Consider the following 288,358-nt stretch of genomic DNA (forward strand, 5'->3'; position numbering starts at 1 on the left):
TCAAGCAATGAGTTTGGGGATGGTTTATTAGGCAGCAATGGCTAACCAATACAGTGTATGTGTGACAATAATGGTATAAAAATAATACAACTCTAATAACAATAAAGGCTGCATTTACCCCATTCCAGAGACTTTGCTAAGGATTCTATGCCCATTAGCTTATTTAATTCTCATCAAGCCCTGCAAAGTAGGTGTTATCTTCATTTTATAGAGGGGGAAATGGAAACTCAGGAAGTTTTATGTGCATTGTCTAATTTCAGTTGCTTTCAAGTGGGGGAAGGCAGGACTGGAACTCAGGTCTGCACTGCCTCCTAAGGGGCCTCACCTGATCTGTAGAGAAGCCATTCTCAGAGTAAGGCCAGAATCCTCAGCCTCGTATATAGCAGACCTCCATGACCTGGCCCCTTGTGATTCTTTCCCTCTACCTTAGTTGACCTTCTCTCCTTCTTCACCTGGAAAACTCTTATTCATCCTTCAAAACCCAGCTCAGGTTTCCCCTATATTAGCTCTTAGAAGCAACTAATATAAATCCTTTCTTCAAATTGGCAGAACTAGTAAGAACATTTAATGTTTCACATGAATGGAACTTCAGAAGTCAAGAGGGGAGGAGAGTCCTGGTTTGGTCAAGGCAGCAGTTCAATGGTGTCCTCAAGCATCCCTGTCCCTTCCATGTATGTACTCTGGAGGTGTTATGCCAGGCAGGTTTCAACGTGGATGTAGCAGACCTGACATCATAACCAGACCCAGAACATGCAGAGAAACCAGGTTTTTTTTTCTTATGCCTTGTTTTTGGAACCAAGGAAACTTTCCCGGCAGCCTCCTAACAGACTGTCCTTCATGTGTCCTTGGCCAGGATTGGTCTCATGTCCTTCCCTGAGCCAATCACTGGCAGGAAGGAGAATTGCATCACCATCATTGGCTTTGACACATCCAATCACTTTTGATGGAGTAGATCTGGGAGAATCAACCACTATGGTGTGATATATCTCCCCTAGGAAGCCACCTCGGACTTTCCAGCCTGGATCAGGTGGCCCCACTGGGTTCTCTCAGCTTCCCATGCTTGTCTCCATCACAACTCTGGCCACCATGTGTTATAAGGGTGGCTTTCCTGGTAAGACTTCCCCTCCGATTTGGCTCTTCCTCTCAGTCTCATCCATTGTTTCCTGTGCCACCCTAATTCTCCCTACACTCAGAATTACTTGCCCAAAATCCCTCTTCCCCCATAGAACTTGAAGTTCATAAGAGCAAGTGTTATTTCTGCCTCCTTTACTGCTATGTTCCCAGCCCCTAGAAGAGTACCAGGCCCATCAAGAAGCATAATAAATATTTGTTTTGAATGACTTCTTTGCTAGGACTAGGACTCTGAATCAGGGATGGGAGACGCTGGAGAAGGAACTATAAGACAAATATTGAGCTGTCACATTCAACGGAACCTTATGCAAATTTCCACCAGGAGTGGTCCGAAGCTCAGAAAATGCCCACTGAGCTGAGCCACTGGGCATCACACCCATTAATGGCTCTGAATAATACCCAACAACTGTGGGGTGTTCATGGCTCACAAATGACCCGCCCACACATTAGACCTCCTGCTTCTCTAGGCGACCCCATGTAGGAGGCTCATTTTATAGATGACACTTGGGGAGGTGAAAGGACAGGCTGAGAGGCTTAGTTGTCAATTCATAGTGCCAAGGCTTGAATCCTGAGTCTGCCTTGACTGCAAACTGGTGCTCTCTCCTCTTCATACAAATACCAATGGGTTTCTAGCCTCCAACTCTATCACCATCTAGGTTACTCTCCTTGGGATAATGTATAACTGTCAACCGCCCCCCGTATTGGATTTTGTGGGAGAAACTTTTTTTTCTCCCTTATAAAGAAGTTTATTAAACATATGGTATTTTGTACTATTACCCATCAAATATTCACTCTCTCCTTCCTGGTCAGTGGGCAGAGTATATTTCCTCACTCTGCTGATGTTGGGCTTAGCCATGTGACTTTATTTGGCCATTGGAATGTGGGCAAAAGTGATGATGTGGCATTTCCAGGCAGTAGCCTCTATTAGGCATGACAAATTTCTGCCAATTCTTGCTTTCTCCTAAGAGAATAGCATGCTACATATTGCAGGAGGGCCGGATGCAGTGGCTCACTCCTGTAGTCTCAGCACATTTGAGGACAAGGTGAGAGGATTGCTTGAGGACAAGGTGAGAGGATTGCTTGAGGCCAGGAGTTTGAGACCAGCCTGGGCAACACAGTGAGACTCAGTCTCTACAAAAAAATTAGGAGCCAGTCCTATAGCCTTGATTGCAAAATGACAAGACACATGGAGCAGACCCAAATCTGATCCACAGCTAACCTGCAGGCATAAGCAAGAAATAACTATTTGCTGAGGACCACTGAGATTTTGGGGGTGTTTGTCACATAGCTTTATCATCACAAAAGCCGACTGATACAACCACTCTGTGCCTGATTGTGCAGAGTATTTTGCATACATTCGTTCATTCGATCACCACAATAACCTCTGAGGTACTATGAAGTCCTCTGCTGATCTATAAGTCCTTTTGTCCATTCCTGCATCACCAGAGCCAAGCACACTCCTTGGCATATAGTATATGCACAAGAAACATTTTTAGATGAATTAGTAAAGTAGGAACCATGTGGCATTGGCCTGATTTGTGAACAATGTCTGTGTAATAATAATGCCCTACTCTGTGCCAGGTACTGTTAGGTGCTTATTTAATTAATACGTTATTTCACAAATGTTTTTTGAGCACCTGCTTCATTCTGGGAATACAGCAGTGAACAAAACGGGCAAAACCTCTGCCCTCTTGGAGCTGATATTCTTACTGGGGAGAGAGAGACAACACATAAAATATATAAAACCATAATGTAGTGTGGTTAGTAGTAAATGTTATGAAAAATAAAATAGAGCAGGGAAAGGGAATGACAAGTGCTGGGGTGGAGTCGCAGTTTCTAACAAGGCAGTGCTGAAAGGCTGCACGGAGGAAGTGGCATCTGAATAAAGACTAGGGAAATGTGACTATGAGAGTCAAGCAATGTCTGGGGAAAGATTGTCCAAGGCAAATGGAATAACAATTCTTACATCCACCTTATGAATGAATAAAGGGGCTCACAGGCATAGAAACGTAAGTACTGCATGATCTCACTTCTATGTAGAATCTAAAAAAGTAGAATTTATAGACGTAGAGAGTAGGATGGTGGTTACCAGAGGCTGGGTAGGGTGGGGTGGGATGGGGAGATGTTCAAAGGGTGCAAAGTTTCCGTTTTACTGAAGGAATAGGCTTTAGAGGTTTATTGTACAGCATGGTGGCTATAGTTAATAATAATGTATATTTCAAAATTGCTCAAGCAGTAGATTTTATTTATTTTTTTTTGAGACAGGGTCTTTCTCTGCCACCCGGGCTGGAGTGCAGTTACATAATCCTAGTTTACCACAACCTTGAACTCTTGGCTCAAGCGATCCTCCCACCTTAGCCTCCCAAATAGCTGGGACTACAGGCACACACCACCACGACCAGCTAACTTTTTAACTTTTTACAGTGACGAGGTCTTGCTATGTTGCCCAGGCTGGTCTCAAACTCCTGGCTTCAAGTGATCTTCCTCCCTCAGCTTCCCAAAGTGTTGCAATTACAAGTGTGAGCCATCATACCCGGCCCTAAAAGAGTTGATTTTAAATGTTGCCATTAAAAAAAAAAAAAGATAAGTATATGGGATTATGAATAGGTTAATCAGTTTGATTTAATCATCCCACAATGTAAGCCTTGTGCTCCATATATATACAATTATTATATGTTAACTAAAAATTTTTTTAAAATAGAAAAAAGAGGGGCTCAAAGGAGCAGAGCTGGGATGTGGACCCAGGAAGCCCAGTCCCACTGCTTGTACCCTTAAGCACTTTGCAGATGGTCTTATCAGGACTGCCCTGACTTAGCAGTTGTTTTGGGAATCCACCCACTGATCCTGGGGCCTCTACCCTGAGCCCTGAGCTGTCCAGTCATCAGATTTCAGCTAATGACAATGGGAAACCACTTTGGTCCCTAATGGATTCAGCATTCCCCAAACGCTCCATCATATTAGCCATGGAAATGGGCTCTGTCTCATCCAGGGAATTGCTTGATGAAACAAGCAGGCACTCAACCTCTCTAAGCCAAAGGTGATTTAAAATATTGCAGGAGGGCTGGGCACCATGGCTTACATCTGTAATCCCAGCACTTTGGGGGCCAAGGTGGAAGGATTGCTTGAGACCAAGAGTTTGAGACCAATCCAGGCAACATAGCGAGACCCCATCTCTGCAAAATAAATTTATTTAATTACCTGGATGTGGTCGTTGCATACCTGTACTCCCAGCTACTTGAGAAGCTGAGGCAGGAGGATCCTTTGGGCCCAGGTGTTTGAAGCTGTAGCAAGGTGGGATGGCACCACTACACTCCAGACTGGGCAACAGACCAAGACCTTGTCTCTAACAAATAAAATAAAATAAAAATGTAAAATATTGCAAGAGCCAGCCTTGGATGGGGCTTATGCAAACAGTATCTTTGATTTCACGGGGGTGGGGATGGTGGTCCTCCCCAGTGACCGTGTGTTCCCGCTGTGGGCAGCAAGTGGAGAACAAGCTCCCCAGGCTGGGCAGTCAGTGTCCACCACTTTTGAGGCCCCAGGCTGGGCTTGTCTTTGACCTCTTGTGGAACCAGGTTGACCTGGAGAGACAGGGTGCGAACACTGTCTCGAGCAGCTACGGTCAGAGAGGCAGACAACAAGGCTCCAGCCCTTTTTTGGAGATGTTAGTTCTGTTTCCTGCTGGTATGCTCTGGAAGATTCCCTTTCTACCTTCCTTTCTTCCTATTTCTCCTTGTCTTTTTTTTCCATTCCCAATCTGACCTGTGAGTGGAAAGGTTTTCGTCTAACACCGTGTTGTTCCATACAGCAGCCATGAGCCAGTTGTGGCTACAGAGGACTTAACATGTGGCAAGTCCAAACTGAGATGATCTGTGAGGGTCACATAAACACGGGATTTTGCAGACCTAGTACAAAAAAAGGTATATAATAGCTCATTCATATTTTATATTTATTTCCTGTTGAAATGATCATATCTTCGATATGTTGGGTTAAATAGAATATTTAAAATATTGTAATATTATTTCACCTGTTTTATTTTTCTTTCTTAATGTGGCTACTGGAAAGTTTAAAATTACATGTGTGTGTTCTCAGTTATAAGTGGGAACTAAATATTGGATACACAGGGACAGAAGGATGGAAACGGTAAACACTGGGGATTCCAAGAGAGGAGAGGGAGGGTGTGGGGTAAGGGCTGAAAAACGACCTACTGGGTTCTATATTCACCACTGGGTGACAGGATCCTTAGAAACACAAACCTCGACATTACACAATCTACCCATGTCACAAACCTGCACGTGTACCTCCTGAATCTAAACTTTAAAAAATTAAATGAGAAAAAAATCAAGGTATGCACTTTAAATATATATGTATATATATAAAATTTTATATGTTAGTGATAGCTCAATAAAGCTGTTAAAATAAAAATGCAAAAATAAAAATAATAAGTATTGTGACTCCTATCATATTTCTATTGGAGAGCATAGGCCTAGAACCTGTTTCTCATCACCCCACAGTTTTTTTTTTTTGAGACGGAGTCTCGCTATGTTGCCCAGGTTGGAGTGCAGTGGCGTGATCTCAGCTCACTGCAACCTCCGCCTCCTGGGTTCAAGCGATTCTTCTGCCTCAGCCTCCCAAGTAGCTGGGATTACAGGCACGTTCCACCACGACTGGTTAATTTTTTTTTTTTTTTTTTTTTGTATTTTTAGTAGAGACGGGGTTTCACTGTGTTGGCCAGGGTGATCTCAATCTTGTGATCTCATGATCCACCCGCCTCAGCCACCCAAAGTGCTGGGATTACAGGCATGAGCCACCGCGCCCAGCCCACATTTTTAAATTAATATGTTTTTCTTACAACACATCAGCCAGGATAACTGTAACAGGTTAAATTCTGGGTGATTATAAAAAAAGAAAATAGGTCAGGTGTGGTGGCTCACACCTGTAATCCCAGCACTTTGGGAGGCCGAGGTGGGCAGATTGCTTGAGTCCAGGCATTTGAGACCAGTCTGGTCAACATGGCAAAACCCCCATCTCTACTTTTAGTATTTTTAATTTTTGCATTTTTAATACCAAAATTAGCTGGGCTTGTGGGTGCAGGCCTGTAATCCCTGCTACTCGGGAGGCTGAGGCAGAAGAATCACTTGAACCTGGGAGGCGGAGGTTGCAGTGAGCTGAAATTGAGCCACTGCACTTCACCCTGGGGGATGGAACAAGACTCTATCTCAATAACATTAAAATAAAATTAAAAAGAGAAAGAAAGTGGAAAGGAACTAACATTTTGAGGGTAGCTACTCTATATCCACTTCAGTGCTATATGATTTACTTAGGTCAGGGTTTCTCAAAAGCAGCACTATGAATATTTTTTCCAATTTTTAAAGTTGTGGTAAAGATACAGCACATAAAATTTACCATTTTGGCCATTTTTAAGTGTACAGCTCAGTGGCAGTAAGTACATTTATAATGTGCAACCATCACCACCATCTGTCTTTAGAACTCCTTTCATCTGGGATGAAAGAGATGAAACTCTATACCGATTAAACAATACCTCCTTACTCCCTTTTCCCCCCAGCCCCTGGCAACCATCATTCTGCTTTCTGTTTCTACAAATTTGACTATTTTTGGTACCCCATATAAGTGGAATCATACAGTCTTTGTCTTTTTGAGACTGACTTATTTCACTTGGCATGACGTCCTCAAGACTCATCCATGTTGTAGCATGTGTCAGAATTTCCTTCCTTTTTAAGGCTGAATAATATTCTATTCTATGAATACACCATATTTTGTTTGTCCATTCATCTGTCATGGAGACTTGCATGGCTTCACCTTTTGGCTAATGTGACTCATGCTGCTATTAACATGCATATGCAAATATCTCTTCCAGGCTCTGCTTTTAATTCCTTTGGGTATTTGTCCATAAGTGGAATTGCTGGATCATATAGGCACTATTGCCATTTTGTACCAGATAATTCTTTGTTGCTGGGGCAGAGGGATGGATGTCTTGTGCATTGCAGGATGCTGAGCAGCATCTCTGACTTCTATCCACCAGATGTCAGTACCATTGCCCCAGCTGTGACAACCAAAAATGCCTCCAAACATCGTCCAGTGTTCCCTGGGAACAAAATCAGCCCCATTTGAGAAGCACTGATATAATTTATTCCTCAAATCCTCACATCTCTGTGAGGTGCTATTATTATCCCCATGTTGCAGATGGGGAAACTGAAGCACAGAGAGGTAACGTTCCCTGCACAAAGCCACACAGCTGCTAAAGTGGTGAAGCTGGGATTAGAACCCATGTCTTTCTGACTCCAAAGGCTGTATGGCTACATGCAGGGAAACCCAGAAATTCTGTTGCACTTTTGGGAATATTGACCCAATATACTCACTTTAATTAGAGGTCAGAGTGAAAGTCATGGCTGAAAAGCAAACAGGGTGAGCAGGAGGTAGTTGAGCTTTGGCTGGGAAGGACGCCTCCTTTGGGGAGGATGTGGGTCTGGATGGTGAGATAAGATCATTTTATATCCCTTTAAATGTTTCCACCATGGCCACCACGTTGTACAACTACAGGTGTCACCACTCTCTGGAGCTTGTGCCATAGGAGGTGTTGTTTCTAGTCTTTTTTGTTTGTTTGTTTGTTTGTTTGTTTGTTTGTTTGGTTTGGACTCTCGCTCTGTCTCCCAGGCTGGAGTGCAGTGATGCTATCTGGGCTCACTGCAACCTCTGCCTCCTGGGTTCAAGTGATTCTCCTGCCTCAGCCTCCTAAGTAGCTGGGATTACAGGCACGCACCACCACGCCCGGCTAATTTTTGTATTTTTAGTAGAGACAGAGTTTCATCATGTTAGTCAGGCTGGTCTCGAACTCCTGACCTCGTGATCCACCCGCCTCGGCCTCCCAAAATGCTGGGAATACAGACGTGAGCCACCGCTCCTGGCCTGTTTCTAGTTTTAATATGAATAGTGGCCTGAAGTTGGGCAGCATAGTAACCCTGTCTCAGGACAGCTTTGTCAGTGGAGAAGGACAAAGACTGAGGAATCCACAGACAATGAGACCTGGAAGTTCATTACCAATGAGATTGTCTTGAGCTCAAGGATGGTGCATAAGTCACAAAAATCACATGGGAAAGAGAAGTGGGCCACTGGACATGAAATCTGGCAGCCAACCAATAACTCATTCATTCACTCACTCCTTCACTCATTCATTCACTCACTCATTAGTTCATTCGGTCATTCAAACATTCAACTATAGGTTCTTTCTGCCTATTTCATAGGGAAGGAGTTTCCATAATGGTTCTGCAACTCCTGGACTTCAGAATCAGATCTGGGTTCAAATCTTAGTTCTGCTGCTGTGTGACCTTGGACAAGTTATTTAACATCTCCTAGCCTTCCTTGCGTCAGTCTTAAAATGGGGACAGTGGAATCAGCACCCTATTATGGTTGTCAGAAGAGATGAAAATAGAATGTATACAAATTGCTCAGCACAGTCACAGAGACACAGTAAGTGCTGATAAGTGGATTGAGCACCTAATGTGTGCCTGGTCCCATGCTGAGAGTGTGTGTGTTAGTGTTTGTGTGTGTGTGTGTGTGTGTGTGTGTGTGTGTGTGTTCAGAGCTGGGCTGTCCTCCAGGGCAACGTGGGCTTCCTCACTAGGTCATAGACTCCATTTTCAGGGAATATGAGTTCTCAGGGTTACACATGAGCACAGCTAGTGTGGACTGGTTGGATATCTGGGGTATATACTCGAGGGCCCTAGGAGGCCTGACTCCTCTACCACAAGTCCCTTATGGGCCATGCCTTCCTTGACCCCCATGAACCAGGGTGGGTAAGACAACAGAAGCCGGGTTACACTGCTGCCTTGGACATTACCATTAAAACTCTCACCTTCTCCCCTGAGCCCACCAGCTGAGCAGGCAGAACCAGGCTCTGAGAGGACCTTAAAGCAGTAGGTCTCTACCCTGACTGCAAATTGGAATCACCTGGGGAGATTTCAAACCTGCCAATGTCCAGGCCACACCTGTAATAGATCTATCAAATCAGGATTTCTAGTGCTGGAGTGCAGACATCAGAATCTTCTCTACCTTCTCCAGGGCCAGGTGCAGTGGCTCACATCTGTAATCCCAGTACTTTGGGAGGCCAAGGTGGGTAGATCACTTGAGGTCAGGAGTTTGAGACCAGCCTGGCCAACATGGTGAAACCCCTGTCTCTACAAAAAATACAAAAATTAGCTGGATGTGGTGGCACACACCTGTAGTCTCAGTTACTCGGGAGGATGAGGCAGGAGAATCGCTTGAACCTGAGAGGCAGAGGTTGCAGTGAGCCTAGATCATGCCACTGCACTCCAGCTTGGGGGACAGAACGAGAGTGTCTCAAAAAAAAATTCTCCATCAGGAAGACCTCTTGGACCCCTGCTGGGCTGACTCCCTCTGATAAATGCTCCCTGCACCCTCATCACCAGGTCCCCAGAGCCCTGCACAGTGTCTGACACACAGTCACACCCAGCATAGATTTCAGCACATGGACTTCTGCTTGGCCCAGGCTCCTGGACTGCAAATGATTTCCAAAGTCTCTGGAGCTAAACATAAGCAGGAAGGAAAGTAGCTGCAGTGGATAGAAACCCACGCCAGGGATCGCAAGGCCACAGGCTGAAGATTTCGGGGCTGGTCACAGGTCTGCTTGCCTACTCCACCCGTCACCTTCATGAGCCCTGACAAAGAAGAGCCTGGCCCCTCAAGGTGAGAGGCTTCCCCACTCTTCCCAATCAGGAGCCTCAGAAAGTGTTTCAGTTTGAGCGTCTCTAGAAGAAGCAGACACTGAGGCAAGGAGCAAATCCTTAGAAATGTCAGTAGGGAGGAAGGGAAGTGAAACAGGGAAGAGAAGAAAGTCAACACAGGTATGTTGATGAGCAAGTGAGTGGTGTGACTGTGGGAGGCAGCATAAGACTTGCTCAAATGCTCGGAGTTATCCCACCCCAGGGACAAGGACCTGGGGTGTTTATTCACAAATTCCCATTGTCCTTGTTTTAAGGATCTTCCTGCAGGATCCACTCCCTAGCACTTCTGGATGGCCTGGCTCAGGGAAATCGTCAGGAAAGAGACCCAGGCTTGCACTATGAAGCTGCTGCACTGGGCGGGAATATAGGCCAGGCACTGACAGCATCTGCCCCAGAGGGTGTAAGGGCCAGCTCCCTGCAAACGAACGCAGTCCTAATAGAAAGCAGCTCCGATCTCCAGAAATGCCCTAGACATAGGTGGTTCCCCCAACACAGCAAGACAGTGTTCTCTGCAACACACAAATTAGATTCAAGCTCCCGCTCTTGGGGCTCGCAGTCTAATTTCTCTTCTACCATGGAGGGTTTAAACTGAGCAAAGGGAGATCTCAGAAAAGGCTGCAGCCCCAGTGGTGGGTGTGGAGGTAGCCTGGTTATTCTTAGCAGTGAGCAAGGGGAGGCAGAAGGGCTAGGCCGGTATTGCAACTTCCAGCAGGGGCAGCCAGGCCACAGTCTTTTCCTGCCTTGCCAAGTTTGGTTGGAAATTCTTTCCACCCTGAGGCAGTGGGGAATGTGGGGAATGCAGGGTGGGCCTTCAGAGCCCCTTAAAGAGAATTTCTCTATCCTGCTGTCAGAGGGGTGGTCAGAAGTAACGGGGGCTGTTCAGACTGCCAGACCAGGCAAGCAGGACCCCCAAGGCTGGGCTCCTGACCCAGCTGTAGTTTTCCTTCTGCTCGAATGCTTTGATTCATGCCAGGACTGGCCCAGGGAGGGTGACAGAAGCTGAAAAGGTACATGTCTTCAAAACCCAGGCAGGAGGCAGGACACTGTCTCAGCTGTGCTGAAGCTCTGAGTTTGGAAGGTTCTAACAGAGCTGAATGCAATCGAGATTTGGTCTTTTGGTTCTAACTTCTGTTGCCATCTGGGAAGTAAACAAAGGATGTGCCTTAGAGTGGCCAAATGGAGGACAGCATGACTCCTGGGGCCAGAGTCCTGAGTTCAAATCCTGGCTCTGCCTCTAACAACAAGCCACGTGGCACTGAGTAGGTCAATTCACATTGCTGTGCCTCAGTTTCCTCAATTATCATAATCCCTACGTGATGACATTGCTGTGAGGGTTGAGTGAGCAAACACAGTTCTTAGAACAAAGCCTGGCATAGAGAAAACAATAAATAGTAACCCATGAATCTTGCATACAGAAAAATAGGGACCACAGTGGGTACTGACTGCTTTTCTTTCCCTCTGTCCAGTTATAGAGCTTTTCAGAACATCAGATGCAAAGTCAGACGGATCTGGCCTGGAATCTCTGACTTACTACTTGTTACCCATGTGGCAAATGACTCAGGTTCCTCATCTGTCAAACGGCAATAAACCTAGTAGCCACTTCATAAATTTGTAAAAAGGATTAAATGAGTAAGTGAATATAAACTACATAGCACAGTGCCTGGCTCACAATACACATGACTGTTTATTTCTGCTGGAATTATTCCTTGATCCACTCACTCAATCATCAAACATTTATTGTGCTTCAGGCATGAGCTCTCAGAGAGAAATCAAGTGTGTGCTGTTACTCTCAACAGGCTAGTTCTAAGTAGCTGTGGGTCCCCTCAGGAAAGGGGGGTTTTTTTCCAGAAGAAAGTGGAGAGAAATGTTGGAAAGCAGAAACAACTATATCCAACTCCAACTCCTAGATCTGTGGGTATAGTTGGAGGGGTGTGAGTTGGTGTTTAAAATGGAAATGTTTAGAGTGCCAGGAAACAGGGCTCATGTTCCTGTCTTTCTGATTTTGAGTCTTTAACATACTGTTTGGGAAGCCCGGGGCAGCGTGGTGGATTGAAAATGATGTACATTCTATTGAGAAACAGAGGCTATTTCACCTCCTGTGAATCTGGGCAGACCTTAGTAACTTGCTTGACCTATAGAATGTGGCAGAAGTGACATCCTGGAGCACCTAAGGCTGGGTCATAGATACCTTGCTGCAAGTTGGGTGTGGTGATGTGCACCTGCAGTCCCAGACTTGAGACTTGTGAGGCTGAGGCAGAAGGATCACTTGAACTCAGAAGTTCAAGGTTGCAGTGAGCTATGATTGCACCTGTGAATAGCCGCTGCATTCCAGCCTGGACAACATAGTAAGACTCTGTCGAAGAAAAGAAAGGGAGAAAGAAAGAGAGAGAGAGAGGAAGGAAGAAAGAGAAAGAGGAAGGAAGTAAGGAAGGAAAGAAGGAAGGAAGGAAGGAAGGAAGGAAGGAAGGAAGGAAGGAAGGAAGGAAGGAAGGGAGAGAGGGAGGGAGGGAAGCCAGCCCACCTGTCTGCAATTGTACCATTGTATCCAGAACAAGCAGTGCCTCCCAAGTGGGCTGTGAGCCGTGTTTTGTGAGATCACTCAGAGAAATAGGTGCACCTTAATTCAATAAACTTGCGAAATGACACAGTAGACCTGCCTCCCCACTTCATACCAAAGAGACTTCTCCATATACTTTAGCATTTAAAGGTCCTGAGAAGTCCTGCATTAAGGAATCCTTTCACTTCTGTTTAACCTACAGTTACCTTGTAACACCTACCAATATATTCCCCTGTAATTTACCAACACTTCAGGGAATGCTAACCTAGACCCACGCATTAAAGACCTTTGGGTCAGAGAAGTTTTACAGCTTGCAGAAAAAGCCTTTTTCTCTCCCACCTCCACAGCCCCTCCCTCTTTTTCACTTCACTCCCTCTGTCATGAGTGGGCAGGGCCAAGCATTGTTCACCAGCTTCTGCATCTGGTTCAGCTAAGTAGAATAAACTGGCAACATTAAAGCAAAAAAGTCATGCTGCAGGCATTTTCAAATTACCTAGTCTCTCTGGAGAAACCAACTGGGGGTGAGGCCCAGAAATTGGGGAAATGTAATGCATAATAATAACCATTAAAAAAACAGAGGAAAATGATTTGTAGGATTATTGAGTGCCAGAACCCCAAAGCTATAAACAGGATGTTTGAAACGATTTCAAGCATAAAGGTCACAATCTGCAATTTAAATGTCGGTAGTTTGTTGCCTTTTTTCTTGGTTATGGTTGGGTACCACCAATTAGTTCAAGCGTGTGTGCGTGTGTGTGTGTGTGTGTGTGTGTGTGTGTGTATAAAGGTTTTTCAGAGTACACTGGGCTTCTCAATCAGGCTGAGTTGGTTGGCAGCCTGGAAACCCACACAGGAGTGGGCAAATCCTTTACAGCATGAAAGCAAGGAGGACCCTTCTGCTACACAGTGAAAGTCTTCTTCCTCTTTCTGCAAAAACAAAAATATAACACAACACAAACTCTTCACTCCCTTCAGCAGTCTGCAGTTATTTTACCCTGAAAAAAATGAATCATTGAAAAATCCTGGGGTGGGATTGCCACCAAACCTCAACCTAGTCTGGTGGTCTTATTAATGCCAATCCTATATTCTGACTTGGCCAATGCCTTGAGAGGGGATTTATTGGGGTGAACATTGGGGTTGTTCCTTGAAACCTTTGCTCATGGATAAACACCTTTGGAGTTGATTTTGTGGCTGGGGGAGAGGTCAGTAAGCTGATGGCCATACACGCCTGTATGTCTCTCTTGAGGTTGGAACCATCAATCCTGGACACAGGAAGGTGGGTTGTGACAGTCAGGAAGAGGGGGCTAAACTAGGAGTGGCTGACAGCACAGGGTCTCTCAAACTTTGATGTACACATGAATCACTGGGAATCTTATTGAAATGCAGATTCTGGCTCTATAGGTCCGGGTTGGAGCTTGAGATTCTCTATTTCCAACAAGCTCCCAGGTGAAGCCGGTGCTGCTAGTCTTAGGATAACACTTTGGCTAGTGAAGCTCTAGACCAGGCTGTCTGATAGACTGATTTGCTCTGATGGCAGTGTTCTATATTTGTGCTATTCAGTGTGGTAGCCACTAGCCACATGTTCCTACTGAGTACTTGAAATGTGGGGAGAGTAAATAACTGAATTTATTTGGAGAAATTCTTTATTTTTAAATGCTTAAAAGGACAAACTTCTTGCAGGAAGTTTCCAGAGTATGTAACATCTGTGTTATGATGACATTCTATTTCTGGAATCTCATGCTTAGAAATTGGCATCGGAAGGCTTACCAAACCTTTGAAATATGTGTGTGTGTTTGAAATGTATATGTGTATGTTTGTGTGTATGCATATTTATATTTTCATATACATATGTACACACACGTATATACACATATATATTCTAGGGTTCTATAAGGACTTCAACATCAACTATCAAGTAGCTCTCAGCAATGAACTAAATTTCCTCCTTGAAAAAGCAGGTTAAGTACCAGAAGAGGACGAAGAAAAGGCACTCAGATTTTTTTTAACTAATGTGTTCTTTTTTCCCCAGCTTTATTGAGGTATAATTGGCAAATAAAAATTGTATATATTTAAGGTGTATAACATGATGTTTTGATACACATACATGTAGACATTGTGAAGAGATAACCACAGTCAAGCTAATTAACATATCCATCACCTCACATCTTTATTATTTTTAATTTTTTGTGGTGATGTTATAGAACCAAACTGGGTCCATTTGCCAACATGTAATGCCAAGTCACACACTGAAACACCGGGTTTTTGCAGTGATAAAGGTTTACTGTGAATTGACTGGCAAGGAGACAGGAGGAAACACTCAAAACTTGTCTCCACAAGCTGGGAGTTGGGGCAGGCTTTATAGTCAGAGGGTAATGAGGTGTGATCTGATTGGATCTTGCCATGAGGTGATACCAGGAGGCGTGCTCTGACTGGACCATACCGTGGGGTGATGCCAGGGCTCAATCTGATTGGACCCCGGACCCTGCCATATGGTGTCCATTTCTTAATTCAGTATCCCCTCCTCCAACCAAGCACTTAGGTTCTACCCCTGGTTGCATGCTTGGTTCATCTGGGCATGCTCAGGTTACGTAACCTTCAAACTGGGAGTCCATGGCAACTGAAAACTCACAACTTTCTTACATAAAAGTTGAACCAGATTAGTCTTGTGAAGTTACAATAAGAACATTTAAGATCTACTCTTTTGGCAAATTTCAAGTGTACTATAGAGTATTATTAACAATAGTCATCATGTTATATATTAGATCTCCAGAAGTTATTTATCCTGCATAACTGAAACTTTCTGCCTTTTGACCAACATCTCCCCATTTCCCCTCCCACTCTTCAGCCTCTGGCAATCACCTTTCTACTCTCTGCTTCTATGAGTTTGACCTTTTTTAGATTCTACCAAGTGTGATTGTGCAGTATTTGTCTTTCTGTGTCCGGGTTGTTTCACTTAGCATAATGTCCTCTAGGTTCATCCGTGTTATTACAAACAACAGGATTTCCATCTTTTTACAAGCTGAATAATATTTCAGTGTGTATGTGTGTGTGCCACATTTTCTTTACCCATTCATCTATCAGTGGACATTTAGGTTGATTTCATATGTTGGCTATTGTGAATAGTGCTGCAATGAGCATGAGAGTGCAGATGAGCATAAGAGTGCAGATGTCTCTAAAATATACTGACTTCATTTTCTTTGGATTTATATCCAGAAGTGGGATTGCTGGATCATATGTGAGTTCTATTCTTAATTGTTTTATGAATCTCCATACTGTTTTCCATAATGGCTGTACCAGTTTACATTCCCACCAACAATGGACAAGGGTTCCCTTTCTCCACACCCTTCCCAACCCGTGTTATCTCTCTTCTTTTTGATCATAATCATCCTAACAGGTATGAGGTGATAGCTCATTGGGATTTTGATTTGCATTTCCCTGATGATTAGTGATGTTGGGCACATTTTCACATACCTGATGACCATTTGTGTTTCTTCTTTTGAGCAATGTCTATTCAGATGCATTGCCTGTTTTTAAATCAGGTTATTTGTTTTCTTGCTCTGAATTTTTAATTTAACTTAACTTTAATTATTTTAAATTTAAATAGCCACACTGGCTAGTGGCTACTGCATTGGACTGTGCAGTTCCAGCCTGTCAGCTCTGTATGGGAGGGACCATATCTTTAGCTCACTGTTGTGTCCCATTACTTAGCTGAGTGCCTGGTCCACATCAGTTTCTTAGTAAATATTTATTGATGACATTATGGCACAATAAAACTGGAGAAGGAGTTTTAAACCATTCACATGTCAGAACCCTATGATTGTAAGTCACCAAAACCCATCTTAAACTTGAACCTACCAAAGGCCTACCAATTGGCTCTTTTGACCCAAATTGCAGAAAGATCTGGGGTGTAGCTGGTCTTGGGGTGGGAAGGTTAGATCCAGGAACTAATTCATCAACATATTCTTTCTCTCGCGTTTTGTCTGCATTCATTCTTTCAGGACAGTTGTCCCCACTGGGCTCAAACCAACATCACAGGTAGCTCTGCACCTCCCAACTCAGAGCCTCATGACCACATCAAATAGAGCTGTTTTCCATTGTAGTGAATTCTGACAAATTTATGTTGCCTTAGCATCTGCTTGGAACACAAGTTTAATTTTCTCAAACCAGAAGCAGGGCTCGGTGACTCCTGACATAGTTTCAGTTCTACACCACACCCAAATTGCTAGAACCAGTGGCTGAAGATAAGAACTCGAGGCCTCTGTCCTGCCTAGCAACTGGGCTCCCCACTTTCCTGTTGAATCATTTAAAGGGGCCATTCAGACATTTCCTTGCAAACTGAAAGTGACCCACACCCTGTTCCCTTATATGTACTGCACACCATGTCCTTCTCTCTCTCTCTCTCTCTCTGCCTGACTCTTCATTTCTGCCTTGCATGACCTGGGGACAGAAGACTGTCCTCCCAACTCATTATGCCCTCCTTGCCTTGAATCTTCTAGTAGAAAAATTTGAACTTATTTCCTCTTGTGATGGTGTATTGAATTTGCATCTTGCATCTGAAGAACTAGGGGCTGCCCCGGCTGGGTTTGCCCCAGGCTGGGTTTGCCCCAGGGACACCAGGTAAAACAGAAGGGCAGGATCCCAGTGCCAATGCAATGGTCAGACAAGGATAAACTGGCTACGGGTCAGATGAGAGCGACAGGGTGTCTGCCAATATAAACAAGTTTCCCATGTGAGAGATCTCCTGGTCGCAGGTCAGACAACTAGGCATTAGGTCATCTGCCAGGTAAAATAAGTATCTCATGAAAGGCACTGTGTAGACACCTATGTCCAGCTCCCCTTTGTTTCCCATGAGAGCAGGGCCACTAGCCAGTCTGCTACTGGAAACCTAGTTGAGCTGGGGGCTCTCAAAACACCCACCAAGACCAAGCAGAACAATTATCAGGGAAGGTTTCTGATTGGCCGGGCTTGAGTCATCATGTGCCAATTGCTGGACCAATCACTGTGGCCAGGGCAATGGAGTTCTAAGACTGGCCCAGCCAGGCTCAATGGCATCCCATCTACATCTACATTCAGGGATGACTTCCTCCAGACACATGTGTTGTAGTTCGGAGCAGCAGTTCCTACAAAGATGAGGTATGCTCTGCTGGGCAAATGAAGCAACAAATGCACGAGAGGAGAGGAGGGGTTTTGAGCTCATGAAAATGGTTGTTGTGATGTATTTCTTTGCACTAGACCATGGATACAAGGTAGTTGTGATGTATTTCTTTGTGCTAGACCATGGATACAAAACTGCCTTCTTTGATCATGTCAAAAGGTATAATGAGGGTAGTAAGATTCAACTGGCCGCACCAGTTTCCGTCTGTACTCCCTGGCCCTGCTATATTAGTGAGGGTTCTAGAAACTAAGACATCCCAAAGGAAGGCAACATGTGAAACACAAGGCTGAGCAGGAGTTTGTTGGATGGAAAAATGGAAGGGAGGAAAGAGCAGTCCAAGGAGAGAAAACCACTCAAAGGCAAGGCAGTAAAGGAGTAGAGCATGGGAGGAGGCATGGAGAATCCGCCCTGGAGGGTGGAGGGGAGCTGTGGAAATGCAGCAGGAAGTGGATCTGAGGCCAGACGTCAAAAGGCCTTAGCACTGAGTGGAGGAGTTTGGGCTTTTAGCTGTGTGTGCTGGGAAGGTCTTAAGCAGGTCTTAAGCAGGAGCGGGATATAGCCAGAGCTGTGTCTGTCCTAAAAGATTGTTGCAGCTGGGTTTGGGGGATGGACAAGATGGTGAGAGGAGGCAGGGTGCCAAGGACAACGATGTCCCCATATGTCTTTAAAGAGCTCCTGCTTCAGAGGTGGGCGGTGGAACAGCAAGCTCCATTCTGGCTGCCTGAGTGTTGACTTCCTGTCTCTTGCTCAGACCCTGGCTGGGTGAGGTCCGGATCTTAGCTGCACCAGTTCCCAGCACTGTGACACTGGGCAGGTGATCTAACTTTTCCCTGAGCCTCCGTCTTCCCATTTGGGGAATACCTGCCTTTCACGGCAGTAGTGAGATTGCAAGGCCAAAATGGATGTGAGGGCTCCGGATCAGTGGACCCTGGACCTACACAGAATAGGAGCTCAGTAAATGTTGCTGTTGTTATTAACGGGCTGTGGCTCGTAAGTGTATTCACATGGAAAAGGTTTGAACTGTGAAGTCCTGGGGGAAAAGTGACATTCAAAAGACGGAAGCTTCTTGGAGCAGTTCTGTAACCAGGTCAGGCTGACTCCTGCAAACTGCAAGGTAAAAATCATCCATCCAGCCCATGAGCCCATGGCTCTCAGAGATCCCAGGAGGCTTGTGTGTCTAAACTGGAACGTGCCAGAAGAGGCTGCTTTCCAAGATCCTTTCTCTGGAGGCCAGGCTGGAGTCCCCTGAGAGAATGAGGGCATCGTGCTACATTTTAGACTGCAACTGGGATTGACCCATTTGCCAGCCGTGACAGCCACGTGTCCCAGTGGAAAATCCCCAGGGTGGAGCCAGAATAACCTAGGCCTGAAACCTGCAAGTTCTGTGAGTTTGGGAAAGTCACTTCATCTCATGGGCCTCAGTTTTTCAATTTGCAGGATGGAAACAATACTGGCCATGGGGGTCTGTTGCAAGGATTAAATCAACAAATGCACGTGGCATGTGGCTGTGGCTCCAGCTGGGGGTCAGGAACCTGCATGTATTGAGTCCTTACAGTGTGTAAGGCCATTGCTAAGTGCTAGTGATACACAGACAAATTAGATATGGATCCTGCATTCAGGGGCAAGCTTGTGGTACAGCTAACTGAACAGATAACAAATGATGATAAAAGATAATCTCTGCTCAGTACTGTTTCTTTCAACAAGAGATGTGCCAATGTGTGCTGAATATGAGTTGTCCATGGAAGTAAAAATATACTTCAAGATAATATTCATGTCTTGGAGACTGTGGCCTTACAGTTTATGGAATCATAGAAATACTGAAAGTAACCATCTACATATAAGTCTGTTCATTTTAATAATAATGACAAAAATACTGTTACAGCATTTGACCTTCAAAACAACTCCACAGGTAGAGATTCTTGTCCCCATTCTACAGATGAGTAAACTGAAGCTCAGAGAGGTGAGATGGCCTGCCTAAGGTCACACAGGAAGAGCTGGGTCTAAGACTTGAACCCAGATCCAACATCTAATCCCTCACCTGTACCATTAAAATACACCACATGGAACATCTTCAGGAAGTACGTGGCAACCAACAGACACAGAGGAACTGGTCAGAAGAGTCTGTAAGTCCACAGATATTCATGGAGCATCTACTCTGCCAGGCTTGCTCTCTGAACAGGATGATTTCTGCCCTTGTGGAGTTTATAGTCCAGAGGGGAAGACAGCCATGCAATAAATAATTAACATGGATGCTCTTAAGAGATACTCTGCTCCCCACTCCATAACCAATTCACTGAATAAACTAATGTTCATATTCGCCTTCTGTAGAACATTTGGAGTGAACCCATGGTCTACTGAAGACAAGCAGGCAGGGCCATCCATGCCTAACCTGAGAATCCAAACCCACCAAAGAGCAGTCTTCTCCAGGCTTTTGCTAGGCTGGCTGAGACTTTCTCAGGGCTGTGCTGCAGTCCGAGGCTCTTTCTGCATAGCCTTCCTTCCTTCCTCCTCTCCCTTCCCAGGGGTCAGACCTGCATCACAGTCTGAAGGCACTGTCTGCTCTCTCTCTAACCTCCCTCTCTCTCTAGCCTCCACCTCCAATGAAAGTTTCCTCCAGTAAATCTTTTGTGCTCCTAATTCCACGTTGGTACCTGCTTTGCAGAGGACTGAGTGGATTGAGTGTCCTGCAGAAGTGAGGTTCACACCAAGGCCTGATGCCTCAGTAGCTGGGGCAAGTCATGGGGAACAGTGCTTCTGGGGGAAGGAAGGGTAGGAGAGGGTGTGGCTGAGGACAGAATCAGTTCAAAAATAAATAATTTAATAAATGATTTCACTCCTTTCTGGTGTTCACACTTGGGTGACCCATTGGAGCCTCAGTTTCCTCCCTTGCAAAATAGTAAAAAACAATAATGCTATTACCTCTCTCCTAGGCTGTTGGATTAAATAAGGATTAAATAAAATAATCCATGCTCAATGGCTCAGAGCCATGTGTATTCTGGCAAGCGTGTGGGAGGAACCACACGGCAGGATGGCAGGAGGTGGGGGCCCACCAGGAGCCCCTCGGGCATCCCAGGCTGCCTTACCTTTCCGTGGCCTATGAAGTCTCTCAAAGAGCTCCCACGGCTCTTCTTGCAGAAGCCACACCCGAGGGAGGCATCTGTTCTCTCTGCCCACAAATATGGCCCCAGTGAAAGGGTCCACCTCACAGATATTTTTGCTGCAATATGTGGTGTCACTATGGCAGTTTGACCATTATCTGGGTCATTTGAGCCCAAGAATCTGCCAAATCAGATAATTTTGGTGGTTTGCCTGTCTCTCTGGATCACATGTCCTGAGTAATGGCCCTGGTCTCCACCTGGCCTGGTTCTACGTTGACAATCTTCTTTTCAGAAAGCCTGAAATGAAAGCTGGCTCTGGCTGGTATGTTCAAGGTCAAGGCTTAAGAGGGGACGCTAATTTAGAGTCCTACATTTACCCCCCTTATTATGTGGCTCCATCCAGGATGGTGCTTAGGCATCAGTAACTGATAAAGGTTAAAATACTGAAATTTGCAAATTTTTGCATTTAAAAAACACTTTTAACTGAAGTCTAACGTATGTACACAAGCGTACAAATAAGGGTACAGCTTGATGCATTTTTACAAAGAACACGTTCATGTAACCAGCACCCAGATCAATATTTCAGCCCCGGGAATCATCCCTGCCCCACTAGCCCCCTTCCAGTAACAACCTCCCACCCAAGTGTAACCACTCTTCTAGCAGCTTGGTTAGTTTTGCAATTTCTGAACTTACATAAATGGCAGCAGACCATGTGTGCTCCCCCAGGTCTGGCTTCCTTCGTTTAACATTCAGTTTGTGACATTCATCCATGTGATTGTATGGTAGCCATGCTTCATTCATTTTTACTGTTGTATAGTATTCCATGGAATACTATATTCCGATGGAAGTTTCCTCCAGTATACCTTCTGCACTTCTAATTCCACCTTGATGCCTGCTTTGCAGAGGACTGAACAGATTGAGCATGAATGAATTCAGCACTATTTACCCATTCTTCCACTGATGGATATTTGGCTCCAGTTTGGGGGTATTATAAATAGTCCATTCTAGGATGTGTATTTTTGTGAAAATATCTGCCCATTTGTGTTAAGTATCAAATTTTAAAAATCTTTTTACAGATAGGGTCTGGCTGTGTTGCCTAAGCTGGAGTGCAGTGGCATGACCTTGGCTCGCTGCAGCCTCAACCTCCTAGGCTTAAGTGATCTTACCTCAGCCTTCTGAGTCCTGGGACCACAGGCACGCACCACTATGCCCGGCTAATTTTTGTTTTGTTTTTTTTTTATAGAGACAGGGTCTCGTTTTGTTGCCCAAACTGAGTCAAATTTTTTGTTATTTAAAAGTTTAATTAGAAAAGGATGGCCTTATAGGATTATCATTCTTAATCTCTTTCAAAATAATATAAATACGTTTTGGATTGAGAGAAGGGGTGAAACCATGTTAGGACTCCTGAAGCTGCGCTTGTCCCCTGCCTCTGGGATCTGTGTCCTAGCTTTCCCCGGTCCGCCATCTGACTGTCATTGATCCCCTGGAACAAGGTAAAGGTTTCTGGAGATTTTGTAGGAAGTGCATTAAAGTGGAAGTCCCATACAGTACCTCACCCAGGAGGACCCTCCATGCACATGGAGAATTTCATATGACCTCGGGCAACTTAATCTTGTTAGTCTCAGCGATTTCACCTGTAAAGAAAGGTTAGCAATGGATGATCTTCTGAGATGTTTCCAGCCCTCAAATGATTTGAGACTGATTTGTTGTTGACGATTCATAATTATGACAACAGTTATCTGTTGAGTGTTTATATTGCTTTAAACAATTTCTACAGATTATCTCATTTAATTCGTCAAGGAAATAACCTTGGAAGAATCGTAATGTTTAGGAAACTAAAGCTCAGAGAGGTTAAATCCCTTGCTCAAGGCACACAGCCAACAAACTTCAGAATGGGGTAGAAATGAGGCCAGTTCCACTCTGGCATTGACTGTTAGCTGTGGCCCCATTCTTTTTTCTTTAATTAAATATTTCAGGCATACAAAAACGTGCAAAAAATAACAGAACAAGCTTCTATGAAACAGAACATGAAAAACACACTTAAATCTCTTTGCAAACCCTCCCAAACCACTTTCTTCCCAGCTGTGGTAACCTCTCTCCTGAATTTGGTGTTCATCATTCCATCATGTTTTTATGATTTTACTATATATATATATATATATGCATAAAAATATACTGAATTGCTTTTCAGGTTTTTGCATGTTAGTAAATAGTAAAATTCTATATGTGTCCTGTGGCAACTCGCTTTTTTCCCCCACTCAACACTATAGTATTTTAGATTTATCTGTGATGATACATAGAGTTCTAGCTCATTAATTTTCACTGCTGCATGGTACTCTCCTTTAAGAATATACTGGAATTGATCCATCCATTCTCTTGTTGATAAGTATTTAGATTCCTTCCAGTTTTCCACCATTAAAAAGTGCTGCAATATATATTATTCTACATTTGTATACTGAAATTCTGATGGATGAACTCTCTTGATCATACCAGGGGCTCTGGTCTGAATATGTGTGTCCTTCCAAAATGCATATGTTGAACCAAGCCTCCAAGGTGATGGTGTTAGGAGCTGGGGCCTTTGGGGGGTGATTAGAGCAGGAGGGTAGAACCCTCATGATTGAGATGAATGCCCATATAAAGGAGTCTCCAAAGAGCTAGCTAGCCATTTCTACCATGTGAGGGCACAGTGAGAAGGTACCATCTATAAACCAGCAAAAAGCAGCCCCTTAGCAGACACCAAATCTGCTAGTGCCATGACCTTGGACTTCTCAGCCTCCAGAACTATGAGAAATAAACTTCTATTATTTATAAGCCATCCAGTTTACCATATTTTGTTATAGCAGCCCAAACAGACTAAGATACCAGGTTTTCTTCTAATTTCTATATATCTATGATAATATTGGACAGTTTTCTTCATTCATCAACTTTTTCCTGAGCACCTACTACGTGCCAAGCCCTGTGTCGGGTGCTAGGAACAGAGAAGTGGTTACAAGACACAGCTCTTGATCTCCAGGAGTTTGCTTGGGAGACCAAGCATCAACCTCTGTCAGATGGGCTGGGGGGTGCTGGGAGCTCACAGTAGGGCTCTAAATGGAGTGGCCAGGGAGCAGAGAGATGCCATGGATGATGGAGAAACACAGGGCTGTGGAGGTTATGACCAGCCTATCTTGGACACTGCACCCAAGCTCCTTGAATTCAAAGACCTCTTTCAGTGTATATCTGCCCCAGGACAAAGTCACAGTGACCCCTTGCAACTCCCTCTTCCCAACCTCATTCTCCCTTTCATATATTAATAGTAATGTGAGTCAGTTGTTTTTTGCCTGAAAAAAAAATCTGTGACAACTACACACACTTGAATTCCAGGGCTAGAATTCTCTCCAGTGCCCTGAATAAATGACATCCACACTTTGCCTTGGATATATACTGTCCATCTGGAATCATTATAATAACAGGTCATGGCTTGTGTGCATAATACATGTATGGTCGACACTATGGTAAACTGTCTGTATGAGCCTATCACTTAATCTGCACAAAATGCTTATAAAGTTAGAAATACTATTCTTTCAATTTTGTAGAAGATAAGGCCCAGAGAGGTTAATTAACTTACCCAACGTCACCCAGCTAGGAGATGGCAGAGCTGGGGCTCCATTCCAGGTCTGGCTGACTCCAGATTCCTTCATCTCAACCCTTTGAGCTCTGTCAGGATATGCCTGACATTTCTGAAGGCAAGTCCCCTTCTTTCCACAATAGAGCAATACCATCTAAGGGAAGTTACTTACCGCCTGACACAGCCCACTCACTACTCGCACATTCTCTCCACTTGCTCCAGCTACTGAGGAAATTAGAGCAAATCCTATTTTTAGACACTGTGGTTCAAATGACAGTGATGTATGGGGTAGTGACTCGTTTTATGAACATAGTTCGGAGGTGTCGGCGGATCTTAATGCTCGGAAACTCTCTTACATCACCCTGTTTTGCTCTTTATAATTTATTTCAAAGATCGCTTTGTTTCTTCTCCCTCCTCCGTGAGTCCTGCAACAGACTTCAGCCAGAAACAATAAAATTCTGAGCTGAAATAAAAGGCAATGAGAGAGGATGAGGCTTCTCTCAGAAACCTGAAACACAAATCATGTCAGGGATACATAGGGGTGGAGCACAAGCCCTTAGCAAAAATTAGAGTGTGCTCAATGGTTAGGACTAGAAAAAACAGACTTCATCCCTTCTTAGCAAAATTGATTGTGTGTGTGTTTTAGATGAAAATCCTAACTTTACTGCTTATTTTTTTATGGCTAATTATAATCTGCTAGTTTTGAAGGCCAGCAAGAGGGCTAAACAATGCTTGTGCAGAGCCCTGGCAACCTCAAGACAGGTAGGGATAAAGAGGAAGAACCGAAGAGTAGGGAGGGAGATGATTGACAGGAAGTGTACGGAACAAATGTGGAGGGCTTTAACATGTGCTGCTGGGAACACCCACCCACTTTAATCAGTTTCATTCTCTTGTCAACATTAGAAGAAATCTTTAGTCCTATTTTACCGATTGGGCAACCAAGGCCAGAGAGGCTAAGTCATTTACCTTAGGACATACAGCTGGTAATTATGGAGTTAGGATTGCAAGATGCAGCAAAATAAAATAAAGGACATCCAATTATATTTGGGTTCTGAGTAAACAATGTAAAAAAAATAGTGAAAGTATATCCCACGTAAAATTTCAGACTTATACTAAAAATTTAACTGGGCATCCTGTATTTTACCTGGCAACTGTTGAGGAGATTCAAATTCAGTTCTCTTTGTTATTTCCCAGACACCCCTTACTATGGGACATATATAATACTGTAGAATATGTGATCAGTACCAGCAGATACTGGTTGAGTTCAGGCCTCAAGCTTTATATCTGCCATTTTGCTTGAAACCCTTTAATCCTTATATCACCTATCCAGTAGGTATTATCATTGTTCCCATTTTATGGATGAGGAAACTGAGGCTCCTTAAGATGAAATAACTTGGTCACGGTGACACAACCAGAAAGTACTAGAGCCCATGCTTGAACCCAGTTCTGTTTTGCTCAAGAATGGTCTCTCAAAAAAAAAAAAAAGAAACACAAAAAAACAAAAAACAGTTAAGATTTAACCCATGTACAGAAAAGCACTTGATATGTAAATGTACAGTACAACGACTTGTCACAAACACCTGTGCAGCCACCAGCCAGATCAAGAAAGAAAAGATGTCCAGCTCCCGTTAGATGCCCTGCCCCGTCATGAGAAGGGCTCTTCTGCCAGAGCTTCTCTGGGAATTCTTTGACTACGGGCATTACTGTCCCCATTTTACAGATGGGGACACAGAGGTTCAGAGAGGTGCTATGACTTGCCCAAGGTCACAGAGATTGGAAAGCAACAGGCTCAGAGAGGGCGAGTGATCACCCAGAGGTTACACAGCTAAAACTTACCACCTGTTAAAACTACAAACTAAATACCAAAAACCGAAACTGCGCTTTATTGGGTGTTTACTATTTGTGAGGCACCGTGCTAAGCTTCTTGGTCGACAACAGTAGCAGCAGCAGCAAGCACTCTGCCATTTGGGGTGCATACTCCCCATGTCAGGCAGCTTGGCACTTTGCGTAATCCGCTCAGTGAATTTTTCCAGCGACCCTATGGCTTGGGCTTGGGTCTCGAACCCATTTTACAGAAGAGGACACTGAGGCCGGAAGGCTGAGGCCCCTGCCCGATATGCTCAGCCGGCCTGGCACCGGCTATGCCCGGCTCCCCAGGAGGCTGCGGGAGGGCCAGGTGGCATGCAAGGAGTTAAGCGGTAGGCAGTGCTGTGGCTCCGTGCGAGGAGCGCGCCGGGCTGAGGCGCGCTGCTGGTGGCGGCGGCGGCAGCGGCGCGGGAGCTAGGGCTGGAGACGTGAAGTCCAGGGGAGCGAGCAAGGCAGCCAAGGAGGCAGCGGCGAGGCAGCGAGAGAGAGCCAGGCGGCCGGAGCTCCGCGCCGAGCCGCAGCCGGTGCCCTGCGCGCACCGGGCCCGGGCATCTCCATCCCCGGGGCGGGTGCCCGCGCGGGGCCTCGCCGCGGCTCGGGGCACCCGCAGTGCCGCCCGCCCGAGCGCCAGGCTCACAGGAGCCCGGCTTTCACTTCCTCTCGCTTCCGCCCGCCTCCCTGGCTCGCCGGCTGGCGTCGCCACCGCCTCCTCGTCCCCGGCCACCGCTGTCGCCGCTGCTGCAATTCAAGGCGCACACTATCCCACTTTCCCGCTGGAGGCGCAGAGGATGCCCCTTGAGCCAGACCTGGAGAAATAGCCTCAGGGCCCGGCAGGAGGAGCCTTGGTGGCGAGAAAGGAAATCCAGGCTCCCCTTTCCTTAAAGCCACTGCAGCAGCTGGGAAGGCGCCCACAGAGCGGGCGCGCCAAGCGGGACGCGGGAGTCGCAGAGAGGGACCCCGGGCGCCTGCTGAGCTCCGCTGGCAGAGTTTGCAAGTGGCGGAGGCCCTTCAGGTAAGGACTCAGGTGCCTGGACCTGGGAAGAGGGCTCCAGGAGGGAGCCGGGCGTGGAGCTGGTGCGAAATGTCTTCTGCCCCCAGATCTGGGCTTCGCTTTCCAGACGCTTCCCCGCAGGTTGGGGGCTCGTCGTCCAGAGCCCGGCGAGTGAGGAACCCAGAGTGGTGACAGCCCAGCTCTGCGCAGATGACAAACTTTCTCTCCTCTGGCAGAGGGTGGGACATTCCGGCTCATCCAGGCATCCTTCCTCTGGGCATTCCTGTGCCCCCTACAGGCATGCATTCAAGGGCTTCTCCCGCGGAGGTGGGCCAGCGGGGAGGCAGTGGGCCCCCGTAAATTTGATTTATGAATCACCCTCTTTCTGGCCAGTGCAGAGTTCCAAGGGAGAGGGAGCTAGTCATATTTCCAAGTTGGCTGTAGAAGATGTTTCTTGGGGGTGATACTCTGGTGAATAAGGCTGCCTGTCATCTGATGCCAACGGCCAGAGCTGCCCAGGCAATGGGCTTTGTGTAGGGTGCCTTGCAGATTTGCTTATGTCCTTTCTGGTGTGTGTGTGTGTGTGTGTGTGTGTGTGTGTGTGTGTGTGTGTGTGTGTGTAAAGAGAGAGAGGGAACTAGAGACTAGGGGACCAACTCAGCCAAATCGCCTCCTTGCAAGCCTTTCCAGCAGCCCCAGGTATCTTGGAAAGAGCCAACTCACCTCCTTGGCAGAACCACTAGGAAGGGTGGAGGTCACTTCCTAATTCTTACAGCTTCAAAGGGGCTGCTCCTTAGGTGAGCAAAAAAATAGGGGAAGTTTCCTGGCTGCTCAATGAGACCATTCCTATTGGAGCCTGGGGAGGTGCAAACTTTTTGCAGAAAAGGGGCTGGAAGGGCCACGTGGAGAGGGCCTCCTGACATTCTCATCCCCGCACTCTAGGCCCCTAGAGGCTCTGCTGAGCCCCATGCACAGCTCATAAGTTTGGCTAGATGACTTTTTCTATTAGTAAAAAGCATGCTCCAAGGAGGTCACTTGGTCTCTGAGGATCATTTTGGAGCCGCCCCTGTGGTCACAGCCCCATAGATGGCATGGTGCTACCTACTTGGGCTGGGCATCTGCCTCTGCGGAGTAGCATTGCTGTGTTGTTTTTAAGACAGTTCTTGGGGTGTGAGGTGGGATTCCGATCTCAGGCCAAGTTAGAGCTGCGTCCCTAGGCTGCCAAAACCCAAGAATTCCTCCAGGGCGTCAGAATCTAGTGCTTGATGTCCTGGAAAAAGCCCTGGGTCTGGGTCAGGAGATTGAGCTTCAAGTTGGCTCTCATTTGCTGTGTGACTTTGGGCAAATCACTAGACCTCTCTGGGCTTCAGTTGCTGCTTCTCAAAAATGAAGAGATTTCATGTATCCTCAGAGGTCCCAGTTCAGTTGAGACACTCTATGGCCCTGAGTGATTGTCACTGATGAGATTTTTGTAATCCCAGGAGGGGATCTTAATTTAGAATTTAAGAGACCTAGGTCTCAGATCAGATCTAAGTTTGACCAGTGACTTCCCTCTCCACGCTTCGGCTCCTCCACTGTAGGATGGGAAGTTCACAGTTCCTACTTTACAGGGCTGTTGAGAGGACTAACTGAGATGGTGCCTGGAGGGTGCTGAGTGTAGAGTTTAGCAAAGAGTGAAGCTCAACGGTGCCAAGGCTACCTGCTTTTGGGTCTTGTGTGGGGGCATCTATCTGGGTGCTGTTTTCCCCAGGGAGGCTGGCCCTGTCCCACCGAGCACCAGGTGATCCTTGACTACATGGCAGGGCCCTTGTTCTCTCCAATCACCTGACACTGCAGTCCCCGCCCTCTCTCTGCTTTCTCATAAAATCTCTGCTGGACCAGCCACTCCTAGTGGGGAGCCCAGGGTGGTCTGGGAGTGCTAGATGCACCCAGCTGCTGTATCACCAGGACATCAGGAGGTGGAGGTAGGCAGTCTCCATGGCTTCAACTTCGCAGCTGTCTAGGGACCAGGGCAGAGAAGTTCAGAATGTCTGCGTGTAGGGCACTCAGCTGACGCTTGAGAACTACCCCATGCTGGGCAGACAAGGCTACTGTTCTTGGCAGGAAAAGTCAAGCTGGGGAAAGAAGTGTCTTACAGCATTGTGTGTGTGTGTGTGTGTATGCATGTGTGTGTGTGTGCCTGCGTATGCACACATGGGGGGATGCTGAAATTGTCAGGGAATGCAGTGGACTGGTCAGTGTGATTTTTTTCTGCGTGGTTCTGAGGCTTGTGGGTTGCCCCGGGTTTATGCTGAAACCATCAGTGGGGAAGGCAGACCCCATCCCAGTGACATGGAGTGAATTCATGGGGAACAGGAGCAATTCCACTGTGTGCTTGCTTGGACTTGACTTTTAAGACTCTGAGAAAACGAACAATTTGCTTTCATGGTAGAGTAAGGTGTGTGTGTGGACACGTGTGTGAATGTGTGCATATGTGTGCATTCTCATGCAGGTGTGGGCTCATGTGCTTGTGTGAGCATAACTTACATGAGAACCATAAGTGTGTGCACTCATGAGATAGTGTCAGTGTGAGTGTGTACTTGGTGTCTGATGGATTTATGAGTGTGAGCGTGCATGTCTATGGATTTGTGAGTGTGCGTGTGCATGCCTGCAAGAGAATTGGTGCACTTGTGAATCGGTGCAAGGGTGGTTATGTATATACACTTGTGAATGTTACGCAGTTGTATATATGTGAGTCGTGTGTCTGGGCTAAGCAGGTGTATGCCTGCACAGATGCACGTGTGTGCTCTAGGAGATCTGTGCAGAAATATCCGTGTTTAAGAAGCTGTACTCTCTGCCTGGTGCATGTTTTCATAGCTGTGTGTGTTATTTGCATGTGTATGTGGGCATTTCTCAGTGCCTGCATACATGTGCATACAGCCATGTGAGTGTGAGTTTGTGCTATGCACTTACAGGCATTATGTATCTGCATGTTTTTTAATGTATCTTTGTGTGTGCCTCTATGTGCATATGTGTGTGTAGCATTGCACACCTGATTGTCTCTGTATGTGTGTGCATCTGTTTGTTCTGGTGTAATCTCTGTGAATGTCTCTGTGTAAACGTGTGAGTTTCTGAACGTGTGTATCCGTGAATGTTAGCGTGTGCATTTGATTGTGTCTGTGTATACATGTGTGTTTCTGTAGGTGTGTGACTGTGTGTATTGCAGTGTGAACTTTTTGTGGATCTCTCGACATATACACAGGTGTTTCTGAGTGTATGTGCCTCTGTGTAGCATTGCACACTTGAGCGTATCTCTGTGTGTATGTGTGTGTTTGTGAGTGTCAGTATCTGGGTGTGTCGGTTGCAGCGTACATTTGAGTGTGTCTGTGTGCATGTGAGTGTCTCTGAAGGTGTATTTCTGTGTGTTCCAGTGTAACTTTTGTCTCACATATGAGTGAATTTCTGAGTGGTGTTGTACTGTATCTTTTTGCACATCTCTGGGCGTACATGTGTGTTTTTCTGAGCGTGTTTGCCTGTTTGTGCAGCAGTGTAACTTTTGTGCATGTCTGTGTGTATGTGTGTGCTTCTAAGCATGCACATCTCTGAGGGTGTGTCTGAGTGTCTCTAGGGGTATAAACAAGTGTGTGGGTGGAGGGGTGTGAACATACCTGTGAGCTTCCAAACAGAAACCATCTCTGAACCTTTAAGATCACTATTCTCCCTGCTCCTCAGGACTGAACTGTGCTTGTGCCGTGCACCTTCCGAGTGTTGATTCAGCAATTGGTGCCAGCTCTGAGCAGAGTGTTGGATGTTGCGTGCTCATTTTTCCAAGTGCCTTTGCCTTGCAGTGCTCCAAAGCCCGGTGTATCCCCCTGCCCCCGCCTCCCTCACCTTCTGTAACAGCCCAAATCTATCTTGCCAGAAGCTTCCACTTAGGACGGCTGCTGAACAAACTCGCAGATGTTAAAAGCACAGGTATAATTTTAGGCAGAAGGTCTGAAAATAGGCAGCCTAGGATGTGCTGAACATCTCGACAGCAGTGTTTCTAATTAGGAGCAACTTGTTTTCCTTAAATAAACAAATCAAGTGAGGAAAGAAATTGCCCGAGATTAATGGCTCCCTGGAGCAGGTCCAGATGTTGGGAAGATAGGGACTGTGGTGGGGTATGGGTGGGTCTCTGGTTCCCCACGGACTGCAAGTGTTGCTGCTTAGGGGCCTTCCAGACTTTGCCCAAGAGCTGATGAGGCAGAACCTTGAGGTGAGAAACTGGTGAGGAGGGCAGGACTGGGCCACTGTGGGGCCCCTTTTCAAGGTCCGCCAGTGCCTGGTTATTGGGATGGGTGCATCACTGTTCCCATTTCCTCCCTCCTCCCTGTATCCATGCCCTTAGCCATAAGACATCACTGCTCTTCTCATTCAAGGAGCAGGCAAAACTTATGCCCCTGCCCCCTCCCTTTGGGGTTCGGCCATGTGACCAGGTTTGGCCATTAGAGTGAAGTGGAAGAGATAGTGTACCCATTCCAAGCTTAGGCCTTAGGGAAACTTGTGTGTTTCTGCCATGGCTAGGTGGAGAGCTGCCCTCTCAGCCTGGCCCTAGAATGGGCACATGTTAAGTCCAGACCTTGGTGAAGGGATGAGTCCAGCCAGTTTCCAGCTGGTCACAAGCAGATCAGCAAAATAAATGCCTCTCACAGGTATCTCACTGGGGTTTTCTGGTTGTTTGTTACACACCACTCTCATGGTCATAGCTAACTGATGCAGTTACCAGTAAGTCATCTTTATTTCCTTCCCCTGTTTGACCCTGGTACCTATTCAGAGGTGCATAATGAACACCTGTACTTTTCACTGTTGGTGTCCCATTCCTACCTTGCTTTCTGTCCATCCTAATATCAACACTAATAATGATAAGTACCATATACAAAGTGTTTACCAGGTGCACACACTGTGCCAGGAGCTTTGTATTCATCTAGTCTTCTGTCAGAGAGATGAATGACTTGCCCAGGTGACACAGCTCAGAAGCCAGGCTTTCTGGGATTTGCACACAGATCACCTGATGTCAGAGACTGTGTTTTTAACCATGATGTCATATTGCCTCCCAGTGCCAGCAGGCATGTTTTATGTAACTGATGTCATAGCATACATTTGACATTTCCCCCCTTCACTCACCTGGAGGTTTGGTTGGCAGAAGTGAATCATGTCACAGAAGTGGGAATTGTCTATTTGAATATGGTGAGATTTCTTCATCCATCCATCCTGCCATCCGTCCGTCCATCCGTCCATCCATCCATCCATCCATCCTTCCATGCATCCATTCAAGTATTCATTCAGCATCAGTATTTGCTTATATTCAGTGTTTGCTCAGAATCTTCTCAGCATCATACTCTGTGCTGGGCACTGAAGATACAGAAATGAGAGACCCCAGCTCTGTCTTCAATGAGCTTACAATCTGAGGTAGAAGTAGGAGAACCTGGGTTCTGGAGGCAGATGAAGCTGGGTTCCAGTCCAGACTTTACCCTTTACTGGAAGGAACTTCAGCCCCACCTCATTGGATTGTTGTAAGGATCAAACAAAGTAATTTGGCAAAGTCCTTCACATAGTGCCTTTCATGCTGGAAGCCATAATAAACAATAACTCCTCTTCCTCCTATTCTTTCTCCTCCTCCTCCTTATGGTGGAGACGGTTGAATGTCACTACCAGAGCAATGCAGAGATAAGAGAAAGTAGGGGCCTCCAGATCCCAGATAGGGTGACCAATCATCCTGACTGTCTGAAACTGAGATGTTTCTTTAGGATACAGGACTTTCAGTGCGAAAACTGGAAGAGTCCCACACAAACCAGGACAAATTGTTTACTCTCATCTCAGAGGAAATATTGGACCCAGCTTGGAATGGTCTAGAATAGAGGCCAACAAACTATGGCCCACAAGCCAAATCTGGCCCACTGCCTGTTTTTGTAAATAAAGTTTTATTGCAACTCAGCTAAGCCCATTCATTGGCCTATTGTCTATGGCTGCTGTCAAGCTACAACAGCAATGTTGAGTATTTGTGACAGAGATCACATGGCCTGCAAAGCCTAAAATACTTACTATCTGGCCCTTTACAGAAAAAACTTGCTGACCCATGAGCTAAAAATCTCAGCCAGGGTCCTGAGCTTTGGACTAGGATGACCAAGGCAAAAATCTGATGGATTCGGCTGTATCATTGTGAGTCAGGTGACATATGGGGGTTTGCATTCATCCACAGGTGAGGCATCTGAAGGGTCAGAAGAGGTGCAGTAACTCCAGAGACTGTGAGCTGGAGAATTCTTAGATGGAGAGATGGAGACCCAGAAAGGGAGAGAGACAACCCAAGGCCACATAGACAGTAGGAGGCAGGTGACAATGGTCCTGGGGGAAGAGTTTCTGAGTGGGAAGTGAAGAGGTCTGAATCCCAGCTCTGCGCCAACTGACTTAGTGGCCTTTAGCAAGTCCCTTCCCCTCTTTGGGCCTCAGTTTCCCATCTATAGAATGGGAGAGAAGTTACATATGATCACGAAGGACTTCTCCAGTGCAGCTTTTTATGGTTCCATTTTCTTTTCTAATTGGAGTAGCACTAAAGCCTTAATATATGTTGGCCTGTGCTCCAAGGTGGCCCTGCAGGACCCTGACCTGGGGACCTTCCTGATCACCGTAGCTTCTGTATGCAGGGTGTTTACAGTGCCTGGCATTGTAATCAGACTTCACTTCCATTCTCTCACTGAATCCTTGTGACAGTCCTGTGAGTTAAGGGACCCCAGTCTCCACTTGACCCATGTGGACACTGAGGCTCAGAGAGATTCATTCACTTATCTAAAGTCACAGAGCCAGCGCATGGCAGAGCCCAGGTCTCTCTGACCTCAAAGCCCGTGTTCTCAGCTACTCCTCCCCCTGCCTCCCCGCTCTGTCTTTCCCAGGTGGGGGTGATGCACGGTTTCAGGAACTCCTCGGAGGAAGCTTTCCCTTTTCTCTCCCTCTCATTTGTTAACCTGGAAATGGCATGCACCAGGCCAGGTCCATCCCCACAGGCCTGAGGATAGTAAACATGGGTTTATCAGTGAGGCTGAGGCTGGGCAGGCTTGGGTGACTGAATGGCTGGAGGGTCCCCTGCTAGGACAGTTAAAGGCAGACTACTCACCAGGACTGGGGGCTGAGCCTGCTGGGGTCTGGATTTGCAGGTTCATAGAAAGCCCCTAAGCCTCCAGAGACAGTGGATCACCCACATTTCTTCCCCACTTGGCTAAGATGGCCCTGATTTCTGCCTCTAGAATATCTGTTTACACTCCAGTGTCCTGGGCTCTTTGCATTTTGAAAGCCTCCCTGGTGGGACAGGTAGAAAAGCTAGAATCTCTGGAACAATTAGATTAGTTTTAATTTTCACATAGCTCTTAGGTGTATCACCATCATAACTGCATGCCATTTACCCTGGGAACTCAACTCTCTGTAAAACACAATAAGAAAGTAGTCTGATTTAATTACTCCAGTGCCCATATCAGAAAAGAGCCAGCATTCCCTCACTCAGGGCCTGTTTACTCTTTCTCTGCACACCATTGTAAGGAGCTCAGTGACCTGATTTCCCAGGCCCTATAGCACATAGAGGAAGCAAGTGATGAGACTGTAGAATGGTAGAGAGTGCACAGTGACAGCAGGCAGAAGAAACAGCTGACAGCCTGGGAACAAGGGTGAAGATGAAGAGATTACAAAACTAAGAAGCATGGAAATAAAAGAATGACAGCTTGGGGGAATTTAGTGTAGTGGTCCAACAACCTCATCCCGTAACTTCTGTCCAGCTGAATGTTATAGGACACTGAAATGGCCAGCCTCTGTGCTGGCCCCAAGAAATAGTTAAATCCTATTTAATAGGCAGGAGCAAGGGCAAGGAATAATTCATTGAATACAGTATTTGATCCCATGGCTAAACTAATAAATGTTTCTGTGTAGGTAGCCTCTGGTGTCTGAAAAATTCACTTACGTGGAACTCTTCATTTTTCACAATGTTGGATAAGTGACATCTAGCTGTACCTAGACAGTGTCTGGTGTGTGATAGGTGCTCAAGAAATGAATATTCTTTGAAATCAGGCAAATCTAGGTTCAGATCTTAGCCACTTAACAGCAGCCAATGGCTCCCTCTCAGCCTCAGCGTCATCCGCTATACACTGAGGACAGCTGTACATGAGCTACAACTGCTGCAGAAACCCAAAGCACCTTCTTGTCTGTGCATGGTAGAAGGAACAGCACCACAGCCTGTCTCATGACATTTGCTTTCAACTTCTATATCTCATGTGGGAGGTGGGCACATGCAGAAACCAGGCTGGAGAGGACTCTGAGAAGTGAGGTTCTATCGTTTGATGGCCAGCATGCGGGAAGACCCACCACTGGGACAGGACATTGGATGGAGTTGGGTCAGCCAGCCTGCCATAGATGCCCCGGCCTCAAAAAAATACAATGGCATCTTCATACATGTCCAGTAGCTGGGTAAAAAGATGCCCCATTTAACTCTGTTGTGCCTTAGGAGTGAGGGCTAAGAACTTGGGCTTTGGGATTGAACAGGTTCACTTCCGATCCCAGCTCGGTAGCTTATAGGCTGTGTAATCTTGAGCAGGTTGCATGAGCTCACGGTGCCTCCATGTCCTCATCTGTAAAATGGCAATAATACCTACCTCATAGGGTTCTTGCAGGGATTCAATGAGATCATGCTTAGTGTAGAGTAAGTACTCAACAATGGTCATCTTAGCCAGAAGATAAGTCATTTTCTCCAATGGGCATAACTAAGATTCTTCCTAGCACTAATGTGTCTGTGGGCATCTGTTCAGGACTCATGATGAATCAGTTATTTTCTGCCTCTTCACACCATCTGGGGCATCTCCAGTAAGTTTTCTCTTTGAACTTCAGCTTCCTCTGCCATGAATGTTATTTAGTGATTTGCTTGATTCATAAACATATTTGTGCATCCATTCATTTATTTAACACTCCTTTATTAGGCACCTATTTCATTTCAGAGCTGCTAGGTCCTGTGCTGGGCCCTGGGAGATGAGCCCAACTTGATAGACCTGGATAGTGATGCCCCCTGGGAGGACAGAGGAGACACCTGGATAATTGTCCTGGGAGGGCAGCAGGCTTCATGTTCACAGCTGTGCCTCTGCACCAAGGTGGGACTGGTGCATAGTAGATGCTCAATGTTTGTTGAGAGAATGAATGAATGAGTGTTCTGTGCTTAGCACCATCAGATGGGTGGATCCTATTGCTATCTGAGCCCCAGAATTCTTGAGTCCCAGACTGAGAAGAGCAGCCTCAGCTTACCACCTTAGGAAAGAAAATAATGAAGGTGTGAATTCCTGGATCATTCCTTAGGCATTGGAGGTCTATCTCCAAATAAAATTGGATAGTTGCATGACATGGAATTAATTGGGGGAAACATACTTTCAAACAAGAGAGAATTTATGGCTGAATGACTTGTAGTAATTCTAGGAGGTGTTCTTCTTCTCGTTTCCATTTTTATGGAAGACTCCCTCACCAGCCCTTGTGAACTGGGGACTTGGATAAAGTATTTGATCCCATGGCTAAGACCCAACGCCTGCACCTAGGAAGAGTTTTCCCAGCTCAGGTTCAGGTGGGGAGGAGATTAGGGTCCAGAGTGGTACATGCTGCAAAGTGAGCGAATTCGAAGCTGTGTAGTTTTGGAGTCACCAACATGGGCTGTAGACTGAAACTGCTTGGCTTCACAGCCCAGATCAGCCACTTGCACACTCTCTAACTTTGGACAAGTGTCTTAACCCCTGTGCCTCAGTTTCTCATCTGTAAAATGGGGATAATAATAATGCATTCTCCAAGGGTTGCTATGAGTGTTTTATAAGTGAATTCACATAGAAGCCCAGCACAATACCTAGCACATAGTAAATGCTCAGAACAATATTCATCGTTATTAGTAGGGAGAGAACAAGCCCATATGAGGTTCTGAAATGTCAGAATGGGACATGGCAGGTTTTAAATAACAGAAACTCTCTCACACTGGCTGAAGCCAGTGGCGAGTGAGCAGGAACCTAGCTCAGCAGTGAAAAGCTGAGAAGAGGCACCAGGCTTGGGTTAGAGAGACCATCAGCTGATCACACAACCTTGGGCCACTGGCATCAGCTTTCTGTGCCTCGGTTTCCTCACCTGCAAAAGAGAGAGGGTGAGCTGATGTGTCTAGGATTGCTGTGAAGATGACGTGACCTTATGCATGGAGAGTTCTCAGCCCAGGGCAAGAACTCAGAAGGCACACGGGGTAGAATGATGGCATCATCCTGAGTCACGCCCAGGGTCAGCCTGCCTGGGTTTCAATCCTAGCTCTGCTGCTTCTCAGCTGAGTGGCCTTGGGCCGTGAGTTAACCACTCTTCGCCTCCGTTTCCCCATTTGTAAAACAGATACAAAACTGGAAGGGCTGAGTGAAGATTCAATGACCTAAAATGGCACCTAGCATATGGTACAGGTTACATAAGTGCCAGTTAGTAACATAATGATTGTGATTGGGTGGCTTTTATTTCAGGTCTTGTCAGAGGTGAGCTACATCATAGAGTGGTGAGGCACCTCCTTACTGTCTATGAGCAGAGTGAAGAGGCATGGGGATTCTCTGGTCATCAGGGCCTCTCCCCATAATCCATCCTGGCATAGCTTTTACGGCAACCTGCTGCTCTGTCTGTCCGCCTGATTTTGGGCACTGGCTGATCATGAGAGGTAAACCTGTGTGTCACTCAAAAAGAACCAGGTGGTAGTAGCTGGGGGCCCACACAGCTTGTTCCTCAATGCTGGGGATTGAGGTGTCAGTGTCTTCTCCCCTGGACCACCCAGATCTTCTGCCCTCACCCCTCATGATCCCCCAGCCAGGGGCCTTTGCTGGCCCCCTGACCCCCTGCCAGCCCCTGCTACAGTCCTGAAGCCTTGGGCTGCTGTGATCACTGTCCCCGTGAGTGTGAACTTCAGCAGAGCAAGGCTGCCAGCTCTGGAAGGGGTCCCAGGGAGCAGCCGGCCAGCCCTCCCACCCCCTGGGCATCGTGGCAGAGCTGGGACTAGAACATAGGCCTTTCACAGCCTGATCCATGACAGGTCCTGCGGCCCCTTTGCTCCCATGCTGCTTTTCAGCGTGAGCGGATGAGTTCCCTATGGCTACGGGAAACAAAGTCCACAAAGGTAGTGGCTTGAGCAAGACAATCTTTAAATTCTTTTCTTTTCTTTCTTTCTTTACTTGTTTATTTATTTTTTAGAGATGGAGTCTGTATCACCCAGGCTGGAATGCAAGTGACACGATCATAGCTCACTGCAGCCTTGAATTCCTGGGCTCAGGTGATCCTTCCATCTTAGTCTCCCAAGTAGCTGAGACTTACAGGCAAGTGCCATCACACCCAGCTAATTTTTAAAAACTTTTTGTTCTTTTTTGTTTGTTTGTTTTAGTGATTTTTAAAAAAATTTTGAAGAGATAGAGTCTCACTATATTGCCTAGGCTGGTCTCAAAATCCTGGACTCAAGCGATGCTCCTGCCTTGGCCTCCTGAGTAGCTGAGACTACAGATGGCCACCACCATCCCCGGTTCTAAACAATACAAATTTACTATCTGCCAGTTCTGGAGGTTTGAAGTCTAAAATGGGTCAGCAGGGCTGGGTTCCTTTTGGAGGTTCCAGGGGGAGAATCCACTCTCTTACCTTTTCCAGCATTGGAGGGCCGCCCGTATTCCTTGGTTCATAGCCCCAAGCCACTCTGATGTCTGCTTCCGTCATCACATCTTTGTCTCTGGCTGCAACTCTCCATCAGGACCCTGGTAATGACATTGGGCCTATTTGAGTAATCCAGGATAATCTCTCCATCTCAAAATCCTCCACTTAGTCACATCTGCAAAGTTTCTTTTACTAGGTAAATGTCGCATAGTCACAGGTTCCTGCTTTTGGGGTCGGGGGAGCTGGTATATGATGAAACTGGAGTGTCCTCAGGGCCTTGTGAGCCCCTCCCAGCAGTGGGAAACCTTGTAAAGACTTTAAGTAAAGGGGAGTTGAATGATTCCATTAAACCCTGGCCAAAGCAAGAAGAAGAAAGGCCTCCCAGCTGTCCCCCCTCAACTTGGGATGGGAGCCTATTGAAATCCCTGCAAAGAGCAGAGAGAACAGGGTGATTTCAGCTTCATTATGCAAAACACACAGCCTTCCAGGGAGAGGTGAGCTTTGGAGAAAAGAGTCAACAAATTAGTTTCTTAATCTGCTTTAAGTTGCTAAAATGCCCCCTTCTCCCTTCCTTTGTCACCTGATGGGCCTGTGGGCTATTTTAACTTTTATTAGAAGATTTTTATTTTTTTATTAAAGGAGCTTTTTCCTTTTTGAAAAACTAATCCCAGCTGTGTTTTGATAAGGTAGAATTAAAAATGGCACTGGGTAAATGCCACAGAAAGCTTTGATTTTTCTTCTTATGGCATCTGAACTGATTTAAATAACAATTATGTATTTCATTTTTATGTAGCCTCCTCTCCTCCCTCCCTGGCCTCCTCAAAACACCACAGGTACCAGCAGCTCTGAACACATGCTATTTCTAAAATCTCCAACCCTCAGCTCCTGGAGGCAGAGGGACAGCCCTATAAGAGACCAACATTTCTAACCCAGCAGCTTCAGGTGTAAGGCAGATCTCGCTCAAGTACAAGTGCTCCAATTCACAGTTGTGTGGCCTTGGATAATTTACTTCAATCTCCTTGGCCTCTGATTCCTCATATACATGAGTAAAATAGAAATAATGATAGTGTTTGCATTCATCTGGATTCTGTTGGTTGTAGGTGACAGAAAACCCAACTTAAACATCCTTACACTCTTTTATTCTCAGGCATAAAATGAAATTTATTGGCTTATAAAACTAGCAACCTAGCTTCAGGCTTGGCTGGATCCAGGAGCTTGATATCTTACAGGTCTCTCTTTCTTTCTGGTCACCTCTCTCTTTTCCTTCCTTTCTCCTTCCTTCTCTCTCTCTCTCTATTTTTTTATTTCTCTTTAGAGACAAGGTCTTGCTCTGTCACCCAGGCTGGAGTGCAGTGGTGCTGTCAAAGCTCACTGCCTCGACCTCCTATGCTCAAGAGATACTCCTGCCTCAGCCTCCTTAGTAGCTGAGACTATAGGTGGGTGCCACTGTGCCCGGCTAATTTTTAAAAAAATTTTTGCAGAGATGGAGTCTCGCTTTGTTACACAGGCTGGTCTCAAACTCCTCGCCTCAAGCGATCCTCCCACCTTGGCCTTTCAAAGTGATGGGATTATAGGTGTGAATCACCGCATCCAGCCTCTCCGTCATGCTTCACCAATCTTTTGGCTCCCATTTTCTCTGTGTGGGCTTCATTTTAGACTAGCTAACTTCTTCTGAACACAAATACCCATCAGTCTCTCCCTACTTATATTGCGGCATCTGAAAGCCCAGTTCCAGCAATTCTGAAATTGAGACCTACAGCCTCCTGGCACCTGTCACAGTGACTAGGGAAATGATCTCTGCTGTTTGATCAGGTCAGGGTCATGTGATCAACCATGACACCTCTTTGGGGGAGGGGCATGAATTACTGTCTGTGGCTTCCTGAGCCACAAAGACCAATAGCTGGGGAGGGCGTGGGCCCCCAGTGGAAAATCAGAACCTAGTTAACCAAGGAAAGGGAAGAGATAACTGGTCAGACTAAAATGACTGGTCAACAAGCCATCTAGTCCCCATCTCACAGCCTTGCTGTGAGGATGATATGAGATCAGGCATGCAAGGTACTTAGCACTGCCCCCAGCATGCAATGTGCCTGGTAAATCACGCCTATTATGACTGATGTTACAAATGTGATTATTCTCAGCATGGTGATAATATAGGCCAGACAGGGGCCCGTCAATATCCAGGGCAATGGGAGGCACTCCACATCCTGAAGACTCAACCTGAACATCCCACTAACCCCTGTGTAGCCTTGGATCAGTCACTTCCCTCCCATTTGGTTGACAAAAGTGGCTGTTCCCTAACAAGCCCCCACCTCCTGTGTCAGTTTATCAGCGGAAAGCTGTGATGGCACCAGGGATGCAGGGGGGCGGTCAAAAATCCAGATGCCTCCAGGACAGGTGGGTCCCATAGGCATGAGACAGGCAGGAGGACTATGGCGAGCCAGAGACCAAGTGCCCCATCCACAGGGCACAGCTTCTCCCAGCCCCAGCCCCAGCCTATTGTTGCCACACAAGAATGCCTGTCCAGGATGGTCACATATCTTGAATTTTTTTTTCCAAGAGAATTCCACCAATTCGGGCAATTTTAAAACATAGGGCAGGCTAGATGAGTGTGTCTGTGAGCCCTGTTGGACCACTTCTTGTAAAGCCAAGTCTCCTCAGCATGTGGGACCCAGAGCCTGTACTGTCTGTACGTTGAGAGCTCGTGTTATGGATGACCTCAAAAGACACAGCGGCCCATTGTTCTACAAACCTGGGTCATACGCGTTATGCATTCAGCATCCTTTTTCATGGCCATGGGAGCACCTGTCTTCCTCTGAGCTGTGCCATTTGTAACAGGCTTTGTGGATGGAATTCAGCGAGAATGGCTGCTTTGAAGCAGTTCATTTTGCTGCCTGAGCTTATTAATGTTCTCTCTGATTTCCTGCTTCACACTATTGATTTCCTGGGATAAAACTCTGTCTGCAGAGGCTGAGAAGGTAATTCAGCTGCCGTCCTTATGTGTGCGGGAGGATTCTATCCTAGCTGTCTCCCAGTTTGTAGCTGTGTGTTGGAGAGCAACTCACTTCACCTCTCTGAGTCTCAGTTTTTTCATCCGTAGCATGGAGACCCTTGGAGCTCCTGCCTTCTAGGAGGTGTCAGGAGCATGATAGGTACACAACAAAGCTTAGCTCCTCCTGTAAAACTGCAGCCCCAGCAGCCTGGTGAAAGGGAGTGAGATAATGATGCCCCTTATTGTGAGTGAGCACTCACTCCATACCAGGCCCTTTCCCAGCACAGCCTCCTTTACTCCCCCAGCAGCCCTGAGTGGCGGCTTTCCCATCACTGTCCTCTTTTTTACAGATGAGGAAACTCTGAGAGGCAAAGAGACCTGCCTAAGCTCGCACAACTCGGACATGGCAGAGCCAAGATTTGAACTCTGGCCTGCCTGAATCCAGGCCCTGCTCTTGTGACAGGGCCTTGCATTTCAAGGGAACCGGTTTACATTTGCACTGGCTGCATCCATGAGCACCAAGGATCCCTGAGCAGTGAAATCCAGGCCCGGCTCTGCTACTCACTTACTATGTCATCTCAGGAGACTTTCTTGACCTCTCTGGGCCTTTGTTTCCCCCAGCTCCTTAAACACACCTTGCTGCCTCCCACCTCAGGACCTTTGCACATACTGTGCCCTTGCCCAGCATGCTTTGCCACTCAACCCCCACCCCTCTTCACCTGATTAACTGCAGCTCCTCCTTCAGGTCTTGGGTGAAGCATCACTTCTGGAAATTCCTCTGGGGCTCCCCTTGGCATGTGCTCTCCAACCTCCACAGCATTCCTTAAGGCTTTGTGATTACAGCGTTCTGTGTTGATCTAACCAACCTGCATCCCCTCTACCGGACTGTCTGCTTTTGGGGGTCAGGGAACCAGCTGGGTCTTGTTCAGTAGGCTTCCCAGGCTAACACTCCAAGCCTGCCACATATGTACAACAAAACTGTGGAGTTAATAGATGGAGTTCAAAGAGGCCTTAGGACCCTCATACACTGCTGGTGGGAGTGTGAATTGGTACAACTGCTTTGCAAAACTGTTCAGCAGTATTTATTTAGGCAGCACAATACATGCCCTATGACTCTGCTGTTTTATGTCAAGATATACACTCAACAGAAATCGGTATACACATTCTTTTATTGTTTTATAATACTCATAACTGTGACAAACAGGAACTGCTGAAATGTCCATTATGGTAGAATAGATAAGTAAAATGAGGTTTAGACATACCAAGGAATAGTACACAGCAGTGACAATGAACAACCTACAGCTATAATCCATGAAAGGAGGCATTGTGCGAAAATAATGGTGAGTGAAAAAACCAGCTACAAAAGGGCACATACTACAGAATTCTTGTTATAAAATGCTCAAAAGAGAAGCTAAACTACATTATAGTGTTTAGGGATGCAGGCATGCTTTGGTGGAAACATAAAAACAAGAAAGAAATTACCACCATCGTCCTGAAGGTAGTTATCTCGACTGGAGAAGGAGGGGGGCATGTCATTGGAAGGGGTCTCAAGGTGCTGGCAGTGTTGTTTCTTGCCCTGGATGGGAGTTACATGGGGTGTGCATTCATTGTGCAAACTGCACATCATTGTACATGATGCAAATTGTACATCTTTGTTTTTTGTTATCTTCTGTATTGTGGTCATGAAAAATATCCCTTCCATCCCCCAAGATAATTATCTTTGGGGGCCCCCATCCACCAGGACCATCATTGGTTGGGCTTTATGCACAGAGAACATCCTCTGAAATCCTGTTTTAAGCCAAGTTACTCTCTAGTTGAGTGTGGGTGTGCCCCACTCTGTCCTGTCATTCCCCCAGGAGTTCAGATTTACATGTGTGAAAAGAACCAGAGCAGCTTTTGTCCTGGCACGGAGGCCACCTGCCTAGAGGATACAGTTAGCCCCTTTTCTCAGGACATGATAAGGATGGAGGATTGATTTCACCAGAAAGTATTTTTAAAAGAAAATACAAAAGAAAAAGAAAACTAAAACCTGGGGAGAAGCATTTTCAGATACCTACTTTTGCAGGCCAGGGAGATAAACTGTCCCAGACGGAGCTCAGGTGACAGGGCTGGGCAGTGATTTGAATCAGGACACTGGGCTCCAAGGTGGGGCAGCTGAGGCCCAGGCCTAGGGTGGGCTGGCGTCCAGGTTCAGGAGAACTAGGTCTTTGGACTTAAATGCTCCAAGTGTTCTCCAATGGCCTTGACCTCCCTTTCTGCACAGACTGACAGGTTGGCCTGGGCCCTGGCTAGAGAGCAGAGACGCTGTGATTTTTATAGGTCCTTCAAGCTCAAGTCAGGATGGATCAGGGTTAGGGTCTTCCAGGGGTTCCCAAAAGTCCGGCCAGTCCTTTTGGATTATTAACTCATTAACAATGAACTTCATCCATACATACAAAACATTTATACATCTCTTGCCATTTATTAAACAGATAGTAATTGAGCTTAGCTGGGCCTAGACTCTGCTAAACATCAAGTATATAATGAGAGTGACCAACTGGTTGTGGTTTGCCTAGGATTTTCCCACTTTTAGCACTGAATGTGTAACCGGCCTGGGAAACTGGATCCCAGGCAAACCTGGATGGTGGGTCACCCTGGAATGGTGAGCAAGAAGCTCTGATGCCCACATGCACAGAGCTCAGGTGGAGGAGACAGGACATCACAGACCAGCATGCTCAGCAAGCACTTTGCTTGAGGAAGCTTCCTGGAGGAGGTGGCATCTGACCTGAGCCACTCAAGAGAAGCAGGGTCAGGCGGGGGTAGAGAGTGGAAAGGGGAGGAAGATTGGGGAGCCTGCAGGGTTCATGTCATGGTAGGCCTTTGGGTCAGGGTGGGTGCTAACAGCCATTGGGAGCCATGTGGGCTTAGAGGTTAAAGAAGGGAATAGAGGTGTAAAATTTCTATTTAAAGACTCTCCTGGCTGCTGTGTAGGGAACAGGGGAGGGATTGGCAGGGGAAGGGAGGGTTACTAGTGGATATCAAGGGACGTTTGGATTGGGCTGCCCTACTCATTTATTCTTCTAGATGCTCAGGTCAGAAATGTCAGGGACAGCGGGTATGGTGGCTCATGCCTGTAATTCCAGCACTTTGGGAGGCTGAGGCAGGCTAATTGCTTGAGCTCAGAAGTTTGAGACCAGCCTGGGCAATGTGGCAGAACTCTGCCTCTACACAAAAATTACAGAAATTAGCCGGGTGTGGTGTTGCACACCTGTAGTCCCAGCTTCTTGGGGAGCTGAGATGGGTCGAGGCTAAAGTGAGCTATGATCACACCACTGCACCCCAGCCTGGGAGACAAAGTGAGACCCTGTCTCAAAAAAAAAAAAAGAAAAAAGGAAAGAAAATGGCCATACTCTTTCTCTCCTACCCTACATAAGATCTTTGGTAAATCCCATCACCACCACTTTCACCCCCTCCATCCCATTCCTGGCCTCTTCCACCACAGCTCTGTCTTTTCTCCATAACTCTTATCACCTTCAAATCCACCCTGTGAATGACTTATTTATTTTGTTTCCTGCCTGTGTCTTCCCTCTAGAACAGAGTTTTGCCATGCTGGCTTTATTGACATTTTGAGCTGGGTCATTCTTTGTGTGGCGTGGGGCCGACCTGTGCATTGTAGGATGTTGAGCAGCATCCCTGGCCCCCTACCCAGTAGATGCCAGTAGCATGATTTCTGTGACAACCAAAAGTCATCTCCAGACATTTGCCGAATGCCCCCTGAGGTGGGGAAGGGGTGGCAAAACCACCCCCATTTGAAAACCGCTGCACACAAAGCCTGGGATGTTTGCCTGTATATTTGCCAATGTAGCCCCAGTACCTAGAAAGGGGCCGCCTGGCTTTTGTGGTGCTCACTACGTGTTTGTTGAATGAATAAGTGAGTGTGGTGTGAAGTGATGAGGCCTGGGCTGGGACAATGGTGGTGGGTAGTGTGGGAGATAAGGGTTTTGGAAACAGTTCAGTGATAGAATCAATTAATAAATGGAATTATCATTATACTTATGATGGTGATCATTCTCATCCACTTCATTATCCTCTCCAGGGCTTGAATTCCTCTCATCATATGATGGAGGAAGATCAGAGAGGTTAGGGGTAACATGATGTGGGTAAAAACCACTCAGTAATGAGTGGTAGAACCAGGCTGGAACCTAGGTCTTTGGAAGTCTTTGCAAGTGTTAGATGATGTCATACAATAACAATGACTGATGTTTATTGAGCTCTTACTAAGTGCCAGAAACTGGGCTAAACATTGTGTATGGATCACTTCACTGAAGCCCCTGACAATATCCTGTGATTACTGTTATCATCCCATTTTTACAAATGAGGCCTCTGAGGATCAGAGAGGTGGAGTGAGTTGCCCACAGTCACACAGCAGATGTGGAGCTGGGCATGTCTGACTCAGAGTCTGAGGCTGATTTCAAGGTGGGGGTCAAGGAGGCACAACCCACCTTCAGGTAATAGGCATCACCCCAATGTCCCTTTCCTTTCTGTTTAGTCAGCAGAGGAGACATGATCAAAGGATTCTCACTGGCATGCTAATTATGGAAGGCTTCAACTTTAGAGTGATTTGCAGGAAACCCTGTAAAATTCACAAAGACCCCTGGTCATGTGAAACCTCTTTGTCCTTAACCTTGATCTCCCTGGCCCAGTGGGATGGGCAGGGACTGAGCAGAGAATGGGACTGAGGGATTGCAACAGATTTGCAGTCAAGCTAAACATTGGGAAACCTCTGAGCAAATGGAGGGTCTTTTATTTCTTTTCACCCAAAGACAACAGAGACTCGATGTTAACTTAATTAAATGCTGGAATGGAAGCCAATCACAACACTGGCTTTGCAGTTTAAACAAACAACCAAACAAACAAAAACTCCCTACATTTTACCACTCTCTCTTTTTGGAAATCTCCCCAGTAGGCCTGTCAGAAGCTTTCAGTATGCACCAACATCGGCCCCCACCAGCCAGGCCCCCATTCCTGTGATGAAAGTCCTGTTGAGGGCCCACTTGACAGATGAGGAAGCTGAGGCTGAGCCTTCAGTGCTCAGGCAGGGGGATGCTCTCTGGAGGCCAGAGTATCTTATTTACCACTACATATAGCCCCAACAAGATGGTGATGGTGTGACCATGATGTGCCCCCACCCCGCCACACACACACAATTAGGCTGTGTGCTACTTATGCGGAAACTTGGTAAACAAGTATTTATTGAGCACCTGTTGTAGATACAACAGTGAACAAGACAGACCCAGTTCCTATCCCCTGGCTCTTACAACATGATTGTAACAAACCCTTATGTTCCACCTACCATGCCCCAGGCAGTGTTCTCAGGACATCACATACACTGGCTCATGTGATGTTCTCCACAACCCTAAGAGGTGAGAACTATTATTGTTCCCATTTCACAGACAAGGAAATGGAGGTCCAGTGAGGTCGGGCAATTTGACTTTGGATGCTTGGCCCAAGAGTTCATGCTCTTAACCACCATGCTAGTGATGGTAATAATAATAATTATAATCATGATGATGGATTATTATGTGCTGGGCATGTTGCTAGGAGGACCTCATTTAATCCTAACAACAGCCCTATGAGGGTGGTGTTATTATTACCCTCATTTTATAGATGGGAAAACTGAGGCTCTGAGAGGTGTGGGGGTTTGCTCTACGTCATGCAGTTGGTGGCAGAGCCAGGGTTTGAACCTGCCTTTGACTGATGCCAAAGGCTGTGCTCTTAACCATTCTTCTGTCTTTCCCCTCTGGGCAGAGGATGGAGTATAGAATTCACCCCCTCTAATTGTAAATAAGTTCTTTAAAGGAAGTGTTGTGAGCTTTCCAAAGGGAGAGGCTAGAGTGTTACGAGAACATGGAGGAGGGAGACTTGGTTTATTTCGGGGGACTGAAAGGGTCTCTCCCAGGAAGAGGTGTGGAGTCTAGGATGGGAAGGATGAGCGGGACTCAACCATGCAAAGGAGTATGTGTGGTGGGGATATTCCAGTGTGAGGGATGGATTTGCAGAAAGTCCCCTACAGAGGGTGGAGTTGGAGTATGGTAGGAACACAGCATGCCTGGCCGGAGCACAGAAGCAGAAGTAAAGAGGATGCAGTGACACAGGAGAGAGGCAGGCAGGACCCCGATATGCAGTCGGTGCTCAGTGTATGCTTGGGAATGGATCCACTTTGACCTTCCCTTTGGCACTCTCTCTGCCCACCCTGCCCGGATACAACTTCCCCCGCACACAAGTCCAGGTGCCAAGCCCAGTGGGGTTGCTGCTGGGGCTGAATGTTGCTGGGCCCAGCAGGCACTTGAGCAGACCTTTGCGAGAAGCTCTGGAAAAAAGGCCCTTTGTTGGAGCCTCCAGGAGCCAGCCTCCTGGTGCAGCCTGGCTTCGGTCCCCACCTCACAACCCTTCCTCTGACCTGAGTTTCTCCTTGGATCTGGGCTCCTGCCACCTGAGCATGAGCCCACGCCCTGGCCCCTTGGTGCCCCGGTGCTCAGCTTCTGCTTGGCTGAGTCCAGTGTGGTCAGCACTCGAGCTTCCCTCACTGTCCCTCACTCCTTCTCTGTGCCATCTCCCAGGGAGCTCACTCCCATGAGGTCCCGCAGATTCATCTACTGGTCAAACTGCTGACCTACCATCTACTGCAGGCTTTCTCATCCTCAACCCTGTTGACATTTGTGGTGAGATAATTTCTTTTTGCGGGCATTGGGGGCTGCCCTGTGCATTGCAGTGTGTTGAGCAGCATCCCTGGCCTCTGCCACTAGATGCCTATAGCACCTCCTCCTCAATTATGACAATAAAAATGTCTCCAGACATTGACAAATGTCCCCTTGATGCAGGTGGAGAGGGGGAAAAATTGGCCCCAGTTAAGAACCACTGGTTTGGGCCAATCATAATACATTCCCTGGGAATTGGCAAATGACCTCCTTCACAGGGGTGGGGGTTCTATTAGCTAGGAAGAGGGAAGAGATGGAGTACAGGATTCACTGAATCAAGATCAGAGGTGGATTCAACTCTTATTATGTATTTGGGGAAATTGATGTTCAGAGGGAGAGGGATTCGCCCAAGGTACACAGCCATTTAGAATAAAGTCAAGATTAGAATCTAGGCCTAACTCTGCCATGCCTCCTGATCCATGCAGCCCTCCTGGGAATCTCCCGGACTGCCGTGAATATTGATTAACCACACACTCACTGGGGACTCCCTTGAGGCCACTCTCTGGGACCTGATCTAGTTCCCTCTCTCTCACCTCTGAGGGTTTTTTGAGATGAAAACCTACTCCATGGGCTAATGACCAATTAATTGCTCTCTTTGGACAGATAACACTTCTCATCTTTTTCTAGAATTGTGTTTGCCTCCCCTGAGGTCAAGCCAGTTCTTTCCAACATTCTCTCAGCTCCCTCCCAGCCCTCCTCCTGCACACACTGGCCCAGACGGGAGAATGGCTCTGCAATAGGAGGGCCATCGATCTCCTTCCAAGGGCGGCGTCACTGCTCTCCTGGATCCAGCTCCAGGCATCAGGGACACTGCAGTTGCTCTCACAATGAGGGCATTTAGCTGCACTCTGCTCCCCCCGGGGAACGCTCAGAGGAAACCCGAGGAAGGGCCAAGAGGAAAAAGAAGAGAAGCAAAACCCAGCAAAACTGCCCATTCTGAGTGTGCTGCACTTGAAGAAGGAGGCCTAGCCAGCTCCAGTTTCAGAGATTTTTAGAAAGTGCCTCTGTTTGGCTTGGTTTCCCCATTGGTGGGCTGTGACCAAGGAATGATAAAGTGAGAGCCCCATTCAGGCCAAGGCAAGGGTTCAACCTGAGCAGGGCAGGGTGGGAGGCCAGGAGAACAAGGGCTCTGTGTGCTCCTGGGCACAGGACATGTGCGCTGGGCTCCCACAGGCTCCAGCCAGGCGCTGGACACAATCAGAAATCCACGATGTGGCCAGAGAAATACAGGGTCAGGCAGGTACTGATGCTGTGTAATTCAGCCCTGAATAGTGCATTTTCAGGGTGAGCCACATTAGGGATGATGACGAACTTCCCCTCTTGGTGGCAGAGCCTGCTCTGGGATAAAGATGAGTCCCAGGAATTAACCGGGGCCATCCCAGAAGCCCGAGGGGCCTTTGGAGGCCAGGTGGGTGGTATAAGAAGGGCCTGTTGCAGACCATGGCAGAACGAGGAGCCCATGCCACATCTGGAGGCTCAGCTTACCAGAACCAATCTATATGCTAGGTTCAGATCCCTAAACTCAGGCAAGCGGTTTAACCTTTGTGCCTTTGTTTCCCCATTTAAAACTGAGTTTGGCTGGGCATGATGGCTCATGCCTGTAATCCCAGCACTTTGGGAGAGAAGCCAAGGTGGGCAGATCACCTGAGGTCGGGAGTTCAAGGCCAGCCTGGCCAACATGGTGAAACCCTGTCTCTACTAAAAAATACAAAAATTAGCCAGGTGTGGTGGTGCACACCTATAATCCCAGCTACTTGAGAGGCTGAGGCATGAGAATCGCTTGAACCTGGAGGCAGAGGTTGCAGTGAGCCGAGATCACACCACTGCACTCCAGCCTGGGTGACAGAGTGAGACTCTGTCTCAAACAAACAAACAAACAAACAAACAAAAACTGACTTAGCACGAGTACTTACATTGTAGAATTGTGAGGATTAAAGAAGTTAACACAGAAAGCACTTAGAACGGTGCAGCTCATTTTATCTTTCAAGAGACCTAGAGACTGGGTTTGTATTTAAAAGCTCCCACTGGCTCAATGTTAGTGATGAATTCAAGTCAAGAAAATAATTAAATAAAACCTGTGCTCTGTGGATCTCTGTAGCCCATATTCCGTGAGCCATCCTGGCAACCTCTGGCGGAGGGTTTTAGACTCAGCCTCCACCACTGTCTCTACCCCTCATGGGTTCCTAACCTTGGAAGAGTGATGGCACTTGTCTGTGCTGCGTCTGCATTTTCTGCAGTATCAGTGGGGATGCTGGTAAGAGTGAGGGCTTATAACCATAGGGGCAGGATGTGGGAAAATCACAAGGGATGGTGCAGCACCCCAGAGTTAGCAGTAGTGGGGAGCTGTATTCACCCCCAAGCCTGAAAAGGCAAAGTGCAGAAACCTAGAAAAATTAGCTCTATGGAGAGGGTCACCTGCAGTGCCATGTTCTTTGGTAGAGGGGCTCAGCCAACCCTGGTGGCTGCACAGAGGGAGAGGTGATGGGGAAAGACATGTACGCCCTGACCATCCTTGACCCAGCTTCCAATATCGTGCCAGGGCCTCCCGTTGGCCAAACTCTAGTGGAAGTTAGGGAAGCAGAAAGCTCATTGATGTGGTTCCCCCAGGCCACCTCCAGGTGGACAGCAGGGCAGTTGAAGGGGAAGAGCGTGTCTCGAGGGGCAAATGGAAGACAGCAGACAGATCTGAGAAATGGAAGTGGTGGTGGTACTGCTTGCCTTGATGCTGCTGGAAGGTTTTTCTTAGTCTAGATGAAGTGTGATGCTCAACACATGGCTGTAAAGCATTAAGTTGAAGGTATTTCTGTTGTTACTGGTTTAGAGAAAGCAGAGGCACCAGGAGGGAAGGTCAGGGCCCCCTGAGTGTCCTCAGAGTGGGTAGATGGTGTCCTGGAGTTGCGAAGGGTGTATTAGTTTCCAATAGCTGCTGTAACAAATCACCACAAACCTGATAGCTTAAAACAGCACCCATTTATTCTACTACAGTTCTGAAGGCCAGAAGTACAACATGGGTCTCACCAGGTTGGCATGACTGAGTTCCTTCTGGAGGCTCCAGAGGAAAATTGGCTCCTTGCCTTTCCCAGCTTCTAGATGTTACCCACATCCCTTGGGTCATGACCCCTTTTCATCCTCAAAACCAGCAATTGTATGCCTCTGGGCTCTGTTTCTGTTGTCTTCTCTCCTTCTCCGACTCTGACCCTCCTGCTGCCCTCATAAGGATGCTTGTGATGATATTGTATCCATGAGATAATCCAGGATAATCTCCCCTTCTCAAGATTCCTAGCTTAATCACATCTGTAAAGTCCCTTTTGCTTGCATGACAGGTCACATATTCACAGGTTATGGGGTTTAGGACATGGATATCTTTGGGGTAGCATTCTACTCACCACAAAAGGGTTCCAGGAGGCTTCTCAGAGGAAAGGCATCTTCCCACTGTCGTGCACAAGAGTCCAGAATCACCTCCATTAACATTTCTTTTTCGGATTAATAATGTCCACAAACTCCAGCATTTATTAACCTATCTTCAATAATTTTCCCAGAGCTGCATATTTTTCATGAATCCAAATGAACTCATTATTTATTATTGCTTCATTCTAAGCAATAATACATATGCAATCAAGGTGTGATGGGCACTTATGATTTTTGTAACTATTCCCATTAAAATAATTACATAACTATTGACATTTTAAGAAGAGTTTATCTGTGTACTACCTAGAAGTACCACGTGAGACATGGCGAATATGCCCCAGATCCGAGCCTGCAGCTACGGGGTAATGTTGTGGAAAGGATTCTGAAAGAGGAGTGAAGAGACCTGGGTTTTGGTTCTGGATCTGCTCTGTGACCTCAGCCAAATCACATTCTTTTGTGGGGCCTCAGTTTCCTGATCTATATAATGGGGACAATTCCTAAGGTTAACTCCAGCTTAGATATGATAAGGTTTTGCTATTAGCATATTAGTATGTTGGAAGTGGGAGAATGGGGCACAGGACAGGTAAGTTTTGATATGGATGGAAGAGAGTTGGTATATGGGGGTACTGTTAGGGGCATGATTGTGGCCCCTGTACCCTAGGACCAGAATTACTGTTCTTCCTGATGCACAGCTAGTACCATATGCATACACCAATCAGGGCTCTCAGCAGGGAGACAAAATTTTATTCAGCCGTGTGTGTCTTATTAAGCCTAGAATAAGGACACGTTATATTTTCTGGTTGTTGAATGACTGATTGACTGACAGAAGAAATGGCAGTATGATTCTTGTGATAGTCCCAAGAGGTCAACACTGACTGAAAGGCCCTGCTTATGACTGGAAGACCCCAGGAGACTTAGTGGTGGCTATGTGATCTCTGTGAGTCAGAGACCTAGGTTCAAATCCCAGCTCTACCACTTGTGAGTTTTGTGACCTTGGGCAGTTTACATCACTTCTCTGAGCCTCATTGTTCTTATCTAGATGATGGAGATAAGAATAGTACCTCCTCTGTAAGTTTGTGGTGAGATTTAAATGAGATAATCTATGCAAAGAGCACAGCCTAGTGCCTGGCACATAGCTCCATAAATATTAAGAATGACAAATACTATTGTTATCATTCTGCCTCCCATATTGTCTGGGAAGATGAAGATGATCTGAAAAGACTCCCAGCCTCTCCCAGGCTATTCAAAAGATTTAGGGAACTGTTGGAGACCCCACATAGGAAGTGGCATGTTGAGTTCTTTCAAATATACATCGACACCACCCAGGCTGTGCCCCCCACACACATACCAACGAGCCATCTGCTGAAGTTCAAATATTGTTCAAATGTAATATTTTGAAAGTGTTTTTCAGATGCTTCCTAAATGCTTGCCAAAACTCTAAAAATCTCACGTGAGCAAAAAATATAATTTTTATTTGGCTTTGCGTTGTGTGAATAGACTGTCAGATGGTGAGAAGATGAAGGCAGTAGATTTGGTTCTTCACAAAGAGGAAGGGGAGGAACACGTGCTCTGAAACCAGGCAGGCTCAGGTCCGTGTCCTGGCCCCACCACTTAGCATCAGGCAACCTCAGCCCACCACTTAGTACCTCTGAGCTGTTTCCTCCTCTGTACAATGGGTTAACTCACAGGTTAGCAAGTCAGGTTAGCTCAGCACATAGTAAGCACTCAATCAGTAGTAGCAGTTATAACTTTCTAAAAGAATATCCATGTACTGGCTGGTGCATAGTAGGGTCTTCATAGGTCTTCATTTCCCCATAAGCAGGACCCAGTAGTAGAGGGATGACCTTGGGTTGTTGAGCAGAGCCTTTCTAAGAATGGGTTGAAATCCTACGTTGTCTATATATTTAAGGAGCCAGCACATTAAAAAATCTGATCTGACAGATTGCTGATTTCTGCTAAGGTGGACAGGTGTGGGTTGTGGGTATCAAGAAATCTATTTAAGCCCACAAATACAGGTGTACCAGAAATATCAACTTTCTTAAATCTTTTTAAATTAAGTCAAATTCGACTTGGAGTCTCTACTGAGTTGTAGAAAAACTCTGATTTCAGTCATTACTGAGGCTCCTTGCTCCCAGGATGGATGAATTTCTCCCTGGTCACCACCAAACCCCAACTAGCCATCCAGCATGTTTCCTCTAAGTCTAGAAACTCTGCTATTCTGAGCCAAGCTTGGAGCAACAGGCGAACCTCTGCCCACATTGGTATTTCTGGCACTACGTGTCTAGACGCTTTCCTCAGGCACTGCCAGGACTTGTTTGGAACCTCTGGCTTGTTCCCTGTCCCAGAGAAATCGACTTCTCACCTCCACTTTCCTCCCCAGGACCCCACCCCATAAGCTCATCAATGAGCTTTCAACAGAATTTGCAAACAGGCAGTTGTAAACTTGAATGAGGGCCCCAGATATTTCTCTGTGGCTTCTTCGTTGTTTGTTTGTTTGCTTTTAGTTTGTCATAATAGACTTTACTTTGGAGGGCAGTGTTCAGTTTACAGAAAAATTGAGTAGCAAAGTATAGAGAGTTCCTCCATATATTCTTTCCACTCTGTCCTTCACTCCACCATTATATGACCATCTGGTCTTAGTGAGGGTCATTTGGCACAACCAATGAACCAATATCGATACATTATTATTACCTAAAGTTCATGGCATACATTGGAGTTCACTCTGTGTTGCACAGTCTTTGGGTTTTGACAAGTGTATAATGACATGTGTCCACCATTACAGTGTCCTACAGAAGAGTTTCATGGCCCCTAACTCCTCTGGGCCCCACCTATTTCCCTCCTACCCCTGGAGCTGCTGGCAATGACTGATCTTTTTACCCTTTCCACAGTTTTCCCTTTTTTGTATCTTTTTAAATTAATTACTTTAGCTTCCAAGATTTAAAAAGTGGAATATTTTATATGAAAACCCTGGTGTCCAAAGTCTCTTAAAAATGTAGGATATTCCAAGCAACCACAGGCTGGAGCTGAGTGCAGCTGCTGTCTCCCCCAAGTTCCCTACCCAGAGTGGGGTGAGCTCCTGCATTTGTTCTTCCTCATCATCTTGCAAGCGGCCTCCTCTCCCTTTCTTGGCCCTGGTAGACATTTGGGTTTGTGAATCTAGCCTGGCCTCCTGCAAACACTATCTCCTGCCCTGCAAATATATTCTTGGGGCTGAGGGTCACAACAAAATTGGCCACCTGCTTGAAATGAGAAAGAGAGAAAAATTTAGGGAAATCAAATACAAATGAATTCCTCTAGCAATTATCTAGTAACTTTTAGGAGGCTCCTCTGAGGCCACACAAACACCCAGCCACTACAGGCTGTCTGAGGCTGGTACCATGTCAGTCAACATCCTACACTCGGCAGATTCCTTCTGCATTCTCCGCACAGCCTGTACTTATGGGATGTCTGAGGCTGTGAGCCCGGTTGTGGGCTACACATAAAGTCCTTCAGTGGCCATACACCTCTGGGTCAATAATTTATGCTAATGCTGCAATTCACCCTACTGACCTCGTTTCTGGAGCATGTCAGAGAACTGGACACCCAGAGATTAAATTGCCCCTGGAGAGGCGTGAGTGATAGCAGCCACAAACGGAGAGAGTAGGAGAGGTTCAAGTTCAGAGCACACTACTGAGACACAGCCAGCAATGAAGGCCACCCTTTAACTTGGCTACAAGGTTTCATTTTGGAGAAGAGCCTGAGGCTCTAAGCAGTGAAATACAACCTGGCGTTAGGCTGCGCATGTTCCCATCCTTTCTCCTATGACAAGTCCCTGGGGCGGGCGGGGTGGGGGTCTTTACACACAGGGCTACTGGGCCGGGTGAGGAGTGGCCAAAACAGCCCTAGATGCAAGGCCCAAAACTTGCCCCTTAGGTGCTGTGTGATCTCGGGTAAGTTGCTTTGTCTCTCTGAGTCTCCATTTTCACCTCTGGAAGATAGAGGTGGCAATGATGCTTCTCTCACAGCAGAATAAACAGGGATGTTATATCCCAGGGGACTTCCAGGTCTCCTGTCCGAGCCCTACATCCCTCCCTGACAGTACCAACATCCTACCGACTGCCCAAGTCATCATACTCAAGTCCTCCCTCTCCCTCACCCTCCGTGTCTACTCAAGCCACAAGTATTACCTGAGCACCTCCTATGTGCCAGGCACTGACAATACAATGGTGAACAAAACAGATCCCACCCCACCTTCATGGAACCAACATTACCCTCCTTGTGTCTTTGATGCTTGTACCTTCACCTCTGGGTATTCTGATCCAAGCCATCTGTCTTTTGCCTGGATTCTGTGACATCTTGCACACTACAGCCAGAGTTCTTCCTGGAAACACACATCTGATGGTTAAAGACCTTCTGTGGCCCTAGAATAAAATCAAAGCTCCCTGTGCTCCAGCCATCTTAGCCTCTTCTGTGTCTCTGAAAGGAATCTAGCCCTGTCCCACCTCTGGAGGTTGCCCTGGTTGTTCCTCCATCTGGTTTCCTTTTCTTAATATGACATCATCTTCTCAGGTGTCACTCTTGAGACCTCCTTCTCCAGCTGACTCTCCTTAGTCCTTGCTGCTTCCCCATCACAGCTCTGGTGATGATGCTGGTGCTGATAGCCAATGTGCCTGTCGTGCTTTCTGTACACCATACTCAGTCCTAAGCCTCTTTTGTTATAGTGACACATTCAGTCCTCACAACAGCTCTGTGAGATAGAAACTACTCACAGTATACCCATTCTACAGATGAGAGAACCAAGGCAGAGAGGAAAGTGGCTAAGCTGGGGCTCCACAGTACTACAGTGTTATGCCTCTGGCTACTCATTTGTGATCCCCGTGGAGGGTAAGACTCTTGTCTTGCTCATCTCTGCATCCCCAGCACACAGAGTCTGGTACATCATAGATGCTCAATGAACTCTCATAGAATGATGAATGGCCATCTTGCTGAAACAAATGAGCTAGTGATGTTCTGAAATCCCCACTCCAACTGCTTGGGATCATCTGAGTGTGAGGGACTCTTATTCTTGCTCTTGGACTGTGAGTTGGTTCTGCCCAGGGGAGGAATCTGTCTCCTTGCCCCAGAAAGCCCCCGGCAGCCCCTGCAGCATCTCTTGCTGGGGAATGCAGGCGTGGGAGGACGGTCCTTGCCATCATTTGTTTTTCTCAGCGTTGGCTTTTCTCCTATACAATCTGCCCCTGGCAGACAACAGAATCCAAGGATTCAGTACTGTTGAGGGTATTTCTGGCTGTGAGGGCTCCTGAGGTTTCCCCCTGTGCTGAGACAAAGGGAATTTGCCCAACCAGGGCTCTGCAAGGGGCCTTCGTGGAGATATTAGACACGTATGATAACACGAGAGCCATGTTACATTCGTTACAGCTTCATAGTTAATTTAGGATCTTGGCTGGATGAGGGGTGTGGCTGCTTGGCCTTTAGAGGCTGCCAAGGATGGCTGCTGAAGGTGAGCTTCTTTCAAGACCCAACGTGAAAATGAACTGTTGCTGTGAGTTCGGCAGGAAGATGGTTGGTGGGATGGGCTGATTCTAAGGACTCACTTCAGAGCCTGCAGTCTGAGGGTGGACAGAGCTTACTTTAAATCCCACCTTAGTTACTCTGTAGCTATTGGATAGTATATGACAAGATAGTATATTGTATTGGTCTGTTCTTGCATTGCTATAAAGAAATACCTGAGACTGGGTAATTTATAAAGAAAATTGGCTCATAGTTAAGCAGACTGTAGAGGAATCATGATGCTGGCATTTTCTTGGCTTCTGGGGAGGCCTCAGGAAACTTACAGTCATAGCAGAAGGCAAAGGGGAAGTAGGATCATCTTACATGGCCAAAGCAGGAGAAAGAGAGGCTGGCAGGGGAGGTGCCACACACTTAAACAACAACCAGATCTTATGAGTACTCACTCACTATCACAAGAACAGCACCAAGAGAGAAATCTGCCCCCATGATCCAATCACCTCTCACCAGGCCCCACCTCCAACACTGGGGATTACAATTGACCATGATGTTTGGGTGGGGACACAAATCCAAACCATGTCAGATATGATATATGATGTGATAGATAATACAACACAATATACTGTATTATGTTATGCTATACTGTGTTGTGCAGCACACCCAGGATTTCTCAATAGGAGAGGGGTGAAATTGTCAAGAGCACAAACTCAGGAGGCAGGTGCCTGCATTCCAATCCCAGCTCTGACATTGACGAGCTTTGCAACCCTTGGCCTTGTCCCATCACCTTCCTGAGCTTCAGTTTCCTCACTTATAAAGTGGTAATAATAACAGAAGCCACCTAACTGGATTATTGGGATGATAGATGAAAGCACGTGTATGGAGGCAGGCAGGTGTGTGGTAGAGAGAATGAAATTTGGAATGGTGCGACCTGATGTTTAAATCTTGGTGCTGCCACCACACACATGGTGTATGTGGCTTTAGGGGAGTTTTTCAGCTCTCTGAACCTCACTTTCTTCATCTGTGAAATAGAAATATTGATTCCAATTTACCTTGCAGAGCTGTTATAAGAAAATATCATAATGCATATAGGGGCTGTAAAGGGTTGAATTGTGTTCCTCCCTCCAAATTCATATGTTTAAGTTCTAACCTCCAGGCCTTCAGAATGTGACTTGATTTGGATATAGGGTCATTGCAGATGGAATTAGTTAAATTAGGATGAAGTCATAGTGGAGTAGAGTGGGCCCCTAATCCAATGTGACTGGTGTTCTTAGAAAAAGGGAAAATTTGGACACAGATTTGAACACAGGAGAAAGGACATGGGAACAGGAAGGCAGAGATCAGGGTCGTATTTCTGTGAGCCAAGAAATGCCAAAGATTGCTGGCAAACCACCAGAAGCTTCAAGAGAGGCCTGGAACAGATTCTCTCACAGCCCCCAGAGGGAACCAATCCTGCTGACACCTTGACCGCTGACTGCCAGCCTCCAGAACCAGGAGAGAATAAATTTCTGCTGTTTAAGCCACTTGGTTTGTGGTACTCTGTTGGCAGCCCAGCTTAGCACAGAGCCCGGCACAAAGCGAGTGCTCACTGCATAGTTCTTGTTTTGTTATTCCTATGACCAGCATGTTCAGTCCTGTGATGCCTGGGAAGCTTGTGGTGGGTCCAGAACGGGTCAGAACCCAGAACACAGCTGGGCTATGTGATGTGGGTGAGTTGCTTTCCCACTCTGGGCCCTCAGTGCCCTTATCTGTAAAACAAAAGCTCCACCTGATCAGAATAACGAATGAGACCCCTCACATGCAGATTTTACCGTGGCTTCACTGTGCACTGTCATCTCAAGCTCTCACCATGGCCCATGCATCACCGTCCTCCCCACTTTACAGATGGGGACACTGAGGCTCACAGAGGGAAGAAGTCGCTTGCCCAACGCTGCACAGAAGCCAAGTGGCAGAGATGGGGTAAAATGGTAGACAGTCCATGCTAAGGCCTGCCCTTGGCCACAGAATACTGGCGAGGGTGGAAAGGAAGGACGGCAGAGGGACTGTGACCTCAGATTCTCTTCCAAGCCTGAAGACAACATTGGCCACGTTGTTCTCATTTCCTCCTTTGGGCTTCTTCAGCATCTTCCTTGCAGGCTCACATCTCTCCGGAAGCTCTTGGAATCCTGCCTGTTCATAGGGAGGAGTCACCAAGCCCCCTTCAGACTCACGGGTGGAATAATCAAACACATATGCCTTGGAAAATGGGCTGGGGGATCCCCAGCCCCCCAACCCATTTCACACTCAGATGCAAGCAACACCCTCAGTCCCCAGGGCTCCCAGAGCTTTCTCATTCCATTTGTATCAATGTGCCCCACACATGTATGAGCCAAGTTCTACTTCTGGGGGAAAGAAAAAAATCTATTTCTTTCTGCATCTTGGCATCTATTTTTCCCAAAGTGCCAAGGAAATTCCATCTCTGATAAATGACAGGCAGCCACCAGAAAAGCTTGGATGTTTATTCCCTGCTGGGGAGAGGAACAGGGCTCAGACCCTCTTCTGAGCATCCTGGAGACTGCATTTCCTCCATTTTCTGGAGGGGCTGGGAGTAAGGCCTTCTCTTTTCTCTCTCCAAATGACCTCTGCTCAGACCTGGAGGCCTTTCCAGAACAGTTTCTGATGGATTCTGGAGTCTGACAGACCTGGTTAGCAAAGTACCCTGGACTTGGTAAATGGCTGTTTCCATCAATATCATTCATTCATAAGATATCACTGCATGCACAGGCTGTGTGTTGAGCCTGCATCTTGTGCCAGCCTCTGTGTTAACTGCCTTAAACATCACTTCACTTACTCCCCACAAAAACCTGGAGGAAGTAGAGTGATGCCTCATTGTATAGGCAGGAAAACTGGGGCTTCAAGAGAGGCTGAATTGTATTCCTATGGACATGAAGCTAATAAGTGGTAGGTCATCAGCTAAGTGATACCACTAATAAGTAGTATTTGAATCCAGATGGGTCTGATCTGATTCCAAGTCTGAGCTCATAAAAAGTCTATACCATCCTCCTGGCTAGCACGGTGAAACCCCGTCTCTACTAAAAATACAAAAAATTAGCTGGGCGTGGTGGCGGGCACCTGTAGTCCCAGCTTCTTGGGAGGCTGAGGCTGGAGAATGGCATGAACCTGGGAGGCGGAGCTTGCAGTGAGCAGAGATTGCACCACTGCGCTCCAGCCTGGGTGACAGAGCAAGACTTTGTCTCAAAAAAAAAAAAAAAAGAAAAATTAAAAAAGAAAGAAAAAGTCTATACCATCCTTCTTTCTAAGTGTGGTGGGTTGAATAATCCTCCTCTGCCCCACCAAACCTGTCCACGTTCAAATCCCTGGAACCTGCAAATATGGTACCTTAAGCATGGTAAGAGGTACTTGGCAGATGTAAATGAGTTAAGAATCTTGAGATGGGATATTATCCTGGATTCTCCAAGTGGTCCCACTGTCATCGCAAGGATCTTCATAAGAGGGAGGCAGGGAAGATCCGAGTCAGTAGCAGGAGATGCGATGATAGAAGACGTTGGAGTGATGGAATGCAGGCAGGAAGGGGAGGGGCCAGGAGCCAAGGCATGCAGGCAGCTTCTAGAAGCTGAAAAAGCAAGGAAGCAGATTCTCCCTGAAGCCTCCAGCAGGAACCAGCCCTGCAGACATCTTGATTTTACACTTCTGATTTTCAGAACTGAATAGAATGAACTTATGTTTTTTTTAAGCTAGGAAGTTTGTGGTCATATGTTACTGCAGCCACAGGAAACTAATATACTAAGCATGGATAAAAAAAATTAAGGAAAGATACTAAAAGAATAAGTGAATGCCTGGAAAGGTAGTGAATAAATGAGTGAAACATGGTGGCATCAATGATGGCTTGCCTTTGACATCCCAGTGGGTCACTGTCTTCTCTACAGCCCAGGACCCATGACAGAGTGGTTGGCATTACCACTAGACCTGTAGCCCTTCACTTATTTATACTGTTGTTTAATCTTAAATCTTTTTTTTTTTTTTTTTTTTTTTTGCAGAGGGGGATGTTTGAAAACTTCCTACAATGGTATACCTTACATACTGTAAAGTACAAAATCAATAAATTTTTACAAACTTATAGAGCCATGGAACCATTGCCAAGGTCAAGATACAGACCATTCTTATCACTCCAGAGAGGTTTCTTTGCATTTCTTCCTAATTGATACCCCTGTCACCAGAGATTAATTTGCCTGTCCTTGAACTTCATATGAATGGGATCTTGTACTGTCTTTTCTTTTGTGCCTGGCTTCCTTTGCTTGATGTTATTTTTATAAATCCGTGAGATTTATTCATGATGTTGCATATATCAGCGGTTTCTTTCTTGTTCATTCAATTTTTAATCCTTTCTCCTTTTGAAGGACACATGGCTGATTTTCTGCAGTTTGGGACCCTAATGAACAGAGGTGCTAGGGACATTCTTGTACAAATCTTGTGGGAGATTTAAGCACTCATTTCTTGTAGGTGTATACCCAGGAGTGGAATTGCAGGGTCCTAGGTATGTGAATGTTTCGCTTCAGTGGACAACACCAGTCTCCAGCCTGAATCTAACTTGAGGAATGCCTTCCTTGCCCGCAACGGCTTTCTCTCCAACAGATCTACCCACGTCTCCACATTGTGTGGGTCACAATGCTTAGGAGACAAGGAGGCCCAATAACTCCTCACATCCCAGTCCAGGAAAGCCTCATCTGACCTGATGGGTTTCAGAGATGTGTTGTAGGAGAAGGTGGGGACGAAGGGGGTACCCAGTCTCCTTTTCATGTGGGCTCATTTGCTAGCCAGCAAATGGACTTGCTGCCCAATGCACATAAAAGCCAATGACTATGGCACTGGTTTTTGAGAAAAGAAAGACTTTATTGTAAACCTGGCTGGCAAGGAGACAGAAGTCAGGCTTAAATCTGTCTCCCTAATTTGGAATCTGGAGCAAATTTTAAGGGATCAGAGGGCAAGGGAAAAGATTTAGGAGTGGTGGGTTGGCAGGGTCTGATTAAAGGGCTTCAAATTTGACCATTTACAGTAAAGTATGTTGAGGCAGATTTTAACCCTGGATCTTCTGGGCCAATAGACTCCTCACTTCTGAAAGAGTTCCAGAGTTCAGGTCCTGGTCATGTCCCAGTCTTCTTGGTTCCAAGGGTAGGATTCATGGTCCCAGGTGTTGTTAAAGGTCAAAGATTTTTCTATTGTGCATACCCAGGCTCTGTTACCCCAAAGGGGACTCTAATTCTTTGTTGTTGGTGGTTTTTTTGGTACAGACAGGGTCTTGCTATGTTTCCCAGGCTGGTCTTGAACTTCTAGCTCAAGTGACCCTCTCATCTTGGCTTCTCAAGGAGCTAGGATTATAGGCATGAGCCACTGAACCCAGTCTACTCAGCATTTTGTCTTCAACAGAGCAGGCCCAGTTTGGGCTGGTACCAAGGTTACATGTTCTTTCTGTGTGGGACCGTCCCATTTGCTGAGTTGATGAGGCAGAGGTTTGGAGTTTAGTTGAGTGTGAGGTGGAGACATCTCCCAAACTTAAATCATCAGCACACCACCCTTGCAATTTTTCCCACATTTGCTATTTTTCTTGGAATTGATTTACTTTTTTACTGAAAATTGTTTATTTAGGAAGTTAACTTACCTGCAAATATGAAATCAATATGACTTTCCCTAAATAGAGGTTAATCACTACAAACACTCCAAACAAAGACAAGGTAGATCAATTCTAGCCCGGCACCATTACCTGCCTGGGATTCTGTGCCTGAGGCCTCTCTCTGTTATAAAGGCAGATTAGCAAGCATTTGAGAGGTGTTGAAGCTCTGTTAGCACCAAACTGAGATTTTTTATTGATGTCATCAGAGATATTGAAGGAAAATTAAAAGTGAATACTTTTCTCACTTTATGATAGAATGCTATTTAACACTGGAATCTTCCCTTATGCTGAGATGGCTCCTATAGTTTGAGAAACACTGATGTATTGAAAAGCCTCCTGGTTGGGAGTCAGATCTTTGTCCAAATGCTCTGCTAGCTCTGTAATATTGGATCAGTGACTTGATCTCTCTGAGCCTTAACTCCCTCATTTGTGCAGTGGGATGATCATAGCACCTGCCTCAGAGGCCTGTGAGTGTGAATGAAGAACTCAGTAAATGACTCTGCTCTTGGTATTTTTGTGATGGGGTCATCTAATGAATCTTATGTCTAAAGATTGATGCCAGCAGTGGGAATGGACATCCCAGAGATTTCTACATTGAGATTCTTAGGGTGTCTGCTCCTAAGCAAAATCCTCTGTTGGCTTCAGCAAAGTTCTCTGCCATTTTGGGGGAATGTTTATTGCCCTTGGGATTCTGCCAAGGTTAAATGGAGAAAGTGGTCCTGCTGAAATTCACACATTTTGTCATTGGCTCGCAGGCACAGATACTAAATCTGATCCACCGGAGAGTAAGCAGGATCTCTCCCATGCATCTGTTCTTACGGAGGTGATGATGTGTTGGGGCAGGAGATTCCCTGTCAGACCTACCTGTGTGCCAGCCCAGTTTCACTATTTGCTGCATCTTTCTTTCTTTCTTTCTTTCTTTCTTTCTTTCTTTCTTTCTTTCTTTCTTTTCTTTTCTTTTCTTTTCTTTTCTTTTCTTTTCTTTTCTTTCTTTCTTTCTTTCTTTCCTTCCTTTCTTCCTTTCTTTCTTTTTTTCTTTTTTTTTTGACAGAGTCTTGCTCTGTTGCCCAGGCTGAAGTGTAGTTCCGTGATCTTGGCTCACTGCAACCTCCGCCTCCCGGATCCAAGTGATTCTCCTGCCTCAGCCTCCAGAGTAGCTGGGACTACAGGTGCCCACCACCATGCCCAGCTAATTTTTGTATTTTTAGTAGAGGCAGGGTTTCACAATGTTGGCCAGGCTTGTCTCGAACTCCTGACCTCAAATGATCCACCCACCTCGGCCTCCCAAAGTGCTGGGATTATAGGCGTGAGCCACAGTGGCCGGACTATTTGCTGCACGTTTTAGGGGATGCCACTTCTCCTCTCTGGGTTTCAGTTTGCTTATCTCGTAAATGGGAATATTCGAACCTTATAGAGTGATATGAATGATAAGATGAGATGAAGCACAAAATACAATAACCAAGTATTTAATAGACAAAAATCATTGCTATAATTGTTCTTACTTGAGGAAGTCATAGGCTGCATTTAAATGTTCTGCAGAACTTACTCTGCCTCTTGGACTCATGATCATTCTAACTCTTTGTTTCAGAAAGACCCTCCCCCACCCCACTCCAATCCCTCAATTTTCATTCTATTCCAGATGTTCGCTTGTGTGTTCTCCACTGCCCAAACCCAGGTGGTCATTCTGCAACAGCTACAACTTGAGTAAGACCAAAACACAACTCAAGTGGACTTTCTAAAAAGACAATAATTTATTTTGGCTCACAGACATCAAAATTCGCAAGGGATTGCTTCAGGTATGGCTTGATCCAGGCTCAAACAAAGCTCATGAGATCTTAGTTTCTCTGCATCTCTACCTTCCCCTAGGCTTCAGCTGCCCTGATGGTAGCAAGATACTGCCAGGAGGCCAAGCTCACTTCTCCCAGATGCCCAAATCCATAAGAATCTAGAATCTTTCTCTCCCAGCCAAAGGCTTATTGTTTCTGATTAGAGTACCTGCTTGTTTCTGAACCAATCGCTGTGGTAGGAGAGAGATATGGGCCATGTTGATTGGCTTAGGCTAGGCAGGACCTATTTTTGGAGGTGAGTGTTGGGTCAACCCCATGCAAGCCCCACTGTTGGATGAAATGTGGATTCTGGAGAGCATCAATGCTAGAAGAGGGTGAGGGGCAAAATGATCCTGGGGCTGCAATCAACTGATGTCCCATTGTTTTTTTCAAATAAATAACAAATTTTCCATTAGAAACTCAGCAATCGAGCAGGATTGAAGGAGCCTCTCTCTCTCTTTCTGTCTCAACTCATTCTTGTGCCACGTTGCCTGAAAATAACAAGGTTGAAGTCAGAGTGATGAATGGGGGCAACATTGACTCGGCACTAATTTTGCCTGGAAGCCGTAGCTATTTTGGGCTCCTGCTGAGCCCTGGTTTAGCTTAGCTGGTTAGACAGTAGGGCTCGTGAGGTCAAGGGTATGAAGAAGGAGCAGAAACATGGGACTGGAGCAGAAGTCCTGGATCCTGATCATGCTCTGCCACTTTTCAGCCAGAAACCTTGAGCAAGTCACATATCTTCCCTGGATCACCATCTCCATGTCTCCCTTAAATGTCCCTTTATTCTGCCCCCATCTCCTCCATTAGGTCACCCCTACACATCTCTTATCCCAAGACTGACTGCCCATCCCAAGACTGGGTGGGATGCTCCTCCATGTGCCTATACAGCCTTATACTTCGAGTTCAAATCCTAGTTATTCCACTTACTTACTGAATGACTTTGGACAAGTTTATCAATCTCATTGTGTCTCAGTTTCCTTGTCTGTCAAATGGGGATACTGTGACTAGTACCTATCTCATGGGGTTGTTGCAGTGATTACAATGGATAATTTACGTAAGCATTTAACATAGGGCTGGGCTCAGCAAATGCTAGCTTGAAAGAATGGTTCTGAAATCCAAGTGGAATAACAAGCCTGTGACATAAAACTTCTCCCTTACTGTATGAGATTCATGGAGCTGTGTTTTTATACCATTCTCTCCTGCACCTCAGTATCTAGCAATGTTCCTGGTGTATAGCAAGTCCTCAATAAAATTTGTTAAATCAATGTCCTAGTTCAGCATGTTCTAGGGTAGTGGTCCTCAACCACTGGGCCACACAGCAGGAGGTAAGCAGTGGGCCAGTGAACAAAATATCATCAGTATTTACAGCCACTCCTCATTGCTCACATTACTGCCTGAGCTCTGCCTCCTGTCAGATCAGTGGTGGCATTAGATTCTCATAGGAGCACAAACCCCACTGTGAACTGCGAATGCAAGACCTCTAGGTTGCACACGCCTTATGAGAATCTAATGCCTTCCATCACCTCCAGATGGGAATCTAATGTCTTCCATCACCTCCAGATGGGGCCGTCTAGTTGCAGGAAAACAAGTTCAGGGATCCCACTGATTCTACATTGTGGTGAATTGTATAATTATTTCATTATATGTAACAATGTAATAATAATAGAAATAAAGTGCACAATACATGTAATACACGTGAATCATCCAGAAACCAATCCCCCCCACCCCCTGGTCCATGGAAAAATTGTCTTCAGTGAAACCGGTCCCTGGTGCCAAAAAGGTTGGGGACCACTGTTCTAGGGTATTCCCCTAGCTCTGCTGAGAGCACAGAATTGCAAAATTAGGCTGTCCATGGGCCTTGACAGAAACGTCAAGTTTGAAAGGTCAGTGTGAGCTGGTAGGAGGCTTCGTCTGTGACTGATTTGAGTGGTGCCAAAGTCACTCCCCTTCTTGAAATCCCATTCTTGGCTCTCTCTGCTTCCCACCCACCCAGAGCTTGGAGTTTAGGAAGACCCCTCTGACATGCAAACATCTGCATAAAAATCCACAATCACCGTCTTGTCACTGGCTTTAACGATCTCATTAGACTGGCAGCATGTAGGGGAACAGGGCACAGGACAGTTTCCAGGGTCATGGTTGGAGGAATGAAGAAGTCAGAGAGAGGTTACCTCCCTGGGTGAGAGGAAAGGTAGCCAAAGAGCACACTGTTGGTTTTGCCCAGAGCTTGACTGGCAGTGACTCTGTAAATTTTGTTGGCAGTGTTGATATAACACCCCAAACAAGGTCCTCACTATTTGAGCAGCACATTAAAGACCCAAGGGAGGTTATTTTACTTGGCAGCTTCCCCACAGGGTGGCCAAGAAGCTGAAGGCAGAGACTGTGCTCCCAAAGCCTTCTTGTACTGGGAAGGGGAGAATAAGCCCCGCAGAACCTGTGGCAGGTAGCTTGCTTTTCTTTCCCCAAAGGCATTCTTAAAGCTGTATGCTGGCAGTGTTCTGTAGCCAAAGAAAATGTCCTGGATGTATGTGTGTGAGCTTGTATGTGTGTCTTCCAAACAAGAACCACCTTTCAGCCTTACCTTTATTTTTTTTCTGTTATGGGTTAGTTTTAGCACAATTTATTGCTTAGCTAAGTTAGGAAACTCACTTAATGCAGGTCCAGCACTATGCAGTGTACTCACTACACACACACAGAGAAACGGGAAAATAAGTGATAATGATGATGTCAATGATGGTGATGACAAAGACAATGACAAGACAACAATGATGATGATGGTGATGATGTAAATATTAATGCTGCTGATGATGGCAGGGATGATGATATTGACAACAATGATGATGATGATGATAATGAGAACAAAAATCTATTGCCCAGTACTCTTCTAAGTGCTTTAATTTACTAACTTATCTAAGTCCCATAATCACCTTATGAAAAAGGATCTACGATCATTGAATCCACCACCGGCTAGTTGTATGCGGCTGGGCAAGTTATTTCACCTCTCAGAGACTCAGTGACCCTATCTATGAAATGGAAATAAAAATAGCAGTTCTGGGTAACACACTTAGTCAATGTCTGACATGATGCCAGCGTTCAAGAGACAAAAGTGATTCTTATGTAGCCCCACTTGATCCTCCTGTCAACTCTGTGAAAGAGGAAGTATTTTTCTGACCCTGATTTTACAGAATGGTAGGCAAGTTCTCCCAGCTAGGAGTGGCTGAGCTGGGGCTCAAAGCTAGTCATGAGATTTCAGTCCTGTGGGCTTGCAGAAGCTGTTTTAGGCATCTCTGCAGGGCTAATTCTGATCCACAGGGGTCCCTGGGCTAAGGCTGGGCTCAAAGGTCCACATGAGACCAGACTGGCTTCAGAGCATACAAAGCCCTCAGCCAGGGTAAGGTATTGCTAAGGTGGGAGAGGCTGGTTCTTTTGTGCCCATGAAATGAATCGCTGGGTACCTGGACTAGTCTGGGTGGCAGAGACACAAGTCACTCAAATCTCTTACCTCCTGCCCAGGAAGGCTGGTGGTGCTTCTTGACTTGGAGCCAAAAGAACCTAGTTTTCTAGCTCTTAGGAAGACCTCTCTGACATGCAAACATCTGCATAAAAATCCACGATCACCATCTTGTCACTGGCTTTAACAAGCTCATTAGACTGGCAGCATGTAGGGGAACAGGGCACAGGACAGTAAGTTTTCCAGGGTCATGGATGGAGGAACGAAGAAGTCAGAGAGAGGCTCAGACACCCATATTGCTACAATTACACCACTTATTATGGTGGCCACTGGCCACGTATGGCTATTGAACATTTGAAATATGGCGAGACTGCAGTAAGGTGTGCTGGACATGTGAAATACACATCAGATTTTTAAGTCTTTGTATGAAAAAAAGAATGTGAAATATCTCAATAATGCTTCACACTTATGTTGAAATGACATTTTAGATCTAATAGATTAAATATATTATCAAAATTAATTTCACTTGTTCCTTCTTCATTTTTTAACATAACTTCTAGAAGATTTTAAGTTATATATATGGCTCATATCGTATTTCTGTGCTCTATAGTTTATAGTCTACTGAGGTGATTAAACAGCTGGATTAAGAGTTTCCATCCCGGAGTCAAACAGACTGAATTCAAATCCCCATTTCACCTCTAACCAGCTGTGTGACCTTGGGCAAGTTACTTCCCTTCTCTGGGCTTCAGTGTACCTGCTTGTAAAATAAAGGTAAATATTTGAGAAGAATTTTGTCAAACTGTATGATTTTAAATAAGAATTCTTTTTATTCCTAAACAAAAAAGAAATACTATCAGAAACACTGACAAATATTATTGATGAGGAATTCTACTTGCCTTGAGAAAGAATAGGCTTTGCATTCAGTCAATTCAAATCTAGCCAAAAGCACAGAGCTGCACCATTGTTGAGAGTTACTATATGATTTCTAGGGTTTTTGGAAATCCTGAGGGGTCCCTTGGACCCTAGAGGGCTGTCAGAGACCTCTAAGAAGCTGGGACTATGGGAGAGAAAGGAGTACCGTGATCGATATTCACTCCTTACAGACAGGGGAATGGATGACCAGAGAGGTTAGGTAACTTGTTCAAGGTCACACAGCAAGTAGGTGGCAGACTAGGTCCTGCCAGGGTCTGTGCTCGTGATCACTTGCTATACTTTGTCATCATACCCAATTATCACAAAAGTCCTACTTTTAGCCCTATTTAAAGATGAAGAAACAGGATCAGGGAAGTTAAGGCACTTGTCTGTGGTCACACAGCGGCAGGTGGTATTCAATGCCAGATATACTGGGCTAAAGAGTGCCCCCCAAAATTCCATGTCCATCTGGAACCTCAGAATTGGATCTTATTTGGAAATAGAGTCTTTGCAGCTGTAACTAGTTAAGTTGAGGACATACTGGATTCAGGTGGGCCCTAAATTCAGTCACTAGTGTCCTTATTAAAGAAAACAGACATGCAGACACACAGAGAGAATGCCACGTGAAGACAGAGAAAAAAATTGGGGTTACACCTCTACAAGTCAGCAAATGCAAAAGATCGCCAGCAACTGCTAGAAGCTGGAAGAGGGGCACGGAACAGATTTTTCCTCAGAGCCTTCCCAGAGGACCAACTCTGCCACCACCTCGATTTTGGACTTCTGGCCCACAGAGCTGTGAGAGAGTAAACTTTTGTTGTTTTAAGCCACCCAGTTTGCAGTAATTTGTTATAGCAGCTTTAGGAAGCTAACACATCAGGTGCTATGGTGTGAAAGTTTGTGTCCCCCCAGATTCACAAGCTAATGCCCTAATCTTCAATGGGAAATGATTAGGTCATGAATGAGATTAGAGATCTTGCAAGAAGAGACAGGAGATAGCTTGTTTCCCCCCACTCCCCGCCCCTTCCCCCTCTCTGCCATGGGAAGACACAGTGAGAAGACCAGGAATTGGGGCCTCCACAGACACTGGATCTGCTGGCGCCTTGATCTTGGACTTCCCAGACTCCAGAACTATGAAAAATAAATGTGTGTTGTTTAAGCCCCCCAGTCTAGAGGGCTAAGACACAAGACATGGCACCCTTGCTGCTGCTTCACTAGCAAAGCCCCAGCTCATCCTGGGGTGCTGTCGAGATGTCCCCCTCCCATCCTCATCCCAGACCCTCCCACCAGCCACCAGCCTGAGCAGCTGCGGAGGAGCCTCAGAGTGGCCCTGCTGGCTCTTGGCTGTGAGAAAGGCCTTCTGCTCCAGGCATGGTGAGCTCTTGCAAATTACTGTTTTCAGTTGAAAAGAGGCTCCAGAGGGCTCTTCAGCTGCTCAGCAGGAGACGTGAAAGCTCTTGAATTAACTCAGAGAATCAGAAGCTTCTATGGCTGATGGCCAGGAGGCCCCCCACCCTCCCCTGCCTTCATCCTATCCCTTGGTCGGGGGTTCCCTGACCAGGTGCTTCTCAGGGGTTCCCACAAGAGCAGCCTTGGTGGAGGCCAGATCCAAGTCACCTGTGGACTGATTGCCCAGTAGATGCTGGGGTAAGGGGATGCTGAATGAGGCTCTGCTGTTTCCAGGGGGTCAGCATCCTTCTGACTCCTATGGTGAAGGGGCCTGAGTATGCTTCCTGTATAGCCAGGAGTCCTGTCACTGGTCTGCACACACAGTCGGCCTTTATTTGATCCAATCAGAAGGCAGGAAGCCATTGAGGCAGAGCTGATTCCTGGCTCTATGTGTGTGTGTGTGTGTGTGGGTGTGTGTGTGTGTGTGTCAGGGACTATCAGGGGTTTGAATACCCTTGCCCTACCGGGTGATCTGGCATAAATTCACCTCTATCTCCACCTTAGTTTGAGCCATTCTCCCCAGAGCCTGCTGTGCATTCATCCAGCCATGCTCCTTGAATGTGGGGTGTTTGCCAGGCCCCGTTACGCACTTTACAGCGTCATCTCACTTGGTCTTTACAAATCCCTGTGCTGAATTATGATCACTGTCCCCACTTGACAGATGACAAAACCGAGGCCCAGTCACTTGCCCAAGTTCCCAGAGCTGACAAGTGGCTGAGCAGGATTTGGATGTTAGTCTGTCTTGCATCAAAGTCCACACTCCTTCCCGTAGTAATCTGGGCAGCTTCTCCACTCTCCACCCACATTCCCTCCCCAAGTATGTAGGCATCTTGCCCTTAAAAAATATTCAAGGCTGAAGCTGCCTTACATAGAGTATTATAATTAAGAGACTGGGCTCTGGTGTCAGACATTTCCAGGCTTAAATCCCAGCTCTACCACCTGCCAACTGAGTGCCTCAGTTTCTTCACCTGTAAAATAGAGACAATCATGGATTTTGATTTCGGGGGCTCCTATGGGGATTTGGTGAGGGAATATGGGAACAGCCTAGCACTTAGTACATGAGTCCCCACATGGTGGCCAGAGTCTGATGTCATTGCTGGACAGTGTCCTCCAAACCAAGAAAGCTAATGAACACTGGGTCATTCCTATTGCCAGGGTTTGCTCATCCCACAAAATGTCTTTGAGCTCCTAATTTTTAAATTATTTTTCATTTTTTAGAGATAGGGTCTTTCTCTGTTGCCCAGGCTCGAGTGCAGTGGCACAAGCATAGCTCACTGCAGCCTCAAACTTCTGGGCTCAAAGGATCCTTCTGCCTCAGCCTCATGAGTAGCTAGGACTACAGGTGCATGCCACTGCACCTGGCTAACTTTAAAACGTGAGTTTTTTTGCAGAGATGGGGTCTTGCTTTGTTGCCCAGATTTGGCCTTGAACTCTGGGCTTCAAGCAATCCTCCTGCTTCGGCCTCCCAAAAGGCTAGGATTATAGGTGTGAACCACCATGCTCCGCCTCCTTGAGCTTCTAAAATGGAAATGTGTCAGTCACTGTGGTGGGAGCCAGGGACACAGAGGTGAGAAAGACAAGACTCGCCCCTCTCTTCAGAGTGCTGATGGTGGTCTTGGAAGGGAGGGGGACCCTGAGCTGAGCATGCATCAGCTTTCTTTTTATAAGCAGGTGATTCTTCACAGGGCACAATTCCTTCCCTGCCCAAAGAGACATTTGGCAATGTCTAGAGACAGGTTTGCTTGTCATGACTGGTGGGTGTTACCAGCACACAGGGAGCAGGAATGCTAAACATCCTGCAATGCACAGCACCGGACAGTTCCCCTCATCAAAGAAGCACCTGGCCCAAAATGTCAGTAGTGCAGAGGCTGAGAAATGCTGGGACATGCACAAGTGAGCCCCATGAGCACTTCTGTGGCCTCTGCACAGAGACCCCAGGGTTCCACAGACTAAAAGAGAGGAAGCATGTGCCCGCACCACCCTCTTCCAACCTGCCTTCTCTCATCAGCTGCTTCCAGCCAGATAATCAGGCCTCCCCTCGGTTTAATAGGATCCAGGCCGCTGAGGCAAATGTAAAAACAAAACCCTGTGCAAATGTGTTTTTATGTAAACACAGCAGGGGGTGGTGGCTGCCTGCAGAGAAAGAACCCTGTGGCTGGTACTTCTCACAGCAAAAATAACCCCAGTGTTACTGCTCTGGGAGCAAAGCAGGCAATGGGATGAGGGGCGTGTGGGAACCCAGGTGTTCCTGGGAGCCATCCCTGCCCCACTGAGCCATCCTCTGCCTCCAGGTGAACCTTTCAGGCACCTAGAATAAGTGAGCAGGCGTTAATCCTCTTGGAAGCATCCCTTCCTTCAGGGAAGCAGCCAGCATAGGAGGAAAAAAGCACAGTGGGTTAATGTTACATGGTATTTTTCTTTTCTTTTCTTTTCTTTTTTTTTTGAGACAGAGTCTCGCTCTGTCGCCCAGGCTGGAGTGCAGTGGCACGATCTTGGCTCACTGCAAGCTCCGCCTCCTGGGTTCATGCCATTCTCCTGCCTCAGCCTCCCAAGTAGCTGGGACTACAGGCACCCGCCACCATGCCCGGCTAATTTTTTGTGTTTTTGGTAGAGTTGGGGTTTCACCGTGTTAGCCAGGATGGTCTCGATCTCCTGACCTCATGATCCACCCACCTCAGCCTCCCAAAGTGCTGGGATTACAGGCGCGAGCCACCACGCCCGGCCTATTGTTATATTTTCTTTAATGTTTTGTATTGAGTATCGTTTACCTACAGTAAAATGCACCCATTTTAGTGTACAGTTTGGTAAGTTTTGACAAATGTGTACAACCATGTAACCTCTACTGCAATCAAGATGAACAAACATTCCGTCACCCTCAATTCCTCTTTGCCCCTCTGTGGTCAATCCCTCTTTCATCTCTCGCCCCAGGCAACCACTATCTGTTTTGTGTTGTCTTTCTTTTCTGCCATTACCAGAGTGTCATATAAATGGAATCATAATAGCCTTTGAGTCTGGCTTCTTTCACTCGGCATAATGCATGATGCCTTTGAGGTTTATCAGTGCTGTTGTGTCATCAGTAGCTGATTCCTTTTCATGGCTGAGTAGTACTCCATTGTATGGAGGCACCATAGTTTGTTCATTCACCATTTGTTTGCTTTCATTTTTGGCACTTACAAATAAAGTTGCTATAAATATTTGCATGCAGGTTTTTGCCTGAGCATGTGTTTTCATTTCTCTTGGGCAAATACCTAGGAGTGGACATTTAACTTTTTAAGAAATGGTCAAATTGTTTTCCAAAGTGGCAGTATACCTTTTCACATTCCTACCATGGATGGTTGGGAGTTCCAGTTGCTCCACATCCTCTCCAGCACTTGGGATTCGTTTTTGTTTTTTGTTTTTTGTTTTTTTATTTGAGCCATTCCAGTACAATGTGTGTGTACTGGAATTTAAAAACCTCCTGTCTAGACGATTAGAACAGCCCACGTGAAAGCGATTAGAAGTGACTGGAAAAAATCAGGTGTGTGGTGGCATCTCATTGTGATTTTAATTAAAGCACAGGTTGTTGAGTTCTGTGGTCCTGGTGCTGCTCTTAGCAGCAGCTGGCAGGAGGCAGCTGATGTCAGTAGTTATAAGCACGAGTTCTGCAAGCCATCCCAGCTCTGCCTCTTGCTAAGTCTATGACCTTGCATCCATTATTCAATGCTCTGAGCCTCAGTTTACTCCTCTGTTAAATGGGGCTTGTATTAGTGTTTCTCACTGGTAATATTATGACGTATAGAAAATTTAGTATGTATATATGTGTAATATATATTATGTGTATTATTTTATATAGATATATTTTTAAAATACTAAATAGGACTGGTGTGCGAGTTAGATGAAGTAATGTGGAGAGAGCTGGCATGGTGCCTGGCCCAGAGTGAGAGCCCCTGCTTGTTAGAAGTCGCCATGATTATAGTTACTGGGCACTTGCTGTGTATTTAAAAGCAGTAAGTATAGTGAGTGCAGCCAGACTTACCCAGTCAAATCCTGGCTCTGCCTCCTACACCCTAGCTGTGTGACCTTCAACAAGTTACTGAAGCTCTCTGGGCCTCTGATTCTACACCTGTAAAATGAAGATAATTATAGTGCCTGTCTCAAGGGGTTTTTATATGGCACAAATGAGTTTAAATGTAAGGGGCCAGCTTCCTTTGTTCAACATTGTTCAGCCATTTATGAGGCTCAACAGCTGGGCGTGGTGGCTCACACCTGTAATCTCAGCACTTTAGGAGGCTGGGATGGGAGGATCACACTTGAGCTCAGGAGTTCAAGACCAGCCTGGGCAAATAGTGAGGCCCCATTTCTAAAATAATAATAAGAGGCTCAAGAATGTACAAAGCTAACCTATGGTGATAGAAGTTAGAAAAGTGATGGCCCCTGAGGAGGGTGATTCGCTGAGAGGGGACAGTGGAGAGCCTCTAGGAGCCAGGGGAATGTTCAGAGTCTTGATCTGGGTGGGTCACCTGGGTGTGTACATATGTGAAATTCCTGTGCACTTGTTTTTACCATGCCACATATGAATTCTCTCATTAAAAAAAAAAAGGAAAAGGAAATGTTGAGGTCCTGTGCAGAGCACTGGTGTATCAGTTTGCTAAGGTTGCTGTAACAAAACACCACATGCTGAGTAGCTTAAACAACCAAAATTTATTATCTCACAGTTCTGGAAGCTGGAAGTCCAAAATTAAGGTGTCAGCAGGGTTGGTTCCTCCGAGGTGTGTGTGGGAAGAATTTGCTTCCCACCCCTCTCCTTGGCATAGATGGCCCTCTTCTCTGTGTCTTCATAGCGTCTTCCCTCTGGATGTATCTGTCCCGATTTCCTCCTTTTGTAAGGACACTTATAAAAGGGCGTGGTGGTGACCAGCATCTATGGTGACCAGCATCTGAAAAACACCCCCCCTAATAAAAAGTATAATCACTTGTTCATTGACCTACCAGTACCATTGAATCTCTCTGCATGGTGAAACTTTGGCTCACTTCTAGGCCTTTGCCTGACCCTTCAAATCATGACAGGATTGTTCCTTGCTATGCACTATACATCAGATACTTTACCACCTTCTCCTCAGTCACACACATCTGTCAAGATGTAAACTATGGCTGAATCATTCGACATCTACATGCCAACGGGGCTTCAATATTCTTTATCCGCTTATTTTTACATGTAAGCTAACGCCTATACTACAGATCCTACACCTTCTTAGAAACTTGAAACACTGGTATTATTCTTCTATTCACAGTAACAGCAACAATACTCATAGGCTACCTGTCATATTAGATTAAAGCACACCCCAATGACCTAATTTTAACTGGATTACCCCTGTGAAGAGACTGTCTCCAAAGAAGGCCACACTCTGGGGTACTGGCAGTTAGGATGTCAACGTATGAATTTGGGGAGACATAATTCAACCCACAACCACCTATGTAGAAAACACCCTCTGAGGAGTAGTTTGTGGTAATTATTATAAGGCATTCATTCTCATTTAATTCTCACAACCTCTGAAGGAGATACTGTCCACTTAACATGTGCAATCTGAGGCCTAGAAAGGTTCTGGGACACACCCTGTGTCTCATGGGCATTAATAGCAGGCTGGCCTTTAAGTCAAGGTCCACCTGTCCCCTCACTGAGGATCAAACTCTGAGTTTTTTTTCCAGCCTCCTCTAATCACTTTCACATGGCCTGTTTAATTGTCTGGATAGGAGGTTTTTAAACTCTAGTCCCTGGACCAGCAGCATCAACATCACCTGGAAGCCTGTTAGAAATGCACATTTTCAGGCTCCACGGGAGTCCTGCTGTGTCAGGAACTTTCAGCGGGGGAGGGGGGGGGCAGAGGAGGCACACAGCCTGTATTTTAACAAGCCCCCCAAAGGATTTCCAAGCTCACTCCAGTTTGAGAACTCCTGCTCTCTGCAGCCCCTGAGCATCACACTGTAGCAATGAGTTGCCTGATTGGATCAAACCAAAAGGCCAAACCAGATTCCATATGGGACATAAAACTGCAGCAAGCACGTGGCTAATGGCCAGTAGCTTTCTCTGGGCTGGAAGGTCTTCTCTCTGATTCAGGAGACTTTAAAGACCAGCTTGCTGTGTGAGGCCTCCCTTCTCTCTGGTGGGATTGGCAATTGTACATGAGATTCCTTCAGGAATGGTTTGATCCAGACGATCATCCAGGACTTGGCAATGAGCTAGCCATAGAGGAGAGGGGAAGACCCAGCTCCAAGGAGTGCATGTTGCCTCTGGGGAGGCAGTGGTGCCACTAAAATCCCTCTGGAGCCACACAGCCCTAGGTTGAAATTCCAGCTCTGCCACTTATGACCTGCGTCACCTTGGGCAAGTCGCTGGACCTATCTGAGCCTCAGTTTCTCATTTGTATAATGGGGAGAATAGCACTCGCCTTCTAGAGTCATGGTGAACATTAGAAATTATGCATTTCAAATACAAAAGAAAAAATTAGCTGGGCGTGGTGGCAGGTGCCTGTAATCCCAGCTACTTGGGAGGCTGAGGCAGGAGAATCTCTTGAACCTGGGAAGCAGAGGTTGCAGTGAGCTGAGGTCACTCCATTGCATTCCAGCCTGGGTGACAGAGAAAGACTCCATCTCAAAAAAACAAAAAAACAAAAAAAAAAGAAAAAGAAAAAGAAAAGAAAAGAAAAGAAATCACGTATTTCAAGGTTCTGGGAGCCCAACAAGTAAAATTGGGATTGATTTTGCTTGAAATTAAGACAGACCCCAAGATTTTACAAGCTAAAAAATAAGATTGTCATTTTCCTGATGGCAGGGGTCATATCATCTTCATGGATGTATTCACAGCACCTGACATACAATAGGTACTCAATAAATATTTGTTAACTGAAGATATAAAAACATGCCGCCCCCCGCAGTGGAGAATATTTGGCTCCCACTGATTAGAATAGACGTCTTTTCAGCCAAGGAGGGAGAAATTTTCCTCAGAGATGATGCATTTGTGCAGGTTGTGCAGGATACTCTCGCTGTGGATAGATCCCTTGGCTCAGGCCAGGCCCGTGGGACAAACCTTGGCTTGCCAAGTGGCTGTCACTCAATGAATGTTTGTTGAATGAATGGATGAGCTGCAGTTTGAATGTCGGGGGAGGGAGAAGTAAATAGGAACCAGAAGAAATTTTAAGGTAGTTTTTATTTTTATGTTTTACTAAGCAAGAGCCAGAGGAACAGAAAGCTCAGTCCACTTGCTCTAGGCCACACAGTCTTTAGAATGAGGTTAAAAGATGGGGACAGGAAGAAGGAAAGTTTGAGACCACAGCTTGAGCCTCCTCCAACTCTCACAACCACCCAGCACCCACTACATAATTTGCAGGGTGCAAGGCAAAATGAAAATGCAGGGCTCCTTCTTCAAAAATTATGAAGAATTTCAAGACAGTGACAGCAGAGCTTTAAACCGAGCACAGCAGGCCTTCTGAGTGTGGGTCCTGTGGGACCACACAGTGCAGGTTGTGAGCCTGTGAAAATGGCCCTGCAACCACTTCCTCTACAGATGGCGAAACCCAGCTCAGAGAGGCTGCAAATGTCACCCAGGACACCCAGCCTGTCCTGCAGGGGAGTCCGGATTCAAGCCCAAGAACCTTAGTGGTCATCTGATTGACCTCTTCATGGAACTAGCCTGTCTGACTCCCTGTGCACTGCCATGGGCAGAGGGTGTCCTGTGCTATCTATGAGAAATGAAAGGAGCTTACCCGTCCCCTTAGGAACCTGACATGCTGCAGCCGTCAGCATCCTATTCCAACCCTCGTGCCTTGCTCTTCCTCCCGGGGATGCAACCAGACAGACCTTCCTCCCTCCCACCCCGGCGGATTTATTCCTGGGGGTGTGTGGGCGGCTGCGTGTTTGTGTGTGGGGTGTTCATCTAAATTTAAAGACATCATGACAGCAAAGACCTATTAATGTTGGGGCTGGTGAGGACTCACTTTTCAAAGAATCCCAAACAAATTAAGAGATACAAGACCGTCCCAGTTCTAACTTCTGTCCCTGTTCCACCTTACTCTGTGCCTATCAGCCCTCTGGCCTGGGATAAGAAGAGTAAAGGATATTGACGGGGACTAGATGCCTGTCGGGGACCCTGAGAGGTGGCATGATGGCACCCATTTACAAGTTGGGAAAATGGAGGCTCAGAGAGGTGACATGCGATTGTTAAGGGTTTTTTGTTTATTTGTTTTTAGAGACAGGGTCTCACTCTGTTCTCCAAGCTAGAGTGTGATGGCATGATCATAGCTCACTGCAACCTCAAATTCCTGGGCTTAAGCCTTGCCAAGGTCTTGAGTTAAACAAAGTGACAGAGCTGGAGGAGGACTCCTACACATTCCAGAACTCACCTTCCGCCAAGCCATAGCCGCCCCTGTTGATACAAACGTGCAAATAACAATAACTGTGGTTGTGCTGAGGCCTGGGAATTACCTGGCCCCATGGTAAGCATTTTAAACAGTTACTGCAGGTAACTCTGCAAATAGGCAGATGCTTTGCATGCCATATTCTTATCCCATTTTATGGGCAAGGAACTAAGGCTTAGAGAGATTAAATGGTTTCCTCAGCTTTCTCACTGCTGTTAAGTGACAAGCCAAGATTCCAACTCAAGTCTAACTGACATCAAAACTCATGCTCTATCTCTTTCTTTAAATCCAGCTAATTATGGAAAACAGAAACACAGATCTGCAAAATGAAAAAATAAATCACTCCTTAACCTACCTCCAGGAGGTAACATCTTTCTGTATATCGTTGTGTTTCCATCCATCTGTTTTTCTCTGCCAAAAGGGAGGTTCTTGCTCCCGGCAGCTGACCTTGCTGTTCTGTAATTGCCAGGCAATTTAGAGATGACTTGAAATATATAATTCATGGGTGCATCTTTCATCCTGGTCACTGGAAGGCAGCGAGGCATGACTGTCTCCCGGAGAGAATTTCAACTTTGACATGGGAGATGAGATCTTAGGAGCTTAGAAAAAAGTTTCACAATTGGAGAGCCCACCAACATTGAAACTAAACCAAAAACTATCTGAGACAGGTCTCAATCAGTTTAGAAGTTCATTTTGCCAAGGTTAAGGATATGCCCAGGAGAGAGGTCTGTGCATTTCTCCAGAGATGACTTTGAGGGCTTCAGTATTTAAAGGAGAAAAGCAAGCTGGAGGGGAAAGAGGGTATGGTCACGCTACTAAACCCACAGGTTGCAAGAGAAAAGGAGCAGGTAGAGGAGTAGTCAATTACGTTATTTGTTTCCCTCTCAGTAAATCAGCACTTTACATAAGATAAGGTGAACATCAAGTAGCTACCTGTGGAGATATTTCACCTTTTATCTGTCGCTATCTGCTTAGGAACAAAAGGAGAGGCAGTTTCTTGCCTGACTCAGCTTCCAGCATAACTTTTTCCTCCTTTTAATATGGTTTTTTTTTTTCCTTGCACAGAACGGACCCTAGTATCCCAGCATAGAGTGCTAGAAGTTGGGGATCCTAGCGTGGAACCTCACAATAGGATCTTATGATGGAGAGCTAGGATAAAAATCTTAGAAAGGAGCTCTAGAATCTGGCACCAAAACTTTGTAAGCCTGGATTCAGATGGGTCCACAGGCAGTGTTCCGGTTCTCTCTTCTGTTAGGTGCAGGCCAGGGATGCTGTCAACCACCCTACAATGCACAGAACAGCTCTCCCCAACAAATTATCCAGTCCAAAGTGCCAGTGTCACTGATGATAAGAAACTCTGGTCGTGACTTTTCAAGACAGGTGCTTCTTTATTCTTTTGACAGTCCCAGGGGATGAAGAAACCACCTTTGGTCAAAATGAGAAGATCCAGTTTCTAGTTTTAGCTCCAAGACTAACCATGTATCTCAGGCAGGTCCCATGGTGTCTGCTGTTTCTCACTCATGAAGTGGGAATAAGGATTCCTGCCATGTGTTATAAATGGGTATGGCCTGATAGGGCTGGTTAACTCTGTGTATGTGCTGGGGGTGAGGGGGATGACAGCCATGGGGCTGTGCACATGTTCAGCATGCATGAGTCTCTGCACCTCTGTGTGGCCTCCTGGCACCTTCTCTGTGGTACGATGGTGTCCAGGTGATGTCTTCATGGATAGAATGGTCAGTCAGTTTCTGGCACTTGTTGCTTGCATATGAAGGGACATCTCTCTGTTGGATGCCAGCAGAACTCCTTGGGCCACTGAAGGCTTGGGAACCCCTGTGCCTTCTGAGCGGGCTCTGAGCATTCAGAGGAGAAAGGCTGTCTTGTACAGAAAGCCTCCAAATCACCCCACTTGCCCCACAGAGAGGAGGCCCCGAGGTCAGAGGTCAGAGGGTGGCACTTCCACAGAAAACAATGTCACATAGAGGTTAGGATTAAGGGTCTGGAGTCAGACAGGCCTGGGTTGAGTCTTGTTCTGCCACTCACCAGCTCTGCCCTTTGGCAAGTTGACTGACCTCTCCAGGCCTTGGTTGTCTCATCTGTAAAGTGAGATTAAACCCAACCTACCAAGCCCCTGGGGAGAGGCAATGGCACAGGGTACATGGAAGGGCCTGGCACATAGTAATTGTGCAACAAAAGGTGTTTATCCATTTTTCTTCTTTCTCAGGAGGGTGCCAAGGCTGAAGGCTGGGATGCAGGAAAACTGGGTCTGGGTAGAGTCACCCTCCACCTCCCCTTTAGGCCTCAGGTACCCCATACGTCTGTGAGGAAGCTGACCTGGAGGTTATGAAGAGTCCTCCCTCCTGCTTTGATGGCTGTGAGCCCACCTCTCAGTCCTGCTCAGAGCTGGCGGTAGGCGCTGGCAACCCCTCCAAGGGCACAAGGTTCTCCGGGACAGGGGAAGAGAATTTGAACCTGTAGAGGTGGGCTGGGGAGCACAGAGACCACCTCTCCACCACCACCCCCCAAACACACACACACTGCCTTGGACAGAAAGATTGGGCTTGGGTGATTTGGGGGTGGGGATGGCAGTTATTTTTCACTCCTGGTGGAAAGTTCCTCTCTGGGGAAGGGTTGCTAATAGGTGCTGTCACCGTTCCTAAATTAGAGTTCAATCCACCGTGGTCAGTGTGGAACCAGCAAATGGCAATTTGCTCGTGTTTGCGGCTGGGAGCGATGGGGGCTGCCAGGGAGCAGCGTGTGCTCTGGGAAGAAACCTGCAGGGCAGGAACCAGCTCAGCCCTGGCCTGGCCGTGTGACTCTGGACCACTCCTCCAGCCTCTCTGAGCCCCCGGGTTCCTCATCTGTAAAATATCAGACTTGAACTAGCTGGTGTCTAAGGGCCCTTTGAACTCTAGGATTCTATGGTATCATAATCATAATCTTGGTAATAGCTAAAAAGTATTGAGCACTTACTTGGGTCCAGGTCTATGCGAGACATTTTATATGGACAGAGGTTATTTCATTCAAGTTTCTCCGAGCCTCAGTTTCCCCTTTTGTAAAGGAAGGCTGTTTCGCTAGGTGTTGGATCTCCAGGCTTTCTTGTAGCTCCGTCACTTGCTGTAAGGAAGAAGCTGAGTGACCTGAGAGTGGCCTTTGAGCTCTGAAGAGGGACAGGGTGAACTCCTTCAGTGGTCCTAAGCCCCTTCCCCCATAAACTCTATATCAGTTTCCATTGCTGATGAAAATTAAGGGTCAGCAAATACTTTCTGTAAAAGGCTAGAAGGTAAATATTTTAGGCTTTGAGGGCCACATTCCCCTGAACCCCAGCCAGAAAGAAATTCTAAATCCTCCCACAAGCCTTGCCAAGCACCTGGACCTTGGACCTTTCTAAGCTCCAGCAATCAACAAGCATTTTTCAGCTCAGCCTCTGAGAAGTGGTCACATCCCACTGGGACAGGAATGTCCTCAATGCATTATTTAGGAAATGGGCTCCGGTCACACTGCAGTTCAAGAACAGTCCTGAGCAGAAACTCTAGGCCCTTGTGGGATGGACCCCCACCGACCCTTTTTCCACCTCCCAGTCTCTGCATGGTGTCTCCTGCTGCCTGGGACATTCTTGCCCCAGATCCTCCCATGACTGTCTCCTTGTCATTTTGCAGATCTCAGCTCAAATGCCTTCTGAGAGGGGCCTTTGGGAACCACCCTACCACACACAGCTTCCTCCTATTCTCCATGCTAGGACTTTCCAATTATTTCAGTGACCCCACAGTGAGAAATGTATTTGACATTGTGATGCGCACACACAACCGAGGCAAAGGTTCACAAGATAACATTTCTCCTTACTGTATGTGAGTCAATGATAGCTTACTCTACGCCATTCCCTTTCATCCTATCCTAGTCCATCCTATCTCCTCCTTCCTGCCTTCCTCCCTGTTCTCTGCCATTCCCTGTAGGTCTGCCTCTTGGGTAAACACTCTGCCCAGAACCAGCAGAACCGTCCATTATCTCCCCCAGCCTATTAAGGAACTCTATGCAAATGTGCACTAATTGACCCAAGACACAGCAGCTCCTGGAGGAGAAGGATGACTCCAGATGGCTTAATGATAGGGATTTAGAAGTCCCTTCAGAAGTCCCTCTTGGGGAAGAAAGTGATCTGCACTTGGAGAAGGGCTGCCAGCTGCCTCATGGGTTGGCCAGTGGACTGGGTGACCTGCGCCTTGGGTCCCTTTCATCAAACCACTGAACAAGGGAGACTGTCAGCTCACCCCTTCATCTCTCTCCAATCCCCTGACCCTTCCTGCAACATGGCCCCTTCCCCAGAGCCCACAGTTTGGATATTTTGTTGACATGTACCTCAGTGGGTCTCTGCCTTTTCAAATAAATTATTGTCCCCCCTTTTTAAATAGACTTTTAAAAAGCCATTTTAGATTCATAGCAAAATTGAGTGGCAAGTACAGAAAGTTCCCATATAACCCCAGACCCTCCTCCAACAGCCTCCCCCTCCATCAACATCCCGCACTAGAGTGGTCCCTTTGTTACAGTTGATGAACCTACACTGACACATCATTATCACTCAAGTCTGCAGTGTCCATTAGGGCTCACTCTTGGTGTTGTACTTTCTGTAGGTTTGGACAAATGTATAATGACATGTGTCCACCATTATAGTATCATACGGAGCAGTTTCACTGTCCTAAAAATCCTATACTCTACCTACTCACCCTCCCTCTAGCCCTCAGCAACCACTGACCTTTTTACTGTCTCCATAGTTTTGGCTTTTCCAGAATATCATATCATTGGAATCGTACAGTGTGTAGCTTTTTCAGATTGGCTTCTTTCACTTGATAATATGCATTTAAGTTTCCTCCATGTCATTTAGCCCTGAATAATACTCCACTATCTGGATGTACATACTCCTTTGGGTAAATTCCCATGAGCATGATTGCTGGATCGTATGGTAAGAGTATGTTTTGTTTTATGAGTTGCCCTTTGAAGACTAACTGTAGCTTATTGAGCCTTTTTGGTATACCTAGCACCATGGTAAGAAGAGACAAATGAAAAGTTTTCTCATTCAGTGCTGTCTATAACCCTGGAAGGCTTGGTCCTACGAGATCAAGGACCCAAGTCTTTCTCGGGTCCTTTGTCTCTTCTTTGTCTCGGTTCAGTGTCTCTTCTCTGCTCAGCTACTTTCTTCTTCTTCTCTTTGTAGACTTAACTTTTGCTCTTTCTTTGGGCACCTGGTGACAGCTCCTGAGGCTACAGGTCCATAGTCTAAGTGATCAGCAAAGATGTGAATGTCTCAAATCCCAACTCCATATTTCTGGGGCCAAGAATGGATTGACCAGTTTTAGATCTGAGCCTACCTATTATCCACCAGCAGTGCCAGTGGGAAGGGTAATATGCTGCAAACACAGCCCCTAGGGTCTGCCTCTGTAAGCAAGGGGTGAGTGTCACACACTAGACAGATTCCTCAAAATGTGTCCTCCACACCTACCTTAGGTAGTCACCAATCATTGCACCAACTCATTGAACCTTTATCTTTTTCTGAAGTCTGGGCAAAGGGTATTGTCATGAGAAGAGGTAAATGTTTTGTTTAGTTGGCCAAAGTTGTGGCAGAGAATGACTACCTACTAAGAAACTGTCATGACAGGTTTAGCATACGGTTAAGAGTGCAGGCCCCAGAGCCAGACTTCCTGGGCTCGAAGCCTGTTCCACCACTTGCTAGCTGTGTGACGCTGCACAGATGACTTAACTTCTCTGATTTCCTAATCTGTAAAATGGGGCTAACAAGTGGAATCTTTCTTATAGGGTTGTTGTTAAGGATTACAAGTTACTCTCTAGACAGTGTCTGTCACATAGTTGGTGCTCAATAAATACTAGCTCACATTATTATTAGGGTGCTATGTATTTTAAAAACAGTAGCTCATTTAACCCTCCTACCTTTCCAATGAGGCAGGGTGGATTGGCCCTATTTTGCAGGTGAGAAAACTGAGTCACAGAGAGGCCCCTTGCTGAAGATCACACAGCCACCACCGCCCTGAGGCAGGTTCAGATGCAGGAGTGTGTGACTCTGGCCCTGACCCCTTTCCACGTTTCCTCTCCGTGGCCATTCCTGTCCATAGTGGCCCAGCCTGACCCTGCAACAAGCGAAGATGGCTGTAAAGATTGCCCATGGAGCAAGAGGCACTAGAGTCATTACCCAGATAAACAAAATTTTAATATTTATTTATAACGGACACCATATGCTCCCTCTGATTTTTTTATTTAATTACATCATGGCAGATGGCTGGGTGTTAAAGGCCATTAAGCTAATGGCACTTTGCCTTCTCATTTATTTTCTTGAGTTTTGGGGAAGATAAATGAAAATGGACATGGTTGGCAGGCTGTGAGCATAAGGTAGTGCTGAGTGAGTTTCCTTCCTGGGAACAGAGGGAAGTGTGGGGACCCAGGGGATTCTTTCTGGAGGTGGGGTGAGCAAGTGTAGGGGGCAACATACGGGTGTGCCTAGGAACCTGGTGAAGCTTTCCTGGTGTGTACATGCTTCCTGGTCAAAAAAGTGGGATTGTTGTGTCAAAGATTCTGCAGAATTGTTGCATCAAAGATCTGCAGAACCACAATATGTCCATCATGAGCACGATGGAATCATTAAACTACAGCACACCAATGAATGGAAGGGTGTGTCCCAGAGAGGGTCCACCCACTGTACGGGGTGCAAAAGCCTTCCCTAGGGTTAGCTGGGTTAGTAAAATTCTGGATTCCTAAGACAATGAGGGAAAGGATTTGGCATTTATAATGGCATTTCTTCTCAAGCTGTTTCATTAAGTCTTTCACTTGCCAAATGGCTGGTCCACAACCAAGAAGGGTGGGAAAGAACTTTGATTAAAGGAATTGGGGGTTATCTACCTGAGAAGTGTTCGAGGCATGGCCATCCATATCTTCAGGCTCAGAAAGGTTCCTTTCATCAAGGCTTGGATTCAACTGAGGGATTAGTGGTTAAGATAGGGAATAGCTGCCTTGCTGGTCTGCATAGTGTCCGCCATGGCATCATGACACTGAGGCTCAGTTTTGCACTTGAATTCATGCTCCACTTTTTGTGTGTCTGGGCAAGTTACTTAATCTCTGTGAACCTTAGCTTTCTCATCTGTAAAGTGGGTATAATATGCCGATGTCTCATCATTGTTGAAAGGTCCTATATTGCTTTCCGGGGATCTGTTTAAAGATTTACATACAGGATGTTTATCATAGCGTTACTTATTTATAAAAGAGGGAAGACTGGAAATATTTTACATGTCTATGATAAGGAAAAGGTTGAAAAACCATTGATATGATATGAATCAACCATATTGATTCCTATTCTAAGGAATCAACTATTCCAAGAAATGAATACCACTGATAAGTAGTTCATTTAGGAAATAAAGAGTATACTTACTCCTGTCCTTCCCTGAGTGGGGAAGTGAGACAGGGAAGGGAAGAAATCAATAAAGGGTGTATTATTGAGTCATCTGTTACAGAGGGTGGTTGAGGCTAAGTCCCACTGGAGAAATACACACTGCAGAGTTATTCCAGCTGAGGAGCAAGGGAGCTGGGGCATTTATACACCAACTCCCATCAGTCATATTTGCAGCTGCTTCCAAATGTTAATATTCTAGCATGTCTTGCCTGCCAACCACACAAGCACAAAAACCATTCAAGGTGCTGGAGAAACCCCTCAGACAACCAGATGAACATTCAGAATTTAACTCTGTGGGTGGGGCACATACGGCATCTGTTACAGATCTACCAAACTGACCAAAAAGGAAAGGACTGACAACATTAAGTGTTGGTGTGGATTTGGAGCAGCAGGAATGCTCAAACTGTACTGGGGAAGTTGTGACTACAGCAACCTTGGAAAAAAACTGGCATCTTTTAGGATAATCATAAGATGCTCATACAAAAACAAAAACAAACAGACAAAAACTAGCACTTTCACTCCTAGGTATACATGCACCCTACATTAATTCTTATATACATGCATCAGGAGGGAGGTATGGGAATGTCTGCAGCAACTGGCAAGAGGAATCCATTTTATCCAAGCCACATGAGCTGAGAATTAATGAGGGAGAAATTCCGTGAAGGAAAATAGACTCCTTGTATCAGAATGAAGGGGCACTGAACAGGCAAAACCACATGTATTCTCCAGAAATTATTATAAGATGTAGCATTTGCACCTAAGACATATAGATATGATATATTTGTATATATTGACTTATTTAGTTCTCACGCTAACCCTAAGAGATAAATTATATTACATCATCACTCTATAGATGGGGAAACTGATGTTCAAAGAAGTTAATGACCACCTCAAAGAATGATAGTGGGGATTAAAAGGCACAATGGGAATAAGATGACTGGCATATAGTATGCGCTCAACAAACACCAGTGACTTCTGATATTTTTATTATTAGAACAAGACTGAAATTTTACCTGGGCTCCCCAGTTTCTTGGAAACTTCCCAGATGGGTCTCCTACCCAGAACTCTTAAGAAATCAAACCTTCATGAACCTGATTTCTCAATAGCTATTTCTTGGTGAAGCTTGGGTGGTCTGGGGGTCAGTTGGTCGCTGGGCCTGCCCAGTCCCTCCGAACTGCCTCTGCCCCCCAAGTCAGGTGCTGGGGATTGTAGAGAGGGAGTCAGCCCCCTACCCAGCCTCACAGGCTTCCATTCTGGCCTACCCTAGCCACTAGAACCTGGAAGGGGGAGGCATAATTTTACTCCCAGGGGAGGTAAGGAACCACAGGGCAGGCTATGCCTCTGTTTTTCTTTCCCCTGCAGGCAGCTCTTCCCCACCCATCTTCAAGTTGGCAGCTCAACACCAGAGCCTCATTCTGGTGCTAAAAATAGTCTGTGTTTAGACACTTTGAGGCTCCTGCTGGAAACATGAACTGCAGTAACCGAATGCTGCCACTCCCACAAAGGGGGCCTCTCAGCCTCCTCCCTGTGGAAACTCATGCCAGCCCTGGGGGGGAGGCAGAGTAGAGGTCGTCCACCACACTTAACAGATGGGGAAACTGAGGCTTAGAGAGGTGTCACATAAAATAAAGGGGGATGAAGTCGTGATAGCCAGCCCTGTGGATTGTCTCGTCGAATCCTCCCCACACCTCTGGGAGGGGCATTCTATGGTTGACTTAACTTTATAGAGAGAAGATGGCAGCTCAGAGAGATGAAGTCCCCTGTCTGGACCTCACACCTGTAAGTGAATGACAGGAGGGGATATTAATACAATTATAATCCTCAACATGCTATGAACAAATAGAGACAGAGAGAAGTGGGTTGCTGAAGGCCAACAGCCCCCGTCTCACCCAGGGTTGTAGACACATTATCTGTGGATTGTGAAGAAACATCACACCTGCCTTGCAGCTATCCCAGAGGGAGGAATATGGGAGAACGTATTTGTAAAACCTTCAAACACAGTATCCAGCATATAGTAGGTATTCAACAAACGCAGTTAGTTTCATTTCCCCATTCCCTTTGAGGCAGAATTTCTCTCTGGAGAGAGATAGCAGAAAGGGACAATGACAGACTAGAGAGAGACTTGGAGAGACAGAGATGGAGAGAGAGGCAGGAGAGAGAGAATGACAGATGGATGTGGGAGGCAGGGGAGTCTGGGATACCTTTGAGGATATGGGGCTTTGGCTCAGCCGAATCCTGGAACCCTTGAACCCCAGAACCACCCAGTGCTGAGTAACACAAATGCTGCCTCCACAGAGCCCTGGATTTATAGTTCTCCAAGGCTATCTGTCACCTGAGTGTTTTGGCCAGTGTGTGAAGCCATGGTTGTAGGTGTAAGCCCTGGGGGGATGAACCTGACTCTTTTTACTCATTTTTCTCTACCAGTGTTTCTTGGGACCCTCCTATGTACCAAATAGCCTTATCCCCTCCATGGGGCTCAGATTCCAGGGGGCTCTTCCTCTGGGCGAGCCCCTGCCTCCTCCTAGCACCGGCAGGATGCTGTGGGATGGCTCAGGTCAGCACCTTCCCTCCCCAGGAGAAAAGGGAGCTCTGAAAGTGGGGGGTGGACACAGCCCCTCTCCACACGGTCCACATCCCTCCGGCAGATCTCCTTCATTTTCCACATCACCCATGCCTCAGTCTCTTTCTGTTCCCTGCCAGCCCCTAATGAGCTCATTATCCTCTTAAAGCCCATTTGGCACCCACTTAGAGAAGAGATGTGTTGGAATATGAAAGAACGAACAGGGAACAATGAAAAAGGACTAGACCCAGAAATATCCTGAGAGAGGCAGAAAGCCACAGGGAACACTACAGCTGAAAACTTTGCTGTCTCCACGACAGCAAATGTGCTGAGGTGGCAAATGGCTTTCAAGTGTCTCACATGTGCCCTTGAGGGGCGGAGGTGGGGCTTATCTTGAGCACCTCCTATGCATCAGGTATTCCTCCTACAATGTTTAATTCAGTCCTTCCAGCAACATACTTTTTAGGGGAGAAGTCAAGATCCTTTAGGCCACTTTACAGGTGAGGAACCTGAGTCTTGCTGAGAAGGGATGTCTTGCCCCAGTCACTCACCTGGGGTAATGGAAGAGGCAGGATTTGAACCCAGGTCTGTTTGCCTGTGGAGTCCACCTCTGTTCTTGCCTGAGTGCCTCTGGAAGGGCTGGTGTCCCCTTGCCCATCCCACGAGGACTGCTGGCTTTTTCTCATCCCATCCCAGCTGCAGAAACATCTGGCACGTGTTGGCACGACCATGAAACCTCAGTGGATTCTCATGTGCGTTTTTAGGACACAGTCCCAACTCCTGAGCTTGGCATCCAAGGCTTCCCATGGTCTGGCTCCTGCCCACTGCTTGGCTGTGTTCGCAGCCCACAGTCCCCCAAGCTCCTTTGTTTCTTCCCCCTCAGTGATGCACCCTCATGTGGGCTGTTCCTCTTCCCTGGGCTAACCTTCTGTTGCTCCTTCACCCAGAGAATTTTGACTGTTTTTGCAAGACCTGCTGGCTCAAAGACTCCTCCCTGGGGAAGCCCTCTATGGTTCCCCCAGGCAGTTGCAGACCCTCACTTCCCTGGGCTCCCACATTCCATGGCTTCTCAACCCAGGGTCCAAACCCCACCCTGATATTTTAAGCCAAATTCTGGGAGCTTATGTGCAAGGGCTCTTTTTTTTCTGGGCATATATCTATAGTTGTCATGAGATCCTCAAAGAGTTACAAGACCAGAATAGACATATGGTTAGGAATATAGGCTTTGAAATCAGGTGGCACTGGGTTTACCATCCTGCTGCCACTTACTAGCTCTGTGACCCTGAACAAGTTACCTAATCTCTCTGATACTCATTCCGCTCTTGTGTAAAAATAGATACAGGTCTCCCTTATAGAAATGTTTAAATGAGAGTATGTATATGTGTAGAAGAATGTCTGGCATGTATTAACTGTTCAATAAACATTAACTATAATACTGATTGCTGTATCTTGTACACACATCTACTATGGGATTTATCATAGTCTGTCTAGCATAGTGATTGTTTACATTGCTTTCTCCCTCAGTTGACTCTGAATTCTCTGAAAGCAGGGACTGTGAATTATTTATTCCTGCATCTCAAATACACACATAGTAGGCAATCAGCATATGTTTTTAAATAAATGGAAGAATGAGTGGATGACTGGATGGGTGGAGAGTTGGATGGATGGATGGATGGGCTGCTATAGTTCAGATGGATAGATGAATGGATGTATAGTTGGACAGATTAATGAATAGATTAATGGTAGGTGGATGGATGGTTCAATGAATAGATGGGTAGGTGAACTGCCGGAAGGCAAATGGATGGATGGATGGATGGATGGACGGATGGGTTAACGAATGGATGGGTGGGTGGATGCTGGATGACAGACAGATGAATGGTTGGATGGATGGATGGGTGGATGGATAGAGGGTTGGCTTAATGACTGGATGGGTAGGTGGACTGCTGGATGACAGACGGATGGATAGATGGACAGATAGTTTGACTTTACAAAGGCATGGATTTTTGTCTGTTTTGTTCACTTATTTATTCCAAGTGCCTACGAGGGTGACATAGTTTGTGCTCAGTACTTAGTTCTTGAATAAATGGGATGGCAGACTCTACCTTAAACCACAGTTAAATGCCCACACTACTGTCTGGATTAGGAGAGTATGTTACAATTTGTATCTTCCATTGGCTGACTCTGGAATCTCAGGCGTTGGCTAAGATGGTCACGGGGCCCCCTGCTGGTGGTAATATGAAAAAGCATTGGCTAAATGGGGTTTTCTGTTTTCTAATTTACATTCTATTTTTCCTCTTGACTGATGATCCTGAACATTTACTCATAAAACTGTGGTACTCAACTCTCTGTGCTCATTACCATTATCTGAGAGCACCTGGTTACAGATGTGGGTTGCCCCCTCAACCAGACATTCTGGTTGGAAAGGTTAGGAATCTATATTCACCAGGCTCTCAGGTGATTCTGAATCAGTTGTTTCTCAGACCCACACCCGGGAGACCCTGACAAAGGGTGAGCCATGCTGGTGACCGGGAGGCTGTAAGGATGGGCTACCGTCTGGGGGGCTGTCTCTGAATTCTCAAGTGATGTCCAGACTATGTGGGAAAGAGGCAGAGTCAAAGAGACACTGGTTAAGAGCTGTGATTTGTGATTTGGACTGTCCTGGGTCCAGATCCCAGCTCCATCACTCACCAGCTGTGTGACCTCCATTTCCTCATCTGTAAAGTAGGGAAATAGTTACCTCCCATAGGAATGTTGGGAACAATAAAGGAGACAAGTGTAGATGGCTGGGCACAAAGCTGAGCACATGGTAGACACTCAATAAACACTGAATGGACAAATATGCTGCTAAATAACCCTACTTTCCTTCTTTTTCCTTTTCTTCCCTGGATAGAGGAGAGGGGCTATGGATTTTATTTCTCCCACTAGAATGTGAGCTCTATGAAAGAGGCGATTTTGCCTCTGCCGCTCACAGCTTAATTTCCAGCACCTAGGACAGTGCCTCACACAAAGTAGGTCTCACTGAGTGTTTGTTGGGAAAAAAAATGAATGAATCTGGTCTGGTTCAGAACTGCCCAGGTTCAGCAGGTAGTTCAGCAAGGACCTTGAAAGTACTTTTCAGACTTAAGGTAATCCTTGGATCAGTGTATATTTGACAAATATATAGGAAGTATGGAGCAAAGCAAACCACTGGCCCATAAGAACCTGTGCTTGTCCAAGACAAAGTTTGTCCCCAACTAGGGCCCACTAGGATCCAGGTCCCCAAATTCCCAGTTTGGTGTCAAGAAAAAGGCAGTGTTCTAGAAGACTCAGGGATGCTCTTTATCTAGCACTGCTCTTAAGCTGTTTCATGCCATTGGTGGTTTCCTCCCCTCTCCGGGCCTCTGCATTTCCCTGTAGGATGCTCAAGAACCCTGTGGGTTCTGTGCTTTGGTGAAGGGGCTTCTCATGCCTGTGTGTCTGCTGTTTTGCAGGTGGCATCCCTGAGTCCTGATGCCTGACTGGATGGAGGCCCACCAGCTTCTGTTCCCATGAGGTAGAAAGGCCAAGCTTGGTCTTCAGCTGGGGAAGAGGCCAGAAACAAGGCCCCCAGTGAAATAACCCAGATCCATTGGCCTGAGGAGCAGAGAAAGGGCAAGAAGTGAACTGCAGCTGCTGGTAACCCTCAGAAACCTTCTCCAATTGCTATTCTCACAGTTCTTTGGGAACACTCTGAAGTGAAGAACAATATGTAGGAAAATGGGACCAACTTATGTGTGTTCTGAGCCTCAAAACCCCTTTGTTGGCCCAAAGAAGCTCACCTTCAGTTTGGGAGGGCTGGTAAGCTCCATCCTTTCTCATGGCCTCAGCCAAGCATTGAACTTGCCCTCCCCTTCTGGCCTTGGTGATCACTATTTCAGGAAGAGTGAGACTGAGGACCCCCAAGTGTTCCATCCCTAAGGAAAGCTTAGGAAACCAAGCCCCTTCCATCCCCTCCCAAGCACCCCAGCCAAGCCCCAGAGAGCCAGTCCGGAATGATCCCACTATGGCCAAGCTCTGGTTCAAATTCCAGCGGTACTTCCGCCGGAAACCTGTGCGCTTCTTTACCTTCCTGGCACTCTACCTGACTGCTGGGAGCCTTGTCTTCCTTCACTCTGGCTTTGTGGGCCAGCCCGCTGTCTCGGGGAACCAGGCGAACCCCGCTGCTGCAGGAGGCCCAGCTGAGGGTGCTGAGCTGTCCTTCTTGGGTGACATGCATCTGGGCAGAGGTTTCCGGGACACAGGTGAAGCCTCGAGCATCGCTCGCAGGTACGGACCCTGGTTCAAGGGCAAGGATGGGAATGAGAGAGCCAAGCTTGGTGACTACGGTGGAGCCTGGAGCCGAGCCCTCAAGGGGAGGGTTGTCCGGGAGAAGGAGGAAGAGCGAGGTAAGAGCGAGGAACATCTGGACACTGAGGGGCTGGGGAGAAGGGAGGAGATACTAACAATGTAATAACAGCTGTCAGTTTTCAGTGTTTAATAGGAACCAGCTGTCATATCATTGTAGCTATAAATAGTGCCTGCCATTATCATCCCCATTGCACAGAGGAGAAAATTGAAGCTCAGAGAGATGAAGCAGCTTGCCCAAGGTCACACAGCTTGTCAAGAGGCAAGTTTGGATTCGAACTCCACATCTATCAGAGGTCAAAGTCTGACTCTCCCCTGTAGCCTTTTACAGTCCTTGTTAAACATACATGAAAATAAAAACAGTCAGCATTTATTGGGTACTTACTAGGCACCAAGTACTGTTTCCAAGCACTTTACATATAGAGAAACATCATCACAACTGTAGGTGATAGATTTTATTCCCACTTTAAAGATGAGGAAAGTGGGGTACCAAGAGCACAAGATTACACAGCTAAGTGGCAGAGCTTCTGCTCCACCAGACTGTCTCTCAGTCCATCTTGCTGGGTCCCTTGGTGATGGATCTCAGGAGAGATCATTGCCCTGGATAGATTTCATTGCATTTTCTCAGCCATTTATAATCTAAAAAGGCTTTTGTTCATGACTGCATTACCTTATTTGATTTTCACTACACTTCATGGGCTTAAACAAGGCCCCTATGATCCTGTGCCCAGCTAATAGATGTGGAAACTGAGGCTTGAAGAAGGGAAGACACTTGCCCAAAGCTGCGCAGCTGGTCAGCAGCAGGAATGGAGTTTAAATCTGATTCATCTGGCCTGAATGCTCAGTTCTCTAAGGCTGTCTCCTAGAGTCCACTGGCATCTACCCATCCAACCAGCATGCTAGGGAGGAACCCACAACCCCTACAATTCATAAGATTAACACAAATGGACGTTTCAGAAATCTGGGCCAGATGGTTTGGGAGAATAAACCACCAATCAAGGCAGATGGAAAACCTCACTAGCCTTTGTGTTCTACTGTGATTCAACTCATAAAAAACCCTTCTGCTACCATGGAAGGAAGCAGGATTAATGGAGGGGATTCATCTTGGAACACATTCTCCTGCCCCAGTCCTGCCCCCTACCTGGCCTGGGAACCATCTAGAAGACTCTATCTTTCTGCCCTCAGGAATTTCCTAGACTTCTGCCTCTTCAAGAACCAATGCTCACAGGGAGGCAAAGGAGATGTTGGAGGTGGTAGAATGGATCAGGGGATGTGGATTCATATTCCAGCTCCACCCCCACCAGCCATGTGGCCCAGGCAAATGGTTTTACCTTCTCCTGCCTCAGTTTTGAAATCTGTAAAATGGGGATTTTACTGGATGCTCCTGAGAGTTCAATGAGACAAGGGTGATGAAGGCCTAGCACTGAGTAGATGCTTAGAGGTGCTCAGGAAGTGTTCCTGGGATCTCCCGGGGGATCATCTTATAGGTATAGGTGAGGTGTGAAGTGCTGCACCCCAGCCACTCCAAACTCCATTCTGGCCTTTGAAAGCCCCAAAGTCCTCACCAGCCAGCACCTTGAGATATGCTCCCCATAATGCTTAGGACAAATTCCAGATGCCTCCCACAGTCCAACTCTGCAACCTCATCTTATAACCCCACTCCCCTCACCATGCTCTGCCCCACTGTCCTTGCAGTTCACTGAACACACCAAGCCTGTTTCTATCCCAAGATCTCTGTATATGCAGTGCCTTCTATCTGGGATGCCATCTCCCCAGATGTTTGCATAGCTCCCTTCTTCCTTTCCTTCAAGTCTTTAATCAAACCTCGACTTCCCATAGAGACCATCCTGGATGGTCTAACTCAAATAACCCCACTTCCTACCCAGTCACAACCACAATCCCCGACTCTATTTTCATCATAACACTTATCACCATCTGAAAGCATCTCATTTATGTGTTTGCCTCTTTGTTTAAGATCAGCCTGTTCTACTGGACTGTCAGCTCCAAGAGGGCAGGGCTATTGCCTGTCATGCCTGTCTGTGTTCTATCAGCACCCGGGACAGCACCTGGCTAAGTGCTGTTGCTGAATACCTATTTGTTGAATGGGTGAATGACTGGCTGAATAAACGAATGAATGACTATCCCTTTGCCTGGAGTACCTCTACAGTGTTAGCTCTACTCTTCCTCCAAGTCTCATCTTTGCTAATCTTCAAGAAATTTTCCCTGATCCCCTTACAGGTTTGATCAAATGCTCCTCCTCTATGCTCCCTGGCATGGCCCTTATATGAATGGCAATTGTGTATGTTTGTCCATGTCCCCTGATAGAATATGAATTCCTTATGGTGTAGATGATACAGAAACAACAACGTCTCTCATTTGTTGTGAGAATGAAATACTGCCATCAATGCTAATAATAAGGACCATTTCTTGAGTACCTACTTCACACCAACCACTTGTCTATTTGCTTTTCATGTATTATTTGAATGAAATGATATATGTAACATGCTTATAATATCCTCTGGCTCATAATAATAGGTCACTTAATAGTTGCTGTCCTTGTTATTTGTAGTAATATTAACTGATATCTAGTGAATGATCATTACAGGCTGGACCATGTTATGTGTTTCATTGATTCATTTAATTACTACAACTCAGTAAGTTAGGGATTATTATTCCATTTCACAGATGGCAAAACTGAGGTCCAGAAAGAAATCACTTACCCTAGTTTACACAGGTCAATAGTGGAGGAACCAAGGTTTAACACAAGGTCTGTTTAATTCCAAAGCTTGTGAGCATTCTTCTATACCGTGCCACCTGCACCCCCACCATGCCTTACCCAGCAATCTTATATATTTTATAAAGTGCAGAGAGAAGGAAGAGAAAATAAGAACATAGCCCCAAGGCCAGGGCTCTCAGCAGACAGCCTTTGGAATCAGGCAGTGTTATCAAGAAAACACAAATCCAGCCTGTCCTTGATTAACTTATTCAGAGTTTAGCGAGGAAAGACAACATATTAGATTAACGCTAATAAAAATGAGACACTTCTCCGGCCTGACGCTAAACTCATTTTGTTTTCTCCAAGGCTGGTGAGGGCTCTGCTTGATGCAGTGATGCAGGACTCAGGCTGTAGAGGATTCAGAGCCCATCATGGCCCAGGAGTGGGAGGGGAGGAGCTGCACCCAGGCTGAGCTGAGGCTGGGCAGGAGTCTGAGTTCTTTGGTGTAACTGACACCTACCATGTGCCAGTCATTTACCTAGGCCTCCCTAGGTTCACATGGCCATGTGAGGGCCTGTACTTTGAGCAGCCAAATCAGGGTTCAAATCCCAGTTCTGCAACCTGCTGGCTGTGCAGCCTTGGGCAGGTCGCTTCACCTTTCTGACGTGCCATTTCCTCTTTGGGATAAAAAGTACTTAACATCAGATGGCGTTGTGATGATTACATAAGGTCAATTCAGCATGTGCTCTCTAAGTGCCACGTGCTGTTCAAAGCATTTACATCTATTACATCACATAATCTTCATAGTAATGAAGGAAGATAGACACTGTTATTAACTCCATCTTATAGGAGGGAAAGTCAGGCACAGAGAAGTTAAGTAACTTGCCCAAGATTACCCACCTGGGGGAGGGAGTAAACCAGTATGTGAACCCAGGTGTTGTGAGTCTTACACCTGAACCTTAAGCACTACATCACGTCACTTCTCAGTGTACAGAAAGTACATGCCAGCTATTATTATTATAATAAGCTTGCATACTACCTTAATACATGCCAGCTATTATTATTTATACTGTAATTTTGCAGGAGAAAATGGGGGAATAGAGGTAATGTAAATTTCCTAAAGTCACACAGCTAATCTGGGGCAGAGCCAGGAGCTAAACCCACTTTGACTTCAAAGGTTGTGCTGCTTCTATTTCCATGAGATTACAGAGAGGCTCGGGCTGGGTGTGAAGGTGGCCATGGGAAGATTTAGTCTGCATTTTTTTTGGAAGGATAGCAGGAGCACCCACTTCCCATCTCCTCCAGCTGGAGATGCAATGGCTGCAGGTTACTGAGGTGCTCTGTGTCAGGGACTATTTGTCCATATTCTCCTTTCAGCTTCATATCAGGTAAAAATATTGAGTGCCATTTCACGGATGAAGAAACAGGCTCAGAGAGGTTCAATTATTTGCCCAACATCACACAGACGCCAAGAGGCAGAGCTGACTCCAGCCCAATTTGATCAGAGTCCAAAGCCCTTATTCTTAACCACTGGACTTATACTACGTCTTTCTTAAAATATAAGATCTCTAACTCCATTCATTCGTTCATTTATTCTTTCATTCATTCATTCATTCTATATTTATCAAACACCTACTACATGCCCAGATCTTTGCTGGAAGGTGGAGATAAGGAATGATTCCAGCACAGGTTGTGAATATTCCTCAGAGGAAAAAGCTGTGCTTTTCCCCATTATAACACCTTTTCATTTTATTAAAAGTTCTTCTACAATAAGCCAAAATTATTTCTAATTTGAAAAAATAATGGACAATACTAAGAAAATTTAGAAAATTTTGGGGGACCCCAAAGCAGGGACCCCATTCAGTCATGGGGTATCACAGCTGGCTTTCTGGGAAAGGAGATGGGTGAGCTTAGTATGTAGGATCCTTATGCCTTGACCAAAGTGAGTGGTGCATCCCTTCTGCCCTGGGGAAGCCTAGATATGAGCAGGAAATTCCACCACCGGTACAAGGAAACCCGGGCAGCACTGGGTGGTCTTCTGGAGGGACCATCTTCCAGTGTTTCAGAGAATCCCCAGAAGGAGAAAAAGTATTTCTTGTGTCTTCCTTCTGTGCCAGACCCTGTGATAGGCTCAATGCATCAAATTAATGTTACTTAGGTCACTCTTAACAATATCTTTGTATTAGCTTTCTCAGGCTGCTATAACAAAGTATCACACACTGGGTGGCTTGAACAACAGATATCTATTCTCTCACAGTTCTGGAGGCCAGAAATCTGAAGTCAGGGTGTTGGCAGGGCCATGCACTCTCAAAGGCTCAAAGGGAGACTCTGTTCCATGCCTTTCTCCTGGTTTCCAGTGTTCCCGGCCATCCTCAGCAATCCCTTGCTTGCAGCCACATTACTCCAATCTTTGCTTCCATTTTCACATGACCATCTCCTTTGCGTCTGTGTCTTCATATAGCCATCTTGTTATAAGGACACCAGTCATACTGGATTGGGACCCAACCTACTCCAGTTTAGCCTCATAACAAAATTCCATCTGCAATGACCCTATTTCCAAATAAGGCCACATTCTAAGGAATTGGAAGTCAAGACTTCAACATGTCATTTTGTTGGGGTGGGGGTGGGGGGCGGGACAGGGCACACAATTCAGCCTGACAACCCTAGTTGAATTTTTGCTCCCACTTTTCAGGTGGAGAACTGCACCTCCAAGAGCTTGAGTAATATTTGAGGCTATTGCAGCAACATGTGTGGGATTTGAACCCAGATTTGGTTAGATCTGGTTAGATCTGGTTGACTCCAGTACAGCATGAGGCCTCCTATTTGTGAATCTGTTCACAAACTATAAATCAGAGGCATACAAATTAGTTCATGTTTAGCTACGCTTCTAACAAATCACCTTCATTGAAGAGAGCAAAATTTCATGAAAAGATTAATTGTAGCAAAAGAAAAAAAGTAAAGGAGGAAAAAAAACTGCCACCAGGAGGGTTCTTTTCAGATGCTGGTTTCTGTACTGGAGATAAATAGCCCAGCTGGGGTGACTTTGCCATTTCAGCAGTCTTCAGACTTCTGTGGAGACGAGCTGATAGATTGTGTGAACTTGGCCATTAATCCACCCTCAAGTGGCCTGTGATTTTGTCCCTGTTTTACATATCTGACCTCCTGTCTCCGAGAGATTCTGCTACCACAGCAGGATTTGAAGGTGGAGCCCTGAGGAATGGCTGAAGAGGATTTTAGCGGGCTGGCAGTAACCACGCTAATGAGCTCAGCAGGGTGATACAACTCTGAGGACAGGGACCATGGTTGTATTGGTCGCAGCCTGCACCAAAGGTCTGTGGGAAAGGGGTCACCAGATCTTTCCCAAGACAGGAAGGAAACTGACTCAATATTGATATCCTGATCCATGGAGCTCAGTCCATTAATCAGGCCATGATGCATAACATGCCTGTGTTTTCCAAAAGCATTAATAAAGGACCATGTATCTTCCTCTCCCTCCTGTTGACAGATAAGGAAACAGAGGGTCATTCGTTCATTCAACAAGTCTTTGAGCACCTGTTGTGTGGGACATCTCAGCCTGATGCCTGGTCTGGTGGGAGGGTGAGGAAGGGGACAGAGCACCATTTAAAAGCCCAGGCTTATAAAAAAGAATAAGATCATGTTTCTTGCAGGAACATGGATGGATCTGAAGGCCATTATTCTTAGCAAACTAATGCAGGAACAGAAAACCAAATACTGCATGTTCTCACTTATAAGTGGGAGCTGAGTGATGAGAACACATGGACACAAAGAGGGGAACAACAGACACTGGGGACTACTTGAAGGTGCAGGGTGGCAGGAGGGAGAAGAGGTGAAAATATAACTATTGGGTACTACGCTTAATACCTGGGTGACAAAATAATTTGTACAACAAACCTCGTGACACGAGTTTACCTATATAACAAACCTGCACATGTAACCTGCACTTAAAGTAAAGCTTAAAAACAAATAACTAAAAGCCCAGGCTTTGGGGAAGATGGACCTACAGTAAAAATCCCAGATCTTCTCCCAACGAACCACCCCACTTCCCAGCTCCATCCTCCTCCTGGGCAGGTCTCTCTGGGGAGACACCTCCTCCCAAGACATCTCCTCCCAATCCTGGACTCAGTGTGGCATATAGGAAGGGGCAACTTTGAATAGACAGACCTGGCCATGGATTTGGTCTGAGACCCTCACTGTGGGGTGGACTCGGGCAAGTTGCTAAGCTTGAATATCAGTGTAGTAGTTAGTGCTCCCCCTACCCCAGTGCCAAGGGACAAAAATCCACCTGGAACTAGCTTAAGCTAAAGAAGAAAATGCATTGTGTCATGTCATCAAACTACAGCAGTGGCTTTGCTGGACTGGATTTTTTAAATGAATAATTGGTGGTCTTCTTCCTGTCACTCTCATCTCTGCTCTTCTATGCCTTGGCTAGTTTGTTCTCCTACACAGATTGGCCTTGGTGCCAGGGACTGGGCTGGTGGTAGCTCTGGGGTTATAGCACCTGGGAGAGGCAGATTTCTTCCTCCCAGCTTTACTCTATCAGAATGCAACAAATGGGTCATGTGTCCTTCCTTGAAGCAAACACTGGCTGCTGGGATGGACAATATGATTGACCTTGCCAAGGTCATCATGTCTCCTGTGGTCAGGGAAAGTAAGGTCTGCTGAGGGAAAAACCTATCTAGAGCAGATGCTTTGAAGGCACAAACAGTCCACTACAGTCCACCCCTTCACTCCATGATGGACACGCAATGGACATGCCCACATACATCTTTACTCCCATTAATTTGCTTATAAAAATCTTATCTAACATGATCCACTGTTCCATAGGTAGCCGAATGTGCCTATCCTTACCCTAAGGTGAAGTCACCCAAAGTCCTATCACATCCAACTTCAAGCCCAGCATTTCTGCAGCATGAGCATTCCTCCCCTTCAGGTCTTGGGGTGGCCAAAGAGAAATGAAACTTCCTCAAGTGTAAGATGGTTGGAGGACAGACCTGGGCTTTAATTTGAAGTCAGATGCTACAAGCTGTAGGAACTTGGGCAGATGACATAGGTTCCCACTGCATTTTGAAAAGAGGAAAAGCAGAAGTAACATGAGTAGTTACCAGTCAGAACATACACCATATGCCCAAACTAAGATTTGCTTCTAAGGTAAACAGTTAGAAGAGTCACTATGATCAGTTGCCTCATCTCTAAAATGGGTTCATAAGAAGTTTGTGAAGATTGAATTTTTAAAAAATGAGACATGGCCCACAGTAAAGTAGATAGCATGTAGTAGGTGTTCAATACATGATAGTTTTGTCTCCTCTGTTTCTGTCTTTGTCTCTCTCTCTCACACACACACACAGACACACATTGCACACACACACACACACACACACAATCTGTTGATCTGCTGACAAAAACTTCAGGCCACCAAAATAAACCAAACTTTACCCCCTCTCTTCCCTTCCCTCTCTCTCCCACCCTACTCCATCATCCCTCCTTCCTTCCTTTCCTTCCTGCTCTTTCTCCCTCCAGCTCCCTCTATTTTTCCCTCTTGTCTATCCTACAATGCATCTTTAGACACTCAGTCCTCTAGGGAATGGCTGAACTGAAGTTAGTGTGCAGCCCTTGCCCACGTGGCCACAAAGTGCTCTCTCCCAGCTCAGGTGTGAACAGCATTCGTGCCCCAAGTCAAGGGCTGTGGCTCCATCTGTGGTGGGAGGGGCGCGCACTGTTGAACAAGCACAGAGACAAGACCTGGGCTTCTCCAGGGTTGTCACTGTCTGGTGTGCCTGCTCCAGGGAGATGATGCTTCTTTTAAAGATGGACTGTTCTTAGTCCAGCAAATCACCTCTGTCTTATGAAGGAAATTCAAGGTGATCAGGTCAAGACACATCTCCAGTGGGGCTGAAAAAATAGTGCACTTAGCAGAGCTGTGTTCAGGGGAATGATTGCTCAGTAATGAGCCTGCATTCTCTGCTAGATCCTGCTCTCCCCACAAGGAAGCGGGGAAAGAAGCTCAGTTTAAACCAGACAGCTGCCTAGCCAAGGAAGTGATTAAGTGGCATTTAGTATTTTCTTCAATCATTCCCTATAAGGGACATTTAATTCCAAGTGCTGGCTGGATCCCCGGTCTAACCTCCAGTTACTGATTTGGGGGTCTCATAGACCTGGATTTAAACATTTATTCTGTGAACAATTAGCTATGGGTCTTAGGGAGGCCACTTCACCTTTCTGGGCCACTGTTAGTTAAATCATCTAAGATAAGAGCATGACAATGTCAATGTTCTCCACTTCACATGGGGGCATTACAAAGATCCCCCAACTCAAAAAGCAAGCAGTTCAGAGCACAGGCTCTGAAACCAGATTGCTTGGCTTCAATTCTGAATCCACACATATGAACTGTGTTACTTTGAGTAAGTGACTTCTCCGGGCCCTTTTCTCTTCTGTATACAATGGTAATAATATTCTCATAGGATCGCTGTAAGGATGCAAGGAGACAATGTATGTAAAGCACTTAGCAAAGTGAATGTCCAAATAATAATAATAATAATTTTAAAAAACATATGGGAAAAGACATTATAAACTGTGAAGTGCTATTTTCACGTATGGGGGTTACTATTTACCATAAAGTGCAAGAAAAATGTTTACTACTTTAAGAAAACTAAGTGTATGATTTATAATTGGATGGTTATTTCACATTATTTACAATTTTCCTTTGAATGGAAACATTCACCTTGACCCACAATAGAGGCAAACTGTAAAGTACTTTACACAGCACTGTGAATGGCCAGTTTCTTATTCTACTCATCTTAATTTGATGCCTATCATATGCAAGACACTATGGTAGAAACTTTTACATAAATCATTCTATTTTAACCTCACTGGATTGTTATTTTTGTTCCTGATTCAAATAAAACTAGGTATCTGAAAGGTTAACTGGCTTAAACTTTCTAGGCCCATGCTAGGAGGTAAACGAAGTGAAATGAGGACCTAGACCTTGAGATAGCTAAGTCCAGGGCACTTTCCAAGGAAAAATATATGTCTTAAGGCAGCTTGTAGAGATAGCAACATGTTGTCAAATGTTAAGCCTTTTAGAGCTGTCTTAATGCAAGAAATAGGAAGCTCTGTTTGGTGCTTAGGGAGTGGCCTTGGCTTGGGTTCCTGGATGCCCAGCTGTCACCAGATGACCTCAAGGGCTTGGCTGCAGCCCACAGAAGGCTTCACTCCTCTCTATTGGTCTCCGCTGCCCTGATTAGACCAGGTTCTGCCAAGACAAATGACTTTCACTCTCTCATTTCTGCCCAAAGGAAGGACTTGACATTAAAAGGTCAACAAGGTCACATAACCAGAGACACATTGGTGAGGCTTCTTCCTGTAACCCTTGCAGCTTTGTCCCCAGCCACCTTTGACATTTTCCTTTCCCCAAAGCCAAGTACATCGGCTGCTACCTGGATGACACCCAGAGTCGGGCCCTTCGAGGAGTGTCCTTTTTTGACTACAAAAAGATGACCATCTTCCGTTGCCAGGACAACTGTGCTGAACGGTAGGGTCCCAGCATCCCAGACTTGTCCATTTCAGGCCCTTCTGTCTCAGATTCCCACCTGTGGTATTCTTTGCCCTGCTATGGGAGGGTGTGTTGAAGGGTGAGCACGTGACCACAGGAAAGGTTGACGCAAGGGTGTGTGTGCATTGTGTGTATGTGCATAAGCACATCCACACAACTGAGGACTGCTCAAGAGTTGGTCTATGGGAGTCTGTGGTTGTGCAACTGTGTCATATTGTGTCTAGGAACAATTTTGTAGCATACAGGGTACAGGGTCAGCTAGCTGTGTTTGTGAGCTTAATGCCAATATGCAATGATCTTTAAATAATAGTGGCCGTGTATGCAGGAGTCTTTGTGAATATGTGTGCAAGAGCTGAGAATTGTGCTTGTGTGTGTAGGTGTCTGATTTCATTTGTTGAATGTTCAACAGTGTGTTGAGAGCATGCAAGGTTGTGAAGAATTGCACACAACTTAGAAATGCACCATTAGATGTGCATGTGCATGCAGATGAGTAAGCATAAGGCTTGCAAGATGTCCAAATGAAGGGTAAGGTGAAGGTATCTAATAGTTTCTCAATATATAAACTCCTTGTTTTTCTCCAAGGGAGAAACACTTGCCTGTTCAGACAGTGTTTTCCAATCTAAGAAGACAACGATGATTTTTATTAGACATGCACTGGGACTAGCGGGGAGTGAGTTGATGTTTTGAGAGTGGACAAGTCCCCAGAGGCCTGGTGAACAGGGACAGGACCCCTGGGGGCACCATGGGGCTGAGCTGAGCTTCTCTCCTTGTTTCTTGGGCCCCTTGACCTTGTAGTGGCTCATGAAGGGGCTCTAATATGCTCACCTTCAGGCTCCAGGTGGCTGTCTCTGATGGTCACAAGCTCTGCCAACCTCAGCTGCATGCCTGGTGTGGAAATGGGCAAGTGGGTGACCACTGAGAGACTCTTCCTGCTGTTCTTTATTTTTTATTTTTTATTTTTTTGAGACAGAGTCTTGCTCTGTCACCCAGGCTGGAGTGCAGTGGCATAATCTTGGCTCACTGCAACCTCTGCCTTCCAGGTTCAAGCAATTCTCCTGCCTCAGCCTTCTGAGTAGCTGGGACTACAGGTGCATGCCACCATGCCTGGCTATTTTTTTTTTTTTTTTGGTATTTTTAGTAGAGAAAGGGTTTCACCATGTTGGTCAGGATGGTCTCGATCTCCTGACCTCGTGATCTGCCCACCTCGGCTTCCCAAAGTGCTGGGATTACAGGTGTGAGGCACCAAACCCGGCCCCTGCTGTTCTTGATTAGGAAACACTGTCCCCTTTAAAATCAGCTGCCTAGGGAGCCCACTATTAAAATCCTGAGCCCAGGACCCTCTCCAATTTGAAAAGGATTCCAAGTCCTTGATAATATGAAATCACTAACTTATCTGTCAAACTTGGGTGCAGGGGGGTGGGGGAAACAGAGGTGGATTCTACACAGCCCCTGGCCTTAATGAGCTCACAGCCTGCAAGGGGAGACAAACATGTAAACAGAGAGGGATAACATAGTCAGATAAGGGTTGAGATGGAAGAATCGCAGGCAGTTAGACATGCAGACAAGGTCTAAGCTGCCTGGGGTGAAAGGAAATACTTCTCAGAGAAGGTGTCAGCCAAGATAAGTCAGAGCTACTCATGTAATTCAATTTGGTTCAGCAAATATTTGTTGACTGCCCATGGGTGCTGGACCTGATTCCAGGTGCTGGAGATGAAGAGATGAGCCATCCACAGCCCTGTCCTCAGGGGGGCTTCCCATCTGGTTGGGGAGATAGAGGCATGAACAATAGGCTTGGGCAATAGAATAACAACAGTTTACAACAGTTAAAAAGCACTTGTTCTGTGCCAGGCACTGTCTGAGCATTTTGCAAATATTAACTGTTTAACTTCACAAGATCCCTATGAGGCAGGAATGCTATGAGCCACATTCCACAGATGAGGAAACCAGGGTACAGAGACATCAAGTATAATGGGTGCTGGGGTGGATGTGCTTTGCAAGGTGCAGGAAAGTCAAGAAGATGGAAGGGATGGAGGGCTCCATGTGGAGGGTTTAGGAAGAGTTATCACAGTGAGACCATAAGCTGGGTTTTGAAGGATGAGTAGGAGTTTTCTAGGTAGGGTAGAAATAACAGCATGCTCAAAGGCCAGGACTCCTGAAATACACTGAAACACTCAGGGTACTCAGATAGGCAGCATGGGAGTGCACAGAGGGTACAAAGGGAGTGTCAGTAGGGGAAGCCACAGAGGTGTTCAAAGCCCAGTGAAATGGGGACTTGAAAGCTAACTAAAGCATCCAGATTTGACCAGGAGGGCAATGGGGAGCCACTGCAGGGTGTCTATCAGGGAAGTGGTCTACATTCATTCCATGAATGTGTATTAATCATCTGTCATATGCCAGGCATTGTTCAGGGATAGGTGGGCAAGACCCACAGGGTCACTGCCCTCCTGGATATTATATTCTAGAGAATAAGAACAAAAGCAATTTACAAACTACATTAAAAATCACTAATATCATTTCAAAAGTGCTGAGGGTGTCTAAAGATATTATATTCTAGAGAACAAGAGCACAAGTGCTCCCTCAAGCCTCTTTTATGGGTTTTCCTGAACCTCAGTTTTCCTCCATCTCAGGTTTTGTCCTTCCTACTCCCAGAGCCAGAGCAAGCAATGCTCTTTTCATTTGTTTACAGAGTGGGGTAGCCACTAAGCATCCTTTTTAGGAAAGGATTCCATCACTATGAAAAATTTCAAAAAAAAGTTGAAAACCTTGCAGTGCCTGGATTTTTATTTTTAGGAATTTTTCCTTGGTGAATGTGTGAGCTCATTTTTGTCCTCTCTCGAAGGGGTGTAAGAGTCCCTGCCTCCCTCATGAGCTCCCTGTGCCTCTTCCCCTCACCCTAGCTCCTCTCAAGGGACAAGGAGGCACCATTCCTGGGTGATATTTCCAAGAATAAAGAAGCTGGACTCTGGAGAGATGAATGTCTCAGGTTTCCAGACAGGGAAGAGCAAGAAAGAGAGTGGGGTAGCGGAGACCACAGGATCTGGGGTGTGTGTGTGTGACAGGTGTACCATGAGCAGGTGTGTACAGGTGAGTGTGAATATGGACATGGTGTGTCTATGTGAGTAGGTGTAGAAGGGTGAAGATGAAGGCAGGTGGATGGTCCCTGGGTGTTCCTGTCCCCTCCCTGGGTCTCTATGTCCTCTAGGGGCCTCCCTGTATTCCTTCTTGGCTTTCCTGCCTCCACGCTGCCCCACTGCAAGGCTAACTCTGCAGCCTCCCTGACTCCTCTTAGGGTCTCCTTATCCCAGACCCAGATCCCCCTGCCCCATGGAGCATGCCTGTCTCACAGATTTCCTGGAGTCTCCCTGCCCACCTCAGGGTCTCCCCTGCCCTCTTTCCAGGGTCTTCCTGTGTGCTACCTCCCTAATCTCATTTCTTTGGGGTCCCCCTGTCTCCCGAAGGCCCCCATCTCCCAGGTCTCCACAATGGGTAGGTCTCCTGTCCCCTGAGGTCTCTCCTGTCCCCTGGGGTCTCCCAGTTGCCCCAACCTCCCATCAGCAGTCTCCCCATTTCCCCTGGGATCTCCTGGTCCCCAGAGCCCTCCCATCCCCGAGGTCTCCACGTTGTGTCTCCCTGCCTTGGGGTCTCCATGGTGGCAGCTACCCTGCTTGACAGCAGCCTCCCCCAGGGGTTACCTGTATGCCGGGCTGGAGTTCGGCGCCGAGTGCTACTGCGGCCACAAGATCCAGGCGACGAACGTGAGCGAGGCAGAGTGCGACATGGAGTGCAAGGGCGAGCGAGGCAGCGTGTGCGGCGGCGCCAACCGCCTCTCTGTCTACCGGCTGCAGCTGGCCCAGGAGTCGGCCCGCAGGTGTACGTGAGTCTGCCCTGCCCCTCTCTGCTGCTCCTCCCTCGGCTGCAGCCCTTGCCCACCAGAGTAAAGAGTCCCACATGTCTGCCCTGTACCCTCCATGGCTCCCCATCACTCCAAGGCCACCACCGTCCTGCCCCAGCTTCGCCTCTCCCAGTCCCTCACAGAGCCCTTTGCCCCAGCTCCTTTGAATGGTCCTGCATGCGCTTTTCTCTCCCTCCCACTCTGAGCTGCGTCTGGTTCCAGCTGTATCCCTCATTCTCACCAGTCTTCCTCCTTCTGAAACTGAGTTGGAGCCTGAGCCTCGCCTTCCCATCCTGATTTTCTCAGAGCAGATTGTCTCTAATGATGATGATGGTGGAAATGGCAATAGCAAACACTTTGTCCTTTTCTCCATGCCTCATATAGAATAGCACATCTATCTTCACAATGACCCTTGACATAGGTACTATTATTTACTTATTCCCATTTTACAGATGAGGAAACTGAGTCTCAATGTCACAAAGCTTGTAAGCAGCAGAGAATTTAAACCGACTCTGGAGTCCTTGATGCTTTCAAAGAGAGAATTCATCCTGGCTTGTTCAAGCTTCTGGTTTGAGTCTTGTTGGAAAATCTCTCTGATTTCCAAACCAACAGAAGGAGGGAGTGAATAAGAGGACAGGAGCTGGCTCCTTGTCTGAGGGCACTCCTGGGTCCCCTCCTGGGGACTGGGGAGGAATGTTTAATGACAGCTAGTAACTATTTATAAATAATCTGCTGTATGCCAGGCACTGTCCTAAGCCAATTACAGACCTGATTTCATTTACCTTCCCTACAGCCTTTTCAGGTAATTACTGTTGTTCATTATCCCCAACCAGTCCAAGGTCACATAGCCTAATTCCAGATGACCTTAAGACCCATGAGAAGAGTTAATGGGCTTGATAAAAGATGGGGGGTGCTGACCTTTCTAGGGGTTACCCCTCCCACACAGTCCAAGGACAGAAGCAGAAATCCACAGCTGCTTCTCTAGCCCTCTGGCCAGTGCTTCCCAGATTTGCATGTGTCTGAGAGTTGCCCTGGGAGATCTTGTTAAAATGCAGATTCCAATTCAGCAGGTTCAGCGAGATGCTGCATTTCTAAAGAGCTCCCAGGTGATGCCAGGATGCTGGTCCACAGACCACATTTTGAGCCTCTGTGGATCTCGTCCAGAATGTAGTCCTGCCCACCCGGGTGGCTTTAGCAGAAAGTTAACAGCTAGTCTGTTTGCAGAGAAGGGCCTCTTGCATGTGAATTTCATCGTTTATAGAAACTCATTGTTTGTTTGCTTGAAAATGTGTCCAGTGTTTCAAATCATATATATATATATATATATATATATATACACACACACACACACACATATATACATATTTTGAGACGGAGCCTCACACTGTTGCCCAGGCTGGAGTGCAGTGGTGTGATCTTGGCTCATTGCAACCCCTGTATGCCAGGTTCAAGCAATTCTCCTGCCTCAGCCTCCCAAGTAGCTGGGATTACAGTTTCCTGCCACCATGCCCGGCTAATTTTTTTTTGTATTTTTAGTAGAGACAGGGTTTCACTGTGTTGGCCAGGCTGGTCTCAAACTCCTGACCTCGTGATCCACCCACCTCAGGCTCCCAAAGTGCTGGAATTACAGGCATAAGCCACCACACCCAGCTTCAAATCCCATATTTTTGAAGCTCCATTCAAGCTTTGCTGTGCAATAGGGTCAAGCATGCGGTCAATTTGCAAACTGGCTGGTTTTTCCAAATTAACTGCAACTTCCACCTCCCCATAGTCACCTCAGTTCAGGTATGAAGCCCTAGGAGGGCAGAGGGCAGAGGACAGAGGTAGCACGTGAAATCCAGGCCAGAGAATGTCCGTAGAGTGGCTTTGTGGTTTGGCTGCTAATATTATGAGTTTTTAATTTAGTGGCAGATTTGTCACCTTTACAACTGATCGCCTTTATGTCAATATTTATGTTATGTTATTTTGACAGCAACATTTGGACCATCTGAAGAGATGACCTGAAAGTCAGGGATATTTATAGGGAAAGCTGCTGCCAGTAACACATCCTAGTGGATGAAGCTGAGACAGATAACAAGAATTGGACTGTGTATGTCATTAGCCAGACACTAGCCAGACCTCCTTTTGGTTAATGTTCAGGTTGGCTGAATAACCTGGACACACTCTCTCTCAATATCTCTTTCTCTCCTCTCTCCCCTCTCTCCTTCTCCCGACCTCTCTCTTCCTCTTTCTGTCCCCCACCTTCCTCCCTCTCTCTTCCTCTGTCTCTCCACCCCCATTTCTCTCTCTCTCTCACACACACACACACACACACATTCAGACACACACACACACTGCTGTGATCACCTTGAATTATATAATAACACTTTCATTGGCCATGGGTGAGCTGGGGGGCTGCTGGCAGGAACACTGCTGCACCCCTCACCTGCCCCCTTCTGTGTGGCACAATTATTTGGGTGGTGCTTTGTACCATCTGAGAATAGCATTTTTGTATTATGTCCAAGAGGAAGAAACACACTTATTTCTATTGAGAGTGGAGTCCTGGATTCTCTAAAGTCCATCACCGTTGTTCCGAATCATCGCCATATAAGGTTTGAAGCTTGAGCACCTTCAGCTGGAGACCCTAAAAGAAAATCTAAGCCTTATTAGCCTCGAGGCTACTAAGGCTGAGACTTAGAAGGGAGGCAGCTTGGACAAGGAGAGAGATGGTTGACAATGTTTCAAATCCAGTTGGCAACATGGTATACAAAGAGAGTGCAGGGACCATTCATTGAACCAAAACACTTGATGAGCTCCCTGTGGATGAAGTATGGAGAGGCTCAGTGGTCAGTAAAGCACAATGCCTGACCTCAAGGAGCTTTCCATCTCATGGGGCAACAGACCTGATACTAATGAAATTGGTTCAACCATGAGTTAAAAGGATAATTTTGTGCAGACCCAATACAAGTAGGATTGGTTGAACCACAGACCAAGAGGGCTGCGGGGGCTCTGTCTTCAAGAGCCAAGGGAGCAACTTTTGAGCTGAATCTCATTCTGAGAGGATTCCAGGTGAAAGGGACAGCCATGTGTTCTAATTCATGATCAAAAGTCCAGAGTCAGCAAAGGTCATGTGTTGAATGCTATGTTGGAAGCACCTTTCTCACTGATGTCTGCATTTTATATTTGTAGAAACTGTGGCTCAGAGAATAGAAATGGCTAAATTGAACAGCACTGGGGGAGGCTCCACAAAGAAGGGGGCAGCTCGATAAAGGAGGGGACATTTGACAAGAGCCTTGAAAGGTTGTTGCCTGGCGGAGAAGAGGAGGATACCCAGACTCAAGACAAATCACCAAGCAGTGGGAGAGGAATTAGGCAAATAAAAGAGTGCACAAAAGCCTGGTGCCTATTGCAGAAAATGACTGGCAGGCATGGTTTTTCCAAGGCTACTGTGCCTCTTAGGGACTGAGCGTGGGCTTGAACCCAGGTCTGTGAATCCCAGTTAGTATACCCACTTGCTACAGTGTTGTAGACACCCTGACCCTGGAATTTGGTTCAGAACACCATCTTCTCTCTTTTAGGGGAGCTCCTTGGCTCCAGCTCATCTCCTTCCTTCCCTGACCCCGATCCCTCCTTCCACCTTGTTTCCAGACTCTAGCCAATGTGAAATCTGCAATGTCTTTGCTCTGACTCAGTGGCGCCTTCGATTTCCTAGGATTATGCCTAGGATTTGCTTTGTACACAAAGAAGTCAGAAAGGGATGCCTTCCAAGTCACTGGCACACAACTCTGGCATGTATTACATCAGGCAAGAGAAATGAGCGAACGCTCCAGCAAACAGCTATGGCAGAAACCAGATTTCATTTATAGAGTCATTAGTTGGTATTAACACTGTGTCCTAATTGTGTTTTCCTAAGCAGTGGCACAGAACCTTTAATGATTGGAGAGATCTAAAGGAAGGTTTTTATCTCCCAAGGACCATTCTGGTGGGGCATCTGCCTCACACAGGGTGCCAGCCTACGTGTTTCTGAGGTGAGGTGATGGAATGTTCCCATAATAGTGAGAGCATTAAAAGGTTAGCAAAGCAAATGTCTCCAGGCACCCTGCTATTCTGCCTTGACACAGACTCTCGGGCACGTGGACTCTTTGCCCTTGTTACAAAAGAACTGAGAAATGGACTTCTTTCTTGGTCAGATTACATTTTTCACAGCAGTTTGCTAAATGTGTCGGCAAGTGTATCTCTCCTCCCAGGGGTAGAGACATGCTGGTGATTTGAGAACATTATGGCTTTAGGCGATGTTGCAAGAAATTTCATTTGCCTGAAAGATTCTTGCAAGATTTGGGTTGCAAAGTTCATCAGAACGGGGCTCCTGAGTCCCAAGGGTGGCTGTCCATGGTGCTGACCACTGCACTGCCTAAAACCCCAATGATGGCAAATCAGCCTCTCCCAGGGATGTGTACTTTTTTCCTTTTGTTTTTTCCTTCCTAGTTTAGTGAAGACATTATGAAGCTTACACTATCACTGAAAAAATAGATACCTTATTTATGGTTCACAATTTTTTACATGGTGGTTTTTGTGTACTGTTGTTAATTCCGGCAATTTTTTGTCTCCCAAAGTTAGGAGAATTTTGTGCAGTGCTTTGCTTTATGTTCACTGATACTCCATTCCAACTACTTTTACTGAGGGGAACCCTCAGATGATTAGGGGACAGTCACATTTGCTGGAATGGACCACGTCTAGTTCCTTCTTTGCTAGACCTGGAGGCTTCTTCTACTTCCCTTTGCTGTAGGTCTGGGAGCCCTGAATTTCATAATTCATATGGGACCCCATGAGCTCTTCTCTGTAGGGCCAAGGGAATGATAGAAAATATTTCTTCTTCTGCATCATGATGGGAGAGAATTGGTTTGCTCTTCTCCCCTAAGCAAAATCTAGGCCATTGGACAGGAAAATATTGGGAGCAATGCAGGTTTTGGAATCAGGCATAATGTTTCTATCCCAACTCTCTCACTTGATGGCTGTATTGACTTTGGCCAAGCCACTCGTTCTTTCTAGGCATCTGGTGCTTCATCTATAAAATGAAGACAATCCCAGTCTTTCACAATTTCTGGGGCCACCGAGTGAGGTAAAGACTAGAAAGCACCTAGCACAGTGCCTGTTACAGAGTAGCTTTTTCCTAATGGAAACTCCCCAATTCACTCTGAGACGCACCCAATTCAAGTGATTTGAATTTCCAACAGCCCACAGGAGCCTTTGGTAATGTCTAAAAATAGCTGGCTTGAATTCTCTTTGGACAGTTAGGCTCTTTGTGTAATTCAATCTCTCTCTGATTATAGGTAGCTAGGTAGCCATTAACAGCTTCCAGCTCACTGCCTTTCCTCCTCACCAGCATCTTTAATGCAGTGGAGCTTGGCCTAATTACCCAGGGGGTGGTGGCTTCTTTCAAACCAAGGAGAACTCTTCCACGGCTGCCTCTAAGCTGATGCCTGGTGACATTTACCTCATTTTTGTGAAGCTCCAGAACAAAGAGATGATAGGACTTCAGAGACACTTGCAGCTGGTTCCGGGCTGTTCTTCATCTGCCCCCAGCAAAGGGAGTTGATGAACAGTTGCTCTGCTTGCTTCTTGCTGGTAAAAAGCCCAAGCTGCTGAGGTCATGTACCATCCCAGCTAGCCTGGCAATGCAGAGCTGACATTGTCAGAATGTGGGGCATGGGCTTTTGCAATCCTTGGACTCCCACTGTGGGGCCGAGAGGATTTCTGGAAAATTCAGGTAGCTGGAATGGGGGTCTATGGAGCCCAACTTGTTAAAATTGGGCAGATCTTCTTCAGGATAGTAGAGATGGGAAACAAGGATGTGATGTCAAACAAGATTGGGGTCAAATCCCAGCTCTGCTCCCTACCAGCTGTGTGACCTGGAAAAGTAATTGAATCTTGCTAAGTTTCAGGGTCTCTGCCTACAAAATAGGATAATAATATTGTTCATCTCATAGGTTGCTGTGAGGATTAACTGAGATATAATACACACAACATACTTAGCACTAATGACATAGAGTAAACAGCTGTTATTACTGCCATCATTGTTATTATTTAGAAAGGGTTAATCATTAGGAAGATGCCATCCAGGGCTACTGCTATTGTCATTCATGACTCCAGGGAGTACCATTCACATAGACTATGAGCTGTGAAAAGCAGTGGCCCTGAAATCTGTGAAGGATTTTCCTTGTAACTGAAAGTGCTCAAAGATCCAAGATGTTTTAAGTTGGGTTCCCCCAATACAGGGATGTGAACCTTGGCTACCTGGAAGGTGTTGCCAAGATGCACCCGTAGGGGACTAGAAAGGTTAGATGGGGAAGAAAGCTAATACAGGGTCCCTGACAAAGCAGGTCTCTAGTGAGGACAATGGAAGCTTAACCCCACTGGAGAGCTCTGGGGGATGGTATTGAACAAACCTCAGACTTGTTCCACCTGAGGAGCAGAAAGCTGCTGTATTTTTTTTTCCTCCAACTCTCATCCATCATTGGCTGAGGGTGGCTCCTGGAGAAATTAACTCCCTGGCAGGCCCAGCCTGTCCCTCACAGGCCCTAAGGCAGAGTCATGGTCACTATCAGCCAATAATGGAATGGCAAATGCCAAGAGCAGGCATATTAATGGACTACTGACAGCAAGCAGTGCATGGGATCTAGCCACCTTCCACATATTATGGGCAAGTGATGAAAGGAACAGGAAGTGGCATGGTTTGAGTACTTGTTATGTCTCAGACACTGTTGTAAATGCCATCTCATAGACTTTCACCCCAACTGTGCAGAGTAGATACGACAATCCTCATGTACAGATGAGAAAAACTGAGGCTCAGCAAAGTGAAGACACCTGCCCAATGGCACACAGCTAAGTAAGCAGCTGACCCAGGTCTGTCTGACTTAAAGCCAAGGCCCTTTCCTCGGGACACCAGAGCCTTTTGCAAACAAGAAAGCATCTTTTCACTGCTATGGAAATCCAGAATTCTTTATACCACAGGAGAGTGTCAGGGAAGCCAAGGGATTCCCTAGCCACTTCCCTTTCATTTTTAGACATAAGAGATGAAAGAGCCTCTCACCCACTGAAGGGGAGGGCCAGGTGACCCATATTGCAGATGCAGGAAATGAGGGAAGTGGGGAGATTAAATGTCTTGGCTACCATGTGTATTCTGTGTCCAGATCACCAAGACAGTGGAGAGCCACCTGCAGAGAGAGATGGTCTCCAGAGAGCTCCCCAGGTCCCTGGGTGTCGAGCTAAACCCTTCCCTTCCTGGCTTGGAAGGCTCTCCAAACTTTCCACCGGATATCAGGAAGCCCTCTGTGACTTCACACCATTTCCTCACAAAGTAAAATAGGCCAGACTTCAGGAATACCTTCCACCCAGGAGATTAACTGCTCCTGGAACTGACTTCCCAAACTTATCCCCCTCACCGCACCCCCAGAACACATCTTGCCCAAAGAGGTGCACAGCAGTAGCTTCTAATCCATCTCGGGCCCTTTAAGTCCTCTAAAAATTTCACCTTACTTGGTATTCAGAGCATTCAGTTTAGCCCTCGTCTCTAAGCTGGGAGAGTCAGGGACTCATTAGCAGGTGCTTAAATGTCAAAGGGAGGCCAGTCTCTGCAGAGCTGGATCTACAAAGACTTCCTTCCTCTTCCTACTCTGGCCTTCTAATATCTAGGCAGGCTGGAAGAAATCACATGGAGAAATGCCATCCTAGGGATTCCACATGGCTCTCCCCCTCTTTTCAGTCTAAGGACAGCTGGCAAGGAGACGGACCTTTGACTGCCCCCTCTTTAGTACCTGCACCTCACGAAGTTTATCCATGTCCATCTCTGAATGATCCACCCAATATTTATGCCCCCGTTTTAGAGATGAGAACATTAAGACTCTGAAATGAGAGGAAACTTGCCCATGGTCAAAGACAAGGAAGGGCAGAGGTGCCAGTGGGTGCCATGTGAAGGAGAGTTCCCCATTTTACAGCTGAAGATGCTGAGTTCCAGAGAGGAGAAACAGAGTCGGGATTAGAGCTCGTGTTTCCTAGTTGCTAAGTCTTCTGTTCCTCAGCCAGGATGGCTCATCCTGAGCCTGTCAGTCCAGGGAAATGCCATGGCTCTCTGGTGTGGTGCCAGAATGGAAGGCCTCTCCTGGGGCTCTGGGCCAGGGTGGGTCCCCTGAAGCTCATCTGGAGATGCATGTCAATGTGACCCATCAGTGGACTGAGCCCAAAAGATGGGTGCCCAGCTTGGGGGCAGGGGAGAGGGCAGAGCGCTTGGCCAAGGAAGCCTAGAGGAAGATGCATGTGTGCCACCCACAGGCCCTGAGTGATGCCCCAGTGCCTTCAATTATTTGGGGCCATGCTCTTAGAGGATGCAAGGGTGACTCCTGAGGGTGAAGGACCCCAAAGACCACCCTGGGCTTGCTTCAGCTTTCACATAACCACAGTCAGACATGCACACTGCCATACAGAGATGACTTGTATATGAGGTCCACTGTGATGCAAACAACCGGGACAGACACCAGCAGTGTCCCTGGCTGTGGGCACCAGGTGCAAGGGTCCCCAGTGCTCTTGGCATCCTGAGAAAAGACTCCACCTGGGCTGGACTCCATCAGAGGGACCTACCCATCAAGTTACTCTCTCTTCTTATGATGCATTTCCCCTTGCACTGGGGAAATAAGTATTTTTATCTGAACCTAGGTGCCAGCTGTTGAGGGGATGGTTGGGAAACGTCAAACCCCTGGTGGCATTGAGCTGGGCTCATGAGGGACTGGCTGAAGCCCAGCCTCATCCTCTACTAGAAGAGGAGCCCTCTTCTCAGCCAGCTGGTTGCCAGGCAACCCAGAGAGAGCCCGTGGGATTATTGTCTCCACGTGCATAAACACCTTATGGTAAGACTTGCCCTCCTAGAGGTTGATTTGATGCACAACCACACAAGTTATCTACAGAAGCGCAAAGTCAAGTGCACAGGGCCAGAGACTCCTATGTTCCCCCATAGACAGACCCACTATGTGCAGATGAGCACGGTCCACAGGATCACATTTGCATTCCCAGAGGTCGGCATCCACATGCCCAGACAGGTGGATCTGCACTCACACTGGCATGAGCACAGTCACACATACACATGGGATGCACACATCATCACTCACACCCTTTCATACACAGATGCGCGCTGTGTGCACAGCAACAGATACACATTCAGTGTCATGTCCCACTGCCCAATCTCAGTGCAGCCAGACCCACAACTGCCCTCACACAGCCTCTCCTGCCCCCATTAATGCACAGACACACACAAACACACACACATGCACAAACACCACTCACTTCTTCAGACACGACTGTGTCTTCCCAACACACTGCTGTGTTGGGGGCCTCAGACCCCACCAGGGTAGTGGAACAGGACTCAAGAAAGGACCCACATTAGAGGATAAGAGCTGGTGGGCTTGGGATCCCTGCAAGGGTACCCAGGACAACCCCAAAGGGGCCTCCGCTTGGCCCCAACCCCCAAAATACTGTCTGTAGCAACCCTCCAAGCTCTAGGATTTCATGATGGTCCCTCAAATAAGATCCTGGTGGCAGGTTAACAATTTGAAGTTGGTTCTAGAGACCCAGGGTCAAGATCTGGACATTTGAGGATGCTTAAAGAATAATCAGACTCCAGTGTCAGGCAACCTCAGAGTGACAGCCCTGACTTTCTGAGTGATTTGTGGTGAAAAGCAGAGTGGACATGAAGGGTGGGAGAGAGAAAATCAATGTCCCACTGTTGTGAAATGCTAAAGCCAGGGGTGGCTTTTTTAAAAAAGACAGCCCAGGACAGTGCAAACTTGGAGTTCAGACATTCTTAGGTTGGAATCCAGATACTGCCACTTGTCAGCTGTATGGCCTTGGGCAAGTCACTTCCCCTCTGCACCTGCTTTCTCTTCTTTATAATGGAGAGAATGAGATCTTCCTGCTAAGGTTTAGGAGGGTTCCATTGGATAAGATATATCAAGCGTTTACACAATGCCTGGCACTTGATAAATATCAAAGATGTCAGACTAACTCTTGCAAGCTGGGTGACCTGTATCAAGCAGTTTCAGTCCTCTGAGCCTTGAGTTTCCTCATCTGTAAAAATGGGAAGCCCCATAGGACCAGGGTGAATGGGAGAGTTCAATGAGACCACGTGTGTGAACAGCTCAGCCTACTTCCCATCACATACCACACAACCAGTACATGGTAGCAATAATGATCACAACAATATTACGATTTTTTTAAAGACAAGGTCCCACTCTGTCAACCAGGCTGGAGTGCGGGGGCATGATCATGGCTCATTGCAGCCTCGACTGCCGGGGCTCAAGCAATTCTTCCATATCAGCCTCCTGAGTAGCTGGGACTACAGTTGTGTGCCACCACACATAGCTAATTAAAAATATATATATATATTTGTAGAGATAGGGTCTTGCTGTGTTGCTCAGTCTGGTCTCAAATTCCTGGGCTCAGGGGATCCTCCTGCTTTGGCCTCCTAAAGTGTTGGGCTTACAGGTGTGACTCACTGCACCCTGCCAACATTATATTAATATAAGCATCTATTCATAATAGTATCATTATTATTGGAAGAAGCACAGGCTTTGGAGACACAGAAACCTGGCTTCGATCTCACTCTGTTGTTTGTCAGCTCTGTAACACTGGAAGCCAGCGAGCCTCCCTCAGCCTCCTCAGTTTTCTCATCTGTGAGATGGAGGTACTCATAGCATCTATCGCCTATGGCTGCTGTGCAGACTGAATGGACCCAGAGTTCCCAGCATGGAGCCTGGCATCAGCAGGAACTCAGTAAATTCAAGTGGAGTGGAAAGAGGGAGGAAAAGCCAGCATCTGGTTGCCCAGTGACCTGAGTTAGCATCCGGCTAACTGAGTTTTCTGGTTAAGTGAGGGTTCATCCACAGCGCTTGGGACTTCCCGCCTCATTGCCATAAATCTTTAGCTCAAATGCCCACTTTCCCGGTGGGTGTGGTGACTCACGCCTGTAATTCCAGCACTTTGGGAGGCTGAGACAAGCAGATCACTTGAGGTCAGGAGTTCCAGACCAGCCTGGCCAACATGGTTAAACCCCATCTCTACTAAAAATACAAAAATTGAGCTGGGTGTGGTGGTGCACATCTTTAATCCCAGGTACTCAGGAGGATGAGGCAGGAAAATCACTTCAACCCAGGAGGCGCAGGTTGCAGGGAGCCAAGATTGCACCACTGCACTCCATCCTCTGGGTGACCTTACAGGGCATCCCTCTCAGCACCCCAGGCCACAAGATGGAAGACTGTCCAGTGTTTCTTTACAGGGCACTAGTGGCATCTGGATGTGCATGTGCTCATTTAGGAGGTGAAGGGCTGTCCTGTACAGAACAGGCATGCACATTTCTGGCCCCAGCCTTTCAAGTGCCAGTGGCCTCAAATCACTGGAGCAGGCGTTCCCACACCTCTTTGAATGTTCTCAGGGTAGTAGGCATGAGAGTTACTGCATAGTTTAACTCCCAGTCCTCGTTTATATGTGGGGAAACTGAGGCCTGGAGGGACCACGCAGCAGATCAGCAGCATCCTGACACTATCACCACTACCACTGCCACCTGTCTCACCAGGATAAAGCCAGAGACCCAGAAAGCTAAAACAGCAGGAGTCTGGGGGATGCCTTGGAAATTCATCATTTAACCAAATTCCTAATGTTCTCTTAGTTTTCTTGGCTTGTCACTGCAATGAGCAACTTCAGGCTATCAGGCGCCATGTGGTAGAAAGAATCACTAGGGAGTCTTTGGTGGCTAAAATATAAAATTATCATTCATAAACACCTTCCCCCCACCCTTCTACTCAGGGAGTTATTCCATATCCTCTTCTCTGCACATAAATATAAATATATATGTGTATGCTAAAAAACGCTTTTACACTCTAGATAGACCCAGACACCGCTACAGAGAGAGACATATGGTTTCTGCAACTTGCTTTGCTTTTTTCCAAAGGCTAACACTTTGCTTCTGAGATGAGGCTCAATAAGTTTTTGCAAACGATGGGTCCTTAGATTTGTCTTGCAACCTCTTCTCTCGAAGCCCTGTTTCTCTCATCTGTAAAATAAGAGTTTACAATGAACCTTGCAGGATTTTCAAGAAGGTGACATGAGCTGTTTCTGAAGTGCTCAGCAGAGCAGATGACACATAATAGGTATTCAATAAATGGGGTCTGTTCTTGTGCTGATGCTTTTGATCACACTGTGTTAACAATGCCCTTTGTTATATGTGGATGGCTGTGCTTCTGGAAGGGTATATACAACTCAGAATTTGAGAAATAACCCAATTTTAAATGTATATCACCAGCCTTTCAAATGATTTAACAGTGGCCACTTAAAATTTTTTTTAATAGAGATGGAGGTCTCACTATGTTGGCCAGGTTGGTCTTCAACGCCTGGCCTCAAGCAATCCTCCTGCCTTGGCTTCACTTTTTTTGTCTTTATTACATAAAAATACATATTCATTGTAGAAAAAAGTTAGAAAAGAGTTTTACAAAGAGATGGAAATAAAAATTACCTATATTCCTACTTGATTGGTCAGAGTTCTCTAGGGAAACAGAACCAACAGGATTAAAACCAATAGGATATGTGGATAGATATATTAAGAGATTTATTTTAAGGAAATTGGCTTACGCAATTGCAGGAGCTGGCAAGTCCGAAATTCATATGGCAGGCCAGCAGACTGGAAACTCAGGCAGCAGTTAATGCTGCGATCTTGAGATGGAATTCCTTCTTCTCCAGGAAGCCTTAGGTTTGCTTTTAAGGCCCTCAACTGATTGCATGAGGCTCACCCACATTATCAAGGGTCATTTCCTCTACTTAAGGTCAACTAACGGTAGATGTCAATCACATACATAAAATACCTTCATAGCAACATCTAGACCAATGTTTCACCAAACAACTGGGCACCATGGCCTAGCTAAGTTGACACATAAAATGTATCCTTCACACCTGCTGTCCAGGGACATCACAGTTATTAAAATGTTGGTATATGTCTCTCTAGAGATTAGTTTTTTACAAAATTGATATTTTATAACCTGTAGAATTTTACATTCTCAGTTTTTATTTAACTTTGTATCTTAAACACATCTTCACCTGGCTAAAATAACCTTTAACACCATTCCTTTCAATGGAATTCCACTTTCAGTAGAATTCCATTGTGTGTTGTCATTCCAGACATTATTGGCACAATTATCTCATTGCTAGACACCTAGGTTGTTTCTACTCCTTCACTTGTTAATTTTTAAAATGCTGCAATGAACATCCCTATTGATAAATCTTTGCGCACATCTGTACTGGATGCTATAGGCACCCACCCAAGTCCCCTTTCCTGTGGTGACTGTTGGTGGTGACCAATGGCTCACAACTGCCCCCTTCTCTGAAAAATAGCCTTGGGCCCAACAGGAGCAAGTAGCCCCTCCCAGGAAGTTACGCCCCAGCCTGGGGGACAGCCCATAGCCAAAAACTGACTGACATTGGAAGCTAGGATAGACAAGGCCAAGGCAAGCCAGCCCCCTTTCCTTAAGGTGGGGCCAACTCTGTAGTGCAATTTCTCATCCAGAGCCCCCTCCTGATCCCTGCCGTGAGACCAGGATGGAGGTGGCACCCAGCTGAGATCACATCCTCACTTAGCTCTATCTGGTCCTGCCTCCCGCTTTCTTTCTCTGAGAGCACACCTTCAATGAAACATTTGTCTCAGGCTCTGCTTCAGTAGCCCCAACCTAAGACAACATCTCTGAATATTTTCTTAAGGGATGACTTCTATTGAAGATTTGACAATGGGCTCCAAATTTTTTATTGTGTAGCTGCACTATTTCTGGGTTAAATTTTCTTAAAGGGATTGCCTCTGACATGTCAGTCCCTTGCAGCTTATCAGTGCCCAACAGTGGGTAGGTAGAGACTTCTGAGGCCCAGGACTTTTCCCCTAAAGCCCAGGGCAATGAGAGGGAGAGGAGAACCCTGGTAGTAGTGAGTAAGGACAGGACAGCCCCAGAATCCTTGCTTCCCTCAGTCCTCAAACACTCAGCCCTGATGAGATCACAAAAATCCTCCGTGTACTTGATCATTTCCCTGAATGGGGCATTGCCATGGTTGGGAATGAGGAAGTGAGGCATGGGAATCTGACAAAGAAAGGGGGATAGCATGGCCCAGGAAGAATCTAATCTCAGCGACCTGGGTTGTTGACAAAGGGGCCAGGGTTGAGGAGAACATTCTTTGATGTATCGAGCTCATTGACTGCGAACGGACATGTTCAAGAACAGAAAACATGGCCACTCTTTCCATCTCTGCTTTGGCTTGCTCTGTGACCTCGGGCAAGACTCTTGCCTTCTCTGAGCTTTCTTCAGAATGTGGTTTTCCCAACCAGATCTGACTCCTTGTATATCTGACTAGTCGTCTTCTCTCTGGCTCTTCAGATGGAAGTGCAGTGTTCCGGGGCTGCTTCCGCAGGCCCGACAACCTTTCCCTGGCCTTACCCGTGACAGCTGCCATGCTGAACATGTCTGTGGACAAATGCGTGGACTTCTGCACTGAGAAGGTGAGCACAAGGTGGGGCCCATGGAACTCAGGGGGAGGGAACCATGCAGCAGAGCTGAAGGAACCACATGCTTGGCTGGAGAAGCAACAGCTCAGTAGGGATAGATGTAGTCATTGACTGGGATCTATGACGTGGGAGAGGGATGTGACCATTTCACGTGGATCTAAGGGGCTGCAGCTACACAGAATAGATTTTCCTGCCTTTGAGGAAGTGAGTTTTAATACTGACGAATACTTAGGAATGAGGGTTATTAGTCCATTTTCATACTGATACTGCTATGAAGAAATATCCCAGATTGGGTAATTCATTTGAAAAAAAGAGATTTAATGGACTCACAGTTTCACATGGCTGAGGAGGCCTCTCAATCATGGTGGAAGGCAAAGGAAAAGCAAAGGCACGTCTTACATGGCAGCAGGCAAGAGAGCGTGTGTACAGGAACTGCCCTTTTTAAAGATGTCAGATCTCATGAGACTTATTCACTATCATGAGAACAGCATGGGAAAAACCCACCCCCATGATTCAGTTACCTCCCACCAGGTCCTTCCCATGACACATGGGGATTATGGGAGCTACAATTCAAGATGAGATTTGGGTGGAGAACACAGCCAAACCACATGAGGGGTGACATTTGAACTGGGCCTAGAAGCATGAAAAAATTACCAGGTAAAGGTAAAGACAGTCCCACCTTGGGACAGAGGGAGTTCCCCACTGGTGGAGGTGTGTGAGCAGAGGCCAGGCAGCAGTGTCATTCAGAGCTTTGGGCACTGGATAGCACTTGGGTTGGATGATCTTTCTTCGGCCTAAGGAGCTAGATGTCTGACTGTTTATGTTTCCTCCCTAGCCAGGTTGTGAACTCCCGGAGGGTAGGGGCTGTGCCTTGTGTATTTTGTGCCCCCCTTCAATACCCCCAGCACAGAACTGGGCACATAACTGGCACTCAGCGATGTCCAAGGAGCTCCAGCTTTTTCTTAAAATGAGCTAATGACTCAAGTGTCCAGAGGAGAACCATCCCTCCTCCACCACAAAAAGATGGTTGGGCATTTCATTCATTCTAGAGAGTAGTTGAGGGTAGAGAGGTATAAATGCTTAAACACTGAGATGAAGCTTTCTCCTGCAGGACTGAAAGAGAACTGAAAAAGAAATCCCTTTCTCACAGTCATGCAATACACCACAGTAAATGCCCCCTTGGTGTGATGGTGATATGGGACCCACGCTTTGGGAAAAGCTGTCTGAGTCTGTTCTCAGACTCAGTGGCTCTGAGTCACACAGATCCACTGGCTAGTGGATCCAGCCACACAAGTGTGACCCTGGTTTGCTACCAGATTAGTCCTGGACTGGCTACCAGGGAGAACTAGGGGTGGTGGGTCCAGTTTAGAAGCAAATTGGGCAAAAGACAGACCCTTGCCCGCCAGATCTCAGGTCCATCTTGCCCCCACTTAGCTGTTCAATAGAACAAATAAAGCAATCAGAAGCAGCTCTCCCAACAAAGACTCTGGGAACACAGGGGTATCAGTATCTCCTTTGGCTTAAAAGAGCAGACTCAGACAGCTTTTCCCAAAGCATGGGTCTCATATCACCATCTCATCAAGGGGGCATTTACTGTGGTGTATTGCATGACCACGAGAAAGGGATTTCTGTTTCAGTTGTCTTTCCAGGAGAAAGCTTCGTTTCAGTGTTTAAGCGTCAACACCTCTCACCCTTAACTACTCTCTATGCAGGAAAAATGGAGCCAGCCCCAGGCTCACAGTCTTGGTTGGCCAGAGTGCCTAGGAAGAATTTCATCACTTGTTTTGTTTCTATATTATGTGCATTTACAGTATGGAGATGTATGGAAGTGCTACTTGTCCACAAGTACTATTAGTGGTAGCCATACAAAGTATCCTTTTAAATTTAAGTTTCAAAAAGTGAATCGACTTAAAGGAGACGAATAAGTAAACAATAGTACAGTAGGTGAACAGGTAGGGCAAAATCACAAAAGCAGGGTTTGTGGATGGAATTTGGGGACCCTCAAGTTAAGGGAGACTGACAGAGAAGACAGTGGTTGAAATGCAAATCCTGTTCTCCATTTGGAGTCTGAAGCTGTCCAGGGATTTAGCAACTCTCTTCCTCTTCTTCTCCCACTCCATCCCCAGGAGTACCCGCTGGCAGCTCTTGCAGGCACCGCCTGCCACTGTGGGTTTCCCACCACCCGATTCCCGCTCCATGACAGAGAGGATGAGCAGCTCTGTGCCCAGAAGTGCAGCGCGGAGGAGTTTGAGAGCTGCGGGACTCCTAGTTACTTCATTGTGTACCAGACACAAGTCCAAGGTGAGCTAGGCCCTTCCCCAGTGGACCCCAGATGCACTCCCAGTGGCTTCCCTCCCAGATGTGTTCCTGCCAGTCCATCCCACACAGCCTGCAGCAAGGAGAAAACCATGCAAGCCAGAGGGCAGGGCTGATGAACTCCACCAGGCTTAGAGTTCCTGGATGGGCAACAGAAGGAATTCCCAGGGTGGGAAGCGTTCTGATGACCCATCTCTATCCCTCATCACTGAGGACCCTTGGTGGCTCCTGTAGTGAGACTGAATGAGAAGAGAGACTGAGTCTCCCACTGGCTGCAACACAGATTCACTGCGTTATCCCGGACAAGTCATTTCCCCTTTCTGGGCCTCAGTTTTTCCATCTGTAAAATGAAGCTGTAGACTGTTGGCCTCCAGTGTTCCTTCCAATTCTAAGATTTTGTCATTTTATCTATAAGTTCTTCCTTCTTCTCTCTCCCTGTCTCACTCATCCTTTCCACTTCTAGTCTTCTTCCTTTGCTAGTGGAATCCACACTTACTGTTATCTCCTCTTCTGTCTCTTGGGGCTACCAGACATGATGATAATGATGGTGATGATGATGATGATGATGATGGTGATGATTATGATGATGGTGATGATCATAATGATGGTGATGATTATGACGATGGTGATGATGATAATGGTGATGATAGTGATAAGAGTGATGCTGATAGTGCTGATGATAGTGATGATGAAAGTGATGATGACGATGATGGTGATGAGAAGGAGGAAGAGGAGGAGGCAGCAACACTTGGAGTTTCTTGAGGTCTTACTCTGTGCCAGACTCAGTGTTGCATCCTTCATATGAAGGATGTTTTCATTAAATCCCCTCAACTCTCTATGAGTTGGGAACAGTCATTATGCCCTCTTTACTGTGGGGTGGGGGAGGGGATTGAGACTCAGAACAGTTGAGGAACTTACCTTAAGTCATACTGTTTATAAACTTTCCCAATAAAACCCGTTTCTCCTGACCGAGGTATCATGAAGGGTGGGTGGCACTTGGATGGGGATTGGGGGGCATCCCTTGCTAGGACACTCAGCCCAAAGGAAGCCCCTGAAGGATCACCTCAATATCTGAATATATTGACCATCTACTATGTACCAGTCCTTATGCCGAGCCTCATCTCATTCAGTGATGTGAAGTCCACAGTAAACCTATGATCAGGGCAGTATCATCCCCACTTTACAGATGACAGAACTAAAATTCAGAGAGATTAGGAACTGGCCACAGTTATACATCTACAAAAGCAATTTGTTTTCAGGTGTCTGACTCCAAAGCCCCTGCTAGAAACCTTTGCCCATGCTCCAGTGACACTCCCCACAGTCTGGAGAGCCAGGAAAACACCACTTGGCTAGACCTCCTCCTTCTCATTTCCCAGTCACCAAGCTGCCATATGTGGTAGAGCAGGTTGAGCATTGCACTGGCACAGCCAACAGAAAAAGTGGTGCCTAAAAGCCAGCCACATGTTGTGTGCCCTGGATGGCAGAACATCTGTCCAGAGGAAGGAGTGGGCACCTTTTTCTGATTTGCACAAAAGTGCTGTACGAGCTAGTGGCAGCCCCACCAATAGCCTGTCCCTGTTTGACTGATGGGGTACCAGTGCTGATCAACTGTGGCTGTTTCTATGGTAGCTAAAGTCCTTCTGAGAGCCTAGTGAGCATGTGGCTCTTGGACCTATTTACAGTCCGATGGGGAAGGATGGGTTTTTGTTAGCTTTCGGGGAAGTGCTGGTTAGTCTGTGCAGAGCTGTGCTGCCTTAGCCTGCAGGGGAAAGTCATACACAGATTAATTACCCTGTGATGATGAATGGCTTTGAGGTGGCCAGAACAGACACTGGAGCCTTTTCAACGCAGATAACAATTCCCTAATTGATGAATTTGCTCATTCCCAGTGCCCTACCCCCAGGCCATTACTAGGGCTTCCATTTTTCCACGTCACTCTTGCAGTTTCTACACACTGGGGAGGTTTGACAGTTATGTGGCTCATCAGCCTGCCAAGAGCCTGGCCCACCAGGACTGACATTTATTGAGCACCTACTGTGTGCTAAGCCCTGATGCCCCTTATGGGATAATTATTGAACACTTGCTCTGTGCCAGGCTCTGTCAAATCTTTTACCTGCCTTAAATCATCTAATCATCCAAACAGTCCAGTTGCATAAGCACTGTTATTACCATTTTACAAATGAGGTAACTTGGCACAGGGAGGTTGAGTAACTTGGCCAAAGTCAAACAGCTCTGACATGGCAGTGTAGGGATGCAAACCCAGGCAATCTAGGTCCCAAGACTGCACTGTCAACCCTAGCTTCTCAAAATACATTGTGAAAAATTCACACTCATTATCCCACATAATTGTGTAAGGTTTATTAGCCCTGTTTTATAGGTGAGGAAACTGAGGCTTAGTGAGGGGAAAGCCTTGTTCCGTGTCACACAGGTAGGCCATGACAGTTCTGGATGGAAACCCAGGTCGGTCTGATTCCAAAACTGCATATAATACTGCCTGCAACAGCTGCTTAATGTATGGGGCTTAGGAACCAAATCAACTTTCTTTATAGCATTGAAAACCACAACTTTTACCTTCGGGTTGGCCTTGGCCTCCCAGGAAATATTTGAATAGAGAATTCTGTTTTGGGGGGACATTAAGGAGCCTGGTCTGCCCCACCCGACCTATCAACCCAACATTTTGCTCTGGAAAAAAAAAAAAAAAGTCAAACCTCCAGAAAAGTCAGAAGAATTATGCAGTGAACACATATATACTCATTCCATAGAATTTTGTGACATATGTTAACTTTTGCTGTATTTACTTTATTGTCCATCTCTCCTTTTCTCCATCCCTCAATCCTTCCTAATTTTTGGTGCATTTCCAAGCAAGTTGCAAGCATCATTATACTTCAGGATGTTGTCATTGGTTATAATTCAATATTAGCTTTCTGAAGTAACACTTCCATAGAGTGGAATGCACATATTTTAAGTGTACTAGTTAATATCAACTGGCTAATCCACTCCCCTATCAAAATATAAAACATAACCATATTCTATAAAGTCCCTGTGTCTGGGCTCCTTTTTGCAGTATATTCCAATGAAAACCATTCCCTGAAGCTTACTTGGCTTCTACACAGATGTCCCCTGGTTTATTTTATCCTAAATCTGATCATCTCAGAACAAAAATTAAACAGGCAGGAGAAGAAAGCTGAACCTCCAGCTAGCAGGAACAATACCAGGAACCACAATTGATTCTGTGGGCAATTCCGGCATGTTTGTCTTAATCTAACACTGCATTCATTCAAGAATTTCATTCTCCTAAACAACCTCAGGCTGTCATCGCTGCTTAATAGTCCCATTTTATAAGTGAGCAAACTGAGGCTCCGACAGATCATTTTTTTCCTATGTCACCCAAAAAGTAAGTGGAAGAATTGGAATTTAAATCTAGGACTTCACACCTCTCCTTCAAAGGGCTTTTGTGTGAAATTAATGAGGCTCACAGTAAGACTTCAATAAATAGCAGCTAATGCAGAACAGGAAAGACCCTGGTAAAATCTTGGGAAGGAATTACCTAGAGGAGGGCAGTGCTCTGCCCTCATGCCCGAGTAATCACGTGAGGTGAGCTTGTCTCTTGAATTGAGCATGGGGCAGTCACTGAGGACCTTGCCCATAACCGGTCCAGGGCAGTGACCAGGGAAGAGGCCAAGTGCAAGGGCCAAGGAGTAGATGGAAGGGAGGAAACATGAAGGAATGTGGACAACTCTGCTGGCAATGTGGCGGTGATGGGGTGAAGGGGAGCTGGTGGTCGCTGGAAGGGGCTCTTTCTAAATGAGGGAGCTATTTGTTCCTGTTTCAGTGCTAATGTGATTGAGCCAGCTGAGAGAGAAAAAATATTGGGGTTTGGAAGGAGCAAAGAGCTTGGAGAAGGAGGGAATGGAGAACACATACATGAGCAGGGGATGGGTGGCTTCCCCAGAAGAGGGAGAGATGGAGGTGAGGGGCCATGGGAGGTGAGGGAGGTTTGCCTGCTTTCCCTTGGATGGTAAATAAGGGTGGAGCTCATCTGCCCCAGGCTGAAGAAGGCAGCACTGAGACCTGGGGCCTCCAGGCCTGGATCTGGGATTCTCTCATCTTCCTTTCTGCTCCAGCGCCCCCTGCTCTGAGCCTTCCCTCAGCTGCCTTTGCAAATGAGGGAACCAAAAGAAAAGCTTGTGCTTTCTTAGCTCCCTCTGGGGTTGCAGTGGGAGGTGCTGGGGCTTGCGTTTTCTGTTAACTCTGATGGTAATGGCATTCTGCGGGCTCTGAAAAGCCAGAGAATCAAAAATATCCAAATGGTACTCACCACATCCCAACCCATTTTACAGATGAGGAAACTGAGGGCTAGAGAAAAATAATACCTATGCCTTTTGAGCACTTTAGAGTATTAGCATATTACATGCTTTGTTTCATTCAATCCTTACAAGAGCCCTACAAAATAGATATTATTGTTATCCACCCAGTCACCATTCTACCCATTCATGCATCCATCCAAGAAGCAGTTATTAAGTACTTGCTGTATACCAGATATTGTGGAAACTTTTGGTGAATCAGCAAAACACAATATGGGCAGGGTTTCTGACCACACGACTAATTGCATGAATAATTATCTGAATTGCAATTGTGATCAACAATATGAAGGAGATGGATATAGTAATGCACTAATGATAGCCCAGGGAGTCAGGAAAAGAGGAGAGAGAGGAAGGGAGGAAGGAAAGAGGGAAGGAAGAAGGAAGGAAGGAAGGACAGACGGATAGACAGTGGGATCCATTCAACTGAGAGCTGAAGAACAAAAAGCAAAGGCAGGTAGGAGGCAATGGAGAGGGAACAGCATGCATGAAGGCACTATGTCAGGACACAGCAAAGCACAGGAGAGGAAGTCCAGAGAGACCAGGTGGCTGGCATGTGGTGGAGTGGATTAGAATGAGCCTGTGAGTTTGCAAAGGCCAACCATGTGGGCTTGGAGGCCAAGATAAGAACCCTGGACTGCATCCTATACTCAAAAGGCATAGATATTATTTTTCTCTAGCCCTCAGTTTTCTCATCTGTAAAATGGGTTGGGAGGTGGTGAGTACCATTTGGATATTCCTGATTCTCTGGCTTTTCAGAGCCCGCAAAATACAAGAATAACAAAAAATACACGACGGATGCCATTGACGGTTTCGATCTGGAGGAAAGGGTAGGGGTGAATGGGAAAGACTTGCTCTGCTGGGGGGAAACTGGGGCTGGAGAGAAGATTCACCCTTCTAGCTGACTTCTATTGGATCCCTACTATGGGCTAAGCACTGTGCTTATCCCTTTCCATCATTATCCCATTTAACACTCACCTCAACTCTATGAGGGAGGAACCATCTCCCTCATTTTACAGATGGGAGAGCTGAGGCCCAAGGAAGCTTTCCCATGACCCACGCAAGTGTCCTGTGCCCTTGATCACCTGGCTGAGAAGTGGCAGGGGTGTGACTCATACCCTGGCCCTTTCAGACAGGCTCCATCTGCCCCTGGTGTTGACCTCTGTCCATGCTCCGCCCTTTTCAGACAACCGTTGCATGGACAGAAGGTTCCTGCCAGGCAAGTCCAAGCAGCTCATTGCTTTGGCCAGCTTCCCAGGTGCTGGCAACACGTGGGCTCGCCACCTCATTGAGTTGGCCACAGGCTTCTACACTGGCAGCTACTACTTCGATGGCTCCCTCTACAACAAAGGTGAGGAGATGGCAGGGAGGGCAGGGCAAGAGGTTCCTTAGGCTTGGGAAGGTCCCCACTTGGAGGGTATGGGAATACTCCTCCTTGAGTGTCTACTGTGTGCCACTCAGCTCTCCCAGGCACACTTTTTGAGACTCACTGCATGCTTGGTACCCCCCCCCCTTCCTTTATGCCCCACAAACATTTCTTGAGTCATGTCCTGGATACTCCACTAGCATCCATTCAATAATTGACATTTGTCAAGTACTTATCCTATGCCTGGTACCTTTCCTCCATTTAGGTTACAACAAACATTTCTTACACACATACTGTGTGCTGGTACCTCATTACAGATGTTTACTGACCAGCAACTCTTTGATGTAATAGAGGTACAAGAACTAAGTTCACTTTGGGGACATTTATTGAGCACCTACTATTCACCAGGTGTCCTCTCCACATTTAAGTCGACAATATTCGCTATGCAGGGTGCTCTATTTTCATTCCATTCACAGATGTTTACTGAGCACCGGAATGTTCTGGATGCACTTCCTAAGTTAGGTGTCCCAACATGCATTTGTGGGGCACCAACTGTGTGTGAGGCACCTCATGTAGGTTGAGATTGCCAAAGATGTTCTCTTGGCACCTAGTAGGTGGCCAGGTGCTGTATTCTTATTTAACCCTGCATAGAAACCCTGTGAGGTAGGATGATGATGTTCTTTCCCAGAAATGAAAACTGAGGCTTGGAGCGGAGAAATAACTTGCCCAAAGTCACACAATTTTTTTTTTCAACAAGCTGATTGGGGATTGCATTCTAGTGTTTCTCAGTTTCAAAGCCCACATCTTTATTACTCTATCACACAGGTAAGAAATTCCTGGGTTTCTTACTGAGGAACAAGAAATCATGGATGAAATGCCCCTTGGGCATGAAGCCCTCTCCTGGGCATGGTGGGAGACATCAGGGAAGCAAGGCCTCCTCCTGTGGGAGACTTTGCATCTACATGTGGAGCAGCCCTTGGCCATGGTCTTTGTGTCTGCAAACCAGCTGAAGACCACTTCCTGGCTGTGTGACCTTAGGCAATTTACTGTACCTACCTCTCTCATCCTGTGTCCTCATGCACAAATTAGAGATAAGAGTATGTACCTCATGAGGTTGTTTCAAAGCAGGGGTGTCTCATCTTTTGTCTTCCCTGGGCCACGCTGGAAGAAGAAAAATTGTCTTGGACCACACATAAAATACACTAACACTAATGATAGCTGATGAGCTAAAAATAAAATAAAAATAACAAAAAAATCTAATAACGTTTTAAGAAAGCTTACGAATTTGTGTTGGGCCGCATTCAACGTCGTCAATAAAAGTTGGCTCTGGGTACTCTGGTCTGGGTGCCAGGCACTAACCAGGCACAGCTTGGTGCTGATACAGAGTCATCCGCTAACCCTAGCTCAGGGAGAGCCAGGGGGCATGTCTTTCTCAGGGTGAGACACAGGAGGGAGGCAGAGACTGGGGGAGAAAAGCAAGAAGGGTGAAGAGGGACAGGCTAATGGTTGGAGTTGGCAACGGGTCAGGCAGGGGAAGCTGCTTAAGAATCCTAGCTTTTTATATATTTATTAATTTCCAGTTTTGGCTTGAGTGATTGTTTATTAAGCACCTATTACTTATGAGGCTCCATGCTGAGGGTATTACATGCTTATATTAGGATTTGAACCCAGGGCTGGCTGTCAGCAGTCCCTATGATCTTAACCCCTATGCTGTGCTTCCTTGTGGGAGCTGCTGGGAAGAGCATTGGGATATTCCAGAATCCCTTTGGCTTGTCCTGAAGCAGTGGCTGTGGAATGCAAGTTCAGAAAGGATGCCATGGCTGGCCCACATTCTCACTCTGCTGGCTGTGGCAGCAACCCTACTCATGCAATCCCAGAATGTCACAAACAGAAGGGTCCCTCAGGATTATTTAGTTCAGGGATCAAAATTGGTTTCATCTAGTGTTGATTCCAATGAATTTTTGCTTAAGGATGATGTGTTAAGAAAGATTCTGAGGTTCTTCCATTCTCTCTCTGAAACAAAATGCCTTAATCTAGTAGTGACGCCTGTTGAAAGTAGAGAATGGGGAATGGTGGCCTATACACCAAGTATTCGCCATCTGATCTAACTCAACCTCCTAACTTCAGAGAAGAAGAAATGGAATCTTAAGATGGAGTCAAGAGATCTGATTTTCAGTCTGAAAGTTCACTCTGATACTTATCAGCTATGAGAGCTTGTGCAAAATTCTTCACCTCTCTGAGCTTTAATTTCCTAATCTATAATACAGGAATGTCAGTACTGAACTCAAAGATTTTCCAAAAAATATAACAAGATAATGTTTGTGAGATAATATGTGTGAGCCTGTGGTGTAAAATAGACATTTTTTAAATGCTATGTAACCAGGACAGTCATTTACTTAGTCAAAGGCAAAGGGGGATGGTCTCTGACTACACATTAGCATTGCCCAGGGAGCTTTTAAAGTCTTGACACACAGGCGGCATCTCAGACCATTTCCATCAGACTGTCAGGAGTGGGCCCAGGCATGGGTGTTTTCTATAAGCTCCCAGGGGATTCCAATGCAAAACCAGAGCCAAGACCCCTGGCCCTAGACAAAGAACCCAGCATTCTTACTTCCAGACCCAAAACATTCCAAAAATTCATTTTTTTCCTGTGTTTGTTAATACTCTAGTGTGGGCAATATTAATTGGTCATTAATGGAGTGAGACACCTACTAAAACTTTAACTTGATTTAAAAGAAAAAAAAGAAAACATAACCCCCCTGTGGCAATTCCCTGCCTCAAGCTGTGTCTAGTTACTGGATGTTTCCTTCATTCGTACTGAGACAGGCAGGGGGTAGTGGGCTGGTCACAGGCAGCTGAGGCTTTGAATGTAGTTGCCTTTTCATTAGGAGCTTTAAAATCCTTCCCGCAGCCTGAGCCCTTGCAGTTAACATTGAACTCTCCCTGGGAGCTTGGAGTTGGCAGTAGGGGTGTAGACAAAATGAAGAGCCGCTTGCCCCCCAACAGCATCAGTCAATCTAGCTAACCCTGCCCAGTCTCTCCCCACATCACCTTGCAGCTGAAAGATGCTTAACTTCATGAAATCCTTTGCCGCATTTGCCACACTGGGGCAAAGTTCTGCAGCCCCTTTCAGACTCCAGGTATAATGAGCTCTTTGTAGTTCAAGAATGCACTGGAGATTTGCACGTGCTATCATCTGTACAATGAGCTGATCCCCTGGCAACTCTTGCGGATTTATCTAAGTCTTTTAGAGTTTCTTTTCTTCTGCTACCAACTTGCTGGATGGCTGGACGCATGTTCCCCTGCCCCTTGAGACCTCAGTTTCCTGCTCTGTGAGAAGCATGTATCAGATGGGTGGTCTCCCAGACCCTCCTAGGCCTGACAGGCTGCCTGACATTTTCTCTCTTTCCTCCACATTTTCTGCAACCTACTCTTCCCTCAGTCTGGAAAAGGGTCCACTCCACCAGTGAGCTGGTGAGGCAGGGAGGGAGGGAATTAATGAGTGAATGAATGAAGAAATGTAGGGACCTCTCCCTCCCAGAATCCAAATGTCTGTCCCACTTGGGTCTTTCTTCCCTTTCCCTCACTGGGTGCAACTGCCATTTGCAAAGCATGGTTTTCTCTGTCTCTGTGTCCATCTGCCATCTGGCGCTGTCTCTCTCTCTCTCATTCTCTCTCTCTCTCTAATTGTCCTTTCTCTGCATGTCTACCTCTGCCCAGTATGTGCCTCTGCCTCTCTGTGCTTCTCTCTTTGTGTCTCTCTCTGTTCTCTCTCTAGGTGTCTATCTCCCCTTCTCTGTTTCTGTCTCATTTTATTTCTGTGTCTGTTTATCTCCCCCAACTCCTGCCTTCTCCCCGACTTTGTCTCAGTCCCTCCCTCTCTCCAGGTAACTGTGTCTTTCTCTTTCACTGTTCCCCTTTCCCTGGGCTTCATCCCCCCTCTCCCTGCCTCTCCCCATCTCAGAGACCTCATTGTCCTAATGCAGACTCAAGCTCTGCAGTATGTGAGGAGCCAGAGCCCTGACTTCTGAAGGAGGGCAGACAGAAGAGGGAAGGGCAGGATGATGTTCTCAGACTGGTACATCAGCCTACAGAGTTGGCAGCCTCTCAGCCCAGCTGATGCAGGACAACAATTTCTGAGGATTTCCTTGTCCTCAAAACAAATCCCAGTGTCCTGGAGAACCACCAGCCTTCAGGGGTGTCCATGCCTGGAGCCAAGATGGGACTTTCCTGTCCCAGTAAACTCTAGGGCATGCAGAGATGTGCAGTATCTGCCACTTCCCTTCTCTGTTCCTTAGCTCCCCTAACTGAAAAATGCATGAGCAACTATAGTAACAGAGGTTTGGAAGAGAGAAGGGAAAAACATGTCTTGTTCTCTCTGTGGCCCTGAACAAGATTGTTTCTCCAAATCCTGGGACAGTTGGGCAGCTCCTTAGAGTTTGAGGGTCACATGGGTGCCTAAGATAAGCTGATATTTTGGTGACTCTTAAAAGATAGGATTTAAATATATCATGTTTACGTCATGGAGATGCTGGATCCTGGGTGTCAAGGACAGTGGAGAGGGGGACACCCTGGTGGTGGAGTCCGGCAATTCTGCTCTGGCTCAAAGCTTGCATCCATGATTCCCTTGCAGTTACCTAGACAGGCCCTCTTTAGAAGACAATTGAGCAACTATCTGTTGTTCCTCAAGCAAACCTATTCTATGTGCCTTTTCAAAAATTCCTTTCCAGACATAGTACTCTTCCCTCTCTGGGAGACATTCTGCTAAATGGAATTTTCTCTACATTTGCAATACTCCTATAGATAAACTCCTCAGGCAACCAGAATCTGGAATATGAAACAGATCTTTCCCAATCTTTATAGCTTTTCTAGGTTTTTTGTTTTTGTTTGTTTTTAATCTTGATAAATACTGTGCTAAGTTGACCCCATCATGAACAAATAGAAATATTGTAACTTGGGTCTCCCAATGCATGGAGCTGATTGAAAATAGTTTGACCATCCTTCCATGTTTCTGGCAATTTATTTTCCTTGTTAAGAATCTGTGTGAGTTCTGGTATACCCCCTGCCTGTGTTTTCCATTGCTGTGCTTATAGTGAAATAGATTTTGGTAAAGATAAAATGAAACCATGGATGGAAAGCCCTTTGTCCATGTCATGCAGGGCTCTACCAGAATACATGACATGAAATTATATCCAGGGTTGCCTTGCATAAATGTTTATGTCTGAAGCTGTCTCTCTCTCTCAAGCTCCCACATCCTATTCCTCATTCTCCTCTGGAGGAGATTTTTTCCATGACACTGTGCTTCCCATTGACCTCAAAGGCTGTGGGTTAATATTTTCTCATGGGCACGGGCCAGTGCTAATTTGCAAAGCTAGGCTTATCCCAGGCAACTTAACTTGGCAAGTCCCAGAATGGAACCTGACTGAAGAAATCACATTCCATTCTTGGCTCTTCTGCTCAGTGGCCATGTGAGAAAGGCTGCACCTCTATGGACCCCTGTCTCCAGGAACAGGAGCAGATATCAAGCCAGTCTTCACCTCCATCCATCTTAAAAGCCAGAGCACAACAGGGAGGGAAGAAGCCATACTCCAAGGTTTGATGATACGGGGCGACTTCTCAGTCCATGATTTCACCCTAAGTCTTATTCTGCATTAGCTGCCATTTATTGAAGTGTTACTGTGGGCTTCATTGACTTCTCACAATGGCCTTGTGAGGGAGAAAGTGCATGGACCCATTTTACAGATGAGGAAAACTGAGGCCCAGAGAGGTGACATGATATCCAGAATGACTCATTGGGTTGTAAACACAGCCAGTATCTTGAAGGCTTACTACAATAACATTTCTACCTGGCCTTAATACCATATCCAAATGCCTTAGCTTGCATGAGCTAAGGGGCACTTAGAGGGTGAAGGACACATGTGTGCCCAGAGCCCAGGTTTGTATTTCGGCTCTGCCTGTTCCATAGCTCTGTAACTTGGGCGAGTTATTGGACATCTCTGCCTCAGTTTCCTCATCTGTAAAATTCCTCATAGAATTGTTGAGAGGATTGGATTGCTTAATATATGTAAAGGGCTTAGACTAGTCTCCAGCTGCACAGAACTTCTCTCAGCTCCTCAGCTTTTGAAAGGAAAACCTGATCATGCCCCTCTTTTTTGCTTAAATCCTCTTAAGGGTTCTCCAGTCTTTCTGGTCTAGTGCTGGCCTCTTCATCACAGACCCCACAAACCTCTCCAGCCCCATGCTCCCCTCTTGCTACCTGCATTCTCTCTGCAGTCACTCATATGTGACAGATTTCTTCCCACCCACCACAGGCCCTTTGCACCTACTTTTCCCAGCACCTGGCCCTCCCTTCCCAGCTCTCTTGAGCTAGTAAGTTTCTCCTCATTTTTCAGTTCTATGCTTAAGCATCTCTTCCCCCAGGAAACCTTTCTGGATGCCACTTGACTAGGTCAGTGATTTTGGTTGAGCTGACTGGGCTGCCCACCTCCAGGCTGCAGGTTAGGACCATGTCTATTCTATGTGTCTGTCATCATCTGGGACCAATCCCCCACCCCCCACCCCCAGGGCATGTCCTTTCATGGTGATAGCAGAGCTCCCTCATGGAGAGTAAGCAGAAACATATGATGTGTCTTGAGACTGTGCTGAAGACCTACTTCCGCCCTCATTCTATGGGCCACAGGAAGTCACATGGCCATGCCCATCATCAGTAGGGTAGGGACGCTGACTCCCCACAAAGAGGAATCACCCAGTATATCACTGTCTGGCCCCTCTCACAGCACCCAAGCCTTTTCTCTTCTTTTCTTTTTTTGTCAAGAGACAGGGTCTCACTCTGTCATCCAGGCTGGAGTGCAGTGGCATGACCGTAGCTCACTGCAGCCTCAATCTTCTAGCTCAAGCAATCCTCCCGCCTCAGCCCCCCAAGTGGCTGGGACTACAGGTGCATGCCACCATGCCTGGCTAATTTTTTTAAAATTTTTTATTGTAGAGAATGGGGTCTCACTATGTTGCCCAGGCTGGTTTTGAACTCCTGGGAGCAAGCTATCCTCCCACCTTGGCCTCCCAAAGTGCTGGGATTACAGGCGTGAGCCACTGTGCCTAGCTAGCACCCAAGCATGAATACTCCCCTTTTGTAACACTCACCAGGGCAGTGGTTTTACATTTATTTGTGTTCACTATTTGAATAATCTAACTCTCAAAAACAGGAAGACTCGTGAATATTTTTGAAGACCCGTGAATGTTTTTGTAAGTCATTTTAATCCCGGGGTCCTAGCACAGTGCCTGGCACATAGTAGGTGCTCAATAAATACGCGAATGACTGAGTGAACAAATGCATGAGGATTCCCGAGGTGGCCCAGAAGAGAGTGGGGTGGGCTTCTTGCTTCCCCAGCTCACCAGTCCTGTTCCTCACCTCTGGCTGCGGGAAGGGTTTAAAGGTGAGCGGGACCACTGGCGCAGCGGACGGACCATCTGCATCAAGACGCACGAAAGCGGCCAGAAAGAGATCGAGGCCTTCGACGCCGCCATCCTGCTCATCCGCAACCCCTACAAAGCCCTCATGGCTGAGTTCAACCGCAAGTACGGCGGCCACATAGGCTTTGCTGCGCACGCCCACTGGAAGGGCAAAGGTACCGCTCGGGAGAGGAGGGGAGGGGAGGGGAGAGGAGGGGAGGGGAGGGGAGGGGAGAGGAGGGGAGGGGAGGGGAGGGGCTTCGGGCTGCAGGGGGCGGTGGGAGGGTCCCGTGCTCCGGACCAGCGTGACCAGCAGGAGGCAATGCCTCATGCGAGGAACCCTGGAGGACATCCTGGAGGGCGCGTGTCATGCTCCAGTCCTTGCTTCCAGTAGAGTAGGTGCCTCCCACAACCCCCCACCACCCACAAGCAGCACCTTCTGTGAGCCGGGCTGCTGCATCGCACAGGGGATTAAAATCATGGGCTTGGGAGAAAGACTCTTTGGGTTCAGATCTCAGCTCTACCACCTCCCATAAGGGCTCATTAACCTCCCTGAACTTAGATGGCCCCATCTATAAAGTGAAGATTATAAAACTGTGAGGCTTTAAGAATTTTACAAACACTCAGTAGGTGTGACTTTCATGGCACTGGAGATGCTCATGAAATTGATGTGGGATTGATGCAAGCAGGTTAAAGAGCCCCACCCTGGGAGTCGAGAGACCTGAATCCAGCCCCAGGTCAGTGCCTGTGTTGCCACGAGGTCCTGAGAGCACAGGTACGGGGCATCATTTCAATGAACACTCCCAAGAACTCTGGGTGGCGAGGCTCAGAGAGGTTAAGTGACTTGCCCCACATCACACAGCTGGGAAATGACAGCATTGAGCCCCAAGCATGGAACGTACTAAGATGACCTGGGTTTGAGATTCAGCTCTGGCACTTACTAGGTGACAGAGGGCTGTGTGGATCAACATTTCAATGCAGAGCAGCCACCCAGGGCAGTGGCCAGAGCTTTGAAGTCAGACCCAACTTCTGCCATCTTGAGTATTCTTAACCGTTCTCAGCCTCAAAGTCCCATATCCATTATAGGATGATCTCCACCACCATAATGAAAGTCACATCTACTGAGGGCTTTAGAAAAGGCTAACTTCTTAAATCCCCACCATAATTGCCCCATTTGATAGATGGGATAACCTAGGTCCAGGGAGGTTAAGGAGCTTTTCCAGGGTAAGGGGGATATAGGGGGTTGTTGTTCAATGAGTATAAAGTTACAGTTATACAAGATGAGTAAATTCCACAGTCCTGCTGTACAACATAGTGCCTCTAATTAACAAGAAGGTATTCTTTACTTAAGATTTTGGTAAGAGGGTAGATCTCATATTAAGTGTTTTTTACTATACACAAAAACGAACAAAGAAAACAGACTAAAGGAAACTTCCAGAAGTGATGGAAATGTTTATTACCTGGATTATGGTGATGGTAACATAAGTGTATCCATATAACCAAAGTCACTAAATTGTAGATATTATGTGCAGTATTTTGTATATTAATTAGACCTTAATAAAGCTGGGGTTGGGAGAAGTTTTTCCATAAAGTGGTAGAGCTGAGATTTGAACTCAGGGAATCTTGCTCCAGAGCCCACGCTCTTCAGCACTGCACTGTGATAATGGATTAGATGAACCATTGGTGGCTATGAATCACCCAGTCCAGAGCCCCCGACACATAGCAGGCGCTCTGCAAATGTGAGTTGTCCCCAGCTCATCCAGCCTCCAGGAACCAGGCTGCTCCAGTACTCCAGCCCCTCCCCAGAGAGGAACAGAGCAGGGCAGGATGACGTAACTCAGCAATTCACTGGTAACACCCTCAACGCTGACTTCGTTGATTAAAACCCTTGGGCCTGCCCCTCAGGTCCCAATTCACTCAAGGCGGTTTTTCTGTTCCTCCCTCTGCCTCACTCCTCTTCTCAGTGAGGGGGTGGAAGCTTGGATAGGTGGTGACATTTGTCCAATTATTCCCAGGGGTAGAGAGGCCTCTGAATTATTTATTGGTAGAACAATCAATCAAAAGCAAAACTGGTCGCCAGGCTGAGATATCCATATGTGCAAATGGTAGTAGCCTGTCCTAAGAGCACAGACTCTGCTTGTCAAAGCTGGAAAAGACCTGGGAGATCAGTGACCTCGGTGGGCCTCTGTGCTGGCTGCTCCTTACTGTCCCTGGAGGAGAGTGGGAAAACCCCAGTGCCCAGGCTGCACCCTGGACTATTACTGGGTGGAGCCTGGACATCAGTATTTTTTTTTCAACTTTTATTTTAAGTTCTGAGTTACGTTTGCAGGATGTGCAGTTTAGTTACATAGGTAAACGTGTGCCATGGTGGTTTGCTGCAGAGATCAACCCATCCCCCAGATATTAAGCCCAGCATGCATTAGCTATTCTTCCTGATGCTCTCGCTCCCCAACACCGACAGGCCGCAGTGTGTGTTGTCCCCACCCCACTCCCGCGTTGTGTGAATATTTTTAAAGTTCCCCAGCTGCTTCTAATGTGCACGGAGGGCTGAGAACCACTGATTCCTATTGAGTAGTGGGGAAACTGAGGCCCAGAGAGAAGCAGAGACCACCAAGGTTGGTCTAGCCCAGGCACCCTGCTGTCCCAAGTGAACAGGAAAGGGGCTTACTTGGGAAGCTCTTGTGGGCACTTCACATTTGATATCTCATCTAAGCTCTCTAGGGACCATATGAGGTAAGAAAGGCAATGATCACCAGTACACCCCACTTTACAAGTGAGAGAGCCATCCCAGGAAGGGACAAGTCTCTTGGCTAAGACCCTAGGTACTGACTAAGCTGGGATTCAAACCCAGACGTTAACCACCAGGCTCTACTGCCTGAGACGTTGCTGACCCTTTGGTACATTCAGATATTTTCCTCTTCCAGAGGAAGAGGAACCTCAACCCTGTCTTAGGTTCAGACAAGTCTCCTAATTCCCAAGAGCCACCCACCTCTCCTCTTTTTCATTATTCAAAACAGCTGGGAGCTCTAAACCAACACTAAGGAAGGAGTCAGAACAGGCTGAACGGAGAGGCTGCAGGGAGTATGGGATAAGGGGATCCACCACACTCATCTCATATTGGGGGCCTGGGGTCCCATATGAGTCTGAGATGGGAGAAGGGATCTTCTCCAAATGCCCCCTCCAAGGCCTGACCCAGGCATGCAAGGGCTCTGGTAGAGAGACTTCCTTAAAGAACAGAACCCCCAGTCTCCACTCAGCCCATTCTTCCCCTTTGCATTCACCATCTGGCCCCTGGAGACACTTGAGTTTGAGACCCTTGCTTTAAGGTCCTGAATCAGTGGCATCAGCATCCCTTGGGAGCCTGTTGGAAATGCTAAAACCCACTGAATCAGAAATTCTGGGAGTGGGGCTCCAGAAATCTGTGTGTGTGGTTTTTTGTTTTTGTTTTGTTTTGTTTTGAGACAAAGTCTCACTCTGTTGCCCAGGGTGGAGTGCAGTGGTGTGATCTCGGCTCACTGCAACCTCTGCTTCCCGGGTTCACGCTGTTCTGCCTCAGCCTCCCAAGTAGCTGGGACTACAGGTGCCCAGCACCACACCCGGCTAATTTTTTGTATTTTTAGTAGAGACAGGGTTTCACCGTGTTAGCCAGGATGGTCTCAATCTGACCTCGTGATCCACCTGCCTCTGCCTCCCAAAGTGCTGGGATTACAGGCGTGAGCCACCAAGCCCAGCCACAATCTGTGTTTTAACAAAACCCTCCAGGTGATACCGATGAGCACCCTAGTTTAAGAACCATTGCTATAAGTCCCTGCTACTCAAAATGTGGCCTGTGGACCAGCAACATGGACATTACCTGGGAGATTTTTAGGCAAGCAAATGTCAGGCCCTATCCCAGGCTTCCTGGATCAGAATCTGCACTTTAACAAGATTTCCCCAGATACTTCATGTGCACTTTAAGGTTTGAGAAGTGCTGCTTTTGGATGCCCTCGGTGACAGAATGTGAAGATCACCCTGTAAGAGCCAAGGTCACCTAGCTATTGAGTGTGTCCACCCCACCATGCCCTTGTCCCCCTCCCAATTACAGCTCAGTCCAGACTCCTAGAACCACCACCCCTACTCTGCTTTTGGTTCCATAGAGTTAATTTTACAATCTCCCTAGAGTGAGTTCACAGCAAAATTTTATGTGATATGATTATACAAGGTGAATTGTCCTGGATCTGTTTAATGAAACAGATACTGTGTTTAATCATTCCATGGGGAATTAAGTACAGTTAAACTATTAATCAGGCCCCAGTTCTTTCCATCAACAAGAAGATGGAGGGGAGGCTGGCCAGCCTGCGCCTCGCCAGGCACACCTGTATGACAGTTCCGGTGGAACCAGAACTCATTACCAATGTTCCATGGCTTTATTGCCCAGTTTGCAGACAGCAATCAATGATCAGGAATCCTGAGTTAAACGAGGGCTTTGGTTTTTAATTTTTCTTCTTCTTCTTTCCAATGAAGTAATTTGAGAGTTTCAAGAGAGGAAGCATTGCCATAGGAGGGGGCCAGGTGGACAAACATCTGCTGCTGAAACAGCTTGGATATCTATTGTGCTTTTGGAGGGATGTTTGGACTAAAATGATGGAGCATGTGGAGAGTCAGGAGATACAGGAGGACAAATAGCATCATGGACAATCATAACACTAACCAGTATTTATTGAGCACCTTGCTTGTCCCAGGAGCCGTACAAGGATCTTTGCAAATCTTATTTCGCTCGATTTGCACAGCATCTGTAGGAGGTAGGTCTTATCCAGATCACCACTTTGCAGATGGGTGCACTGAGGCTGAAGATCGAGTAATGTCTCCAAAGTCACATACCTCATGTGGGGAGGAGCTGGGTCCTGAACCCCAGCAGTCTGACTGCAGAATCATCTATAAACAGACCCCAGGTCTCAGACAACAGCCTGAAGGTAAAGTGAGCAGTAGGCAGCCTAGAAGTCATGCTTCCCTGGTCCTGGAGTGAAAAGAGGGCAGGAGCTGATCAGACCAGGTGCTCTATTTTTTCTTTTTAAAAATTTATTTATTTTTATATATTTAGGATGTATGAGTGCAGGTTTCTTAATATAAGTAAATATATAAAATCAATATTTTATATATGCATGCACAAACATGTATATGTACCACATTTTCTTTATCCAGTCCTCCACTGAGGTTGATTCCATATCTTTGCTATTATGAATAGTGCTGCACTAAACATGTGTGCAGGTGTGTTTTTATGTAACAATTTCTTTCTCTTTGGGTAGATACCCACTAGTGGGATTGCTGAATTGAATGGTACTTCTATTTTTAGTTCTTGAGAAATCTCCACACTGTTTTCCATTGGGCTCAGTCTGGGATAGGTGTGGGTTGGAACTCTGCCTTCAATGCCCATTGTGTGGACTTGGGCAAGTTGCTTCCTGCTTCTGAGACTCCTTTTCCCTGTGTCTAAAATGGAGCCAGTATTAAGAATCCCTACTCTCTAGGCTACTTGAGAGCACAGAATGAGATCATGCATGCAGAGTGCCCCACATAGCTCCCAACGCCCAAGAAATGCTCAGGCAACATACATTCCCTTCCTGCCCCTCAGACAGAGGCACCCGGTGTCCCACAGAAGTTTGCAGTCAACAAGGACACTCTGTCATCTCCATCCCACCTGCATCTAAGACTGGGATACCTGGAGCTACCTGAGAGACTCCTTCCTTTTTCTTGAGCCATCCTGCAGCCCTCTTTCAGCAACCACTTGAGATAGTGAGAGGTGGCCAAGCCTAGAAGTTTGGATCTGTGTTGTTGCTGGGTGCTGGGTGACAAGCACCATCTCTATCACCTGGGCATCTCCCCTGAGAGTAGCAGCTATTCTGAATCACCAGTGATGCTGTGAGGTGATGCAGGAGTGGGGAAATTCTGAAAAAGGAAAACAGAGCATACAACATGCTCAATTTTTCCTAATTACTCAGATACATCTGGTCTTAACCCATTATAACAGTACGGGCCCAATTAGCCAGATACATTATAAATAATCTATTTTAAGGATAAAAAATATCCTTGTCAGCAGCATAAATATCTCCCAAGCAGCCGTGATGTTCCAGGGGACTTGGTGGGGAAGGAGTCTTGCCACAGATTCTGATGTGTTCTGCAAAGAAAGGGAGGCCTTTGCCACACTGCAATTTGGCAGTTGCGAATTTCAATTTAGTTCAACAACCGTTCACTGAGCACCTGCTGAGTACAGGCAGTGGGAGGAAGTGGTGATGAGGCTGCTGGTGCCTGGGAAAGATCCATCCTGGAACCAGGCAGCCCTGATCTGGATGGTCCTTCCTGGCTGTGTGGCCATGAACAAGTCACTTCACCTCTCTGAGCCTCAGTTTCCTCCCTGGTGAGGAACAGACAGTAGTCCTTTTCCTTTCAGGGTAGTCAGCAGGATTAAATAAGATAATGGGTATCCATCACCCAGCAAGGGACTAGGACTTAATTTTTAAGAAGCAGCTGGGCTCCCCAATGCAGCCTGGGGGACTCACCACCCTCGTTCCATAAACAGAGTTCTTCTGTTGCCTGCTCTGGCAGGCACCGGGTAGTGTTTGTCCTTGTGAGAAGCAGCAGGTCTCAGTTCATGGTTTTGGAGCTCCTGCCCTCTGATTCTCCAGCTGGGGCTCAGCATTGAGGCTGTGGTTCCTCTTCTCTGTTCCCAACGCCCTCCAGGTCCCCCTTCTGCACTTTCCCCAGCTCCTCCTTCTGCGGGAGTTTCAGCAGCTCCAGGAACTGACTGCCTCTCCCCATGGAATTCCCAGGTTCTCTGTAACCTGTCTTTCAAGTCAGACAATCCCAAATTCACCTCCAAGTTTGCATGACAATCCATCCTGTCATTTCACCATGACACTTCCATGAAAAATGAAGAAAGGTAGGAAAGAAATGTGTGAAGATGATGATAAAAATAGTACCACTTAAACCCTGCCCTCAGATAGCTTACCGTCTGCTGGGGAGACAGACTACAGAAGTGGGGGGTTTCTGCACAGCATAATGAATGCTGTGGGGGGCTGCAGGGGACGGAGAGAGGAATTGTGAAACCCAGAGGAGGCACCCGCCTGAGCCCAGGGAGTCTGAGAAGATGACCTGAAAACAGAATAATATCAGTAATAACGATAGCCAACATTTATTGAGCACCTGCTGAACTCAACGTGCCATGCTAGAAACTTTATTATATGTTTTTTCTACTTTGTACAAGAGCTCCATTATTATCCTGTGAGGAGATACCACTACTACACAGAAAAACTTAGTACTTAAAAGCCCAGACTTTGAAGCCAGACTGCTTAGGTTCAAATCCTGGCTCTGCCAGTTATTAGCTATATGACCTTGAGCAAATTACTTAACCTCTCTGTGCCTCGGTTTTCTCTTCTGTTAAATGGAGATAATGATGATACCTCTTAAGGTTGTTGTGAAGATTAAGTAGAATTAAAAGCTATATTAATATATTTATTAATATATAAGTATGTAATCTAAAATACACAATATATATTAACATAAATAATATATAACATAATAATATGTTGTATATTATATTACAGTAACACATACTTATACATGGGGTTTGCCTAGCATATAGTAATCACCAAACAAGTAACATTGTTATCCCCAAAGAGAAGGTGGTGGTCAAGAATATTCCAGGGAGAAACAGCATTGAGGTGAGAAGTATCGGGGTGTGTTTAGAGCTCTAAAAGGAGTGAATTCAGCTAAGTTGTTATTCTTTTTGTTTTTTAGAGGCAGGGTCTTGCTCTGTCACCCAGGCTGAAGTGCGGTGGCATCATCATAGCTCACTGCAGCCTCGACCTCCTGGGCTCAAACAATCCTCCCACCTCAGCCTCCTGAGTAACAAGGACTGCAGGCATGCACCTCCATGCCCAGCTATTTTATTTTATTTTTTGTAGAGACAGGGTCTTGCTATGTTGCCCAGGCTGGTCTTTAACTCCTGGCCTCAAGCTGTCCTCCAGCCTTGGCCTCCCAAAGTGCTGGGATTATAGGTGTGAGCCACCTCACCTGGCCTGTATTATTACAGTTAATTGTTAATTGTGTTACTGTGTTGTGCTGTGAATAATGGTAACCACTGCCAGCACCATCTGACTGGGTCTTTCAAACTCCTCCTCCCTCTGACTGTGTCCTTTCTCCTCTCTCTGCAGAGTGGCCAGAGTTCGTGAGGAACTATGCCCCGTGGTGGGCCACTCACACACTGGACTGGCTCAAGTTTGGCAAGAAGGTGCTGGTGGTGCACTTTGAGGACCTGAAGCAGGACCTCTTCGTCCAGCTGGGCCGGATGGTCAGCCTGCTGGGCGTGGCTGTCAGGGAGGACCGGCTGCTCTGTGTGGAGAGCCAGAAGGATGGCAACTTCAAGCGCTCAGGGCTCCGGAAGCTCGAGTATGACCCCTATACTGCGGACATGCAGAAGACCATCTCTGCCTACATCAAGATGGTGGATGCAGCCCTCAAAGGGCGGAACCTAACGGGTGTCCCCGATGACTACTACCCAAGATGATGCGTCCACACAGGGGGAGGGTAGACTGGGAGTCCTGACCACGCAGGCCCTGGGGACTCAAGACCCCTGGTTACCCCCACTCATCTGTCCTCTCTTTGGTCTGGGGACAATCCCCTTGGCTGCTCTTTGCCTTCAATGAGTTTCCTGCATGACAGAGGAGGCTCAAGGGAAGAGATTGCCCAGGCACTACCACTCTGCTCACATGTTCCCCCCTTGGCAATGTGGGGCATCTTGTTTGGGGGGTTCTAGTTACATGGACTCTTTTCTGTCTCCTGGGTCCCTGCCCCCACCACTCTGGGTTCCATTTGTGGGAGGGAGGGCTCATCCACCTCATGGAGACTTGCCGGATGCCCCATGGCAATTGTCAAGGCTCTTGATGCAAGAGCCCAGGGGGCTATTGTAAAAACTTGGCCCCAGATGCTTGTCCCTTCTGGGCTGAGATTTCGCAGCCCCCTTCTCATCTCCACCCAAGAAGTGCTGGCACCGATGTTTAACTCAGGCCACCTTCTGTTCTAAAGAAAGATTGCTGGGAAGTTTCTCTGTGGCCTTAGGTTTCTGACATCCTGGATAGTGTGGGGAGGTAATGGTGCTCACAGTAGGTTAATTGGAGACACCATGTGGGGCCATTGGTGTTATGAGCCCCCCAGGCCACACTGCTTCTCAGAAATGAGCTGCTTGCCTTTCCACCTCCAGGGCATGAACCCTGCCCCTTTCTATCCATGCTGTGTCCAGGAGGTGACCTTGAGATCCTGATACCACCTTCAAGGAACCTCAGGCACCAACAATGAGCCCACGAGGTTGGTCACATGCCATGTGCAGAATTTGACTTAAGAGAGAGCCCCAGTGACACATCTCTCCATGGTGGGCTCCAGTCGGTCTTACACTGCCCTTCTGACCCCTACAAATGGGTCCTTTGCTATCCAGGTGAGACAGCAAGAGTGTTCTTAATCAGATGGAACCACACCCAAAATGGACCCCCACTACCTTCCCAGACCATATATCTCCCCTTGATCATAGTCCAACAGGGCCAGCTTCCCTTGGGGGCCCTTTAAGGAATGGGGTGAATGAAATTGTGTCATTTCTATACAAACACTGCTCTCTTGATGCTGAAATGCCAAACCAAAGGATTTCTGAGGACCTAAATCACGGAGCATCAATCTTACAAAGTGTTGGTCCAGAGTCCCATCTCTTCCCCAACCCTGGATACCGGTAGCTTCCCACCCAGTCCAAACCTGCACCATCCATCATTGTGTAGATGAAAAAGCCATAGGTCATAGCCTCTTTGCTATTCTATTGGAGTAGCCTCCCTAGGCAGTCCCTCTGAAGCCTTGGGGTGCAGGTAAATGCTCATTCCCAAGTAGCAAAGAGACCATGGAGAAGGTGCGTGTAAAGAGATATATTTTTGTAAGAGGAATATGATTAATACGTTCCGCCCCTTGGAACCTGGCCATGCAAAGCAAGGGCACAGGGATTAGACCTGTGGCACGCTTCCCCAATTCCCTCATCTGTAGGATTTGGGCTGCCCCAGGCCCACCCAGGGGGCTCTGAATGTATTTTGTACCGTGTTTCTTTCCCCCAGGAGAATTTCTAGTCTTCTTTCATGAAGCAGTGGAGGGGTTGGCCTCCCTTCTACTGGGAGATTGACTCTCTCTGGGAGACTCTTGGTCCAAGACCTGGGTCAGTTCTTTGCTGGTGGTCCCCTCTGACCACAAGCTTCTGCCTGAAGATTCCTCAGGTCAACACCATCATTAAATGCGAGTTTTGTTGATGATTCTACCATGTGGTAGAGTGTTGTGTAAGACAGGTTCACAAATGGGATGGTTTCCTTGTGTGTGTGTGTGTGTGTGTGTGTGTGTGTGTATGAGAGAGAGAGAGAGACAACAGAGACAGAGGCAGAGAGGCATAGAGAGACAGAGAGAGAGAGAGAGACAAGAAACAGAGATAGACAGAAAATGTTCGGGGTGGCGGGCGGGTTGGTGTATAACTGCTTTGTGCCTGTGTGACTCTGGCATAGCTGCTCAGGGAGAATTACGTGCCTCTGTGTGTAAAATTGCCTTTGTGTTCTCCTGCCTCTCTATGTTTTGAAACTGTATCCCACAAGTTGCCGGTATGACCATCTTATTTGTAATGAGTCTGTGCAGGTCCTTGTGTATGGAATTGCACCCGTGTAAAGGAGGAAATGGTCAGTGTGCATGAAATCCATGTGTGAGAAGCTGCCTGTCTATTTGGGGGGGGGGCACATCTTCTGCATATACCTTTTGTCCTTGGCTGCTGTGACAGGGAGGGTATGTGGGGAGAAGTGGTGGGTGGGATGAGGTCACTAGAGTGTGGTGGAAGTGTTCCTACCTGAGTATGTGCACAGGTATGGAAGAGGTTATCTATGAGAGGCATCCCTTCTGTGTATGTTTGTAAGAGAGAGAGTGTGTGTATGTAAGCAAGAGAGAGAGAGACAGAGAGAGAGAGAGAGAGCAACAGAGACACAGAGACAGACCCTGAGCATCATGCTTTGCACAGCCATATGCAGCAGGGAAGTCAGTGAGAGTCCAGGAGGACAGAGAAGTCTGCTCTGTTCCCTGGTGGGTGGGGATGGGTGTTTCTAAACCTCCACATACCGCTGAAGGAAGACCCTGTGTTCTTCCTCCTCGTGCATCAGAGGGGCTTCTGTGAGGAGGTACTGATGTCCAGGGGCTGTTTCCCAGCCAAAGGGAGAGGCAAAGTGTTATATACTGCCACATGGACAGCAAGCGGGGTAGGAGCTGGGCCAGGCAGAGGAAAGAGAGAGGGGCTTCTCCTCCCCCAAGCACGGAGAGCTCAGGAGGACTGAGAGTGCTGGGGTGACTGTGGTGGGGAGGGGAGAGGAAGATCTCAGAAAGGGTGTGAGTTTGTTCCAGAATCCAGAAGAACAGGGCCTTTCTCTAGGGGTTCTTCTTGGCTCACAAAAGTCATTCTGTGATGACTGATTGAGCTCTGATCTGGGGCCCAGGCTACACTCTGTCCCCAGTATTAAACCAAGTCTGACCTGGTCACAGACTGAGCCCAATCCTAGAGCCTTGAACCTGAGTCAAAGTTAAGCCCTGATCCTGATCACAGACTGAGCCCTAATCCTGTGCACATACTGATCCACAACCCCTCATTCCAGCCCCACATTGACTGAATCACATTGGACTGAGTCCCAAACTACTTCTACTGAGCCTTCACCCTAGTCATTGACTACACTCCAACCTGGGTCACAGACTGAGCCCTGACCTGCCCCAGAACTAATGCTGATAGTGTCTCCTGACTGAGCCCTAATCTCTGTCGCGGACTGAGCTCTGATTCTGGTCACAGGGGGAGCCCCAGTCCTGGCCCTGCAGAAGTCACGATCTTGGTCACTCCAAGCCCTGAGCCTGGTCCTGCCCCTGATCTCAGATCAAGCCTTGACTCAGGTCACAGGCTGAGCCCTGAACCAATGTGCCAGTTTTCTTTCACTTTTCTAAATATTATCCATGCGACCAAATCCTCCCAACTGGAAGTGCAGGAAGCCATGCAGCTTCTAGCCCCAAGCTCTCACGGGTCCTTCTTAGAACTCTCAGATTATGTGCCTTATGCAACTCCCTGCTTTCCACCTGTCCCCAACCACAGATCACTGTCGGGTGGGAGGGGGTGGCGCGAAAGCCCTTTAGGCCATAGGTGGGGCTGGACAGTTTACCAGCCTCTTCTTCGGCTAATTTCTGCCCTTCCTATCACACTTCATCAGCCATCTGGAATAAGATCTTTGTACTTCAGACCCAGAAAGAACCAAGGTAGCATTCATTCATTCATTCATTCAGCACATATTTACTGAGCATCTACCATGTGCCAGGCAATGCTCTCAATTCTAGGAACTAAAAAAGTAATAAGACAGACACAAATCTATGCTCCAGCAATGTACGTTTTACCAGTACTAAGCAGATATCTCAAAGTGATCAGAAAGCTTTCAGGGAGAAGACTGTGAGTCAAAGAAGGAAAAGGACTCGAGTGGCTCCTGACCAACCCCATGAGGTTGTTACAACAGAGATCATTAACTCCATTTTAGAGGGGGACATCATTGCTAAGAGGCAGGCAGTGGCTGGCCCAAGCCACACAGAAACTAATAGTGTTACCCACACAACCGGTGGGTTCAATTGTTTGGCGGGTGACTACAACCAAGGAGGATTTAACAGGGGGATTTTATTATTTGTCACGAGTAAGTAGGACACTAGAGATGGTTCCCAAAGCAGTGCTTCCCTGAACAACAGTGAACACAGGGCTCGTATTGAGCTGGTGAGCTGAGCCATTGTATGCAGAGGTGGGGTCAAAGCCGCAAATGTGCAGTCAAGGATCATCCTTCCACATATGTCGCATGCACAGAAAATGGCCAATAAGTTCTTCCCTGGGATTGGGCAGGGTGTGGGGTTAGTATGGTAATGAGGAGAGTTCGCCAAAGTTCATCTCCAACTCAGGCATCTGTGGATCCAACTGGGTTTTGATTTTCCAGGGCTGAGCTTCTTCCTGGAACTTTTTCAAAACAGCAAAAACTCAAGGTGCAACAGTCACAAGTGGATACTTGTTCACAGTGCATTCCCTAAAACCCAGAAAGCTTAGGTTGCTATAGCAGAGCTGGGGCCACTGCTGTCTCCTCCAAGGGCCTAAAAGTCCTTTCCACATACAGAGAGTGACAAGGCCCTTGCACCCAAAGAAGAAGGAAAGCTTTGGATCCAAGCGTTCCCCAGTGTAGGGTCCATGCCTGGCCTGGAAACCAGGGCACCTGGACTCTCCTCCTGCTGCTGCCTGGGGCTCACTGTGGCTCCAGGACTCAGGAGAAAGACCAGGGCTCAGAATCTGCTGATTTGGGGGATTTCTTCTGGATTCTCCTATAACCCCAGAAGAGGCTGCACACACATCCCAGTGGAAAACGTGGGAGTGGGCAGAGGGGGAGGCAAAAAGGATGCTGGGAGCAGATCCTCAGGGACCCAGCCTCCTCCGGAGGCCCAGCACCCTTCCTTCCCCTTTCTCTCCTTCATTGTTTTGTCGCCTCATCCCTCCCCCTTTTCTCTCTGTTTTTCTTTACCCAGCCTCCTGTTCTCAATTCCCCTCTTTGTGGTCTCTGATTTCCTCCAGCTGCTCATTAAATCTCTTTTCTTTCCTGTCTTTCTGCCCCTCCTTCTCTTCTCTCTTCTCCTCTTCCTTCCCCCTCTTTCTCTCTCTCCCTTTCTCTCTTCCTTGATTTTTGTTTCTGCCTGTGCAAAATCTCTCCATCTCTACCTTTTGATCTCTGAGCTCTCTGCCTCTCTCTACCCCTCCCTTCCCCCACCCCTGTTGTCCTCTCCCATCTCCTCATCCTCTTCCTGAAGAGTGGGGGCGACTCAGCAGGATCCAGACATAGTGAGACAAATGCTACCCAGGCTGGTAACCAAGGAAGTGGTTTCCTTAGCAACAGGATCTGCAGGCACGCGCTCCACTGCCCCAGCCCTTAGCTATTACAGTAAGAGAGAAAGAGAGAGAGAGAGAGAGAGAGAGGATGGGGGGGCGGGGGGGGGGGGACAAGCCTTAAAACAGTAAAGAAACTGCTATGTGCTCCTCATGAGAGGGGACAGTGCTCAGAGACCAGATCAGTGCCTGGCACTTTGGGGGCACTCAAAAATATGAGAAGTGTGGGGCTTTGGGATCAGAGAGAGGCACAGAGTGTGGAGAGAGCTGGGGAAGAATCTGCAGGACACGGTGACACACTGGATGTGGGGATGGGGAGATGACAAGACAAAGAGGACCCCAAGGTTCTGGCCTGAGCAGCTCCAGGGAGGGAGCAGAGGAGCCAGGGAGAAAGGGAGAAAAGAGGTTGAGTTGGCATGGCTCCCTGTCCCCGAGAGTTCACCACCTAAGTTGGGGGTGCGGGGAGGGAAGGTATAGAGATGACAGAAATATCGCATTCAATTCTCTCTTATAAATAGGCAACGAGGAACATGGGAGAGGGAACATGTATAGTTTTAAATTGCTGAACTCTGAGCAGTTAAATGATTTGCTCAAGAGACACAAAAGTTGGTGGCAGCACTTGGATTTGAACCTGGGGATGATCCAAGGCCTGTCCAGAGGGTGGAAGGGACAGAAGAGGGCAGAATATGCAGAGAGAGAGAGAGAGAAAGAGACAGAGGCAGAGAAAGGACAGAGAGAGAGAAAGGACAGGGAGAAAGAAGCAGAGAAAGAGAGATTTACATCATTGATCTTGCATTTCTTCCCACTGGGAAAACAAAAGTATGTTCACTTTTAGAGAAATGAGAGGAGACAAAGGGGCCCCACTGTATGATAGCTTTGGTGGTTATAAATAACTGTCCCCAAAGAAAACACCTGTCAAGACACATTCACTTCCAGAGAGACGAATTGTATCCCCAGTCCATGTTGATATTTAAATGACTCAGAGTAGATGTCAGGGGGCGGAGGGCAGAAAGTTGATCAATGTAACACGGAAACCTAGCTCAGCTTTCCCAAAAAGCAATAAAACGGGTAGGTGCGGAGAGCTGTAAATCTGGATGATAATAATATCCGTCCTCGCAAAAGCAACATGTTTGTTTATCATGTTTGCAGGTTTACTATTGCCCCTCGAATTTACAGTCAGCAATCTGCCGGTGAGCACAGGGAGGAACACGAGAATGAGAACAAACTGGCAGAGCACTGAGGAGGAAGAAATGATAAAATATTTATCCCCTCACCCCACCCGCTCTGCCCCGGTTGCCTTAAATCCAATTTCAGACAAAGGTGGTGATTTATCCAAGCAGGGCTGGGCAGCTCTATTTCAGGCCTCTGACAGCTAATTGAAATGAGCAGTCATTACGGAATGGAATGTGTTGCAGCAAAATGATTTTTGTGTATTCTGGAGTCATTTGCTGAACAATTATGGAGAAATGAACAGTCAGCCAGCGGTGAGACAGAGGGTATAGCACTTGATGGCGACAAGACTTTTGCGTGTCCTTTCAAAGTGGGAGACAAGAGGGAGGAAGGGAAATTCCTTTCTGAGACATAAGTTAGGTACCTAAACTGTTACCGTAATTACCTGGGCTTCCAGAACTTGGAATGCCTAGTTATTATCCCAGACCTCCTGAATCAGATTTTCTAAAATATGGGGACAGGAAGTCCTTTTGTGTTTCCCAAAGCTTCCCAAGTACAGGCAACCCTGCAATAAGAGATGGTGCACCAGGAGGGTGGGTTACAATGATCCTGTAGACTTGCTGTGAGGCAAAGGTGTGTTTACAATGGACCTCTTGATAACTACTGGCCCCAATGTAGGCACTGCTATGACAGCAGAGCACAAAGCATTGTTGATATTATCTGTGCATCCATGGCTCTTCATGCATTTTGATCTATGTATTCCTATAGTTAGCATAGTACCTGGCACATAGTAAGTGCTATGGAGATGTCTATTGATTTTCTGAATAAGTGAATCAAGGAATATTAAAGGATATTGAAATAAAAGCCACAAGCCACTTGCCAGACCAGGCCTGACCTAGTCCTTTAGCTGCCCTGAATATTACCTCTAGTAATATAGAATTGTTTTTTATTGTCCCAACCCCATCTTGGACCCCCAAAGCCAATGGTGTGGTGCAGTCCACCAGCCCAGCCCTCAACAGCCAACATATCTCTTCCCAAACTCACATTCAGTGGCATCCCATGGGTAGTTTAAAATTGGCCATGGTAGGAATATACACCATGGAAATTGGCAAATGCTACAAATCAGGTTTTTCTTTTCATTTCTTCCTTCCTTCCTTCCTTTCTTCCTTCCTTCTTTCTCTTCTCTCTTCTCCTTCTCCTCCTTCTGCTTCTCCTTCTTCTTCTTTTTTGGAGGTTTAAACAGTTAAGTATTTACCAGCACACCACTGCCCAAAGCACACAGGCACGTACCATGCTATTTCTTTTCTTTTCCATGTCTTCATTCATACTGTCTCCTCCACTTGAAAGCCTTTATCTGACTGATGCCTTGGCCTCCTTATAACTTCTCTCAGCCTCCTCCTCTTCCAGGCAGCTTCCCCTGACTACAGAGACCAGATTTGATTCCTCCTCTAACCTCCCTAATCACAGCTCTGGACATAGCCATTTAGTTTAGTAATCTAGTGTGTGTGTGTGTGTGTGTGTGTGTGTGTGTGTGTGTGTGTCTTACAAAGATATGAGCTTCATTATGATGAAACAAAATCTTCATTTCTGGATTCCCATTGTGCCTCCTGGCACAGACTATATGATGTGCAAATGTTCAGCTGATGAAAGAATGAATACATTAATTATATTTAACACCATCTACCAATCTGTTGGCCTCATAAATCTTTGAGTCAGTGGGTAGAAGGATCTGGCCTGCCCAGAGATTGGCCAAGGAGAAAGGGAAACAAGAAACTACAGTGATGATAGTAGCTAATATTTATTGAATAATAATTCTGTGCTGAGCACTATGATGGGAGCTTCACATATGTAACATCATTGAAGTATCCCTGGGGGGCAGGGATTCTTATTGCCCCTATTTTTCAGTCGGGGAAACCAAGGCTCAAAAAGGTGAAGTTATTTTCCCAAGGTCACACAGCTTGGAAATAATGGACTTTGAACCCAGGGAGTCTAGTTTCAGAGTCCATATATTTAACCACTATACTGCATCCTGGCGGGGGGGGCATGTGTGTCCAGAGTCAAGAAGACAGGGTGGGTCTTGCAAGGCAGCAGTGAGTGTTCTGGTAGCAAAGTGCTAGCCTTTCTGGGGCTGAGGACCCGTGGGGTGAGGTGAGATGAAGATCAGGCCACCACAAGGGAAGCAGGCTGGGAGCTGGTGGTACAGATGCCTTTGGGTTCTTAGCTGCACAGTTGGTTTATAGGTTCCCATGGCAACTGCCAAGCAATAATCTCTTATTCCACAGCTCAGTGGTTCCCTAGAAATTCTTTCCTCCTCGCTTCCACCACCACAGCCCCCAGCCCATGGAGGCAGGGTGGCAGTTTCTTCTCCAGGAATGACTACACTGGAGAAGAAACCATAGCCCAAGACCCTTTTGTTACAACAATGGAGGAGGGAAATTTGAGTGGAGGCAGAAAAAAAAGAGAAAAGGGACTTAAAATCTCAAAAGTCATATCATCCAACTGGGAAGGGGCTGGGAGAGGAAGAGGAATTCTCAGACCCCCTTAAAAATCTAATGAAAACCATGAGTTGTTTCTCCAGAAAAATGAGTGCAAGCACATATACACATGCACGCACGCAAAGTTTTATGTATAGTTTTAAGGAACATTTGGACCCCTTGGGACCGAAGTTAGGAAATTAAAAATCAACGAATCCAGTGGTTTCCAAATTAGGGCAGTGGAACCCTATCTTTAATCAAAACCAAGTGCAAAATCCTAATCTCTAACGGTGGTTCTCAAGCAGAAATGATTTTTCACCCCAGGGGATATTCAGCAATGTCTGGAGAAATTTTTGGTTTTCATAACCAGGGGAAGGGGGAGATGCTGACGTCATCTAATGGGTAGAGGGCAATGATGCTGCTCAATGTACTCCAATGCACAGAACAACCCACCACAATGAAGTGTGATCTGACACAAAATGTCAACAGTGTCTACTTTGACAAGCGCTGGTGTAATATAATAAATAAAGGTGAGGAGTGGGGGATGGAACACCTCCAGTGTCAGACAAACCTGATTTACATTTAGACTCAGCTGTGTGACCTAGGACCAAATGTCAAATGTCAGAGAGCCTTAGTTCTGTCATCTCTAAAATGGAGGTCATCATGGAGTTTAACTTATGGGAGTGTTGTATTAGTCACCGTGCTATATACACAGGGAAAAAAAAAGGCGACAGTATTATTATCTTTATTATCGTCGCTATTATTGTTAGTGTTGTCATGGAAGATTTTACAAATTAGGAAATCAGCTTGTAATAGCTCAGAGAAGTGTCTGCCATTGGCTAACTTGAGGGATCAAGGACATGATTAAGCCATGAAGTGCTTTGTCAGCTGAAAACCTGGCACAACAGTGTGGTCATGAGGCTTTTTTCCTCTGTGTAGTTTATAAACTAGCCCTAAAGGGTTTGAACTTCTCTCAGTAATGTCAAGTGGGGAAACCTGTCATAGAGACTACCTTGCAGAAGCCAGAAAAACCCATGTGGACATGTCCAGTGTGGTGGATTCGTGCAAAACCTCACCTTATAATTGTACAGATATGTTTCCCACTTTCACCTATTCAAACTTCAATATTCATCCATGGAAAAAATCTTGATTCAAGAATCTAAGTATGTTGCCTGTCTTTGCTTGGGGTCCTTTGAAAGAAGAGCCTGAGGCAAGGATTTGTGTATAGGTTGTTTAATTGAGAGATGGCCCTAGGGAGCAGGAGAAGTGAGACAAGAAAGACAAAGACCAATGTGTACTGCATTATCAAGTCATGACTTTGGGTCGTGAGGGTGTGATTCCACTAGGATCTCCTAAGAAGTATATAGAGTGCCTCCCAGGATCAACTGCCAGAAGGAATTGGGAGTATATGTTCATCAACTCTCCACTTTTACTAGTTGAGGGTTGTCCCTGGGGCTAATAACTCCCCTTGCATAGGCCCAAGCAAGATACAACCAAAGTTCATGACACTAGAGAAGCCAAGAGCCAAAAGTAGGGTGTGTGGCATTTGCTTGAGGTGAGAAACAAAAGAGGGAGTGAATGGGAAGCCTTGCAAAATTGATCTATGCCAGCCACAACTGAAATTGGAAGTGGGCTGACAGGTGCAATTTAGAGCACCAGGTGAAATATTACAGCACATAGTATTATGGACACAAAGTTTCTGAGGTTCTTGCTGGGTTTAAGTCTCACCTTCACCAAATATGAAACTCCCTGAGTCTCAATTTTCTCTTCTGTAAAGTAGAAGTAATGGTACCTATCTCACAGAGCTGTTGGGAGAATGGAATAAGCTTGTGTTAATGAAGCACCTGAAATACAGTAGGTGGTCTGTAAGCAAGAGCTACCACCCTTATGCCTGAGGAGCAGGACTGGTCTCAAAGCGGTTTTTATTGGATATGGAATCTACTCCACTTTCATTAACCTGTTTGACATGATTTATGTCAGACACAGAGTAAATTCCCAGAAAATGAAATTTGGTGACTCTGGGGAACCCTGAGGCCAAAGGCCAAAGGAAGGACAGATTGGCAAGAGATAAAGGGAGAAACAAATCACCAGTAGGCTCTTTGGAGATTAATGCTGTAATAATTATCTTCCACTAGAAGACCACATCAGAGTCATCCCCAAGTCCTTATTAGTAGCTTATTAATATCCAGAGTAGGTTTCACCTGACATTGTCTCGATAGAACAGAAATAACTTTTTCTTACTTTCCAACTAAAGAAACTACCAGACCATCAGTAGAGGGTCTCAAATTCGCATGGCAAGAGGAGACAGATGTGTACCACAAGTGAGTTAAGTGTGAAGTAATTTCACATACTGAACACAAAAGAATACTTCTCATTTCCACAAAGAAATATATTCTACCCCTGTAATTTTCATGAAACATGGGGTTCTCATCATAGCCTTTTTTCAATTCTCACTTTTGATAAAGACATATAGAGAAATGTACTTCTCTACTACAAGAAAAATATGCCGGCACAGTACTAAATGGCCGCTAACTCTATATCAAAGAACCAATAGGGAGTGGTGGGAACTGGATATCATCTGTTTCAGTGACATCACAGAAAAATATAGAGTAGGGAATTAAAAGAATTAGTCTCTCCACTAAAACAACCATAAGGTGGTGAAGACTGAAAGAATAAACGTTTTGGAACTTGGGAATTTAATCCAAAACTTACAACAACCAAGGGAATGCTTAATGAAGAAAAGAGAAGCTGAATTTCAGCATTTAAGGAAATCTTTGTTGGGTCACTGTCTAACCACTGAGATGGTGGAACAGAGACTTCACTGACCACACATGACAAGGAATACAGACTTTGCGAAAATAATTTGGAGAAGTTACTAAACAAATGAACAGTTGCAGCCTCCAACAATCAACAACAGTAAATCCTGGGAGCAGGGAGAATATGATATCCAGGGTTACCACTCTATAATACTCAACACAACCAGCTTTCACAAGGCATGCAAAAGAATGGGAAAGTATGACTTAGTCAAAGGGAAAAATAAATAAATTAACAGAAATCATCCCTGAGAAAGCCCAGACATTGGAGTAACTTGACAATAACCTTAAATAAATGGTTCCAAATATATCTGAGCAATTAAAGGAAACCATGAACAAATAACTAAAGTAAATCAGGAAAATGATGTATGAATAAAATTATAATATCAGAAACAATATTGAAACTATAAAAAGAAACCAAATAGAAATTCTAGACCTGTAAGGTAAAATAACTGAAATCAAAACTCACTAAAGGGGTTCAGTAGCTGATTTGAGCAGGCAGAAACAAAGAATCAGTGAGTCAGAAGATGGGAAAATTAGAATGATCTGGTCTGAGGAACAGAAAGGAAAAAGAATAAAGAAAAGTGAACAGAGCCTAAGGAACATAGGACACTATCAAGAATAACAACATATGCATATAGGAGTTCCTGAGGAAGGAGAGAAAGATAAAGGGATATAAAGAATAGTTGAAAAAATAACAGCTCAACACTTCACAAATTTGAATAAATACATGAATCTATACATCCAAAAGCTCAATAAACTCTTAGTAGAATAAACTAAAGGAGATTCACTTTGAGATATATTATAATCAAATGGCCAAAAAACAAAAAAAAAGAGAACCTTGCAAACAGTAAAAGAGAAGTGATTTGTCCCATACAAGGAATCCTCAATAAGATTAACAGCCAATTTCTCAACAGAAATCATGAAAGCCAGAGGGCAGTGAGACATTAAAAGCCCTGAGAGAAAAATAAAACTGCCAACAAAGAATTCTATATCCAGCAAAACTATCCTTCAAAAATAAAGGAGAAATGGAGACATTCCTAGATAAACAAAAGCTGAGGGAGTTCCTTGCTAGTAGATCTGCCCTACAACAAATGCTAAAGGGATACATTCAGGCTGAAATGAAAAAACAGTAGACAGTAACACAAGGCCATGAAGGAGTAATGAACTCTGATAAAGGTAAATACATAAGTAAATATAAAATCCAGTATTGTTGTGTTTTTATATAATTTGTGACCCTACAACACAAAGGTGAGGAAGGGAGATGGTAGAGCTGTATAGGAGAATTTACATCCCATGAAGGAGATGGCTACAACTTAGCTTTAGTCAATTATTCCTACATAAGCTACAGTTTCCAGAGCTTCCAATTTTTTCGAGAAACTTTTAGGTAAAATCTCTTACCTTTTTATCATTTAAAACACAATGTTGGTCAAACAGAACATATTTATAGATTACATGTGGCCCCATGATCAGCTGGCTTGTGAACATTATACTGGAGAAGCCCGAAACCGATGGTATTTTACTCTCTATGATCTATACATAGCTTCAATCTTCCTTCTGCCTCTTATTAAGTTTATGAGGCCAGAAATCTGCAGTTGACAATAAGTGGATGCCCTGGGGTGGATAGTGCCTGGTCTCTCAGGAAGAAAGGCAGGGCTTTGAAGAGGGAGGATAAAGGTTTCTGCCCCAGAGGTAGAACCCTCCGGATCACTCTGAACAGGGCTTTCTTGATCTGTAATCTAGAAGACAGGTCCTCAGTATATGGTGGTACAGATTGTGCACTGCAAACTGGTTGGTGTTGGACTGCTGGGAGGTAGTGTATGGCCTTGGGTCTAATTCCCTTCCCCCAGGCAGGTGAGTATGTAAATTAGTCCCAGAGCTAGAGAACCAAAGCCAGAAGGGAGCTTGCAAACCACTGGCTTCAAACCCTTTATTTATCACAGTGAGATTGGGACACTGATAATGGGAAGAACTTGCTTGAAGCAAAATCAGTGGCTATGATGAGTAAAGAATTGCTGACATTAAACAAAAATTGAACCAGTTCAGGCACTCTGCTAAACACTTTACATAGACGAACTCAATTAACCTTCACAATTCTATGGCATTTTGCACATGGGGAAATTGAAACTCATGGAGGTGAAGTCACTTGCCCAAAAGTCACACAGAGGAATAGAGATTCACGCCCAGGCTGTCAGCACCAGAACCTGTGCCCTTTATTTGTTTATGGATGTGTAGTCTGCACAAGAACAGCTCATCCCTGTTCCACTGGGCATTGGCTGGCAACGAGAATCTTCTGACTGCTCATCTCTCATATGTCAAGGGGTTGGAACACCTGGGCATCTCTCTCTATCCCCATGTGGTCTCTCCAGCATGGCGGCTTCATGGAAGCATTTCTTATTTGTGGTCAGGGATCCTAAGGCATGTGTCCTGAGAGAGGGGGCAGGCAAGTGTATTGATTTTATAGATCTAGCCTCAGAAGCCACAGAGCATAATTTCCTCATAGTCACAAGCCCACCCAGATTCGAAGGGAGGGGACATAGACTCTATCTTTGATGGGGAAGGCAACATTCCACTGTAAAAACAGTACATGGGATGTGAGATCATGGTGTAGCATCTTTGAATAGTATTAGCTGTCATGTTGGGTGAGGAAAAGTAGAGAAACTTTGGGGAGAACTGACTCACTGCAACTGGGGCACAGTTCTGGGATCGCCCTTGGTTTGACTCACTATTTGCTTCAAGGTACCTCAAAAGGGTATGCATGGAGATCAGAAGTAGAGAATTGCGAGTTGTAGAAAATTTCTGGAAGGGGCTGGATGATGTCTGTATGCCCCTCTGAATCCACTCCCCTGCCTCTCCTCCTTACCTTCTTCTCAGGAGGCTGACCTGTGTGGGCTGTGTCAGAAGAGAGCTGGCAGGAGATTGGGGATGGGAGCAGAGGGAGGTAGGAAATTTATTCTTCTGGCCTCCTCCCTGCAGGGCAGCTGTAGGCTGGCTCTACCTTGGATCACAGCCTTACTTTTGCTTCTTTGCACATTCTCTCCTTCCAAGTTCCAGGAGCTGCCCCTTTCCTTCCTCCTTTTGAGTCTGGAAGTGGAAACAGTTTCCTAGGTCACCACACTCTCCTGAGGGTCCCCCGCACTCTGATGACAATTTCATAAACATCCATCTGTAATAAAATCTTCCTTGGATTATCCTAATCTCCTCCTGGGATTCTGACTGAAACATACAGAGACTGACATCTAGTTGCCTCTCTAATATCATTCATTCATTGATTCATTTATTCATCCATCATTCATTTATTTGCATGTTCACTCACCCCTTGGCAATTATTTGGCTCACACAGTCACTCCGCACTGCACCCTCCCTCCACTTATCCAACACACCCCACAAAAGCATCCAGTCCCCTGCCTCCAGATCCAGGCTGCTCCATGAGGACTGAACCATAGTGTGACTTTTCCAGCAACTCTTTCTTCAGCCAAAATCTATGTATTCCCCTCTCTAATCATGGAACTGGATTTTGTTCAGAAATACTATACCAACAAAGCCCTGCCTTCTCCAGGTCTCAGTCCTCCCCACTGTAACCCCAAGGTGGTGGGCTGAGTGATCCCCTAAGGATTCAGTGCATCCTTGAAATGGGAAGTCTAGGGGTGTATGCAGGACTTGGAATCGCATGAACCAACTCACTGAGAGAAACGAGGTCCAAGAGGGGAAGAGCCTTGCCCAAGGGCACATAATATTTCACACCTACATTCCCTGTTGTCAAAACTCTGATTTAGAGGGGGCGGCAGGATTGTGTGCCTTCTCTCTGCATGTCGATGGGCTGAGTGAACCAAGGCCACAGGGCCCCAAGCTGAGACTGGCAGGAGCCTGACCTAGGAAAAACTGCACCCAATTACTTGCCTTTGTCGGCTTTCCTGGAAAGCCGACCATCCACCCTTCCCTCACCTCCCAGTTCTGTGCAAAGTGTTTAATTAATAAACATACCTTTAAAGCAAGCTGGTGTTACAGAGAGAGATGGTTAAGTGCTAATTATTGTTATCATAGGCCGCTTTCCACCTCATTAAATACATGGATTTGCTAATTGTTAGCTAATTCTAAAGAGAAACCAGGGGCCCCTCAAATGTTAGGATTACGTCTTTCCCCAGCAATTGACCTAATTCTTAAGCCACAGAATGGCAGTCTGGTTGGTCTCAGGGCCTGAATGGGGTCCTGTGGAAAGCAGATGGGCTCCAAGCTCACCTTCCTGGGTTCAAGTCTTGACTCTGCCACTTCCCAGTGGTGTGGACCTAGGAATGTCATTTCATGTTCTTGACCCTCAGTTTCCTAATCTAGAAAATGAGACAAGCCTATCAAAGCCATTTAATCAGTATTGTCTATTAATACATCCTGTACCATGGGCTTAGTGTTTTCTTTTGTCATGTTCTTTGGTCAGCTTTATTAAAGTATATTTCACATACAACAAGGTTTACCAATTTCAGGTATGTGATTTGACGAGTTTTGACAGTCACGTATACAGCCACGTAATCACCATCACTATCATGCTATACAACATTACCATTTCCCCAAAAAGTTCTTTCCTGACATTGACAGTTGATTCCCTTCCTCTGCCTTATGACCCCCTGGCCACCACCAATCTGCTTTCTATCACTACAGTTTTGCCTTTTTGAGAAATTCATATGAATGGAATTATACAATGAGTCTTGTTTCTTTCAGTTGACTTCCTGCTATTGTGACTTATCCATGTTGTTGCATGTGTGAGCAGTTCATTCCTTTTCATTGCTACACCGTGCCCTGCTATATGGACATACCAGAGTTTTTTTGACCATTCACCAATTGTTGGCAATTTGAGTTATTTCCAGTTTAGAATAGCTGCTATAAACATTCACATATAGGTCTTTGTATGGACATATGCTTTCATTCTGTTGAGTAAATACCTATGAGTGAAATTGCTGGGTCAAAAATTAAGTGTAGGTTTAACTTTATTTTTTTTAAAAAAGAAACTGTTTCCCAAAGAGGCTGTACCATTTTGCACTCCCACCAGCTATGTATGAAAGTTCAGTTGCTTCACATTCTCACCAACACTTGTTATTGTCGGTTGGTTTTTTGTTTGTTTTGTTTTGTTTTGTTTCTTAGAGTCTCACTCTGTTGCCCAGACTGGAGTGTAGTGGTGTAGTCATAGCTCACTGCAGCCTTGAACTCCTGAACTCAAGTGATCCTCCCATCTCAGCCTCCCAAGTAGCTGAGACTATAAGGTTTATGCCACCATACTTGGCTAATTTTTTATTTTTACTTTTTGTGTAGAGACAGGGTCTTGCTATATTGCCTAGGCTAGTCTTGAACTCCTGGCCTCAAGTGATTCTCCCACCTAGTAGCTAGGATTACTGGCATGAGCTACCATGCCTAGCCATGGAATTGTCAGTCTTTCTACTTTCAGATATTCTAGTGGGTTTGAGTGACATTTCATTGTGGTTTGTATTTGCATGTCTCTGATAAGGAATGATACAGCACATCTTTACACAAGTTTACTTACTATCTCTATATTTTCTTTAGTGCAGTGTCTGTTCAAATATTCTGTTTTTTAATTTGGTTGTTTTATTAATGAGTTGTAAGCATTATTTACATATTCTGATAACAAGCTTTACTGAATATACATATTTACATCAAGTCGATGGCTTCCCTTTTTATTTTCTTAACAGTATTTTTTGAAGGGCAAAAAATGTTCATTTTAACAAAGTTCAACTTCTCAATTTTTCTGTTTTAATTTGTGCTTTTTCTGGTCTATTTAAGAGATCTTTGTTTAAATTTCACATGCTCTTGTGAACCCAGGCATATCAAGGTCTCCTAATTGCCAGTGGCTTCCAAAGAACATTACTGTCCATTTCTCCCATCCTCTCCCATTCTCTCAATTCCCTTCTCCTTGGCATGGATTCATGCTTTGTGTTTTCTGTCTCTCTACCCTACCTCATTCTTACCATCAAAACACATCTACCCTCTGCCTCATTCCCTCTCCCAGTTGGTGGACAGCTTGCTAATCTATTTTAAACTGGGATAACTATTCATGTGCCTCTATTCTTAGTAACTTAGTTACCTTTCCAAGGAGACCTGCAGGTGGTAGCTCCTTACCTCAAGAGAACAGTGTTCATGAAAACATTTTTTCTCAGTCATTACAGCAGATTGCTGGGAACCATTTGGTTCTTCTCCTGATGCTAAAAGTACACCACACCGGTGGATGCCTCTGGGTGAGGCCAGAGGCTGTACTTGGGAATTGGCAGCAAATCAGTAGAAGGTGTATTGTTGACAAATTGGATTAAAGCTAGTAGCTTGTTGATTTCAGCTAATGGCTGTTGCTCCCTATGGTGCTGGTTGTGTCTCTCAACTTGATTTCATAATCTGAGTGTTGTTTCTAACTCATTGGATGTGCTAGGAACACCTGACCACATTGCCTTTATTGTCGAACAACTTATAGTTTCCAAAACTGTTTTAGGTTCATACCTTTTTTGATTATTTCAAACATACTCAGAAGAGGTATTCTTGTTTTCATTCTGTACATGAGGAAAGTGAAAACAAGTGTGGGTTAAATAACTTGCCTGAGGTTGGACAGACAGACCTTGGTAATGCACCACGGACCTTTCCATCTGCTCCTGATAATGATGTCCCTGAAAGCCAAAATTTATGGTGCATTTACTTTTTGCAGGCACTGTTTTAAGTGTTGTCCATGCTTTATCTTATTTGTATTGGCCAGCTATTGTCTTGATAACTCTGCATTGCAAACCATCCCAGGTCGGTGATTCAAAACAGCAATCATTTATTTTGCAGGTTTAAGTGTGTGCTACAACATGGCAGGGCCAGGCTGGACTTCAGGTCTTATGCTGCAGACTAAAGTTTGAGCTCCAATTTTTCCATGTAGGTTGCTTCTGGGGTTCAAGCTGAAGAAGCAGTTACTACCTGGGGGAAGCTTTGCTCATGACAATGACAAAAGCACAGGAGATAATTTCTAAGCACATTTGTAGCCTCTGCTTGTAACACATCTGCTAATATCCCATTAGCTAAACAAGTCACATGGCAAACCCAAAATCAAGGAATGGGGAAATATACCCTGACTCCAGCAGAATGAACTGCCAGGTCATATGGCATGAAAACAAGTAGGGATGAAGAATTAGAGCCAGTAATTCAACCTACCATGCCACTTAATCCCGACAACTCTAGGAGTTAGAAACTTTTATTTTTCCTATTTTACTGAAGAGGAAACAGAGGCTGTGTCAAGCAGGTAGTAGTGAGAGGGGGTGGAGTGACACTGAGACGTGCTAACCCCAGACTCCAGCTCTTAACCACTTATCCATTTCCCGATGAAACAGTGCTCTACAGAGAGGAAAATTAAGCAACAGATTTGTCCTCCATGGGCTGTGTGATAGACATACCGTGTCTACTGTGTCAAGGGCTTTATCCGTGGTCCTGAAATACCCTTTATGCCTAGGCACCATTGTTTCCTTTGGGATGCTTATAACTTCAATCTATCCCTTCTGGAGATTCTAATTCGGGTGAAGAAAGAGAAAGACATGAACAAAAGTACGACACATAAATGCATACAGGCTGATGGTTTCCTGAAAAGACTGACTAGGTGAAGATAGGCTGTTATTTGGACAAACTTTCAAGTGGTGGCAGCTCCCAGGAAAGAAATTGCATGTGAGCATGATGAGAAAATCTGAAGAAGAGTGGAAACCCTGTGTATCCAGTGGCACAGAGCTGTGTGGGTGGCCACACAAATAAACAAATCCTTGAGCGCAGGAGGGTGAACCAAGCACCACATAGGCAAATGCAGCATATTGATGTGCCAACCTCAGTTAGTTACATAAGTATGCTCAGTGCTTTTCTTTTAATCTTGATGAAATTCATGTGTCATGCAACAAGTGGAACTTTAACTTATGTTCCACTATTCATATGGCTGATTTCATGAGTCTTTGACAGTCCCTTCATGTTTCTGAGCTACAAATCATCCCTCTCCCCACTCAGGGACACTTGGGTGGGAACCACAGACTCCTTGGTTCTCCTAGTGTAATTCTTAAATGTATGGATATAAGTCTAATCCACTGAATCCCCACTATAGGTAGCCATATTTGTCATCACAGGTATATCTGATCAACATCTAGCTGGTCTGAGGTATTTAAGCCCAGGTGTTTTGTAGCATATGCCCTAAGAACTAACCTGCTAAACCATGTGGTTGATCATTGAAATGGAAAAAGCCACTTCCTTAAAATGGGGTTCCTGTGGACCTTTCAAGGTCATACATTTAAAATCAGGAGGATCCTCAGATACCACATGTGTTACATTGTAAAAATGGTCCTAGTTTCTTACCCCTCCTTACACCCTGCATCATGTGACTTTGCAGTACTTTCCCACTCCATCTGTGGGTTTGGCCACGTGGCCTGCTTTGGTCACTGGGCTGTTAGCAAATATGATATCATCAGAGGCTAGAAAAGTGCTTGCCTAATTAGGCTTGACTGCTGTCTTTCATGTCTATTACCTCTGCTGAAAGGTGAGACTTAGAGAGGAAAGCTTAGTGACCCCACTGCCCAAGCTGATTCCATTCTAGATCAGCCAACAATCAACTGTGTACCAGACATATGAGTGACCCCAGCCAAGATCGGCAGCATTCTCTAGTTAACCAGCCCAGATGGTGAGCAACAAGCTCTTATTGCTGTATGCACTGAAATTTTGTGATTGTTACACAGCGTCATTGCAGCAATAGGTAACTGACACACCACCATCCTCAGTTTGAAAACAGGATTCCCCAGAGATCTGTGGAGGTGCCCAAATGGAGGTAAGTATAGGAGGGAAGGTCTAAGCTTCCAGGTTTGCTTTCACTACAACAGCTCTGATTTCATCTTCACATATAAGGTTCCATGCAGGGTTTCATAAGGCCAAACAATCCCTATTAGTTTGAAATGCTTTGGACAATAAGTAATAGAATATCTGACTCACAGTACTTAATACAATATCTCACTTAACAAGAAGACTGGAGATCAATGGTTCCAGGCCTAATTCAATGATTCAACAATGATACGAATAGCCTAGACCCTTTCTCTTTTATTTTCTTTTCTTCTCTTTACTTTTCCTTATCTGTTTTCTCATTTATTTATTTAATTTTCATTCTGCCATCCTAATGTGATGATCCTTTGAACTCATGTTGCCTCATGGCCTCAATAGAGCTGCTATAGCCCCAGGCATCAATGACTACATCTGGAAGAAATGTAGGAAGGAAGAAAATGGAAAGGGGTTGTCAGTCAAATTGCCCTTTCAAACCTATCACTTTTAGTCAGAAAGCAAAGTGTCTTTTTCAGGACCACTATTTCTGCAGGCTATCTCCTCCATCACTGCAGACTTCTCCTTATATCTTATTGGCCAGAATTGGTCCCATGATCACTGCTAGCTCTAAGGAAGACTGAGAAGGAAAAGATGGTAAAGGGGAAAGGGAGAAAGATGAAAGGCTTTAACAAGTCAGGGAGTCAGGATTTAACCCTTAGGGCTGGTCATCAAACAAAGCAGAGCTCTGTCAACAATGAATAGACTGGGAGTGGCTGTGGGGCTAGGTGGGGGACTCTAAAATGTACTGCTCCTTTCAATGAAGTCCTTGGGCTCAACTGTCAGTTATTCAGGGATTGCCTCAGCTTTCAAGGTCATGCCCTTCCTGGGGCAGCCCTTATTGAAGGACTAATCGATATAAGGTAAAAGGTCTGAACACACAGCACAACTTAAGACAACTCCCAAAGAGGCATTCTATGTCTCTAAGGAGTCAGCTGAAACTGTCATTGAGCCTGCATCACAGCTCAACTTCTCTCTCTGGCTGGTTCCACTTCCTTCCCCATCCTTCCACACGTGTTGATCCAAGGGCACTCCCTAAAAAAAAAAAAAAAAAAAAAAAAAAAAAATGTCCTGGACACTACATTCCATCTCAGAGTCCACTTATCTGAAAAATCCAACATGCAACAGGTAGGCAACCGAGAGTGTGCCCTACATCAGCTGATAAAAGTTTGCAATTCACTGGACTAGCCCAGGGAACATCAAATATTTTTATGTAACAGGTAAGATAGCAAATATTTCAGGCTTGTGGCCATAAAGCCTGTCATGACTAATCACCTCTGTCTCTGTAACACAAAAGCAGCCATAGACAATATGTAAATGAAAATGAAGGAGCATGGCCGTGTGCCATTAAAACTGTAACTACAAAAACAGGCTGCAGTCCACAGGATATAGTTTGTCAACCCCTGGACTAGCTCAACTTTTCCATTTTACAGTTGAGTACATTGGGCCCCCAGAAAGCAAGAAATTAACATTTGCTCTTAACAGCTTTTGACAGGGTGCTAGTACAAGCCCCATTTGACAGATGAGAAAACTGTGGCTGAGAGGTGAATAATGTCTTCAGGATCACACAGCTGTGAAAAAAGCAAGACCAGCTTGGAACCCAGGCCTGGCTGTTTCTGCAGACCAGACTCCACCCTACTGCCCTGCTCTGATGCAATTGGAGGCATGATACCAGGATTTTTACTTCCTTCCTCAGATAAGAATTTGTGTGTAAACAAAACCCCACCACACTTCAGGACATATGCCTTAGCAGTCAGGCCACGATGCAGTCCAGGTCAGACAGTTCCATCCCCAAAAGCATCTGTGAATTGCTGCCCAGGCCAGTGATCACATAGGACCAGCACTCCCTGGAGGGACCATGTGGGACCATGTCGGACCATGTGGGAAGGCACAGCTTGGGACATGAATTTTACTGGAATATAGAAGAAAAAATATATTCAGAGAGGGGAGTGTTATTTTTACATAAGAACAGGCTCAAATATAGCACATTGTCAAATGCAAAACAGTCATGGAAGTGTAAGACAAAATAAGGAAATGTTGATATAATTTCCCACCCAGGCTACAAGCTTCTGAGACCCATCTGCCCTGCTAGATGCCTCAGGATACCTGTTCCCCATCCTCCTGCTGGTCTCTTGAGGAGGCAGAGCACAGTTAAAAAGGCCAGCTTTGGGGGCAAGCTGGCTGGCCTCAAATCTTGGCTTCATCAACTCGCTAACTTCTACTAACTCAAGATATGGCCCTCGGACAAGCCCAGTCAGCATCACCTGGGAGCTGGTTAGAAGTGCAGAATCTCAGGCCCTGCCTCAGATCCTTGGAGTCAGAAACTGCATTTGAACAAGATCCCTAGGGGACTTGCACACACATTAGTTTGGGAAGTGCAACTCTAGCCAGCTCCTATTCATTCTTTAAATGCCACCTCCTCTGGGAAGCCATCCTGGCCCCTTTGGCTGGGTTAGGTGAGTCTTCATTCAGTACGTATTACACTTACAGGTGGCTGTCTCTATTTAGCTGGGATGTCAGCTAGATTTTGGCTCCCATGAGAGCAGGGGCTGTGACCGCTCCAACTGGCTCATGTTATTAGTGGCTGCCATTTTGGTGAACCTATTAAGTGGCGGGCAACTTACCAGCATGTAATGCTCACATCAAACCTACAGGGCAGAAACCAGTACCATCCCTTTTCACCATGGAGGAAACTGAGGTTCAGAGGATTAAATGAATTGCTCAAGATAAGCAGGAAAGTGACAGGGTCAGGGCTTGGGCCTTTGATCTCAGACCAAAGCCAGTGGGTAGAACCACTTGTCAAACTGTACATAGCAGGTGGGGAGGGAGAGTGGAGGAAAGACACCACCATCTCATGTGCGTCTGTGTAAAACATGGACATGAATACAATAGCGCACAATTTATTCAGCAGGAAGCCAACGCCTTGTGCAGAATGCCCCAGGGTGGGGGAAAGGGTGTGGATAGGGGCAGTCCAAAGAAGCAGAAAATCTGAAATCTCCAAGAGCCCTTTTTCTCCAGCCCCTCTGTGGTTTCTATGGTCACCAAGCCAAGCCCCCGTTAATCCAATTAAAATGGACTTGTTTATGCTTATCAGCTCTTTATTTGGTTTGTTTAAAACGTGCAAATTACCCAGGGGCCTCTGCATTGCCTGAACCAAAAGGCATCAATAAGACTATTAAGTTAAATCCAATTACTTGCAGCTGCTGGAACTTGAGTCTGGTGGAGCAGAACAGAATTGGGGGAGGGGGAGGCAGGATTTGCTGGAGAGAGAGGAGATCCTTCGACCCCCTCACTTAGCCTGGCTCCTCTCAAGCATTTTCTGAATGTGGGTGGGAGAAGGCAAAGAGACCCCATTTGCCATATGCTGGACAGTGCAACCTGTACTGTATCATCTAATTATCTCAGTAGCTCCACAAGGTGGGCACTATTGGACCCATTTTGCAGATGAAAGAACTGAGGCTCAGAGAAGTCAAGCAACCCTTCCAGAATGTCACACAGCTAGAAAGTGGGAGAGGCAGGATTGGCCCCTCTGCCTGGAATCTTGGAATGTCAGAGATCAGAGTCCCGAGAAGCTGTCTGGCCAAGAGTATGGATCTGGCAACACACCAAGTTGAGTCTCCACATCTGTAAAACATGCACAACCACGCCCACCTCCCAGGTTTTGGGGAGGAGTCAATGAAGTAATGTGAGTCTCCAAGAAGAGGACTCGGCGAATAGTAGATGATTGTTACATGCTAACTTCCAATAATTGCACTGGTGTCAAAACTCATCTCCTTCCCTTTCCCTTTCCATACTTTTCAGAAGGGAAGGCTGAGATCCAGATAGGAAAAATGACCTCCGCAAGATTGCACAAAGACCCTGGGACAGGGTTAAGTCCCAGGACTTAAGCACAAGTCCTTGCCTCCTGGTCTAGCATCCCATTTCAGACCCTGTGCTGCCTCTTCATTTTGAAGATGAGGAAACTGAGGTACACAGTGTAGAAACCAATTGCCCATGGTCACTGGGTTCAGTGTTGAGCAAAGTAGCTTGGTAGCCACAGTGTCCTGGGCCTGGTTGTCCCTTAGCTGTGTTGCTTGGGCACATGGCTTGACTTCTGTGAGCACCTGGTCCTCATCTTTAAAAATGAAACCCATCACTCCTGTCCCAGTGAACGTGTAGAGTGGGATGAAGTCAGGCAGATGAAGCCCTATGTAAGCCAGAAAGTACCATCCAGAGACACACTACAAAGAGCATCACATACAGGACATTTGGGGAAGAGCTTGAGCATCTATTTTCTTAGTCTCCAAAGGCCCCAGATGGGTTATTAATTCCTGGCAATCCTCAGACCCAAGGGACACACGGAGCACAGGAGAGGAGGACAGATGCCCAGGATTCCAGGCAACACTAATCCTATTACAAATGCATTAAGAACCTTAGGGAATCACACCCAGCACACCCTTTCTATGGATATTTTCCAATTCTGTCCCTGGCCAGTCCCCAGGTTCTCAGAAGTCTAGTAAGCAACTCCACATAAGTGAGCAGAAAAATTGTGTGCAACTGAACAGGTACCTGAGTACAGCAATACCAGGCTGTCCATGGATGAGGTTCTTTGTGTTGCAATGATCAACATCTGGAAGTCAGATGAAGCTGTGTTCAATGCTGTCCTTCGGGTTATCTCACCAGCTGGACCACCTTGAGCAGGCGATGTCACCTCTCTGAGCCTCCATTTCCTCCTCTGTGAAAGGTGGAATAATTGTTAATAATGATTGAAGAATTTTTGGTAATTATCTTAATAATGATCATTTTGGCTTTTTATTCTAGCATTTAAGATCCAAAGCCTGTTGGGAATAGCAGAAAGAATTTTTAAAAATTGTATCTGATGACTCTTCTGGAAATTATGAAGGAACTCGTATGGTTAGGGTTTCAAGTATGTGATCTTGTCCAATTGGCCCCCAGAGCTCATGTGCATGGGAGGAAAATAGGATCTGTTATGTAAGAGAAAGAATGATGTGATATTCTGTTTCTGACATGCAAAATAGAATTGTGCAGCAAGGTTATCAACTGAAGTCAGGCTATTGCCTTGAGGGAGGATGTTCCAGCTTTTATTCTCTTCCTTTGACACATGACAGCTAAGCCAGAAAGGATTGGCTTCTGGATCCTGCCAGAGCGAGGGACTGACTGCCTTCCATCTATAACTTTGGGGCTTACCCTTAGATGACAGGAGAATATTACAAAGGGAAATACAGAGAAAAGTTGATCCTTTTCCAGAACCCAGGCTAGTGAAAGAAGAAGAGGGAGGGGATTCAGGAGCAGAAGAGCAGACTGGCCAGTTGTGCTTGCTTGGTTTTCCCTCTCCCCACTTTGTTCCAAGTGCACAGAGGGCAGAAGAGCCTCTCTGGATCACATCCCCACTTCCCTGGCTTTCTCGGGCCCCTCAGTTTTCACATGACATGGATGTGGGGTTGACAGTCAGCAGGGCAGCCATGGGACAGGTCTGGGTGACCTTCAAGCAACCATGCCCACCCTCCTGGGATACATCATCTCAATCAAAGCTGGATGGAGGGTGCAATGGCTTCATGTGTCCCCCAAAAGTGTATATGTGGGAAACTTAATCCAACAGTGTTGGGAGGTGGGATCTAATAAAAGATGATTGGGACATGAGAGTAGAGCTTTCGTGAATGGATTCATGCCCTTACTGATGGAGCAGATAAGTTATAGAGGCAGTGTTATTATAAAGCCAGTCCAGCCCCTGGTGCCTGTCTGTCTTTTGTGTTCACTTCTGCCTTCTGCCCTTCCACCATGGGATGGCCCATGCCAGATGCCAATGCCATGCTGTTTGACTTCCCAGCCTCCAGAATCATGAGCTAGATAAAATTTTGTTCATTATAAATTGTCCAGTCTTGGGTATTCTGTTATAGCAACAGAAAAATGACTAAGACAAAGGGTAAGTCAGGGGTGCCTTGAATGACAGGGTTTACACATAGGGGAGCCCAAGGGAAGCTTGTTGGCCAAGCCCAGAGTAAGCTCCCTCCATCCATTGTATTCTACCACCTGTGGCATGGCAAGCAGCACAGGGGAGAACAGAGGAGCCTAGTTGCTCCTCACTCCTCCATACTCTCCTAGGACCATCAAATCATGCCCACCTTCCATATGCCCAAAGCCTCCCCAGGAGAAAATTGAGGAGGGCAGAGTTTCAGAGAGGATGCATATGTTTATCCATAGAAGATTTGCCTCAGGAACTTGTAAAACTATCATTAGGACAAATATTTTAAAACTTGGTTGTATCAGTTTGCTAGGGCTGCCAAATCAAAGTGCCACAAACCGGGTGCCTTAAACAATGGAAATTTATTGTTACAGTTCTGCAGGCTGCAAGTCTGAGATCAAGCTGCTAGCAGGACTGGTTCCTTCTGAGGCCTATAAGAGATCTGTCCCAGACCTCTATCCTTGAGTTGTAAGTGGCCGTCTTCTCTCTGTGTCTTGTCATGCCATCTTCTCTCTGTACGTGTCTGTGCCCAAAATATCCTCTTCTTATAAAAACATTAGTCATAGTGGAATCAGGGCTTACCTCAATGACCTAATTTTAAGTTGATTCCTTCCGTAAAGACCCTCTCTCCAAAGAAAGTCACACTGTGATGTATTGAGAGTTAGGCTATTAACATGTAAACTGGGAGACAGGGGATACAATTCAACTCATAACAGGGGTATAGCTTAATTTTTTAAACTTTCTTTTTTTTTTTTTTTTTTTTTGCCAACGTAGGGTGTGTGTCAGAGAGGGAAGAGAAGACCAGATCAGCTACAGACAAATAAAATACATTTTCTTCACACAACCAAATTGAAGCAAGCATTAAACATGCAACCCCAATACATAATTTAGGCAGATTTGTGCAGCCTCCTGAATCAATGGCCTGGATTAGATATGGCCCCCAGGAGATAACAAAGCAAATGCAATCTTGTAGCTCCAGTTTTGAAAGAAAAAAAAAAGAATAAAACATTACAACAGTGAGAGCTAGCAATTTCTTTTTTTTTTCTTTTTTCTTTTTTTTCTTTCTTTCTTTCTTTCTTTTTTTTTTTTTTTTTTTTTTTGTGGAGACAATGTCTCCCTATATTGCCCAGGCTGGTCTGAAACTCCTGGGCTCAAGTGATCCTCCCACCTTGGCCTCCCATAGAGCTAGCAACTTTTTAACCACGTAGTTTTCCAGACCATGTGATAAGCTTTATAAATGGACTATTTTGCAGAATCCTCATGCAACCCTGCAAAATGTTTGTTATTACACTCCCAATCTTACAAATGGGAAAACTGAGGTTCAAAGAGGGAGAATCATTTACCCAATTATAGTGGCTTGATTCCAGAGCCTGTGCATGTGATCACTGCCTGCCTACCATCCCCTCTTTTCCAAGCTGGCTGACCTCTTCTTAAATGTTCCAAAGAGCTCTTCCCTCTGCTCTAAGAGGGAGGCAGGGACCCAGAGGCCGGGCTAGTGTGCAGAAAGCCTGGGTTAGTTAAATCTGCTGGCTTCCTAGGGCTTAAGTGTGGGGCCTCAGAAACTCAGCTGTACTGGAGCAAGAACCCATCAAGAAATTACAGAAACAATTATAAAAAGGAACTAACCTAAGCGTCCATCAGTAGGGGATTGGTCAGATAAATTGCAAAACTTCTACTATGTCTACTAGGCAATCACTTGAATAACCAAACCTGCATAGAGGAACATTTAGTGAACTGATTTTTTTTTAATTTTATTATTATTATACTTTAAGTTTTAGGGTACATGTGCACAACGTGCAGGTTTGTTACATATGTATACATGTGCCATGTTGGTGTGCTGCACCCATTAACTCGTCATTTAGCATTAGGTATATCTCCTAATGCTATCCCTCCCCCCTCCCCCCACCCCACAACAGTCCCCAGGGTGTGATGTTCCCCTTCCTGTGTCCATGTGTTCTCATTGTTCAGTTCCCACCTATAAGTGAGAACATGCAGTGTTTGGTTTTTTGTCCTTGCGACAGTTTGCTGAGAATGATGGTTTCCAGCTTCATCCATGTCCCTACAAAGGACATGAACTCATCATTTTTTATGGCTGCATAGTATTCCATGGTGTATATGTGCCACATTTTCTTAATCCAGTCTATCATTGTTGGACATTTGGGTTGGTTCCAAGTCTTTGCTATTGTGAATAGTGCCGCAATAAACATACACGTGCATGTATCTTTATAGCAGCATGATTTATAATCCTTTGGGTATATGCCCAGTAATGGGATGGCTGGGTCAAATGGTATTTCTAGTTCTAGATCCCTGAGGAATCGCAACACCAACTTCCACAATGGTTGAACTAGTTTACAGTCCCACCAACAGTGTAAAAGTGTTCCTATTTCTCCACATCCTCTCCAGCACCTGTTGTTTCCTGACTTTTTAATGATCACCATTCTAACTGGTGTGAGATGGTAGCTCATTGTGGTTTTGATTTGCGTTTCTCTGATGGCCAGTGATGATGAGCCTTTTTTCATGTGTTTTTTGGCTGCATAAATGTCTTCTTTTGAGAAGTGTCTGTTCATAAATAAAAATGTTATAGAACAGAGTATCTTTTTTACTAGATAGTTATTAAAAGATATAGACATATAAACTAGACTTTAGATTATAAACTAAAATGATAATAGTACTTATTCCTGGGTTCACAGGTAGTTTTCCTTTAATCAATCTTCCTTTCTTTCACTTTCTCTTTCTTTCTTTCTCTTTATTTTCCTTTCTTCCTCCCTCCCTCCCTTCCTCCTCTCTTTCTTTCTTTCTTTCCTTTTCTTTTCTTTCTTTCACTTTTTCCTTTCTGTCTTTCTTCCTTTCTTACCCTTTCTTTCTTTCTCTTTCTTTCTCTTCCTTCCTTCCTCCCTCCCTCCCTCCTTTCTTTCTTTCTCTCTTACTTTCTTTTTCTTTTTCCTGGTTTATATATACTAAATTTTTTGCCAAATATGATGAGCTAATATTAAAAAAAGAGAAAAATTATTACTCTCAAGGGATAACGCATTCTGATTTTCTGAGAAATAAGTTCTTACTTTTTAGGAGAGCCCACCCCACCAAACACCATAATTTTGCTCAGATCCAATAGTTTATGTTTTCTCCTAACAAAAATGTGAATCTCTGGCCTGAACAGGTTGGACATTATTTTTTAAAGTGTCTCCTGTCTCTTCTGTAGGAGACACCACTCAGTGCCTATCCCTAACCCATTCCCCTCCTTCCATGTAAATGAAACCCTGATCTTGTCTGAATGTCCACTTCTTTGTCCTGTGTCCCCTGGGTGGATCCTGATTGGTCTAAACCAATCTTCTTTCCTTATCAGTGATTGGTTTAGCAGTAGCCATGTGACCCAGTTCTGGCCAAAAAGGTGTGAGGGGAGTTCTGCTAGGGGGTTGGGGGCGGGGGCAGATTCCCTTGCAACATTCTGAGGTAATCAGTGGCTCTTCTACTTGATGCCATGGGCGGCTGCAATATCTGATACTGTGAGTGCCATCTTTTGACCAGGAGATATGTCATTTTGGGGACAAAGCCAATCCTCTGAAGATGACAGAGCAAACAGAAGGAAACACTCTGGATCCTTGATGCCAATATTCAGTTGCTGAGTTCTCAACCTCCAGGCATTCTTAGTATGCAAATGATGCACTTTTCCTATAGATTCTACCGTTTTGAATGAGGTCTCTGTTACTTGCAGTCCAATGCATTCTAACTGTATAATCTTATTTCTTTCAAACTTTGCTTGGTTTATTTTAAACCGTGATTCCTAAGATAAATGTTAAATAGCATAGGGTATCAAGACTTTTATTCATGTAATGTACATTCCTAGCCCTTAAAGATATACTGATTTTCTGTTTCTGTGCTTCTCAAGTTTACAGGGATTGATGTGTCTGAACCAAAATATGAGAAGATGACTGAGCAGTTGAATGAAATGGAGGATCACATCATGGAGTGGGAAACCGGAGCCGGGCATGGACATGTCCAAGTTTTTGCCATGTCTCACTGCTAATGTATTGTGAGACTAATTTTTCATCAGAGATCCTGGGATGGGCTTGACAATACTGATTATAGGGCTTTTTATCTCTGACATGTTAAGATTGAACTAGCTGTTTCCATACATCTATCTATATCTGTGAGGATTCTGTGGCCAGGAGACCGAAATGAGGTTTATAAAAGGATAGAATGCCCAAGGAATTCAGGAATCAGAAAGTGGGGACATTTCAGATTCTAATAACCTGCAAAACCAATCGTCCCTATAGGGAGAATGGAAGAAGCTAGGGAGCCTCCACCTATTCCCTGTTTCTTTATCCTTTAACCTGCCTCGGTTCCTGCAATTTCACCTTTAGCATGCCATTCACTTGGGTTAAGCAGCATCATCTTTTACTGCTTTTTCAAAGGAAGGAAAAGCAATTGGATTAGGTCACTTTTCTGTTTTGAGAATTCAGGGATGGGAGAGCAGTTATTGACAGGTGCGTCATAAAACCCAGAATCAATCTCAACTCAGCAATCCCTAGCCAAAATGTGAGTCTTCTCTAACTCCTGACAAGTTCAAGCCTTTATAACATGAAGTCTTTCCCTTTGCTCTGTCCTAATTCCTCTGTATCTAATTTATTTAACTCAGGAAGGATATGTAGTAAAAGAGTATAAACTACACAGTTATACAGCTATGGGTTCAAATCTCAGCTCTGCTGCATGCCAATACATTGTAAGATTCATGAAGGTCAGGATGGCATCTGCAGCTGTATCCCCAGAGCCTAGCACATTGCCTGCCATATAGTAAATGCTCAATACAAATCAATGGGTAGATTCTGTGTGGTTCTGGGAAGCTTACTTGTTCCCACTGAACTTCACTTCTTCGTTTCTTTCTTTTTTTTTTTTTTTACTTTCATGCAAAATCTTTATTTGGAACATGTGTGTTACTGAGCAGGCCAGCCGCCATCCTGAAATAGCAAGGGTATTTACATTGTGCAGAGAAACATAACAGCTCCTTGAAGACATTCATCTGTGCTTGGCCGGTATTTTATCTGGTACTTTGCTCTGCTTCTCTCTTCCCTGTGCTCATTATTCTTCATGCACCCTCACCCCTTTTCACCTTAAGGCATCCTGTACCAGCTGACCTATGGGCAATGACCGAAGCCAACAATCAGCCGCTACCAATTGTGTCTTTCTGGGACCCATTCTACCTGCCTTAGGTATTAATGGTGCCTAAAGAAAGAATAAACAGATGAAAGTTTCTGTGGTTAGCTGGCCATGGTGGTGCACACCTGTAGTCCCAGCTACTTAGGAGGTTGAGGTGGGGACAGCACTTGAGCCCAGGAGCTCGAGGCTGCAGTGAGCCATGATCACACCACTGCACTCCAGCCTGGGCTATAGAGCCAGACACTGTTTCAAGGAGAAAAAAGTTTCTTTGGCGTTGCCAAGCCTTGTCTTCACCAAATTTTAGAAGTTTTTTTTTATTTAGTATTTCATTTTATTCTTCTACATATAAAATCAAATGGTCACTGGATTAGTAAATTTGAAAACTTTCTGTGTGTATTGACCATAATCTTAACTACTGTATCCTTGAAACATGGTATAAATTTTTGATTAAAAGTAATTCACTCTGATTTTTTTAAAAATCTACTTGTCAGCCAGGCACGGTGGCTCACACTTGTAATCCCAGCACTTTGGGAGGCCAAGGTGAGTGGATCATGAGGTCAAGTGTTCGAGACCGGCCTGGCCAACATAGTGAAACCCCATCTCTACTAAAAATACAAAAAAAATTAGCCTGGCTTGGTGGTGGGCACCTGTAATCCCAGCTACTCAGGAGGCTGAGGCAGGAGAGTCACTTGAACCTGGGAGGCGGAGGTTGCAGTGAGCCAAGATTGTGCCACTGCACTCCAGCCCAGACAATAGTGCGAGACTCTGTCTCAAAAAAAAAAAAAAAAAAAAAATCTACTTGTCAGGAGCTCATTGCTTTGCTAGTGTCCACTGCTCAGCCAGAGATAGTGGTGAATGGCCTGTTGGCATTTCTTGAAAGATTTCCATTCTGCTGCTCAACACAGGTTTTCTGCCTTCTTTAGAGTCTGAGGTCCATCCTATGGTTTTCCTGATTCTGGAGAATGGCCTGCAGCCTCCCACTTAGGGCTTGACTGTGCTCATCTAGTCCATCCCAGGGCTGGAAGGGACGTCCCTGGTGGTCCACAAAGGTGACCCAGCAGTGCCTAAACTTCCGGAGGTCATGATGGAGATTTGGGTCCCAGCCCTCTGCAGCATGCACAGCCCCTCATATCCTGGGAGATAATTATAGATGCATGCAGCGAAGATGTGCAGGCTCACACATCTGTTCTCCCAATGAAATGTAGCCACTTGCTGGGCACAGCTGAAGCAGGGACTCCAGGAGATGAACCAGGTGACCCTGTAGCACTGAGCCCGGTCCAGCTTCCAAAAGGAAATCAGGTACAGGAAGCACTGCTCTGCATGGAAATCTTAATAGCAACTGAGATTATTCAAAGCCTGGCTGGGTAGGATGCCCTTGTTCTGGTCCAGAGGGACCCAGGCATCATTGTTTTGGCACTCCACCTTGTAGCACAGGTAGGTCTGGTGCTGCCCAGAGACTGAAGGATCATTGGTAAAATTGTAAGTGAATGTGTCTGAGAATCTCCCCCAGCATGCTGTGCAGTAATGCATAATTTGTATTCAGTTGCTTCCAAGGATCAAATACCATGCTTTGGTTGTACACAAATTTGTCCCAACAGTGTTGAAATTCATCATAGTTCATGATCTTCATGCTGGCATGTGGACTGTTTTTTCTGACACCGTCTGTGAAGCTCCTCTTGGTTATCTGCTTCCCAGAAGTAGTAGAGGTGGGCAATGAAGATGGTCAGGGTGACCTTGCCATCCTTGGCCAGGAACTCTGCCACATTCCCTGCATACTCTGGGCAGGGACTCCAGGAGATGTACCAGATGACCAGGTAGTCCTGGTGACGATGCAGCCTCGAGTTGCAGAACCAATCTACAAATCTCATCTCTGGGTGGTGTTCAGGCTTGGAATAGACCTGGCCTCCAAAGATCCTTGCGTCCAAAGGGGGCTTTGAGGGGTCCTTCTTTGTTTTCATTTTGTAGCACAGCCAGGTGGTGTTCCAACCTGAGAGGATGGGTCTGTTTTCAAAGTTGTAGTAGAATGTGCCTGGATACATCCACTCCATCAGGTTTCTTATCTGAGGCTTCATGTGCAGCCTTCTTGGCAGGCTTGCCCTGACCATAATCTTTGTCTGAAATTTGTCCCCTGTCCCTACCTCTAAGATGTTTCTGCTTAGCTTCTCTGACAGTGAGGGCTCAAATTTCAGCTGACCCAGCATTTCTTCGTTTCTGAAGACAAGGTGGTTTTACCATTTAAGCTTCTGATAAGGATGAAATAGGTTGACCAATGTGGAGTTCCCTCTGGCTGCCTGTCACCATCCCTAAAATCCCATCACAAGTCAATCCTTCCCAGTAAGGCACTGGTGCCCAGGCAGTGGGCTAGGTATTGTAAACTGCCTGCCATCCACCAGGCTATCATCTGCCACCAGGCAAGGCTGAGAGTCTCCATTCCACCTCCCTGTATGCGCTCTTGCTCCACAACCGCAGTCCCAACATCTGGAGGCAAACTGGAGACTTGTTCAGTCATCTTGATGTTGCTCTGAAGGTGGAAAACATCTGCATAGTGGAAACCAGGGCAAAGATACCCTGGATCTGCCTCTTTCTGTGTTAGGCTTCTGGGCCCCATGGGACCCCCAGGTATTTGGCTGTGTGTTGGTGTCTTAGCGTCATCCAGTGTCAAGCACAGACCTTAATGCCCAGTTGATTATGATTTCTAAGTGAAGGGATAAACACAGGAAGTTTGTGGTCACAGTGGTACCAGCCAAACCCTTAACAGAAACCTGGTCCGGAAAAGAACTACAAAACAATATGAGGAGGAGGGAGGCATCTGGTTCCTTTGTTTTCTGGCTGTAATAAATCAGACAACAGGGAAAAGAAAAGGCCAAGGGAGGAGGAAGCACTTGATAGAAACCTCCTTTGTCTGTGATTACTCTTTTTTTTTTTTTTTTTTTTCTGAGACAGGGTCTCACTCTGCTGCCCAGGCTGGAGTGCAGTAATGTGATCTTGGCTCACTACGACCTACACCTCCCAAGTTCAAGCGATTCTTGTGTCCCAGCCTCCCGAGTAGCTGGGATTATAGGCATGTGCCACCATGCTCAGCTAATTTTTTTTGTATTTTTAATAGAGACGGGGTTTCTCCATGTTGACAAGGCTGCCCTCAAACTCCTGGCCTCAAGCAATCTGCCCGTCTCAGCCTCCCGAAGTATGGGGATTGCAGGCCTGAGCCACCGCGCCCAGCCTGTGATTACTCTTAATGGCACAAGTAAAGAACTGTGTCTCCTCCACTTCTAAACTAAGTGACCTGCGACCTCAGTTTCCATGTTGGTGAAATGAGGAAAAATCCCACCCTCCCCAAGTTTCATTAAGATAGGAAAAAAATGTGAAAATACTTTGGAAATGGTGTATTATAAAAGTGATTGTCATGAAACTCGATGATGATGATGGCAAAAATAATGTCAGCTTATGATAATGTCTTCATTCATTCAACCAGAAGTTATGAGCAGCTTTTCTGGGCTAAGTACTACTAGGGATACAATAAGGTGGCCAAAGTCCCTGCCATCTTGCTGTATCCAAGTAGGGGCCAGACTTAAGGCCACTAAATACACACATAATAATATGATTTCAGATGGCAGTAAATAGTATAAAGAAAACACTAATACAAAATAGGGATCTGATAGGCAGCGAGTAAGGATGGAGGCTACCTTAGCATGGCCTGTCTGAGGAGATGGCATTTGGACTGAGACCAGAAGGAGGCGGACGAATCAGTCATGCAAAGGGAAGAGGCAAGTGGGCCCAGAAACAGCAGGAATAGCAAGTGCAAGGGCCTGAGGTGGGAACAATCTTGGGTGTATTGTTGCTGTTGATCTGTTTGTTTCATTTTGCTTGTGAGAGGCAGAAAGGATCACCTAGCTGGAAAGCAGCATGAGATGAACTTAGAGAAGGAGGCAGTAGCCGATCACATAGGGGTTTTGATGCCATAGTAAGGGCTCTGGATTACTGTATTCTGTGATAAAAGCTCACTCTGGCTGCTTCCTACAGTGTGGGTTGAGGGAGCAAAGACAGAAGTGGGGAGGCCAGCAAGAAAGCCGATGCATATACAGATGAAAGAGCCTGGCACCTGCTAAACGCTAAAGTGCAGCAATCTCACTGAATCCTCACAGCAACTCTGAGAGCTGCAAAACTTTATCATGCCCTTTGTCATACAGAGGAGAAAACTGAGGCTTCGGAGGCATTGAATAGCTTGCCCAAGGTCACAGAGCCTAACTCTAACCCTGCCCTTAGCTGACGTAAATAGCAGAGCTTGGATTCGAGCCCTCGCAGTCTGATTCCTGAGCCTACCTGACCCAGTGTCATAAAAATCAAAGGCCCTTTGAGTCAGGTGGTGAGGCTGGGGAGGCCCCCAGGAGGGCTTAGTCCTTCCTGAGACTCTACCTCTTTGGATGGATGCTGCAGGAGCCACTGCCCTCTAAAATGCTCTCTTGAATCAAGGACAAACCGTCAGACCTGGTCCTGTCCTGCCACTACCTGTCCTGGGTACCAGTGGAGGTGGGAACTCATTTCTGCAGACAACATGAATTATTTTATTTTTACAAAGACTTTTGCTGAGGCATAACTTAACTACAGTGAAGTGCGTTCATCTTCAATGTACAGATAATTGGGTTTTTACAGATGAACCCCCATTCCCCACCCCTTACCCCGTGTAACCACTATCTAGGTCAAGATGGGGAGCATCCCTCACTCATATTCAGGACAATCTTTAAGAGTAACATTTATGCCCCCAAACAAAGCATGTCTGCCCTACAGCAGTTTTTGCCAAGATCTCCCGCCTCCCCTTCAGCCAGGATTCTGCTGGAAACTCCTCAGGGGAGCCCAGACCCTGGGCAGAAATTCTTTACAGCAGATTAGCACCAAAGTGCTTGTCAATAAACTAAGAAGTGAAGCAGGGTGGCTTGGTGAATGCTCAGGTCTCTGGGGTGATGGTGTTTTAAGAGTGACTCAGGTGAGCATTTTCACACACTTCTCATCTCCCAGCAGTCAGTGAGGCAGGTGGTCTCCATCTGATTTTCAAAGAGGTCTCAGTTTCACCATCTGTGAAACGGGGGAACAGGAAGGGACAAACTTGAGGAAGTAGTCCTTTCCAAACGCAAAAACCCTAAGATTCTCAGGGTTGTGAGAAAGTGACAAGCCCATTCAAATGCAATTTCCTCCTCTCAAGGAAAAAGCAATTCCTCAGACTCCCCGACTCCCACATCCTCAAAATTTGACATGGGAAAGAGAATATGTTCTTGTCCTCTTCTCTCCAGGGAAGAGTCTCTACAGAGGACATTTTGCATTTGCACATTTCTGGGGAAAACAGCAGGAGCTTTCAAGATAAACATACTGGAGTTTGAATCCCAGCTCTGTCACTTACCAGCTGTGTGGCATCGGGCAAAGTCACTTCACCTTTCTGAACCTCAATCTCTTCACTTGTGTATGGAGATAGCAATACCCCTACTGTGGAATCCTTGTTGCAAGGACTCAATGAGACAATGAAACTGAAGAGCTTGCCCAAAACTTAGACAAAGCTGAATTAGTATTTGCTATTATTACTGCTGTTGCTGTTTCTGCATCTTTGAGCACAAGGGAAGTGTTTTATAGACCTGTGCTTCTTCCTCCCTCACCAACTCTCATCTTGCCCCCACCTGTCTATTGACTAGATATCTAGAGCAGTAGCTGCCTGACTTGTCTGGGGGTATCCCCATATCCCAGGGGGAGAGACTTCTGGAAGATTCCCCAGGACAGAACTCAGGTGACCCCCAAGGTCAAACCCCAAGTCCAAGTGCTTGGCATCTCATCTGTATAAAGTCCCCACAGCACAACCTGCAATTGCAGCATTAACATGCCTCTGTTCCTCTTAGGTTAATATATGTATTATTTATAGGGCTTTATTATGTGTTCAGAGGGCTCCCCTGAGAAATATAATTGTGCATTGGGAGGTACATTTGAATAATATTTACAATTAATTTCAGACAATAAAGCAATGCACCGAGGCCTCTGTGTAGCAGAAATGGGCCCTGGGTTGGTTTCCCACTAACCACTCCCCTGAGAAAGCTTGGGTAGCTTTTAAATATCTTTCCAATAGTCCATTTCTCTCCAGCATCGCCTCTGTTTCCCCAGTCCAGATTCCACCATGGCTCATCTGAGGCTGCAGTAGCCTCCGGGCTTCCCACTCTGCCCCTCTCCAACCTGTCCTCCCCAGAGCAGCTAGGGGCATTGTTCCAGCATGCAGATCTGAGCATGGCACTCCCCTGCACATGGCTGCCCCATCTCAGGGTGAAGGTCTCCCCCACTGCCTGGCCCTTCCACTCCACCCCCACCTGGTCTCACTCATCCTACACCCTCCTTGCAGCCAGCCCCCCACCCCCACTGCTTCCCGTCACTGTGAGCATTGCTCCCTCTTGCATCAATGCCACTGCCCCTGCTGTCCCCTCCACCTGGAGCACCCTCCTCCTGCACCTCCTTACCACATCCGTGCCCACCCATCTTCCACATGTCAGCTCAAGTGTCCCCTCCCCAAGGAAGTTTCCTTAGTCTTTGGACAGGATCGGATCCCTCTATAATGTGTGTGCAGGCCTGGCACCATGGCTCACGCCTGTAATCCCAGCACTTTGGACGTCTGAGGCAGGAGGATCACTTGAGCCCAGGAATTCAAGACCAGCCTGGGCAACATGGAGAAACCCTGTCTCTACAAAAAATAAAATAAAATAAAAAATACAAAAATTAGCTGGGTGTGATGGCATGTGCTTGAGGTTCCAGCTACTCCGGAGGCTGAGATGGGAGGATCACCTGAGCCCAGGGAGGTCAAGGCTAAAGTGATCGTGCCATAGCATTCCAGCCTGGGCAACAGAGAAAATATTTCCTGGGGTTGTTTCCCATTGGGGGAAGTGTATAATTTTGATTATTGGCTGTCTCTCTCATAAGTCAATGAATGAGCTCAGGAGGACAGAGGCTGTGTATGTCTTGATCATCTCTCTGTATATAGTGCCTACCACAGAATTAGCCAAAGAGTAGCTGTTAAATACATTTTAATGGAATGGATGAATGGGTGGATAAATGGTTATGTAAGTGAATGGGTGAGTGGATGGATGGCTAGGCGAATGTTGAGATGAATGGCTGGGTGAGTGGATGTCGGAGTCAATGGGTAAGTGGGTGGATGAGTGGATGTTGGGGTGGATGGGTGAGCTCATCTTGGGATAATGGGTGGGTGGATGGGTGAATGGATCTTGCGGTGAATGAGTGGGTGAATGGGTGGGTGGATGTGTGGGTGGATATTAAAGTGAATGGATGGTGGATGTGTGAGTGGATATTGGGGTGAATAGATGGTTGGATAGGTGGGTGGATCTTGGGGTGAATGAGTGGGTGAATGGGTGGGTGGATGGGTGGGTGAATCTTGGGGTGAATGGGTGGATGGGTAGATCTTGGAGTGAATGGGTGGGTGGATAGGTGGGTGGATGTTAGGGTGAATGGGTTGGTGAAAAGGTGAATGGATGAATGTGTCACAGGAGCATCTGTCCTTGGGCCACCTGATGCAGTGCCAAAGAGTATAGACCTGGCCATGAGGAGGCCTGGCTTTATGTCCCTTATCTGCTAGGGTTTACTATATTATCTTGGGTGAGTAACTACCTCTTTCACATCCTCAGTTGCTAGAACAGCAAAATAAGTGAAAAGAATTTTTTTCAAAATGCAAATTTCTTGGAGCTCGAAGGTTTGAGAATGGCAGGTTGGGGACTTCAGGGCTTCTCCTGCTGCCCACAACATAGCTCTGTGACTTTGCACTGGCCGCCTCACCTCTCTGAGCCTCAGCTGCTGTTCTGTGAAGTAAGTGAGGAAGGCAAAAGGGAGGTGATGGCAGGAACCCCCAGAACTGAGCCACACACTCTTGCTTCAGTCTCTTTATTCGAGAGAAACTTTGTCCTCAAAGGGAAGAAGTAAGCAGACCCCCTGCTGAATTATTTCACAGTAGAAATAGTAGATTCCTCTCTGGTCCTAGATACCACCCCCAGCAGCAATTTTCCAAACCCAGGAGTTGGTAACCATGGGCCTAGGGCATCCCAGCCCCAACAAGAGCATAACATGTTAGGGAGGAATGAGAGAGGGAGGCAGGGCAGGAGTTGAGGAATCACCGACCACTTTCATCCAAACCAGACACCACCTCGTTTTGCAGAGTCCTCAGGGGAAGCTCTCAAAACCTCAGTTCCCTCATCTGTGAAATGGGAGACATCTGGGCAAGATGAGTTTGAAGGTCCCTTATGGTTTTCACGATTGGATTCTATCTTCTCCCACCCATCCAGGCTCCCAACCCCACCAGAGCTGACTCTGGGGTCAAATTTGAGCCAATCCCCTCCCTTTGTCAGTGCCCAGTTTCCTCACCCCTTCTGAACCTTGCTGCCAGAATCTCTGTGCCTCTTCTCTGGAGAAGGACCCAGAGAACCTGCAGGGCTCTGTGCGCTCTGGGAATTATCTAAGGCTGGCAAAGGCATCCCGGTGCTTGAGGCCCTTCGTGTTCTTGCTCTTCCCTTCTCCCTGTCCTTGCTGGCTCAAGGGTCAGCTGGAGATGGTTCTGAAATCAAATTCCTCCCACTCTTTGGACTTCCATTCCTCTCCCCTTCTCTCTTCTTTCTTTCTTCCTTGTCTTTTCCTTCTTCTTCTCCCCACCCTCTCCTTCCAAGGGCTGAAGAAGTTGGGCATTCAGGCAGCTGACCTGATTCAAAGCCCAGCTCCATACCTCACCAGCTGTGCAACTCTGAACTAGTGAAGTCTGTTCTTGAAACAGAAACTCACTTTCTGCACCCCCCCTCCCCCACCTTGCTATGATGGTCCCCTTCTGCCAGGGCCAATTTGAGGTTTCAGTGTTTGTGCCTGAACCATCGTAGGTGCTTCATGAATGCCAGATCCCTTTCCTTCATCATCATGCTCTGGGACCTTTCTGTCCCCTCTCCTGTCCCTCCCCTATCCTCAAACACCGTCTTCTTTTCTTTTCCCTCTACCTCTTGTCCTCACGATCCCTCAGCTCCCCCACCCCACCCAGGAGGCAGGGCTAAGTAAGGCCCCATCACTGAGTCCTGGGCCCAGAGAGAAGGCTCTGGGCACTAAGTGTGTTGGTTGCCTGTGCAGCAATGCAGGTGAGCACACTTTGCACACTGCAGGGACGATATATGCATGACCTATGGAGATGTTCACATGAAGCTGTGGGGACAAGACTGTATGGGATGTTAAGGCTGCATTTAAGTACTTGACAGGAACCTAAGTCAGAACAGGAAGACCCACAGAGCAGCCAGAAAGAGGGAGGCCAGACTCTAAGGAGGAAAACAGCCGGTTTGAATTGTGCTCCTGTTTATCAGCTTTTCCAATGACAACATGAATTCCTGCCTCCCCTATCCTGGCCTGGACTGCCAAAAGCCCAGGAAAAGCAGCATCCTACAAGCCAGGAGGGCCAAGTCGCTGACGACTGCCGCTGTGGCCCGGGACAGGTCCCATCCCATCTCGTGCCTCAGTAAATGTGGGAAGAGGGGAGATGGGGGCCACTGAGCAATATTTAAAGCTCCCTTTTTGCTCTCAAACCATCTATATTCAAACTCTTCAAAGCATTCAGAGGCTCCAGCTTGGGGTCAATTCAGAGCTGCCTTGTCATAAGCATTAAGGCACAATAAGGGAAGGAACAGTTTGTCTCTTAATGAAGTGTGATTCCAAACAGCCCATGGCCTCGGGAACTCGCCCAGCGCGGGGTAGACATTGCATCTGTTCATTGCATCTTGTTGGAGAATCAGCTTAACAATGAAGGGACTTGGAAGAGAACAGAATGTGGACACTTAGGAGCCAAAGGGCCTCAGGCCCACAAGGGACTGCCTCCTGCCAGCCTTCCCTCCCCATTGCCTTGATCTCTGGAGACAAAGGAGGTGGGAGCCACGGTAGGAGGCTGTTAATGGCTGTTGAGGGAGCTGGAAGCCAAGTGCATTTTCTCTGCCATGTTGCATCATTTTTGAAAACTATTTGCAAAGTTTCTTAAAGGCCATTAAGATGTTCATATTCATTTGCAGAAAAATCAATATTTATGGCAAAAATCTCCAAACTTTTTAAGTCCTTCCCAACTCTGCAGCCTCATTTGAGCCAGGCAAACTGAAGTTCAAATCCAAGCTCCGGCAGAGACTAGCTGGGTACCTTTGGGCAAGTTACTTAACCTTTCTAAGCCTCAGATTCCTCCTATGTAAAAGGGAAGTTATAACCATACCTAACTCAGGGTTGCTGTAATGATTAAATGAGAAAACATATGTAAAGTGCATAACATAAAAAGTGCTAAATAAATGTAGGCTATCAATATACTAGAATAATCTCCACAGATAAATTCCAAATAGAAGAACAGAGTTTCTGGAGCCAGACGGAGCCAGGTTCAGATCTTAACTCTGCCACTGATTAGCTGTGTGATGCTGGGCAAGTTACTTTCCCCCTCTGGGCCTCAGCTATGTCATTTGTAAATGGGGCTATGACACTCTGTGGCCACAGGGACGTGTCAGTATTAGATGAGAAAAGCCATGCCAGGCACCTGTATCCAGGAGGTATTTGGTGTCTGCAGCTCAGAAACACAGTTCAAGGAGTCCAGCTCCAGACTCTGTCTCAAGTGACTGAGTCCTCGGACATACTCTTCTTCCCAGGGGACTCTCCGGAGTTGCTTCCCAAAGCTGCATTTTGGACCTGTCTCCAAAGGCGTTGAGGAAATTAACCAGAATGAGAAGCCCCACCACAAGTGTTTTATTCTAAGCACCTCCAGCCAGAGCTGAGTGGATTAGGAAAGGCAGAAAAAAATCCCTGTGATGGGGTGAGGGCTGCTGGTGAAGATGCCTGCCACAACCCCACCCCCAGGTAAGAGGGGCAAGGTGAGATCAGGGGCTGGCACCACCCTGACCCCCCAAATAGCTCCAGCCTAAAGCACCATCAGCCTGCGATGTTCTAGGGTGAGCTGCTCCATGCCTGCATCCTTTAAAGGTTCTTTTCTCCTTTCTCATTCCTTTGCCAAATCTCAAGTCCTCGTTGCATCCCTCACTTGTCTTGCCCTTGCAAAGAGCCCACAGGGCCTCTCAGGACCAGTTCTCTGTCTTCCTAGCTGATCCGAAAGCCAAATTCATGGCCTATGGAGTTCATGGGCTGATATGTCACCTTCCTCTCCCAGATCACCTATGCATTTCCACATACTTTAACACAGAGCAGTGACTTGAAGGTAGGGTTTTCTGGCCAGCTACTGATAATAGATATACAAGGGCCAAGTGTGATCTGCATCACACTGGGTTTGCTCTGACCCCCTCACTGCTCACACCAGGAATGGACCTTGGAGAGTGTCATTTCTGGGGCACACACAATAGGCAGCTTAATCCCACCGCCCTATGCCAATCCCAGTTCATGGCAATGCTTTTGAGAATTCTTCCTTTTTTGCTTTCAGTCAGTCAAGGCTGGCCTCCCAAGAAGCATAAATTGCTAGTCCAAGGCTGTATGGAACACAGCATGTTCTGTCCACTAGAAGAAAGGGGTTCCAGGCCCTAGATTCCCAGCATAAAACACTGTTCATCCCATGCAAAATGCAGTGAAAATTGGTGGATGCTAAAGAGGTTCTTGCCTTGATCTTCAGAAGATATATCCTTGGGTGTCCCTGGGTTGAGAGAGTCCATTGAGGGGTTCCACAGTGAGGATCAAAGCATGCCGGTCTCCCTCTCATTCATCGAAGTCCTCTCATTCATTGATGACATCTTGGTAAAGCTTCTATGGCTGGGGTAGGAAGAGTGGCCTGTATCTTCACTTAGAGCATTGACCAGGCGAGAGAAGAGGGCCACCTTGAACTTCTTGAAGTCCTGACCCATGAAAACGTACAGAATGGGGTTCATGCAGCTGTTGGCAATGGCAAGGGCAGTGGCCAGGGGCAAACCCAGGCTGAAGACAGAGCCAGGCATGGCAGTGTGGTGGAGCTCTAGAAGGTTGAGTGTGTGGTAGGGGCACCAGCAGAGGAAGAAGGTAATGATGATGGTCACAATAATCTTGAAGGGCTTCTTGGTCTTGGCCAGGCGGTTGCGCTGCAGTTTGCAGACGATGGTGAGGTAGCAAGCTGTGATGATGAGGACTGGGACCAGGAAGCCACAGAGGAAGCGGGTGACAGTCACCACCATGTGCCGGCTATACCCCACAGGGTCCATTTGGGAGTGAGTGGGCCACGAGGAAGACCCAGGTGTGGACAGGCTGAAGTTGTTGAAGCAGGATATTTTCCCATGCAGGTTGGCTGTGTCCCGGAAGACGAGAGATGGGGAACTCAAGAAGAAAGCCAGGACCCAGATGACCATGCAGGCCATGTAAGCCAGGCGAACGCTGCGGTGGTTCTGGGACCAGACAGGGAGGAGCACAGAGATGCAGCGGTCAGAGCTGATGATGGTCAGCAGGAAGACGCTGGTGAACATGTTGTGGATGAGAAGGAAGTTGCTGATCTTGCACATGGCTGTCCCGAAAACCCAGTGGTAGTCCATGGCGGCATAGGTGATGTGGATTGGGAGGAAGACGTTGAACAGGAAATCTGCCACTGCCAGGTTGAGGAACCAGACCGTGTTCACTGTCTTCTTCATCTTGAAGGTGGCAATGATGATCACCAGACCATTGCCCAGAATCCCGAGGAAGCAGACGATGCTGTAGACCACCACCAGGAAGATCCTGGTCACCCTGGCTTCCAAGGGGGATAAGTCCTCCAAAACCACAATGGAGTCTAAATAATCAGGGTATTCATCACCGTAACTGATGGAAGTGTTGTAATCTTCATCCTCCATTCTCTGCAAGAGAAGACAGGGACCATTAGAGGAACCCTAGAGTTGGCTTTAAGAGGTTGACCAATACCAGCAAGACCAACAATGTTCCCCCTGACTCTGAGCAAGTCCAGTTTTGTGATTTAACCATTTCCTTCTTTGCTATTTTATTTATTGAACAAATGCCTCTCTGGTACCTCCTACATACCAGGTACTATTGCATTCTACACTCTCTTAATCTTCACAATAACTCAATGAGGTAGGTAGGTTATGAGCCTCAACTTACAAATGAGGAAACTGAGTCACAGAGAGCTTATGTCATTTGTCTGAAGTCCTACAGCTAGGAAAAGGCAGACCTGTGATTCGAATCCAAGCTTCAGAGTCTTTCCTTTTGACAACCATGTTTTCTGTCTGCTTGGGGCCCTGTCTTCCTCTAGAGCCTAGTGGGGGAGACAATTGTTCATCAAAAAGTCCCTCAAATAATGGGAACATTGCAATAATGCTAAGTGCAATGAAGAAGAGGTACATGGTGCTGTGAACTTGATTCCAACATGCTTCTAAAACCAAGTGGACAGCCTTGTTGTGATCCCCCTGTGCACCCAATCTGTCAGTGGTCACTGGTGCCCTTTGGAGTTCAGACCACAAGACTTCCTCACCATTCACCGTTATGTTGTCTGCAGCTCTCCAATGTGAGTCCTCAGCCAATCAGTCCCTGTACACAGCTAGAAACACCTGTAGGGAAAAAAAAAAAAAAGCAGCAATTGGATCCAGGTCTAAGAACCAGAGGGTTGAGTGGACCCAGCCAGAAATAAGATCTGTTGTTCTTATTCCCATTTTACAGAGAAGGAAGCAGAAGTTCAGAAAGGCTGTTATTCAGCCAAGGTTATGCAGCCAGGAAGGGATGGAGCCCCTTGAACCTAGGTCAACTGACTCTTCCCAGGTCAAGTGCTGGACTCTTCATTCTAACCACTCCCCTCTCCCAGCACATCCCTAGCTGACAGCTGGAGTTGGGCATGAGTAAAGGAAGACACAGAGGAGGCACATGGATGGCTCAATCCACTAACAGGTCAGGACTCAACTCCACTACCAGGGCAGGACCCACAAAATACTGTTTTAGGAAGTGTGAGCACAGAGAAAACAGAAGAAGACCCACACAGAGTACCTGCTATGTGCCAAGAACTTTTATTCTTTCTTGTTATTTATTCTTGCTTGGGACTTTTCCAGGCAGGTGTTATTCCTTTTGTGTTAAGAAATAGAGAGACTGAGGCTCAGAGAAAGAAGCATCATTCTTGCTGGATATTCTCTGGGCCCTATGGGAACCATGAATGAGATGCAGGCTCTGAAGCCACAGCAGTCTGGTGTGAAGACAGACACAAATATATCCACTGAGCCTCCGCTGTGCAGACAACTTAAGTGGCACTTTAAACAAGCCCCATAACAATCTTGCTGAGTATTTTTCCAGTCTATGGAAGAATAAACATATTCTGAGGAGTTTGCAAGTTTGCAAGATCTTGGAGGCAGTGATCACATGCAGGGTTCATACCTAACCCCAGACACTTATGAGCTGTGTGGCTTTGGGCAAGTGATTTCTCTTCCCTGAATCTCAGTTTTCTTATCAATAAATGGGATTTCTCACTTCACAGAGTGTATATAGGAACTAGAAGCATCAGAAATGTGGAGCATTTAGCTTGGTATTGGCACATAGTGAGCCCTCAATAAATACTAGTGATTGCATTATTGCCTAGAGGTGCACAGCTGATAAGCAGGATTTAAAACCAGGGCTCTGATACCCCAGAGCCCATGTACTTTTTTCTGCTGCTCATGATCTCCCCATCTTGTCAAATGGGCTCCAAACCAGATATTTCAGCTTCACGAGGCTGCTAATCAATGCTTTATTATAAATAACTCCAACCTTCCTGCACATAAATTCATTACTGATCCTTACTGGCTTAAGGTTATATTTTATTACATAAAAGTCATCTTTTGCTTTTATTAAATAAAAGCCACTTGGAAAATTCCATTGAGGGCTTTGCACTCAAAGGGCTCACAATCAAAGCTTGGGTGTCATCCCACTCTATGCTGGGACAATATTTCAGAAGTGCCCACCAAGGGGTCCCCAAGGGTTTTCTATGGCACTGGAATGCAGAGAGAAGATGAGGACACTGGAGCTGGCCTCCCATGACTGGAGGTAACCTGACAGGTGTGCATGACAGTAGTGGGGAATGCACATTGAGCTCTTGTGTATGCCAGGGACCATGTTAAGCCCTCAGTCCAGATGGTCTCACTTTAACCCCATGAGGGGCTACAGCAGGGCTCAGAGAGATCAGGACCCATGCCCAAGCATGCAGGCAGGGGCTGGAAGAGCTGGGATTTGAACCACATCTGCAAAGCCTGGGCTCTTAACCGTCACTCCACACTGCCCCTGAGACCATGATCTGCTCAGATTGATGACCATCACCAACCTTCCTTTTGGAAGAAATGACCAAGTTGACATTCCCTGGGCCAAACAGTGCAGGCACCAGGGATGAGGACATGGCCTTACTAGGGTCCCTTCCCAAAAGGAGCTCACAGGTATGAGACAAAGAGACAGGGTTGAGGCTGGGGCAAGACTAGAATGCCCCAAGAAGCCCAGAGGAGGGGCTGTTACCCAGCCTGGGAGTCTGAAGCTTCCTGGGGCCAATGGCATCTGAGTTGAGTTTTAAGGACAAGTATGAGTTAAGAAGGTGGAAGGCAGAGAAAGGAGGAAGGGCACGCCGGGCATCTCCCCATCTCTGACCTTCCCCTCCCTCATTGACAGTGGGCTGGGTGTGTGAGTCCCGAGAGGAGGTCGAGGAGGATCTGGGACTCAGGACTGAGTGCTTCGCACAGCATCTGCAGAGATGCAGCCTGAAGCAGATGACATCATGTCGGGCTCTCTGGCTGGGCTGGGAGCAGCTTGGGGTCAGAGGCCATGCTTTTTCATCTTAGAGCTGGGGCCAGGCTGGGCTGGTACAGAATGGTGCTGACATCCTCTGGGCATGTCCCTCCTTCCACCCCTAACTCCTCATCCTTCCAGGAATTGAGTGGATTCGTGTCCCCTGTTGGTGCATTGCCCCCACCCCAAGACGCCTCTCTCTCTGGAAGCGTAAGGGAGGCACAAGTCACAGGTTTGCTTTGAGCCTCTGCTCTGTCCTAACACACATCCCTCCTGTCCTGAGCACATTTCTGCTACCAAACCAAGCGGAAGAGCAGACTCTGGGGCCCAGCCAGACTGCCTGCATCCACATCCTGGATCTGCAGGAACTCCCCTGTGACCTTGGGCAAGTCAGTTACCTTCTTTGCAACTCAGTTGTCTTATCTGTAAAATGGGCTTGATAATAATAGCTCCTGCCTCATAAGAAGATGGTTGTGAGGATTAAGTGCTTGGAACAGGTCCCCTTATGGGGTAAGCACTATATTGTTGTTATTGTCATTGTTATTATTTCTCAGGCTTCCACTCTTAACTCCCTTCTAAAATGGTCTTTGCCTGGGAAGGTGGGATGAGGCTAGGAAGCCAGAGGACCAGTGAGTTCCTGGCCACTTGTCTCTCCAGCTGGGGGATCAAGGGCAGGTCAGAAAGGAACACAGAGGCCAGGCACGGTGGCTCATGCCTGTAATCCCAGCACTTCAGGTGGCTGAGGTGGGAGGATTACTTGAGGCCAGGAGTTTGAGACCAGCCTGGGCAACATGGTGAAACCCGGTCTCTACTAAAAATACAAAAATTAGCCAGGCATGGCAACACATGCCTGTAATCCCAGCTACTCAGGAGGCTGAGGCAGGGGAATTGCTTGAACCCAGGAGTGGAGGTTGCAGTGAGCCAAGATCAGGCCATTGCACTCCAGCCTGGACCACAGGGTGAGACTGTCTTCAAAAAAAAAAAAAAAGAGGGACACAGGTAAGGATTTTGCTTCTCTAAGCTCCAATGTCGTCTCCTTTCAAGTGGGGGTAAGAACACCTCCCTCGTGTTGTTGGGAGAATCATGTGAAATGACAATGAAGCCTTTGCCAATTGTGAATTATAAAGAGCTGTAAAATTCTAGTTACCCAAATTCCTTAAATCCTCCACAACCAGGAAGCTTATGAAAAAAATATGTGTCACTGTATATACCGCTGACCCTTGAACAGTACAGGTTTTAACTGCGTGGGTCCACTTATTTGTGAATTTTCTTCTGCCTCTGCCACCCCTGAGACAGCAAAACCAACCCCTCCTCTTCCTGTTCCTCAGCCTACTCAACATGAAAACAATGAGGATGAAGACCTTTGTGGTGACCCACTTCCACTTAATAAATAGTAAATATATTCTCTCTTCCTTATGATTTTCTTAATAACATTTTCTTTTTCTCTAGCTTACTTGATTGTATGAGTACAGAATATAATACATATAACATAAAAAAATACGCGTCAATTGGCTGCATATGTTATTAACAAGACTTCTGGTCAACAGGAGGCTGTCAGTAGTTAAATTTTGGGGGAGTCAAAAGTTATATGTGGATTTTTGACTGTACAGTGAGTTGGCTCCCCTAACCCCTGACTTGTTCAAGGGTCCAGTGTACATAATATGTACATACATATAGTTAACGTTTGCTTGATCTCTCACTGTATGTGCTTTGCAAGACTCCATAATAGCCCTGTAAAAATAACTCCTATTTGCAGATGAGAAAACTGAGGTTCAGAGAGGTGAATACACTTGCCTGAGGCCACACAGCAGGGAGCTCTGACTCCAGAATCTGACTTCCAAGGATCCCAAGTGAAAAGGCTGTTGGGTTCCTCCTGTTTCCCTGAGGGATTATCAGCTCTCATCCCAACCACTCTGACCTCCGTAAGCCTCAACCTTCAATCCTGATAGCCCAAACCTTTGTCACATTCCCGGTCCTGCCACAGAGCTGCCTTCTCTGAGCCACCTTCATAGATTTCCCTTCATCTCCTCCTCAAGTCCTCTGCAGTCAGTTACCACATAAAAATCACACCTGCAATGCTATGTAATTCCTAGTCAATGATGTTGCTCCCTGACTCCCTTGGGATACCCTTTATGAAGCTCTGTGCTCAGTGAGAAATACTCTGGAGGATTCAGGGTAAGGAACAATGTTGCTTCTCTTGAGGAACTGGGTTGCTTTCTCGTTCTTGATCATCCATGTTCTACAACTGATCACATTTCCCTTTTTGATGTGACCACAAGGAAGCTCAGAGTCATGTTTGTTGGTCAAAGGCACAAAAACCTCTAGTCTGCAGGTTTCTGCACTGGTTTTGGTTGGTCCTTATGTCTACATCGAATTATACTTTATATTGGTTTTACTTCCTTGTAATAACTAATAATTGATTGGGTGCACATAAGAGTCCAAACACTGTATCAAGCACTTTCATTGCATCAGCTCATGCATCTCCAACAACCTCCAGGAGTGGTACTGCTATCACTCCCATTGTAAAGGGAGGAAGTGATGCTAATGTCACAGAGTTCAGCCAGTGACAGATCCACATCTGGGTTTGCTCTGACTATGAGTCTTGCTCTTCACCACACTGCTTACTGGAAAGGAGAACACATTTACCGATGTCTGTTCACACCTTTCCTGATACACCAGGCCGTCCAGCTCCACCCTAGAGGGACACCCTCCTTGTTGCTCCACTTTTCCTAGCCCCTCAGGGAATTCACCCTCCCAGTTTTCAGGACAATCTAGCTGAGGTCTGGGACACACACACGGGGGTTACTCACCAGAGACCACATCATTCATCACAGCCCATGGAGGCAGGCCGGCCTGACACCTGTCTGCCTCCCTTTCCACCCTCAGCTGCCCAGAGAACCCAGGGGAAGCCCATTCTCCAGGCCCAGCACCAAGATTCTGCCTGAGACCCTGAACTCACACTGGATTTGGCCCCAGGGCAAAAGCCACTCCGCTCTTATCCCCCTGAGTCAGAATTCCCTAAGCCAGTCATACTGGTCCATTCCCTGGGACGGTCCCAGGAGGGCTCCAGAAGGGAATGCCAGGGAGGAGATGGCAGCACAAGGTCCACGTGTGGGTGGCAGGAGACCTGCTGTGTCACCTGAACAAGCTGCTTCTCCTGTCAGGGCCTCAGATGTGCAATCTGCAAAATGAGGGTGATAACAATACCCACCCCACATGCTGTGCAGGACTAGAATAGCTAAAGTGACAGGAATTTGTGTTTGGAGTCAGGACTGGGCAGCAGACGGTCTCGAGAACACTTTGGGCTCTGGGATGCCCTGCATATGCCTGCACCAGGTGCTCCTCCCAGCTCATCAGTCTTGGCAAGAATGTCAGAGAAAGACCCAGAAGGTCAAGGCCCCAGAGGTCTGAGAGCTGTGCTTTGTGGGAGAGGCATGAACTGGAACAACTGAAACTTCTCTTGACCAACACATTTGCTAGGTGGCAGTCTCTAAAAATCAAAATCACTTTTTTTTCAGTGTAGGAGTTTCTACTCCCTTTTAAATTCCTTCTCTAAGTCAACCTCATCCCTAGCAACCAGGTTCAGGCATCCTTTCTAGGAAGCATCCCCTCTCCTTCCTGTAGTAAGTGGAAGGATGCCCTCTGCATTCCACCCCCTGCCCCCAAATGGTGCATCCACTAGAACCTGTCAGTGTTACTTTGTTTGGGAAAAGGGTCTTTGCAGCTGAGATTAAGGTAAGGATCTCATGATGAGATCATCCGGGATTAGAGTGGGCCCCAGATTGCAGTCACCGTATAAGAGGAAAAGCAGGGGGAAGATTTCACATGGACACAGAACAGAAGGCCATGTGGGGATGGAGGCAGAGATAGGAGGGATGCTGCCCCAAGCCAAAGAACATCTGGAGCCACCAGAAGCTGGCAGAGGCAAGGAAGTATCCTCCCCTGGAGCCTTCAGAGGGAGCACGACCCTTGATTTCAGAGTTCTGGCCTCCAGAAGCATGAGAGAATAAATTCCTGTTGTTTTAAGCCACTCAGTTTGTGACAGTTTGTTATGGCAGCGCTGGAAAACAAATACACGCCCCATTCTGGCTCCTACAGGGTCCTGCTCACCCATGTGGGGCACATGGCATTTATGTGATTATTGCTGGCATATGCATCTGATTAGATAACAAGTTATCTGAGGACAAGAATTGGGTCTTATTCAGCTCCATTTCCTCAGACTGGAGCAGAATCCAGGCACCAGACAGGTCCTCTGGATATTGGGCTTTGTTCAGTTTCGTTTTGTTTCTCTTACACTATGGACCAGGGCGCCATGTGGCTTGAGCTTACTCACAGCATGGCAGCTTCAGGGGAGTGGGCTTGTTGCCTGGCAGCCCTGGGCTCCAGGAGCAGGTGCGCCAGGGAACACGGCCTTTTACAAGCTAACCTTGGGGGTTAGCGCTTAGAAATCACATAGGGGTCACTTCTGCCTTACTCCTTTTATAACTCTATTTTGAAATAATTACAGACTCACAAGCAATTGCAAAAGTAGTACAGAGAAGTTCCATGTACCTATCACCTAATTCCCCCAATAGTAATATCTTACGTAACTCTAGTGCATTACCCAGAATATTGTTTGATGAATGAATGAATGAATGCTTGTTTTTCTGTCTCACTGGATCTGTCTGGATATTAGAAATAATAACAGTGACATTGTTGATGCCATAGAACATAGAACAACACAACAAAGGGATTAAGGGCCCAGGATATTGCTTCCCATCCATCAGGGCTGGACTCTTGCTCCGTGACCTGTGAGCTGTGCGACCCTGGGCACATTACTTAGCCCTCTCTACAGCCTCCATTTCAATATTGGTGCAATGGGGATAATCCAAGGATCCACCTCCTAGGGCTGTTGTGAGAATTGAATAAGTGGCATTGGTGAAGCATTTGCAGCACTGCCTAGCATAAGAAAGTTCACCATTAATCATTAATAGAGTACTTCCTTTGTGCTGGACAATGAGCCAAGGAGTTTATCCCATCTCGCCCAATCCTCATGATCACCCTACAGGGTCGGGACACAATTATACGCATTTTCAGACAGGGAGGGACACAGAGGCTCAGGGGGTGAAAAAAGCCCTGCGAAGCACGTTCCATCACTGTAGAGCAGAAAGTCAATGTTGTTATTGTTGTTGTCAGTGGTGGTTCTGACCACAATCAGCATCCACCCAAGTCTTTTTTTTTTTTTTTTTGAGACGAAGTCTCACTCTGTTGCCAGGCTGGAGTGCAGTGGTGCGATCTCAGCTTACTGCAGCCTCTGCCTCTCGGGTTCAAGTGATTCTCTTGCCTCAGCCTCCCGAGTAGCTGGGACTACAGGCACATCCCACCACACCCAGCTAACTTTTTGTATTTTTAGTAGAGATGGAGCTTCACCATGTTAGCCAGGATGGTCTCAATCTCCTGACCTTATAGATCCGCCCACTTTGGGCTCCCAAAGTGCTGAGATAACAGGTATGAGCCACCGTGCTCGGCCGCGTCCACCCAAGTTTTCTATCAGCACCTGGTTCTGATTCTCACTCTGTCTAGTTCCCCAGGCCTCTCCCTCTGCTGCAGACCATGTCTTACCTGAAAATGCCACCCAGGCCACCCACACAAAAAAGCCCTACTATGTAACATGTGTTCATCCTCCACCAGCCCCCAGCTCAGTGCCTGGCACATAGTAGGCACATAATAAGCACATGCTTTACTATTGCTGACATCATAATTTATTAAGCACCTACTATGTGGCAGGAGCCAAGCCCATTAGAAATGTTGTCACAGACTTTTTCCAAAACAACCTTGCAAAGGGGGTGTATCCTTCTCCCATTTTACAGACGAGGAGACTGAGGCTTTGGAAACATACAGAGCTTAATGCCCATGTTGTTGTTGTGTTATTGTTATTAGTGTTGCTATTTGTGGCTCCACTCAATTGCTCATCTTGTGTTTGGGAATCCAGCCTCCACCTCTCTGCCCTGAAGCTTAGCTCATGTGGGAGCCCAGATCCCACCATTATAATGGGCTACACACACATACACACACAGGCATGTGTGCTCACACAGACACACACATTAGAATGCACACACACACACTTCCTGCCTCCAATGGAGGAAGATATTTACAATCTCCAAACCCAAAAAGGATTGCTATCTAGCGTACTCAAGGAGCCCCTTCCTGCAAATCCAAAAAACAGCGACTCTGACAGGACAATGGGCAAATGATAGGAACAGGCAATTGACAGGAGGGAAACCCCCAAACCCAGGCATATGACAAATTGGAGATCAAAGAAATGCACATGAAAACCACAACCAGATGACATTCTACACCTTCTAGACTGTGGCAAGAACTAGAAAGCTGGACGCTTCCCAGGTTGGCCAGGTGGGAGCACAGGCACCTCATGCCATGCTGCAGGTATCTGCGAACCCTCTGTGATGGCTCCTGAGTGAATATCCAGGCAGTGCCCCACCTCCCTGCAAGGAAACACACAGGGAGGTGTCCATGTGCATCGTTTTTGGATATGTCTTCTTTCCCCAGAAGCAAATCCTCAACTGACGATTCTGGCAAAAGTGATTTATTAAGGAAGCATTTCAGGAAAAACTGGTGAGGGAGTGAGGAAGTGGGAGGAGGCCAGGCAGGGGTGCAGCATCCCACAGAGTCCTACAGAGGGTGGCCTTGGCTCACACCCATCAAGGACCCTGGGAACAGTGCAGGTCACATTCCAGGAGTATTTGCATGCCTCCGCCCTGTCCTGGAGTGTGCATTCCCAGCCACTCCCAGCCTCAGGTCAGTTCAACAAAGAGCCACAGGTGCTGGCTATCAGGACCCTAATAGTGCTGTGGTACATTGAGAACATGTCTGCAAAGCAGCAACACACGTTTTGCAAGAATCCAGCCAAATAGCAAGACGCACATTGAACACATTAGAATGGCTCCATGGGAGAGAGGGTGGGAGGGGTCACGGGACTAGGAAATAGGGCTACTGGGAAATGAGCACAGTGAAGAAAGAAAATACAAGCGCAGGGACTTCTGGGGGCCCCTGATGGAGAAGTGGAGGGATGGAGGGGTATAATTATGTCAACCCTCCCTCCTCTCCTGAGGTCCAGAAAACCCCAAAACAAACAAACACTCCAATCCCTGCCTGGGGCTCATGCTTGGGTGGTGCCCAGCTCAGAGTCTTGGTTACTGAATCCCTGACCAAGCCACAGTGGCCAGGCAGGGGGCCAAACATGCAGCCCTCAGAGCTCCACCCGTTTTCCCCGTTAGGCGGGAATGAACTTGGACCAGCCAAAGGAAGTAACAACGTCAGCCCAGCCAGGAGAGGCTGTGCAAAGAGTCCTGGGCCCTAGTCCTTCCTTGTCGAGCCCAGCCCCTGCTGGGGGTGGGATGGTCACCAGGCAGACAGTTGTGTCCTGCCCACACCCCCGCTGCCGGACCCTTGCTGGGAAAGGGACAGGGCCTCAAGGTCACATCTGGCTTCTCCTGCCATGCAGAACAAAAGCCTCCAATGGACATTATTGGCTTAAGTTTTATTAAACAAATACACATACAGTCCTCACTACAGTCCAGCCACTGTTGTAAGCACTGCTACTAATGAGAAAACAGGCACAGAGAAGGTAACTAACGTGCCCAAGGTCACACAGAGCGCTCAGGTAAGTAAGGTAGGCCCAATTAGCCATTCTGAAGGAATGCTCAGAGACAGGCTTCAAGCCCAAACCCTGCTGAATTGACAAGCTCACTCTCTGTCCACTGCTTCGCTTCCTTGGAACATTCCACAAAACTCTGGCTTTTGCCCCAGTGGAACCTCCCAAGGGCCCCCAGAAAATCAATCTGGCAAGATTCAGGGTGTGCATTTTACAGACGGAGCAAGGCAAGGCTCCGGGTCCCCTGCAATTTTCTCCCCCAGGTCTCTCTGCCTCTGGTTAATAGCCTGAATGTGAAATGCCTCCAATCTCGGTTACAGGAGAAGCCTTTGGAGGCGGGGATCATTCATTTATTCATCCATCCTCGAAGGACATGTGGAGCCTTCTGCACCCCAGAGCTGGTGTGGCTGCTGGGATGCAGCACACCGTGGGTGAGAGCACACGTTTTCTCTCTGCAGCCTCCCCCTAACCCTGCAAGGTCACTGGTATCAGTCCCACTTTACCAACGGGGATGTCTGAAGCTGAGGCAGGGGAGCAAGTAGCTTGCCTCACACCTGCCTGGTTGGTTGATTGATGACAGTGTTAAGCAGAGATTGCAGGGCTGGAGGAGAGCAAGGTTGGGTGTTTACCCTCCAGCTCCTTCCCTGTAGGGTCTCCATGGGTCGACTTGGCCACAGCTATACTCTCCAGGCACCAAGAACCACTGCTCCCTCTTGCCCCTCAGCCTAGAGACAGTGAGTTCTCCTTGCCATTACCAGGACTGGGTTCAAAACCCGAGTTCATATGGATCCAGGGCCTCACCTCCTCTGGCTGTTCCCCTGCCGGTGTGTGTCCTATGGGCTCAGTGTACAGCAGGGCCGGGGACCATCTGGGCAGCAGATATTTACCTTCTGCTTCCTTGATTAAACCCCTTTGCCCAATGGGTTCTTACATCGCAAAGCACTGGCTCCTTTTCTGCCCTGGTCTGTCTGTCCTTTGTCTCTTTCCCTGCTTCCACCTCTGTCCTGTTCTTACTCTCCTCTGTCTCATATCTGACTTGTTCTTTCTGCCTCTCTCTCTTCCCCAGTCTCTGTGTTTGCCTCTCTTTTTTCCTGGTCCTCTCCGTCTCTTCCATCTCTCTGCAGTCTCCCTGTCTTCTCAGTCTCCACCTCCTCCTCTTTCTCTTCCCATGTTTCCTCCACCTCCTGCACACCGGTCATGGGTCAGCCCTCCCCCTCTGACAGGCTCGGCTGCCCCTCACCTGCAACATTCCTCACCTGTGCGCCTAGCCAGCCCAAGCTTCCAGCAGCCGCTCTGTCAATCTGCTGTCTCTTTCATCGCAGGCTACCACTAACCTCTTCCTGAAAGCAGGCCACAGGCCAAATGCAGGGGCTTTATCAGGGCCTGTGGGCGTAAGAGCCCATCAGGGAAACTGGAAACATTCCTCGCTCTGCAAATGACCATGTTTGGCCTGGCTCCTGTCCCCATCTTCTCCCCACATGACCCACCCTGACAGTCCAGCCAGATGGCTCAGACACCTCTCCTCCAATTCTGTCAGCCTCCAAAAGGAGCTGGGAGGCCCCTCGGAGGACCATCTCTTGTAGCAGGGGAAACTAAGGCCCAGAGAGTGCATGACCCTCTCTAAATCATAGAAAAGAGGGACTTGGTCTCTCTTGTTTATGGTGTATCCTCAGAGCCTAGAACTGTGCCTGGGACTTCCATAACTTGTGCCTCAGTGTGATCCACATAGACTGTTGCATAGATTTGCAAATAGGGACTCAGAGAGGTGAAGTGACTAGTCCAGATTCACACAGCCTTTAAGCATCAGCTCGGGATTTGAACCAAGGACTTTTTAACCCCAAAGCACAAGATCACAGCCTCAACCAGCAGCTGAAATGTAATGAGGCGGGCCAGTCACCACTCTTGCCCTCAAAAATGTCTCTCCTGAGCAGCATACCAGCCTCCCCCAGGCCTGGACGACTGTAGGTGCTGATGTCTTTGCCTGCTGCCTTCTGGGCCAGTCCGTTCACCAGATCTCCTACCCTCCAGGGCAGAGAGAAGGGGCCTCTCATCTCCCAAGGATGGCTTCAGAGACACCTCCAGATCCCTGTATCCCCAGGCTCTGACAGACTCGGGAACCTGGAAACTACACAGTGCCTGCAGATGTTCCAGCCACAGGCCTGGCTGCCAGCCCCAGGACAGAATTAGCTCCGTGTCAGGAGAGAATTTCCTCCCTGGTCCCACGCCCACATGTGGGAGCTCGCACTGAGTCACTGCAGCAGAGCAGAGCGGCACGGGCTGCCTAACAGACTGTCCCATTTTCTTTCGGGTTTGGAAGGGGCCACGACGGAGCTTAGGACTCCATAAGAATGGGCAAAAACAAGGAGCTTATGCCCCTGAACCCAGACAGCCCACCTGCTTAGAGGCCAGGAAAAGCAGCTGATGAGCACACGGACTCAGGGAGACCCCCCTCACCCAAAATATTCACGCCACTGCCTGGCATCCTCCCATTAGAACACTACTCCTTGAGCCTTAAAAGCGTTTCCTTCCTCTCCGGGGATCTCTGTCTCCAGATCCCTGTCTGTTCTGTGCCCTACAGGCTGACCTGCTTGAAAATCTCAATAGGCTGTTTGCCCTCTGACCTCTGGTTTGATCCACAACTGCAGGTGTGGAGCGTGCGGTTGGGTACAAACCCTCCAGCTCCCTCCTCGTCAGAGGTGTGCGGGTTGGCCACAGCCACACTCCTTGGGTGCCTTAACTACTTCCTGCTCTAGCCCCTCAGTCTAGGAACAGTGAGTTCTCGCCTTCACTGGACCCAGAGCGTGGTAGGGATCCCTTGTACTGTCTACCCTTTTGTCAGTCCTCCCCTGACTAAGTTCTTGTTAATCACCTCATTTGAGTGGGTTGTCCATCTCCTGTCAACACTCTGACTCAGAAACCAGACTCTCCACGCTTTCCCCTCCCTTCCTCCCCACACATCTATCAACAAATTCTTCCCATTTTGTCCTCCCAACAACTCACAGCTGTGAGCATCACCTCTGCTTACCTATGTGGCTACCAGGGGCTCCTAACTGGTTAGAAACCTATCTACCTAGTACACAGACCATTTTATTCCTAGTAGACAAATCTTTTCAAGAAGCAAACCACATCATGTCACTCCTTGCTGAAAACCTCTTAGCACCTCCTTGTTCTTAGAATCAAGACCAATGCCTTACTATGGCCTGAGCAATCTAGACCCTGCCTACCTGAGGACTGAGCTGAGGCTCGACCCCAGACCCAGACCGAACCAAGTTTCATGAGAACACGCCCTTGCAAACTCAGCCTCATTATTTTATTGGACACCTAGCTGCCCTTGTAACCATCTCCCCAGCAGCCATTCCTAGCCACAGAAGGTCCCCAGCAAGAGCATTTGATGGACATCTGTCCTTCCAAGCCAGGAAGCCCCTGTAGCCCCCAATAATGGGTCCCATACACAAGCCCTAAGTATCTTCCCAGCCATCCAGCTTGTGCCTCTCCCCATAAACACCACCCCAGCCCCTGGAGCTGGCCTGTAAACAAATTTTCTCCCCTGCGCATATCCCACTGGACTGGGAGGTCTAGCACCATATTTAGTTAATCCCCTGACGTCAGCCTTGGGTCCACTCATGCAAATAATCCCCAAGCTATGAACACATTGTAGCTAAAGGGTGGCTGGTGCTGGGGATGCTTACAGCTTGCTCAGGATGTGGTCAAGAAGGCAGCTGGGGTGAGTGACTTCTGCCCATGCTGGGAGCCAGCCTGTGGCACGCACTTGGTGTGCTGTTCTGAGTGTCGGCTTGGAATCTCGACTCTGGGAGGTGGCGGAGGCCCCACATGCCTCCAGAAGCGCCCCCTGAGAAGTCACTGTTCTTTTACAACCAGGTCAGCACAGCTCACCCTCTGCCCTTGCTTCTCTTCTCTGGCACCCTGAGATACCTGAAAAGTGGCAACTCAAGAAACTTACCCAGCCACAGGGTCCCAATCTGCCAGTGGGTGGGGAGAAGGGTGAGGAGGTGGAGAACCCAGACTCATCCGCTCTGGAGCCCTTGTGTTTAAGTCCCATGCCTCGCTCCTTCCTTTCTGTTGCTCTGGTGGGCTGGATAAGAAAGCCATGGCTTCTGCCATTCCCAGCCTCAGCTCAGCCTCCCACCTCCCCAGCATCCCTACATCCTCTGCAAGAGGCTCTGCAAAGCGTGTTTCACTTTATTCAAGTCCCTCAGCTGAAACCAAGCTATTGTCTGGCCTCAGTCGGGACAGGGCATTAACACCTAACAAGGAGGTGGCCCCGGCTGGGTGACCTGGATCTGCTCTCCACACCTCCAAGTCTCTTTTTCCACTTCTGGGGCATGTGGACCACCCAACATACCATGATGGTGAAGGAGAGTAACCTCTGTGGCACACCTGGAAAAACAGCCAGCCCTTCGTCAGGTCACAAACAATGCCAGTTGCCCATTATTCTCATTTCACAGATGAGAAAACTGAGATTCAGATTCAGTGAAGTGACCGAGTGAGCACGTGGGTAGAATCAGGAGCTCCAGGCTAGGCTTCCAGCTTCTCCTCCCTTGGTTTTCCATGGAATCATGTCACATATCATGTGGAAGTAGGTTTCAGTTCTAGCTCTAGCACTTCCTGGCTGTGTGACCTCATAGAGGTTACTTACCTCTCTGAGCCTCAGGAGCCTCATCTGTAGCATCTGTCTCAAGGAGTTGTGAGGATTCAATGAAACAAGGCTGGTGAAGTGCTTGTCACCACCACAGCCACTGCATTAATAGGGAAAGGGGATTTCTTTCACAGGGTGAAACTGAAATGTGTTTCTACTGCTCCCTCAGTGAAGTCCACTGTTTTAGGGTCCCAGGAGAATTTCTCAGGACACAAGCCCCTTCCCAGCTCTCTCTTCTGCTCATCCCCTGAGCACATCTGGTCCAGGGTAGCCCCGCCCGGACCTCTCGCTGGCCACTCAACAGCCTGTTCCCTGCAGGCCACCTCCTTCTGGAGACTTCCTGCCCTCGCCTTCACTGTTCCCCTCCAGGGCTCCCGTCACTGTAGGAAGTGTGCTCAGCATGGGTCCAGGGAGCTGGGAATGAGGTTTGGCACCTCTTCTTGGGAGAGGTCAGAAAATAGAGGTTCCATTAGAGGGTGAGGACGGGCAAGGCAGGGGCCCCTCCAGACAGGCTGACTCAAATCCCTCAGGAGGCTGAGAAGCTTCCCACAAGACAATCTTGATGTTGGGCTCAGCTCTGAAGGCCAAAGATTCTTCCTTCCAATCCTCTAATCCTCCTGTTTCCCTTCCTCCATCCTTCCAAGAAATAGTCATTAAATACCTATTATGAGCGAGGCCTGGATCTGAGTACTGGGGTTGCAGCAGGGAACAAACCAGACACATCCCAGCCCTTGGAGTCGAGGGGTAGTCGGGGGTGACAGATGCTAAACAGTCAAGTAAACAAATACATAATAAGGAAGACAAACACATCTGGAGCCAGACTGCCTCGGTTTGAATCCCAGCTCTGCTGTGTGACCATGGGCAAGTCATCCCACTTCTCTGTGCCTCAGTTCCCTCATCTGGAAAATAGGAGTGATCATTGCTCCTCCCTCACAGAGTTGTTGCAAGGATTGAATGTTGGTAATGGGTTTATGTCGGTAATGTTTTAGAAGCATGCCTGGTTCATCGGAAGCTCTATGTAAATGCTGAAAAAATACAATGAATATAATAGCAGGCAGTGATTTGTGCTGTGAATAAAATACAAAGAGGGTCATCTTCTCAGAGAAGCTTCTTGGAACGCTCTCCCTAACATAGAATTCCCCTCCCCCAGCATTTATGCCCTGTTCCACCTTTGAATGGAGACCCGAATACACAGAGAGGGAGACATGGGCTGGTGTTGTGGAAGAGCATGGTAGGCAGTGGGAACAGCAAATGCAAAGGCAGGAGGATCGCTTGAGCCCAGCAGCTTAGGGCTGCAGTGAGCTATGATTGCACCACTACACTCCAACCTGGGTGACAGGGTGAGACCTCCATCTCCAAAAAAAAAAAAAAAAAGCCAGTAGTGGGCAACGTCTAAGGGTCACACTCCTTGCCAAATGCTGTGGGAGTAAGATGGCCCAGTCACTACCTTCATGTAGAGAAAGTGGTTGCAGGAACAGATCGTGGCACAGTCAGTATTCTGAGATGTCACCTAAATTCCAGGCTTCCAGCAAACTGGCCATGCTGGACTTGCATTACAGAACAGGGGTTATCCACATTCCCCACCCCTCTCTATTGTTCCCTGGGGTAATAAGCCAGTTGCAATTTGCCATCGAGTTTGTCCAGGGTCTCTGCTGTGGCAGAAATAAGTGCAATCCAGTGAGAGAAAGAGGAACCAAGTCATTCTCATTTTCAGCTTTCATAGGAGAGCACGTATGTCTTTGTGGACATGAAAAATGTTCATAAATGGGTCATTTGGGTCTCCTGCCTGGCCCTGTTGGTCACTGAGTGTGTGACCCTGGCTCTGCACAAAGTAAAGAGAAAGGGCTGGGGAAATCAGGGGATGCTTCCTGGAGGAGGTGGCATTAGAGCTGAGCCTTGGAGGATATGAAGCCTTTGCCAGGTGGAGCAGCCGAGGGAAATGACATACCTGCAGAGGAACAGAGGCTTGATAAAGTGTGGTTAGGGGCTGTGTGTGTGTGTGTGTGTGTGTGTATGTTAGGGGAGGGGAGAAGGCAGGAGATGTGGCTAAGGAAAGAAGAGGGTTTCAGATTGTGAGATCCCTGCAAGCCATCAACTTTACCCTATGGGCAATAGGGAGCCATGGATGGTTTTAAGCAGAGGGTATCATCCTTCTAAAAAGATTTCAGCTTCTAACCTGGGTGGCTGATGTGGGCACTGCGTTGGAAGAGGAAAGGCTGGAGGCAGGAGAATAGCAAGAGGCCTGGTGAACTGAGGATCCTTCTGCCAGTTCCAGGCCGACCCAGAAAGTGCAGTTTTTGGAGGCTCCAGGCATCAGGGTGTCCCATCAGAGAGCCAGGAAGCCAAGCAATCTCTTTATTTTTCTTAAGGATTTTTCCTCAGCCCACAGGGACTGGTTTGCTTCCAGAGCCATTTCCATGGCAACCACCAATGCTCCAAGAAAGGTCTTGAGTGAGCGGAGGAGTGAGGACCAGAGATACTCAGACGGGTCTTCACGGGAAAAGCCAGGTCACAGAGAAGGGCCCATACTGTCCAGTCCTGGGGGCTGGGAGTCCATGATGCCACAGATAAGCTATGGTTGCCATGGTAACACCGAGTCCCCCATCCCCGGGCCTCATGGACCCAGGGCCTTTCAGCAGTGGGGGGTAGGCAGAGACAGGAGGGAGGCAGCGCTGAGGGGCAGCCAGAACCTGCAGCTCACCAGGGAGGCACATCCCAGGACACGTGTGTGAGGCAGGTAAGTTCGAAGACCGCCCCCCCACCCCCCGCCCAGGAGATGAGCAGGGTGCAGATGAAGGAGCAGTCAGCAGTCTCTGGGGTCTGGTGTTGGGGTTCTGGAAAGGCATCCCCCACTGCAAATTGATGCCAGATACACGCTGCTGCTATGCCTTCAATTCCACCATCAGGGTCCTGCTTTCAACTTTCCCCCAGTGAACTGAAGTCAATGTCGTAATGACGATGGAGAAGCAGAGGCCCACACACAAAGGAGGTTTTTGGCCACAGTTATACAGCAAAATGGCGTCAGGACTGGGGCTGAGATGCCAAAACCATTCCTACTATGTCAGATCCAGTTAGTGGTTGACATGAATGTGTGTATGTGTGCGTGTGAGATATTAACACTTAAAAGTGCTAGGGAGACTGGGCACAGTGGCTCACGCCTGTAATCCCAGCACTTTGGGAGGCTGAGGCGGGAGGGTCACTTATAGCCAGGAGTACAACACCAGCTTGGGCATCATAGAGAGACCCTGTCTCTAGGGGAAAAAAATTTAAATTTAAAAATTTAGTCAAGTGTGGTGACACTCACCTTGTAGTCCCAGATACTCAGGAGGCTAAGGTGGGAGGATTGCTTGAGCCCAGGAAGTCGAGGCTGCAGTGAGCTATGATTGCACCACTGTGCTCCAGCCTGGGTGACAGTGCAAGACCTTGCCTCCTAAAAAGAAAAAAAGTGCCAGGGAAAGGATGCTAAGGGGAAAAGGCAGCACAGAGGGGGAGAGCTGGTGGAGTCAAGAGGCAACAGGAGGAAGGGTGGGCCACTGAGCATGGGCATTAGCCTTCCTTCCCCTTGGACAACCCAAGTGAGGTCAGCGACCCCTGACCCAGGACAGGGCTGCAGGACTCATGGGAAGCCCCAGGCTGAGGGCACAGAGGGACTGCTGGGGGGACCTCAGAGGCCAAGTCCTTCCAAACCAACCTGCTCCCTGTGCTTAAGGAGCCCAGTACCCCGAGCATGGTTCAAAGCACCTGGGCCTCTGCTCTTGCAGGTCCCTCTGCCTGGGGTGTGCTTTTCACAAGCATCCCCTTGCTTCTCCCAGCCTCATGTGCACAAATCCAGGCAGAGCAAATAGCAAGGTGACAAGAGGAAAGAGACCCATCCTGTTACGTGCCAGGTACCTAGCTGTGAGCTTGACACCCCCTCATCTCCTTGTGTCCTGACAATCCATCTTCCCCCTGGCCTGAGGACATTACCTCCATTTCACAGATGTTGAAACTGAGGCTCTAAAAGGAACCAGATCAGGATCGCCAGCCAGTGCCCGGTGGAACCAGGACTTGAACTCAGATCTGTGAGAACTCAAAGCATCTATGCCCTTATCACAGCATTTCCAAGCATCGTGGATGGGCTGACAGGCCCCTTTCATCACAAGACTGTGAAACGTGTCCAGGCAGCATTCCTTCCTCTCCCTAGGACTTCCCTTACAGCCTACCAGCACAGCTTCTCCATGGGGAAGAGCCCTCACCCACTGCCTGTCACAGGGTCCTGGGGTGCAGCTATGGGGTGAGAGGAACCAAAACTGAGAGTCTGGGGCTGATGGAATCCACCCCCTGCTTATTAGGCACAGACGGCATACTCAGTGCCTCCACTCACAACAAACCTTCGAGGTAGATATTTTCATTCCCATTTTTCAGATGTGGAAATCAAGCTATAGAGAAGCAAGGGCACTGGCCCAATATCTCACAGTAGGAAGGGGCAGAGGAGAGATCTGAATCTGCACTGCCTGACTCTGGAGTCCAGGTCTTCAGTGACGGTCACTGTCCTTTATGTTCTGTGGCTTGCCTGCTGCACACGGGGCCCTGTGATCTTATATCAGTTGTCCCCACCTGTGCAACTGTCCGCACCTTGCACATTCACAATGCTACCTCACTGACTTGGGGTACTTAGAGACTCCAAATCAGCCCCCTCTGCACAGTCTCCACAGGCTGGCCAGACTCCCAGGGCAGGGAGTCTGTAGAGGCCTGTCCAGCCACATGGAGCTTTGAAAAATCCCAGAGCCCTGAGCTGCCCCAGAGTCCTCCTGCCTAGGCTGCCAGCCCCGAGCACAGAGGCCTTGGAGTGCTCAGGCAGGCTCTGGCCCCTTGGAATTCCCTGGCTCCAGCCCAAGCAGCTGACAAATGGACTGGCACCACTGCCAGCAATCAGGACGGTGGAGTATGAGATCCCACCCTGTTCCCAGGCACAGGGAAGGAGGGGCAGGCTGCCCTTCCTTTTGACCCTGTCACCAGGCTGTCACCTCTCCCAAGGCAAAGCCCAAGCCTTGACCTAGGAGGGGTCTTGCTGGAAAAATTGCCCCCCACCCTACCCCACCCCACCTTCCATGGAAAACAAAAAGCTGCTCGAAGACCAGAGGAAATTCTAGAATCCTAAAAGTCATTGCTGGAGAGGCTTTAGGATCAAGGGGTCTCACACCCTCATCTTACAGGAAAAGGGAAGTGGCTCAGTGCAGCTGAGAGCTTAAGCCTCACTCAGTTACAGCAAATCCACATGTGAATCCCAGCTTGGCCCTTCCCATGCTATGTAATCTTGGGTTACTAAATCACAGACTCCTCGTCTGTAAAGGGGGTCAATGTAAAGATTTCATGAGATCATATTCGTAGGGTGCATAGGGTGACCAGTTGTCCTGGTTTGCCAGAAACCAAGGGGTGTCCTGGGATGCAGAATGTAAAGTGCTCAAACTGGAATGTCCCAGCCAATCAGGGCCCGCCGGTCACTCTATGAACATGAAGAGACTGGCTCAAACAAACATGCCCTTTGGCTGTTACGTTTAAAGAGAGCTATGTCTGGAGTCAGCTATCAGTGAGTTTGAAACCCCCACCAGTAGAACTTCTAGAAAGACTTGTCAAGTCATTGGAAAGCTCTTCCTTTTTTTCACTACACTGACCTTGAGCAAACTGCCACATTCATGTCAGTGTTGGTTTAGGCCCCTGGAGTCACACAGGACAAGCCAGCCACCTCCCTCCCCAGGCAGCAGCCACTTCCTCCCTTTAATCTCGGCCAGCACTTCCTCTGCATCATTCTTAACCCTTTGCCAGCCGACCCCCACCAGGCCAACTGAGCTGCTCTCCTGGGTTGGGGAGGGGTGCCACAATATGGTTTTGCTTGCAGGTTTGTCGATTTTTTATTTTTGTTCACTTAATTATTGGCGTGATGCAGCTGTGGATGGTGGGAGGTTCAAAAGAGGCTCACTTATACAGGGAACATAAATTAAAGTAAAAGAAGGAAGGGAAACATGTGTAGAGACAGAAAATGGAGTCACGGCTAAGGGTGAAATGCAGGGGACACAGAAGTTCCTAGACACTGACAGTGGCTGCACCATACACTGGAACCCCAGCTTCCTGAAAGGGGGACCCAGTTACATGAGTCACATGCTCCTTGCTAAAAACCAAACCCACTCAGGGGAATAGTAAGGCTTCCTGATGCTAGGAGCAGAAGGACTGTCTCCAGAAGCCTGTGGAGAGAAGACATGGGGGATCTGATCACGGAACGGGGTCTCCAGTTCCTGAATGTTTTAAGGGAGGCTCCAAACACTCACTGATGGACAGCACTGCCCCAAACTGCAATTCAGTAAAAGCTGCTTTTCCTAGATATGACTGTGAGTTTCAGTCTACACATCCAGGTGTATGCACTGCTGGTGTAATCCAAAGAATTTTCTAGAATATCTGAGAAGGGGCCTGAACTGTGGCCTTTAAGTCATTCTCCCTGATGTTTTTTCAGAACTGAAGCCTTGGTAGCAGTAGCAGTGATAAGTGGGACACTACTCTTTCTTTTTTCCCCCCTCCCTTTTTAAAATTTTATTATTTTAATTTTTGGAGATGAGGTCTTGCTATATTGCCCAAGCTGGTCTTGAATTTCTGGCCTCAAGCTATCCTTCCACTTTGCTTCCCAAAGTGCTGGGCTTACCAGCATGTTCCATCATGCCCAGCCCGAGGGACATCATTCTCTATGGCCCAGGCTTGAACACAGCCTTGTTTTTTTTTTTTTTTTGAGACGGAGTTTTGCTCTTGTTGCCCAGGCTGGAGTGCAATGGTGCAATCTCAGCTCACCGCAATATCCACCTCCCAGGTTCAATCGATTCTCCTGCTTCAGCCTCCCAAGTAGCTGAGATTACAGGCATGCGCCGCCACACCTGGCTGATTTTGTATTTTTAGCAGTGATGGGGTTTCTCCATGTTGGTCAGGCTGGTCTCAGGTGATCCACCTGCCTCGGCCTCCCAAAGTGCTGGGATTACAGGTGTGAGCCACTGCACCCAGCCCAAACACAGTCTTTCTCCACACCAGCTGGGGGTGGGCCTGGGGCATCCTTATACTTACCTATCTGTGAACATATTTTATGAAACAGACAATCATAACAAAGACATACTTGATACACAGGTAGAGTGACCCTCCATCCTGGCTTGCCCACGATAATCCCTGTTTATGCTTCTTGTCATGTTCCTTTCATTCTCAAAGTGCCCCAGTCAGGACAATAAATCCTACAGTTTCCCTACTCATAGATTACTCCCTCCTCTGGCCTAGAAGCTCCTGTGTTACTAGCCTTGCCCACCTACTTGTGCCAGGCCCTAAGCTAAGCACACGTCCTGTGTCATTAAATTCCCATAAGGGTCCTGTGAGGCAGGTACCACCATGATCCCCATTTGACAGATGAGAAAATGGAGGCTCAGAAAGGCTGTGGCTGCTGTTTCAGGAGGTAGCCATGTGCCAGGAACTTTCCAGGATTTAAACAGCAGCTGGTTCTGCACAGATGGCTACTTTCACTACCTCTATTTTCCAGATGCAAAGACTGAGCCTTAGTTCACTGATAAAAGGGTGGCTTACCAAAGCCCCTATGGTTTCAGCCAGGAAAGGACCACAGAATGTCCAAATTTCAGAGTCAGCTTCCTTCAATCCGGGCTCATGAGCTGTGGGTCCCTGGGCAAGTGACATGGCCTCTCTGAGCTTTGATTTATCTCATTGGTAAAATGAAGATGAATCTTGCTGCTTACTATTGGGTGAGTGAGGAGCAGACGCAGGACCAGCACTTGGACCCTGCGCCTCAGCCCAGCTCTTACAGCTCTAAGAGGAGGGGATGTGTTCCCCCCAGGAAGTTCATAATCCTCAGCAGAAACAGTGCATACTTCATGGAGTCACTGCAAAATGAAAATGCAGCCCCTTATTCAAAAATTACTGAGAATTCAGGACAGCAACTGCCAAGTGTTAAACAAAGCGCGGGCCTTCTGAGCCCTGTGTGGCTGCACTGGTCACCAGCCTGAGATGCTGGCCCTGCCCCTCAGCTCTAGGGAATTTGAGGGAAGAGCCCTCTTCACTTCAGGCCCCAGCAGGGCAGGGGCTCGGCGGGATAGGTGATCTTAGGAGGGAGGAAGAAGCAGCACAGCCAAGAAAGAGCAGAGAGAACAGAGGATGACACCTCCTCAACGTAGACAGAAAGAGAGGGGGAGGAGGGGCAGGGAGAGGAAAGCCAGCAGGAAGAGGAGAGACGCACAGGGACTGGAAAAAGGAGGACAGAGCGGCCAGGGCAAAGCAGCAAAGTGGCAGAAGAAAGACGAAGGCAGGGTGAAGAAAGTCCCCAGGAAGAGAGACCCAGAGGCAAGAGGAAAGGGACAAGGCTAAAAGGAGTCTTCTGCCAACCTCTGAGAAGGTTTAACAAGACCCCATGGAGCCACCCGGTGTGGGCAGGGAGGGGCCCCATGAATAGCTGTCCTCCTGGGGTGAGGGCCATTTGCTATTGTATTTGCATACATTTAAAAGCACAGGAAAGGCAGTGCTGGGGATTTCCAAAATCCCCAAAGATCAGGGAGCTACGGGCAAGGTGTCAACCCCATAGCAGAAATGGGTGGGGCTTTTGCTTTGGGATGGAAAGCCACAGGCACCGGTTGGAACCGCCAGTGGGAGCTCAATCACAGCTCACTGCAGCCTCAACCTCCCTGGGCTCAAGTGATCCTCCCACTTCAGCCTCCTGAGTAGCTAGGACTACTACAGGCATACACCACCACACCCCACTAATTTTCTTTGTATTTTGTAGAGATGGGGTTTCGCCATGTTGGCCAAGCTGGTCTCCAACTCCTGGACTCAAGTGATCCACCCACCTCAGCCTTCCAAAGGGCTGGGAATACAGGCATGAGCCACTGCACCCAGCCTCAATGTCATTGGTTGATTTTAACAGGAAAAGGTGTGATTTAACACACAGCCTGTTTGGTGGTGGGCTGGAGGCAGTGTTTGGGAAGGTCCTGGCAGACACAAGATGAGCTGAAAGCCATCCCAAGCAGTTCTCTTCATTGAGCATGGGTTTCAGTCATTATGTGCTCTAGAGGTTCTCTTCATCCATGGTTATTAGTGTCAAGGAGAGCCCACAAGAATGCATTGTTTTCCCTACAAACATTTCACCAAGAGCTTGGAATGAAATGGCAGGTCCACTATGAGACATAGGTATTGACTACCCATGGCCTCAGGAGGCCACCAGGAGTGCATCATGGTCATGAGGATGATGTGGACACTGGAGGGAGGGGTGGGCTCTGTGTAAACCCCACAGGACTCTCTCAGCTGGTTCAAAGTGGGCCAAAGGTGGCCTCATTCTGACATCAAGGAAAGCCGTAGTCAGCTGGGCAATAAATCCAGCTAGTTTGAAAACCCCAAATGTGCTTATGTCACAATCAAGGAGAAAATAGGAATGAAAACCACGGGCCTTAGAGTTTACAACACACATACTATTCACATAATAACACTGTTAGCCTAATAGCCATCCATCCACAATTCTAATAGGCTTTTTGAATTTAAATTGCTGACCAGGCATCACAACTCCATCTAACTGGTGATGTTCAAACCATCTAAAACTATAGAAAGATTAGAATGAAAAATCTTGCTCCTACCTGCCACCATCCATCCAGTTTCCACTGTACCCACCTCCCTATGTTAGTTCCTCATGTCTCCTTCCAGAGTTTCTTTGGAGAAATACATTCTCTTTTCATTTCATTTCTCTCATTTTGCATAAACGGAAGTATACTAAACACATTATTTTGCAACTGGCCTTTCTTGCCTAACAATATCTCTTGGTGATGATTTCTTATTAGTATATTCATATGTACAAAGCATCTTATCCTTTTTGATAGCTGCATAGCATTCCATTGGTAGATTTGCCAGCATTTAATTAACTAGTCCCAGGGATGGGCACTTGAGTTGCTTCCGGTTTCTTGCTGTTACAATGTTATAATAAATCATTGTGTGTGTTACAATGTTACAATTAACTACATATGTGTATCATTTTCCACATATTCTTAATAGAGTCTGGAGTTCTCAAGCCCTGGTCTTTTATAATGAGCAAATGGGCTTTAAGCACTGCCTTTGCACTGACTGTGCTGTGTTTTGATCCATCAAGAATATCCTTCAGTCCTGGGCCATGTCTTTAGTACAAAGTCTGTCTCATGGGAAGTCAGAGAACCTTGGTTCTTATTCTAGCTGTACTGGCTGTTCCAACTCCCTGTCCTCAGTTTCCACGTTTATCAAAGGGAAATGACAATTGTTTGCAGGGTCACTGTGGGGATCAGCTATCAGGAGAGAATTCTGTGGATATATGACAGTATCCACAGTGTGAGGGAGATTTCTGCCTGAGGCCTCCTCGTCACCCCAGAGGGCAGATCTGTACTCTGTGGGTTCCCAGAGAAGATGCCAGTCAGGCTAGAGGAGGGAGTCTCTGCAGAAAACAGAGCAGCCACCTGCCAATGGCAGGTTTCCAGTGTGGTCCCTGATCCCATAGCAGCCGGAGCCTAAGCCCACAGGGAGCCATGTTCTGGAGGTGCCTTTGGTGGCCCCAAGCAGCCCTGAGAACTGCCAAGTTGAAGCTGCTTTTTATTCTGTTTTAAAATAAAATAGTGATCACATTCCCAAGGTGTGGAGACACCCCTCCCCTCCACGAATTAGTCTCAGCTTTCCCAGCCACTCAGGAAAGGATACAAAGGAATTTTCCACCCATGCCTTATGCAGAGCAAATCCTGGTGGACAACAGGGTGCCCGCCTCACTTCCAGGCAAGAGTCCTCATCTCCCTCTTTGTAGCACTCACATCTTCCCAACTTGCCTCCCCTAGGGCCCCAAGGTGCTGACAAGGAGCCTTTGTCTCCCTCTTCCTGGCCTCCATGCCCTTTGCCAAGAACCCTGGCCATGACATCTCTGCTGATGCAGGTTTCCAAGGCTCATTTTGTAACCATGAGCAGAGATCTTTGAAACCGCTGCCTCGCTGAGCCATGAGAACCATCCCTGTCAACCCTCAGGGTCCTTTCCATCCCTTACTTCGCCCCAGCCTCCCAACAACATTGAGGACCGCCCCTACCTCACAGGTGAGTAAACTGAAACTCAGAGAGGTCAAGCAACTTGCCCAAGATCACACAGCTAGAAAATGGAGGAGCTAGGACTTCAACCCAAAAGCCATGTTCAGTGTGTGATGGTTAAGGGTACAGGTTCTGAAGCCAGACCACCTGAGTTCAGAGCCAGCTCTGTCATTTACTACCTGTAAGACCTCTTTGTTGCTTAAATTCTTTCCTCAGTTTCCCAATCTGTAAAATGGAGCAATACATGCCTCACAAAGTACATACCTCATAAATAATATATACCTTATAAAGTTAGTATTAGGATATAAGAGAAGGAATATAAACAGCTAGAATAATAATACCTGGCCCATGGTATGTTCTCAGTATATTATCCATTGTTATTATTGTTGTTGTTGTTGTTGTTGAGTATAATTATGAATCTTACCATTATATGACTTGGCCTCACACATAAATGTGGCATGATTGTAAGGGAGTATGGTTTAAAAACAAAACAAAACAAAAACCTCCTCTCAGAATTTCTTTCACACTGAGGTATAAATATCTGATGACATATTACACATTTCTCATTCTTACATTCAATAAACCTTACTGAGCACATATTACCTGCCAGGTGTCAGGCTGGGAGATAGAATACAAAGATATAGTTCCCACTCCCAAGAAACCCAAAGCCAGGTAAGAGCAACAGACGATGAGTAAATCATGACAGAGTAAGCCCAGGGCTGGGGGACCTGTCGGCATAGTATCCACTCCAGCTGCCAAGTCAGGGAAGGCTGCCTGGACACAGTGAAATTTGAAGGACAAGCAGGAGTTGGCCAGTGGGCACCCCAGGCTGAAGTAACTGCAGAGGCACAAAAGCATTGCACTTTCACATGATACAGCTGGAGAAGAAGGTTGTGAACTGAGTTGGGATTTAAAGCTGTGATGGTGGAAACTCAGGCACTGTGTGGAGCAGAGGTAGAGTTTCAGCCAGAACATATGGACCCCGGTGTCTCTAAAATCCCAAAGGGGTGGCATGACTAGGGGACGAAGCCCTGAGCTTCCCTCCCCAAGCCCTGGGAGGTATGCGCCAGGTATGGGGTGCTTTCTCTTGAGTGCCAGCAGAAATCCCAACCCACTCCAGGGATCCGGGACTCAGAATTAACATCCCAGCCCTCAGACTGTGAATACCTCTCCCCCACATTTAGAAAGAGCCAAAAGTGCCAGTCCACCTCCTAAGCCCTTCATATAACATATACCTGATTACCCAAAAGCAAAGATTTCTCCTTCCTTCCCTCCTTCTTCCATCTTCCCCTCAGCCTCTTCCTCCTCCATGTCTCCTTCCGTGGGCAGAATCACAGACACCTGTTCCACTTTGGCCTTCCTCTCCCCAGCTCCCACCCTCCAGGAACCTGAGCCAGCAGCTTAGGACCAACCAGGTCCTCAGGTCACACCCACATCCACACTGGCTCCACCCACCCTCCTGCTCATTCATTCATTCTACAAGAGGAATAGAAACTGGACCCCAGAAACTCCAGCACAGCCATATTCAAAGAAACACAGTCCAGCAGCCAAAAGTGCTTGTAAACCTTTGAAATTTTTACTGCCACTTCTCAAAGAACAACAGGATGGTATTGTAGTGGATGTTTTTGGTGCCCAGTCTGGGTCCTCTTCACTAGCAGGGTCCCCCATCTGCCAGCTGCAGGGAATATTAGATGCTGACAGCTCACAGCTGCCCTCTCCTCCTAAGAATTGCCCTCAGCAGAGCAGGAGCAGCCTCTCCCTGGCTGCCGCAGAGCACAATGCTCACTCCAGGGGTCCCCGTGGGATCAGACTGAAGCTAGTCTCACCTGAGGCCATATCCTCAATAACCCCTTCCCTGATTCCCATTCTCCTGAGAGCACAGCTTGGACTGGAGGAGGCAATTGAGGCACTTGCCTTGAGTGCAAACTTAGGGAGGAGGGTTGCCAAAAACCTCACTCATCCAAAAAATAATAATGTAATGCAACATTTTTTCAAAATCAAATTTACAGCTATGCAGGAGGCTAAGGCGGGCAGATCAATTGAGCCCAGAAGGTCAAGGCTGCAGTGAGCTATGATCATACCACTGTACTCCAGCCTGGGTGACAGAGTGAGACCCTGTCTCCAAAAAAATAATAATAAATAAATAATAAAAATTAATGCAAAATATTGCATGATGAGCAAAACATCAAAATAAAGATGGGATCCCATCCTGCACTTTCATGCGTCTGCGTCACTCACCACCCCCTAACTCTGACTCTGCTGGAGAGCACACCCTAACACAGAACGTGCACCCAAATCCCTGTCTCAGGCTCTGCTTCAGGGAAACCCGATCTGAGACAGGGATCCAGATCAGAACCCACTGCAGGGGTTCTTAGAATGTACTTTGACTCATTCCTCTCCTCTGTATTCCCAGATCTAAGACACCCTGATGCCCTTCCCTAGCTCCTCCCCACACAGCCCCCTTCCAGCCAAGGCTCTCTGTCTGCTCACTGCCCTGACTGAACTAGGAATTGAGCACATATGGTGATACAGTTTGAATATCTGTCCCCTCCAAATCTCATGTTGAAATCTGATCTCCACTGTTGGAGGTAGGGCCTAAGGGCAGTGTCTGGGTCATAGGGGTGGATCCCTCCTGACTGTCTTGGTGCTATCCTCCAAGTAATGGGTGAGTTGTCTATTAGTTCCCACAAGAATTGATTGTTTAAAAGGAAGAGGTTGAGGGGAAGGTAGAAGAAGGGAGGGGAGAAAGGATAAATCTTTGCTTTTGGGTAATCAGGCATATGTTACATGAGGGGCTTGGGAGGTGGGCTGGCACTTTTGGCTCTTTCTAAATGTGGAGGGAGAAGCGGTAACAGTCTGAGGGCTGGGATGTTAATTCTGAGTCCCAGATCCCTGGAACGGGTTGGAACTCCTGCTGGAGCTCAGGAGAAAGCACCCCTTACCTGGCGCATACCTCCCAGGGCTTGGGGAGGGAAGCTCGGGGCTTCGTCCCCTAGTCATGCCACCCCTTTGGGATTTTAGGGAGACACTGGGGTCCATATGTTCCAGCTGAAACTCTACCTCTGTTCCACACAGTGCCTGAGTTTCCACCATCACAGCTTTAAATCCCAACTCAGTTCACAACTTTCTTCTCCAGCTGTATCGTGTGAAAGTGCAATGCTTTTGTGCCTCTGAAGTTACTTCAGCCTGGGGTGCCCACTGGCCAACTCCTGCTTGTCCTTCAAATTTCACTGTGTCCAGGCAGCCTTCCCTGACTTGGCAGCTGGAGTTGATACTATGCCAACAGGTTCCCCTAGCCCTGGGCTTACTCTATTAGTTCCCACAAGAACTGATTGTTTAAAAGAGCCTGGCACCTTCCTTTCCTCTCTCCCTCCTCTCCTCATGTGATGCTGGCTCCCCTTCCCATTCTACCATGAATGGATGCTCCCTGAAGCCATCACCAGAAGCAGATGCTGATTCCATGCTGTTTGTGCAGCCTGCAGAACCATGAGCAAAATAAACCTCTTTTCTTAGTAAATTACCCAACCTTGGGTATTCTTTTATAGCAACACAAAATGGACTAAGACACATGGTAATCATTTCATCCAATTGCCACAGCTGGGCACCTACTATGTGCCAGGTGCATTCTCCCCCTGCAATCCAGCCTTGGATCTGGCAGCAGATACCTTTCCCTCCATACCTCATTCTCTCAGACTCCCCCTTCAGTGCCCACCTGAATCCCCCACTGAGCTCAAAGAAGCCCAAGAGACCAGCTTAGTTCAGTCAACTTCACGCCTTGGGATTTCATGAACTGGTTACATTTCCCACAAATTTTTGAGACTGTCATAGAGTTGCCACCTTTCTACATTTGCCAAGTAAGGACACTGCAAAACTAAAACCATCCTTTACCATCACCACCACTTCAGAAAAGAAACAACACATTAATACCCATGAAAATAGGTGAGACATAGACTCATCTTTTTCAGTTGAAAATGTTTCACTTTATGAAATGCTTACCTTGCTATCTGTGATTTTCCCTTTTTTATTTTATTTATTTATTTATTTATTTATTTTTGTGGCTTATCTGCAGACTGGTAAAAATGTGGACACAGATAGGCTCCAGTGGGCTGGGGTTGTCAACCCTTCTGTTTGACATTGGGGGAAACTAAGACCCAAAGGACAGCTTGCCTTCCCCATTCAAACCCTAGCCCTCGAATGTTTCCCTGAGGGAACCTGAGGAATGAACGAGGTGCAGTGGAGACAGGAAGGCTGGGTTTTAGTCCTGACTCTGCTCCAAATGTTCCGTGAACCTGCACAAGTTTATGCCCCTCTCTGAACCACAAGGCTGCAAATCTTCAGATGACACTGAGCTGGAAGTTGCCATCTGGTCCAATGTGTAGGACTTGGGGTGCAGTCCCTGCCTGAGCTCACAAACAAGCTTGGCTGGAGAAACAGGACTGGATGCCAGTCCTCTTTCTCTGATATCCAATCTAGCACCTCAGTTTCCTCTTCTGGAAATGAATTCTTTGATCATTGCCAACTCCAGACTGCCACACAGACAGTGGCACAGGGGCCAAGGGAAGAGAACTGGCAACAGCTAAGCCACCTGGAGGAAGAGGCTGGCCCCACAGCCAAGGACCTCTGATAAGAGGCACACAGGACTACTTCCAGCTCCAGAGAGACCAGGGGTCTACAGTCCAGCCCTGGCAGGTCCCCTCCCTGTCAGAGACCCAGCCCAGGCCAGAGGTCTAGGGCTCCAGCAGGGAGACCCCAGAGTTTACATCTCTGGGCAAAACCAGGCATTTACCTGTCCCCAGTGGAAAGGTACTTGGGGTCCCTGGTGACGACTGGGTTCTTGGTGGTCTCTTTTTTCTGGGAGCTGGACGTGATCACGCTTGTTGTAGAGCAAGCACATCTCAGCTGTCCAGGAAATGTGGCCTGGCTGCCCAGACACAGATGTAGGGGGGCAGATAGGAACAGGGCTCACCAAAGGGGCATCTTTTCAAGTGTTGTAGTGAAGGCTGCCTGGATTCAAGCCCTGGCTCTGCCGCTTACCAGCTGTGTGACCTTGGGCAAGTTGCTTAACCTCCCCGTGCCCCTATTCCCTCCAATATACAATGGAGAGATGAGGGGAAGAGGATCCTATCATGTGGGAGCACTCCCCTCAGACCTGAAAATCCATGAGTTCTCTACCCCAAGTTTCTCCAAGCAAGCCACGCAGACGGGAAGCCAGAGCACAGACGAGGCGCCTCTCCCTGGAGCCGACCCAAAGACTTCCGAGGGGCTCCACTTTCATCTTTAAATGCATGGGCCTATTATGGCACTGAATGCAAAGTTCCCAAGCTATTTTTTTAAAGCATGTGCCCTCAAAATAATTGTATGCAGTTTAAAAATAAAACACATGGCCTTGAAATAATTTTAGTGAGAGTTTGGTTTTCCCTAAGGGAAAGAGATCCTATTCCCTGAGGGCTGAGGGTGCACCCTTCTGCTGTTGGGCTCACTTGTTCATTTCCTTGCAAGTGTTTACTGAGCACCCACAATGTGCTGGGTGCAGGGGTGGTGGGTGGCCTGAGCATGCTTCCTCCCACAGCCTCCAGTCTGACCACAGCCAGGTCCCAGAGGGAAGAAACCAGCAAGAACCCTGTCAATACCCAGGGCCTTGAGAACCCTCCCACCGGGAATAAGTGCTTGGTTTTGCCCAAAGTTGCTGCACTCAACCTCTGGAAGACCACAGCTGGTTCAGAGCACTTGCTACAGAAGAAAGAGGGCGAGAGGAAAAGGAGGAGGGAGAGGGAGACGGAGCAGCAGAGACAGGGCAGCAGAGCCAGGGCAGTGGAAGGTGCACTGGGAGGACAGAGATCAGGCAGCCTGGAGTTGTCCCCAGCATTTCCAGAGGGCTTCCAGACACCACACCCCTCGGGGAGCCAGAAGACACCCAGACAAGCCTTATGAGTCGTTCTGGAAACTTGTCCTGGGGGCCTGCCTTGGACTGTGGCTTCTTTCATTTCACCCCTGTCCACTCTCAATCACCTGAGAGCATGAAGATCAGAGCCACAGAGCTTCTTACTAAATCCACATCGTGGCTGGGGATATGGGTCGCTGGTAACAAAATAGCTCAGGCTGTACACTCACTAAGCGCAGCCCTGTGTAGACTCCTGGCAGGTGCAAGGCAACTTGCACCCCTACTGTTATCAGCCCAATTCCAACTTCCCCAATGGGTAAATAGCTGGCTGTGGCAAATACCAAAAATATTTAAATAGCTGGCTGTTGTAAATCCCAAAAGCAAGAAAAGAAATAAAACATACCCTCCCACAGATCCATCTCCCCCTGCCCCACCTAGATAACCCTATGAGGCAACATCATCCTTACACCCATTTTATAGATGAGGAAACTGAGGCAATCAAGCAAGGAAGTCAAGGAATTTGAAGCCAAGCCACCGAATTCCAGAAGCTTTGACCGTCTTGCCATCCTGCCTCTCTAAACACACCTGGATAAAATACACTTCTACCCACACCAGCGCAGCCACCAACACCACATCCTCTCCCAGTTCTCACTTCCACTCCCTGAACAAGGAGGGGAGGAAAATGAGTTGAAAGACAGTTTTACCAGTTCCACAGAGAGTGGCAAGGACCCCAGGCTCCTCATCCAGGGCACAGGACATGTTGGGGTAACCACTCCTACCCCCAGGCTCTGTCAGAAATGCTGGCAGGTGGGCGGGCAGTGTAGACATGAGTGCACCAAGATTGGGACACTCACCTCCGTGACCTCCCAGGCCTACATGCAGCTTTGTCATTTTTTTCAAGATAACCCAATTTTGGCCATTCTGTCTACAAGAAAAGGGAGGAACAGAGAGGCCCCAACGGAGGTGCAAATAAGTTGGAACTACAAACTTCTCCTATGAAATTGACTCAGTAGTTTTCTTTCCTCAGGTCCTTGCAGCAGAGGAGGCTGTGGCTTGCTTGTCTCTAAGAAGATCCCCAACCAAAAGCTTCCCCTTCCCTGTGTTTATGTCCACAGCACCTGAATGTCCCCCACCCTGAGCACTCTCTGCTGGCTTAAGGCATCCTGCTCCCAAAACTTCCACTCCAGCAAGCTATCATCAGTTGCAAACACCTCAGTGTGAGTGAGTTTATTGCTTTGGTTTCCAACTGGCCATCTGGATGAGAACAGGCTTCTGAGGCAATGGGCCATGACACTGATGAGTCAAGCCATGGAAGATGAAGAGACAGTCCCATCATAAAGGCCATAATCAGTATAGAAAGGGTCTGCAGCACAGGAAAGGCAGAAAGGCCTGGAAATCACAGGGGAGGATTCATGGACTCTGGAGAAGGGGACTGGGAGAACAGGGTCAGCCTGGGCAATGTGGCCTTGGGCACTCAGCTGATGTCTTTGAGCCTCAGTCTCTGGGCCTCATCACACACAGGGGAAAGCTGGCTGCTAAGGGGCTGGGGGCTAGAGCAGAGGAGGTGATTGCAGAATTCAATCGCATTTCAGAAAGTATTTCCCAAGGACCTCGCATGCACCCTGCCTTATTTTAAGTGCAAGGAAATCTTCAGCATGCTTCTTTTACAAGGGATCTACTAAGCACTGGTCCCACTGCTATGTGTTCTTTCATGGATTCGCTGATTTAATCCTCACCACACAACTCATGGCAGATCCTGTCATCAACTCTAATTTATAAGTGAAAAAACTGAGGCTGAGAGAGAGAGAGAGAGAGAAACTGATCCAGGATCACCCAGCTGGTAATCAAGGGACTCAGGATTTGAACTCAGGTCTAACTCCAAACATGGAACTGTAACACGATAGAACCCACCAAAGAGCAAAGAGCTACAGCTGCTAGAGGGTGGCTGCCTTTCAAAGACAGAGAGGGGGGTTGGCTAAGAAAGATGTCCTGAGGCCAGGCACGGTGGCTCATGCCTATAACTCCTTCACTTTTGGAGGCCAAAGCAGGAGGATCACTTGAAGCCAGGAGTTTGAGACCAGCCTGGGCAACATGGTGAGACCCTGTCTCTATAAAACATTTTAAAAATTAGCTGGGCATGGTGGCACATGCCTGTAGTCCTAGCTAACTTGGGAGGCTGAAGCGGGAGGATGGCTTGAGCCCAGGAGTTCAAGGCTACAGTGAGCCATGATTGCGCCACTGCACTGCAGCCTGGGCAACAGAGTGAGACCCTGTCTCTTAAAAGAGAGAAAGAGATGTTGTGAATTAGAGAATGAAGGAGTGAGTGAACACACATCATCTCTCTGGGCCTCCATTTCCCTGGCTATAAAATAGGACTGTTTTTCCCACTGCCCACACATCTGATGAGTGTCTGTGAAGCCAGCAGGTAGGTACTTGGCTTATAAGCAGCCTGTTGTGATCAGCCAAGAGGTAGGACTGGTCCCAGAGGACAATCTTGGAGGCAGGAAGCAGGACTGGGCAGCAGCCCAGCCTGAACTCCATGGGTGAAGGCTAACTGTCCCTTCAGGCTGTAGAACCAACACAAAAGGCTCTTGGAAGGAAGAACGAGGAGGTGCAGTGGGCTTCCTGGGCCCCGGGAAAATGTGAAACACTGGGCGGGGTGGGACGGGGCTGAGAAAGTGTGGATCAGAGGCCAGCCTTCCAGGACATGGAGGATGTCCGGGGTCCCAGCCTGACAATCTCCTCCTGGGAGACCTGTCAGAAACCCTGTGATGGGGAAGGGAGGGTATCTCCCCACCAGCTGGCTTCACAGGCTGCTCACAGCAGTTCTCTCCCCTCCCCAGAGTCGTGTTTATGATTTCCTGATTTCCTTCACATCTGAGGCTTTTCATGGGGTGAGAGGGAAAAACAGTAAAAGAAAGGCCTGTTTAGGCCAGACAGGGCCAGCTTCCCCTGGGAGAAGTGAGGCCAGCAAGTCAAGGTCTCCACCCAGTCCCTACCATGTCTTTTGGCCAAGGCAGGAAGTCGAAAGGGAAAAGCTTGGAACGAAACTATGACTTTGGCATTGCCTACAACCGGCATTTCTTAGCCTTTCATGGTTCAAGAATGCTGATCTCCCGCATCCCTTCCCCACCAGGCAAGCCCCCTGACACCAAGGCCACGCTTTATTTTTTAGCCCCAACTCCGGGCCACACGTGATCTCGTTTAAGCCCCACAACACTTCAGTGAGGAAAGCCCTTTTATGATCCTCTTCGTAAAGTTGAGGAAACTGAGGCTCAGAGCAGTTAAGCAACTCTTCTGAGGCCTCCCAGCCAGCACGTGGCTGAAATGGGTTTCAAAAGAGGTCTGGAGAAAGCAGAGCAGCTGCCTCTATCCACCTGGTGGCCATCCCTTCTGACTCAAGGGAAGCCCTTTTTCTTCATGACCTAAATCCCTGACAGCTGAGTAGGCCCCCTGTGAGTTGAGTCTGTCATAAAAAAGACTGAAAATTGCCTGCACTCCCTGAAGACCTGTTCTTGACGTCAGTCAGCCGTACCTCCCCATAGCTAGGAGGCCGCGGGGCCCTTTAATGCCCAGCCTGGGTTAGTCTGGCTGCTGCAGCTGGTGGCCAAGTCTGCCTCTCTCCAGTAAAGACATCACCAAATGGCCTTGGGCAACCCAAAGTGCCATCTTAAATCAGCTCTCCTTTAGGATTAAACCAAAAGGAAACACCTCATTTCCTCTCAGCCTCTATGCCTAGGTCCATCAGCAAGTCCTGGGAGTGGTGGGAGGGGGACCCACCATTCAATCAAGAAAGCCCCCAGTGGAGAGAAAGATTCTCTTCTCCAAGCTGGTTTATGGGCCAGACACCCCATGAGATAAAGCCACAAACCAGCATGCCCACTGGAATTTCAAACTTAATTAGCTTCGGGTTGTCTGGAATCTTCCATTGTCCAAATGTTCAAATTTAATCAACTGAGTTTGGAGAGGGCAAGGGTTGGAGGCAGCAGGGTGCTGTTCCCATGAAATAAAGCACATTGGACCACCTGGAAAATTGGGTGGGGCCTTCAAGGCCCTGAGGAGCATTCCGACCTCCTCCTGCCATCCCTGCTTCCTGCCCACCACGCCAGACTCCCTGCACTCATCAAGTCTCTGGATCTGTGTTCATGCAGCTCTCCCTGCCTAAAATCTCTCTCATGTCTAGCCAACTGCTCCTATAAGCAACTGAAGGCCAATTCACCCTTTGAACCCAGCTCGAATATATGCTTCCTTCTCGAAGCACTATTTCCTGGCTTTCCCAGTGAAAGCTACCTCCACTTCACTCCTGCAGTACTTTGCACACTAAATGTATCAAGCAGGCATAAGTGGGAGGGTATTTAACAATAAGCACTTGGTAAAAATGGCCCAGTAGTCACTTACTGTTCTGAATGGATGATGAATGGAATCATCATGGGTGACTGTGAGCAAAATTTGCCCCAAGCACCCAACGTTAAAGCCAACCTTCTGGCTAGATGGGCCTCCACTCTGTCTGTTTACTCACCTGTCTCCCACTCAACAGGAGCTCCCTGCATCCCATGCTCCTAGCACACAGTTAGTGCTCAGTAAATGCTTGTGAAGTGAACAGAGGCTCCTTTAAACAAATCCTTTTTGAGTTTCAGTTTTCCCATCTGAAAAATGGGAGTGTAGTCTAACTTACAGTGACAAATGATTATCTCAGATGGCCACTGTCATTCGTTGTTTTAAGATGAAGATGGTAGATTGTCTTTAAAGATAGACTCTAACATCCCACCCTGCCCCAATACTCACATGTCACGCCTCCCATCAAGAAGTGGACTCTATTTCTCCTCCCCTTGAATCTGCACTGGCATGGTGAGTTGCTGTGACCAACAGAAAGTGGTAGAAGTGATGCTGTGCTAGTCCCAGCCTAGGTCTCTAGATGCCATCAGCTTCTGCTATCATTGTTGCAGAGCCCTGAGCCTCCTGGTAGAAAAATCCAAGCAGTTCTGCTGGAGAGATGGGCTACAGAGAGAGAGAGAGAGAGAGAGAGAGAGAGAGAAACAGAGCACACAAGTTCCGGGATGTGAGATCATCTTATATATCCCAGCCCCAGTCAAGCTCCCAGCTGAATGCAGCCCATGAGTAACGCAGCCAACACTATGTGGAGCAGAGATGCACTGTCCCTGCAGAACTCTGCTAAGTTGCATAATTATAAATGAATAAGTCAGTTCAAGCCACTAAATTTGGGGGTGTTTGATCCACAAAGATAAATGACAAAGACATCTGGGTTCAACTAGAGGAAAAGTCATGACTGATGTGTGATGTCTGCCACAGCACATGGTGAGGGGTGTGGACTTCCATCCCTGGACTAGATCATGTCAAGGTCAGTGCCAATTCAATTCAATGCCAATTCATGATTCTTCTGGGACATTCTAGAAATGCAAGTTCCAGATTCAGAGGGAATCCATCCACCATCAGAGAGAACCCCAGCAGGGATCCAGTGGGGACCCTGGAAGGATTACATGAACCAATGAGGTAGCCCCTCTTGGGGCATATAAACAGTGACTTGGAAATAAAGTAGAGCAGTTGGTAGCAGGACTGGGAGCAGAAGGAGGTAGACATAGGAGACACTGAGCCCCATTGATAGTAGAACAGCTGAATGGGGGCTGCAGGCTCCTGCAGCCTAGGGGACAAAGATAATCCAGCCCTCAAGCCAACACATATCCCGAGAGCCTTCCAGGTCAAACACAAGGCTGGCTGGGCAGCTGGCACCTTCTCCCCTCCTAGTTAGCATCCACATCCTCAAAAACGAACCTCCTCTCTTACAGGGGGGAAGAGAAGGAGCCCTTGTGCTCCTTGCAGCCCATGAGCCAGACAAGCGTGTCTCCCTAGCATGGGGCAGAGACAGAAAGGTTCTCATAACTAGAAATCACCAGTACCTGGGGATGGAGAGACTCAAGCTGGGAAGTTAAACTCCTGGGGGATCATTCATTCCTGTTGAGCCTCCTACCAGGTGCCAGACACTTAACTCTTGCTATCTCCTTCCATCCTAACAACTACCCTATGTACAACATGCCGCCATGCCCATTTCACAGATGGGAGAACCCCCTCGTTCAGAGTCAGCAGGTTCATAAGTGCAGGGACGTGAACGCAGTCTAAATGATGCCAAAGTCTGGTTCCTGGTTCGGTCCTGATAATCACTGAATACTCCCTGGTAAAGCCTCACTGATTGCTAACACTTGCATCCATTCTAATTGGTCAATACTCTGCTGAACCAACTGTCAATAGATGGCCACCTGAACTCCCAATATCTAAACTCGAAATTCAAGAAACAATCAGATGCAGACCAATGTCACTGTTAGACAGAATAACAGATCCCCAAAGATGTCCACATCCTAATCCCCAGAACCTGTAAATATGTCATCCTACATGGCAAAAGACACTTTGCAGACGTCATTAGGAATCTTGAGATGGTGGGATTATGCTGGATTACCCAGGTGAGCTCAGGGTCTTTAAAAATGAGACAGAGAGGCAAGAGAGTCAAAGTGATTTGATGTGACGAGGACTCAACCTGCGGTTGCTGGCTTTGAAGGCTGGGGAAGGGGACCATGAGTCAAGGAATGTGGCAGCCTCTAGAAGCTGGAAAAGGAGGGCAAACAGATTCTCCCCTAGGGCCTCCGGAAGAGATGCAATCTTTGATTTTAGCCCAGTGAAACCCATTTGGGACTTCTGACCTCCAGAACTAATAAGATAATAAGTTTGTGTTGTTTTAAGCCACTCGGTTTATGGTTATTGTTACAGCAGTAACAGGAAACATATACACTTGCTACCTGAATTCTTACTTCATATAACAGTCAGGAATTCATAGATTCTGATAACTGTTCAAACCAATTCAGGTAACAAAGGATGGGCATTTGAGTGTCCCCTGCCCTTATTCCCCACCCCAAGTCATTTACTGAGCACCTACTCCAGGCCAAAGAACATGGCAGACACTCTCTCAACAACCCTGGACAGGAGGAAACTGAGGCCTAAAGAGGTTATATGTATGTGACTTGCACATGCTCACAAAAACAATAGGTGGCCGGGCTCACCGCAAAAACATGCGGTGGCTCATGCCTGCAAGCCTAGCACTTTGGGAGGCCAAGGCAGGTGAATCACTTGAGTCCAGGAGTTCAAGACCAGCTTGGGCAATGTGGTGAGACCCTGTGTGATGGTTAATACTGAGTGTCAACTTGATTGGATTAAAATATAATAAGTATTAATCCTGCATGTGTCTGTGTGGGTGTTGCCAAAAGAGATTAACATTTGAGTCAGTGGGCTGGGGAAGGCAGATCCACCCTTACTCCGGTGGGCACAATCTAATTAGCTTCCAGAGACTATAAAGCAGGCAGAAAAACCTGAAAAGGAGAGACCGGCCTAGCCTCCCAGCCTACATCTTTCTACCATGCTGGATGCTTCTTGCCCTCGAACATCGGATTCCAAGTTCTCCAGTTTTGGGACTCAGACTGATTCTCCTTGCAGATGGCCTATTGTGTGACCCTGTGATCATGTAAATTAATACTTAATAAGCTCCCCCTTTTTATATGTAGAGAGAGAACCATAAGAGAACCCTCTAAGAGAACCCTGACTAATACATCCTGTCTCTACAAAAAATACAAAAACTAGCCAGACATGGTAATGCATGCCTATAGTCCCACCTACTCAGGAGGTGGGAGGATTACTTAAGCCCCGGAGGTCGAGGCTGCAAATGAGCTGTGATCATGTCACTACACTCCAGCCTGGGTGACAGAATGAGATTTTGTCTCAAAAAATAAAAAATAAATCAATAGGTGTCAAACCCAGGATTAGAACTCACATCTGCCAGACCACAGGGCCTGCCCTCTTCTCACTACACCACACCCTCTCTCCATTGACTTCCTGTTTCTCTGACCCCTGATTTCCAGGAGGAAAAACCAAGTGTGCTCACTGTTGTTTTTTGTACCCATCTCCCCACCCACCCACCTCCTTGCACAAGAGCTACCCTCAGCAGGAACCCAGGGCTGGAATCTGAGGACCCATGTCCTATACCCCAAGAAAGCAGAACCGATTCTGACATTCTGCCTGGATAGCAGCTGACCTCCCTGCTGAGTCAGCCGCTGGTACTTCCAACATTGCCAGAGACTGTCTATGGTGAAGACAGTGAGGCCCAGGGCACTCTCCACCAGCAGAGCCCAAGACCTCTCCTTGGGGCCAGACATGGAGACAAGAGACTGGCCCAAATGACATTTTCCAGTCTGGGAACCCAAGATTACAAGGCACCAGACATCCAGATGTGCAAAGGTCAATTTCAAAGCTCACTGTCCCAAAAATAAAAATAGAAATACCTTCATTGAACTGACCACGTGCTGTACTCAGTGCTTGATGGATATGGACTCATTTAATCTCACCATAACCCTGACAGGCAGGTACTCATAGCATGCCCACCTTATGAATGAGGAAGCTGAGGGGCTCAGGAGGTTAAAGTTCAGAGCTGGGATCTCAACTCTGGAGCACTTGGATCTGGGATCTATCATCACCACAGTGTGCTACCAGCCAACGTCACCCAGACGTCAACATTTCTTTCTCTGATAGCACCACGTAGAATTACTGCCTCTTGATTCCATCTGACAGTGCAAGGATTTCTACTTTTTCTCAATCATACCTGTGTCCATTGCTGCAAAAATCTAGAGGTTCTAAAAAGAAATAACTGGTTTCGTGCTATCGCCTGAAACCAGCATGTCCTGAGTCCGGCAGCAGCTCAAAGTGGCTGCCAATAACAGGGGCTCCTCACTGCATCTCAGTCCTGGCCTACGGCCACCTCATCAGCAGGGGCTATGGAAAAAGTGCTGGGCTGGAAGCCAGGTGTTTCAAGTCCTAATCTGGCCAAATGATCTTGGGAATGTCACGTAACCAATCAGGGCCTCACTTTCCTCATCTCTCAAATGGGTTCCACAAGGATAGGAATCCTGTCTTTCCATCGTTCTTGCCCTGTGGAGAGCCAGACATGTAGTAGATGCTAATAAATGTTTGTTGAGTGAATTAATAAAAGTATATGTTACAAGTTTGTCTCTCCTCCCCTGAGGGCCTCAAAGACAGGAAGCAGGTCTGATTCATCTCATTTTCTCACAGTGCTGCAGCTGTTACTCCCACATGCATTTATTCACACAGGAAATTGCTCCCAGGCACCCACTATGTGGCCAGCCCAGTTGAAGCCTCAGTGTCTTCCAGGACCACACAACACCCTCATGCACTGTCCCTTCTCTTTTACACAGCCAGTGGCTGTAATACTTGGTCACACTGTACTTCTTCACCTCAGGACCTAGGACAACCACCCAGCTGCCTTATAGTCAGCAGCCTTGGCCCATTCTGGGGAGTTTGAGCATGATTCCTGAGCTTTCACTTCCCTCATGCCCAGCCCTGGGGGAGCCCAGCCCAAGGAAAATCCCGACTGTAACCACACCATGTACACGTACATGCACACCAACATTCAAATGTGCAGTGGGGCCCTAGGACAGGAATAAGATGTTTTTCGTTCAAATTCCATTCTTTTGCTATGAGCTGTGTGACCTTAGGCAAGTCCCTTTAGCTCTCTGAGCCTCATTTTATTCACCTATAAAATGGGGATGATAGTCCTGAGGCCTTTCCATGTAGGCTTGTAGGGAGATTCAAGTAGATAATGGATATAAATACCTTTGGCTTAATAACCCGCAACATGTTCTATCAAATCATTATTCTTATTTCCTTTTTCCAGGGGGAAAAGAGAATGGCAGTTGCCTATGTTTCAGAAAAATCCATGTTTAGGGGCCTGGAGTCTGGAAATTTACTTAGTATATTTGATGGGAATTACCTTGAGGATAGGTGATGTTGTGAGTCCAACATCATCATGTTAACTAAGGTTGACTAATGGAAATGTAGACTTAGAATCAAAGAATGGAAGCAACCCAAGAGGTCACCACATTTGTGACAGAGACAGGTAGCTGTCCACAAAAATTCATTCTCCCTGTCCACAATACACGATTGTGGCTGGGAAAGAGCTGCTCTTTGCCAAGAACCTCATATCCTTGTAACTCCATGTCCTGGCCTCCTTTGCAACTAGATTGGCCACATGATAGTTCTCATGTGAGTGGAAGTCATGTCTGCTGCTTCCAGGCCAAAGCAGATAAGCAAATATGCCACCTCCATACTTTCTTTTGTCTTGTGCACCTGGCTGCAGACAATGAGGATATCTGAGGAGAGAGTGGGACCACCAGATGAGTCACTGAAGTACCATGAGGAAGAGGACCACCCTCCATTCAGAAATACTTGCCTTATAATAAAGCTCTGTTTTGCTTCAGCCCTTATGCCTTTGGGGACCTATTTGTTACTGCAGCTACTACCCTAGCTGATATACCATTCGACCTCCTTATTTACAGATGAAATTATTGTGGCCAAAGAGTAAAAGTGCCTTGCCAAGGTCACACAGTAAGCTCAACAAATGTCTAGAACTTTGGTCTCTTAACTCCTTGGAGTAGAGGAGTTGCAGTTTCCTGCCTGGCCCATGGAGCTACAAAGATTCTTAGAGGCCCTTCAGCAACAAGAGTGAGATTTAGTGGCAGCCTGGAGTCTTCCACCTCTGTTTCAACAAGAATAACACCACCTTTATCTGTTTTCAAATTACACTTCCCCATAAGACTTTCATTTGTGGAAAGGATTCTGCAACTGAAAATAATTTCAAAGCCTCCATGCTGGGGGATTGCTAACACGATCTGACTTTCTGTGGTACTATAAGACAAAGTTTCGCTTCTTCTCTGCCAAACCTTCTGGCCTCAACTGCTGACACAGAACATGTGGATTCACAGAAGTACATGAATATTTGCTTAGAAAGGAAAAAAGAAACCTTATTGTGCAGCAAAGAACCCAAGACCCCAGTGTGAACAAAGGGCAAAAAGGAAAGACTTTTAAGCACTCTAGGTTGGTAGTTCTCAAGTTTTGGGGTGCATCCAAATGACCTGGGGTGCTGGTTCAACATGCAGACACTGAAGCCTCATCCACAGAGATTCTGATTTCCAAACTGAAGCTTTAAGAAACACTCACAATTGGCCGGGCGCAGTGGCTCACGCCTGTAATCCCAGCACTTTTGGAGGCCGAGGTGGGTGGATCACGAGGTCAGGAGATTGAGACCATCCTGGCTAATACGGTGAAACCCCGTCTCTACTAAAAATACAAAAAATTAGCCGGGTGGGGTGGTGGGTGCCTGTAGTCGCAGCTACTTGGGAGGCTGAGGCAGGAGAATGGCGTGAACCCGGGAGGCAGAGCTTGCAGTGAGCCAAGATTGCGCCACTGTACTCCAGCCTGGGAGACAGAGCGAGACTCCATCTCCAGGAAAAAAAAAAAAAGAAACACTCACAATTATTCTAATGCAGGTGGTCTAGAGATTGCACTTTGAGAAGCTCTGAGTCTACTTCATAGCCTCGCAACTGGCGGTAATGTCTGCACCCATGTGGTGTAGCTCAAAGAGAATGAAATAAGCTTTTGGTTTTCTTGTACATCAGTGGGAATAAGAGCATTAACAATCCACTAAAGAAATCAATAATAATTTCCATTTGGCTCAGATGAGTGTCACAGGTATAGACAGGCACAGTGGAATAGAAATGATCATCAGAACAATAGCTAATGTTTATAGAGACCTTATTTTACAACAAATCCTCTGCTTACAGCTTTACTTGTATGATCACATTTACTCTTTAGAATAATCTTATGAGGCAGTTACTGATCATATTCCCATTTTATAGATGAGGAAACTCAGGCACAAAGATGAGGAATAACTGATTCCATGTCACTCAGTTGGCAGGTGGCAGGCCAATTCAAGCCCACCCCCAGAGTGATAATAATATCAAATAATATCATCCTTATTTACAGATGATATTATTGTGGCCAGAGAGTGGGAATACCTTGCCTAAGACCAAGGTGCCCCTTCTTGCACAATGTTCTATTCCCTTTTGTGGGGAGGTCTAGCATCAGAACTCTCCAGGCTTCTGTTTCCTAATCTGTAAAATGGGCATGTTAATAGTACCTTCATCATGTGGCCATGGTGAGGATTTGATAAAATCATCTCGAGAAAGTGGTTTGCAAACTGAAAGGAGTTATTAGGTAAACATCTAAGAGATGGGACTTCAGTCCAGCTTCCCCCACCCCATTTTACAGATGGTGAAACTGACACCTGGTTACTTTATTTATTCCATGAACAATGACCCTAATACATGCTAGTTCTTGTGCAGGGGACTGAGGATGCAGAAAAAAAGTAATATCCCAGATCTGGCCTCTAGGGGCCTCCCGGCTAGAAGGAGAGACAGACAAGATGACTGGTCATTAGAACACGGTGTGGTAGGAGCCGTGATAAGGGAGGGATAGGCCCTGGGAGAGCCTAGCAGACAAGCCCTGACCCAGTGCGGGTAGGGGACTTCTCAGAACAAGTCAAGCCGGAGAAAGGCATGACTTGCCCAAAGTTAAGGTTATCTATTCCCTGAAGTTTTGGGGGAGTCCAAAGAAGGCCCCTGTGCATCAAGAGATAACTCTCCTGTGGACCTCCCAAGTGTCTGACACATCATCATTTGAGTGTCACTGGTTTAGGTTAAAGAAAAGGCCAAGCTGCCTCCTCCTGCACCAGAGGCCTGAATGACCCAGTCACACTCACCTCAGCAGCCAAGGCATTTAGAGGACTCTTACCTTCAAACCAGTTTGGAAGGGGCAGGAGATACAGCAAGAACCACAGAGAAGATTGGTCTTGAGAAGGAGGTAGGGGATGCAAAAGGGAAGTTGAGGGCGTTCCCTAATAGAAAAAGAAAGACTCAGAACCTGGACGTTCAGGTGTGTGACCTCAGACCAGTGATCTGGCATCTCTGAACCGCACAGGTCTGAGTGATTGGGCTTATATCAAGTAGTAGTTCCCTGATGTTGTAATGCTTATAATTTTGCCAAAGCTGGCTTGCCCATTTAAAATGGGCTATTCTGAAGACAGAGGAGGGAGTGGAATATTTTCAACAGAGAGTGCCGGCAAAGGGTTTGTGTCCTTTATATACAAAGAACCCTTAGATATCAATAAGAAAAAGATAAACATGCCCCCAGAGGAGAAAAAAATGGGAACAGACTTGAACAGGAGAGTCAGACTAGAAATGTGAAAAATAAGTTTATAAAAGAGAATCAACACTAACAAAGAAATGAAATGCCTATTGAAGCATCTAGATATTATTCTCAACTTCACATCAGGGAAAGTTTAAGGGATGGGTAGCAACAAGGTGGGTTTAGGATGTGAGAATACTGTGCCCTGGTATAACATCATAGAGAGGTCAAGCTGCCACGGCCTTCCAGGATACAGTGTGACCAAAAGCTCAGAAGTCTTAAAAATAGGCAAACCTTAAATCTAGCAATTTCTAAAAGGTATTCATAAGACACACACACAAAGATGTCATACTAAATATTCATTGCAGCACTGTTCTAATAAAAAAAAAGAAGCAAATCTATTATGGAAAAGTCAAATAATCTTAAGATAGCCTTTCTATGCAGCCATGAAAAATGTATATTGGAAGAATATAGGTGATATGGAAAAAAGTTCACAATCTGTGGTTAAGCAGGTTACCAAACTAGATGTGGAAATCCACATTCATATATTTAGTTGTGTATCCTTGCTATTTCTTTAAACAATGAACATGCATTACTTTTGACATCTGAAAATAATAACAAAACTCTTCCTTTTGACAAATATGAAATTATAAAAAGAAACAAACTTTTCACTCTGTTAGTATTCATTCCCCTTCCCTGGCCCCCCTCAGAAGACACCCAAGGCAAGTGTGTGATGATACCTTCCCTCTGGTCTCTGCCCGGAAGGTCTTCCTGAGGGTTCCCTGTGACTGCAGGCCACTCGAGGCTGTTGGGGAGACTTGCACACCCTGGCTTCTTTCTGCCAATCACAGGCTCCTCTGGCTGTGGCTGTTTGCCCAGAAAGCAGTTCATTCATTTGTTCATTCAAGATCCCCCTCTGAACCCCCAGAGCGCCGCAGCTGGAACACCCCTATCACCCGGAGGCTTCCCAGGGAGCCTGCTCTGTCCTGAGCTCCCTGCTGGCCGCCGGGGCTGCTTCCCTGAATGGGACTGGGACAGAACTCAGCCAGAGAAACAGCTGGAGGGAGGAGAGCAGGAGGGAGGGGCAGGAAACTGGGCTGACCGAGGGCGGGGGCGGCTAGCTGCGTGGAGAGGGGGCTGCGAGGGGAGGGTGCCCCTACCAGCCGGGGACTGGGCTTGTGGGTGGCGGCGGGGGCCCGCTGGGGACGACCCGCCCCTCTGGCAGCCTCTTGCAGCTGGGGAGCCGTGCCCACTGAGCGCAAACAGGGAGCACATCCGAGCACGGGGCTGCTGGGGGAAGTGCAAGCGCCTCTGCTCCCGGTGAGGGGCTCAAGCTCCACACTGACCGAGAGATTGGCTGCCTCTCACCCTGGGCCTTTGCAACGCTGTTCCTCCCACCTGGATGCTATTCCTGCCCTAATTCGTGGCCCGATGGTCTCCTACTGCCTCTTCAGGTCTCAGGTTGAAGGTCACCTCCCAGGGAAGCCTTCCCCAACCCTCGGGGACTGCTGTGCCCCTCAGGGTCACCCCATCACCTCACTGATGCAGTGCTGTCCTTGCCTGTTAAGATGTCTCTCTCCTTGCACCGAGAACTCCTTGCACCAGGAACTCTGTAGGGAAAGAACTGTATTCTGTTCCCTGCCCTAACCAGGCACTAAGTGCCTGGTTCATCGGCTGTGTGGTCACCATCATTAGTGGAATAATCAAAACAACCGACAGCCAGGCAGCGTGCTAGGCGACGTGTACTTACTCTTCACGGCAACCCTAGATAACAGGAATTATTACTACTCCAGTCTTACCAATAAGGAAACTGGGGTACAGAGAGATTAAGTCACTTGCTCAAGACCACACCACCAGCAGCTGACAGAGCTGGGATTCCAACTATGTTGTCTGGCTCGGAGGCCCACCCTTGGCCTCCAGACTGAAGAAATAACAGAAGTGCCCATGTGGGCCCCTGTGCCAAGTGCTTCCATGGAGTAAGCCGTGTGAACCACCACCCACGTCAGGGGGGCATCACTTGCCCATTCTACACATGAGGATGCTAGGGCCACAGAGCAGAAGTCGTTTTGCCCAGGGCGCCAAGCTCATGCTGACCGAGCCATGGCTGGATCTGAGTCTGTCTGATTCCAAAGCCAAGACTGCCTACGACTGCCTAAAATAATATTTTTAGAAAGGAAAAGAAAAGGGAAGGGCAGGGGAGGGGAAGAGAGGGGAAGGGAGGAGAAGAAAGAAAGGAAGAAAAGGGAGGGCAGGGAGGAAGGTAATGGGGAGGAGGGGAAGGTGAAGGGAGAGGGAGATGGGGAGGGAGGGAGAGAAGGAGAGAAACCTGTGTTTGGGGCCTCAAAGTCTTGGGCAGGTGGAGGACTATGTCCTCATCGTCTGATCAGCCTTAGAACCCCACTGACCTCTCCCCACCATCCTCAATCCTTTAATTCAGAGAGCTTTACACTTAGAAACCATCTAATTTCATTCTTCCATTTCACAGATAACTTGAAGCCCAGAGAGATTGAGTCTCTTGCCCGAAGTCACACAGGTCTCTATAGTCAGAAGTCAGGCCCAGTCTACCCAACTGTCTTCTTTGCTCTCTTCTTCTTTGGGCTTATCTAGGGAACAAAACATCATATCCAAACAGTTACTGTACAGATGAGAACACTGAACCCAGAGGAGGCAAGGGACTCACCCAAGGTCACCCAGAAGTTAGTAATTGTATTAGTCCATTCTCACACTGCTGTGAAGAAATACCCAAGACTGGGTAATTTATAAAGAAAAAAGGTTTAATTGACTCACATTTTCGCATAGCAGGGGAGGCCTCAGGAAACTTACAATCATGATGGAAGGTACCTCTTCACAGGGTGGCAGGAGAGACAATGAGTGCCAGGCAAAGGGGGAAGCCTCTTATAAAACCATCAGATTTCATGAGAACTCACTCACTATCATGAGAACAGGATGGGGGGAAAACCACCCCCATGTTCAATTACCTCCCACCTGGTCCCTCCCATGACTCGTGAGGATTATGGAATTCCAATTCAAGATGAGATTTGGGTCGGGACACAAAGCCAAATCATGTCATTCCCCAGGTTCTCCTGGTAAAAGGAGAGGATATTTCCATAACGTGGCAGGGATCTTGTATATCACCATCTAATAGAGACCAGAGGTTCCTAAAGTCTAGTTTCCGTACCAACCCCAGCAGCCTCACCCAGAAGTTTGTTAGAAACACAAACCCTTGGGCCTCACTGCAGACCTAGGCAATCAGAGACTCCAGGAAGCCATCTGGGTTTTAAGAAGCCCTCCAGGGGATTCTGATGCTTGCTCAAGTTTGAGATCCACTGACATAGGCATTTCAATTAGGAATCCATTGAAATGGGCCCTGGAACAAGTTACCTTGCCAATGCACAGAATAGTGGCTAAGAACAGAGGCTTTGATAGCAGACGGACCTGGTTTGAATTCCTGTCGCTGTCACTGTAAGCTGTGTGACTTGGGCAAGGCCTTTCACCTTTGGAGTCTCAGTTTCCTCATCTGCTGTGGACAGTGGAAGAGGAAGAGGAGGAAGAGGGAAAGGGAGGAGGGAGAGGAAAAGAGGAGGAGGGAAAAAGGAGAGGAGGAGAGAAAAAGGAGAGGAGGAGGGAAAAAGGAGAGGAGGAGGAGGAAAAAGGAGGGGCCAAGTGGAGGAGAGGGGAGGGGGAGGAGGAGGAGGGAAAGGGAGGAGGGATATGAAAAGAGGAGGAGGGAAGAGGAGCGGAGGAGGAGGGAAGAGAAAGAAAGGGGAGGAAGAGAGGGCGGGGGAGGAGGAGACGAGGAGGAGGGAGTAAGGAGGAGGAGGGAAAGGGAGGAAGGAGATGAAAAGAGGAGGAGGAAGGAGGAAGAGAGGAGGAGGGAAGAGGAGGGGTCAAGGGGAGGAGAGGGGAGAGGGAGGAGGAGAAGAGGGGGAGGGGGTAAGGAGGAGGAGGGAAAGGGAGGAGGGAGATGAAAAGAGGAAAAAGGGAAGAGGAGAGGAGGAGGGAAGAGGAAGGAAGGGGAGGAGGGGGGTCAGAAGGAGGAAGGGGGAAAGAGAAGAAGGGGAGGAAAGGGAGATAAAGGAGAGGGGAGGAGAAGAAGGAGTGGGGGAGAGGAGGGAGAGTGGGAGAGAAGAGAAGGAGGCCAGAAGGCAGCCTTTGAGGAAGATCAAGCACACGGAGACTATGGAAGAGGAGCTGGGTAAATCCAGCCCGGGGATGGACTCCTGGACATGCCTCTTCCTCCCTGGAGGTGGCTGTGGCTGTGGCATGCCTCCCTCTGCCTCTGGCCTCCCAGCCAACCCTAGGCTCGGGTCTCATCAGCTAGGAGCCACAACTGGCAGAGCAAGGACACTGGTCCCCCAGCCAGCTGGGCCCCTGGGTGGCTGGCAGAGGAGGTGGGAACCCACAGCCCCACTGGGCCAGTGAGGAAGGCGTGGGGCTGCCTGGCTTATGACTCTCCACCTGGTGGCTGTGGGACAATCTGAAGCCACGGGCCTTTGGCCATCCCTTTTGAACAGGGCTGAACAGTTTGGCTTTTCTTTCTTGGAGCAAAAAGTGTTTGTTGTTGCTTGTAGGGGGTTTTATGCTTTTGTTTTAAAGAGGATTTTGAAATCTAAGGGCTGACCTGGGGATACTGGGACTTGAGGGAGAAGCAGTCTCCTCCAGGACCCTCAGAGAAACCTCTGTGTACACCCCGGGCAGCTCCACATAGAATCAGGATGGAGGGTCAAGCTTCCTTTTGAGGTCCAGCTCGGGTTGACCGGTTCTTGATTCCTGGAGCTCTGTGTTAAAGGGAATCTGAGGCCACATCCTGGCCTGGCTGGAAGGAACTCAGTGATCCGTGAGCGATGCCTGCCCTGGACCTGGAGTGGGAGGAGGGTTGCCTTTCTCATCCCATGCTGTCCTCCAACTAAACTCTGTCCCATTGGCGCAGGGTGGACTGGTTCAGCAGGGACTGGTTCCACCCCTACCACTCCCTCTCCCAGTACTGGCTGTGCCTAGTGTAATGGAGCTTATATCTCATTCCCAAGCCACTGGGTAGCTCCTTCCGGCAGATCTTTAGTGTTCACAGATTCCTAACACTCTACTTAAAGCTGAACAGTTTCCCCAGCCTCCCTGATCATCAGTGGCTAAACTAGGCTCACCAGAGAGGCTCCCAACCAAAGGAGGTCTTCAAAGATGCCTCCTGCCACATGAAGGATCCTCTCTAAGTCCAAACTCTGCCTACTTTGGACTTTCTTTAAGGCATAGACAGGCCACATGGGAATGAGAGCTCCTCTATTTCAGCCAAAGATGGGCTGTGCGACCTTGGGGGACTCATATGCCTTCTCTGGTTCATTCAGTGCTCAATAGATGCTTACTGGACCCCATCTCTGTGGGAGGCACAGGCTGGTGAACAAGACAGCCATGCCCTATGCTCAGGAAGCTGGCCTGCTGGAGAATTCATTTTATTTATTTACTTTTTAAAAAAATTCTTTTGAGACAGAGTCTCCCTCAATCTGTTGCCCAGGCTGGAGTGCAGTAGCAAGATCTGGGCTCACTGCAAGCTCAGCCTCCTGGGTTCAAGTGATTCTCTCACCTCAGCCTCCCAAGTAGCTGGGACTATAGGCATGCACCATCACACCTGGTAAGTTTTGTATTTTTAGTAGAGACGGGGTTTCGCCATGTTGGCCAGGCTGGTCTCGAACTCCTGACCTCAAGTGATCCTTCTGCCTTGGCCTCCCAAAGTACTGGGACACAGGCGTGAGCCACCGCGCCCAGTGAAACTCCCCATTTTAAATGAGATATGATGCTTTCTAAGAACCCCTTAATTACCAGGAAAGATTCTCAGGCAGGCTAGGCATGGTGCCTCATGCCTATAATCCCAGCATTTTGGGAGGCCGAGGCAGGACAATTGCTTGAGGCCAGGAGTTCAAGACCAGCCTGGCCAACATCGTGAAACCCTGTCTCTGCTAAAAAAGATATTAGCAAAGCATGGCAGCACATGCCTGTAATCCCAGCTTTTTGGGAGGCTGAGGCAGGAGAATTGCTTGAACCCAGGAGGTGGAGGTTGCAGTGAGACAAGATGGCACCACTGCGCTCCATCCTGGGCCACCACGCAAGACTCTGTCTTAAAAATAAAAATAAAAATAAAAATAAAAGATTCTCAGGCAACTAACACGTCCTGAAGATGCAAGCAGCCTTTAAAGGAGCAGAGGGCAAAATAGGCTGGAAGACTGTGACAGGCAGAATAATGGTCCCCCAAGATACCCACATCCCAATCCACAGAACCCGAGAATACGTTACCTATGTTACCTTAGGTGGTAAAAGGGAAAGGATTTTGCAGATGTGATTGAATTACAGATCTTGAGATGGGGAGATTAGCCTGGATCATCCAGGCGAGCCCAGTGTCCTATTAAGAGTCCTATTAAGAGTAAGGCAGGAGATCAGGGCAGGGAGAAGGCAGTGGGGTGATGAAGGAAGCAGAGATTTACTGATGTGACCAGGAGCCAAGGAGTGTGGGCAGCCTGCAGACACCAGAAGAGGCAAAGAATAGATTCTCCCCTGCAGCCTCCAAGAGGAACCAGCCCTACGAAAACTTTGATTTTAGCCCATGAGGCTCATTTTGGACTTCTGAGCTCCAGAACTGTAGGGATACAAATCTGTATTATTTTAAGCCACTAAGTTTGTGGTGATTTATTCTAGCAGCAGTAGAAATCTAATACAAGAGCTGTTTCAAAGAAGACCAGAACATTGGGCTTGGGGGCAGGCAGATCTGGGTTTGAGTCTCTGCTCCACTTGCTAGCTGTGTGGGCTTGTGCAATTTCCTAACCTCCCTGAATCTAATAGAGTCCCTACCTCAAAAGGTTGGTGGGAAAATTAGAGTTGATACACATAACATGCTTAGAAAACTGTCTAGCCCAACTGTCATGTAGTAAATATTGGATTTCCACCCCCTTCTATTGAGCATTAAAAAGGCCACATACCTTGTTCAGGAGGTGGGTTTTATGAGGGGGAAAAAGGCCACATTCCCAAATGCAGGCCCTCAATTGTGTCTTGGGACACGCAGAACTGGCCATCCTGACGTGCTATTTTGTTTTGTGTCACTCCACTGCTCAACAACATTTCATGGCTCCCTATTACAGTGTCTTGATTCTGGTCTATCAAAATCCCCCATAACCTGGTTCTTGCCAACCTCATCTTCCAAGATGGAGAAAAACTAAAGGGATGGCACAGCTGGAGAGAAACCTAGGGGGAGCAGGACCTTCAGAGGTCAGCTGAAATGTCACTTTCTCCCAACCTCTCATGGCACCCTGAACTCCACCACAGCACCATCCTCAATCGTAATGCCATGATGATGTGTGCAAAGTATATTTCCTCCCTCCACACCTAAAGCTCCAGGGGGACAGGGACTGGGGACAGGGACTGGGGCCAGGGACAAAGAAGCTGCTCAATACATGTATATGTTAAATGAATGAATAAATGGATGGCCAAAGTCAGCAACCAACTCAGGCCAGCTGGGCCAAGGACACAGGGGAGCATTCCTGAAGTCTGAGTTCTAGTTCTTAACCACGGAGAGGACTGCAGAGTTACCAAGACACGAAAGTTGAGCATTGAGCTGTCACCAGACACGTGCTATGCCCCCAGACAAATATTTTATTGGAAACAGGATTCATGTCTGTGCAGTGTTTCAGGAACTGTGAGAGTTACTTCTGTCCTATAGACCAGGCTCAGAGAAGGAGGGGGAAGGAGGAGGGAGTTTCTTGAGGACTTGGAGACTGAGGTGGAAAGACAGACAATTGTGAAGCTGAGGGTTTGGAACTGAGAAAGAGAAACAGAAGGAAAAAACTGGCAGCCTAGTCTGTTCTGTCCATTAGATGAGCATCCAGGCCCCCAGACTTTTGTCCAAGCTGGAAAGGGTTAACAGCACTGAAGGGTTAATGGCCCTCAGTGAGGATGGGGAGTCAGGAGGCCCCACCTCTAAGGCCAGCAGAGGGGTTTTCTCTGATGGGGGAGGGCAAGGCCCACTGCTCTCTGGTGAGCCCTGGGGACCCCACCTACCCAGCCCCTTCTGAAAAAGGTAGTTTTCCACTCTGGGGGTGGTGGGACCACCCTGGATGCCTGGGAGGGGTCGGAGGGCTGGGCAAGGTTGCTCTAGAGCATTTTTCCTAGACCCCAGACTGGGATGGGAGGAGCTCAGAGCTGATGAGACCTGTGGCTGTTCCCCAACACTCAGGTGACGTCCAACTGCACATAGCTTCGTTCTGCGAAAGCTTCCATTTCTGGGGGGTGAGAGACATGCAGTGGGGAGAGACATGGAGAATGGAGGCCCAGAGAAGTTTAGTGACTGCCCAAAGCCACATCGCAAGTCTTGAGCAGCTGATCTAATCTCCCAACTCCCAGAGAACTCCACCAGCCCCCATTTCACACACACAGACACAGGGGCTTCTGGTGGCCTCACCCCTGGCCATCCCCCTAGCTGCATGGCCTACCTCTTCCCCTCCTACTCTGAACCTATCATGCAATTTAAAGACTCCACACCTTTGTTAGAACTGCCCCTTTGGCCAGAAATACCCTCTCACTACCATGTGCCCAGCCACCAAGTAACCTCCTGGTCATCTTTCAAAATCTAGCTCAGATGTCCTGTCCTCCAGGCAGCCTTCCAGGATTGTTTCTTCTCTTCCCATCTACCTGATCATCCTTCTGCCAAGCATATCTGTACTTGGCCAACACATTCATGCTTTCTCAAATCACACTGCTTTTTTGCTTCACCATGTGTGCATCTGTCTCTGCCCCCTGGACTGCCACCGCCCACCAGGTCTCTCCCCCAACATTGGGAATTGCAATTCAACGTGAGATTTGAGTGGGACACAGAGCCAAACCATATCAAAATCCTTAGACCCAAGTCCTGGGGCACCTCCACAGCCACCAGTCTCTGGCTTTCTTTTTAAAGGACCCCTTTTTCCCAGAAGAATCCATATGGAGCCCCAAAATACAAGGCGTACAAAAATGGACCTGCTTAGTTAAGGAAGACAGGGACAGTGGAGCCACTTCTTTCGACATGCTGGGTCCCCTGGGGTCGTCCCAGGCTTCATCTGAGCACAGCTCAAAGTCTCCCAATTAATCCGACACCCCCTCTTCCCACCACTACCTGGGGTGTGGGGAAGACTTTTCATTTTTACATAATTTCAAACTTACAAAAAAGTGGCAAGAATAGTACAAGAAACTCCATTATAGGGAGTTTACATTTATTAAAATATATTTATTAAAGTATTTAAAATAATATTTTATTTATTAAAGTATTTTAAATAAATATTTTATGTAGTAGAATATTTTAAATAAATATTTTATTTAATAAACTATTTTAAATTTATATTTATTAAAATATTTTAAATTTATATTCATTTATTAAAATATAAATAATTGGCAACTGAGGGTAAATATAAACTTAAGAACTTCTTGTAAAATATATATTTTGTAAAATATATATTTTGTAAATTATATTTTGTAAAATATATATTTTGTAAATTATATTTTGTAAATATATATTTTGTAAATATATATTTTGTAAATATATATTTATAACATATATTTTGTAAAATATATATTTATAACTATATATTTTGTAAAATATATATTTATAACTACATATTTTGTAAAAATATATTTATAACTATACATATTTTGTAAAAATATATTTATAACTATACATATTTTGTAAAAATATATTTATAACTATACATATTTTGTAAAAATATATTTATAACTATACATATTTTGTAAAAATATATTTATAACTATACATATTTTGTAAAAATATATTTATAACTATACATATTTTGTAAAAATATATTTATAACTACATATATTTTGTAAATATAAATAATATGGTAAGTTTATATTTATTTATAAATATAAATTATTTATATTTACCAAATATAAACAATTTGCCAATTATTTGTATTCTATCCCATCGATTTCACCATTATATCCTCTTTCTCCTTCCTCTTTCTCCCTCTCTATCTCCAACTTTCTACATATTTTATCCTGAAACACTCCCATTTTGCATATGGGTAAACTGAGGCCCCAGGAGTTGCTTGGTGCTCCTGACCCTGGCCCTGCCCCCATGGCCCCACACTTGGGGCCCAGAACCTGGAGCCCACCAGCTTGTTAAGGGCCTGCAGAGATATTTGAAACCTGTAATCATAAGCGAGTTGGCCCCAGAACACCAAAAGGAAACTGCGACATCAAAATTAATAAACGTCTGGTTCAACGTCTGCAATACATGAGTGAATCAGCTGCACCTCCACGGCCCTCCTGTCGTTGGAAATAGAAGAGCACAAGTCACGAGAACACGATGAATAATTTATTCTTCATAAAAGCCCAGATTGTATGAACTATTTTAAAACCTTTCCAGATATTTTTATAAGAAACACGCATTTTGAGGTTCACCATGATGTGGGGTGGTGTCCCCAAATGTCAGAGATCCCAGAGCCTTCAAAGACTTTAAAACAAGCTCTCCTTGCCTCATATCTTGATCCTCACTTGAATCGGGCATAAGATGGAGGTTTTTCCATGTATTTTTACAACGAGGCTGTATGTACCTTTTTATGTGGGTCATAAAAAAAAATAAAAAATTTTCAAAAACACGGAGCAACACGAGGAATTCGTCATAGCAACGGGGCTGCCTTTCCTATTTTTGAAAAGTAAGCTTCCCCCTCCTCCTCTTAGTACAGAAAGTTTATTTTCCTGTGGGAGCCTCTGACTCAGGACTCAGGCTGCTGCCACTGCAGAGAGATGGGAGAAGTGGGGGCGTTGGCCCTGGGCCTGGGTGGGTGAGGCCCAGGGACTGAGTTTATTTGCTCAGGGGTCCCAGGCCTCAGATCCCTCTACTGGCATCTGAGCTAGGAACCTGACGCCCGGGGAATTCTGGTCACCACCTGGGCCTCCTGCTCTGCTCATCCACGCACCCCACCACCCAGGCCGGCCTCCTTAGAAAGCCCTCACCTTATAGTGGCACAGCTACGAGAGTTGTACCAGTTCTGTAAATATTAAAATATTTCCTGATCAGTTGGTTAAACCGCAGTTACACAGGATGGTCTCCTGGGACCAACCCATGATCCAGGAAATAAAGGGGTATCGCTTGTTAGCTAGGAGCCCAGGATCCTCATGTAGGGCTACGTTGTTATTAGTCAGGGCCCAAGCCCTATCAGATGATAAATGGGATATTATTGTAGCGTGTGTGGGCTTCAAAATAGCAACTGGGGGAGGTAGAGGGCACAGTGTAGGTTTGAATCCTGCCCTCATACTTGACAGCTGTGTGACCTAAGGCAAGTGGCTTAACCTCTCTGTGCCTCAGTTCCCTGATGGGCGTAATAATAGTAATAGCAGGTTGTGGTGGGGATGATACGTGTTAATCAGTATGCCTTCATCCATTTGGGCTTCTGTAACAAAATATCATAACTGGGTTGCTTACAAACAACAAACATTTATTGCTCACAGTTCTAGAGGCTGGGAAGTCCAAGGTCAAGACACTGGCAGATTCAGAGTCTGGTGAGGGTCCTTCCTCATAGCCATCTTTTCACTGTAACTTCATGTCAGAGTAGGGGAGGTCCTCTCTGGGGTCTCTTGCAAGGGCACTAATCCTAATCAAGACAACACAATCACCTCCCAAAAGTCCTCACCTCCTAATACCCTCACCTTGGGGGTAAGGATTTTAACATACGAATTTTTGGAGGGACACACAACATTCAGACATTAGCACTGTAGGAGGCACTTAGCATAGTTCTCAGCACATAGAAGACTCTCAAGAAATGTTCTCATTATGTATTATTAGTTGATACTTGTAATAATTTAATAACAATATCATTATGTCTCTAACCTCCCATCCTTCATAATACTTTTTGTAACCATTTCTTAGGAACAAAGCAATGAAATCAGAATCTCTGCTCCATCAGTTACTAGCGGCGTGGCCTTGGGCAAGTTATGAAACCTCTCTGAAACTGATTCAGCTTCTGTGAAATGGGGATAATACCATAAACACATAGCTCAGCTCCTGGCTCATGGTGAGTGTTCATTCCTAAAAAGTATTATAATATTATCAGGGGTAGGAAAACTATAGCCCAAGAGCCAGATTTGGCCCACTGCCTGTTCTTGTAAGGGAAGTTTTATTGGAACCCACAACCATGCCCATTCATTTATGCATTGTCTGTGGCCGTTTCCACACTGCAACCGTGGGCTGAGAAGTTGCAACAACAGACTGCATGGTTCACAAAATCCTCAAATATTTACTCTCTGGTCCTTTAAGAAAAAGTTTGCCAACACTTGATTTTGATTATTGTAAGCTTCTTTAATAGCAATAATTGCAGTACATACCACATTTCAGTTCCCTCAGTGGACTACACAAGGTAAGGTTTGCTTTCTAGGGACTACCAGTGACCCATGATTGTCCTGCAATGATTCAAACCCCTCCTCAAATTGTTCACCATAGTGTATGGGGAAAGAGTCCAGAGCTTTTCAAAGGAGGCTGTGACCGATGAGAAGCCCATAATCACAGGAACATAATAAGCATCTGAGGAGCTGGCCCATGCTGAAATCAACACCTGCCTCCATTTTCCCAGGCTTACCTGTTCCCGGACAGTCCCACTCCAAGACACCCAGGGTTCATAAATAAGGTTTTGTTTTGTGCTCCTTTAGTGCCTGCTCTGCAGCAGCTGGCTGCCTCCTGGTCCATACATTTCCACATTCCTTTTGTGTGATGTTGAGGAGAGAGAAAGGAAATGGGAGCCCCAAGAAGTTACCTAGCATTCAGCAAAAGAAACCTGTGAATCACACACGCCAAAAAGATGTCACTCGCCCCAGAAATCACTCACCCCAGAAAGATTCCTATATCTGCTCAGATGCATTCCTTCAGGACGCAGGTGAGAGAATCTGCTCTTTCTCCTTGGTTTAATAGGATTTTGGTTGTGTGATGTAGAAAACACCACAAAATGTCACCATAGACCTTCCAGATGTTGAAGATGTTTGTGGCTACACTCGTTGGCTTCGTTGCACGCCCACAGATGTCCCCTCTTGGTTTCCACCAGTCTAGGTGTATTTGTTCCTAAACCCTTAATTGGGCCCTGATGTCATCTAAAAGACCAGGCTGGACTCAGTAACCTGCAACACCCGTCTTCATTGGAGGTTCCCAAGGCTGGTGTGATCCAGGCATGCTGACACCAAAAGGGCCCCACTGCCTGCATGCCTCTCTTCTGCTCATTTCATCCTTGATTCTTCCTGGCCCGCTGTTTTTGTCTTTTCTTTCTTTGTTTGTATTTATTTATTTATTTTACTTTTTTAAAAAATCAAATTCATTTTTTTAGACATGGAGTCTGGCCATGTTGCCCAGGTTGGTCCCAAACTCCTGGTCTTAAGCGATCCTTCCACTTCAGCCTCCCAAAGCACTGGGATGACAGGCATGAGCCACTGTGCCCAGCCCTGGCACACTGTGGATGAGAGCCAGAGCTCAGATGATCTCATGAGATCCATCAACGATTTCTGAGAAAGCCTAGGTCAGGTGTGAACAGGAGTCCATCCCCAGATTGCAGGCTTCATAAGGGCAGGGAGCATGCCTGTAGAGCTGCCTGCTGAAGCTGCAGCACCCCAAATATCCCATGCATACAGCCTAGGCACCCATGTTCAAATACCAAAGCCCACAAATCCTGCAGTAGGAGGAAGAAAATCTTTGATTAGGAATCAAACTTCAAGGTGTTTTATAATAATAATGACACAAATAAGACACCATATTTTTTGTTCATTTATTGGAATACAACAATGATTCTGAACCTGGAAATCTTTGTATGACCTTCAAGAAGACTCCCTAATAAATCTATTGATCATCTTCAAGGAGGCCATAAACACATAAAATTATGCACATATGTCTGTGTGGGCACGAGCTTTTCTGGGGAGGAGGTCCAAAATTTTCATCAGATTCTCAAAAGGATCCCAGAACCTCTAGTGGTTATAAGCATAAAACCACAAGTCTGATTCATATTCATGTACCTAGTTCCTGGCACTGTGGCTGGCACATGATAGGTGCTCACAGAATGTTTGCTGAATCAATGAATGAATCAACTGATGACAGCTGAAAGCAGCAAACTGCCTGATAGGAGATTTCCTGGATGGTCAAACCTCACTAATCCAGAATTTTAGGCAACTTGAATGAACTCTTGTCAGAATATCTTTGGTCACTAGGGAAAAAAAGAGATAAACTAAAGGTGCAAACAAGAATGAGTAGTGACTGATGCTGAAGGGTGCCTACTTGTCAGTAAGCATTTGCAGAATTGCCATTTAGTGCCCTGTTTGTTGAAGCAGGCTCCCCAAGGAACTTTATAAAGTTTGGAGAGAATGTGATGAAATCAGAACCCTCATACTCTACTAGAGGGAATGCAAAATTGTGCAGCCACCTTGAAAAACAGTATGGTAGTTCCTTAGAAAAACCAAAGAGTTACCTTATGACCCAGCAATTCCATTCCTGGGGAAAATTAAACTATATATCCACACAAAACCTTGTACACCAATGTTCATAGCAGCATCATTCATAATAGCCAAAAAGTAGAAACAACCCAAATGTCTATCAACTAATGAAAGGATAAACAAAATGTGCTATATGCACACAATGGAATTTATTCCAACATAATAGGACTGAAGTACTGATCCTTGCTACAACATGGATGAACCTTGAAAATATTACATTAAATGAAGGAAGCCAGACACAAAAGGCCACATGTTTCATGATTCCATTTATATGAAATGTCAGGAACAGGCAAGTTTATAGAGACAGAAAGTAGATCAGTGGTTGCCTTGGACTGTGGGAGGGAGATTGGAGAGAAATGGGGAGTGGCTGCAATGCATACAGGTTTTTTTCATCTTCTTTAGAGACAGGGTCTTGCTCTGTCACCCAGGCTGGAGTGCAGTGGTGCTATCTTGGCTCACGGCAACCTCTGCCTCCTGGATTCAAGTGATTCTCCTGTCTCAGCCTCCTGAGTAGCTGGGATTACAGGCATGCACCAACATGCCCAGTTAATTTTTTATGGATTTTTAGTAGAGCTAGAGTTTTACCATGTGGGCCAGGCTGATCTCAAACTCCTGACCTCAAGTGATCCACCCACCTTGGTCTCTCAGAGTGCTGGGATTACAGGTGTGAGCCACTGTGCCCAGTCACACACAGGGTTTCATTTGGGGGTTTTTTGAGGAAAAGAAATGTTCTAAAGTTGATTGTGGTAGTGGTTGCACAACTGTGTGAACATATTAAAACCATTGAAATGTACACTTTAAATGGATGAATTGTATACCATGTGAATTGTATATAAATAAAACTATTATGTATTATCATTTAATATGTTATATAATTTAATATGTTATATAGAAGTATATGTATGTTAAAAATATAACTATATATGTTAAATATATAATATTACATTGTATATTTACATTGTACATATTAAGTACATGGTGCCTGGTGATTGTGTTAGTCCATTTTGTGTTGCTATAAAGGAATACCTGAGGCTGGGTAATATATAAAGAAAAGAGGTTTATTTGGCTCATGGTTCTGCAGGCTGTACAGGAAGCAAGTTACAGCATCTGCCCAGCTTCTGGTAAGGCCTCAGGAAGCTTTTGGTCATGACAGAAAGGAAGGGGAGCTAGTATGTCACACAGCAAGAGAACAAGTGAGAGAGAAGGGAGAGATGCCACACTCTTTTAAACAACCAGCTCTCGCATGAACTAATAGTAAGAATTCACTCTTTACCCCAAGGACAGCATCAAGCCATTCATGAGGGATCTGCTTCCATGACCCAAACACCTCCCTCTAGGTCTCACCTCCAACACTGGAAGTCACACTTCAACATGAGATTTGGAGGGGACAAACATCCAAACTGTATCAGTTAGAGAGAGAAAGAGAGAGAGAAATACTTATCCTACCTACCTACCAAATGAATGAATGCATAGCTCTGCAGGTCTCTGGTGAAGCCCAAGACACTAATGCATTTTTCAATGAAGCCTCATAATTTCTTTTACAAAATTCGGGCACATTCTGCCTTCTATTTCAAAATGTGGCCATGTTAATTTTAATATAAAAAATATTTTTTTCTCTAAATTCATGAATAAAATTTGTGCTCTAAGAAAAAAAAATAAAGCATGTATAAAGCTCATGTGTGTGTGTGTGTGTGTGTGTCTGTGTGTGTGTCTGTGTGTGTGTGTGTGTGTGTGTATGCAGAGAAAAATGACTGGAAGGAAATGTGCCAAGATATTAGCAGTGGTTATCTCTATCTGGGTAGTGGGATTACAATTGGTTTTTTCTTCTTCTTCTTGATACTTTTTTCCTTTCCCATGGTCTTAATGCATGTTTCATAATATTAAAGAATAAACATTGTTTGGTTCAACAGTTGAGGTCCCAGAGGGAAACATCAGGCAATGTCCTTCTGGAGACCACTTGGCACAGCCCTCACTGTGATGCACACACCCTGACCTCATGCCCCAGGCATCAAAACTGAGCCCTATGCGGGACGTGTGTGCACACAAGGAAGCTTCCAGCATTCCCTGCTTTCTGCAGGTGCTGGTAGAGAAAGTGGATTTATTCCCAGAGAGGAGATAAAGCCAGAGCCTTTGCAATATTCTGAAGAAAGAAAAAGCAAATGGTCATTATATGACAACAGCTAGAGGAGGCACATAAGGGCTGGGCATGACATGGGGGACAGAGCTCTGGACTGGACATTAAAAGACATGGGTTCAAGCCTCTGATTTGCTTCCAACCAGCTGATGACCATAGTCAAGTCACTTCCTCTCTCCATGCTTCAGATTTCCCCTCTATTAAACAAGGGAATTGGGTCCTTCTGATGGTTTACGATTCTGTGGATTTACATCTGCTGTCCTCGTTTCCACCATTCATGTAAAAAAGAGTAGGGATCCCCTCATATTGACTGCCCAGCACAGCCCTTGTTCCCCAGGAATCTCAAGAACCATTCTGCCCCAAAAGGCAGTCTCTAAATTGACACATGCCTCTTTTCCACCCACCTAATTGAAGAAGACATTCTTAAGAAGGCAGCATGAGCAGACACTATTCCCCACCCTTTGTACCCCCAAACTTCCTCAAATGTGATGATATGTATTGAGCGTGGACTAAGTGCCAGGCCCTAGTGCTATTCAGTGAATAAGACAGATACTGCCCTGCTCACTCAGAGCTCACAGGATCCACAATGACCATCAATTAAGGACCACCTGCCTTGTGAGAGGGGGATTCACATGCAACAACTTCTTATAGGCCTTACATCAACCCCATGTGGCTGATACTACCATTCACATTTTACAGCATAGAAAATGTAGCCTTAAAGAAGTGAAGTGCTTTGTGCCAGATCAGGGAGCGAACGTGGTAAGGCTAGGGTTCTGACCCTGATCAGTTACACTTCAAAGGCACCTGTGATTTGTCAGTGGTTCTTAACTTCACAGGCCAGGCAGAACAAAGGACTTCAAAATGAGGTGGGTCTTGAAGTCTCCGTCTGATCTCCACCCTTTTGATCTGGTTATAAAAAATAACTGGAGAAAAGCAAAATAAATTGCAATAAACTTGATGCCAAAACATAAAACTTGCTATTGATTTTATAAGAGCAAGCTATGAGCTCAGACAAATCAATTTGTATTATAAAACAATAGCCTATAACATAGACAAGACACTAAATAAATATTGAATCACAACATGAGAAAGTTGCTTTTTCAATTCTTTTTCCGTCCTTCTAATTATACCAGGGAAAGTCTCAATTTGGTGCTACCAGGTCTTTAACACCTTCTTCAACATTTGCCAATCTCCCTTTATAACAAAGAAAGAGCAGGCTTCAAGCTCAAAGCCTTGGGCAGGCAACAGTATCAACCAAACATTAATAACCGTGTTTTATTTTGATTGTTTACGTAGGGGTGGTATTTTATGGTCACTTTCTATTTGAGGAAATTGATATTGGTTTTCTATTTACTGTAGTCATGTAAATTTCCCTTTTGAGCTACATTTACTGATATTTTTAATGAGTACATTCACTGACATTTTTAATGAGTAGATTTAAAGGACAATATTAAATTCACGACACCATAGAAATGGTATACAAGCAGGGCAAAAATAAAAAAGGTGGCATTGGGATGGCTGAAGCTTGAGGAATGCTGTCCCATGAAATTAAAAATAACCCAGCCATGTAATTATATTGTCCTGAAGGTAGATTGCAAGTTACCTAAATAGCACAGATCCACTATAGCCCATCACTATTAAAGCAAATTTTTGAAGGCTTACGTAGCAGTTACTTTAGCAACAGAGGTATAACAGAATCATATTTGAGCCACAAGACATATGTGCCTGAAAGTCTAATTACTGGAAAATTACAGGCCTCAGAAATACAGCTATGCCTCACTGCATGCTGCAGGGCTGGCTGAGTAGCTCATGGTAATTGGATAAACCACATCTACATAGAGGTTGTGTGGAAAGGAAGAACCCTTCCCCCAACACCCTCAACAACCTCGATGATTCATTCATTCATTCACTCATTCAGTCATTCATTGCAATTTTTACTAGGTCCCTGCTAGATACATTGGAATACCATGAAGGGCTACAAAGGCCTGGCAACTGCCCCTAGCAAGTTTCCAGTCCAGGGTGGGGTCCCCGACTTCAACCCCAGCCTTCCATGCCTGAGTGTCTAACTGCCAACTAGGCTCTGAAAAGAGCCCCATTCTTTGAATACATTTAACAAAGGAACCTGCCTACCCAGAGGTGGGTGGTCAGGGGAGGCTTCCTGGAGGAAGTGAGCATCAGGTTGAGATCTGAAGAAAGAGTAGGAATGAACGAGGGAAAGTGGGAGGGGAGAAGGATGCGAAAGGGCAGGTGCTTCCGTGTGTGGGTGTGGCCTCACATCCCATGAGCAGCCCACAAGGTGAGCATCTCGCCCTGGGAGTGTGGCTCTTGGATTCCAAGATATGCATTTCATATGTCTTGACCCCTAAATACAATCCAGTAATGGCATCCGTTCTTCAGCAAGAAAACAGCTATCTGATCCCAACACTGAGGAAAAATGTAGGGATGTTGAGTGGGTTTCCGCATCACCCCCACCCCCATGGGATTTTAAAGAAGGATTGTGACCACTCAGAACTTTCATCAGATGCACCAACATTTTAAAAATATACAAAAACAGTTGTTCTTGACCCTGGCTGCACTTTTGACTCCCTAGGGAGCTTTCAAAATCTCCAAGCCCAAGTCACACCCAAACCAAGTTAGTTAGAATCTCTTGGGGTGGAGCCCAGGGGTCAGTAATGTGTAAAGCTCCCCAGGGAATCCAATGTGCAGCCAAGGCTGAGAACCACATAAGGAACCTGACCTCTATGGTGGATATGGTGGATGCAAATCTACAAAGACACACTGAGCACTTACTATGTGCCAGGCACTGGGCTGGGGGTAAAGTGGAGATTCGTGAGAATCGGATCCCACTGTGGTTTAACAATAGTGTGGAAGATGGCACCCACTTTCAAAGTATGCACTAGAACCAAGATAAAGATGAAAATTTCTCTGGTCACACCAATTGCCTGGGGAGCTCAGTGCAGATTCTGTGTCAGTAGGTCTGGGTTGGAGTCCAAGAGTCTGCATTCCTAGCAAGCTTCCCCTGGATACTTGAGATGCTGCTGGACTGAGAACCACACCTGGGTGGCAAGATTCTAAAGGAAATCTCTCAGATCCAGGCTACTTTTCCCCACCATGTCTCCACCACTCTGACAAGGCTGAGCATTGTCTGGAGATGATTTTTTCTTAAATTTAGGAAAAGAAGGAAATGCACCCTCGCAGCCTGCCAGGTGTGGGCTTGTATCCCCATGTCAGCTCCCAGCACACACCTTCAGATTCAGAGCAAGGGGCATAGCTCAAGAAGAAAGAGAAGGGCTGGGGAGGGGGGTGCTGGGTCGGAGGTTTTCAAAAATAGCAAACTGTCTGTGCCCAGCAGCCCCCGCTGCCTAATGAGTCCCCTATCTGGGGCCAGAACAAAGGCAAGGAAATTCAAGAAGCATAGAGATCAAAACCGCCTCCGAGGCTCTCCCACAATGAGTCTTCGTTTCTAATTAATCATCCCATTCTTGGCAAATCAATTGTGCACGTTTTAAAATCCGTATACCAAGAGCAAGTGATGGGGTGGGAGTTGAAAGCAAGAGGGCTCTGGAGCTGAGCTCAGGGCCATGAATTCTTGCGGGAGTAGCCGAACAGCAAGAGGGAACATTAAAGTCAGCCGTGACCCATTCGGCAGAACCAGAAAAGAATAGATCAGGGGACACAAATGTGTGCAGAGACCAGGCAGGTCATGGGAACCAGTGGACTGGACAGGGGTTCGTTGAAGGAGCGATGGGAGCAATGGTGGACCAGTCAGGGATTGGTCCACCGGACCCCAGAGGGTGGCTACTCAGTGCCAGCCCCTCCTTGCCAAGCAGAAATGCAGGCCTGGCTTTGCTGGATCTCCCTTTTTTTATCTGAAAATATCTGAAAGTAAGATTCTTTTAAATATGAAATATCCTGATTTATAGAAGTTGTCTCAAATGGTTTGGAAACACCATGCCATCCATCAGAATACATTGGAGAACCACATATGGAGTGCACGCCGCCAATGTGTAACCTCTGAAGTAGAGACTGGAGGAATTACCTGGAAAATGAAAAGTTATTTCCAATTAATTTAAGCCCAAACCCATCAGATTCTCTGGGAGTCCTCAGATGAAAGAATGAAAGAGAATGTATATTCACATCATGCCTACTGGCAGCAGACACTGCATCCACCTCTCCAGTTGCTTATTCATTCAAACAAGACTAACTGAGCAGCTACTATTTTTCAGGCCCTTTGCTATATGTGCTGTCAACAGGTCATCCCTGGGAGCAATGAACATAGAAGTCCACAGGATCATTTCAGATAGTGGTAAGTACTCAAAGGTGCATAAAACAGGGGGTCGTTGGCCAGGTACGGTGGCTCACGCCTGTAATCCCAGCACTTTGGGAGGCTGAGGCAGAAGGATCACTTGAGGTCAGGAGTTCGAGGCCAGCCTGGCCAACATGGTGAAGCCCCAACTTTACTAAAAATACAAAAATTAGCCAGGTGTGGTGGTGCACACCTGTAGTCTCAGCTACTCAGGAGGCTGAGGTGGGAGGATTGCTTGAGCCCCAGAGGTGGAAGCTGCAGTGAGCCATGATCACGCCACTGCACTCCAGCCTGGGCAACAAGCAAGACTCCATCTCAAAAAAAAAAAAAAAATGGGGGGTGTGATGATGGCAGTCAGGAAGCAGCTGTGTGAGCAGGCAGGGTGGGCTCCCTGAATCTGAAGGATCCAATTATCAGCCATCAAAATCTCAGGATGGACTGTACCAGCCAGAGGAAATTGCCAAGGCAAACACCCTGAGGTAGATTTGAGCTTGAATTATTTTCATTCATCATCAAGATAAATGTATGAGGCATTGTTGTGCCCATTGATCAGATGAGGACACTGAGGCCAGACTTGCTCCCAAGATCACATGGCTAGTGAGTAGCAGAAAGCCAATTACTGATCCCCTGTTTTGGACCAGTAATGTCACTAAAATGGGTGACTAACTTGGGGGACATTTTCCCACCTTTGCACAGCTAAGGATTCTTCCCTAAATCAAAGGAGCCAGCAGAAGAGGCTGCAGTCTGTTACCCCAGAACATTCTCTATGGTGGGGTTCCTCATGGTCCCCAGGCCAGCAGCTGTCCCTGTATTTGGAGCATTCAGGGCATTCATCTTTCTCATCAACATCCACACATACAACACCACATTAACACTTCAAGACCGCCTCCCTGGGGACCGTGGGAAGCCCCTGAGGTTTTGGTGGAAGCATCTGCTGAGATCAGGGCATCCAACCAGCAACTGGGCTTGACCCACATGTGTAGGAGAAATGAATCATCACAGTGGCTCATTATGCTTTCTAATACCTTTCAAGCTCTTCCTCCCAGTTTTATGCTTCTCAGCCTGGAGCTCACTTCCCTGGAATTCCCCAGTGGCTTGCTAATGAAAACATCCTTGTGGAACCTCTTTCTTCAGTGTCTATTTGACTCAGGAATTACGGAGTGGAAACCCATCATTTTTCCCCAAAACAAGCACAGGTACTTTTGTGTCCAGATTTTGCCACTAATGCTGTCTAGCAAAGCACCTAAGATTCTGTGGCTTAAAACCATAATACTTCATTCTCACTCACATATTTGTGAGCTGGGGGGTGATCAGCTAACCTGGATGGGCTTGGCCAAGCTTGGCTATTAGCCATTGGTTGGATCCCAATCTGCTCCAGGTGCCACTCACTCTCCCTGGACAAGTCGGGTAGCCAGGGCATGTGCTTTTCAAGGTGATGGCAGAAATTCAAGAGGGGTGAGAGTAAGCCCATGAAGACTTTTAAAGCCCAGGTGAGGAACTGGCACATCGTCACTTCTGCCCACATTCCATTGGCCAAGCAAGTCACAAGGCCACACCCCACAGATGTGTAGAAGAAAATGAATAATCACAGTGTTCCATTATATCTTCCAATACTTTTCAAACCCTTCCTCCCAGCTTAATGCTTCTCATAAAACTGACCCCCTGTCTTGACCCAGTAATGTCACTAAAGTGAATGACTTATTTGGCATCATTGTCCTATCTTTGCCTGGCCAAGGTTTCTTCCCTAGAACGGGGGAGCCAGCAGGCAAGGCTGCAGTCTGTTACCGCATATATTCTCTATAGAGTTCCTCATAGCCCCCAGGCCCAACACCAATGGGGTGGAGTAGACTTACCCCCTAGTGAAGGCATTGCAAAGACACATGACAAAGGAATCAACACCTGCATGGGGACAGAAAGGATGCTGCATCGGCAGAGGGAGAAATCTGGCTGGGACATAGCCTCAGTGGAGGCTTCTATTAACCCCACAGAGAATGCTGGAGCTGAGATGATCCTACAGAGCCAGGAAGAGGGGGACAAGATACCAGACTTTACTACTCCTGCACTGTAATCAATGTGGGCTGTTTCCCGAAGGGACATGGCTTTGAGAAAGTTAAGCAAGAGTGATTTCTACATCAGAGGGGACTCCTGCAGAGGCTGATAGTTGCAGCATCCCCAGCTGCTGGGACAATAGGTTTTCAGTCCCACATCCACTTCACAAGTCCACCCTGACATTTGTGGGGCCGGGGGCAAGAGGATGAATGGAGGTCCACATAGCATATGTCTAAATGCTTAAAATTATCAATCAAGCTTGCTAACGTTAAACAGAAAATGTTCTATCCTCCTACTTTGACAAACAGACCTTTCCCAACAACTTGGAAGCCTAGGATCTAATGAGGAACTCAGATTTCTCAGTGCTCCACGCTGGAAGACAGCAGAGAGAAAGCTGGTCATCCATCTATTTCCCACTCCTCTTAATTTCCCACCCCAGCTTCATCCCACACTAAGAAGGGCCTTGCACCCACAGATGAACACACACAGCCCAGTGCTCAGATCCAAAATCTGTCACTCTTTAGCCATCTTTGGCCTGAGTGCACTGCTCTTGGGAGAAAAGATCCAGGGAAGAAGCCCTGCAAGCCCCTTGGGCAGGGAATCCTCAGCTCCCAGGTACTCAGGACATGCACTAGAAGGAGGAGGAAGTGAGCTCTGGATAACCACTTTCCTGGGGAAGGGCAAGGCCAGAGGAGTATCAGAGCAGGCCTCTGTCTTCCATTGCCCAGGGAAGCCTCTCTTGCCCAAGACCAACTGCAAGGCTGGTCTAGAAGACAAGCAAGTTTTCCTCTTAGGAAGATCAAGCTCACTGGAAAGGCAGCAGAGCAAGGTGGGTAAGAACACAACTCCTGTGGAACCAGACAGCCTGAGTTTCATCCAGGCTCCGTCACTTACTAGCTGTGTGATCTTGGCCTTTGTTTCCACATCTGTAAAATGGGAGTCATAAGGCTCATAGGGCTGTCATGGGGGTTAAGGGATATCACACATCTAAAGGCCTTAGACCTGGTGCCTAATAAGGATTACATAAGTGTTTGATGAATAAAACCACCTCCCAAAGCATAACTTTAACGTGATATTCTAGTAAAAGAGCCTTCTTTCTCATAAGGGGTGGGGAAGAGGAAGAGTGAGATGGTGAAAGTGACAGAAAATCACATCCTGCCACACGAGTGAATTGCTTAACTTCCCCATACCCCAGACATCCAGCAAAATCCACACCCTTCAAGGATGGGCCATGGATGGCTGTGGCACCATGTAGCCACCCCCAACATGGGCAGAACGGCCCACTCCCTGCAGTTCATGGGGCCTGGTCTCTCTGACAAGAGCCACAAAAGTAAAACGTGGCTCAAACTGATTTGGAAAAACCATGGAAGAGAAGACCTGACATGGTCAAGCTTGTTACAGAGGAGGAGCTGGGAGAGTGTGTGTGTGCATGGTGTGTGTGTGGAGTGTGGGGGGCATGTGTGTGGTGTGTGTGTAGTGTGTATGTGTGGCATGTGTGGGGTGCGTGTGTGCATGTGTGGCATGTGTGGCATGTGTGTGGTGTGTATGTGATATGTGTGTGGTGTGTGGGGGGCGTGTGTGTGGGTGTGTGTAGTGTGTGTGGCATGTGTGTGTGTGGCATGTGTGGTGTGTGTGCGTGGTGTGTGTGTTGTGCATGTGTGCATATGTGTGGTGTGGTGGGTGTGGTGTGATGTGTGTGTGGTGTGATGTGTGTGTGATATGTGTGGTGTGTATGATGTGTGGGGGGTTTGGTGTGTGTGTATGTGTGTGTGGTGTGTCTGTGGCATGTGTGCATGTGCATGTGTGTGGTATGGTGTGTGTGTCGTGTGTGGTATGTTTGTATGTGGTGTCGGAGGGTGATGTGTGTGTGGGGTGTGGGTGTTGTGTTCATATGTACAGGTGTATGGTGTGTGTGTGTGGTGCGTGTGTGTGCTGTGGTGTGTGTGGTTTGTGTGGTGTATGTGTGTGGTGTGTGTGGTATGGGTGTGTGTGTGCATGTATGTGGTGTGTGTGCCATGTGTGTGATGTGTGTGTGAGCATATGTGTCGTGTTTGTGATGTGTGGGGGGTGTGGTGTGTTTGTGTGTACGTGTGTGGTGTGTGTGTGTGGTGTGGTGTGCGTGTGTGTGTTCGTGTGTGTGTATGTGGTGTGTGTGTGATGTGTGGGGGGTGTGGTGTGTGTGTTTGTGTGTACGTGTGTGGTGTGTGTGTGGTGTGTGTGTGGTGTGTGTGCGAGTGTGTGTGGTGTGTGTGTGAGTGTATATGTGCTGTGTGTGTGATGTGGGGGGGTGTGGTGTGTGTGTGTACATGGGTGCTGTGTGTGTGAGCACACAGTGTGAGATGTGTGTGTGGTGTGTGTGTGTGTGTATATTAAAGAGAGAGACAACACAATCCTGGAGAGATGCTCAGAAGGTACCACCAGGAAAATGGAGTTCATGGCAGAGATCCCCTAGACAGAACAGATGGAATCAGAAGCTCAAGGAGTCACTTTCATGAAAAATCTGGGGGCACTCTGGGTTCAAGCAGTTCTTCTCTGGGGCCCAGCTGACCGAGGCAAGCCTGAATGAAAAGGAAGTCCCTCCACCCCATTCTAATATGGGCTATGGAAAGCAGACAGGAGTAGAATTACCCAGGGCTCAGGAGGGAAGCAGTGTCCTTCGAGAAGACCCTGGCAACTGGGTCCTTCTGGAGAGGCCTCCCTCACGTGGCCTGTGGCCCAGGGACTTCCTCTGGGAGCTCGATGCAGAACGTGAATGGACAACTTCCGGAACACGAGGAGGTGCCCCTGGAGACCCACTGAAATCACTGGGGCAGATACTGAGGAAAAAGTGAGGTCTCACAAGTAAGGACTGAAAGCCATGTCATTTGGACACTTCTGTTCTTGCAGCCCCATTTGTATAAGGCCAGGGACATTTGCTGCAGTTACATTTTCATAGCAACAATACTTACTGAGCACATACTATGTGCTGACACTGTGCCAAGGGCTTTATTTATATTAACCTATTTAATTCTCACAACAACCCTATAAGATAGGCACTGCTGGTACCCACTTTACAGATGAGGAAACAGACCCAGTTAAGTGACTTACCCAAGATCACACAGCTAGTATGTGAGGAACTGGGATTCAGACCTGGACAGTCTGGCTCTAGGATGCAATCTCTTAACTGTACACAGTCCTACCTCTCTTAACTCCCACAGTGCCTTGCACGGAGCTTAGCCCATAGAGGTGCTCAGGGAATGTCTGTTACATTGAAGCAAAGTCTCCGTGAATTGAATCTGTTGGAATCAGGTGCTGTCGTTCCCACCGATTTTGTGTTCTTGTTTTGGGCCATGGTTTCTGCTAAGGCAGGGCCTTTGTCCAAGTAATCCTCATCACTGTGTTTAGCAAGTGCTAAGTCCCCCAGGCACCATCTGCAAACAAGGAGCCTGGTCCTCCCTTCCACTTCCTCCCCTGTCTCTGCAGCCTCTTGCTTCTTATATATCTCCCTACTTTCCTCCAGCTCATGGGCTCATGGCTCCCTCCTGGGCTACAACTAAATCTTCTGGGCCTATTTCAGATGCATCCCTATGAACCTCTCTTAGCAATAGAGGCTTCAGAGTAACTTCTCTCACTGCAGAGTTCACCTGAATGGGGAGGAGATGGTTGTCTGGCCAAAGCTAAGCATTGGGGATGCTGGTTTAAACTTTCTTCCTTTTCTTGGGGCTTTTAAAGCCCTTACAAGAAAATTCCCACTGCCTGAGATGCTGAGCTTCCACCTGTGGGAATCCTGATCCCCCATCCACTGTTCATTACCATGTGAGAAATACACAAAACAGGGCTGAGCTGTGCAGCAGTGAGGCTGCCACTCCTGAAATTGGCCATTGAGCCACAAAGGAAGCCTTTACATCACACAATTCTAGTTTCTGATCTGCTGATAAACATTCATCCATTCAGAAAATATTTATGGCATCTGTGATGCTGTAAGCACTGAGCTGGGTGGCAGAGAGGCAGCACAAAACCAAACGCACCTTGTGAAATTTACAGCCAGGAGGTCAAGTGCCCTTTCCAAACCTCAGGGGTTTTGTTCTGTAAAGTGGGGGTGCTCATAAAGACATAAGGTCCCCTCAACAGTCTTTTTTTTTTATTATTTGAGATGGAGTCTCGCTCAGGCACCAGGCTGGAGTGCAGGGAGTGGCACGATCTCAGCTCACTGCAACCTCCGCCTTCCAGGTTCAAGCGATTCTCCTGCCTCAGCCTCTTGAGTAGCTGGGACTACAGACACGCACCAACACGCCCAGCTAATTTTTGTATTTTTAGTAGAGACTGGATTTCACCATGCTGGCCAGGATGGTCTTGATCTCCTGACCTCGTGATCTGCCCGCCTTTGCCTCCCAAAGTGCTGGGATTATAAGCATGAGCCACCACGCCCTGCCAAAAGTCTTTTTCTTACACTGTGCAACTAATCCCCAACTCTAGGAAAAAGGAGCAATGGAGGGAGAGCTAGGATGCAGCCTCTGGTTGAATTCCCCATGATTAGGTCATTTCCCACTCCGGGCCTCAGTTTCTTCATTGGTAAAACAAGAGGCTGGACTGCATGGTTTCAGAGAACTCATCTTACTCTAACAGCCTGTGACTCTTCAATTCCAAGATTCTGATTCTAGCATGAGAATACCTTCTGAGTTCAGGAACGGACGTCTTGTAATTCTGAAAACAAGTCTCCTCCACACAGGATGCTCACATCATCACCTTCACGAAAAGCAGCAGAAAGGGAATTGCTTCTCACCGACTTGAGCGTGAAGGTGTGTGGAGACCCTCCCAGGAGCTGCTCTCTGCAGATCTCCCCAAGTCACTAAATTTATCTTCCCCATCATGCTCTTAATCTCTGAAAATTAATGGCATGACCATCGCTGCCTGAAGAACATAGCTGACCTATCACCAATAAATCAAAAACTCTCAGTGATGCTTCTGAATAAATGATACCCACTTGGATCATCAGGCAGGCTGGCTGGAGATGTTTAATGTACCCTGGGAGATACCTAAACCCATGCCGGGCTTGGGTGGGGAGGTAGGGAGCTTGGTAAAGAAAGCAAGAGGTGAGAAAAGCTGAGAAGGCAGGGGGCTTGGTAAGGAGAGCAAGAGGTCCCCAGAGTCATCCCTGGGTATTTGCACAGATTCAAACCCAAAAGAGCTCTCCTAGTCAGGCATGGCTCTGCCTTGCCTGAAAGGAAAATATTTCCCAGAGGGAGAGGGAAAGATGTCTCAGACATCATTTAATGATGTCTCAAAAGATCTTGAAAACCTGTAGAGGGGCTGGGCATGGATCCCAGCACTTTGGGAGGCTAAGGCTGGAGGATCACTTGAGCTCAGGACTTCGAGTGCAGCCTGGACAACATAACAAGGCCCCTGTCTCTACAAAAAAAAAAAAAAAAAAAAAAAGAATTAATTACCTGGGCCTGGTTGCTGGTGCATGTAGTCCTAGATTCTCCAGAGGCTAAGGCAGGAGGATCACTTGAGCCCAGGAGTTTGAGGCTGCAGTGAGCTATGATTTCACCACTGCAGTCCAGCCTGGGCCACAAAGTGAGACCCTGTCTCTAAAAAATAAATAAATAAAAAATAAAAACCTATAAAGGGTTAAGGAAAGAGATGTCAACTCAGAAACCTCAATGACAATCCTAACTTTTCTAAATATTTTGTTTGGCCAGTTTCTCCATCTACAAAGCGGGGACTCCACTAAACAGAGATGCGTCCTTCCCTTGGCCTTGCACAGTTTGGTGATAAGAACCGACTAGCCCTATTTTACACAAATATAATAGGAAACAGACGCTCAGGAACGTGAAGCAACTTGTCCAAGGTCTTTCAGCAAAGGCAAGGCATGAGCCCAGTGCTGTGCCTTGTCTCCTGCAAACAGAAGTGGTGGGAACCCTGTGTCTTATTTGGCCGCTTTTTCACTATTGGGGACTGGAGCCCACAAGGAAGTCCCAAGCTATGCACCCCACCCAGGGCCTCTGAGGTTTGGGTTGCAACAGATTGATGTGACTCACACAGTCTTCCTACGCATACCCCCAGCTCTGTGTTTCCTCCCACACGGCAACTCTGAGAAACTGGCAGATGGGCAGCTCCGGTCGTGGCCGGAAGATCCTTTGGAGTCAGTTCCAATGGATGCCGTGTGCAAGGACATCCCATGCCCTGCCAGGAGCTGTTTGAAAGTTCCAACCAAGCTTGGATCATGGGAAGCAAGCTCTACTTGGAAATGGGTAAGGAAATGCAGTCAGGGCTACTTATGCTCAGCCCCTTACCAACATGCAGGCCTCCCTGGGAGCATCTTAGCACATCAGGCATCGAACAGTTCTGCCTCAGAACTCAGTGGTCCTACATCCCAGGGAGATATGTGGATGCTTGCCTCTGTGCCATCACTGCATTCTGCCAACTGGAAACTCGACCCAGGTCCAGGGCCTAGAGTCTCCTGCACATTTCCCCCATACCCACAAGAACATAACCATCAACCTCTAGAGCTGAGAAGGTGATCCAATGCGATGGTTTTTAAACTTAAGACATCAAGGCCTTTCTTTAAACAAAATCTTACTCAAAATCCCAACAAGCAAAACAGATGAAAGGGAGAAATTAGAAATGAGAATCCCAGCCCCATCCTACCTGACTTCCTCTTTCCTTCCAAAGCAGCCCCAGGGACCTTCCACAGAACTCTGGAGCCCCAGGGAACCCAGTTTGCAAACCACTACTCTAGTCAGATGGAGAAACAGGCCCAGAAGGGAAAATGTCTGGCAAGGAGGCGATGCAAAGGTGATGCCCCTTCCCAGGTGGGGGTGCTGAAAACCTGAGCAGGAGAGAGGCAGCCCTTTACCTGGGCCAAGTCAGAGTCTGATTGTGAGTATTTGCCTAACACCAGCACACTTTGGTTGATTTGTTGGTTAGTTAGTTTGTGGGTAGGTTGGATAATGTATTAGTTGCTCAGTGAATGGTTGAGTAGTTAATTGGCTGGTCCATTTGTTCATTGATTATTTGGCTGGTTGGTTGGTTAGTTGGTTATTCAGTTGGTTGAATGGTTAGTTTTCTAGTTAGATGGTCAGTCCATTGACTGGCTGGCTAGCTGGTTAGCTAGATGTTTAGTTAGTTCATTGGCTGTCCTTTAACTGTCCAGCTGGACAAATGAGTGAGTTAGTGGTTGCATATATAGTGCATTGGAGAAGGCTCCCAGACGTAAGGGGCACATAGGAAGAAAGAGGCATCAGGCAAATGGCCTGAGACAAGAAGGGAGAAGTGGGGTTCACTCAGGGATTTCAGTAAAAGTGAAGGTTTAAAAAAAGTATTAGTTGCTATTGCCAGAGCCTGTTTGTCAACTTCTTGAACAGGGAAGTGAACAGGTAAACCAATGAATATGAGTGTCCTATATAAACTGTAAAATCCAGTGTGCACGTCAAGAGTCTCCCCCTCTCCCTCCAAGTTTCCAGCCCCTCCTGTTTTCTCTTCTTCCACTGCTTCCCCCAAACAACATGTTCTTCAATCCTTTACCCACCTAGGAATGTCAGTGATGGATAACAGCTCTCTCTGACCTCTCCATCTCTCTTTCTCTCTCTCCCCCTGCCACCCCTCACATCCCCCCAACACACACACAGAGATATAGCATTAATGGGAGTATTTTAGCCATCCTAGAGCAGATGGAGCCATTTGAAGGAAAGAGTTCTTCTAAGACTCAATAATTAAATCCTATGAGCAGCATGTCTGAGCTAAAGAAAATGGCATAGTTTTATATAACCCTTAAGCATTCTTCTGCACAAAGTATTGGTATGATCTCCATGTCAAAGATGAGAAACCTGACACTCAAAGGGGGACAATGATCAAAATTCAAACACAGAGAGTTTGGGGCGGGGGGGCGGTGTTCAGACTTGAAACCCAATCCGTGATTGTCTCCCAATCCAGGCGTCATACTCTCTCACAACCCTGGAATCACTAAAATGTTTGAACCACACTGGGTCCTCCCCAGCTTGCTGTTCTCCAACCCCATGGTCCCTTCTAGCTTCCCTTGGGTTCTGGACACCAGCTCCAGTGCCAGTGCTGGTGGGAAGCTCCGAGCATCACCCACCAACAGACCAGAGCCAGAGTGGGCTGCCGCATGCCACACAGCAACCACACAGCAAAATAAGCCCAGTGGGCCCACTGCTTAGAGCCCTGCCTAATGAGCTCTGAACTCAGTTCTGATGCCACAATCAATTAATGTGAAAACTCCCAACTGCGGTCACTCCATGCATTTGTTTGCAAGATTAATGGCAAATACAAAATTGCTTGTTCACCTTGGGATAGTCAGGGAAATCTGGAGAACACCCATGCGACAGCCCCATAAATATTCCCTGAGGCCACTCCTGCCTTTTGCCACATCCATTGTTATCAGAATGTAGGATCCCAGTGTTTTTCTGCTCATGCTTTGCAAGGCCAGGGGACATGCTGGGGAATGGGCATGATTGTATAATTGAGAGGAATTTCAGCGCCCCTTCTCCCTCCTGGGAGCAAAGGGCAAATGGAGAGGGCCTCCATTTGCCCTTCCCAGGGGTATGGGAAGAAAAGATGCTTCCAGGAGGACAACAAATGGCTCCCTCTCCTGTATTTTTTCTTCAGAAACCAGCTTTAAAGATTGAATAGAGGCCAGGTGCAGTGGCTCATGTCTTTAATCCCAGTGCTTTGGGAGACTGAGACAGGAGGAATACTTGAACCCATGGAGTTCGAGACCAGACTGGGCAATATAGTGAGCCCTCATCTCTATTTTAATAAAAAGTAAAAATAAAAATTAAAAAGTTGAATATAATACTAATAATAATGGTACATTAACTTCCCCATATTCTGAGCTCACTAGGAGCCAGGGACTTTACATTGTCTTACTTCATCGTGGCCACAGCCCTATCTATGAGCATGAAACAGTTATTATCTCCATTTCGCAGATGAAAAAGACCAAGGAACGAGGTCATACAATGATTTAGTTGGGGAGCCTGGACTTGAGCCAGGGCCTTCTGACACCAGAGTACCAGAGCCTGAGCCCTTCACCACAGTCCACGGAATTCAGGCTCCACACATCTTGCTCATCTTTCCCTGTGGGTCTTCACCAGGTGGGGTTGCCTGGTCAGGACTAAATGAGGAAAGTCAGCTCCTGGGGACTTCCAGGACTGGACTCTGAAATATCACCTGCATTTAATCCCCCACTTCTGTTGGAGCCCCCATCTCTGCTGCCCAGTAGTTGAGAGCTCAGGTCCTAGGGTCAGACAGGAGGTTCCAGCCTCAACCCCTCTACTTTCCAGCACTGTGGCCTTGGACTTTCCCTGAGTCTGTTTCTCCTCTATAAAAAAAGGTTTGTTGTAAGGTGTGTTTTGTTCTTGTGTTTTGCTAGGTAATAAATGCTCAGGATAAAAAAAATTCCAAATGAGGCTGGGTGCAGTGGCTCATGCCTGTAATCCCGGCAGTTTGGGAGTCCAAGGCGGGCGGATCACCTGAGGCCAGGAGTTCAAGACCAGCCTGAGCAACATGGTGAAACTCTGTCTCTACTAAAAATACAAAAATTAGCTGGGCATGGTGGCATGCACCTGCATTCCCAGCTACTCAGGAGGCTGAGGCACGAGAATCACTTGAACGCGGGAGGCAGAGGTTGCAGTGAGCCAAGATTGTGCCACTGCACTCCAGCCTGGGCTAAACAGCGAGACTCTGTCTCAAAAAAAGAAAACAAATTCCAAACGAACAAAAGAGGAAAATCTTTCTTCCACCGTTGTCTCCCTGTCCCCTCTACCTCCCAAGGTCTCCCCAGCTGTGACCACCACTACCAGTTTCTTACACATCCTTCAACAGCAGCCCTGCCAGGCAGCAATGATGGAGACATTCCATATCTCCATTCTCCAAAACACTGTCTATAGAGTACTTGAAATGTGGCTAACGTGATGATGAATTGAATTCTTAATTGTATTGAATTTTAACGAATTTGTATTTAAAGAGCCACCTGTGGCTAGTGGCTACAATATTGAAAGGTCGGTGCAGGTATAGTAACCCTAATGATAACTAACATCTATGGAGCCATAGATATGCCACTATGTGGCAGGCCCTGCTCCAAGTATTTCCCACATATTAACTCCTAGGTCTCATAAGAAGCCTATGACATAGATATTATTTCCACTGTTTTCTCTCTGGAGAAAATGAAGGGTGGCGAGGTTAAGTTCTTGTGAGTTCACACTACCAGGATGTGGAGGAGTTTGATCTGAGCCCGGGCTCTCTGACACAGAGCCTGGGATCTTAGCCACTGTAATGCAGAGGCTGTTCTAAGATAAATAAGCAGGCTAAATGAGAATGTGTACAGTAAGCTTGGCACCGCGCCTGGCACAGAACAGGTCCTCGGTAGCTTACCCTCCACCCACCCCTTTAATCGGCTCTGTCTCCTTTCTGGTCCCTGTTTAAGCCCTACTTCTCCCCACCCCTGAGCCCTTGCATAAGCTGTGCCCCCTTTCCAGAATATCACTCTTAATCTTTCCAGTTAGTCAAATCCTCCCTATCCATCAGGCACCAAGGATGGGAAAAAGTGCTTGAAGCATGAGTCGGCCTGGGCAAGGAATGAAGGAGCAGGGAGTATGAAGGAACTGGTTACCAGAACTCAGACAGAATTGTGCAACAGAATCTGTGGCCTTCTGGAGGGGGATGCAGCCAAGCCACAGCCCAGCAAGGCAGTGAAAAGACAGATATCAGTAGGGTGTGGACTGCACAATGGGAAGCAGTAAGAAAGGAGGTAGGTAGGAGAAGCTAGATGGGTCATGGGGGCCTTGACCACCAAATATTAGTGTAGTGTAGATCTGATTTAATAAGTAGTAGGGGGCTGGTGTTGATGTATTCATCCATTTAGCTAATATTTATTAGGCACCTGCTGTGTGTACCTGGCCCTGTGCTAGGCACTTGGGATACAATGGTAAACCAAAACTAAAGTTCCTATACTTAGAGGGTAATTATATTACAGCTATATAGGAGCCATGATGGGCATGCTATGATGGGGCAGAGAGAGGTAGGAAGATGTATAACCTCCACTGTGGAGGGAAGATCATGCCCAAGATGATCTCTGAGGATGAGTAGGAGGTAATCAAGTTGGTGGGAATGTGAAAATAGTGCAAAGGGGGAGTATTCCAGAGAGAGGAAATAGAATATACAAAAAACCCAAAGAGAGTAGAGAAATAAGCATATTTGGAGAATTTAATATAGCACAGTGTTGCTAGAGAGTGGGATGTGGTTGACAAGGTTGAAGATGTAAGCCTGGGCCAGACCTCACAGGACCTGGCAAAGAGTTGTGACTATCCTGAGGGCAATGGGGACTATTGAGAGTTCTAAAGCAGGAGCAACATGGTTAGATTTGTGTTCTAGAATATCTCCCTGGCTTTCACGGTGGAAGTGGGTTGTAGAGGGGCAACAGGAAGCAAATCAGTTAGGAGGCTATTGCTGCAGTCCAGGAGACATAATGATGGCCTGGCATAAGGCAGTAGCTTTGAGGATGGAGAAGAAAGCAAGAGAGATTCCAGAAAAGTTAAAATTGACAGAACTTGAGGACCCTATGGGGGATGAAAAAAAGGATGGATGTGCTGGAAGCAAAGTCACCATCATCTTTCAAGTTTGCTTAGGACTAAGAGGCTGAGAATTTGCACCTGCATTTCCACTCCTGAGCCCCAGGAGGCGCTATTGGGTAGTACAGATACTGACTGGCTCCTCTCCCCCAATGCCCACTACCCAGATTCTGGGACCCTTTGATTTACTCATCCTGCCATCCAACAGAACTCCTGTCTGCTTCTCATTTTCCAGAATGTTTTCAGCAAACATTCAATGAGTGACCATCCTAAGCCAAACCCTAAGTTAGGAACCACAGCTATAGAAGTAGCCAAGTGACCAGACAGAGCCTCTGCCCCCAAGGACATTTCTAATTCTTTCTCTCTCAGTCAAATTAATGTCTTTTATTCCCACTCCTCAAAATAACACATCACATAGCTATAAATGCATGGATTGGGACATGCAGAGTTCTGAAGGAAGGACATTCCTGGTAGAGGGAACAGCAAGTGCAAAGAACCAGGGCTTGGAATTTTTGGTGTGTCAGAAATAGCAAGAAGACCAGAGTGGCTGGAGCAAAGTGAGTAAAAAGTTGAGTACTAGGAAGTGAGATCAGAGAGGAAATGGGCCAGATCATGTAAGATTTTGTGCGCTGTATTGATTACCTGCTGCTGCATAATAAATTACTACAAATTACAAATTAGTAGTAACTACAGATTAGTAGCTTAAAAAAACATGTATTTATTATCACACAGTTTCTATGGGCCAGGAATCCAGGCATGCTTTAGCAGGTCCTCATGCCTCAGGGTCTCTCTCAAGGCTGCAATCAAGTTATCAGCTGGAGCTGAGGTCTCATCTGAAAGCTCAGCTGGGGAAGGACTGCTTCCAAGCTGGCTCTGGTTGTTGGCAGAATTCAGTTCCTCAAGGGCTGTCATATTGAGGTCCTCAGTTCCTTACTGGTTGTTGATCAGAGGTTGCTCTTAATTCCCTGACATAAGGACCTCACCAACACAGCCCTTCATCCAAGCATGCAAACTGAGAAAGCAATAGAGAGAGTCTACTAGAAAGACAGCCCTTAGAATTGTACATAGTATAATCATGGAAGTAATATCCCACCATCTTGGTTAGAAGTGAGTCACAGTTCCTGCCCATACCAAATGGAAGAGGATTACACAAGATGTGAATGCAGAAACTGGGGATCAGGGGGACCACTTTGGAGTTTGTCCACCACATGACTATGCCAAAGACAAATTGGGCTTTCTGGCATACCTCCTTACAATATTACCTCTTCTGAGTAAGAGAATGTGTAGGGGCAACAGTTAGGTTCTTTGCCTTCATCCTATTAACAAGACTCCACAAGTACTTCCTTTGTACATAAATCTATCCAATACCCCAGGAAGAAAGTAAAACAAGTACCATGATCCCATTTTACAGATGGCAAGGCAGAGGCTGAGGCTGAGGCTAAGGTGATTTGCCCAAGGCCATTTTACCTGTTAGTAGATGAGCATGTGGGCCCAAGTCTGGATTTCTTTCTTCTTTGTCTAGCTATTCCCATTCAGGGCACTGAAGTCCATAAATTCCATCTGCCACAGCAGGTCTTGCCAGCAGAGGCATCCGGGAGTCCCTGGCACTGGCTCAAAGGACTGTCTTCCTGCTGTGGAGGGAGGGAATCCTTTGGCTTGGCACTCCTCCTGCAATTTTCCACCTGGTGGGTTTTAATCTTTCAGATAACAGATACCTAAGCATCCCACCACCCTGGGGAAAGCAAAAGCTCAAAGTAACTTGGGAAGGAGAAGGGGACACAAGAATATGCCCTGTGTCTGAGCACAAAGGAACAGTTGTCATGGTCAGGCATCCAAGTGACTAAGAAACAGAGCATCCTACACAGAATCTTGGGGGAGAAAAAAAAGACAGAGGCTGCCCCTAGATCCAGCCTGGCAGCCAAGTCTTGAGTACCCACTGGGGAGGGAGGGTGGCTCATCTAGGCATCTGAGAAGGACTCCCTGCCAACTTGCTTCCCACTGGGTCTGGGCCTGTTTGTCTTCATGTCCACACCTCACCCTTCCCTGGCCCAGCTCTGTATCTCAGGGGGCCTGACCCTGTGGGCTGAATTTCCCAGGCTCCTTGGTCAACTGGGTTCTCTCTGGGTTCCACCAACGGAAGGCCCAGACAGGAGATATGAGGGCGGAGAAAAGGGAGAGCCAGAATATTTCTCCCTTTCCTTCTCTGATTTGGGTACTGTCTTAGTCTATTTTGTGCTGTTTTAACAGAATACCACTTAGTCTATTTTGTGCTGTTATAACAGAACCCTATTTTGTGCTGTTGTACCAGAATATAACATAATCTTGTGCTGTTATACAGACTCGGTCATGTATAATAAAGAGAAAATTATTTCTCACGGTTCTGGAGCCTGAGAAGTCCAAGACCAAGGTGTTAGCATCTGATGAGGACCTACTTGCCATGTCATAACATGGTGAAGAGCAAAGGGAGTGGAAGGCGGGGAATGAAGCTGCCCTTTTATAATGAACCAACTCCAGCAATGACAGCATTAATCAATTCATGAGGTTGGAGCCCTCATAGCCTGATCACCTCTTAAGTTCCCACCTCTTAATATTGTTATGATTAAGTTTCAACACGAGTTTGAGAGAAGAAAAATGTTTAAACCATAACAGGCAGTGTGTCTGTCAGTGTTGGATTCCTTTTTGCCATGAATTTCCCCTGGATAAGCCCACTCTAATTCCAACTTCTGCCAGGTGACACTAGCCCCAAGACACCAGTAACACCACCCCTCCTTGCATTCTTCTAGCCCTAAGGGATGTAGGAGCTTCATGCTCTTGCCAATCCCTGGAGTGTCTACTATCTTAGATCGGGCTACCCTCAAAGCAGATCCTGAAACAGACAAGGGTGCATTGAATTTATTTGGAAGGTAATCCTGGGAGGCACAAATAAAGGGGAGGGGAAGTGAGATAGGGAAAGGATAACAGCTGATAAAGGATGCGTTAAGGATGGGTTACTACTGTGGGCAACTGGGACTAAATCCCACAGGGGCCCTTCTAAGAATCATTGTGAAACACACCCCAGAATCAACCCCCTGGAGGAAGAGGAATCTGCATTGTTTGTCTACTAAATTCCATTCGCATGACTGAGGATGGGCCCTGGGGTGTTAACTCCTTCACACCCCCAGACTGGCCAGTAAGTACATGAAAAAATGCTCAACAGCATTGGTCATATTAATAACAAACCACAATGAGATAACACTTCATACCTTTAAAATGGCTAAAATTAAAAGGACTGATAATACCAAGTGTTGACAAAGATGGGGGACAAGTGAAACTCACACATCCTTGGTGGCAATGTAATATGTGGCAATCATTTTGGGAAAATATCTAGCTGTTTCTTATAAAACAAATAAGCACTGACTCTAAGATGCAACTATCTCCCTCCTGAGTGTTTACCCAAGACAAATAAAAACACATATTACCACGAATACTTGTACACAAATGTTCATAACAGCTTTACTCATCATAGACAAAGAAAAGTTAACTTGAACAAGACAAGGATACCCACTCTCACCACTCCTATTCAACAAAGTACTGGAAGTCCTTGACCAAGCAATCAGGCAAGAGAAAGAAATGAAAGGCATCCAAATAGGAAAAGAAGTCAAACTATCTCTCTTTGTGGATAACATGACTCTATACATAGAAAAGCCCAAAGAATCTGCCAAAAGCCTCCTAGAACTGATAAGCAACTTCAGCAAAATTTCAGGATGCAAAATCAATTTACAAAAATAAGTAGCATTTCTATACATCTATAACCTTCAAGCTGAGAGCCAAATCAAGAATGCAATGCCATTTACAATAGACACACACACAAAAATATCTAGGAGTATACCTAACCAAGGAGGTGAAAGATCTCTACAAGGAAAACTACAAAACACTGCTGAAAGAAATCAGAGATGATACAAACAAATGGAAAATCATTCCATACTCATGGATTAGAATAATCAATATAGTTAAAATGGCCATACTGCCCAAAGCAACCTAAAAATTCAATGCTATTCCTATCAAGTTACCAATGTTATTTTTTACAGAACTAGAAAAAAAAGCTATTCTAAAGTTCATATGGAACTGAAGAAAAAGAACCCAAATAGCCAAAGCAATCCTAAACAAAAAGAACAAAGCTGGAGGCATCACATTACTCAACTTCAAATTATACTGTAAGTTATACAGTAACCAAAACCACAAGGTATTGGTACAAAAACAGACAGATAGACCGAAGGAACTGAATAGAGAACCCAGAAACAAAGCCACACATCTGTAGTCATCTAATCTTCTATAAATCAACAAAAATAACAATGGGGAAAATGGTGCTGGGACAGCTGGCTTGACATACACAGGAGAATAAAACTGGACCCCTATCTTTCACCATGTAGAAAAATTAACTCAAGATGGATTAAAGATTTAAATGTCACCTTCAAACTATAAGAACCCTAAAAGAAAACCAAGAAAGCACGATTTTGGACATTAACCTTGGCAAAGAATTTATGACTAAGATCTCAAAAGCAATTGCAACAAAAACAAAAAATGATAAGTGGGATAGTTTAATTAAACTAAAAAGCTTCTGCACAGAAAAAGAAACTAAAACCTACAGAATGGGAGAAAATATTTACAAACTATGCATCCAACAAAGGCCTGGTATCCAGAATCTATAAGAAACTTAAACAAATCAACAAGCAAAAAACAAAGAACCTCATTTTTAAAATGGGCAAAAGACATGAACAGACACTTCTCAAAAGAAGATATGCAAGTGGCCAACAAGCATATGAAAAAAATGCCCAACATCACTAATCATCAGAGAAATACAAATCAAGACCACAATGAGATACCTTCTCACACCAGCCAGAATGGCTGTTATTAAAAAATCAAGAAACAACAGGTGCTGGCAAGACTACAGAGAAAAGAGAATGCTTACACACTGTTGGTGGGAATGTAAATTAGTTCAGCCACTGTGGAAAGCAGTTTGGAGATTTCTCAAAGAGCTTAGAACTACCATTCGACCCAACAATCCTATTACTGGGTATATACCCAGAGGAAAATAAATCATTCTACCAAGAAGACACATGCATGCCTATGTTTATTGCAGCACTATCCACAACAGGAAAGACATGGAATTAACCTAGGTGCCCAAACACAGTGGGTTGAATAAGGAAAATGTGGTGCATATACTCTATGGAATACTACACAGCCATTAAAGAGAACAAAATCACGTTCTTTGCAGCAACATGGATGCAGCTGGAGGCCACTATATTAAGCAAATTAATGAAGGAACAGAAAACCACATTATAACTCAAGTAGGAGCTAAACGATGGGTACTCATGGATGTAAAGATGACAACAATAGACACTGGGGACTACCAGTGGTGGGAGTGAGGGAAGGGAGCAAGGGATGAAAAACAAACTATTGGGTACTATGCTTAGTATCTGGGTGACAGGATCGACTGTATCCAAACCTCAGCATCACACAATATACCTAGGTAATAAACCTGCACATGAACTCCCTAAATCTAAAATAAAAGTGGAAACTTTTTTTTAAAGAAATTGTGGTCTATTCCTATAACAGAATGCTAGTCAACAATAAAAATGAAAAATTAGTGATACATGCAACAACATGGATGAATCTAAAAAAAATGCCAGTGAAAGAAGCCGAAGACAAACTATGATTCCATTTACATAAAATTTCAAAGGCCAGGCTTGGTGTTTCATGCCTGTAAGTCTAACACTTTGGAAGGCTGAGGCAGGAGGATCACTTGAGGCCAGGAGTTCAAGAACAGCCTGGGCAACATAGTGAAACGTCAACTCTACAAAAAAAAAAAAAAAAAAAAAAAAAAAAATTAGCTGGGTGTGGTGGTATGCTAGCTATTAGGGAAGCTGAGGTGGGAGGATCACTTGAGCCCAGGAATTTGAGGTTACAGTAAGATATGATTGCACAAGAGCAATCTGGACATTACAGCCTGGGTGACAGAGTAAGATCTTATCTCTAAAAAATATAAATAAAAATTAAAAAATAAAACTCCAGGCCAGGCACGGTGGCTCACGCCTGTAATCCCAGCGATTTGGGAGGCCAAGGCTAGTGGATCACCTGAGATCAGGAGTTCAAGACCAGCCTGGCCAACATGGTGAAACCCCGTCTCTACCAAAAAATTAGCTGGGCATGGTGGCACATGCCTATAGTCCCAGCTACTTGGGAGGCTGAGGCAGAAGAATCACTTGAACCCAGGAGGCAGAGGTTGCAGTGAGCCGAGATCCCACCACTGCACTCCAGCCTCGGTGACAGAGTGAGACTCTATCTCAAAAAAATAATAAATAAAATAAAATAAAACTCCATAGTAGAAAAAACTAATCTAAGATGATAGAGGTCAGGATAGGTGTTGTCTAGGAGTAAAGATGGTAATGGCTAAAAAGTGACATAAGGCTACCTTATAAGGATGCCTTCTAGAGGGATAGGAATGTTTTGGATCTTTATCTGAGTGGTAGTTACACCACATTCCCAAATGTAAAAATTCACCAAGCAGTAAATTTAAAATGTTATGCCTTTTATGTAAATTGCACCTTAATTTTTTAAAAGCAAAAACATGAAGTCAAATGAATGAACAGCTCTATTCTTAAAAGTCCTGCTACAAGCCCTCAACCGGTTGCCAAGGATGACTCTACAGTTGGTACCTCCAGCCTCATTAGGGCAGAAGGCAACAGAGAGCTGGGGCTAGGCCAAGCCTCTGGAGCTGCCAGTGTAGAGAAAACACTTGCTCCCACCAGTGAGTTATGATTAAGAATTTTCTTTCTGGCCTCCAAGTGTTTTACTGGCTCATCTATCAATCTGTCAGGGCGGCCATCAAGACGACAGCAGCAGAAAACTAACAGCTCACACCCAAACAGCCTGAATAATTCAACACCCACCACAGCCTCCGGACATCAGGATCATGAAGCTAATTTTTTATTAATTTATCAGGCTCTGCAGTTTATTTCCATGGCCCTTGAGGCTCAGAGAGTAGGTGTGGCACATCCATAGGCCAAGAGGGGACAGACTACATTTATAAAGGCTGGGGTATCCCATCCTGATGTTTGAGGCAGAAAAAGGGAGAATGGACACCCAAATCAGTGGATGCTCTGAACAGGGAGGAGAAAAAGCAGATATAAAAGTCACAAAACATAGGTGTAAGACCCTGGGGTCAGCTACTCCTTGTTTATATGGTCTTGAGCAAGTCTTTTGCTTCTCTGAGCCTCAGTTTCCCTGTTCCAAGATGTGCATGGTGACATGATACTTACCTAGTGCTTACTATGTGCCAGCTTCCATTGAAATAACTTATATACATTAACTCATGTAATACTTAAGTGACACTGTGTGGTAGTTATGACATCATTCCTATTGTACAGATGAAGCAAGTGAAGCCAAGAGCTCACCCAACTGAACAAAAGCACCTATGTCATGGGGTGAGAATTGAGGAGTTAGAATTTACAAATCTCCAGACATCATGCCTGGTACACAGTAGATGCTCAATAAAACATAGCCAATGCTGTTGTCATTGTTAAAATATCTTTCAGGGTCATTGTTGCATTCAAGTATAACAACAAATACACGTGATTGATAAGCATTGTGTAACTGTAGGATGGGTAAACTGAGGCAGAGAAAAGTGAAATGGCTTGCCTAAGGCCATACACATTTACAGTGAAGATTTTGCTCTTTTCTAAGATCCACCTTGGCTCCTTTATGGAGTTTTTGAGACCAAGTCCCAAGTTTGATAGAGCAGACCCCAGCACACAGGCTTTGATTCTGAAAGACCTGGATCCAAATCCTGCCTCTACCACTCCCCAGTTGTGTGAGTAGAACAGGGTCCTTTTTATCACCCTCCCTGTCTGAGAAATAAGATGAAAGAATCAGGCACACAAGAATCATGAGCAGAATTGGATGAGAGGGAGCAAGAGATCAGGGTTTGCCCTCAGCCCTGCCACTTACTCCCTGCAGGACCTTGGACAAGCTGACTTCTGCTTAGTTTTCTCATCTGCAAAATGGGGATTATAATTCCATAAGATAATGTTAGAAATCTTGGGTTTGTCCAAAACCAAACCCAAGAATAAGGAGGACCTGAAAATGTATATTTCTAACAAATTCCCAAACAATGTTGATGCCACTGGTTTGGGGACCACACTTGGAGAATAATAAATCTATAGGAAAGACAGGTGGGATGGAGTTCAAATCAAAGCTCTGCCATTTCTTTGCTGTGTGACCTTGGGAAAGCTACTTGGCCCCTCTGAGATCCAGTTTTTCTCTCTTAAAATGCAGCAAATGATGTCTACTTCACAGAGTTGTTAAGATCAGAGGTAATAGAAAAAGTACCTGATACGTAAGAGGCTCTCGACAGAGGGCAGCTGTAGGTGACAGTCTCTTGAGGTGCATGAAAATATGGTTTTCAATGAAGACCACCACCAACAGAATAGCCTCCTTGAATTTGTTTTTCTGATGGGTAGAGAAGAGAGAGAAGTTTCACAAAACGTAGTTCCATGAAGTCAGCAGCGAAAGACTGGGGCTGGGGAGCTCAGAGGAAATGCTCAGTGACACATTAGGCAGAATGGATGCCCAGATTTGTCTGTGCACACAAGACAGCGCTAACCTAAAGAATCAATTAGCTCCCTGCCAGACAAGCTGTCTCACCCCAGGCACCCAGAAAGGGCCTGCCTGCCCCAGCCACCCTGAGCACCACGGAACAAATCTTCAAAGTCATTTTCTTTCTACTTCCGATGTGATTAAGAGACAAGCTGCCTCAACTGGGGGACAACTCCATTAACAACCCTCAGATGGCAAAATGTCATTGGCCAAGATGTCCTGGGAGGAACATTGTTCGCGGGGGGAGGGAGACAGTTGCACTTGCAGGTACAATGTGACCGTTGGCAAATCTGGGCTCTGGGCCTCGGTGTCCTCTTTGTACAAAAGAGAGGAATTAGATTAGCTGACTTCTAAGAACCCTCCAGCTTCAATATTGTATGATTCTATATACAACAGTCTTGAGTGGGGTCAGAAACAGGGATCTGAACGGGATTAAGAAAGTCAGGGGCTTGGAGTGTGGTCTGCTTCAGCACCACAGACAGCTCCGAGCCTCTGGGCATCCCAAGAAAAATGCCTGAATCTATGTGAAGGCAGATGTGTGTATGAGTGACGTTGACATTATAGTTTAAGTTAAGGGTCCTCAATCACAGCACTATTGGCATTTGGGGCCAGATAACTCTGGAATTTTTCCCGTGTATTGCAGAATGTTTATAAGCACCCACCCCACACCACCCTCAAGTCATGACAATCAAAATCATCTCCCAGACATTGCCAGACATCCCCAGTGAGTGGGAACAAAATCACCTCCACCTGAGAACCAGCAATCTAAGTAAACAGCTCTCCCTGCAGTGCACAAGTGGGATCACCCTCATTGCCCCAGTCCTGAGTCTGTCCTTCTAGACTTAAAGAATCCAGGAACCTAAATCTCTATATTTGTCTCTTCTGGTGAGCAGCAGTAAACAGGTTTAAAAAAAAGGTAAACAAGTTTTTAAAAGAATTACAGACTGCAGTAAGTGCTGTAGAAAAGATCAACAGGAGGATATGATTAAAAAGATAATATGAGAACACATGTCACTTTAAATAACGTGGTTGAGAAGGGCCTCCCTGAGGAGGTGACAATTGAACTGACACCTGAAAGTTGAGAAGGGACTACTTGTAGGAAAATGTGGGGACATTCATTTCAGGCAGAAGAGACAAAAAGTTCCAAAGCTCTGATGTTGGAGAGAGTTGATTATGTTTGAGGAAAAACAAGGAGGTCAGTGTGGCCTCCTGTAGAGTGAGAGAGGGAAGAACAGCAGAGATGAGGCAGGAGAAGAGCAGGAGAAGGATTTAAACTAAATCCCTGGGTAACACTTCAGGTGCTAGTGGAAGCCTCCCCTCCTGGGTCCTCAAGACCCACAGCAAAAGCCTTAGGCCTCCTTCACTGTAAGAAGCCACCACGGCTGCAGACCAAGCCCACACTTTCAGCTAAAGGTGAGATCAGTGTCTTACAGGCTGCTCAGAAAACTAAGTTTTTCTACAGCTTATGAAAGTTCCCCCTATTTCTAACCAGAGGTCAAGATCAAGAAGTTGCAGCACATTTTGCAGCATCCAGGGAACAGGGTCTGCCCTTCCTTAAACACATGTCTTGCCCTAGATCCCATGGTGTTATTAAGCTTTTGAGAGCATCTTGTGACTTAGTAAGATGGCATGGTGTGGGGAAAAAGAGAGAAAATAGCAATTTCCTGGGGATTTATGACCATATAATTTAGTTTTCCTGCCTGAATCATTGTCTCTTCTCTCTTCCCCCAAGCGTCCTTCAAAAGTCAATGACTTCAACACTTTGCAAACCTGTCCTGGTCCTACCTTCCCAAGGGGAAGCTCAGAGCACCTCTGTCATTCCTGTTTATTGAATGGAGCATTAGGGGGCAGTGAGGTCTTGTGAGTTCCCAAAGCCCCCACATTAAAAAGCAATTCTAGGCACCTGGCTGCTTCTAAATGTACATCTTTATTCATCTCTACCTTAAAAAAAAATGTATCTGTAGGGGAAAGTCAACAGCTTGATTCCCAGAAAATTTCAATGAAGAGATGGACACCACTTCAGACCTTGACAAGGACAGTGGAAATTGAATTCCAGGAAAGAGAATTATAATAGTAGCACTTACACATAAGAATTCTAGAATCAAACAGAACTGAGTTCAGACACCAGATCCTCTACTTACTATCTGGGAGGCCCTAGGAAATTGATTTTACCTTTCTGAGCTCAAGCTCCCTCATTTGTAAAATCGAAATAATAATACCAATAATTTCATAGGGTTCTGGAGGAGAAGGGAACTACATAAGATTCTGATAGAAGGTAAGCTTCATGACAGCAGGTCCTGAGATTGTGTTATGATTGTAAGGACATGTGTTCCTTCTATAAATATTGATTGAGTTCATAATCTTATGAGTGAGTGCATATGTGAATAAATAATGAACCAGAGGAAAGGGGATGCTTGTTATGTAGTGGCAGAGTTTAGCCATACTGTCACCTGTAGTAAAATGGAAATTAAATAATATGTCTAGTCTATTCAGTTATCTAAACAAGGGGATTTCCTGGCAAAATATTAAAGATGACACCTGGTTTTTCTTGCTGTTTATAGTAAAATGCAAGAGGCAAGAGATAACCTGAAGGAATGACTGATAAACAAAAAGAAGCCAGGGCTTGCTGGTTTTGAAAATTGCTTGTGTCTCTAGATGGCAAGTGATGCCAAAATTAAGAAAGATATCTGGGCAAAGGTTGAATCCAGGACACTGTCAGGAAATACAATATAAAGTTGAGGGTGTGACTGTAAAATTCATTATTAATGCCTCATAAAGACCTAAGATAACCAATCAGTCAAACCATGCAACTTTTAATAAGCAAGGGTATTGTGCCTCCACTGCCTTGGGATTCTCAGCAGAAGTTTGAGGTAGAGAAAAGTTTATGCCAATGAGATTCATGAGTGTGGCTTTTTTTTCTAATGGAATGAGCCCCCAATAAGATTCACAAAAGACCCACAAAATTTTTAAGAGAAATGTATTGGCAGAAACACAGCCCACTTGTATTGAAAGAAGCATAAGCTGCACAAATTAAAAAGAGGACTTTAGACCCACCCCCGCCACATCTACAGAAAAAAGTAAGCTAAAAATATAGCCCATCTTCATGCAGGCTACCTTTATGGAGAAGAAATGATGACTGGGTGATAAAACCAAGAGTTCAATAGGTGAAGCCAAGAGCCATGGAGATTTAGTCAGGCCTTGAGTCTTGTTGAGTAATAAACAGCTAGATTATCTGCACATAAGTAGACAAAATTTGCCTAGATATGACTGCTTAACTCAAAAATTTTAAATCAATAAAATTCATCTTTTAAAGTGAGTTTCTTGAATTAGAAAAGAAAGTCACTGAAGCCATGGAGGGAACATTTGTGGCAAAGCGTCAGCCATCCTGAACTCCTCCCTCCTCACTGTTAATCCGTGAGGTGTTAAGATCATGCATGGCTAAAGGAATCCCAATGAACAGACCTGGCCAATCTGAGTCCTGCATTCCTCTGGTCAGGGTGTTGGTCAGGGGTGGGGGACATATGGCTCCATCTGTCAATGAGATAGCAAGAGGTTTTACAGAGACTTCTGGGACAGGGTCAAATTCTCCTTCCCACTGGCCTCAGTACTGAAAAGGCACAGGAGTAGGAGCCACCATTAAGATTACTCGAGCACAGAGGAGGAACAGAAGGAGAAAAAGGCTTCATAGTGGAGGTAACATGAGTTGGGTCTTGATGACTAATTTAGTAGGCAAATAAAGTAGGGGAGAAGAGAACTCCATGAAGAGGGAAGAGTGTGAACAAGGGCTAGGAGGATTCAGACAGCATAGAGTGTTTCATGGAAATAGAACATCCTGGCTGAAGGGAAAGGAGCATGTGGAGGTAGGATGAGAGATGAGACAGGAGCAGGCCTCAGGCCTAATTATGAAAAGCCTTGTAAGCCACGTAGGTGACTTTGGAATTGAGGGCTCTGGGAAGGGCATAGTCAGGCTTTATTTTTTGTTTTTGTTTTTGTGTTTTGTTTTGTTTTGTTTTTTGTTTTAGAAAGATCACTCTGGCTACTCCCTGGTGGAATGACTAGAGGAGTCTTGCATAGTCTATATTCATCTTAAATAGCCTTCAAGACCACAGACTATGAGGGCCAGAACTTTGTGGGTGGGGCCCCGAGGACAGGTCCTTAAGACTGAAAATCTGGGAATGCAACTTGTTTGAATTGAAGTCTTCAGTGGCCTCATCACATACAGCCTCTTGGCATCTGATTTAGTTTAGGTTCTCCAAGAAGCAGACCCTGAGACAGATTTGGGCACAGTTATTTATCTGGGAAGTGACCCTAAAAAGCACTGGTAGGAAAGTGGGGAAATAAGATAGGGAAGGATAGAAGCCAATAAATAGGGCATTGATGAGCAGGGCATGGGTGACTGGGGCTCAGTCCCACTGGGTACTTCTGGGAGACAGTGTAGAATATGCTCAGAGTGGTCTCACTTGGAAGGTGAGGGAACTAGGGTATTTATCCACCAACTAACCGTCCTTGCTTGGTTTGAAGGGCTGTGTCTCCCCAGCATTTCTGGCCAGTCCCATTGCAGACTGAGTATGCATATGGCTGAAGAATGCCTTCAGACAGGAAGACTCAGGTGCTGGCCACAGAAGTCTGTGAGCATGTTCAGGGTCCATGAATGCTGGAGGGCTGCAGGTGGGACACCAACAGCATTTGCTACAGGAGGCATGAATGATTCTTGACATTGAAGGAAGGAAAAGAAAAGGAAGGGAGGGAGAGCAAACAAGAGGTAGAACAGAAGAATGTAAACAGGAAAGAAAAGAAAGAGAAAGGCAGGAAAAAGGACTATTTACTGAGCACTTACTATTTACCAGACATTATAACAGAAGTCTTCATTTATCTTATTTAAATTTCACTGTGCTGTGAGGAGAAACTGATTGTCCTGTTTTCCAGATAAGATATAAAGGCTTGGATAGGCTGAAATAAATGACAAACAGATCTGGAGTTAAAACTCATGACCCCAAATTCTGAAAAAATTATCATCCTTCTTACTCTTCGGTGTGATGTGGGGTTGACACGTCTGGAAATGCAGGCCCCAGGCTGCAGTCCCATGGTCACATGACACTCGGCTGGTGGTAGCAGGTGTGCTCTGTCAGACCCGTTGACCCTGCAGGAATAATTTATGCCTGAGGTTTTTGCTTATTTGAAAATAACTGGCTGATGGATGGTGCTAAATGAAGACCATCTGCAGATGTGAATTATTTAACGGCAGGAGCATTTTTCGGGTGCAGGGAAACTCACTGGGGCCCAAGCAAGGGGCCTGGATCCACTCTCTTGTGACCCATCACATCCCAATCAGAGAGTGGAAATACTCTTGGGGGAATAGATTTGAAATTTCCCAGAAGCAGCCCTGCCCCACCCCTGCCTCCCACATGGTCCCCCAGCTTCTCTGTCATGATTACTCACAGATGACCTGGATGAAATCATCTCATAAGGGAGTTATTGGGGAGAGAAGCGATGCCACTGACAAGGTATGTGAGCTTGGGCAGGGGCAGGTCACATTACCTCTTCAAGCCTCAGTTTCCTTATCTGTAAAATAGGCATGATATGGTTTGGGTCTGTGTTCCCACCCAAATCTCATGTCAAATTGTAATTCCCAGTGTTGGAGGTGGGGCCTGGTGGGAGGTGGTTGGATCATGGGGGTAGAGTTCTCATGAATGGTTTAGTGCTGTCCTCGAGATAGAGTTCTCAGGAGATCTGGTTGCTGAAAAGTACGTATTACCTCCCCCCACTTGCTCTTCCTCCTGCTCCCACCACATAAGATGCCTGCTCCTACTCTGCCTTCTGCCATGATTGGAAGCCCCCTGAGGCCTCTCCAGAAGCAGATGCTGCCATGCTTCCTGTACATCCTACGGAATTGTGAGCCAATTAAACCTTTTTTCTTTATAAATTACCCAGTCTTATGTATTTATTCATAGCAATGCAAGAATGGACCAATACAAGGGATTATATTAGGGATCTCCAGAGAAGCAGAACCAATGGTGGAGAGAAAGGGAGAGAGAGAGAGACAGAGGGAGAGAGAGAGAGAGAGAGAAATTGGTTCACATGATTAGGGAGGATTAGCAGGCCTACAATCTGCCATCTGCAAGTTGGAAACCCAGAAAATTTGGCAATGTACTTCAGCCCAAGTCCAAAGCCCTGAAAACCAGAAACACCAATGGTGTAAGCCTCAGTCTGAGGGCAGGAAGAAACTGATGTCCCAGCTCAAGCACTCAGGCAGAGAGCAAATTCAACCTTTCTTGGCTTTTGTGTTCTAGTCAGGCCCTCAGTGGGTTGGCTTATGCCCACCCACCTCTGGAAGGGCAATGTGCTTTATTCAGTTCGCCTATTTAAACACTAATCTCTTCCAGAAACATCCTCACAGGCACATCCAGAAATAATGTTTAACCAGATTATCAGCATCTTTTAGTCCAGCCAAATTGACACACAAAATGAACCTTCTCAGGGATCATTAGGACTTAACTGAAAAATCCATGAGTCAATACATGAGTTACAGACCCTCTGGTGCCCACCCATATCCCCTTGCCCTCACCACTTCAGGGCACATTGGCCCAATTCTGTTGTCAGCACCTGAGGGCTTTCTCAGGTCCAAGGTTGGCCTGAAGTGCTGGGGCATCGGTGCCTCCTAACAACATCCTCAATGATCAAATACCGAAGCTCCCCAACTCCTCAGGTAAGATAACTCTGAGGCATGTTTTCCACACAGTTTCCCAGAGCCTCCCAGTGGGATTGGGCTTCAGCCACCCACAGTGATGACTGGTTTAATAATGGATGCATTTTAGGCTTCTTCCCTTCCTTGTCTCACTTCCCTGTTCCCCTTCTGTTTCCCTCATTTCCCATATAAACTTATATATATATACACATATACATATATAAACTCATTTCCCATATAAACAAATCCTTGTCTCCAGCTTTGCTTCCAGGGGAACCCAAGCTAAGATATCATTTCAGTTGCTGTTGTTGTTTTATGAGGTTTAGAATCCTAGGGAATAGACAACACCCATATTCTGTGTGGGTCCAGAAGTCAGAGCCAGCATTAACCTGGAGGAGCTTCAGGGAGGCAGATTCAGCCTCTACAGAAGAAAAGCCCCTCTTCACTCCCCCTAGGCAAGATCACATGAAGGAATAACTGTTGTAAGTGATGCCCATGTGGCGCTGATGCTGTTACACAACTGAGACCCCTGCAGGGCTCAGGGGCTGAGACCCCTAGGCTCACCTGACTCCATGATCTACCTTGATCACTGAGCCTGCACTGGCAGCTCTCACTAGACCTGCCCTGGCTCCATTGTCAGTCATCACCCTACATGGGGCCCAGCCTGGCTATGGATGGTGCTGGCCCCTCGTTAAAGTACCTGATGGGGAGAGAGGAAGAAGAGCAGATGATGGAAGGATAGCTGCTAGCTAGTAGGAGGACATTACAGTGAAACCCCAGGGGAACTAAGGGACACTAGTCACCAGCTTGGAGGGCAGCCCAGAAGAATGCTGGCTGGGGCATGGAAATTTGTGCCAAGACTGGTCAAGCCCTCCCTAATCCTCCTCTTCCACCACCATCATCACCACCACCATCATCACAATCATTATCATGATCACTACCACCACCATCATCATCACCATTATCACCACTACCAACACTATCATGATCATCACTATCACCATTATTATCATCCCCATCATCATCATTTCAGCCATCACCACCATCATCAGCACTATCCCCACCATCACCATCAACATCAGCATCACTATTATCACCACCACCATTATCACAACCATCATCATTATCACCACCACCATTATCACCATTACCACCACAATCATTATCACTACCACCATCATCACCATCACCATTATTATCATCCCCATCATTATTATCATTACGACTATCACCACCATGATCACCACTATCCCCACTATTACAGTCATCATCATCATCACTATCATCACCATCACCATTATCACAACCATCATCATTATCATCACCACCATTATCACCATTACTACCACTATCATCACCATCATAATCACCACAATGACCACCATCATCACCATCATCCTCATCATCACCACCACCATCATCATCATGGCAGTATTACTCATTTTTATGAGCTTGACACTGTAAATAAAGTATCTCTATCCCTATCATAACCCTGCCTCTAAGGACTGTTAGTTACTCTCATTTTACCAAGGAGGAAACTGAGGGTCATACAGGTAATAAATCATTCCTAAAGTCATCACAATCACAAAATGCAATCAAAATACCTGGTTTGAGGTAGGTTCAAACCAGATCCAGCTGGTGTCAAAATCCATGATCTTTCAAACACCCTCCATATTCATCCATTCATTCAAAAAAACACATCAATCTGTTGAGCACCTACTATGTGCTGGTCACTCTATTGTATTATGCCCAATCCTCTGAATAGCCCTGAAAATTTACCCAGAAGATTGAGGCTCAGAGGGGTAAAGAGACTTGTCCAAAGCCACACAGCTGGTGAGTGCCAGAAGTAGATTCAAACCCAGGTCTGTATGGCTTTAAAGCCTGAACTTTTGCAACTTCATGGTCTTTCATTCACTCATTCATCCTTCATTAATGAATGAATTCATCAGGCAAATATCCATTTTACAATGCCCACTTTCTGCTAGCTGCCTGGACACACCTTCTGGGGGCCTCCTTTGTGGTAGGGTTTTGGGGTAACAAGCAAGGGCACACAGAGCTCAAACAGAAGTTTGGGGAGGCATATGCTCAAAAAGACCAGAGAAAGTGCTCTGTGAATTGAAAGATCACTTCTAGCTGAGGAAAATCAAGGCAGGCTTCCTGGAGGAGGAGGGTGTCTGGGCTGGGCCCTGAAGAGTGAAGAGGCATTTCCCACAATGAAATAAGAAAGAAAAGCATTCTAGGCAAAACGACCAGCACAAGAAAAAACATGGGGCTGGG

General features: G+C 46.6%; 2 protein-coding genes across 7 annotated transcripts; one reads left to right on the forward strand and one right to left on the reverse strand.

The window, feature by feature from the left end:
* Nucleotides 1-26,265: 26,265 nt before the first annotated feature.
* Nucleotides 26,266-148,059, forward strand: WSCD2 (WSC domain containing 2). 3 transcript variants are annotated; one of them, XM_003832535.5, is made up of 9 exons: nucleotides 26,280-27,185; nucleotides 92,626-93,558; nucleotides 103,668-103,782; nucleotides 107,489-107,673; nucleotides 122,125-122,246; nucleotides 124,379-124,553; nucleotides 130,116-130,280; nucleotides 137,720-137,920; nucleotides 145,931-148,059. In XM_003832535.5, exons 2-9 carry the CDS (start codon nucleotides 93,177-93,179, stop codon nucleotides 146,281-146,283), a joined length of 1,698 nt encoding a protein of 565 aa, XP_003832583.2. In that variant the 5' UTR covers nucleotides 26,280-27,185; nucleotides 92,626-93,176; the 3' UTR covers nucleotides 146,284-148,059. The 3 variants fall into 3 exon arrangements, with proteins under 3 accessions (XP_008956211.2, XP_003832583.2, XP_034790298.2); XM_034934407.2 differs by lacking the exon at nucleotides 26,280-27,185 and adding an exon at nucleotides 29,012-29,128; XM_008957963.4 differs by lacking the exons at nucleotides 103,668-103,782; nucleotides 107,489-107,673 and having other exon boundaries at nucleotides 26,266-27,185.
* A 37,983-nt stretch (nucleotides 148,060-186,042) lies between these two features.
* Nucleotides 186,043-237,383, reverse strand: CMKLR1 (chemerin chemokine-like receptor 1). Of its 4 annotated transcripts, XM_014347274.5 has the most exons (4): nucleotides 236,957-237,340; nucleotides 227,910-228,122; nucleotides 191,590-191,665; nucleotides 186,043-190,960 (listed from the first exon to the last, which is right to left on the reverse strand). In XM_014347274.5, exons 3-4 carry the CDS (start codon nucleotides 191,590-191,592, stop codon nucleotides 189,842-189,844), a joined length of 1,122 nt encoding a protein of 373 aa, XP_014202760.1. In that variant the 5' UTR covers nucleotides 191,593-191,665; nucleotides 227,910-228,122; nucleotides 236,957-237,340; the 3' UTR covers nucleotides 186,043-189,841. The 4 variants fall into 4 exon arrangements, with proteins under 4 accessions (XP_014202760.1, XP_003832580.1, XP_063449692.1 ...); XM_003832532.4 differs by lacking the exon at nucleotides 227,910-228,122 and having other exon boundaries at nucleotides 236,957-237,383; XM_063593622.1 differs by having other exon boundaries at nucleotides 186,043-191,665; nucleotides 236,957-237,342.
* Between the last annotated feature and the right edge of the window lie 50,975 nt (nucleotides 237,384-288,358).

Source organism: Pan paniscus, chromosome 10 (assembly GCF_029289425.2).
Source record: "Pan paniscus chromosome 10, NHGRI_mPanPan1-v2.0_pri, whole genome shotgun sequence".
NCBI lineage: Eukaryota > Metazoa > Chordata > Mammalia > Primates > Hominidae > Pan > Pan paniscus.

Coding starts and splice junctions, on each gene's coding strand:
- WSCD2 (XM_003832535.5), top strand. CDS start 93,177: ATGGCCAAGCTCTGGTTCAAATTCCAGCGGTACTTCCGCCGGAAACCT. Junction 107,674..122,124: donor CCAGGAGTCGGCCCGCAGGT/GTACGTGAGTCT, acceptor CTGGCTCTTCAG/ATGGAAGTGCAGTGTTCCGG. Junction 124,554..130,115: donor GTACCAGACACAAGTCCAAG/GTGAGCTAGGCC, acceptor CGCCCTTTTCAG/ACAACCGTTGCATGGACAGA.